The sequence below is a fragment of the Cynocephalus volans genome, chromosome 7, assembly GCF_027409185.1.
Source record: "Cynocephalus volans isolate mCynVol1 chromosome 7, mCynVol1.pri, whole genome shotgun sequence".
In the NCBI taxonomy this organism is placed as follows: Eukaryota; Metazoa; Chordata; class Mammalia; order Dermoptera; family Cynocephalidae; genus Cynocephalus; species Cynocephalus volans.
In genome coordinates, this window is record NC_084466.1 from 62,851,463 (window position 1) to 63,139,820 (window position 288,358).

At 38.9% G+C, this 288,358-nt stretch overlaps 3 protein-coding genes, 2 non-coding genes and 2 pseudogenes across 5 annotated transcripts; 1 reads left to right on the forward strand and 6 right to left on the reverse strand.

Annotated features, from left to right (window-relative positions):
* Positions 1-7,954: 7,954 nt before the first annotated feature.
* Positions 7,955-191,903, forward strand: GTF2F2 (general transcription factor IIF subunit 2). Its single transcript, XM_063102913.1, has 8 exons — positions 7,955-8,199; positions 25,872-25,945; positions 39,015-39,033; positions 40,202-40,346; positions 101,111-101,192; positions 149,936-150,035; positions 161,792-161,935; positions 187,708-191,903. The coding sequence occupies exons 1-8, from the start codon at positions 8,134-8,136 to the stop codon at positions 187,825-187,827; spliced, it is 750 nt and encodes a 249-aa protein (XP_062958983.1). The 5' UTR covers positions 7,955-8,133; the 3' UTR covers positions 187,828-191,903.
* Positions 41,298-41,552, reverse strand: LOC134381924 (NADH dehydrogenase [ubiquinone] 1 alpha subcomplex subunit 3-like; annotated as a pseudogene).
* On the reverse strand, positions 87,740-88,519 carry KCTD4 (potassium channel tetramerization domain containing 4). Its single transcript, XM_063101500.1, has one exon. It carries the CDS (start codon positions 88,517-88,519, stop codon positions 87,740-87,742), a length of 780 nt encoding a protein of 259 aa, XP_062957570.1.
* A 23,986-nt stretch (positions 191,904-215,889) lies between the features above and the next one.
* On the reverse strand, positions 215,890-229,500 carry LOC134381645 (terminal nucleotidyltransferase 5B-like; annotated as a pseudogene).
* Positions 229,501-234,271: 4,771 nt separating this feature from the next.
* Positions 234,272-234,403, reverse strand: LOC134382865 (small nucleolar RNA SNORA31). The gene has a single exon (XR_010024127.1). It is a non-coding gene; the product is annotated as a small nucleolar RNA SNORA31 (small nucleolar RNA).
* Positions 234,404-235,135: 732 nt separating this feature from the next.
* On the reverse strand, positions 235,136-239,260 carry TPT1 (tumor protein, translationally-controlled 1). Its single transcript, XM_063102533.1, has 6 exons — positions 239,080-239,260; positions 238,745-238,818; positions 238,013-238,203; positions 237,533-237,638; positions 236,498-236,614; positions 235,136-235,350 (listed from the first exon to the last, which is right to left on the reverse strand). Exons 1-6 carry the CDS (start codon positions 239,105-239,107, stop codon positions 235,348-235,350), a joined length of 519 nt encoding a protein of 172 aa, XP_062958603.1. The 5' UTR covers positions 239,108-239,260; the 3' UTR covers positions 235,136-235,347.
* On the reverse strand, positions 235,416-235,543 carry LOC134382864 (small nucleolar RNA SNORA31). Its single transcript, XR_010024126.1, has one exon. It is a non-coding gene; the product is annotated as a small nucleolar RNA SNORA31 (small nucleolar RNA).
* Positions 239,261-288,358: the final 49,098 nt, after the last annotated feature.

Below are 288,358 nucleotides of genomic sequence, written 5' to 3' on the forward strand. Positions count from 1 at the left end.
TAACTGCTGTTTCCACTCAGGAGTCATTCCATTTTGATCAGTTTTGTCCTTCAAAGTACAGCTTGAGTTTACTGGTCCTGAGACATTACAGAGATGTTGCAAAGCTAGGGCTTACAGACCCCTCAAGTCTGTTGCACAGACTGGGTCACAAACCCTCCACACAGAGGTCTGTGAGCTAGGTAATAGAAAAAAAAAAAGGCCCTGGGAGCTGGGGGTATAGAAAAATGCGTGGGTTTTATTCAGATCTAGGAGCAACTGTCTTAGGGGCTTCTCTGAGAGTTCTGAGAAGCACTGTGGATCACAGCTGTTAGTCTTTTATACTTAAGTCCGCAACCCTGGACACCTGGGTGCCCATATGCAATTATATTAAGCAGTAACAAGGAACACCTGAGGATATTTACAGCAAATGTTCTGCAAGATTCTGAACATCTGAGGGGCCTTGCCCATTTTCCTATGTTTTCCCAACAGATGTGTTCACACAGGGGCAACTAATTACAGAGCAAAGACTTGCAACCCAGTCCAGTTTATTCCCATGTGGTGGCCACCCAGTGAGGTGTCAATGTCCATGGAGTTGAATGTGTATACAGACAGAGCACTTACCTAGCACTGATTCTCCTGCTTTACCAATTCCAAAAGAAAGACAGTACCTTTCTTTCTGGATGCTAGATAGGCAAATGTTGTAGAAATCCATTACATCTAGGTGTAAAAACAGGCAATCAACCAATTGTGAACTCTTGGGCTTCAATTTTAATGAGCCCTAGAGGATCTTCTTGATGGGTGATCAAATGATGTGGGAAAAATAGAAAAGACTATGACTTTGGGCTGGAGAGATAAAGAGGATGTGAGCCTGGGAATCAGAGTACTGCAGGTGGATTAAAAGCTGGTCTCCCCGGGGTACTCTTCCAATGCCCAGGAGGCACTTGTTGAATTCAAGTATCCAATAGTCAACTACCTGCCTTCACATGATGAAAACCTCACACTGCCTTCACTCAGGTCTGTGCCAGGATCAAGTTTTTATGTTATATCTCACTGGAATGATGATGAGAACATTTCTCCAAAGAAGTAATAACAGAACTAGAATATAACAATTTAGCAATCCCTAATGAGTTAATGGGTCTAGGCAATACTCATCAATGGCTGCCAACATCACAGAAAGAAAACTAAATGTTGTATACCTCAGGCTGGAAGTGCACAAGACCATATGCAAAGTAAATAGGCTTCCCCTCGACCAAAATCAAACCTGAGTCTGATCATGCCTCCAGATCTAATTACTATTTTTAGAAAATACAAGGGAAGAAGAAACATATAATTACCCCAGGGATGCAATAAAAAAAATCCAGAATGTAGAAAACTGTATAGGACAAGTAAATAGTTTCTTCAACAACGGAGAGAAAGGAAGAGATTGAGAGAGAGAAAGAAGAGAAACAGGCAGAAAGCTGTCCTTGTTATAACCTAGTTGTGGAAATCATATGATATCATTTTCACCATATTCTATTTGTTTGAAGTGACTCACAAGGAAAGGGAAAGGAAGGGACATAAAAACCCATCACAATGTATGAATCTTATTTGGATCCCTATCTCAATCTAAACAGACTATAAAAAAAATTATTTTTAAGCTCTGGCAAAGTGATGCACAATCCCCTTTTCCTTTCCCTTCTCCTGCTGGCTGGTAAATGCAGGCATTGTGGCCCACCATGCAGACAAAGACAACACACCAGGGATGGTGAGATAATAAGATGGAAGGACCCTAGAGCCCCAACAACTTCATGCAGCCAATTCACCACATTAGCTTCATCATTTACACAAGGGAGAAGTAAAGATCACATTGACAAAGCTATGGCAAGAGCTCTACTTACAGAAAGGGGCCTGAACATTCTTTGACTCCACTCATTGATACTTATCTAATATTTTCACTGAACCCTGGATGTGCAAACTCTACTGCCCCTAATGTTCGTATGTGTGAGTAGAAAGTCTGATCCATCAAAATGGAAGCCCCTGGTTTTTGCTCTTAGTGGAACATGGACATAACTTCTCATTGATATTCAGCACACGCAGCTTCTCTGGCTTTGAAGTCTGAACATTAGTGAGGATCCATCTGTTTAATATGGTATTTTAGGACTTACTGTTATTTGTGATTTTTATCTGGGCACTTTGATTAAGTATTTCAGGGCTGTTTCTTAACTATAATTTTACTTAATATATAAAGTATGATATAAATGTTTTGGTGAATTATATATGAAAACAAATTGGATTTCATTACAGCAATGACAAATTAAATTTTCTCATGCTTTATTTAACACTATATTCCCACAGTAATCCCTAATGGGCAATTAAACTGACTTTCTGAGAATTAAGGCTTCTCAAAGGCCACAGTAGCCATATGTTATATTAGACACAAGGCACTTAACAGAAGCAATTCAACTGAATCATGTCATCCACCAGGCAAAATACATGCAGAGCCTTGTCTGATCTCCCAGAAGGAGCAATGCTGTGTGTGTTGTTTCATTTTCTTGAACTGAGTTATCACTTAATAGATGGCCCTATTTTACTACACAGAAAGAAATCACAAAGCCTATTCATCCACTTCTGTTCATCGACGCTGCCACTTTCCTAATCTGAACCACTAACCACTTGGATTAGTGCAATAGTGTCTCAACTGTCTATTGGTTTCCATCCGGCCCTCTTCAGTCTTTTTTCACAGCAACTACAGGGATCTTTTAAAAATGTAAATGTGATTATTTTATACTCAAGCTTAAAACTGTCCTTGGAGATCACATTTGCTTTGAAAAAGGCTGCCAAGACCTCGCATTGTCTGGCTTCTTTTCCTCTTCAGCCAGTGTCACTGTCACAGCTTTCCCACTGGCTCACTGTGTCCCACCCAGTGGCATCCTCTCTGTTCTACAAACACCAACACACAAGGGCTTTCTCACCTTGGGGTTTGCATATGCTACTCCCTTTACCCAGAAAACTTATAATGAAATAAATTATATGAAACACAAAGGTAATAAAAACTCAAAACTCATCACTTCCTAATTATTTTACTGTATTTTACTATTATCCATGCTCTTAAATACCTAATGTATCTATATGGTGAAAATACTATACAATGGCTTACAGTATGTAAAGTAAGGCAAATCATAACTAAAGCCAAAATGTTTCATTATTTTAGTTATACTAAGTTTCAATTTATATTGTCAGAGTTAGGGCTCAGACCCTCCAAACTCATTGTACAGATTGGGTCCCCAGACCCCTCACACGCAGGTCCATGCTAGGTAATTGGGAAAGATTCCAGGAGCTGTTGGCAGATAACATGAGCTCAGTCCTCAGCTTCCTCAGCAGCAGCAGCTTACAGGTCTAGTAGCTTACAGGTCCGGCAGTGGCAGTGTCCTTGCAGAGGATCCTGGGAGCACTAGCAGCAACAGCCTCCAGCAGCAGTAGTGACCTCCCTGTCCCACCCCGCCCCCCACGGGGGGACATCCCGGGGATGAGAAGATCTGTGGATCAGAGCCACTCATCCTTATACTTAAGTCCATAACCCAGGACACCTGGGTGCACATGCGCAATTACACTGGACAATAACCAAGGAACACCTGAGCGCATATGCCTGTTTACATCAAATGCTTGGCAAAATTCTGAACATCTGAGGGGCCCTGACCATTTTTCCTATATTTTCCCAACACAGTACTATGCAATGTATGTACTATACAAGGTACAATGAATCTCTTCCAACCCTGCATTCAGTGATGTCTTCTTGGTAGCTTCAAATCAGCTATGGTGAATACTTACACCACGGAAACTGGCAAACACTACAAATCAGGACTTTCTTTTGGTGGTGGCGGTGGGGGGATCGTTAGAAAACCAGTTGTTAAACATTTACCAGCACACCACTGCCTATAATAAAACTTTTGTGCTTCCTTTCAGTTATTTGACCCTATGTAATTTATGCAGTTACCAAATAGTTTCCACATCATAGTGTTAAATTCTTTTGATATGTTTTCTCATTTAATCATATAATAACTCTATGAAGTGAGATAATAATTCCACTTTACAAGCAGGGAAACAGGTGCAAAGAGGTTAACATAATTAGGCTGGTATGCAACAGAGCTTGACTTGAAAATATGTTTGATATCAAAGCTCATGCTCTCTACACTAAACAATATGGAAACTCTTTTAGGGAGTATTTATTTTTGTTTTTACATAACTGGAGAAACAAGGAATCCCTCAGGAAGGTGGGTATTCTGCAAAAGAGAGAACTGTTAAAGAGTTGAAGACAAAGGTAGGGAGAATTCAGAGAAGAGTTTTAATGGTGTAATATTGAAGCAAAATTATCTACCTATGACCACTAATATTGGGGTAATTAATTATCAAATTGTCATATTCATTTGTAATTTTCAAATGACTATATATATATATATATATATATATATATATATATATATATATATATATATATATAAGTAGCCAATAAATAATGTCTGACTAATTAAAAAGGACTTTGTGGCGGTGTTTTTTGCCTATGTGAACTCCTCTGGAGGTAATATATCCTCTTGCTAGAATGTTTCTGAGTGTGAACAAAGAAAATCTCTGACCTGGAGAGACACCAGACCTGGGTGTGAGAGCCAAGGACAAAATCTGAGAGTAGACTCAGTTACTTGTTAATGTCATCCTAATTCCCTCAACTCACTTATAACATCTCCTCTAATGGCTTTACTGCTTATACTCTAATGGCTACTTGATGGAACTGTGGTGTTCTGAATTAACAAGGCATAGGGGAATTCTAGCTGTAAGACAAAGGACAAAGTGAAAAATTTCTGCTGAACTTTTTCTCTTGCTTCAGACCTTGGAAGCTGGTCCAGTACTAATGAACTCTATTGATGTGGGATTAAAATAATGATACATAGATTTTGTTGTGCCTAAGAAATTCCCAGGTAGCTTGCTAAGATGTCAATTTCCAGACCCATCTTCAGAAAATCCGATTTTGTTCACCTGGATTGGGGCTTAGGTGTCTACATCTTTAAGCACATCTCTCAGAGAATTCTAAAGCAGCTTGTCCAGGGACCAGACACTAAGAACACTCATTTAGAAGGAAGCATGTTTGATGGTGATTGTGGTGGTTAGAATTCCTTCCTGCACCTAGTCTAGAAGACCCACAAAGGAGATTGTCGTTCTGCTTATTAAGCAGGCAGGGCTGCCTTGAGGTCTGAAGAAGAATCTAAGCCTTAGATAAAGATGGGGTCATGCATTGGTCTAAGCACTACTAGATTTCTTGGAAAAACTGCTGCCAGGAATGAGTTCTTAGGCCCTCCCTCCTAGGATTGCATTTGTGCCTTAAAAGATTTGATAAGAACTTGACTAGTCAATAATCTGGGAGAGTAAAGAATTTCCAAGTTACCTTTTTTGGGCACTGATCTCTGCATCCAATGCTCTTCTGGGCCCATGGTCTTGGTTCTCAGAAGCTTATACTTTAATAATATATGGCGCTATATTGAGGAGTAGTAATACCTACTCTAGCAAATTGTTATAGGGATATATGTAAAACACCTAGCCAAGTGTCTGGCATATAATAGGTCCTTAGGAAGGTGAGGGATCTGGCTGCAATATTTGTCACCCTGTGGGTCTCCAGAGTAAATCTATGAATCTGGTTCACAGACACCATGTTCTCCTTTTCTCTTACAGCTCTGTAAACATTCCTCCTCAAGCTAGAAGCAGGATTAAAAAGGATGGATAAGGGAAGATTCTTTGTTCAACACTGCATGAGGAAGAGGTGATCAATAAATTGCTCGGTTTTTTTTTTTTCTTTTCCTAACAGACATTTTAAAATCTTCACTTTTTTCTTTCTTTTCTAGACTTTTCTTCAGCCATTTGTTTCCAATCTCTGTAAACACACACACACACACACACACACACACACACACACACATTTTAAAGCCTCTCATGACCCATAGATCAAGGCTAAGTTTCTAATCATTCCTAAAGTCCATTCGTAGGATGCTCCAGGATGTCTTACTTTCCTTCTCTCAAAATTTAATTTATTCCTTCTTCTTGGTCAAAGCTTAAAGCAGCTCCCTTCATCTCCTTGCCCTTTTTATGTTTTAGACCCTTTCCCAAGCTGTCACACAAGGATGCAACCTTCATTTTCAACACAAGTCTGGTCTCTCCTATTTTTCCTATTAGTTTTGCCAGCTGATCTCAGAGACCTGACAACTTTTCTTGGCCCTATGCCACACAGACATAGAATTTCTTCGATTTCGTGCATGGCTCTGATGTGTGATTGAATAAATTACTCGCCATTCTTACTATTTGTGTTTCTTCAGTGAATGTTCATTCAACCAAAGCCTACTGAAATTTGACAATGTGTCAAACACAATGCTAGACATTGTGAATATAAAATGAATAAAGCACTATTTCTTATGTGTCAATTATATCTCAGTAAAGCTGGGGGGGGGGACCATTTCTGCTGAGGAGGAGCTCATAGCCTAGAAAGTAAAGGCAGACATGTAAAGATGTATATTATATATAGTGCAGTATGCTAAATACCGCACTGCGATTGTTATAAAAAATTGTAACTCTAACCTATATAGCCTTAGCCTGTTATGAAATTGTAACAGAAAAGTAACAGAGAAATATGACTTTAGCTTAATTTGCACAAATTATTCCTGTAAGCACTTACTAAAAACGGGGAAAGCATATCTAAAGGTATTTTAAGTGAAGCAGCTTTAAAGAGGTCAGGCAGAAGTCAAGGCAGAACCAGGCACACATTCCAGGAGACAGCCGGTCTGGCTGGACCAGGGAAGATAAACATGTAACATCTTTTATCGGGGTGCTAGCAGTGCGGGCCTGTTGAGCCTAACTATAAATCTTAAGGCGCCACGGCTAATTAACAACTCAGCCTGTTATGAAAATCTGTCAAAAATAAACTGTATAAAAAGCCTTGGTATTGTAAGTTCGGGGCCGCTTATGAAAAGCGACCCAGCATGCTGAAATAAACAGCTCTTGCTTGATTGCAGCGGACTCTTGTCTCATGGTCTTTGTGAAGCGAGCTACTCTGGCGTGTGTGGGATTTGTGCCTAGTGCACGGGTCTTACACGATGTGAAGAAAAACGAACTTCCTCTGAGGGAGTTGATAAAAGGTCTCATAGGAAGTGACATTCGAGACGTAAGTAGGAGTTTGCCAACACGAAGGTTGGGTGAGAGTGAGGGTGAGGTAAAAACAGGGCATATGAAGAAGGGAATCGAGTGTGCAGAGGCTCTGAAATGATTGAGGAAGATCCCGAAGTGTTCAGGGAAGTATTATGGATTTGGCGTGGTTGGATGTGTGGTGGAGTGAGTGGCAGGAAGTGCAAATGGATCAAATTGAGAGAGCCTAGTCGAAGCAGAGAAGTTGAATTTTATTCTAGAGGCAGGAAGAGAAACTGAGCTGAGGAGTTAAACAATCAGGTTTGCTCTTACATATTCGTATTGTCACTGACCTAATCATTTGGCTTTCTTATTCCCGAGTCTGAAAGGGATGTGCTCTGCTTGCTTAATCAGAAGAGCTCAAGACAGCCTCTGAGTTGAGACTTCCCTTTCTTCTCAGGTCTAGAAACAGCATGTTTTCAATGTACCCAGGGCTATTCAATCCGATCCCACTGCCCACTTGTGCTAAAGACGTCTGGCCAGGAACGCCAAGTTATTACACCGACCCTGTCCTCCAAATGCTGTCTCTCCCTTGGCTAGGGTTGGACACATACTGACAGCTTTGTCTTTTTAAACCCTATTTTCCTGTTGTGACACTCTTTCTTCAGTTATGCTGACCTAGTCTTTATATTCATTGCTAACTATTTGGCTCATCCCATTCTAAGTTTTAAAATCGCTGAGCTACACTAGCCACGCCCACTCAAGAAGCTGCTGAAACAGGAAGTTTGTCCACAACAGCGCGCCGTACTGACGGTGGCGGTGCGCAGGCGCAGTTCCCGGCTCCCAGCGGCGTGTTCCTTTTTCCCCGAGTTCCCAATATCCTGGCGGGTGAGCGACGCCGGTTCCTGACAGTTTGCCTTCCACCGCGGCTGGCCCTTTGTTCCGGACGCTCGCTCCGCAGATCCCAGCTCCTAGGGCCGCTGCTCCGGCCCGCACGCCTCCACCGGCGACAGACCCATGGCTGAGCGCGGGGACCTCGACCTGACCGGCGCCAAACAGAACACGGGAGTGTGGCTGGTCAAGGTAATGCTCGCGAGGCTCCCACTTACGCCCCTCCTAAAAGTAGTTTAAGTAACTTGAGACCGTCCCGCTCCCTTGTGCCTTTTAAAGTTTTTTAAGGCCAACTCGTTAGAACGTCACATATTTTGAGAAGTGAGAGTTATTGTTATTCCCGTTTGCAGATGAGGAAATTAATTTATGGACGCAAAGTGTTTTTCAGCCAATTACTAGACCGAATCTGCCTGGCATAGATTTCCTTTCACTACTACCTGGCTTTCCTGAGGCCGTGTCTTGGTATTCCCTCGTTTGAGCGGTGCATTTTATCCCAGACTGAAGAATACCATGCATCATTTGGTGAAACTGATTTTAGTCATTAGTCTGTATAAGGTAGTTGACTATCTGCTCTCTGTAAAATTTTCTCTGCCAGAAAGTGGAACTGGTCCGTGCGTAACCTCAAAGTGATCTTTTAGATTGATGGACCTTAGTGGAGCTCTCAGAAGAGCTGAGAGATCTCTGAACTCACGGAAGGAGAGACCTCAGACTGGAGTGTTCTTTTAGAGTTCGATGGGTCTCCTGAAACTGACCCTCAATAAACGTTTTATGTAAAGACAGCAATGTTGGTTAGCCCTTAGTGGGCAACTCTTTGTGCTTTATTTTTTTATATGGGGGAAGTGTTGTCTCTTGGAGGAGTTTCATGAGACTTAGGCATATTCAAAATGAAATCGTGGGATCCCCGTACCGGCCAGCCAGCAAAAACAAAAACAAAAAAACGATTGTGAAAGTTTTTGAACCGCACATAAAATATAGGAACTTTTGGTTTGTTCATGCATTATTTAGCTTTTATCATATGGCTGAGTTCTTATCAATTATATCTAAAAGGTCCTTCCTGTCTAGCTATCAAACATAGCTTCCTTATCATTTGCTAGCATGTCAAACCTATGTTATATTCTTCAAAGCACTTGTCACAGCGTAAAGTGATTGTCTGTGCGTGTGTTTGGCTTGAGTTACCTCCTCTTCCCCAACACACATACACAATCACATTCTAAGAGAACAGGATCTTTGCCTATCACACCCAGAGTAGTATTTGGTACATGGTAATCTGTTACTGGGCCCAAGTCCAGCTGCCTGCCCCAAACAAGAAAACCTGACTTGGCTTGCCAAAATCTGTTACCCTAGGGAATTCAGCTCCTGGTTTAAGTTTGTCAAAATCTTGTTGCTTGGGCCGGCCCGTGGCTCACTCGGGCGAGTGTGGTGCTGATAACACCAAGGCCATGGGTTCGGATCCCATATAGGGATGGCCGGTTGCTCACTGGCTGAGCGTGGTGCTCACAACACCAAGTCAAGGGTTAAGATCCCCTTACCGGTCATCTTTAAAAAAAAAAAAAAAAAAAAATCTTGTTGCTGAACCCAAGTCCGACTGCCTGCGCTGAAGAAAAGTAAATAACTCAAAAGTCAAATGTTGGTGAAAATGGAAGTCAGCCTTAATTCAGGAATATCAATGACCTGAGGAGAGATATTAGGCTAACTGTATCTCTCCAGTAAACCTGAAGGAGAATGGCTAGCCTAAAGCCATCTCCAAGACTCAGATTTACTGAGGGGTTTTTAGAGAGGGGGTTGAGGGAATGTTATGAGGGAAATGAAAAGCAGGAGGGAGGGGGATGTGAGTTGTGGATATGTGCAAGGAGCCAGGTGCACGTCTGGTTTCTGTTCCCATGCTTGGTGTTATCTTAGGGTCCTGCTAGAGGAGTGGAATCAGCATAGCTTTACTGATGTCTCCTTGGTTTTTCAGGGTATGGATAGAAATGTATCTCATTGCAAGTCTGCAGCTCTAGGCTGACTGGAAAACAACTTTACATTCATGTAAATAGTTATTTTGCCCAGTAACCAAGGTTCAAAATATTAAATAAACCTGGGAAAAGAGGGAACTCATAGAAGTACATGTTAAGAAAAAAAAGGTGTGTCTTTTAACATTTCCTGCAGCCCAGGTGGTTTTAGGTCCCAACGTGGCTTCAGTCCTACTCACTCCAACATAATTACTCAACAGATATGTGGCAAATGAACGCATGATTTCTCATTTTTCAACCCAAGCCTTAGTCTGTGGCACTCATTTGACTTATCTCAAAGCTCTGTCAGTATTACTTATAAAGGATGGAGTAAATGGGCATTTCTCTCTCCAACTGCATGTTAAATGGAGGAGAGTCAGTAAGGAGGAGATCTCCCTTGCAGATTGAAGGAAAGAGCTTGAAAAAATGGTGGGACTTGAGATGATGCATTTGTGTTTGGAGCTCAGTAATGCACAATAAATGTTTGCCTTATGGGATTTGGATGGGTGGACATAGTGGAACTGAAATGCGAGACTGAAAACGTATGTTAACGTGGTGTGTCCTGGAAAACAAAGAGGAGACCCTAGAGTAGAGGGTCTAAGTAAATAAAGGTTGGGATATACTCATATACTCAGATTGTCATTTCGTGAAATGGATATGTCCTAACTTTTGTCTATAGGAACAGGAAGTGAGGAACCTTTTGGACAGTTTTGAGTAAGGCAGGGATGCAAAAGATTCTTTGGGGGCAGGCGGGGGGAAGCTCGGCAGTGTGCAGTACAAATTAGAGGGAAGGATAACCAAAGTAAGAATTAGAAAATTGTCATAGAATCATAGGTATGTGATAATGAAGTCTGAGGAGGTAGGGAAGCTTTTCCAGTAAAAGTTGTGAGGATTTGGTGACAATTTTTACTGAAAAGAACTCAACTCATAGAAAAAGAACTCAAGCCAATGATTTGTTCTTGTTTTAAAAAGGTGGTTGTAATGTTTTGATTATTTTTTGTTTGAAACCTTATTGCTTCCTCATATCAACTTGGCATGCAGTAGTTCTTTTTCTAATCTTATGTATGTATCAAAGAAATGAACAGACTTGCAGATACATCTTTCCAGGGTGTGAAGGAGAGGTGCTAAATATTTCCTCTTTCTTGCCAGTTCTTATCCTCTGACAGCCTTATCTTTGCGGGAGGATGAGAATTGCTAGCAAATACATACTTCTCTTCTAACATTCATTCATGTTCCCCTTTAATTGACAGCTTTTATTTCTGCTCTACTTAAAGTTGTCCCAATAGGCAATGGGGTTTGAATTACCCACCTGTCAGATAGTTTGAACTTGTTTCATTTGCACTGGAATTAGCATTCAGTGTGATTTCCATGCCCATATCTTGAGCATGCTTGGATTTTCATCTCTGAATTATAGGAATAAATGATATGAAGCTGTGCATCAAATTGTAGTGGTATATTTCATTTTCAGAATTCTTTGTGTGATATTAAAATATAACATGTTACTTAGAAAGTATATTTTATTCTCTTCTAATCAGAAGTTGTGAATGGAACTCCATATTGATTTCAAGTGTATTCTTGTTATATTGTTTCCATTTATAAATAATACCTTGAGTTCTGATCTTTGTTGTAAAATATGTGGGTTTCTTTTTTTTTAGGATGCTACGGTTTTTTCATGTTGGGTGGTGAATAGACAGACACAGAGGTGTTTTTCTCCAAGTATTTCAGTATTTAATTTTTTTTAATTGAATAATTGATTATACATATTTTTGGTGTTCAGTGTTGACATATGTTGATCAAATCAATATTACTAGTATGTATATTGTTACAAATTGTACTTATTCTTTATGCCCCTTGTCCATTCTTTCCTTATCCCCTTCTCTCTTCCCCCTCCCACCACCGATAACCCTAGATTTCTTCTCTCCCTCTGGAAGGGTTACTCTGCTGATTTGTTTCCTAGATGATCTGTCCAGTGCTGAGAGGTGTGTTCAGGTCCCCCAATATTATCATAGAGAAGCTGCTTCTTCTGTCACTCTGGAATGGGCTTTGTGGAGAAAGACATCCTCTTCTTTTCTTTGGTCTCTGCTGGTGACTCTCCTTGTGTCATTGCACCCCAGTGGCTGGTGGACCATCTTCATGGTGGTTGTGACATCTAGACACTTTCACGGCTGCTGTGGTTACTGTGGTGGCTATGGTGGGCCACCCACATGGAGGTGATGTTTTTGGCATGCTCCTTGGTGCTGGTGGTGTGCCTGAATGTGAGGGGAGTCCATGGCCCAGAGCTCTATGCCTCAGGACTCTGGGTGGCCCTGAGGCACTGGCTGTTTGCCTGGTTGTGGGTGGGGGGGCCGGTCCCTGGCTTAATTTTTAAAAGAAAATTATTTATCTTTTTTTTACATTCTGAGATGTTGTTGTGGAGCAGTTGTGGGGGAGAGGGAGAGGGGAAAGGAGAAGGATATAGGATGGGAAGAGTAGGAAGGAGGGAGGGTAGGGTGTGGTCAAGGCTGTTGGCACCCTTCTCATTCCAGCTGGAGAGCACAGGGGACTTCTGGTGGTGGCCTGGTGGTCATTGCTGGGCTGGATGCAGAAGTTGGGGGGTGGCTGAGGCCCTCAGCCCTCCCCCCACCCCACCTTGGGAACCTGGGGGGCTTCTGGTCCTTCTAGGTTTTATAGGTGTTCTTTGGTGGTGTTAGGCCTTTACTGGTTAATATCAGAACTTTGTCTCTGATCTGTAGGTGTTTTGTGTTTTCTTTCAGTTCTGTGTAGGATTATTCTCTATTCCCACCACTTAGACTCTGCACTGAAACTAATTTGTTGTACTTTGGTTACTTCTAAAATGGAGGAGCTTCCTGTTGGAACCAGCACTTGAACTCTGTGGTTGAGCTAAATTGCTGCTTTGCTGCTGATTCTTGGGGGAAGACTTTTTGTGCAGCTCAGATTTTAATTGTTGATCTTGTAAGCTCTTCCAGGTCTTGTGAGGTCTGGTACACCTGGATTGTGTGGAAACTCTGGTCTGGGACTGCATCTTTTCAGCAAACTGCATCCCCCGCAGTTCTATATTCCTCACCAGTCTCCACTGAATGGTCCTGTGCTGACTGGGGGACAGATCAGCTGTCCATATTGTGCTCCAGTGTTCTCCCCGTGGGCCCATCTCCCCCACCCCCTGCACTCCAAACACTTCCCAAGGGGTAGGCTGTGTGCCAGTCCCTTGTGATGACTCACTGGCCTTGAGTGGCTTCTTTTTTCTGTTGGCTGTGGCCTCTCACTTGTATGTGGGTCCACAGGAACCCTGTTAGTAGTCTTGCTGGCCTGGGGGTCACCAAGGCCCTCTTCTCCTCTGCAGTCTCCAATAACTTCATACAAAGGGCACAGCAGTGGCTTTTGCCAGCTTTTGCTCTGTGTGCTCACCAGGGCCAGCCTTGAAATGGTTGGGGCTCCAAATGGTTGCAGCAGTCCTTTCTTTCTGTCATCGTGGCTTCACCTGCCTCATGAACTTTGTTGGTCTCTCCTCTTCCCTGAGCTATTGTGGCCCCAGCTTGGCAGTCGTTGCTTTTTAACAGTTGTAAATGGTTAATTGTGGGACAGAGTGATGCTGGGGACTGTTTATTCCACCATCTTGATTGGAAGTCTGGGTTTCTTCCTAGAGTATCTCAAAGTTTATGGATCATCTTTATATATTTAAGTAGTTACATCACTAGACAGGTATAGAACAGGATAAATATAGTAAGAGCTATATGTATGAATATAAGATCTCTGAGAATTTAGAGCAGGAAAATAATGTTAATCTGGCCAGAATGGGGCCATGGAGATTTCATGGAGAAGATGACATTTAAGAAGAGCCTATGGAGTTGATTAGTTAGAAGAAACTTCCCAGCCGGGCTGAGGAGAAATAGAGTATGTTTAGGAAAAAGCAAATACAGTAGTAGGTGGTTTACCAGAATATCCAGGACCTCTACTGTTCTGGACTAATGAAATGCCATTTCTGGAGTTTAAAAATATCTTAAATCTGTAAGAGAATGATGATCCTAACAAGTTTTGATAGATAGTAAACATGTTGGATTTAATACTTTTACAATAGCTGTCACCTGCCAAAACATAGAATTAGCTACAGTTTTTACCTTTTCAGGGAGCTGGTTCCTTGTAGCTTGCACTACCCTGTTTGTATTGCTTAGTTTATGCAGCTGTTAAGTTGCCAGGCGGGCGCACCACTACTTTACACACTATACAAAATCATGATTAAAAAATTGGATGATGTTTAAAAATGTTTTAGCACAGTTCTTTTGTTTGGCTTCTAATATTTAGACGTCTGGAAGAACTATCTTCTTGAGTTATGGTTGACTGGAGGGTAAGGTACATGATGAGGAAGAAGAGGAGATAAAGCTGGCAAGGTTATTAGGGGTGGGATTTTTGTAAGTCATGAATTTCATACTGGGATCTTGATGGAGTTTGGATGTGTTGTCCCCTCCAAAACTCATGTGGAAATTTGATCCCCAATGTGGCAGTGTTGGAAACTGAGTCATGGGGGCGGATCCCTTATGAATGGATTAATGCTCTCCCTGGGGGAGGGGAGAGTAATGAGTGAGTTCTCACTCTATTAGTTCCTGTGGGAGCTTATTGTTTATAGGATCCTGGCACCTCTTGCTTCTCTCTCTTGCTTCCTCTTGCCATGTGATCTGCTCGTACTGACCGGCAGCCTGTCACTTTCTGCCCTGAGTAGAAGCAGCCTGAGGCCCGTGCCAGATGCAGCTGTCCCAGAATCATAAGCCAAATAAACCTCTTTCCTTTATAAATTACTCAGTCTCAGGTAATTCTGTTACAGCAACACAAAACTGACTAAAACAGACCTGAATGATAAGAAATGCTATCTTCTGCGGTGGGAATGGAGAGGTGGGGGTATTGACAAGACCTGCACTAGGTATAACCAAAAGCTTTTCAGCCCACAGAAAGATGTATTTCTAACCATTCAAACTTCTTCTTGTAAACATTTTGACTAACGTTTGTTGGAGGAGAGGATCAGGACAAGAGGGATGGACGTGAATGTGAGTGATGTCCTTCATTCAACAGCTCAAGTGCCACAAGGCTCAGCTTTTATTTCTACATAGACAAACAAGCATTTGAGCATTGGTGACCAAAGAGAAAGCTATATACCAGGTAGAGATGAAACTGGAATGGGTGATACTCCAAAGCCCCGTGGATAGTAGGAGAAAAGGAACTTACATTTTTTATGTGCAAAGTATTTTATGAAGCAAACCTGTGAAGTAGGTACTAATTATCTACATTTTTCAGATGATAAAATTGAGGCTAGTGAGGTTAATTATCTTGCCCAAGCATGGAAGTGATTCAAATGTAGGTCTGTATAGCTATGAAGCTTATGCCCGCAATAGGAAATGTCTTTTCTTTTCCCCCATGGGTCTCTTTAATGGGTTATTTCCCTGTAGATTCAGAGGTGAGGTGGAGACTTCGTTTCTGTGTCTTTGGTCTTCTCAACTCCGTATCTTGAACTTTAAGAAAACATGGGAGTAAACAGTGGCTGTCATAGATTGGGTTCTGTGGGGAGCTGATTCTTAGATGGGGATTAGCATGCAGGGGTTTATTAGGGAGTGCTCTTGGGATCAGCACCTGTGGAAGGGAAAGGATTTAAGCAGGACTGGACAGAGGGTGTGATGCAGCTTCAAGGAAAGCCAAAGATTACTCCACAGGGAGCCCTCCAGAGTTGTCCTGAGTTGCAGTGAGGTATACCCTGTGTCCACCAATCACTGGATGTGGTTTCCCTCAAGAAGAGGGTATAGTCTTTGGCAAGGGGTCTCTCTTCAGTGGAACAATTCCAAAGAGGGCTGCCTGCCAGCCACGCTCCCAGCACCTGGAGGAATAAGGCCTTCAATCGTAAAGGGATGTATTAGTCTGTTTTGTGTTGCTGCAACAGAATACCTGAGACTGGGTAATTTATAAAGAACAGAGGTTTATTTGGCTTACGATTCTGGGACAGCTGTGTGTGGTAGGCCTCAGGCTGCTTCTACTCATGGTGGGAAAACGGCAGGTAGCCGGTGGGAACAAGCAGATCATATGGTGAGAGGAAGCAAGAGAGAGAGAGGGGAGGTGCCAAGGCCTTTTAAACAACCAGCTGTGGTGGGAACTAATAGAGTGAGATCTCATGCAGGGAGAGCATTAATCCATTCATAAGGGATCTGTCCCCATGACTCAAACAGCTCCTAACACTGCCACATTGGGGATCAGATTTCCACATGAGTTTTGGCGAGTACAGCACATCCAAACTCTCTCAAGGAGGAATGTGTGTTACATTGCAGTGTACACTACAGTGCCCTTAATTTTCTTGTACTCTGAGAGAAGCAGGGCTTTGGAGAGTAGTAGTTGGGGAACTAGGTATTTGATGAAGTGAAGTTGGCAAAGAAGCTTAGAATAACTTCTGTACATGTCACCTTAATGCTTTGGTTTCAAAGGCAGGATTGACCTTATTACTTTGCCCAGCCTGAGTGAATGGGTGGGCAGATTGATTCATCCAACAATCTTTCAGTGATTGGCAGTCACTGTGGTAGGCTCTGAGTATGTTATAGTGAGCAAAACAGATATGGTCCATGCTTTATTAACTAGGGTTTATAGCCTATGTGGGAGACAGACATCAATCAAATATTAGTCCTAATGAAAACATTACAAACAGAGGACGCTGAAGCAAGGAATATTGTTCTGTGAGTGTGAATAACAAACTTGACCTAGTCTAGGGAGTCAAGGGAGGTTTCCTTGAGGAAATAATGCTTAAGTGAGAAAATAATGCTTAATTGAGTCATTTCCTGTCACTTCTCTGATCTTGGGAAATCTGAGAAAACATCCCCTGTTGTACCTATTGCCTTTTTTTCTGTCTCATTTTCGAGAGTGTGGAGACAGTGGAAACAACACAGATACCTTACAAGTGATACATGACAAGAGTGTTTTGGAGCCTTGGAACCATATATACCATTGTTTTTTCTTCTACTTCTCTCTCTCTCTTTTCAGATTTAATGGTCTGGGACTTCTGGGAAGCCCATTTCCAGAAGCTCTTGGTGTAGAGATTTATATATAATTAATATGCTGTCCTTATTGTATTCTGTTTTTCATTGCAAGGGTATATAGTATTTTACAACTTTCTGAATTAAATAAGCTGGTGGACTTCTCTGGGAACCTACAGTTTTATTATAACAATGTTGACAATGCAGTATGAGCTCAACTTGTTTTTTATCAGTTAACTTCTGGAACACAGTCTCTTTTAAGTTGGCAATTGCTTGTGTTAGGTACAATTTATTGTACTGAATTTAATTCTTAAATTGATTTTAGTGTATGACATACAGTTACTTCACTTAGAACTATTTTTTTGTTGTTTGAAGGCCTAAATTGTAGTCTCCAGCAGTTTGATCACAGAAAATTCTGACCTATTGAAGAAGTATGGTCTCATCAAGGAGTTCCAAGGCTCCAAAACATTCTCGTGTTCTCTTTATCTTAACAGTATTTCTTTTTTAAAAAAATTTATTTTTTATTAACGTATTCATTGTTATAAAGCATACTTATTCTTTTTGCCCCTTATCCAATCTCTCCCCTACCCCCTCCCATCCTTCTCCTCCCTCTGATAACCGTAGATTTGTTCTCTCCATCTGATAGATTAACTGTTCCTCTGTTGGTTTGTTGCCTAGATGATCTGTCTAGTACTGAGGCTGGTGTGATTAAGTCCTCGCCTATTATCGTAAATCAGGTGCTTTTTCTATTACTCTGGAGTGTGTTTTGTGGAGAGAGAGGACCTCTTCTTATTTATTTATTTTTGGTCTCTGCTGGTGCCTCTCCTGTGTCAATGCAGTTGAGAGTCTGGTGTACCCTTTGCATGGTGGCTGTGACTGCTGCTATAGAGACTAGCCACTATCATGGCAGCCATAGCAATTGAGATGGCTATGGTGGGCTACCTGCGTGGAAATGGTGTTTTTGGTGTGTTCTTTACCTGTTTGTGGCTGGGTTCGGCTTCCCCCCACTCTGTGCCCCAGGACCCTGATGGGGCTCCTGGGTGGTGGCAGAAGCTTTCCTAGTTGCAGCTGGGTTTGGCTTCTCCTGGCTTCATGCCTCAGGACCCTGGTGGTGCCCTGGGGTGGTGGCAGCAGCTTGCCTACTTACAGCTGGGTTTGGCTTCCCCTGGCTCCATGCCTCATTCTAAGATGCTGTTGCAGAGCAGTGGGGGGAAGAAGGAGAGGGGAGGAGGGAGGGATATAGGGTGGGAAAAGGGAGAAGAAGGGGAGGCATGATCGAGGCCTGTGGCCCCACTCATTCTGGCAGGGGAGACCAGGGGGCTTCCAGTGGCAGTTGGGTTATTTCTGGGCTTGAGGCACATGTTGGGGGTGTGACCAAAACCCTCGGCCCCCCACCGCCCAGGCTTGGGACCCTGGAGCACTTCCTGCAGAGACTTGGTGATCATTGCTGGGCTGGTTGCAGATGTCAGAGGAGCGTGGCCGAGGCCATTGGCCCCCCACCACCCTGGCTTGGTAGCACAGGGCACTTCCTGTGGCAGCTGAGTGGTCATCGCTGGGCTGGTTGTGGATGTTGGGAGGAGGTGTGGCTGAGGCCCTCAGCCCTCCACCGCCTTGGCCTGAGAGCCTGGGGTGCACCCTGCGGCAGCTTGATGGTCGTCACTGGGCTGGTAGTGGATGTTGGGTGGGGCGTGCTTGGCCATTCCCCCTCCCAGGCTTGGGAGCCCAGGGGGATTCTGGTTTTTCTAGGTTTTATAGGTGTTCTTTGGTGGTGTTAGACCTTTACTGGTTAATATCAGAACTTTGTCTCAGATCAGTGGGTATTTTGTTTTTTCTTTCAGTTCTTTGTTGGATTATTCACTGTTCCCACCACTTAAACTATGCTCTGGAACTAATTTGTTGTCCTTTGCTTACTTCTAAAATGGGGGAATTTCCTGTGGTTAAGCTAAATTGCTGCTTTTCTGTTGATTCTCAGGGGAAGGCTTTTTATGCAGCTCAGGTTTTAGTAGTTGACCTTGTATGTACTTCCAGATCTTGTGAGGTCTGGTGCACCTGGGTTGTGTGGAAACTCTGACCTGGGATTGAGTCTTTTCAGCAAACTGCACCTCCTGCAGTTCTGTATTCCTGACTGGTCTCCACTGAGTGGTCCTGTGCTGATTGGAGGGCAGATCAGCTATCCGTGCTGTGCCTCAATGTTCCCCTGGTGGGCACATCTCCCCAACCCCTGCACTCTAAACACTTCCCATGGGATGGGCCACATGCCAGTCCCTTGCAATGACTCACTGGCCTCTGAGTGGCTCCTTTTTTTCAGTTGTCTGTGGTTCCTTGCTCCTCTGTGGGTCCACGGGAACCCTGTTAGTGGTCTTGCTGGCCTGGAGGCCACCAAGGCCCTCTTCTCCTCTGCCATCGCCTAGCAACTTCATACAAAGGGCACAGCAGCAGCTTTTGCCAGCTCTTGCTCCATGTGCTCACCAGCTCCAGACTTTAAGTGGCTGGGGCTCGAAATTGTCACAGTGGTCCTTTCTTTCATCGTGGCTTCATCTGCCTTCATGAACTGTGCAGGTCTCTCCTTTTCCCTTGAGCTCTAGCAGCCCCAGCTTGGCTGTTGTTGCTTTTTAATAGTTATAAATTGGTTGATTTGGGGGAGAAAGTGATGCTGGGGACCATCTCTTCTGCCATCTTTACTGGAAGCCTATATAGTCAGTATTTCAAGGAATCAGCAGTGAGGGAAGGTAGCTGGTTGGAAAATACCCCACTCCACTATTGACATTTCCCTTTCTTCCACCTTATTTTAAGGTAGACCTCTGAAATAAGGCTTCTCTCCGAGAATGAAATGTGGTGTATTAAAATTAAATTCTGTATTCTGGGTATATTTCAATATTACCATTATTGCAATTACATTAATAGTAGCTAGTAACAGTGTTTCTTCAATAATATCCAGTCATTAAAATAATAACTATGCTCCTGCTATGGGATATGGCAGTAAACAAAAGACACAAAGCAGTATCTGCCTATGCAGATTACATTGTGGGAGGGAGAACAGATAATAAACCAATACGTATATAGTAAGTGGTAACTGCTCTGAAGAAAAATAAAGCAAGGTAAAGTGTCTAGAAAGTAACTGGGGATGCTATTTTAAATAAGGTGGGGGAGGGCCTCATTGATAGGGTGGTCCTTGAGCAGAGATCTAAATGAATTTATGGCACATGCCCTGCAGATATCTGTGGGAAGAGTGTTCCAGACAGAATTAACAGCAAATCAAAGGTCCTCAGAGGGGACCATGCTGGGACCGTTCACAGGACTGCTTGTTTTGAGCCAGGTGAGTGAGAGGGAGAGTAGTAGGAAATGAGATTATGGGATAGTAGGGGCTGGATCATCTAAGACATTATAGGATTTTTATTTTGAGTGAGATGGAAAGCTAGTAGCCATAGAGAGGCAGCATGACATGGTGACTAACCATGGACTGTGGAGCCAGACTGCCTAGGTTAGAATCCTGGCTTTTGAGACTCTGGGAAAATAGTGACTTTTGGTGCCTCAGTTTCCTCATCTTCAAAACAGGATGATGATAGGATTGTTATAAGGATTAAATGAAGTAATATTTGTAAAGTGCTTGGGAAAGTACCTGATACACTTAGTAAGCACTATGTAGATGTATGTTAAATAAATGAAAAGGTTTTGAGCAGAACAGTATGTAAATTTCCGTTGCTTATAAGAGAAATACCTGAAACTGGGTAATTTATAAAGAAACACTATTTGTCACTTATAGTTTCCAAGGCTGGGAAGTCCAAAATCCAGGGAACACATCTGGTGACAGCCTTCTTCTGTGATGACTTCAGTGACGCAGGGTATGACGTTGTGAGATGGCGGATGTCAGAGCAGAGAGAGACTCTCACATGCTCTCCTTTTAAAGCCCTAAGAACCATGCCCATGACCACCATTAAACCATCAGTTTATTAATCCATTTACTAGGATTAATGGGTAATTAGTCCATTTCTAGGGCATAGTCCTCACAATCTAATCAATTCTTCAAGGCCCCTCCTTTCAATTACCATAATAGGATTTCCCACCCTCTTAACACTGGCACAGTGTGCGTTAAATCTCTAATATGTGGACTTCGGGGGACATAATTCAATCCACAGCACAGTGTCATCTGACTTATGGTGTAAGATGATCACCCTAACTGCTGTATTGAGAATAAACCGTACGTAGGCAAGAGTGGAAGCAAGGAAATCAGTTAGAAGGCTGTTAAGGTAATTATGTAAGAGATGATGATGGCTTAGACTAGGATAGTAACTCTGGAATTGGTGAGAAGGGGCTGGATTCTGCATATAATTTAAAAATGTTGCTCACAGGATATGTCAGTTGGTTGGATGTGGAGTGTTAGAAAAAAAGACATTCAGAATGACTCCAAGGTTTCAGCCTGAGTGCCTGGAAGAATGGAGTTCCCTTTTACAGAGATATGGAAAATTGCAGGAGGAGCAGGTGTATGAGGGAGAAATAAGAGTTTAGTGTGGAGATTTTAAGTTTGATATGCCTACTGAATATTCAGATAGAGAGTTTGAGTAGGCAGTAGCATGTAAAAGTTGAGACTTTGGGGGAGACCCTGGGCTTGTTATAAATTTGGGAGTTGTCATTAAACAGATGGTATTTAAAGCCCTGAGACTGGATGAGATTATGTAAGATTGAGTGTACGAGTATATAGGGAAGAGGAGAGGTCTGAGGACTGAATCAGGGTCCTATGAAGTTAAGAGGTCAGTTGGGAAGATAAGAATCTAGATGCAGAGACAAAAAGGAGGTCCAGAGAAATAGAAGGAAAATCAAGAGGATGTGGTGACTGAGAAACCAAATGAAGAAAGTGTTCAAAGGAGGAGGAAATACTTAGTTCTCAAACGTTGTTGATAGGTGTGTAAGATGAGGACTAAACATTGTCTTGTCAATATGGAGATCTCTGGAAACCCTGTGATCAGTTTCAGTGGAGTGGTAAGGAGGAAAGCCTGTCTAGAGTAAGTTCAAACAAAGTGGCAGAGACGTTAAGTGTAGGCAGCCAACGTAGCTCTCTCAAGGAGTTTTGTTGTGAAGAGAGGCAGAGAAATGGGGCAGTGAGTGGAAAGGATTGTAGAGTCTGCCCTTACTAGGTGTGTGATCTTGAGCAAATTAATTATCCTCCCCATGCCTCAGTTTCCTCACTTGTAAAATGGAGAAAATAATAGGATTGTGTGAGGATTAAATGGTTAATATATTTAAAGCATTTAGAAGAGTGCTTGTTGCTTAATGTATTAGTTATCTATTGCTCTATAACCTATTACCACACTCTTAGCTTAAAGCAACAAATGTTTATTATTTTACAGTTTCTCTGGGCCAGTAGTCCTTGCATGGCTTACTTGGCTCCTCTGCTTTAGAGTCTCTCACTGGCTGCAGTCAGGGTGTCAGCCAGGGCTGCATTCTCATCTGAAGTTTTGACTGGGGAAGGATTGTTTCCAAACTTATGTGGTTGTTGGCAGAATTCAATTTCTCCAAGATTGTTGGACTGAGAGAGTCTTAACTTCCTAGCTGGCTCTTGACTGGAACCTGCCCTTAGTTTTTTTGCCACATGGGCCTCTCCAACGTGGCAGCTTGCTTCATCAAAGTGTGCAAAATGAGAATGCAATGAGAGAAACAAGACAAGTCACAATCGTATACAGCTAATCATAGAAGTAACATCCCATCACCTTTGTTATGAGTCACAGGTCCTGCTCACACTCAAGGAGAGGGGATTACACAAGCAGGTGGATGGGTATGATATCAGCAGGTGGGGATCATTGGGAACCATCTTAAAGTCTTCCTGCCACATTTAGTGAGCACTTTGTGAGTGTTGTTATTATTGTCATTATTATTATTCTGATGGGAATGATTTGGTAGAGAAGTGGGTAGAGGAGAGAAAGGGTAGAACTGAAGGAAAAATGTCCTTGATTAGACAACAGGAAAAGAAATTTAGTGCACAAGTGGAGTGATTGGCCATGTTTGTCCATTGTTTTAAGAGGGGAAAGCAGTATGAAAAGGTCGAACTGTGGCCATTGGTAGATTTAGAAGTTCTCTTTTGTTTGCCTTTTCTCAGTGGAAGAGGAAGTCAGGTCATCAGCACAGAGGGTGGAGGAAGGAAAAGATGCTGTAGGTTTGAGAAATAAGGAGAACATTTGAATCATCTGGAGTGGGGGAGATAATTGACAGGAGATGTAGATGTGATTGACAGGCATCACTAAGGGCTTACTTGATGTTCATAGCCATGTATTTAAAGTGAGACCAGTAAGCATGATTGTTTTTCTTCAGCTGCTTAGGTGCAAGTGTGACAGAAACTGAAGAATAACACAATAAAGTAAAATGATAAATAGATCAGTAATAAGGAGAAGGTTTTAATGAGGATTAAGTTTCCACCAGGCCAGTATGATGGAGGGAGACAGAAGAAAGGAATGATTATAATGGACCATGAAATCTAGGTTCATTAAAGAGAGAAGTGAGGACAGAAGCAGATGGGGCAGTGAGAAGATGTTGATTAGTCAGTGAATTGAAGGGAAAGAAGAATTGTTGGAGTTGAAGTACTGAAGAGAGAGCTGGGAAGTTAGGAGATAGAGGTCATAGCACTTGCTTGAAATACAGATCATGGAAAGGGATACTGTTGGTGATGAGAAAGTCTTAAGGGTATCTAAATATAGGGCTCATTGATCCAGTAACTTGGAATACAGTGAAGAAAAGTATTAGATCCTGTATTTAGTTCTGACAGGTAATGTTGTGGACATTTGCTTCTTTGACTAACCAGTATCCACTTATCCTGACATTGTAAAGCACCTTGATTTAATTGTGGAAACCATTGCTCCCTCTTTTTAGTCTGTGTGATTCTAATGGTGTTGACTGCTGTTCCCCAAAGATGTCATTGACTTTGGCTGGCCAGTGAAAGTATCTCATATCTAGTTACAGTGGTAGGTCCGAGGAAGGTCACATGCCCTAATCGAGCCATGAGAGACAAATTTTTGCTAGAGAGTTTTGAGATACTTTTGCTCTTCTGGGGCTCCTTCAGCTATCTTGCTACATAGTGGGGATGTCTGTCAAATAATTGAGGCAACATGGGAGAGAGAATAGGTAAATGGTGAAAGAGTCCTGGTGACATCATTTGAGCCCTTAATCAAGCCACCTTAAAGCTCTGGAATTTTTAGTTAGTTGGGTCAATAAGTCCTCTTTTATATTTAAGAGGGTTTTCTGTCACCCATAATTGAAAGAGACCTACTGGGTAGATGCAGTTACCATAAGGAGTTTGCCAAATCCTCTAAGCTTGTTTGAATGAATGGAGTACAGTGTAGTTGAAAGTTTGTTAAGTTGTGAATCGTTAAAACACTCTTTCCCATAGATCTTTTAGATACTATTCTTCAGTGTGTTTGCAGTCCTGAGAAGGCAGTATGGTGTAGCAAAGTGAACATCAGACCAATCTGGAGTCAAGTCTTGTGTCTGATACTAGTTGTGTTATTTCAATCCTCTGAGCCTCAGTTTTCTATCTGTAGAATGAAGAGAATGATAGTAATTTTGCAAGGTGATTGGAAGGATTAAATGGGATAATGGATGTAAAATGTCTAGCATGGTACCTCATACGCTTGGCTGCCTTCCCCCTTCCTCTTTTCCCAACCTCTAGCATATTGTCTGACACATAATAGTTGCTTAATAAGTTTTAGTGTGAAGAATGCATACATAATTGAACAAACAACATCAGGTTCTTCTTTTAACCCTTCTATTCCTGAATTTTTACTGTATCTGGTACTGCAGTAACAGATACTAACAAATAGTCAAGTGGGTTTTTTTGGCAAATGAAGTCTTGCTAGGAAGAATTTCTTTTTTTTTCTTTTCCAGCTTTGGCAGCTGTCTCTGACTCAGTTATGCATTCACGTTCATGTTATCATTCCAAGATTATGGTGAGAAATAATTATGACACCTAATACTCATTGAGTACTTATTTTAAGACATTATGCTTCATACTTTGCACGTAGTATCTCATTTACTCCTCATAATAGGATAACCTTAAAAGTATGTACTGATTCCAGAGTCCAATTTCTTAGATGAAATGAGAAAGAATACATAGTAGGAATTTAGCACACCTTATTCCCTTTCCCTTTTTGAGAGTTGAAACCCCTCTGATTGCATGCGTTCAGTTAAAGACAAAATATAGTATATTGGTTAAGAACATAAATTCTGTAGCCAGACTGTGCCTGGGTTTGATTCCTCTCTCCATCATTTGCTAATTATATAACCTTGCGTAAGTTATATAATCTCTGGGTACCCCAGATTCATCATCTGTAAGATGGGGGCAATTAATAGTACCTACTTAATAGGTACTGATGAGAGGATAAAATGCATTTGTCTATGTAAAGTGCTTATTGACACTGTCAGGAAAGTAGTAGTATGTAAATGTTAGCTCTTACATTTAATATTCCTTTTATTTCAGCAGATCCTACATTATAGTAGTTAAAGTTACAGTATTATACATAATAAAACTTGACTTTTGAAATCATCTTAAACCCAGTGGTGTCTCTAAAAAAAATCACTCTAGTCAGAGTATCATCCTCCTCTGAGAAGCTTTTTCTGGTAGTCTTCCTCTTCTCTGATGTATTATTGGACTTATTCGTTAGCAATTTATTATCATTAATTTATTTGACACTGCGTTAGTTTTGTGTCACCAACTAGATTGACTTTAAGCCCTTTGAGAACTAAATCATTTCTTATGTGTCTTAGTATCCCTTATAGTACAAGACATACAGTGAAAACTTGGTGATTATATAGAAGCAGAAAATAAAATAGAAACAGTATATGTTTAAAAAGATCTAAAATACAGTCTTATTAATGTTTTACTTTGTTTTAGGTTCCTAAATATTTGTCACAGCAGTGGGCTAAAGCCCCCGGAAGAGGTGAAGTTGGGAAACTGCGGATTGCCAAGTAAGTTATTTACATATTGTTGACATTTGAAATAGCTGTTTATTGAAAATTTTACAGGGGCTTTGAAATATTCTTGATCACATAGAGAATTTACTTGGGAAATGAGGAATAATGTGCGTGTCAAGGCTTGTCAAGAAATGGTTAGGTGCCCTGTAAGGAGACATGCTTACGTACTTACATGCTTATGCTCACACTCATACCCCTAGTGACAGGTGGTGTACATATAACTTCAAATTCATTGGTAAAACTTTATGGTAGTGAAGCAGCAGAGAATGTAGTTCTCCCATCCGTCCATCCTCTCTACATCCTGCAAGGAAGTGTTCATGGGTGGGGCATAACTGGATGCACCAAGGAAAGTTCTTCAGTAGAAGGACTTTGACACTGTGCCACTGTATCTATTTATAGAGGCTTTGGAACGGGGCAGGGAACATCTAGTAAACAATGTAACAGTGTAGTTTCCTGGTTGAGGAAATGGTCTTGTTAGAAAGGGAAGCCTCCAGAGCTCAGCTGGTGTCATCTGGAGGCCTTGTGTTCTATTCTTTTTGTCCATGTATTCTTAATCCAACTCCAGTCAGATTCCCATGCCTACTCTTGTCTGTTACCAATATTCTCTTCTTTATCAATTAGTTTTTGCTTCATAACAAACCACTCCAAAACTTGGTGGCTTAGAACAAAAACCATTATATTTGCTTATATTTCTATGGAACATTTCTGGTTGGGGCTGACCTGGCTGGCCTTCCTGGCTAGGATGACCTCACTTGTGTCTGTGATTGGTTGGCTAGATATCAGCTGAGGCACCAGCCATTTGTTTCGTTCCAGCATGCTCATTCACATGATGGTGGAAGAGTTCGTAGTAGCAAAATAGAAGGGAAGCCCCAGTGAGTCTGTGCTTGAGTCATGTTTGCTAAGGTCCTGTTGTCCAGAGCAACTCATATGGCCAAGCCCAGATTCAAAGTAGGACAATAGACTCTACCTGTTGATGGGAGTTGCTGCAAATAATTTGTGTTCCTTTTTTACAATCTGCTACATCCACATTCTTAAATCTAAGAGCCAACTAGCAGCCCTCTTAATTTACCTTCAATAGAATTTGACAGAGTTGATCATCTATTTCCTGAAATGCATTTCTCACTTCATATCTGTGACACCACTCTCTTTTCCTCTTCCCTCATTGGCCGTTTCTTCTCAGTCTCTATTGCTAACTTCTCATCTTCTCAGTCTCTAAGTGTTATATGACCCCAGGGCTTAGTCCTTAGTTCTTTTCTTTTCTCTCTCTTTACTTCCTATGTAGTCTCATCTGGTCTCGTGGCTTTAAATACCAGTTGGTATTTAAATATATAGCTCAAGCCTGGGCTCTCTCTGAACTCCAGACTCATAATTCTGAGCTCCTCCTTGATGTTTCCTCTTGAATATCTCAGAAGTAGCTCAGACTTTATAATTGGTATTCTTCTGTTTTTTCTTTCTGGAATGCTCTTCCTCTAGATATTCATGTGTCCTGTTCCCACATTTCTTTTCAGTCTCTGTACAAATATCAGCTCATCAAGGCCTTTTCTGACCACCCTATATAAAATAGCACCTTGTACTCTCTACCCCTGCTTACCCTCTTTTCTAATCACCATTCTTTCATGTAGCTGATAAGTATTTACTCATCTTCTACTGTACCTGTCTGACATACCATATTTTTATTTGTTTGTGTATTGTCCATCTTGAATATAAACTCTGTAAGATCAGGATTTTTGTCTTGATGACTGTTATAGTCATATCTCCAGTGTCTAGAACAGTGCTTAGCATAGTGAACACTGTAAATTTTTGTTGAATCAGTAAATGAAAACTGCTGCTACAAATTTAGTTAACAATAGATATTTTATTCTTTTATTTTCTTAAACTATAATTCCAAAAGTGAGATTGTTAGTAAATAACTGTGAGCATTTTTAAAGCTTAAATTGTTCCTCTTTGCTCTCCCAAAGTATAGAGCTTAGGCCTCTTTTTGTCTAAAATACCCATAGTCTCGGTTGAAAACCTTATACTTTCCAGGGGATCATTTTAGAGTTTCGTCATTAAAGCCAGTCAGCTCTGGAGTTTGGATTTGGTGGATGCTCTCTGGGTTTTGTTCTTTGGAAGAACAGTGCTATATGCTAGGATAATGTCATATTTTTAAAGTAAGAAACTGATACCTTCATGTGTTTATGCCCTAAGTATTTAGTTCTTATGTTACTTGCATTTATTTTAGACATACCTTTTAGTTAGTCATTTTGTTTTAACAAGATATTGATTGGAAATAGACATGCTTTTATATCCAAAGTTCTAAAGTCAGGTAGGAACAAGTAATATCTCCTTTTCTCAAGGAATGGTTACGTATTTAATAGAAGAACCAGACTTGAATTCTGGCCTTTTAATGGTAAGAAAACTCCAGCAGTTTCTAGTTCCTGCTAGAACTAGATCTAGATCACTTACTTACTTACTTACGAGGCATTTTTGAGGCATTAAACTATTATTATATAATTGTTGTTTTTAGGTGGGAATTTATATACTTCATATTTTTTTTTTAGATTTTTTTTGGCAGCTTGCCAGTATGGGGATTCAAACCCTTAACCTTGGTGTTAATAGCACCATGATCTCCCAAGTGAGCTAACTGGCCATAGATCACTTACTCTCAGTTAGATTTTATACAGGTCACTGGATCTTTCTGAGTTTAGATTTTCAAAATAAAGTTTCCTGTTTTGCTGGTCTTTTATATGAATCCAGTGAGATAATATGGGAATAGTTATTTAATTGTATATTTAACATTATAAAAGGATCATATTCTTGGCAAGTTGTAGATAAATCACATTTTTGTGATTTGTAATACTTTTATTGAAAGAAAAAGAGTGTGTACTTTTAGTGAAGTTTCTGATTATTTTTTTCAATGTGGACTTCTTTATAATGCAGAGAATCACCTACTTTTCTTTTATGGACTTCAGAATTTTTTATGTTAGGTTTTACTGAAAAGGGAGCCACCACCAAGATAAAACTCAGAATGTATGTCACTGAAGAAAGGCAAGCTAAAGGAGAAAGGGCTTAGATGATGAAAACCGCGGTGTTGTAGAGTGATTTCACTAGAGCTCAAGACCTGGCTTCTAGTCCTAAATGGCTGTTGATAGTTGTTTGGTTTGGAGCTTTACCCTTCTAAGCCTTAGCTTTCCTGTATGTAAGATGTGGATAATAATGCATTCCCATCCCATAATATGTTTATAAGACAAATGAAGTAGTTTAGGGTTTGTTAAAATGCCAAAAAACTCATAGAACTGATAAACAAATTCAGTAAAGTTGCAAGACATAAAATTAACTTACCAAAATCAGTAGCATTTCTATACACCAACAGTGAACTTGTAGGAAAAAAAAAAAAATCAAGAAAGCTATGCCATTTACAATAGCAACAAAAAAATAAAATACCTAGGAATAAATCTAACCAAGGAGGTCAAAGATCTCTACAAGGAAAACTATAAAACACTAATTAAAGAAATAAAAGACACAAAAAAATGGAAAGACATCCCATGCTCATGGATTGGAGGAATCAATGGTAACAAACGAGTCCTGTGGGATTCCCCTTCACCCAGTGAATCCCTGACCCTTGTGGGTGCAAGTGCTCGCTGCTGTTGGATCAGCAATCACACCTGCCAGACGGAACTTAAAGGAGAGGCTTTTTATTTTGGAAGACCTGGCCTGGCAGACAGCGGGTAATGTCCCACCTGCCTCCCTGATCAGCTGAGGGCTGGGGTTTATATAGGTAGATGTATCAGATGAGACAGGATGTAGGATGTCTTCAAATGTGATGCACAGCTGCTTTGTGCTTTGAGAGATGTATTGGGCGAGACAGGATGTCTGCTTTTGATACAGTCTTAGTTAATTGTTAGGGTGAACTATAAAGGGAAAACAAAGTTAGTTCTATAGTATGTATATGAATGTGGGGAATTTTCTATGTTTATATCAATATCATCAAAATGACCCCACTACTCAAAGCCACCTACAGATTTATTGCAATCCTCATCAAACTACCAATGACATACTTCGCAGAAATAGGAAAAACAACTCAAAAATTTATATGGAGCAAGAGACCGCAAATAGCCAAAGCAATTCTCAGCAAAAAGAATAAAGCAGGGGTTGGGGGATATCACATTTCCTGACTTCAAAATATGCTACAAAGCAATAGTAATCAAAACATCATGGTACTGGCACAAAAACAGACACATAGACCAATGGAACAAAATTTAGAAATGAATCCACATACCTACTGCCAATTGCTTTTCAACAAGGGACCTTTAGTTTTCTTTTTTTGTTGTGTCATTGCCTGGTTTTGGTTTCAGGGTAATGCTGGCCTCATAGGATGGTTTAGAAGAATTCTGTCCACTTCAGTTTTTTGAAATATTTTAAGAAGTGTTGATATTTGTTCTTCTTTAAACGTTTGGTAGAATTCAGCAATAAGCTGCAATTTTTCATCAGTCCTTGCTTGGTAGAAAATACGGAGCTCTTTTCTTCCCTTAGTTTAAAGCACATGGTTTACATAGTTGCATCTAATACACATGGGGGGGCTGTACCTCTAGGTTTGCCTTCAACAGTCCCAGTTTATGTGTTTCCCTGTGCAATTATTAGTAGTGTCCCCTGTTTCACTCTCCAGTGTGTCCCAGTTTTGATGATAAACCTTATGGTTAGCCTAAGTATTAGCAGATGTGCGTGTACGCACATGTATTCTTCCATGCATTACAGGCTGATTTTTTTTTTTTTTTGTCTTTTTCGTGACCGGTACTCAGCCAGTGAGCGCACCGGCCAGTCCAATATAGGATCCGAACCCGCGGCGGGAGCGTCGCTGCGCTCCCAGCGCCGCACTCTCCCGAGTGCACCACGGGGTCAGCCCATTACAGGCTGATTTTATGAGCTGGCATTGTTAACTCATCATGAGGTCCAACCAAAGACCTGTAGAAATATTGTGGGTGTGTTTTATTTTATAAGTAATTACATGCTTTTTAAAAATTACTTTTGCACAAAATAAAAAGAAAAAGCCATCTGTTTTCCCTGTTCATACTCCTTATAGGTGACCATGGGTAATAGTTTGGTATGTAACTCTCTAGGTAACTCTACATACAGATTATTTTGGATGCTTAATATGGACAAAATTTTAAAACCTCTTTATTCCACTGTCCATACCTAAGTATTTCTGAAACTTCTTTAGGCTAGTGTTGCTAACTTCAGAACATAGTACAGAACCCTGATATTCTCTTTGTCATTCTCTCTTAAATTTAATTCTAAGGCTTGGTTTGTTTTGCTCCATTTTTCTTTATCTCTTCCCTAGGGTACATAGCCAATATTTCTATTCCTTGTTTTTCTCATTCTAGTCTCTGAATTCTCTTGAAAATAAAATCCTCAGTAGAAGTGACTTGAATTCCCTGTATTCTAATCAGTTTTCTCAATCATAGTTGAAGAAAAAGTAAATCCACCAGAATTTCTTAAAAGGGAATATAGTGGTTGAGGAGGGGTTTCTATACCAATATAAGGGATAAATACGGAGCAGTTTGTATGTGTGTGTGTTTTATATGTAGACAAAAAAGATCTAGCAGATTTTCTATTTAACCTGATACATAATCAGTCTTGTAGAACATCTAGATCCTTTTAATGATAAGAACAGATTTATAGTAATTAGTATCCTGAGATTGCTGTGGAAATGCTTGAAAACAGCTTGTTTCCTAGTAGGTCTCCCGGCTGTATTCTCCAAGCTGTCTTATTTACTAATTTACTCGGTTTTCATTGCTGTTACTGAATTAGTAAATTCACTATTAAACAAGTGTAGGATGGGTGAGGGAAGGCTTAGCAGTGCATGTGACTAGGTTATCAGGATTTTTAATTGATTTTGAGCTTAATGTAAGTCATCAAATTTATGTGGCTATAAACAGAAGGTTCCTTTAATAGACATTTGTTGTTTAGAATGAAATGGAATGATAATCCCACTCTTTTCTTTGCCAGTTAGCTCACAGTGCAAACATGTTCAGTTTTTAGTGATGCACTTAAAGAGAGACATGGACAACTAAGTTCATTTAGTGGAGTGAGACTAGGATAATGAGAAAACTTAAAAAAAAAAACTACGAGGAACGTTTGAAGGTAAAATACTAAGGCTTTTAAGAGAAGATTTAGGATAGACTATGTAAACTGTCTTCAAATATTTTTAAGATTATAAGATGTATGAGGGCACTTCAAAAAATTCATGGAAAGATTTGTATTATCTTTTACTTCTTTTTTTCCACGAATTTTTTGAAGTATCCTTGTGTATCAACTATTGATTGTTAGAGGCATATTAACCAGTTTATGGGTTACCTGTGGTTAAAAAAAAGTATATTTGGGTAAAAAATGAAAACAACTAACGTTTTAGAAAGGCATCGTGGCAAACCGATTATGAGTATGGACCTGGGAGTCAGGCCTGAGGTGTAGTCCTGATGTTGTCACTTACTAGCTGTGTGACTTTGGGTAAGTTGCTTGCCCTCTGTTTCATCATCTGTTTAAAGGAGATGGGTTTAATACCTGATAGGTTCAATACATATAAAATTCTTAGTCGATAAGTAAGTATTCTCCTACTGTCATACCACCCATACTACATGGTCCAGACAGTAGACACTGCATCATGTGTAATGTGGTGTGAGTATGGACCTCCTCTCACTACCAGATCTCCCAGCGCTGAACAGCAGCTTGCCATGTGGCATAGGCCAGAAGTTAGGAAGATCCACATGGTTTGGTTATTCATTCCAGCAGAGATGGGGATGTAGGGTGGAGAGATTGGGAGAGGCAGAGGCAGAGGCAGAGGCAGAGGAGAGATTGGGAGAGGCAGGAAAAAACATGCAGTTGGGGATGCAGCTCTTCCCAAATTTGATTCTGTCTTAATACCTGAAAAAAGGAGAGTTCAATTATGAATAAGATGAGAGCATCAGCCTATTGTAATAGTTGGTAACATTTGGGCCATTTTTGTTAAGCAGTTTATACAGGTTCCTAAGCCATTGTAGTTGGATTATTTTTATACCTTTGGACATCTGATGTGCCCTATATTTTAATTAGCTTATAGTTTTGCTTTAGCTTGTTTAATTTAAAAGCCGACCTTCTTTCTAAATAACCATTCTGCCTCAGAATACTTCAGTTTTCCAAATGTTTGGTACATGTTGTATTTTACTGACAATCATGCAACCTGTACTAATATGGCTTTGCCCAGGGACTTTTAATTTCTAGCTCTATTTCTAAACACATTTAACACTCCAGGTCATGTAGAGGCCTGCTAATAATAAAGTGTATGCAGACGGAAAATCAATGAGATATAATTTTTCTGTTATAAAATTGACTAAGTTTAGAACAGTGTCATACTATTGATAGGAGTTTAAATTGGTACAAACTTTTTGAAAGGCAGTCCAGCAACAGGTATATGTGTATACATACATATGGCATATATAGCACACACACATATACATGTACATATTGCCACTCAAAACGAAGTAGAATAATAATCCCACTGTTTTCTCTGCCAGCTCACAGTTCAAGCATTGTGTTGGTTCTGCCATTATATAGACAGACAAATAAGCTCATCCAGAGTGGGATTAGGATAAAAAGAAGGCTATAAAAATTAATAATAAAATATTCATGCCTTTGACCCAGCAGTTCCATTTGTTTCTAGGAACTTATTCCATAGAAGTAACAAGTTAGTGAAGTAAAGGTTGATATACAAGGTTATTAATTTCAGCACTGTTTGTTATAGAGAAAAATTAGTGACATCCTCAGATTCCTTAGTAAGGGATCAGTTAAGTAAACTGGGCACATTTTAAAAATTATTTAATGCTTAAAACAATCTCAGACTACAGAAAAGTTGGAAGAACGGTATAAAGAACTTTTTTCCTGAACCATTTGAGAGAAAGTTGCTGACATCATGCCCTGTCACTCTTGAGTATTCTAATGTGCGTTTCTTACAAAGACGTTCTCCTGCATAACCACAATACACCTCTCTGAATCAGTAAATTGCTACTATCTAATCCTTAGACTTCATTCAAGTTTTTCTAGTTGTATCAATAATGTTTTATAGCAAAAGGATCCAGTCCAGGATCTTACATTACATTTCATTGTCATGTCTTTTTAGTTTTCTTCAGTACAGAACATTCTGAAGTCTTTCCTTGACTTTATAATATATAAATGTCAATACTGTTGACATTTACAAGGCAATTATTTTATAAAATTTGGGTTTGTCTGATCTTCCTTCATGATTAGATTTGGGTTATGCATCTTTGGCAGGAATATAACAAAGGTGAAGGTGGATTCTTAATGTATTCTAGCAAGGTTTGTGTGTTTTTAGTTTGTCCCATTGGGCTGGTGGTTAACTTGATTACTTGATTAAGGGTTGTCTTCTAAACTTCTTCAAGTTAATTTGCTCTTTTCTCCTTTGTAATTGTTAAGTATTCTATGGGGTGGTATTTTGAGACTATATAAGTATTCTTCATCAAAATTTCAATTAGTTAATTTGTTTTAGTATGAACTCATGGACTCTGGTTTTAATCAGTGGGTCACAATTTGTTACCTTATCATTTATTCTGATGTTCAAGTTGTCCAAAATTTAGCCAGTAGGAGATCCTTCTAGCTGGCTTCTATGTCCTTTTAAAAAAAATTCGTAATTTTTTAACGTATTTTAATAAAAAATATGTAAAATTTATCATCTTAACCATTTTTTAAGCATACAGTTCAGTAGTATAAGTCCTTTTGACATATCCTCATCATTCTTTGAGCCCTTCTTACTTTTTGACGTACAGAGATGTTTTAGACTCCTCTTGTGCATTTCTGCGTGAGTCCTGAAGTCAGCCATTTCTCCAAGGAACACTGGTTCCCTTTAGAGGATCCATCCTGAATGGTATTTAGAACTAAGGTCCAGATACCCCATAAGATCTGGATGTAGCTCCCAGGCCTTCTCAGTTAGCAGAACTAGGGAATATACACACACACAACCCTTTACGTCTGTATTTTCTGTATCTACATATGTTGAAAATCATGAATTTACACCAATATCCAGTTCCAATCCAACACCACAGAATATATTTGTTTGTATTCGTATTTGTATCTCTTTTCTGAAAGTGAGAAACCTATTATCCTTAATATATTTGCTTATTTGTTCAGGCCTCTGTTTTTATTTGTTCAGTGCCTCTTCATCCCACCCTGTATGTAAAAGTGACCTCCTCACCCTACTCTAGGTCCCTTCATTGGGATGCCTCCTTTGCTGTCATCCACAGGGATACCCTTCCCACCCTGTTCAGGCTTCCGTTCCCTGCTGTGAGACTTCCCCTCTCTTCCATAGGGATCCCTCCTTATGCCACTAGGAGTCCAGCAGCCTGCTTCAGGTTGTCCTCCTATGTGGATGCCCTCACCACTAGGCTCTGACACACTTCTTGCTGAGCCGCTCCTTTATGGTGATGCTCTCCTTCCATAACTGGGCTCTAGTTCCTTGCCCCCGGCTGCCCTCTGCACCCCACGAACATCCTCTTCATACTACTCGGACTGTGACCATCCTACCCAGCCCACTCTTCAGATAGCTACCTTGCTTGGCCTCACCTAATGGTTTTTGAGGTGACTTGTTCAGAAAGGGAGAAGTGTGAATAGGAATTAAAAACAAAATGAAAACAACAGAAAACCCTTGAGTACAATTGTAGACTTGAAATGATTTGGTTCATTTTCTTAACTGGGAAAACGTGGTGCTTTATTGATTATCAGTGATAATGAAAAGTCAGGCCCTATTGGTGTCAAATCTAGGAAGTATTTAAACAGTGTAAGGAAAAGGAAGGACAAATGATTGATTAAAAAAGGCAAAAAGAATAAAACTGGGATCTAAAGAAGTAGCTGTGGGGTGTTGAGAAATGGACTCAGAGTAGTGAAGGAGAAAATGAACAGCATTATGAGAAATTCTGTGAAAGGATGGGCCAGAGGTTTACTTCATTAATTTCCAAAGATATTATTGTGTTATACAGTAGTTGATTTTTATTATTTTGAACATAGGTCATCATGCAATGGGTTTATTGTAGTTGTAATGTAGAACAGCAAAAGGTCATGTGTATTTCATACATTCACACACTAAAACAAGGGAACATGTCATCTTCTAAAAATAAGTTTTAAGTCTTCAAGGATTAACTCTTTTTTTCTAGAAGATTAACTCATTCAGAGCTCATCAATTTCTTATTCCAGCTAAGATGCTGTTTTACACACACACACACACACACGCACACACGCACACACGCACACGCGAAAATGAAGTTATCCTACCCTCCTGTGTTTCCTAATTGCTTCTGGGTGATTGTCTAGTTACACAGACTGAAAATGTCAACATGATCTGTAATTCATCCCTTTTCCTTTGCTGTCCACTTCTAGTCATTTCCTCTTCTATCAGTTCTAACAGTTCAGTGACCCTCCCATGCACCTCCTCCTTGCATTCTACCACTACCTGGTTCAAGCCTTTATTACTTTTTATGTAGATTTTTGCATTAGCCTCAGTTCAATTCAGTAAGTATTATGGGAGTGTCTTCTGCATCTTTGCTTTTGCTTTGTCTACCACACCTAAGCTAGCTAAATTAAATGCCTCTGGGAGCTAAATTTGGGAGTGATAGGGAAGGGACTGTGCTGAATTCATTGCCTGCCCCAGTGCATGTCAAGGGGATTGTTGTCATGCTGAATTGGGGGCCAATTGTCAAATCTTCCAGTCTTGTTAGAGAAGCTAGAAATTCATATATATATATATATATATATATATATATATATATATATATATATTTTTTTTTTTTTGTGACCGGTAAGGGGATTGCAACCCTTGGCTTGGTGATGCCCGCACCACGCTCAGCCAGTGAGCGCACCGGCCATCCCCATACAGGATCTGAACCCGCGGCGGGAGCGCCGCTGCGCTCCCAGCTCCGCACTCTCCCGAGTGTGCCACGGGGTCGGCCCAAAATTCATATTTTTAATGTGAAATCTTAAAATTGTTTCACTTTTATCTAGGGACTTCCTCAATAAAAAAGAGATTGACACTGTATTTTAATATATAAAAGTTTGAGAAGTCCTGCTAAAGAAGTTTGTTAAAGAATTTTAGTCTGGCCTCAGAGACTCTTTATTACTCTACTCCAGATTGCCATTCACTGTCATTATGACAAGATATAAACTACCTCGTTCTTAATTGTTCATGGATTGGACCTATTTTCATTAAACTGGGCAACCTCCTTGAGGACAAGGACCTATACTCATCTTATACCATGCAGCTAGCATAATGTGTAGCAGGTGTATAGTAAACTCTTAATGACAGAATGAGTGATTGAACGACAGAATAAGTGATTGAACGACAGAATAAATGATTGAACGACTGAATGGAGGCAGATTGGAACTAAGCTGGGTGTTATGGAAAACAGTTTTCTAACTGGTCTTCAAATCTGATAGAGTTTGGATGTGTTGTCCCCACCAAAACTCATGTGGAAATCTGGTCCACAATGTGGCAGTGCTGGAAGCTGTTTGAATCATGGGGGCGGATCCTTCATGAATGCATTGATGCTCTCTCTGGGGGGTGGGGATCCTGAATGAGATCTTGCTCTGTTAGTTCCTGTGAGAGCTGATTGCTTAAAAGACCCTGGCACCTCCCCTCTCTCTCTTGCTTCCTCTTGCCATGTGATCTGCTTGTACCCGCCGGCTACCTGCCACCCAGCTTTCCACCATGAGTAGAAGCAGTCTGAGGCCCATGCCAGATGCAGCTGTCTCAGAATAGTAAGCCAAATAAACCTCTGTTCTTTATAAATTACCCAGTCTGAGGTAGTTCTGTTATAGCAACACAAAACAGACTAATACAATATCTTTAATCACCTTTTGTCCATACTATATATATTTTATGGTGCAAGTTTCCTGGAGCGAATCTTTGTACTTGTTATTCTTTTGTTCAGACAATACCTGTGTATCTCTGTTGCCTAAAGAATAAAGTCCATACATACTTTGTACTGTGATATTCAAGATCTTCTGTGGTTTAACCCTAATTCTCCTTTATAGTTCATCTCCTACTATTCCTTATTTTTCCTTTTCCTTTCAGCCAAATTTGATCAGTCATTTGTGACTTTGCTCAGCTATTCTCTGGTACTGTATTTCCTCATCTCAGCCTGTTGCAATCCTAGTACATTTCAAGGCTCAACTCAAGCTGCTGCTTTGTTGAGCTGCCCTTTTTTTTTTTTTTGCCCATAACTCTTAAAATGAAAGAAATGGTGTCCTCCTATCTGATCCTGGCATATTGTGGCTCTGTTAAACGAACATTGAAATTTATCTCATTTTATAGTTATGGATGTACCTTTTATGTCTTCTGCTTGGGGACAGGGACCCTACACTTAGTACTTTGCATATAGTAGGTATTTAATACATTTTTTTAAAAATTAGGCTGTTATAAAGAGTATACATTAATTCCATATTTATTGTATGGAAGGATATTTAATGGTACCAAGGTGTTAACAGTGGAATTATGGCTATTTTAAAACATTATTTTTTGGCTTGCCTGTATTAAAAATATTTATGTAATGGACATATATTGTTTTTATAATAGAGAAAATTTGCTTAGACTTTTAAAAAGTTTAGTAACTTTTGATTTTTAAGATTTTTGTTAGGTAAATGAAACCTCTTCACCTAGAAAAAATAAATAATAAGATTTGTTGAAGTACTATATAGATCTGGTTTTAAAAATGCATTCTCATGCTGCTGAATGGTAAAAATGTTTAGAAATAAGGATAAGAATTGTAATAAGGTAATTATTTGGACAATATATAATTAGGGCAGGTGATAATAGTGTTAAGTGTCACAGACTCATAATATCTGAAATAATCATGTGGGATTAATGGGACTTTTTTTCCCCTACAGGATTACAAATAGGATACTTAGGCAGGAGCCAAGGGTAAATACTAGTTAATCTCTGTAAATGTAGTATTTTATGTAAATATGAAGTAACATTATTTTGCTCTTAGTTCTCATTTGAAAACAACATGAAACCAAAATAATTTTAAATATTTTCTTTCCTCTCTTTTAGGAATCAAGGAAGGACAGAGGTGAGATTATTTATATGAAAGTTTTATTTAAAACATGAGATTATTTTCTCTTCATTAGTAATAATAAAGAGAGGAAAGAGAGGGTGTTGTTTGCATTCTGGGAACTCTGCATCAAATGAATGGCTGACAGTCAAGAACACATAAAGATATAAGTGCCACCCTTGCTTGAATGAAAGGACTCTTTTCTAGTTGTTCATTTTCAGCACTTTTCTTTGACCTAACCTAAATATCACCTTTCTCAGTATTATGGAACCTAGTATGTCTTCAGTAATATTTTAATAGTACTTACTTTTGCATTACTTCAGTGTGGCAAAGGCATTTGATTTGGATTTTTGAAGGTTTTGGATCTTGACCCAATGAGTCCAGTTCATAACTTACAGTACCTATCACATAGTAGTGAGATATTTAATAAATACTTTGTGATCTTCCTGTGTGCTTGGAATATCAGTAATTTTATGTTTATAAATCCCTTTAATATAAAAATTGATGTTCTTTTAGGGAGATCTGGTATGCAGTAAAAATCATTTTGAAAGAATATGTACTATGTCTTTTTATTCTAAACCTTATTATTGAGTTATCCTTGAAAATATTTAGTGTATTTGTTTAAATATTCAAAAGAAAAACAGTATGGTGTACTCACAGTCATTAAGAACTAAAAAGGAAATATGTTCTCTGTTTATGGAGTGTTTAAGCTTTTCAGAGTAAATAGCTCACTTTTCCCCACTTTCAAGTATAATCACTTTCTTAATATTCCTAAAATATTCACTCATTCAGCAAATACTGTTTTCCTTCTAAACACCAGGCACTTTGCTAGGTCTTAAGGATATAAAGTAACAAGACATGATCACCTGACTTCAGAGACCTTAGGAAAAAAATAATTTTATTCTTGTTTTGGAAAGAGTTCTTCAGCCCACAGACCAGAGAAAACAATTGAAAGCTTTTGTTCCTTATATTGGTAGATTAGCTCCATTACTTTGACATGGGAATAGATACTCTTTTTGTGACTAAGTATTAAGGATTTTTTGATAAAGTTTAAAAAATGTTTAATAAAATGACTGGAAAAGACTCATTTTAAAATAAGTATTTGATTTATAATCAAAATTTTTGTACAGTAGTACTTTGAGTACAAAAGTTTATTGTAATAAACTCTGGTGAATGTGTCTATTAGGTGTCATTTACTTTGAATGAGGATCTTGCAAATATTCATGATATTGGTGGAAAACCAGCTTCAGTCAGCACTCCTAGAGAACATCCATTTGTCTTGCAAAGTGTTGGAGGACAGACATTAACAGTATTTACTGAAAGTTCATCAGGTAAGTGGGACTAGAATTATTTAATGTGATTCCTGTGCATGTCTTATAGATTTTCTGTCTCAACATATACTCGTGCTTGCTTTTTCAAGGTCATTATGAAGGCTGTTCTATCTATTGTTCTGTGTATCTCTGTTACTCATGTCATGCTATTTCTCTGCCTGGTGTGTTTTCTTGTATTAATGAAATTTTGGCTATTACTTGAGAAGAGTTTAATTTCCATTTGGGGTGTGAAGATATAGAACAAAGTGTATGGAAGAATGTGGTGAATCAAGCTGCCTTGTAAGATGCTGAAGAAACAATATTCTGAGTTTTGCCAAGATAAAGCCATCCTTACTTGTTTTGGTAAATTGATATTCAGCAAGTATATGTTGTACTTAAAAAAATACCACTTAATATTAGGGAATGTTTTAGTCTGAACTTTTGCTCTCTCATATGCTTTGTATACTAAGAGGGTTTTTTTATTGCATAAAAATTAACATTTAGTTGATACCAGCTTCCAAGAAGTTATGTGTATAGTTTTTAAACTGTGTGTGTTTGCAATGAGATATTTTAACAGTTAAATCAGGAGCAAGTGTTTCAGTTTGTGAATTAAATACAGAGGGAGCTTTTTTGCGGCATATGTTCAATATGCATATATGCATGTTTATTTCCATTGCTTCTTAATTTTTATCCTTTACTCGATTTAGACTATTACTATTAAAGCAGCGGAACACTTCAGTTTAATGGAGCTAATTAATTTCGTCATATCAAATTCAAAAAGTTTGTTGGTTATGTAAAAGAAAAAAATCCATGATTTTGTTGTATCATATCAAACGTTTCAAAGAAAGCTGTAAGAAATTATGTTGTTATTATTTTAAAAAGGAATATTCTCATATAAATTTTAAAAAATTTTTTCGCATGTTTAATTGGAGGCTACAGGGGAGTTGGACCCCTCTCTGTCAGTGGAGATGCTCACAGTTTCTTCAGCCACTCCAGGCTGGGGCCCTGAGGGTCGTGGGGGTGGCCGGGCACGTTGGGCATGTTCCCATTATCTCAGAGAGGCACTGGGTAGTTGTAGGGCATGGCCTGGTTGATCATGATGGTGTACTTGGTATAGGGACTGAGTGGGGGCAAAATTGCAGTGAGGTCCCCAGTGGTGAAAGACATGAACAGCACTGGCTCCTTGGCCAGTGCACTCTTGAGGAAGGTGTCTGGTCTAGTGGCCATCTTGGTCTTGATACATTTTTTGTGATATCGTGGATTACCAATAGCTGCATACACTGATCTAAAAAATGAGTCTTTTTTATTTTCTTGGATGTAGAATCTAACAAAATGGTAAATTGTAACTTTTTGGTTAAGATAAATTTATTTCACTGCATTATTTTGATGCTATAATAATTCGTAGTATAAAATTATAGAAGGTAGAAAATGTTAAAGTAATACCTTCAACACATGCATTTTACGCTGGAGAAGATTCAACCATTCAACAAATATTTATTGTATGTTACATTGTTTAGGGAGTAGTATAGGCATATCCAAGAAATCTAAAATTTGTTTTTTGATTGATGAGATTTAATAAGACCCATTAAACCTGTGATATTTTCTCTACTTTTGTCATTGTCCCTGGAGTGGAAGATGACAGCACCAAGATGGTAAAGAGGAGGGGGAGAGCCTTGCTAAAAGGCTGAGGTAGGGAAACTGGAACTTCCTTTGTAGAATAAAGTGCCCTATTTCAGATTTTTTACATCTTATTAAGTGATTAATTTTCCCAAAGCATGATATATTGATGGTACTTATATAAAAGACAGTGATTTAGAAAGCTAACATTTGTTATCCTCAGAATTAATCTTCCGTTTTTCATCTTTTAAATCCTTCATTGTTGAGTTCCTTTTGAACATTTTGTGTTCACATTTCTGGTTATGGGGCATTACAAAGTAAGTATGGTTCTATAAGGATTGTTTTGGCAGGGGTATGGAAGAGGATCAAGATTGTCACTCATTCTGAAGTTAGGACAGTAAATTTTTGCTTTGTGGAACTGTGATAATACAAATGTAGGTCTAAGTTGCTATTAGATGGTACACTATAGTGGAATTTTTTGCTTCTTAACCTCATTAGTTATTTCTTTTTCATGTCATTGTTCCTTGACTCCCTTTGGACCCTTCTGTGCTTTAATTTCCTCATTTGTGAAATGAAGATAATAATTATTTACATTTATATCTAAATATGACTATTTAAAACACTTAGAACATGCTTTGTGCATAGTGAATACTCAATACATATTAGCGATTTTATTATAATGTTATTAGTATTATATCTTATTTTTAAGCACTTTAGGTTTTAGGTTTATTTTAAGGCCATGTTGATTGTATTTAGCTCAGTCTGGGTGTATATCACTTGATAAAATCCAGCCAGTGGGGACTTTTATATTCAGTGTTTCTAAGTTTCCTGGGTGACTGAGAAAAAAATCTGTAGAGCTGTTAACAGTTTAACTCCTTCTCTGAAGAGTCTTATGTATTTGCTATTTCTGGTCATTAAACTAACAGTTCTACAGTGGTTCCTTGGATCTCTAGGAAGGCATAAATAGACAGCAGGGGCTCTGTGGCTGCCGTGACATATTTAAAATGCTAGATATATGTTGTATATACATGTGTGCTTTTCTATAGGACAGCACCATAGCTTTCATTGGGGTCTCAGGGATCTGGGACCCAGAAAGCTTCAGACCCATTACTCTAGGGTTACCTTTGTTGGTTGTGAACCTGCTTAATTATAAGTGACTAAGCCATTTACAGTGAGTAAGCTGTTTATTTTATGTGGTAGTATAAATAAGGTAGGCATTATTTCGAATATTTTTACATTTTCCCTGAAGCATAGAATTGTACCTGCTTATTACTAAAAATTGCTTTTCTGGACTCTTGATTTCTTTTTAATAGTGCACAGGTCTATAAAATGTAGAATTTTATAAGAAAAAATAAAACCTCATTTGGGTTCATGTTAAGAGTTTTAGTTTTAATAACTTTGTACCTTCCGTGAATGTAATTTTGCTGGTTTTTGAGATACCTTCTTTGAGTCCATTTTTCTAATGATTGAATTCTACATATTTAGGTGTCTTTTGAGGGGATGGAATTAGAGGGTAGTGTTGATATGTTTTACAATGCTTTCCCCCTAATTAAACTAATCTGCATATCATTGACATTTTATGAATCCATTTAATTTATTTCTAGTTGAACATACCTGTCTTAGAGAGTATGTTTTAGTTTTCTGGACTATTTTGGGTTAGCATTTCGTCTACCTCTTCATATCTCTGTGAATTCTAAATGATCTATTTCTCTATTAAGTATTTTCATGAGGATTTCTATTATCTATTACTCTTATCCTGTGTTTCACCTTTCCCCCCCCCTTGGGTTTAGTATTTTTATTTACTATTTATTGTTAACTATATAGAGAATTGGTATTTCTTCTGTCTTTGGAATCCTTATTTTTATTCAAACTTAGATTTCCTTCTTTATAACTGCCAATTCTAGGCAAAAGTGTTGATTCATCTGTTCAACATGTAGTTTTGGTGCTAGGCCCTGTGCTAGAAAGAATAAGACTAGATTCCTGTCCAGTGGGGCAACCAGTATGTGAAAAAATAATTGCTACATTAAGTGCTCTAATGGAGTTATGAACAAAGCAGAAAAGAGTGTGGACTTTGCCTGAAGAAACTGGGGAAGGCTTCAAAAGTGGAGATAATATTTGAGCTGGACTTGAAGTACATGAGAAAGTGCGCATGAATAAGAGGAAAGAAAGAGAAGATAAAATTCATTTTTCTAGCCTTCAAGTATCCTAGTCTCTTTCACTTTGCTTTCTCCTGCCCATCATACTCTGTCATATCTATCTAAAACCCATTAACTAGTCCTGGTTAGATCAAAGCAAAAAAGCTCAGTTATGGACTGCATAGTCTGGTTTAGAGATGAAAAATGTTTGAACTGTGCAATGGGAGTGGAAAAGAGGAATCATGTTCTAGAGATAATAGACCTAATTTTTTATAGCTTTTGATGATGAATTGGCTGTGAGAGAATTGGAAGTGAGAAGTCTAGAGTGGTTTACAGGCTTTTTTTGGCTTGAGCATCTAGATGGCAAGACCATTACTGAGTCAGGAAATATTGGAAGAAATGGTCAGGGTAAGAGCTGATATAGAAACAGTGACTTTTTTTTTTCCCCATAGTGACGTTTTTGCTTTCAGTTTTCATTATCTTTGACCCCTTTGCACACAGTTCATTAATTCAACAATTTGATATTTGTGCCTACTTTTTGCAGGCTTGGGATACTTTAGTGAGTAAAATCTCAGTCCTTGTGGGTGCTTACATTTTAGTAATAGGAGACAGCAAAATAATAAACATAAGTTAATTAAGTTGCAGGATAGAAGGTGATAAGTTTGTGGGGGAAAAAGTGGGAAGTGGGATCAGGAGTATTAGGTTGAAGGTGGAGCTTGCAATTTTAAATAGTGTTGTCAGGGTGGGACCTCAATAAGAAGGTGGGATTTGAACACTGTTGAAGGAAGCAAAGAGTTGTTGTCCATGTGGAGTTAGATAACTAGGAGTTCTCAAGGCAGGGAGGGAATAGTAATGACAAATGTCCCGAGGTGGGAGCAAGCCTAGCATGTTCAAGGAGGAGGAAGGAGGTCAGTGTGGGTGGAGTAGATGAGCAAGGGGGAAGAGTAGTTGGCTATTAGGCTGGAGAAGAAGGGGGTTGGCGGTGGCAGATCATGAAGGGATTTGTAAACAAACCCGTTCTCAAGATTTGGATTTTATTATTAGTGAAATGGGGAGCCACTGGAGGGTTTTCAGCAGAATAGTGATATGATCTGATTTACATTTTAAAGACTCACTGACTGGTATGTTGAGAAGAGACAGTGGGGGAGCAAGGGTGGAAGTAGGAGGTTATTACAGTGATCCAGGGGAGAGATGATAGAAGCTTGGACCAGAGTGGTAGCAATGACAAAGGTCTGTTCTCTCACCTGATATCCATCCTCATGTCTTTAGTTGTCTTAACAGATCATCCACTTGGATTTTTTTTATTACCTGAAACCCAGAAGAAAGAAAATCAAATTCATGTCTCAATTCCTTTCTTCTCCGAATATCAATGACTTTTCATATGTCAGTGATACGTCATTCTTCTGTTCTCTTGGCCATAATAGTTCTTAGCCTCCTCTTACTCTCACATTTAGCTGGCTGCCTAATTTGGTCATTTCTATAGTAAAAATTACCCATACACATTTCTGGATACACTTAATCCAAAGCATACACTTAAGGATACACTTAACTCCACCTGTCATCCTCTGCTAGTCCCATCTGCTGGAATCTCTTCCCTTTTACAGTAGCTTCCTGCACAGTGGACTCTGCTTTTTCCCTTCTTTTTCCTCTGTCGGGGATTTGTCTGTCTTTTATTGTCATAATCATCCTTCCCTTTACTGATCTAGCCTTTTTGATTCTTCCTTTATCTAGACACATACGGCAGTAAGGTTTGTATTACTCATTTTGTCCCTTCATTAAACCATGTGGGCAAGGGACTATGTCTCATGCTTATTTGCATATAGTGCCTACTATAAGATTGAGCACTTGTGTGATGTAGGATTCAACACAGAATGAGTGGATGGACCTGTTAAAGCAAACGTGTTTAAATTTATTTCCTTCTAAGAATTACTAGTACTCTAAAGGTACTTTTTAGAGTGGTTCTGAAGTGAGATAGCTTGTTACTCTCATGGATGGCTATTCTCCCTTCAAAGTTAACAGTGTTTTTCTTAACACTTGAGGTTCACAATTGCGTATAAAATTACTTTGTTCTCCACTCTATTTCTTGCTCATTATATTTTTATTTTGACAGATTTTTTTTTTTTTTTTAGACTTTGCTAATCAGATTAGTTCTGTACTGTATTTGGAGACACTTGGTTAGCCATTCTGCATATTATCATAAGACATATTCCCCCAGATAAAATAACAACTGAGATAATTAGTAATGACCTGTCTTATTTACTTTCAAGCTTGAATTTGATAACATATATCAACACACATATGTCTTAGAATGTATTAGTTTATATTTGAAGAAAAATGTTTAGCTATAGGAAAGCTCTTTTAAAGTTGCCAGATTACCAGTTGTTTTCAAAACAGAACTGATACTGTGGAATTTATAATCTGCCTCGTATGGTACTGTCCTCCAAATGTAGTAAATGAAGAATACATACGGGTAGTGTTTTTGTTTTTAAGTTGAATTTTTGAGTGCTTATGGGAAACAGTAATTTGGTGCATTTCCCTCAGTTTTTGTTGGGTTTGACATATTAGGTATATGATTTTGCGAGGTTCAAATTAAGCTTTCTGCATATGTCTGTGTGCTTGTTAGTATTCGAAGTACAACTGCTTCTTCATTAAATTTTTTTCTTGTCACTGGTTTTATTTTATTTATTTATTTATTTTAAAAAGATGACCGGTAAGGGGATCTCAACCCTTGGCTTGGTGTTGTCAGCACCACACTCAGCCAGTGAGCAAACTGGCCATCCCTATATAGGATCCGAACCTGTGGCCTTGGTGTTATCAGCACTGCACTCTACCGAGTGAGCCATGGGCCGGCCTTTGTCACTGGTTTTAAACGTGAATTACACCCTGTTCCCTAAGTTATCACCAGATGCATGTTACTCATTGCTGTGCAGTGGGACTCTGAGATTTTATTTAGTCTTATGTATCATAATGGCAATTATTTTGTATCAGTTTAACGCAGTGCTTCTCAAACTTTTCAGTCCCAGGGCCTCTTTATACATTACATGTTAATGTAAGTAACATATTTTTAATTTTTTAAAAAAAATCTATTTTCCAAAAAAATTAGTGAGAAGAGTAGCATTTTGCCAATCACATTAATGACTGGCTTAAAAGACAAACTGGATTTTCCTCTCCACTTAAACATCAGTCTCTAGTGATGTTGTTTTGGTTGAAGTATCTGAAGAAAATCTACCTCTTACAAATACATAGTTGGAAAAGGGAGGAGTAATTAATAATATTTGCAGATAATTGTGATATTTTTCTTTTGCTACCACACCAAAACCCTACAAGTGGTAGTATCTTAAAGGTTAGTTGCCATTTAGAATCTGAAACCCTATAAGCAAACTTTTTATACTTTGTTACATTAAAATTCACTGGTCTGTTCTGCACTTGGAATGAATATTTATCCATGCATCATTTTGAAACATCATGCATCCATTATCTGGAGACTTGAGCTATTCAGTTCTTTCAAATGTTGACACATTTCATTATATAATATCAAAAATTTATATTCATTAACACTACCACTGATTTTATCAGAAGTCTTTTAAGTATTGGGGAGCTGTCAAGGTTGTGGTGGTAGTTACAAGTTTTTCAAACTTTTAATTATCACTGGAAAGGTTGAATTTTATTAATGGCAACAAATACTATCAGTCGTTTTCTTTGAAAGGATGGGCTTTTTTTCATTCATTTTTGAGAAAATATCTTTCAGACACCTGAGTTGGAATAGCCATAGTTTGTCAGTTGTTCTTTCAAGTAACAGTGATCTTCCATGAAAAAAAGTAGTTGGGAGCTAGCTGAGCTTCCAGCTCAAACGATTGCACAAATGCCTTTCTTTGAGACAATCATCTTGTGCTGGTATCCAGCAGAAGTACATTATGTGTACTCCCCATTTGGTGTCACTTACGTTAAAGGAGGTGTACTCACGGGTTGAAATTTAATAAAACAATTTTTACTCTTCATCAACGACATTCTGAAGTGAAACAGACTTTTGTTTTTTCTTTTTTTTAAATTGAGATTATGAGGTGGTGAGGAATACAGTGGTACACAGTTTGGTGTCACTGCCTTGATTTGTGGTGAAACCAGCAGTTTTACTCACCATTGCCTTTGCACTTCCACCATTGCCTTTGCACCATCAGTGCAAATAGCAACACAGTGGAAAAGGCAATTAAATATTTTAGTGAAAATAGTTTTGGCATTATGGATACCCAAATGATCTTGAGGACCCCCGGGTATCCGTAGACCATACTCCGAGGAATGCTGACTTGTACGTTGTAATGAGAAAAGATTGCAAGTTCCATTTAAGATACCTCCTGTGGCCTGATAGCGACACCTCCTCCCTTTGGTGCTTCTTAGGGCAGCAGCATTCATAGCAGTGAGTACATAGCATGAATTCATAGCATGCCTGTTTCAGAGTTTGTTGTTGGTAGTAAGAATACAGTACATATTTTTAAAACTGGATTTGAACCATCATTAAACTATTTCCAGGGCTGGCCCGTGGCTCACTTGGAAGAGTGTGGTGCTGATAACACCAAGGCCACAGGTTCGGATCACTATATAGGGATGGCTAGTTAGCTCACTTGGGAGAGCATGGTGCTGACACCACCAAGTCAAGGGTTAAGATCCCCTTACTGGTCATCTTTTGAAAACAAAACAAACAAAAACCTTGTTTCCTTTATTTATTATACTTCTGTTGGTGTATAACCTGCCTTCACGTATACTATCTTATCTCATTCTCACAAACCTTGAGGGAGCAACTTGTTTTTCTTTTTGACCTTGGTGTTATCAACTGAGCTAACCTGGGAGAAACTTTTAAAATCTCCATTATGCAGATGGGAGAACAAAAGCTCTAAGAGATTGTGTGACCAGCCCCTCCTTTCACTCATATTTAGAAATCTATTGTTAAAACAATCTCTTTTCTAAGTAAGTAACAGAAATGTTGCTAGGTCTGCCTGGGTGGATGCCTGCTGTTTCCTGACTGCACTTAACAGGGCTGCCATCTCCACGTCCCACCCACGTTAGCAACCACTCCCTGTGAATTACGTGCCAGTGCCCCCCACAAGTGAAGAAGCTGTTTTTTGCTTACTCCATTGAGTAACAGCCATGCCACTGAACATTTGGAATCACACCAGTTCCTGATAATCTTATACTCATGACGAAGAACAAACAGAAACAAAAATTTATGACTTTATGTTTTGTATTTTTCTGAACTGCCACAAAGTTTTGTGGCCGACTGCAAAGGTTCAGTTTTGCATTTTACTGCCAACTGCTTGTACCATGTCTACTCTGAAAAATTAAACCTAATAGCAGAAAATTCCATTCAGTTATTCAGTGGCTGGAAAGAGTAAAAGGAAATGTTTGTACTCTTCATATTCAGGTATGCATGTGTAAGTATGCGGGTGATTTATAGTGTAGCTTTAATAATCTGAGGATGAGTGTGAAGGGGATTAAAATTAAAAAACTGTAGTGTAAGATAAAGTTTGGAATCACAAATTAAATTCATTAAAACTTATGAATTACCCTTCAGTTTCTCTGTAATGAAATATTTCAAGCTTACAGAAAAGTGTAGAGAATAGTATAATTTGTGCTCAACAGCTGTTTTGCATAAATGTTGACATTTGCCATATTTTTTTTAAATCTGTAAAACATTTTAGATACAGTTGACATTTCATTTTTCTTTTTCCTGGTCCCACCTCCACTTCCGTCTCCAGCGGTAACTATGTCCTGGAGTTGACGTGTATTATTGTGACTCATTTTGACTAGTCTGAAATTGCCTACAACAAAATCTTCACAATGTAACTGGAGAAAACCAACGAAGTTCTTTGGAGATGGGTTAGGCAATGTCCTCCAAATATCTAGCAATTAAGGAAGTTCAGTGCTTAGACTGAACAGATTTTTCAGTATAGGGTATACCTTGGCAAGCTTTTTTTTGTTTGTTTTTTCTGTATTTTTAATATGCGAATTTTAAAAAATTTCCTGGAATTTTAACATAGAGGATCAAAAGTAATTCTCAATGAGAAACTTAAAAATTCAGTCCCATGTTTTCTAGTGAAAAACCAAATGATCAGTAGAGTAAAAGGACTAAAGAAAATGTTTAAATTCTGTTTCAGCCCTGCCACCCATGTAGTTTTTCTTAATTTTTAATTTTATTAATATTATTATTTTTTACATTCTATGGTGTTATTGTTGAGCAGTTGGGAGGGAGAGGGAGAGGGGAAAAGGGAAGGAAATGTGATAGAAGGAGGAGGGGCGGGATTGAGACCTTTGGCACCTCTCTCATTTCCACAGGGGAGTTGGTCAGGAGGCGGGGGGGGGGGGGGGGGGGTCTTCCAGTGGTGGCTTGGTCATTGCTGGGCTGGTTGCATGTGCTGGGGGAGGGGTGTGGCTGAGGACCTCCATGGGAATCCTATTAGTGGTCTTGCTGGCCTGGGGGCCACCGAGGCCCTCTTCTCCCCTGCTGCCTCCAAGCAACCCCATCCAAAGTGCACGCCTGCGGCTTTTGCCAGCTCCTTCTCTGTGCTCTCAGCCTGGAAGCGGCCAGGATTTGAAGTGGTTGGACCAGTTTCTTCTTTCTCTCATCCCTGATTCTCCTGCCTTCATGTACTCTGTAGGTCTCCTCCTCTTCCCCTGAGCTCTAGCAGCCCCAGCTTGGCTGTCGTTGCTTTTTTATAGTTGTAAATTCATTGATTTGTGTGAGAGAGTGACACTAGGAACCATCTGTTCCGCCATCTTGACTGGAAGTCCTGTGTATTTTTTTAAATCCTCTCCCATCTATTTTTTTTTTTGTTTTTTTTGTGACCAGCTGCACCGCGCTCAGCCAGTGAGCGAACCAGCCATCCCTATATAGGATCCGAACCCGCGGCGGGAGCACTACCGCGCTCCCAGCGCCGCACTCTCCCGAGTGCGCCATGGGGGTGGCCCTCTCCCATCTATTTTTTATTTTGGTAACGTCTCTTCTTCTGTATCTGTATTGTAATAATCACACTGACAATGGTTTGAATATTTAGAGTATTCTTCCTCAGAAGACCCCATCTATAATTTATGCAAGAAATATTTGCACATTTTCTTTTTGTTCAGTTTTAATCATAGCTGTGATTTTATTAATGTAACCAGTTCTGTTTCCAACAGACCAGACTTTGCTTGCCCTCTCACTCTAAACAAATGACTCAAAAGTCCAGAAGTTGGTATAGGATTGGAAATTTTATTCAGATAACTGGCCTCTGGGGGAAGACCAGGCTAAAATTGACCCAACTTCTGATGTCTGTTTTGGGGTTTATAAAGGGGAAGAGGCAGGAAGATGAGGTAAGGGTCATTGTTCTGAAGAAAAAGGGGGACTGTGGGAGCAGCAGACGGTCTGAGTCAGATGTCACGGTCTCATAATGGATTGGGAACTTCAGCGTCACAGAGTCTGTGGTCAGTTTTAAGTCCTTGATGAGACCTTGGGGTCGGAGTCCTTGTCTCCTAGGGAGAGCTCAAGGATAATAACCTTAGTCAAATATAAAAATACCTGACTTAGATTTCTAATTAACATGGATGTAGTTTTTCTTTAAGAGGGGGAGTTTACAATCAGCTAGGTTGTCTTGCCTCTCTCTTATATCTCCTCTTGTTTGCAGCTGATTAGAGAGGTAAGAGAAACAAGAAACTTAGTTTCAGTCCTTAATTGTAGGTGTACAGTCTCTGAAGTAAATCAGCATAAGGGGGTGATTTCATCTCCCGGCAGTCTCTCAATTCTTCTGCTAACCTCAGGGAATTGATTATCAGTTCCCAAGTTATGGGCTGACTGAAACATTCTGCTTGGTCTTAGTTACCCCAAAGATGGTTGTTTTTCTGGCTGATGTCCCTTTTAGTTCCGGTACTCATGAATTCCACTTAAATTTTATGGCCTAAAATAATTAAAGTTTGAATTGTGATTGCTGTTAAATAAATAATTTTAATTTGAACCTCTGTATCTGTATATCCTTGTTATGGTTTTTATGGATGTTATGCTAGGCTAATGTCGGCCTCCTGCACCCGTCACCAATTATAAAGCTAGGGCTGGGTCTGGAACTCACAGACCCTTCAAGCCCATTCACAGACTGGGTCACGAACCATTCACAAGCCAGGCTGGGTCACCAGACCCCTTACACGCAGGTCTGTGAGCTAGGTAACCAGCAAACAGGTCCTTGGAAGCCATAGGTTGGAAAGCATGGCTGTATGCGCTGTGGCCACCCGAGGCAGTCCACTCCAGCCAAGGTGCAAGCGCCTGCACTAACTCCACCCACACACAACCTGTCCACAAAGAATGCTGCACCACCCCCAGTCTGCCCCGAGGTGAGGGGGCTTGATTAAATTATTCTGTTTTCCCAACAATGGAGAATGTCAGAAAGCATCATAGAGTTTTTACTTTTACAATATGTTGTATTTACCTGTTCCTAAAATTCTGTGGTCAAACCTGTTCATTTCCTGCTTGATAAAACAGTTGGGAAGAACTTAGGAAGTTTTATCATACCTGGAGAGAATGACAGGCTATACAAACATGTTTCTTTTTTTCTCTTTTGATAAAGTTGTTTCTTTGTTTTGATTCATGTATACTTAAGATCTTAGGAGGAACTGTAAGGATTTGTGTACCGTGCACAAATCCCACTCGTCGGGATGGCTTACTTCACAAAGACCACGAGACAGAGACCGCTGCAATCAAGCAAGAGGAGTTTATTCCAGCATGCTGGGGTCACTCAGTCTCCTGGACAGGAGCGACCCTGAGCCCTTAACACAGGAGCTTTTTATATAGTTTTTTAGACAGACTTTTGCAACAGGATGAGTTGTATACTGCTTACTGGTTATCTGAGGTGACCTTTAGATTTATTGGTGGGCTTTAGCGGGCTGGCACACCAATAAGGAATAGTGTATTTCCCAATCGTTTATCTTCCTTGTGGCCAGGTGGCCTCTAGATAAGGAACTGGTCAGTTCCTGGAACCAGGTGGTGGTTATTCCCTTCCTGGAATTTAGTGTGCCTGGGCCCGTCTTGACTATATCTGGCCTCTGCATAACCTCTTAGAAGCTGCCTTACTTAAAATGGCATTAGTTATGTTTTCTCGTTTTTAGCAAGCATTAGTACAGAAGCAAATTGTGCATGTTAAAGTTATATTTTTCTCTACAGAACTTGGCTTCTTTACAAACCAAACGCAGCATAGTAAAACCAATTAAAGAATATAAATTACTTACTTAAGGTATTAAAATGAAGTCATTGAAACAATTTTAATTTAAAAATATTTTAACTTTAAAATATCTTTCTTTGGCTTTTTCAAATACATTGTTGCTGTTATTTTTTTTTTAAACCTCATTTAAGGTTATTGTTGCAGACAGGCATGGTCTCTTCTCTAGTTCTTTATGAGCATAAGAGAATTCTTCCATCATAGGGCCGGCCTGTGACTCACTTGGGAAAGTGTGGTGCTGATAACACCAAGGCCATGGGTTGGGATCCCTGTATAAGGATGGCTGGTTAGCTCACTTGGGAGAGTGAGGTGCTGACAGCACCAAGTCAAGGGGTAATATCCCCTTACCGGTCATCTTTTAAAAAAAAGAGAGAGAATTTAAAATGGAGAAAATGCCATGTAGGTGATTTTTCTTTCTCTAACTTATGTTATAGAAACAGAAGACAGGTTATTTGGTTGGCTTTGTATTTTTATTACTTACAAATGTAGTCTTTTGCTGGAGTGATTAGCACTAGAATAGTAATTTCCTTGGGGAGAAAGACTTGAAAATTGGTTTATTACTTTAAAAAGCAATATATACTCTATTTAAAGAAAAAAAACACACATAGAGTATGGAAGGCTTTCAGGTAAATAAGTAGCAGCCCCTTCTCCCTCTTCAGATAAATAAGTAGTTCCACTTTTGGGGCACTCAGCACTGGCAAAAAGACTATGTGATGAAAAGTTGTATTACAATGGAACAGACTAGGAAAGTTTACCAGAATGAGTTCAAGCCTGCACTTGAACTATATTCTGTCGGGTCTTAAAAACTAACGCCACCTTAAGTGACATTACAAGCAGCGCCATTATGGGCCAAAAGGGCATATTAATGTGGCAGCCTAAGATGGCGCCGGGAGGAAGTAGAGTGGGAGTATCCGCGGGAACCTTGCCTTAGCCCTTATTGGCCAAATACGCGCTTCTGCGTTCATGAACACTGCGTGATTGCAATAGCTAGGCATTGAGACAGGATGCATGCTCTTGTAACCTTTAAGCTGATTGGAGGATATAAAAACCTCCCTTCCCCATTTGCCTTTAAAAGCAAGTGCTTGTGTGATAATGAACGGAACTGCTCGACAGAACCCCCACCGCATCTGAGTGTTCTTTAACAGGCTGGTTGGGGCCGGCAGCTGTGCTCACCTCTCTTCACGGCTCTCTTCCTCCATCTCCTCTCAACGGGGATGGGGGAAAGAGGAATCTGGGCAATCTGCCCGCCCACCAGAAGGGACACTAAGGGAGAGACTGATAGCAAGGCAAGGGCTGTTCGGGTCAGCCGGTGGCAGACTCGACAATATTCTTGATTTCATTGGCTGTGATACAAAATGCCTTATACTATTTTATATTCTTATAACTATTTAGTTTGGAAAAATTGAGGGATTTTTTTTTATTAATGCATATAAATATACAAGGTTTATATCTTTGTTAAGCATCTTTATTATTAAGCAGTAGCTTTATTATTAAGCAAATGGAAATAGATAACCTGTTGAGCACTTATTTTGTTCACTGTGTTGGGCACTATATACATGAGTTGTTTCATTTATTTTACACAAGACTATGAGGTAGGCACCACTGTTATTTTATTGATGAGAGAAATGAGGCTACGTAGGGTATAACTTGACCAGCATCATGAAATTTATAAGCCTGTGGTCTTAATCGTCGTACTAGTGGGTTTCAAAGTGTGGATGAAAAGTAAGTTTCATGGGTAATGGGCAGCATTAAAGAAAGAAGGAGAGAAATAGAATGAAAAATATTTAACGTTTTATTTTGGAGCATTTCAAACATACACTGAAGTAGAATAATATAATAAATGCCTGTGTACCCCCACCCAGCTTTAGGAATTTATGGTAGGTTTTTTTAATGTGCTGTCACTGATTAAGAGCAAATTACTTTTGTGTGTATGTGTGTGTGTATACATATATGCACACACACACACACACTTTATTTATATATATTTGCATCCCTCCTCTATTTGCTCTGGTAAATTTTATCTCTTAAAGTTCTGTGAGGCTGTATAGCACTTTAACTTTATCAACTTTATCAAAATGATATATAGTTTCTTATAAACTTCAATGCTTTCATAAATTCCCTGTTTGTTTTGCCTTTCTGAAACAAAAATGGTCTCTCTGATTGTTATCTGCAAGTTATGAGTATTATTTTTAACCTGCCACTTTATAGATGTATATTTATATATTATTAGTGCAGTGAGTGACTTCTGGCAACGTCTGGAAACATTTTTGATTGTCACACTGAGTACATGCTACAAAGTATCTAGTGATTGGGTATGCTGCTAAACCTTCTACAGTGTGCAGTACAACCCCACCCATAACAAAGAATCCAGCCCAAAACGTCAGTACTGCTGAGGTAGAGAAACCCTGGTTTAGTGTAAGTGAAGCTACTGTTTTTAGTGGACAGCTATTTGGTGTAACTAATGATGATATTAAAGTTATAAAGTGGATGCTTTGTAAAAATTTATTTTAATTGACCCTTTATGCATGTTTATGGGGTACAGTCTGATATTTTGATACATATGTTGTATAATGATCTGGTGGGGTAGTTAATGTAACTGTTACCTCATGCATTTATCATTTCTTTGTGGGGAAAATATTCAAAAGCCTCTTCTCGTGCTATTATGTAAATACGAAACTTAACTCTTGACCACAGTCACCTTACTGTGCAATAGACCACCAGAACTTATTCCTCCTATCTAATTGTAATTTTGTATCTGTTGGCCAACCTCTCCCCGCTTTGCCTTTCTTTTTCCTCTCTCTAGTTTCTGGTAACCACTGTTCTTACTCTATCTCTGTTATATCAATTTTTTTTTTTTTTAGATTCCATATGAGTGAGATCATGTGTTATTTGTCTTTCCAGTGTACTCCAAGTCTATCCATGTTGACACAATGACAGTATTTCATTCTTTTTTATGGCCAAATACTATTCCATTGTGTATATATACCACTTTTAAAAATAAAAGTCCATTCATATGTTGGACACTTAGGTTGATTCCATAACTTGGCTATTGTATATTGTGCTGTAATAAACACACGAGCATAAATATCTCTTCAACATACTGCCTTCATTTTCTTTGGGTATATACCTAATAGATCTGCAACATAACCAGTGCCACTTTAGACCAGCCCAAGTACAAAATGGCGCCACCCATCTCCTCCCCTCCCTTCCTCCCTTCCCTTTAGGAGAAGCCTCCTGACTTAAACAGAAACCCCTTTTGCTTCAGCAAGGATGCAGTTCTCCACCCCATCCACATTAGCATAATGACCCTCCTTGCTGGTATCAGCCAGCCCTTGGTGCACTATATAAGCTCTACCACCCCCACGCCTGGGGCTATTCCCCATTTGCAGGGCAGTCCCAGGCTGTCCTCCATTTTGAGCACAGCCTGGCAGATTTCTTTCTTTAATAAAGCTTGAACTGTACCTGGCATCTCGGCTTACTTTCTTTCAGTACCCAGTAGTGGGACTGCTGCATCATATAGTAGGTCTCTTTTTAATTTTTTGAGGAAATGTCATACTGTTTTCCATAATGGCTGTTCTAGTATACACTCCCACCAACAGTGTGCACATCCTTGTCATCACTTATTTTCTTTCATCTTTTTGATAATAGCCATTCTAACTGGAGTAAGATGGTATCTCTTAGTTGTTTTGATTTGCAACTGTCTGTTAAGATCCTTTGTCTATTTTTCAATTGGGTTATTTGGTTTTTTGCTGTTTTGTTGTTTAAGTTCCTTATATATTCTTGATATTAACCCCTTGTCAGATGTTGTGCTATTGTGAAAATACATATTTGGTCTTCATCCCCATCTCCTGACATACAACTCCTAAAATCCTTAGTATCTCTAAAATGATAAGAATCTTTTCATATGCTAATGTGACTGGCAGCTGCCCTTATGTAGGGTTTGGAAGGTGGCTGTTCACAAGAAAGACCTAGGCAGGACTTTCAGTCCCACCCCCCAACTTCAGGGGAGCAGAGAGGGACTGAAGATTAAGCTGATCGCTAGTAGCCAATGATTTAATCAATCATGTCTATGTAATGAAGCCTTTATAAAAGTCCAAGAGGCCTGGGTTTGGAGAGCCCCCTGATAACTGAACCCAAGGGGGTTCCTGGAGGGTGGTGCACCGAGGGAGGGAACGGAAGCTCCATCCCTTCCCGTATACCTTGCCCTATGAGTCTCTTCATTTGTATCCTTTTATAATAAACCGGTAAACTTTAAGTATGTGTTTCCCTCAGTTCTGCAAGTTGCTGAAGCAAACTAATTGAACCCAATGAAGGGGTTGTGGGAACCTTGATTTATAGCTCATTGGTCAGACGTTCCAAAGGCCTGGACTTAAGACTGGCATCTGAAATGGGGGTCAGTCTTTGGATCTGAGCCACACCTGTGGGATCTGATGTCAGAATTGAATTGGAGGGCACCCTGCTGTGTCCACTGAAGAACTGCTGGCTTCCTTGCCAGTGGGAAGAAATCCCTGCACATTTGGTCACACAGGTCAATCTTCTGTATTGACTGTTGCTTAGTAACAGTATAGGAAAAACTCAATTTTGTTTTGTTTTTCCACTCAGATGTATAGTTTGCAGATATTTTCTCCTATTCTGTGGGTTGTCTCTTCACTCTGTTAACAGTTGGGTGGTTTTTGAAGGAGCCAATGTAAGATCTGTGCACTGTGCACAAACCCCACACATCGGGATGGCTCACCTCACAAAGACCATGAGACAGAGACCGATGCAATCAAGCAAGAGGAGTTTATTCCAGCATGCTGGGGTCACTCAGCATTCAAGACAAAAGCGACCCCGAGCTCTTAACACGAGCACTTTTTATACAATTTGGTAGGCAGACTTTGGCAACAGGATGAGTTGTATACAGCTTATTGGTCACCTGAGGTGACTTTTAAATTCATTGGTGGCTTTCAGTGGGGTGGTATACAGACGAGGAACTGGGGAATTGCCCAACAGCCCACCCCTTGTGTGGTTAGGCCCTTCCCGGAACTGGGTGAACTTTGGGCAGTTTGGGAAGCCCTCTATCTGCCCTTAGCAGAAAGTCCCACCCGCAGGGGCTTGTAAAACCTTGCGCAAGCTAATTACAGAAGCAGAAAAGCTAGTCAGTTAATATTCAAGGGTGGGGGAAGGGGTTCAGGTTCACACCAACAGGAGTGACCAGTTCATCGTCCCATATTTTGTTCTTCTCCCCCTCCTTCCCCCATTTCCTCTTCCTTCTTCCTTTTTTCCTCTCTTTTGTTATATCAGAAGAAATTTGTGTGCTTTTGTGAGACTACTCTTGAGGTTTTGTCTTTTTACTGATTTTTTTTTTAAAAAAGCTGTTCTTGGGCCGAGCCCGTGGCGCACTCGGGAGAGTGCAGCGCTGGGAGCGCGGTGACGCTCCCTCCATGGGTTCGGATCCTATATGGGAATGGCCGGTGCACTCACTGGCTGAGTGCCGGTCACGAAAAAGACAAAAAAAAAAAAAAAAAGATAAAAAGCTGCTCTTAAAGACCTTTTATTTTTCACTAGTCATTGTTTGTCAGATTACTCCTTTAAAACAATTTGGGTGTTTACCAAGATCACAAAAGCACATTTTAATGATTCTATAGCAGTCCTGACTGAAGAAAATTCTTAGAGCAACACGTATGGTGTTTTAAACATGACTTTTTACTGTTCTTGAAAGATTTTAACATTTGGAAAGATATGACTTTCTTCTTTTACCTTGCCCACTTTAATTCAAGCTTAGTTTTTAAATTTCAAGCTTAAATATGCATATGAGAGTACAGAAAGTTGGGAAAAATTTAATTAAAAGATATTATGAATCCTTCCATAAACTTTTTGAAGACCCCCTTGTATATAGTAAAGAGAAAAATGCAATATAAAATTGAAATGTAGCTGATTTCTCACCTATGTATTAGTAGAGAAAAATCACTTATAGGATTTTTTCATGATAAATAAAAGCTTATCTGGAAAGGAAATAAACTTTATTCCTCCCTGCCCCCCCCTTCTTTTTTTCTTTTGGCAGCTGGCTGCTGGTAAGGGGATCTGAACCCCTCTGGCTTTTTAACCTTCCATTGTGGAAAAATTTTTAAGTATGTGTAATAGAGAAATAGTATAGGTGAACTTACATATAACTATCCTCCAACTTGATCATCCTCCAGTGATCAACATGTGGTCAGTCTTGTTTCAGCTATACCCCCAGCCACTGCCCTTTGTACCTCACAGGATTTTTAAAAAGGGAATCTTGGACAGCATATCATTTTATCTTTAAATTCTTCAGTATATTCTACATAAGGATTCCTTTTTAAAAAATATGTAACTTCAAGACCATTATGATACCTAAAAAAGTGCACAGTAATTCCAAAATAGCCTCACAGATCTAGTCAGTGGGAACTACTTAATGCTCAAATTCCAATGTTTTCTTATTTTTTCCCTTTTTAATACATTTTGTTTTCTGGTTTATGGTCCAACTCTCTTTGAAGTCACCATGGTTTTGCAGTTCTAAAGCTTACAGGATCCACTGGAGAAGATACAGTTCATCAAGTTGTCCCTATTACTGTGAATGCATGAAGCAGTCTTTCTACAGAACTGTTTGAGGAATTTGGCTGAAAAAGAAGTGACAGAAAAGAAAGTAATTTCTAGAGCAGTACCAAGGCACTGATGTCAGCTTGTGACAGTGTTGGGGGGAAAGTACGAAAGCTGTTCACTGAACATCAGATGGAGTATTTTCAGATTGCATCAATTTAAAGTTAAATAGTAGATACGTTTAGAAAGAAAAAGAAAATTTTGTCATTCCAATATGAGCAAACTCTCAAGATTAGAGGACTTTTAAAATAAAAGTTAACAGTAAAATGGAAGCAGGTGGTATAAGAATTTATATGATGGATGGAATAAAAAATATTATTTAATAGAGTGACAGTGGATAGGGACTATATGGGTATATCTCAATATAAACAGTAGGGATGTTTAGAATATCAAATTGTTACTTGGAAAATTAAAGACATTGATCAATAGAGAAACCGATTTCATCTAAGTTAAGTTTAAGTTTAAAATAAATCTCTTGAAAATTAGGTCAGTTTATATATCTTTAATGCAAAATGACTTACTAAATGTTTTAACTTTCTAAGATGAAACTTCATTCTTATATGTTCCTACCAGCTGTTAGAATAGACAGCTGTGGCCCGGCCAGAGTTGAAACACTGATAGTGAGTCAGCATGCTCTGAAAGCCTGTGTTTGAAAAAGAAGTTCAGCTGAAGTCTGCTTTTGTTTAAAAGAATTCTATGTATGTTTATCATTTCACAGATTCTTGTTTATACAGACTGTATCATTAGCTATTCCAGAAGAAAAAGAGGAAAACAGCCCTACAGACACATACTGTTTTCACTTTTTTTCCTTCCTTCTGAAAGAGCCTTTCTTGAGAATATTTTATGGTCAGAAGTTGTGGCCGTTTCTGCTCGTAGAGAAAAAAAGTACACCACCTAGGGATGTTTATAGCTCCGGTTTCTTTTATATAGCTATGCAGAACTTAATGACTATGATGATTTGGCAGATTTTTCTTATTGTGTAACTTGTTATGTGCCATAATTAGACAGTTTCTTGAGAGGAGCACCTATACTGTTTACCAAAGGAGAAAGTCTGGTTTGAAATGGTTCCCAACTCTTTTCTGCTGCTGCTAGGTGAAGGCTGATGTTTCTTACATTCACAGATTTGGGACAGACTCCCGTGGATTAGGGGCTATGGCACAGATGCTGCAGATGCTGTCAGTGCTTGCCCGTAGTCCCCAGCCCTTGCACGTTGCCAGCCTCTAAGTCTCAGCACCTCTGTCTCTGCCAGATTTTTCTGCTGCCAGTCACTACGCCTGCCTGGACAGCAGGCCAGAAATGCCAGGATGTTTACATTTGCTCTGGGAGCGGCCCTTACCTAATATCTGACAGGAGTTGGTGATAAACACCCAGTGCCCTTAACCATCAGGTGGGGTAAGTCTCAGGCACACGTCCTACGCTGTCCTAAGTTCTGCAGCAGGATTAAGCAATGGTTTTCCGTAGTGGTACCCAGCTGGTACTGGTTTTTAGACTAATCTCTTTACTGGCTTCTTTCTTCTTCCTGTCTCTCTTCCCCAATTCTCTATCAATGTTTCCTGAGAATCACCTCTTGAATAAATTACCTGAACTTTAAAACCTTGTCTCATAGTTGGCTTCTGGAGGAATCTAAACCAAACTAAAACCAATGTAAACTGTAACTCTTCCCTTCTTTCCTTTACTCAGAAAAGTGAAACTGATGCCTTTATAGGGATAACCTTGACACACACACACATACACACTCCCACCCTACTTTTTAAAAATTCATGGACCAAATTTGGTATTATAATCCTTATTGAATTATTTGATGCCACACTTAAACTGACCATACACACTTACACTTTTGTGAAAGCATATATGTGTTCTTTGGTCCTCAGCTTTTCTTTTCGGGTGTCTGTGCATGCAAATGGCTTTAAATCCTACTTTTAAATCCCTGATTCCTAGGGATGCTGCATGTAAAGCATACTTTAATAGGCCCGAATACTGAATTCATTAATAACTCATGAACTTGCATGTTATAGGCTGAATTGTGTCCCCCCCCAAATTCGTTGAAAGAAAGTGAGCTGAGATGCCAGGTACCGTTCAAGCTTTATTAAAGAAATAAAATCTGCTGGGTTGTGCTCAAAGTAGCAGGCAGCTCAGGGCTGCCCAGGAAAGGGGACAGCACCAGGTGTGGGGGTGGTAGAGCTTATATTGGTATGTTGGCACCAAGAGCTGGAAGGTCGTTATGCTAATGTGGATTGGGGTGGAGAACTGCGTCCTTCCGGAAGCAAAAGGGGTTTCTCTTTAAGTCAGGAGGCTTCTCATAAAGGGAAGGGGGGAGGGCATGGGAGGGGAGGAGGTGGGCTGTGCCATTTTGTGCATTGGGCTTATCTAAACAGGCGCTGGTTATGTTGCAGATCTATTATTCATATGTTGAAGTCCTAACCTCAAGTACCTCAGAATGTGACTGTGTTTGGAGATAGTGCTTTTGAAGAAACGATTAAGGTAAAATGAGGCTAGTCAGTTTGGCTGGTGTCCTTATAAGGAAATTTGGACGTTTAGGGAGGGACCAGTGAAGAGACAGCAGGAGGGTGGCCATCTGCAAACCAATTAGATAAGCCTCAGAAGAAACCAAACCTGCTGGTGCCTTGATCTTGGACTTCTAGCCTATAAAACTGTGAGAAAATAAATTTCTGTTGTTTAAGCCATCCAGTCTGTGGAATTTTGTAGTAATAGCTCTAGCAAACTCATACGATATGACTTGAAACCTGTGATTTAATTTTTTTGAGCCAACTAAGAGTTCTCGTTGATGAATTTTTAGAAAAATGTGTTTTCTTCTTGTGCTTTGCTTTTTTGCTAATAAAATTTTTATTGAAACATAAAAGTACACAAATCATAAATTTATAGATTTGACGAATTTTCACAAAGTGAACACATTCTTGTGACCACCACTTAGATAATAAAAGAATATTGTCAGCTGTGCTTTTATTTTTGAATTCATTGATCCAGTGTTGAATTTTCTAATCTATTACATTTCCTCAGTAACTTTGTTTCCTTCCTAATATAGATTACTGTTTGTTTTTTAACTTTCAAGCATAAGTTTTACATGTACACAGTCAATTTTGTTTAGAAATGTTGCAATATTAGAAATATTAAAATTTTAAGAACTGACACGAGAAAACAAACCAGAGTTATAGTTCCAGCATTGATTTATTTCTTTTTCTTTTCTTTTTTTAAATGAGACTGGTTATCTTTGTGAGACACGTAGTCTGGTAAACTTAGTATTATGTAGGTACCAATTAATTTTTTTTCTACACTTAACATGTTTTAATATTTTTTTCTGACAAAAATTAGAAACAAGTAAAGGCTTTTGTGGAAAATGAATGTCAGTTGAATCAGTGATGCAGGTAATTTATTTGAATTACTTTTCATGAGTTTTATAGTCCTGAAATGAAATTGTTTCCAGCAAATGACATTTTTTCCAGCTAATGAGGTACTCTGTACACAGAATATTTTTCCATTGCAACTGTCTTTCTGAGTGAATTATATTCTAGTGGAAAGTTTCTGTGACTTTGAAGTAGTTATTTCAGAAAGCTGGGTAATATAGAGAATCTGTATATATGAAAGACTGGGGCTGATGGTAGAGACAGGATCAGAGGTGGTATCTGAGAGACCATTTGAAATCCATATTCATGGAGGAATTGCCAAGTCCAAATGAAGATAGGGATAGGGCCGGAAAGGACCTGGTTAGTGCAGTGGACTGAGGGGAGATTGTAATGAGAGCTCAGTGAGGGCAGTAGCAGCATGGTCAGTCATACTGGGTAGGTAGCAGAGAGTAGAAGAAAATAGTAGTGATCAGTCAGAATGGTAGAAGGCAGCAATTTGAGGAGAGAAAGCAATGTTGTTTGCAGTGACATAACCATGAAAAAGCTAGTGTCTAACACTACGTCTTGGTTTCCTATTCAAAATCCTCCTTAACCTCAATCTTAGGATATTTGGGTTTATTAAAGCATGCTTTATGTGCATTGTCCCTAAGAATCATGCTAGGGTCTAGAATCATTTGCATGGACAGACACCCTAAGAGAGAAGGCTGAGGATCAAAGAACATGTGTGATCTCACAAAAATACTAGTGTAAGTATGTATTGGCAGTAGTGAAGTGTGGGCATTAAGTAACTTGATAAGGATTATAATACCAAACTTGGTCCATGATGTTTCACAAAGGCATGCGTGTGTGTCAAGTTTATCCCGATAAAGACATCAATTTTACTTTTCTGATTAAGGAAGAGAGAGGTAGAGTTACAGTTTACTATCTCTGTCTTGGTTTGGATTTATCCAGAAACCAATGCTTCGAGTTATGATATTATGACATTTGGGAACCTGAGAATGACTCTGCAGAGCAAAGTTATGAGTGTCCTATAGTTTACACATCATTGGATGGTAGTACATTGATGGCTGCTTCAGCCAACAGGATCATATTGGCCAAATTTATAGAATTAGAAGAGGTGCGATTTGAATAGTAATTTTCTCACATTGTTATTGGAGGAGAAGATTTGCCTTTGGAATAGGAGTAGTTGGGGTATGTATGTGTGTGTTGGTTGTGGAATATTGGTTGGAAGAGAACCCCATTTACTAATAAGGGTAATTCTAACATTAAGACAGTGGCTTTGCTGCACAGATAAGAGGAGAGCAAATTGGGAGAATAAAAAGTAGCAGACTGAAGGTGGAGTTTGCAGTATTAGACCAAAAATATTCTAGGACAAAACATGCAAAAATACTTGTACATAATTAGAGTAAAACAGGCCAGCAAACTCCGGCTCCTGGGCCTGCTGCCTGGTTTTGTAATTTCATAGGACATAGCCACACCCATTCTTTTATGTATGGCTACTACTGCTGTACAGTGGCCACGTTGAATAGTTGCTGCAGAGACTGTATGGTCAGTAACATCTAAAATTCTTACTACTGGTCCTTTAAGAAAAAATTTGCCAGGGCCTGTAATAAAAGATACCAGGTCATATTTCCTAAGCTGGTATTCCACGGAATTTCCTGAGGTTCTTTAAAATGGAAAGACTCTTTGAAGAGTGATACCAGATAAGTGTGGAAATGTTGATTTAAACAAAGTCAAACAGATTTTTTAAAATATTGCAGGTCTTTATAGAACCTTTAATATGTGATGTCTCCTGTGAATATCCAAAAAGGAGGGTGTAGAATTTATCAGTTTCTAAACTTACTTGATCATACAACATTTTGGGGTGGGCATGCAGGTAGCAGGGGTGGGGTAGGGTCGTGGAGACTTGTTTAGATTGATATCTCCTGGATGTAGTGTTCTGTAATCTGGAAAACATGGCTCTTCTGACCCTTTTCTTGGAGTTAAATGTTAAAGCTGGAAGAGGAAGTGCTTTCTATCAAGTTCAGTGGTAAGAAACTGAATTTGGCCTGTAGGCTTATTTTATTTATTTTTATTTTTATTTTTTTGTAGGCCCATTTTATTTGGTCTTGGTTTTAATGAATTTTGATGCTTTTAAGCAGGGCATTTGTTCATTTTCCAGAAGCCAGAGTAGGAAACATTGTTCCTTATTTCCCACTCAATTGCTTCACTAACTTATCTGCCCCATCCCAGAAAACATTGGACTTTGAGACCCCTTGATTTTAGTCCAGGCTTTTTTTGAGGTAGCAAAATTATTTTGAATGATTTTGAGAAATAGGACTAGAGACCCATTTTCTTTCTTTCTTTTTTTTTTTTGTCTTTTTTGTGACTGGCCGTGCTGCGCTCAGCCAGTAAGCGCACTGGCCATCCCTATATAGGATCCGAACCCGTGGCAGGAGCGCTACTGCGCTCCCAGTGCCGCATTCTCCCGAGTGTGCCATGGGGTCGGCCCAAGACCCATTTTCTTACTTCATGTCCATGTCCTTCTTGCCATGGAAAGAAATAGGAAAGAAGTGACGATATTAGTAAAAGCCAAGTTATACCTCTTTGGACACTGAACAGAATGATAATGTGTTTATAGGTGTTGCTTTAGAATCCAGACAAAACTTCAAAAGAAACAGGTTTGAGTAATTTGAGGGTCCTGTTGCCAAGCATTCAAATATTCATTTTACACCTCTGCAACAAATAAAAAGGACCTCGATTGGAACACTATTAGTTTTCTTTAGGTGAAGTTTGGAGAAATTAAACACACACACACACACACACACACACACACACACACACACACACACACACCCACCCCCCCCATGGAGTGGGAATCTTTATATTCCTGAAGGTTACTGGACTGATCTTGGTCTTAGGGATGGAATCATATGTTTATTTCATTATGGAATTGAATTCAATGGTAGAGACTAATGTGGTGTTTATATCTCCCAATTGTAAATTAGAATCATAAGTATTGATTCACTGTCTGAAAGGTAAGTATAGCCTTAAAAACTTATCATTTATACAGCACTTTACAAAATATTTTTTCAGTGCTATCACCTGATCCTCAAGAAATTCTGGGAGGAAGTGTAATGACATGAGTTGGTTTGAGCAGATTTAATTTGACCACCTACTATGCGATTGCTATTGTACCGAGCCCTGACAACCAAATGTTTTTGAAAAGACATGGTTTCTATCCTCAAAGAGTTTCAGTCTAGAAAGTGGGTAGGAGGGGAAGGGGTTCCATAGAAGCAGAAGAGAGGAAGCAGCCAAATTATCCTGGATGAGTGAGAGAAGCTTCATTGAGAACCTCACATTTGATTTAAAACCTGAAGTATAAGTTATGAGTTTATAATGAGCCAAGTGAAGCATCTTGCAAACAGAAATAGCATGTACAAAGGTTTGAGAGAGCATGATGGATTTGGAACATTTTCAGAGTGTAAAGGATGAGGCATGGAGTGTTGAGACATGGGACTAGAGATGCATGTACAGGGGAATGAATCCAGCTATGATAATGACTGTTTTCCCTACTTTGATGAAGGAAAATGGTAGCTCATAAAGGGTGTGTGAATCTTGGTGAAAATGTGTTGGGAATGTTGATGTTGACAGCATCATCATAGTCCAAGAAGTAGGGGCTGTGGGACAGAGTATCTCAAACACTCAAAAGTGCTACTGGGATAGAGGATTGGAGAAAGGAGAGGAAAAGAGAAGTAAAATTTAATGCCTGGCATTTGTGGACATAGTTATTTAATTCCAGAGGCTCTCATCCTTTTTTTGGCTACTATGTTCTCATAAGAGACGAACTCAGTATCATTTTGAAGTTAATTGTCACACAGCCTTAAATATTTTCTATGTATTTCTAATTCATCTTTTTATTGCTCATACGGAAGAATGAGGAATGTTTTTGACATTTGTGGACACAGAATTTTTCAAAGACAACTATTGGCTTTGCTCATTCTAGTGGGCAAGTGCCTCATTCACTAATAGTGGCTGTTTTCCAGTATTATCTCCCATTACTTGTATTCAGATAATATATAGTACCTCTGACACCTTAGCACTTGGGTAATTGTCATTCTCAAATTTAATTTGCTTTAAATACTTTTGTGAACGATTTCACATTTTATGATTATTGTTCCATGTAGTTACTCTTCAGTGAAAAGAATTAGCTCTGAGTGTTGATAATTCTGTTTTAGGTCCTTTCAGTTGTGTTAATTATTAGCTCTCACTTGCAGCCAGTATTTAATTGGTTTGATTGACTATTTTGTCTAATCGACTATGCTGAATAGTCAATTACCTGGGTATAGTGATATTTTATAAATAGTAAGAAACACATTTCATCTACGTTTTTTGGGAGGCTGCCCAGTATAAGGACCTGAACCCGTGCACCTTCGTGTTACAAGGCTACACTCTAACCAGCTGAGCTAACCAGCCAGCCTTTCATCTGCTTTAGATCTAATCATCAGATAATACATAGTTGATACAAGTTGGTAAGAATTTCCATTTTAAAGTGCTCTGCCTTATTTTGGAGGATACTATAGTGCATTGAAAACTGTTTAGGAAACCAGATTTATTTGAAAATCATTTGTTACATCATTTCTGTAGAACCACAGATAACTTTGTAAAACTGATTTTATAATATTTTTAATAATTCTTCACCTGGAAGTTTGGTGCTTATGATTATACTTTTTCTTTTTTTTTAATGGAAAATTTCAAACATAGTAGAGAGAATAATATAGGAACCTCCATGTATATGTTACTTAGCTTCAAAAATTAATAACAAATGACCATTTGTGTTACATTTGTACCTCTCTGTCTCATTTGCTTTATCCAGTGTTGGATTATTTTAAAGTAAATTCCAAGTATATCACTTCATCTCAATATACTTTATTATGGTTCTCAGATCCTTCTTCCTCTTTAAGGGATTGCTATTTTTCCTTCCGTTTTTAAAGGTAATAGTGTAAAACAAGTAGCTTCAAGAGGAAAACTGTCTGTTATCTGCTTAAACATGGTATTGAATTCACAATTTTTCATAATTCCCTATTTTTCTGTAAGTAAGCCTTATATTATTTAGTGGTCTTATAAATGAAAAGGAATATTTATATCATCTTTTTATACATGATAGCTTTATTGAGATATATTTCACATACCATACAATTTACACATTTAAAGTGTATGATTCACTGGTTTTAGTGTATTTACAGTGTTGTACACTTATCACCACAACCAGTTTTAGAACATTTTCATCACCTCAAAAAGAAACTCCATACCTATTTGCAGTCATTCATTATTCTCATCCCAACTTCCTATGCCATAGGCAACCACTAGTCTTTCTGGCTCTATAGATTTATCTGTTCTGGGCAGTTCATATAAATAGAATCATATGATATTTGGTCTTTTTTGGCTGGCATTTTTTCACTTAACTGTGATGTTTCCAGGGTCCATTCATGTTGTAGCATCTATAAATCTTCATTCCTTTTTATTGCTAAATAACATTTCATTGTATGGATATATATTGTTTGTTTATCCATTTATCAGTTGGTGGACATTTGGATTGTTTCCATTTTTTGGCTATTATGAATAATGCTGCTATGAATATTTGTGTACAAGTTTTTGTGTGAACTTATGTTTTTATTTCTCTTTCGTATATATCTAGGAGTGGGATGCTGGATCATGTGGCAACTCTGTTTAACCTTTTGAGGGATTGCCAGACTGTTTTCCATAGCAACTACACCATTTTTCACTCCCACCAGCAGTGTGTAAGGGTTTCAATTTCTCTACATCCTCACCAGCACTTGTTATTGTCTGTCTTTTTGATTATAGCCATCCTAGTGGGTGTGAGGGGGCATTTTATGGTGGTTTTGGTTTGCATTTTTCTGATGGCTAATGATGTTGAACATCTTTTCATGTGCTTATTGGCTGTTTACTGTATATCTCTTTTGGACAAACACCTATTGTAGATCCTTTGCCCATTGTTAAACCGGGTTGTTTGTCTTTTTGTTATCGAGTTGTAGAAGTTCTACACACACACACACACACACGCACACACACACGCACACATACACATACACACACACATCCCTTATCAATATATCAGTTGCAAATATTCCTTCCATTGTGTAGGTTGTATTTTTCATCTTCTTGATGGTATTTTTTGAAACACAAAGCTTTTAATTTTTATAGAATCCAGTGTATCTGTTTTTTTCCTTTTTGGTTGTGCTTTTGATGTTATAATTAAAAAGGCTTTGCCTAAGTCAAGGTTATATAGATTTACACCTATGTTTTCTTCCTAGAGTTTTTTATAGTCTTAGCTCTTACATTTAGGTTATGATCCATTTTGAGTTAATTTTGTTTATGGTATGAAGTAGGATTTCTTCATTGTTTTCTGTGGGGTATACATAAAGCAAATGTATTTCACAGGGCCTGGTTTTCCAAAGCCTTGCAGTTTCCAGTTTGGCCTAGCTTCTTAAAAGTACATATAAAATGTTGGTCTTGCAGGGGACAGGAAACTTTCCCCAGGCTAGTCTCTGTTGTAAGATAAAGAATTGTAGCACAGCAAGGTTGGTGGCTCAAAGGACAGACAGGTTACTGATTGATATGTAAAGATACTGGGAAATTGTAGGAAGGAGAGAGAATGTTTGCTAAGATCAAGCTTTTGTTGGTGGATTGACTTAACTTCTTGCAAATTGCATTATGGAATTTCACCTTGCTTGTTTTACTGAATGTTACCAGCTTCTATTGTTAAACTTGTTAAACTATACTTAGCAAAAACCCTAGCTATGTTCTCTTCCTGTAACTTCCTGGTCTGGAGAATAAATGCAGGAAGAGAACCCCAATTCATGGTTAATTTCCCAAATGGAAGGAATGCCTCTCCCTTGAGGGTTCTGGGAGATTAACCCCTTTTCAGGTCTTCTCACTGCTCAGAAGAGATGGGCTTTGAGTAATCTTTGGTGGCTCCATCACCCAGGGGAAAAGGGGTGACAAATCCATGGGAGGCAAAGCAACAGTTTTCCACATGGCTATCCAGTTTTCCCAGCACTATTAGGGTACTTCAAGGAGTTCACAGAAATATTTATATTATCTTTTAATTCTGTTCTTCCACAAATGTTTTGAAGTACCCTTGTGTTTGCTGGAAAGACTGTTCTTTCCCCATTAAATTTTCTTGGCATCTTTGTTGAAAATTAGTTGATCAGAAGTTATTTATGGATTAAATTCTGTTTCATCTTGCTATATATCTATCCTATGCCAGTACCACACAGTCTTGATGACTGTATTTTTGTAGTAAGTTTTGAAATTAGGAAATGTGAGGCTTCCACATTTCTTCTTCTTTTTTTTTTTTTTCCCATGATGTTAGTTATTCTGAGTCCCTTGAATTTCCATGTGAATTTTAGTATCAGCTTGTCAATTTCTGTAAAAAGATCATCTGGGATTTTGGTAGGGATCGTATTGAATCTATAGACCAATTTGGAAAGTATTGCCATCTTAAAAAATCTTTTGATCCATTAACACTCATGTCTTTCTATTTATTTAGGTTTAATTTTTTTCTAGCAGTGTTTTATGGTTTTAAGAATATATGTTTTAGGGCCAACCGTGTGGCACACTCAGGAGTGTGCGGCACTGGGAGCGCAGCGGTGCTCCCACCGCGGGTTCGGATCCTACATAGGGATGGTCGGTGCGCTCACTGGCTGAGCGCGGTGCAGGCGACACCAAGCCAAGGGTTCCGATCCCCTTACCAGTCACAAAAAGGACAAAAAAAAAAAAAAAAAAAAAAAGAATATAAGTTTTACAGTACATTGCTTTTTAAAATAAGAAATAACTTGTTATTTTTATAAAAAGAGGAGGTGCCTATTATAAAACAGTATAACAGTATGGGAACATCCAAATCACCCAGAATTCTACCATCAAGAAATAAACAATTATCATTTGGTAAACCTCATCCGAACTATGCATCATAGAGATACAGCAAGAAAGGTGTGGAGAGAGAGAGGGAGAGAGAGTTGTCTCTTCTAATTTTTTTTTTTTTTGGCATCTGGCTGTATGGGGATCTAATCTCTTGACCTTGGTGTTGTCAGCACCACACTGTAACCAGCTGAGCTAACCAGCCAGCCCTGTCTTCTATTATTTTAATTACTTTTTTAAATTTTAAGGTAATTGTAGATTCACATGCAGTTGTAAAAAATAACACAGAGAGATCTTGTGTACCCTTTACCCAATTACATTCAATGGTAACATATTGCAAAACTGTAGTACAATCCATTGTATTATACAATCCATGGACATTGATACTGACATGGGTACAGTTCACTGATCTTATTCAGTTTTCCCCAGCTTTACATGTGTGTGTGTGTGTGTGTGTGCGCGCACGTGTGTGCGTGTTTCCGTGTGTGCGTGTGTGTGTGTGTTTACATCCAGTTTCATTATGTATGATTTCATGTACCCACCACCATATTCAGGATACAGAACTGTTCCATCCGTTGTTTACCCTTTGTGACATGATACCCTCCTCCCACCCTCCACTCCCCCCACTTTCCTCAACACAGTCTTTAACCCCTGAAAACCACTAGTCTGTTTTCCCTTTTTATAACTGTCATTTTAAAAATATGTCATATGAATGTTATATAAGTAAATATGATGTAAATGCTTTTTTCTTTTTCTTTTTTTTTGACTGATAAGGAGATCACAACCCTCGGCATGGTGTGGTCCACACCACGCTCAACCAGTGAGCGCACTGGCCATCTACTATATAGGATCCGAACCTGTGGCCTCGGGGTCCGGCCCGTAAATGCTTTTTTCAATCGGCATAAACTCCCTGGAGATTCATCCAAGGTTCTGTGTGAATCAAAGGTTCATCCGTTTCTATTGCTGAGTATTCTGTGATATGGATGTACCACAGTTTATCTAATCACTCATTAAAGGACATCTGGGTTGTTTCTAGTTTTTGGCTATTAACAAATAAAGCCACTGTGAAACATTTATTATAGTTTTTTGTGTGAACATAAGTTTTCATTCTTTGGGATAAATGTCTAAGAGTACATTTGCTGGGTCATATGGTGATTCCAAGTTAAATTTTATAAGTAACTGCCAAACTCTTTTCCAGAGTGGCTATTTTTAAAAGTAAAAGTATAGATAATTACAAAAATTTTTTTTTGAAAATGTGACCACTAACACATACAGAAAAGATGCACTAACTTAAACAGCTAAAATAAAATATGTCCAGCTGCTCAGAAGCTGCCTGTATCCCTCCTCGGTCACAACTCATTCCTTCCTCAACAGATAACCATTATCATTGATGTTTATGATAATTACTTTATTTTTCTTTCATAGTTTTAGCATTTAAGCCTTCATTCTCTGCAATATATTTTACCTGTTTTTTTAATGTAATAGTATCATGCAGTATGAAGATTTTTTGCTATGGGTTTCTCATGGAGCATTGTTTTCTAAAATTGATCAGTGTTGGGTATACCAGTAGTTTATTCAGTTTCTTTGCTGTATTCCAAAGTATGTATTTAATACAGTTTATTCATTTTTACTGTTAGCAAATATTTGTGTTGTTTACAATTTTGGGCTTATTATTAACAGTGCTACTATCACATTTGTGTACATGTTCCCTGTTACGTAAAATTTTAAAGGTATATCCCCAAGCCAAACTGTTTTCCAAGGGAGTTGTATCAGTTTATCCTCCTGTCAGTAGTTTATGTGAGTTTTTTTGGTTTTAACTCCTCTCCAATGATACTGTCATATTTTTCTAAAATGTTAATGATTATAGTGAATATGTGGTGATTTCTCATTATGGTTTGATTTGACATTTCTCTGATTTCTAATGAAGTTGAGTCCTTTTTATGTGTATATTGTCCATTTGGATTTCCTATTTTGTGAGATGCTTATTTAGATCTCTTAGACATTTTTTACTGGGTTGTCTTTTTCTTTTTGAGTTGTAACTTTTTATATAGTCTGAGTGTAGCCCTTAGCTACATGGGTTGAAAATATCTTTTATTCTGTGGCTTGCCTTTCCACTCTCAAAGGTGTGGGGTTTTTTTTGACCAGTAAAGGGATTGCAACCCTCAGCAGTGTGGTCTGCACCACGCTCAGCCAAGCCAGTAAGCACACTGGCCATCCCTATATAGGATCCGAACCTGCGGCCTCGGCGCTACCAGCGCCGCACCCTCCCGAGTGAGCCATGGGGCCGGCCCTCAAAGGTGTTTTTTGATGCACAGAAGTTATCGTTAATGTATCTCAGTTCGTCAGGCTTTTCTTTTATGGCTATGCTTTTTGTGTCTCATTTAAGAAATCTTTCATCCTCCAAGATCATAAAGATTTTTCTCTATCATTTTCCAGAAGACTTTTGGGTTGTCTTTCACATTTAGATCTACAGTTTACCTGGAATTGTTTATCTGTATGGTGTTGAGATAGGGGTCAAATTTTATTTTTCTTTCATATGGATATGCCATATTTTTTTTAAAAGACCCATCTTTTTCTTAGAACTATCATGTCAACTCTGTCATCAGTCAAGTATCTACTGAAGCACAGGTCTGTTTTTAGGCTAATTCTCTGTTCCAGTGGTTTATTCATCTATCCTTATTTTGGTATCAGGGTTATATTGGCCTCATAAAATGAGTTGGGGAAATGACCTTTTTTGTATTATTCAGAAGAATGTTGGTAAGGCTGGCTTTATTTTTTCCTTAAATATTTAGCAGAATTCATTGGTTAGTCTTAACTGGACATGGAATTTTCTTTGTGGGCTAGTTTTTAATTATGGAGTGGGGGGCAGTTCTCTATGCCACTTCTACACATCTGGCAGCTTTTGTCCCAGATGTATCTTTTTAAGGATGGTTGTTATATTGCAAAAACCCTTTGAAGATAGAAACAGGGTCTTTCTACAGGACAAAGGTTGGTCAGGTTTGCTAAAGATTGGGGGTTTACTAACTTTGGGATTCCTCAGCTGTGACAAACCTACTATGTTTACAGCATCCACCTGGGCTGCTCTGTATCACTCCCATGGGGGCTTTGGAGAGGCAAGAGGAACTGATAAACATGAAGCTCATGCTGCCTGCTTTGCCAAGCATGATAAGATCCTTTTTCCCTGACCCAAGAATCTTGTGTCTTCTGCCAGCATCTGTGAAACTATGGCAGGCTAACTTGTTAGCTTGCAAGTAGGCTGAAATTTCAGATACTTCACAGTTCTTGACATGGAGTAAATTTATTTGTAAGACTATTTGGATTTTCTACATGTTCTTATGTCATTTTTGGTGCGTTTTGATTTTCAGAAATTTCTTCATTTTATCTAAATTGTTGAATTTATTGGCATAAATTTCCACTTAATTTTTAAAATATATCTATAGGATCTAGATATATAAACTTCATTTCCATTCCTCATATTGATAATTTGTATTTTCGCTGGCTATAGAATTCTATATGAGCAGGTATTTTCATTCAGCTCATTAAATGTAGTCCATAGTCTTCAGTGGTTTTTGTCATGGAGAATTCTGCTGGTAGTTTCATTGCTGCTGCTTTGAAGGAAATGTTTTGTTTTTATTTCCTGTGGCTACTTAAAAATTTTTTTCCCTTTATCTTTGATTTTCTACAGTCTTAATATTATATGTCTACATTTGAGTTTCTCTATTTAAGCTGCCTGGGATACATTGAGCTGCTTGTGTCTGGTGAGTGCTATCTTCAATCAGAAAATTTTCAGACACCATCTCTTTAAATGTTGCCTCTGTTCTATTCTTTTTCTCCCTTTTTTCTGAGATTCTGATTAAACAAATGTTCTAAACATATGTTCAGCTGTTTCATTGTATCTTCTGAATCTGTCCTGATTTTTCTACCTTTTTCCTTTCCATGTTATATTTTGGAAAATTTATTTTTCCTGTGTTCCAGCCTAGTAGTTTCTTTACTTGTGTCTAGTCTATTAAATTTGTCCAGTGAGGTTTAAATTATACTTATTATTTTTCATTTTTGGATATCCTATTTGGTTTTTTTTGAATCCATGATAATTTTCCATGTAGATATTTAAAAATTATTTTATTTATTTGTTTTATCACAGTCTAGTTGTTTTATATTCTGTACCTGAGAAATCTAATCTGTGAATTCCTTTAGGGTCTCTTTATTGTTGATGCTCTTTCTGGTACTTAGGGAATCTAGTTTCTTGGCTATGTGTGGGCATTATATTTGTAAAATTATTTATAGCAATAATATGTGACTTTCAATGAAAGTTTTTTCTAGAGGATTTTCACTTGCTTCCACCAGGCACTTGGGATCACTACCAGTTCTGATCCACTTTTTCAGTAATTTTTTGCTGTGTAACAAACCACCCTAAAACTGAGGCTTAAAACAACAATGATGTGGTATTTCCATGAGTTCAGCTGGGTGGATTAAGTTGGGGGTCCTTCTGCTCCACGTGATGTTGACTGGAGTTACTCATGAATCTGCATTTATCTGGGAGGTTGGCTAGGGTACAGTGTTCAAGACTCCCTCATTTATTGTCTGATACTTGGTGCCTTGTTTGCTGGGGCCCCTTGGTTGTTCTCTGCATGGCCTCTTTCCAGTACTCTCGTCATTCCGTAGTCTAGCCCAAGCTTCTTTATGTGGTGCTGATAAGAGGGCAAAAAAGAAAAGCTGCTTGTTCTCTTATGGACTAGGCTTGGAACTAGTGCAGCATCACTTCAATAGCAGTCAGTTGATCACAGCAGATCACAGGGCCAGCCCAGATTCAAGGAAAGGCGAAATACATTAGACACTGCCCTTTGATGAGATTAGCGGTGTGCAAGGGTGGGAGGAACTGTTGGCAGTCACCTTCAGAGAGTCTACCTCAATCACATTAAACCATGCTCAAGGCTTGAAACTTCTTTGAAAGGATAGCCCAGATGATTGAAACTAGGTGATCATTAGAGTGACCATGTAACTTAACATCGAAGCTGGGACATTTTTGAGTGTAAAAAGCACTGTTTTTAAGTATTCCAGGACCCTCGGGTATAACTAGATTGTCCCCGGCAAATGAGACCTGTGTACCACCCTAGTTACAGTTTGTAAGGAGCTTTTCCCACTTCCTGTTTATCATCACTCTGAGGATATAGTCCTTTGGGATTTTAATTTTTCTGTGGTTAGGAACTCCCGTTAAACTTTCTACCTTGTGTAAGCTCTGGACTTTCATTTCTATCCCCCTTGCCTTGGGAGGCTGTCTAAATAGGGTATCACTTTCCTGGATTGGCCCATGACCTTAGGGAGTCTCGTTTTCCCTGTATTTGGTCTTATGATTTCTTATTATCTATGGTCTTTTTGATGCTTTTAAGACTTTATTAAGCTTTTATAGTTGTTTTCAGTGTGAGATTTGATGTTAATAACTTAACCTACCTTTATAAAGAATAGGGACAAGTATGGTTAATTTGCTTGAGATAACAGGAAAAAGAACTGAAGGAATTGCTGAATGTCAAGTAAATGTGTCTTTTCCACAAGAAATAAAAGTTCCCAAGAGTTCTTTCTAAAGTTGGGAGGTAGGAGTATGGATTTTGGGGGGGGAATTAAAGGATTGGCGTCATTATATTATCTATTATCTTCTTTTTTAAACTTCATGTTTCACTTTTTGACAATCTGTTGAAAAAAGTTTCTGTTATGAAAAATTAGGAAATTATTTTCTTCAAAATAATTTCTGTTTTTATCAATTGTATTATTACTTTGTCAAGGCTTTAAAGATTAACATTCTACAACTAATTTCCCTGCTGTTTAAGCTTAGTATTAATTGTAAATAAATTTATACTTTCTTCTAGTCGTTAGATCATGCTATCTTAATTTTGAAGTATTTATTTTCATTCTTCATTGTCTATATTTCAAAATTAGGTACTGTTTTTTAAAAAAGCGTTCCTGGGTGAATTTTACAAAATATGCATGGGGTTTTTTTTATTTTCAGGTTCATCATAGAATTTTAGTCTATACTTTATTCAGATACATAGTTATAATTTTCTCATTATTTTTTCTCTATATATGTGTATATTCCTTTTATTTCTCAAAGCAGAGTTCTAGCTGGTTAATAAATGTTTATTTTTCAAGCTGGCTGTATGCCCTAAAATGCTTTTTTTTGAAGAATTGGTTTACTTATTGAACTATCCTTTCTTTTTCTCTTCTCTATACTTCCTGTCTTTATTTGCTTTGATGTTGAAATCTAATTTTTAATAAGTACATATTTTTTGTCTTAATTATAAGCTCTGATTTGATTTGGTCCATATTGCTTATATCATGTAAAAAAAATGATTGCTCATTTTGTTTTTCTCAAGGTTTGTGTGTTTGCAGTGAAATGGATTGTAATGTTAATTATTTCTACAGGTTTATTATACTTGATGTCTGTTATCTAAATTACCTTAATTAGTTGCTTTAATACATTTTTATTCAATACTAATTTATTCAATTAATTTTTACATGAATGTCTTAATGTTTTCTTTAGAAGAGTATAGTGATTTGAAGAAGGCATGAATTTTTCTTTAAAAGAAGTACATTTTTGTATTGTTAAATTGCCAATCTCCTAAGTGGTCTTTGTCATATGCAGTCATCAAAAAACAAACAAATGTGATATTCACGTCATGTCATGGCATCAGTTCTCTCCATACACCTCCCTCCCTTCTCTCTGGCTGCCTCAAAAAAGGAAAGGGTTGTATGTTTCGTGTAATGGCAGCTTGAAATTTATTTTCTTATTCACAGTAGTTTTAAGAAAGTCATTGCTATTACTTTAAAATAATCACAGTAAAAGAGATTGGTCAAGAGAGATCCTTTGGAGAATCCTTGACACGTTTTAAACGTGTCACTTACTTATACATGAACATTTCTTTCCAATGTTCTTAAAAACAGTTTTTAGGTGAGCTTATTAAGCACCTTACCTCTGAATCATATTAAAGCTATTTGGTGAATACTATTTTTCATAATGGAGAAGAAAAACCAGCTTTCTACCTTTTAGAGCTGGAAGGAGAATTTAGGTTGAGAGAATATGTGTTGTGGTAGTTGACGGTGGGTTCTCAGACCTGACTGCTGAATTAAAACACTCTTCAGTTTCTCACTGTGCATTCTGAAATCTTAGACTCACTTCTTTGCTAAGCTTCAGTTTTTCCATTTGTAAATTGGACATAGCATTAACAAAAGTGTTTAGCAAAGTACCTAAGATGAGTAATGCTCAGTAAACTTTAGTGACCTTTTCTTTTTTAAAAAAATTCTTTTATTTATGTATTTACTTTGTAATCCTTTATTATTCTTTAATTATTTTTCTACATGTATAATGAGTCTGTTGTAGTGTGGGCTAGAATTTTGAACAGAGATGAGCAATTAAAATAAGAGTCTTGGGCCGGCCTGTGACTCATTTGGGAGAGTGTGGTGCTGATAACACCAAGGCCACGGGTTCGGATCCCTATATAAGAATGTCCGGTTAGCTCACTTGGGAGAGCATGGTGCTGACAACACCAAATCAAGGGTTAAGATCCCCTTACCAGTCATCTTTAAAAAAAAAAAGTAAGAGTCTTAACTGAAGCCAGAGGTGATGTAATTTCACTACTAGCTTAATTTTAACTTAAAATCACCAGTTCTCTTGCAGTCAGCTTAAACCCATTTTTAAAGTCATCATGGTGGAAATCAATAAATTTGAATTCCATAAAAACAACAAAAAAAGTGAGAGTCTTAGACTGCAAAGAAGATATTAAATAAGTGTCCAGTGTAAACATGTTTTTAAAATATGATTCTAAGGAAATGAATTGCTTTGGCCTGTATCACATTATAATAAAATTTAAAAGAAACCTACCATTAATATGCAGCAGAAGATATTAATGACTTAGTTGGGTGTGTGTTCAATCCAGCAAGATTGACGAAGCACTGCCATTAGTGTAATACTTCTCTATTTGATTTTATAAAAGATTGGTAGGAACTAGGTCAGGCATCTGCCTTGAGTGCTTCTGAATAAACATATTTCTATCAGTCTTTGTCCTGTTTTGGTTATTTAATACAATATAGATGACTATAAACCAAAAGATGCCTGGTTTGGAGGGCTACATTCAAGACTATTTTGGTCTTAGTTGGCATCTTTCATTTATTAGTTTGCCAGTTTTCAAAATACTTTTTGTTTACAGTGGACTCTTTGTACGTGTGTATTCTTGTGTTTGAATCTTATAATGACTTATATTTGCCTGCCAGGTGGCTGTGTAAAATAAGATTTTAAACAATAGTAACTTTACATTTTATCTTATAAAGCTGTGTAATACAAAAAATTATTATGTATTTAGAAGTAGCTACAAATAAATCTATTAATCTGTGGATGATGAGTGGGTGTTGCGTTTAAGGGATCATTGTATTTTTGCTATATAAGTTAGGAAAACTTATCTAGCATTATCCTTTGGATCACTTTTTGTCTGTTTTGTTTGTTTGTTTGTTTGTTTGCTTTTTTAAACAGTATGTGAGCTTTGGCATCAGTATCCCAGTATTTCAGCTTATGCATACATAAGCTAGCTGTAGCTTTTCTTGACGCTTCTGTTGACATGTTATTAGGAGGAAATGCCTAATTGTTTGAATCATTTACCACAAAGCTTGTTAATTTGGTACACTAGAGATAATAATGCTAGCTACTTAAGGAACAAATGGCTGCCTTGCTGGTTAAAGCCTTAAGTCCCTCCTTCTGTCTGGAGGTAGCTCCTCATGTAACCCATTCTTCATTCATACCGTACTATTTCTAAGAAATTGGCCACGTTTCTCTTTATCTAACTTCTGCCAATTCAGTTGTTTAGACTACATTACTCTTTCCCAGCATTCTTCATTCCTTCTCAAATGACTTTAAAACAGAGCATTCAGGATGCTTTGTGATCTTAAGTATTTTTTTTAGAAATCAGTTTGGTAGTTATTCCTAGTTGGTAGCTGTTCTTCTGGATTTAAACCAATAATGATTCTGTACATGAGTGAGGAAAATCTGCCTGACTCACAGGGCTTCTTTCCTGGTTATACTTCTTATCCCCGACCTGTCAGTCAACTCTTTTTTTCTTCTGTGGTTGTGGCCCCACCAATCTCAGAAATGGATTCTCTGCCCTGGATTTTTCTTGCAGCATACTCACTAGGTAGGTTGGATTCCTTTTTGGTTAACTGTGGCTCCTTCCATTAATTTTAAGCTATGTCCTGCCCTAATCTTAATGAGTGAAGGTGCTGACCTTCCTTCAACATTTATCTTGCCTATTTGCAAAAAGGCTTATGGCCTCTGTTGAATCTCTCAATAAGTTGCTGGGTCTACTCTGAAGGCAGTATCACATAGTGGTTAAGAGCTTAGCACTTTGAAGGTTTGCTAGCTGTGTGACTGCAGGCAGATTGCTTACCTCTGTGGGTCTCTGTTTTTTCTTCTGTAAAATAAGGGTTCTAATGTTACCCTTCTCTCTCTGTTAGGATTACCTGCACTAACAAATATCTCAAAATACCAGTTACTTCAACGCATTTTTCTCCCTTGTAACGGAAGTTCTGAGGTAAGAAGTCCAGGTCTGCTGTGGCAGTTCATGGTCATCAGCAACCCTCTGCCATCTTTTGCTTGTGGCTTACATCCTCAAGGTGATCCAGAATGACTGCTGTAGTTATAACCATCATATCTACATCTCAGGCTCTCAGGCAGCAAAACGGAGGCAAGGGGCAGGGGTGAGGTGGGGAATGGGCTCAACCAGCTTTGTAATTCTTTACAGGAGTCTATCAAAAGTCATGCTCTGCTTATACTCCATAGGTCAGAATTTGATGATGTGGCCACACCTAGTAGCCACAGAACACTGGGAAGTACATGTTTAATTTGGGTACAGTTGCCACCCATAATCAGGTTTGATTTTTAAAAAAGAAGGTGAGAATGAGTATTGGGGAAGTAACTAGCAGTTTCTACCCCATGACCTCATGAGATTGCTGTGTGTCGTACACTTTAAGGGAAATAGTATATGTAAACACTTAGTACTGGGCCTGATACAAATTAACACCTCAGCAAATACCATACATTATTTACTGTTAAAGGGTTAGATTTCTAGCATTTCCCCCTTTTTCTTATTCTTTCAATTCATTTACATACTTTCCAAGAGGTATGATCTTTTATAATATTATGTATAATACCTGAAATTTACGGAAACAACCATAGATGATTTTTTTCCTGGAAAGAGTTAGGTAGGTTATCTTATTGGAAACCATTAGTTTCTGTAGAAGAGTTCTTAGCTTCTTACTTCATTAGTAATTCTTGACATTGGTAGAGTTAATATGTGTCTTTTCATTCTGAATTTGGAATCCTCAAATACTTTTCTTTTCCACTACGTTGAACCAAAACACTCCCCACTGTTTGATACATATTTGTTTTGAAAAAGATGAGGTGAATTAAAAATAGTTCTACTTAAAATTTTTTTATTACATCCTTTAGTTAAACGGAAAGTCTTTTAAGATGATAAAGAATGAAGATTGGGAATGAGTTTACTTAATGCATAGCCTTTGGCTTCACTAAACACCTCAGTGTTAATTGCCAAATTTATATATATCTTATACAACCACAACTTTGTTATTTTCTATATATCTGTCACCTAGTGAATTTTACAATATACACAACAATGCTTTGTTCTGTAATAGCAAGAGATATAGTTGAACCTCCTTTTTCTTGCCTCTTATTAAGTATAATCTGTGTTATAGTCAGGTAATTCAAATCTTTATTAAGAAATGAGGGAGGGAAATATAACTGGGAACCAAAATGACACTTAATATATAGCCTGCTTCCAGTTTTCAAAGTGGCTGAATTTTACATTCTGAATCTCAATGCATTGTTTTTGGCTGCATTGTAACTATTCGACATACACATATATATATGCCTGTGGTTGTGTTTTTGGTTTTGCTGTTTTATAAATCAATCACCTATGACTTTTAGCTATTGTGCAACATGGTGACTATAGTTAATAACAATGTATTGTGCACATTTAAGAATTGTCACCACAAAAAATATGTATGGTGATACATATGTTAGTTATGTCAACTAGCCATTCCACAATATATACATATTTCAAAACATCATGTTGTACACCATAAATATATACAATTTTTGTCAATTAAAAAATAATTTTTTAAAAAAGAAAGAAAATATACTCTAAAAAATCACCTGTGACTTTTAAGTTGTTTTGTTTGGTGTTTCTCTATAGTATTAGGTATATAAAGTCTTTCCTTTTTCTTTCTATAGGGATTTCTTTCAAATATCTATACATGGATAGAAAAAAAATCCAAAAATCAAAATAGTGTTTTGAGGATATAAGATCATGGTGTCTGCATTCATACTTGTTTTTAAAAAATAATTCTTTAGGTTTAAAGAATTAATTTTATAATTAATTCATTTTAGGGTAATTTTATACCTAAACTTTTTAGGTATAAAATGATACCTAAAGTAAATGCTAAATGATCTAGTTCTTTTTAAAACCATATTAAGTGGTAAGAAGATTCAAGCAACCATTGAGACTAAAATTAGTATCACTCAGCATTTCTTAAGAACCTTAAAAAATAGTTAATAAACATTTGTTATAACGTGGAAAACTCAATGAGGTGTGATTAAGAATAAATCAGTAGACTTGCTTAGTTTTGCACTTTAATAATGTAGAAAAATATGTGCTAAATATCCTAGAGGACAGTAATCAAAATTACTTTTGAAAAGTTGGGGGCCTATTTTCAAAAATTAACTGCATCTTTAAAAATATTATTATAACTTGCTTTTAAATATAATTGAATACTCTGGAATCCTTGGTTTGGAAAACAGGCTTTTAAGATATGTAATAAAGGGGTATGTTGCAATTGTCTCATTCTTTAATATCAAGTTATTATTTTTTCCAAAATAACTAATGGTTGAAATAAAACTAGGGTGTTTGTATTTTATATACGAAATTCTTATTGTACTTTTTTGGCATTATTAGAAAAATTTAATTAAATATAGGTAACTTATAATAGCTTATAAGATATATCACTGATTTTTGTTTGATAGAAAGTCTTGAAGCATTGTGTATTTTTGTCAAGAGAAGAAGTCGGAATATAATCATCTCTATATATTTGCTCTTTAGGCAAATTTTAGATTTCATCTTACATGTTTTTCTTTGCACAGTACGTGTTCACCACTCCTTTGGTGTTTGTTGACAGAAGCAGATTAATCTTAATTTTAGTTTAAGCAAAATATGGTTAGGAAAATGTCTGCTACAGAAGAAGCCATTATATATTTCAAAGCTAAATACAAATAATTTCTAAGTTTCATGCTGTTTTGGACAGTCCTTATTACATCTCTGCTTTATTAGGGATAATTACGATTCAGTTGGTATAATTTTAACCTTGATTAACATCATTGCAGTTTAAGGTATTTAACCATAATTTATTAGATGAGCATATCTTTAAGATTGTATTGTCACACATTACTCCTGACTGATTTAAATTGCTGATAAAACGGCTGCTATTATTATTTTGTTGTTTCAGATTTTTACATAAAGCTAGAAAATAAAAGTCCCAGGAAACCCATCATGTGTAATTTTAAACTAATAAAATGAATACTGTGTTTGCCTGTAGCAATTTTAAGTATATTCTTGTATCTTATAGTAGTTCATCACAGAATTTAAGCAGGAATTTGTTAAAGTTCTTTGTTCTGTTCATGCATAAGTAGAAAGCCTAATTAATATAAATGTGCATTTTTGTGCCTGTAAGATAATAATCAGTGTCTTTATTAATAAAAAGTCTGTGAAAGGTGAGGCTTATTACATCCTATTCAGAATTTAATTTAAACCTTAGAAAAGCCCTATGAAATAATCATTATTATCCCCCTTTTACTGTGAGGATGTTCAAATTTTAAAAAAATTGAGGATCTTGCTTATGACCATGTAAGTAAACTAGTAGAAGTTAGTGGAATTTGGACCCAAGTTTGACTCCAGAACCCATCCTTATGTTTCACTGTGCTATAATTTTCTTCATAATATGTCAGTTCTGTGGATTGTACGAGTCACGAAAAGCTAATCTCCTTTTCAGAAAACCTAGGATGTAAAAATCTAGATTCACCAATAGACAAATTTGGGATGTTCTTTACTCTTGTGAGATGGGTGATTCACCTCATGTTCTTTAAATAACATGACATGACATTAAAAATATTATTTGCTTTTCCAAAATTCAGTTTTTCACTCAACATTTTAGGAATACTTGCACTGTGAGATTGTATCAACTGAGGTGAACCTGTATTTTGATATTCTGTATTTGACACATACTTTGTGAATGTCTGTTTTCTGCCAGGTTCTAGGTGTTAGAGATGTAAGTGGCCTGCAAAACCAGACATGCTTCCTGCTGGCTCTGAAACTGGTGAACCTGGGTTTCAAATCTTGGTTCTACCTCTTACTAACTGTGATCTTGGGCAGGTTAGTTAACCCTATAAGTCTCTGTTTCTTCATCTGTAAGAAGGAAAGAATGATAGTACCTTTCTTAGGGTTGCTTGAGGATTAATTGAGATAATGGATATTTGTAGCATGATAATGTATATTTCTGGCATGTGGTAAAAATACTTAGTCAATGTTACCTTTTATCATCACCTTAAAAGTAACATTTGACTTGTAACTAACTAAAAAAAAGCAAACTGAACAAGCTTATTCAGTATCATCACCTTCAGCCTGGGATAGTAGTCATCTTCCTTGTACTATTTGCAAAGTTTAACAAATATCTCCTTTCATTTATTCTGCATTCTGCCAAATACATTTTATCAGCACCGCACTCTCCCGAGTGAGCCACAGGCCGGCCCGCTGCCAAATACATTTTAAAATATAGTAAAAGGCATAAGTTGTGTTTTTATTTTTCATATTTAAGGATAGTATTAGAATCACTGTGTGGGAAAATTCCAAGTACAAGAGAGTGTATGTTTGGCTCATGGCAACTATGGCAACTTACTTTTTATTACCTTTCTTTTGAAAAAGAAAGCTAAAGAGTCACTTTGTGATTTGTTCTCTGGAACAATATTTACTTATGAGAAAAGATTCGAGAAAGAAATTCTGCAGTGACTGCAAACAATAATATTATGAAAGTTTACTCTGACTCATAATTGACATTTTGTATGATTTCTTGAGTTTCTTGAATAGATAGTATTTTTTTTAGAAAATACTAAAATTAAAAACTAGACATTTTCTATACATGTACAGCACAATATTTAGGCACTAGAGTATGTAAATTCAAGTGCAAGTAGTTTTGAATTTTAAAAAGGTACATTTATAAAAAGTTACAAGGGCAATCAATCTAGCCAGATTTCCTTCAAGATTATTAAAGTGTTTTAGAATATTGTGACTTATCAAAAGGTTAAGGAGGAATTAAATGCATTCAGGTAGGATTTTTTAGAGATGTTACATAAAAATGAATCTGATTTCTTCAGTGGTTTCTCAATAATAACTTTGTTATAACTGTTAAATTTTCCTTTTGTGAATTGATGCAAAAATATTACTTGAAATACTTCTAAGAAAATTTGTGCAGCTATATCTTCTATAATAAGATATGTCAGGTCTAATTTTATTATCTGTAGTGAAATCTTGTTAGAGAAAGTCTTGCTTTGACCTTAAATCACTACCACTTTTTTCATTACCAAAGTCCAAATGCCAAGGAAAAGTCATAAACTAGAGAGGTATATAAACAGTTCGATTATAGTGACTGTTAAAATTAATTTTACTATTTTTCTTATTTCTGTAGTTCCTTTAAGTCCTGTTTAAGCCATTTTAAAGTATGTAAGAGATAATTTGATGTTTTAGTAGAAACACCTTTTTTTAGTATAAATGAAAGAAGATTGTGTAGTTATGTGGAGGGTTTTTGTTTTTTTCTTAATATGAATTTTTTAAAGGACTTTTTTGTATAGTAGATTTTGAAAGTATTTTTTAAGTATCTACAGCCAACTTTTACATTATCTTAGATGTTGTAACTGGAAGTCAGTTATAGTTTTGGGAATGAATAGTAGCTTTACTCATTTATTCTAAGTTTTAGTGTATAATCAAACTTTTGATATATATGCTAATTTAACTGTAACCTCAGTCAGGATTTTCAGAAATATTTTGTTGAAGTTTATTAAGATTAGTTGCCAGATTTAATGGTTCTATTTAATTTATTTATTTCTTGGCTCTGGCTGGTATGGGCATCCGAATCCTTGACCTTGATGTCGTCAGCAACCTGCTTTCCCAAGTGAGCTAACTAGCCAGCCTAGTTTTATTTTAAAGAACCAAATTTAAGATACCATTTTTTTCTTGGAAGCCAAAGAATAAGATGCATAGAAATGAGTTAGCTGTTCTCTGGGGAGAAAATGCAGTCACCTTTAAGTTAAGTTTGTAGATTATTTCATTGAACAGCCATATGTAAAACTTAATTTTTAAAAATAATTTCTTGTTTCTCATGAAGTAAAATTAAGGCAACTCAGTGAGTCTGAGATTTTGCATCAAAATAGGTATTGAAAAGAATCAATAAAGTTCGTTTATACGAATGTTTAGTGATGTTTATTTAATATTTTGAACTTGAAAAATGAGCAGATGTTTAGAGTGACTCTAAACATAAACTCCTTTATTATTCTTATACCACATACTCCATTGAGACTAAGTTATCCATACTCCGTTTGAGCTCAGCCTGCAAAGAAATGAATTTGCTGATTTTTGTCACTTGCAAGACCAGTCAGGGTTCATGTAGCCTGCCAGTTGACTATATTAGTACATACTATTGTGTGAAATCATCAAGTGGTAATAATTGTTTTTAAATTGACATATGTAACTTTTTATTATAATTGTTAATACAAGCAAAAAAGCTAGCATTGCTCTTATTTTTTTATTGTCATCAAGCAGTTTTCTAGGAATTTTCAGCAAAATATCAATTCAGTTATAATTCTAGTATGAAGTACAAGAACTGAATAAGCTTTTGGTGCCTGCTATTAGAAATCAAATCAATAGCTTTTATACCTTTTTACAATCTCATTTTGTTTCACTATAGCTCTGCTTTAGGTACACATCTATTTTGCTCTCAGTGGTTAATTTTACCAGTTCAGTTTCTTTGTAGATTTTTGCCATAAGTTGAAAGGATTTTAAACCTCATAGCCTCTAAAATATTTTATTACCATTTATTTAAATGAACGATAGATAATGTACATGCTTGTTTTCTGTGCAAATACCTAAGACATTCTGATTGAAAGACAGCTTAAGGAAAAATAAACAAATAGCAAAAGCATTCAGTCTTTATTTACAGTATATAGAAGATTACTGTTTTCATTTTAGGTGGAGTAATAGTCTGATCAGCAGGAACACCCCAGAGAAGGACATCTTTAAGCGATAGAATTTACATACCGTTAGCTCACAGCAATTGATTAGCAGCAGGGCTCTGAAGTACAGAGCTAACTGGGAACATTATTTGGGATGCCTTTGATGCTGTGGTTTTCCAAAGCTTGCTGGCTGCATGCTTGTTGCCTTTGTTCGTGACACAGGTAGTTACTTGATAAAATGAAGTGCATCGCTGTGAACAATTGACCCTTTGGAACAATCCAGGCTGGTCAGCAGTCTGAAACCACATTTTAAAGCCATCATTATAGCCTCAAACTTAAGAGTTTCCAGGGTACAGACAAAGGTGTTGTCTTCCTTTAGTACAAGTCGAGTGCCATTTTCAGACTTTATGAAGTATTTAAATTGAATGATATTTGATGACACAGAAAACTCCTCTGGAAATCCATCCAGCCTGCTTTTGGACACCAGGACAATGCGAGATTTTATTTTTGTTATGAAATCAGGAGCATTACAGAAGATTCTCAGTCCTTGTGAGCGATCGTGGTTATCTGTTATTTCCAAGAAAGTAGTCTCCCTGGGTGTTAGCTGTTCTTTTTCCCACCTGGATTTCACTTCTTCTGCCAGTCCCTTCAGCTGAAAGAATTCTGCTTCTTGTGCAAGAAGCTGATTCTCTCGAAACCCTTCGGGCAGTAGAAGTTCTCCATTTCGTAGGAAGTTTAGGACATGTCTGAAGAGGAGCCCATCCCTGTCTATGAAATAATGTCCATCAGCATCAAACGGACAGAGGATTTTTCCATTTACTATACCTTCAAGGAAAGTGTCTGGGTACTTGGTCAGTGTTTGTTTTTGAGTAATGTATAAATATCCACCAACGTTGAGGGTCATCAGTGTGGATTTGCAGTTCTTTCCTTGGTCAGTATCTTCCAGGCTGTTGTGTTTCCCTTCATACTCCTTTTCTTTTTCTCTTCTGTTTATTTTACGCTCCATTTTTGCAGATGCTGTTTCAGCTTGTTCTTCTGGGCTTAGAGATTTTTAAAAAAGAAACACTTGCACACAAACACGCCTTTATTCAGCCTCAGCCTGGTGATAGAATGGAAATGCTGGCAGCATCGCCTGCGCTGTCAGCTCAGTTTTGCAGTAGGTGGCGTATTGGCTATGTATGCAGGAGCTCTCTGGAGTAAGACGGGAAAGAGAATTTGCATTTAACTGTATCAGGGAAGGGATGTGTTGTGAAAAGTGTTTTCATGGATATTCTTTGAAGTAATAAGAGTTACTCAGAGTAAATTGAATTTCTTCTTACCAGCTAAACATTTACAAATGTTTAATTATCAAGCCAGTTATGAATTTTTATACATTTCTAAATGTCTTTTAAGTTATTTCTTCATTAGGCAGGCTTAATATTGAATAATACTGTCATCGTTTGGAAAATAATGTATATTGAATTTGTATCATTTTTAAAGTAAATCATAAATAGGAAACCTAAGGTGGAAGGAACTAGGTGTATAGAATTTTCTCTTCTATAAAAAGTCACACAATTTCACAGTAGTGTAGTCAGTTTTGAGACCCAAATAAGAATATTTAAACCTGTTATTTGTTGGTACTGAACTTGAATTTAATTGGATTTGCATGTGATTCTGATTTTGGGATCTTTGTTAAGTGAGAAGAAATTTTAGCATCCTTTAACAAAAGGTTATTTTTTTGTATCCTCGAGGTAAAAAATCAAATAGATAGGCTTTGTAGTAAGTATTTACATTTTCTTGTTAAGATTTTCTATGGAAATTTCATAAGCTTTTTTCACACTTAACCTGTTTCAGTGCTGAACAAAGACTTGGACTATTATAGAAAATACTGTAATTACGTGGATGCGTGTACGTCTGTTGGGAAGATAAGAAAAGGATGGAGATTCAAAATACTTATTATACAATAGTGTCATGGATAAGTTAGTTTTTGTCTCTCATTTGTTTGTTTCACAAAGGGTAAGAGGAACTACCAAAAGCCTAACATTTAAGAAAAAAAAACTTGAGAGCTAGAACAGTGTGAGTATGATATCCACCTCTGTAACTTGCCTTTGAAAGCATTTTAGGGTTCTGAACTTTCACCTCTAGAATTTATAGGCCCAGGGGTAAGAAATCTGAACGTTGTCCCCAGTATACTATTTTTTCATTTGTCTGTTGTCTAAATTATTCTGAGGAACTACATTGTTCTTAGAGTTAGACCTTAGATTTTATATTGATTTATATTTCTATTGTATTAAAGGTATTTTTAGATTATTCAACAGCATGTTGATAGACGTATTAGAATAGATTCTTCTAAAAATGCCTACCTTTTATTTTCTCTAAACAGTGTTAGATTTTCTTCAGACATAAAAAAAAAGATATCCTTAATTATAGTAGATTTTTAATTTAACATTTATGTATCATTGAGATTATAAAAAAAAATCATTGCCATTGAACTGGAAAACTAAGGCATAACATTTTTAGAACTGAGTTTTTGTTTAAAGACCATGAAATTCAACTTCCTCATTTTTCTTGGGGATTTTTAGTTTTTTTATCTAGGACTTTATTCCTTGTTAATGTCAGAGCCAACTCCTAGATTAAAGCTTCCTCTAAGTCCTGCAGCATTTAAGAAGTTTACTTTTGTATTCTGACAATTTCATGTGTGTGTTGATTTTGTTTTTTTAGTATCAGGTCGTTTCAATGGAAATGACTTCTTAAGAAATACTGAATAGATTTTTGTGGGGGGAGCAGGGTACAACTTTGGAAATGTATTCATGGAATTCCTACGTTACCATTACAAATGGTCACTGAACTTAATTAGCATCATATAATAGCAAAATCAACAAAGGCACAACAATTTCATTTATAGATACAGTCCTCTTTTTATGAACTTTATGGGATACCAGAATCCATAAAACATAACTGTAATATAGTGATGAAGACTGCTAGAATTTTCTTGTATGATTAAATAAAGTGATGTAGTTGGATACTGTGTAGTGTTGGGTCTGCTTCCTTACACCCTGGTTGGCCAGTCTGTACGTGCTTTTGTTGCAGAGTCTTGACTCTATTGCTGCTAAGGGTGGGCTTCCATATGGATGGTGAGAGGGTAGGAGGTGAGGCAGGACTGCTGGAAGTGGGACCACTGACCCTGTCAGTCATCACTCCTGAGCTGCTTTACACTTGCTGACTCACTCATGTCTGGTTTCTGCTGCTGGGATTTCAAAACCACTGATAAGTACTCCTTATTCCTGCAGGCTTGCCCTGACAGACTCTGAACCACACATCTTGCGCCTCTTACCCTTGATTGCTTTTTCTCACTCTAGACTTCACTCTGGTGTTCTTGGCTTCTGCGACCCTGATATGTATGATTTGTTCTCCACTTATGGCCTCAGAACAGTAGTGTAACTGAAACCTTGTCTTAGTGCCTAACTGGAAGCTGATATGAATCCATAGGATGTTTCATTTATGTCCTCTTTGCCCCAACTTGAAGTCTTAAAAAAGAAAAATGGCACCCAGTTAGCCCCTCCTTATCCCCGTTACTTCACATTACCTCCATTAAAGCAATTCACAGAATTGCAGGGGTTTGTTGATCATTGCTGCCTCTTGTGGTACATATGCCTCTTAGGAGAAAGCCAGGTTGTCTTCTTTGTAGTCTATTCTAAGTTTACATTTACTTGTTAGAGGTTGGGGGGATGCTTGTCCTAGGTAGTGTCAATCAGGTCCACACAGCCCTAAAACTATAAAAAATGGTGCATCAGTACCTATACCAAGGGACGTTTTCCTGGTTTATGTGACTATATTTCTCTGCCTTATTGCGGATATAAACTGGAATTATTCAGTTCAGTGGTTTCAGCAGAAGGGCTTAAATCACACATCAAATATAAGCTCACCTAGATCCACCTGACCACTGGATTTGAGGATTTCATTTACTTTTGCAGGCAGAAAGATAGAACATTTCGAAAGATAGGGGCCCTGTTTTCTATTTAGTACTTTGGTCCTTTATTAGAATTAGATCACCTCTATCTTAGACATTGTAATCATGCATATAAAAGACCCTTTTAGCCAACTAAGAACTTAAACAGATCCTTGGTATGAATCTATCTGATAGTTAATTGGGCTCAGTACGTAACCAAATTCTGGCAAAACCTTATACTATGAGGTAATGCTAATCTCCTACCATCTGCATTAGGCAGGACTTATTCTGGGCCAATAGGAGGAACTCCCATCTTTTCTGCCAACTCCTGATGGGAAATGAGGTTCTTGTCATCACCACAATTGGCACAGGACATCATCTTAATATATACTTGCTCCATTTATGTGCCAGAGCTATTGCCATGCCGTGGAAGGAAGTGGAACCTTACCAGGAAGGTATATCTCCTTGTTGGAAGATACAAGATTTGATAATTTCTGCAGACTCAACAAGTCACTTTGTGAAATTCAAACACTCCTTTTCAAGGAAAAGGAATGGTCTGAGGAGCTGCCTTTGATAAGAACATGGTGCTTCTGTGTTCACATTCTCCACCTCTACCAAATCTTTTTTGGTGTTTTCACTGGCATGCTTCTATGCCTGTCTTTTAAAAGAATTAGTACCTACTACCTTAGAAAGAAAGTAAAATCAACTACAGCTAGAGAAGAAGCTATCAATTTTTACTTAAACATGGCACCAAATCTCTGCCTGGACTTTCCCACATTTTTTTTTTTTTTAAGTTTATTGATCTGTGCTTTGACCTTCCTATGCCTTTTATGAGTTGAGTTTCTCTTTTTTAACATGGGGCTTGCTTCTTCATAGCCTCCTGTTAATAGCATAGAATGTGAGAAATACTCATTTTGAGGTTCAGCTATGAATATGTTAGCCTCTTTTTGTGTGTTAAAAAATAAAAATAAACTACACTGTGTAATGAATTGACATATTTTAAGAATCAAGGATTTTTCCATGTTAATCTAATTCTACAAGTATTTGAATGTCAAAAACTTTAGTTTCATTTTGAAATATAAAATTCATCTGCATTAAATGTCTGGGACTGATATTGTACTAACACTGATATTGTACTAACACTAATATCGTGTCAGCTACCTTATGTAACTGATTGACCACAGCATCTCACAAACTATGTAGAGTGCTTGAACCTTCCTAGGACTTACTGGACATAACCTCTGGCTAGGTCATGTGAATGTGTCGTTCCAGTCCAATGAATACACTTGTAAGTGTTTTGCAACATTCACCTGAGTCTTCAGAGAAGTCCAGGAAACTTGGCTACATTGGCTAATTTTTTAGCCTCATTTGAGGAGTGTAGAAAAGAATAAAGCACTGTGTGTCAAAAGGAGCACAAATAAAAATGACAGACTAGCTGAGAAGTTCAGGTAAAATTCCATTCCACGTTTCTTTGCTTTTCACTACAGAGGCAATCTTGGCAATAATTCACAAATCATATTAATTTATATTTTAAGTGTGCTTTCGGAGATGAGTGTTTCAAAGAAACCTATGTCTTATTATTTTGTAAGTCATACTTTAAGTTTTTTAAAATGAAGTGTTTTTTTGAAGTGTGACCTATGCATTTTTATTCACTGGAAAATTTTATTGTAACCAGATGAGCAAAAAAGCACTTCTGTGAGCCATCAAATGAACATTGAAATTATAATATTGTACAGAACTCATTTTTATAGTGCTATTTGGCAAAATGGAATTTTACTGTCCTTTTGGGAAGAAGATATTTTAAGCTAATAAACATTATCTGTAATCAAAAAATGAGGGACATGACTTTGAAAACTCTTGTAAAGGTATTGTTATAAAATCAGTGATCAAAGGGAGTCTCTGCTGCCAGATGCTGTTCCCTACCACTGTTTCTTCCGTTTTCCCCTTCACTTTACATCCTCTGTGTCTTCAGTGATGATGAGATAGTGTGGAGGAGAGAGAAGGGGGCCTGAACAAGAGGACAGGATATAATAGCTCATGGGAGGAAATGCAGTTTCCTAGTCAAAGAGTAAATTATAAATTAGGGATGGAGAATTCTATCATTTTGCACATTTTTTCACATCTCTGAAATCAGGATTGTTGGGAAAATATAGGAAAATGGTCAGGGCCCCTCAGATGTTCAGAATCTTGCTGAGCATTTAATGTAAATAGGCACGTGTGCTCAGGTGTTCCTTGGTTATTGTCTAGTGTAATTGCGCATGTGCACCCAGGTGTCCTGGGTTATGGACTTAAGTATAAAGGATGAGTGGCTCTGATCTATGGCATTCCTCACCCCTGGGATGCCCTAGGGCGGGCCATGGGGAGGCTACTACTGCTGCTGGAGGCTGCTACTAGTGCCCCTGAGACCCTCTGCAAGACCACCGCCGGACCTGTAAGCTACTGAACCTGTAATCTGCTGCCGCTGAGGAAGCTGAGGACTGAGCTCCTGTTGTCTGCCAACAGCTCCTGGAATCTTTACCAATTACCTAGCATGGACCTGTGTGTGAGGGGTCTGGGAATCCATTCTGTACAATGGGTTTGAAGGGTCTGAGCCCTAGCTCTGACAATATAAATGGAAACTTAATATAACTAAAATAATAACTAAAATAATGAAACATTTTGGCTTTAGTTATGATTTGCGTTACTTTACAAGGGTACAGCTTAAAATCATTTACTTGACAAAGTTTAATGGCAGTATTTTGTCTTTCTTAGTGGTATATAAAAATAATGGTTAATATTACAATTGATGGCATCTTAAAGTCAGTGAAATATTTGAGCAGCTCTGTGAGCTCTTCCCCCATATCATAAGAAAATAACAGACAGGGAGAGGAGAAAGGAGGGAGGTAAAAGTGCGAGGGGGGAAGAACAGAGAGAGAGGGGAAAGAGAGAGACAAAGAAATGTGGCAGCTTCATATTAAAATTATCTAGGGAAGTTATAAAAATTCTACTGCCTATTACCCATAGAATGCAGTTAAAGCAGAATCTCTGGGAGTGGGCCCAGTAGTTTGTTAAAAGCTCCCCAGGTGATTTGATGCTCAACCAGAGTTGAAGAATCACTATAGTAAGGAAATTGAGCTCAGGAAAGGGGTCTTATCTCAAAGGATTTAATAATGAGGACGTAATTTCTACCTAGGAGTTGTGAGAGTCACTTAATATCAAAGTATCTTGAAAATTGTAAAGAACTATAACTAGTGTATGGTATTACTACTATTACTAATTAAACATGGTAAAGAGAACAAGAGTTATTGAGGATGAAATTAATGCAACTTGAATCATACTGAATTGATTTTAAAATGTGTGCCATTAGATTGTCTTTCGTGAATGTTGGGTCTCTCAACTATAGTGTTTGGCACATTTGACTAAAATATAGCACTACAATTTAAGTCTGTACTTCAGGAGACTTAATCTTTTCAGAGGGATTTGTTTTCTATCTATTTAATCACTTTTGCTATTGTTTTAATTTTCTCTAATTTCAAGTGCAACAGTCAAAGCTAGACCCTTTAATGGAGGTCTAACTAAAACTATTACATTACAGTGCTATGATTTTCCTGCTCCTTTTATCATAAAACAGCATTACTTCATTAAAAAAATGCTCGTTCACTAGGTTATTTCTTCGATGTAAGGTCTGTTATAGTTTCTGTAGACTGATAAGACAGCCCAAACGTCTTTGCACATGTAAAGACTCCATTTTGTACCTTAGCTAACTACTTTTCTTTCTACTCCTGGGCAACCAGTCTTGTCACAAATAGTGTTTGGTCAGCATTACAACATCTGCTGTACAGGAATGTACCTTCAATCCCTCTTTCTTCCAGTCCGTGGGGGAGAAGTTGAAGAGCAGTATTAGGTATAAAGAAGTTAAGATGTCTTCTAGATCCTAAACCTCATCCTCAAATCATGGTTTTAGTATTTGATTTAAAATTGGGAATTCCCAACACATCAGGCATATTTGTAATTTGAATATCATAAGGAAACATATAAACATAATTTTTAAGGATATTTATGTGACTGCTCATTTATTACCTTTAAGGCAAATAATCAAATATTAACTCTCTGTCTTAGTTTACTGAAATCTGAGCATAATGTTTTATTCCTAAAATTTCTGAAGATTAGATAGAGATCAGAACATTAATTCACAAATTTGAATAAAGTTCAACTTTTAATAATACAGGAATAAAAAGTCTGCCTAACTGGTTTCTTATGATGCCAAGTGGCTTGTATTAATAGGCCTCACCTGAGAACCACAGGCAAACTGCTAGGAAAATATTTTAAATGAAAAGAAAAGAAATTACTGGGAATATTTTAAAAGGTTTACCTTTTAAGTGTACCTGCTTCTGTGGAAATAATATTTCTTCCGTCCTTTTCCAGAGAGTGTAGACACAGGTGTGACGTAATGAAGAGTCAGGAGAGTAACTTCAGAAGTCTTGAGGATCAGTGTGAGTGAGATCTTGGTCTGGTTTAACTCGAGTTGAGCGTGTTCTCCAAAGGCCTGCCCATTCAGCTGCATCCAGAGTGGCCTTGTGGAAGTGAACTCCCGTGACTGACTTCCTGACGAACCTGATCTCATCACTCACGTGCCAGTGTTAATAAGCACCCTTCCTGCATGCTCATTACTTTAACTTCTTCAAACTAGGGATGCCCTTAACTTGTAAGAAGTGCCAGTTGAGGCATTTCTTTTCCATTTTTCAATGTAGAATACATCTCAAATTCAGATACAGAGTAGGAAGGTCCAGCTTAAGGCAGAAGTTTGATTATTTTCAAGTCTTGGGCGGATCCTTAACATTTTGTTGTTGTTGTTCCAAGAAACAGTTCCTAATTTCTACTCAAAGAAAACTTAATTATACCTAGGTCTTTTAGAAAGTATTAGCAAACTAAATAAACACTAATGAAATAATAAAATATTTCTAATTGTGAGTGTTTGGCCAGTGTTTTTATTTAGTGAAAGAGAACTAGAAGAGATCTCAGAGATTTTAGTAACTTCATTATATAGATTCCAAGATCCAGAGATGTGAAGTAACTTCTCCAAAATAACACTGCTATTTAGTGACAGAATCATAACTAGAAGTGTTCAAGTCTTTTTATAGGATGTGCTTTCCTTGCTTGACTTTCAAGTTTTTGTCTCAAGTTTTTTCTGAAAATAGGTGGCAGGATATACATAAATACTATCACCAAAGGTGTGTATTTATACTTATTAGGATTCTTTTGGTTGCAAGTAGCAGAAACCAATTAGCAAACCAATCTAGCCAAAAAAAGGGAGGTTGGAGAGAATTTAGAAAGGATCCGGGAATATTTCCCAGAACCCAAACAAGAGTTGAACAAATAGCCAAGCCTAGGGAAAAGTAAGAACTGAGCCATCCCAAGGCTTTTGGCAGGATGAGTTCGTATAGTTTCTCTTAAGAGTGCTGACATGACCGTATCCTTCCAGTGATTTGTGGTGTGAGTCCCTTAGCTGAAAATTCCAAGTACCAGAGAGAGCGATCATAGGCATACACCAAAAGCCACTGCTAAGGCTATTCCCACCACTTTCAGTGCCATTCCTTCTCACCCACCTCCCCAGTCTAAAGCCTGTCAGTTATTTCAAGGTCCAGCACAAACACTGTTTTTTCTATCAAAGCTCTTGATCCCCAGAGAGACATAATGTGTGTGTGTTTCATCCCAATACTCCGTGTCTCTGTTTTTTAAGCCTTATAACCCTTAACACTTTCTACTCTGTACAATACAATCCTGTAGCCCATATGGAAGCATCAGTAGTTGACCAGTTAAATTAAAATGTAGGAAGTCATTTAAAAAAATTGATATGCATTTCTATCTGCCTTAAACATTGTATCCTAAAACTTATAAATGCCAAGGTTAAGGGTTTGGATCCCTGTGGCCATGAACCCCCCCCCCCCCAAAACCCACCTTGTTAGGACAAGGTCTTTGCTTTGAATATAGGATGCTAATGACCATTGCTTGCTTTCTTGTTTAGATAATTTGTTTAGATTTTCAATTTTGGTTTCTTCAAAATGGAGCAAGAACTTAGACACTGTGAAACAATATGAATGCAGAATCCTTCTAGACTTTTATGCTTCTTTCCAGTCTCCAGTTGTCTCACCTACACTGAATTTGACGTTTTTTTAGCAACTTACCTTTATATCGGCTCTTACCAAAGCATTCAGCCTAGTATTAATAGAAACATGTCCCTCCTACCCTGCATACTCATATTTCCATAAACCCATTAAATTATAGTTAAATTGCATAATTTCTAAAACTAGCATAAACAAGTTCTAGCACAGTTTGAGCAGAAGTGTGTGGGAGTACTTGAGATTAACCTACTACCCTGTGGGCATCTGTCACTATATTTAACAGTGAGGAATTGAGGACCTTTGTTAATCTGGAAGTAAGTTAAGTGGAGGTGTAATAAGAGTGCTTTAGTTGTATTAAAATGATTTATGTACCAGTCTTATCATCCCACTAGACCAACAGATCTCAAAATATAGTCTAGGAACTGCTGAGTAGAGGGGTCCCAGAGACTCTTTCAAGGGATCTGTGAGATCAAAATCATTTTATTTTATTGCTTTTTTTTCCCTACTCTTTCTCTAAAAATTTCTTAGTTTTAGTTTCTAATATGGTAGATATCAGTAGTTAAAACTCACATAAATGAAAGCTCTTCAGAGGTCATCTGTGCTTTTTTTCTTTTAAAAACAAATTAAATTTTTAAAAAATTGACAATGTATAAATTGTATATTTTGTGTAGAATGTGATGTTTTGATATACATATACATTGTAGAATGGCTAGATCAAGTAATTTACGTCATACTTTTTAAGAATACATGTCATGGAATGTTTGAGAATGGCTGCACTCTGTGCTCCTTGAAGCCAGGAGCCATGTGTCAATGTGTTATTTATCTTTGTTATTCCTGATGTGCACCTGCATTATCTTGTACATAATAGGCACTCAGTAAATATTTGATAGATATATGAGAATAAAAAGGATGACTTTTCAGGTGTTTACCGTCTTTCAAACTGCACCAACAAAGTAGTTTTAAATAAAGGTTCCTGTATTAAAATATAGGATCTATAATTAACAGCAGTAGTGTGCAAGAGGGTGCTTTTAAAATAAAATTTAATATTTAATACCTTTCTCCCAAAATCTTAAGCATGTTTCAAAGAAGAAAAAAAAATGGTTTAGTGGAAAAAATATGAAAACGTGCTCCTGTGAGGCTTTTAAAAATATGTGAAGCCTTTAAAAAGGGAACAGGTAAATCATGCTTTTCACATTTATTTTAGAGGAGAAGGGGAGTAGGGAAGTGAACAGAGATGTGAGGTTAGAAGTAGCCAGCTGGTGGTGGAAAAATTCATTGCTGATGATTATGACTTTTCCTTCCACTTGAGTAGCATTTGAAAGCTATTTTAGGTTTGAAAAGAAGATATGATGGACAGAAAATTATGGTTTCACAAAGTAAATTTTATTGCTTTGTGCGAGTGACCTTGACTGAATAGTGAAGAAAATGGTGGCAAGTTGAAATGGGCAGGTGCTTTGGACCTGCTTTCTACCATTTCAGGTGTCATATGGAGAAAGTTGACAGCAGAAATTAACTAAAACTAGGGACTGGCTGGTTAGCTCAGTTGGTTAGAACATGGTGCTGATAATACCAAGGTCTAGGGTTCAATCCCTGTACTGGTCAGCTGCCCCTCCACCCCCCAAAAGAAAAATCTTTAAAATTAAATTCAGCCTGTCCACCTGGAGTAGTTATTGCTAAACAAGTGGGGAGCATTTACATGGGTGTTAAAAGGTAGCTCTTTTAGTATTCAATACAGTAATAACATGAAATGTGACTAAACTGTTTCCAGGGGTAGTATTCTAGGTTTATTTTTTTAGAAGGATTAATTTATGTTCTAGTATTGGACTATTCATGCATTTAAAACAGTTTTTACGTTGAAATTTCCCAGATCTTGCTACTGTTCTGACAACTGAAGAATTTTTCTTGATAAAACTTTCAGCTTCAGTGGAGAGGCAAACTTGAATGTAAGATTTATTTTTGCTTTAGGAAAATTTAAATTTTAATCATTAATTCACCAATGAGGAAATCATTTTTAGATTTTAAACTTTAATATAAATTGATTGACTTTTTAAATTAGTTCTTTTCTAGCATATTTTGGTATAAGCATGCTTCTTATCCTTGCTCATTCCAGCCATTTGATAGCCTCTACTTGAGATTTTTTGCATGTTGTATTGAGTGACGCTGTAAATATTGAATACACACTGTGTATTTTTAATTAGTACTTTTAGGAGCTATGAAGTTGTCTAGATTTTTGGAGAGAAAATGAAGAAAGGTTACTATAGGAAAGATTTTCTAGTATAAATCACGTCGGCGTGGTTCTGTTTGCACTGTACATGTTAGTCAATTCATCTCTCTGCCCAGTGAACCATATGCTTCTTTAAGACAGTACTGTATCTTAGTCATTTTTGATTCCACGATGCCTAGTTGGTGCCCTTTGCATAACAGGCATTTAGTTAATGTTAGTGGAATGAATGAAGTAATTCATCCTGAAGAGATGAATCATATATGCATTGCTGATGAGCCAGGAGATTTCCTGAGTTTCCTCTCAAAACCCAGGTGAATTCTCAAGGAAGTATGACTGAACCATAACTGTTCCTAACCACAGTCATACATTTCCAGGGGGTAGTAAAGGTGGTAACATTATGAGACATCCATATACAAGTTATATCAAGTGACCACACCACAATGCTTAGTGCCCAGTACATACAATATTGGGCACACAACAGGTGCTAGCTTTTGTTTACTTTTTCTCTTTCTCTTAGGTTTTATGTCAGGGTCACTCTAAGAATTACTAATGGTAGAGGAAATTGCATTTGTTTTAGGACAAATATTCATAGTAGTCAAAGATTCAGTTTCAACACTGTTATTCTTACAATTCTGCTGGAAAACAGAAGTCAGAGCAACTGGCAGGTTGAACTTGTAAATGGTATAATCTAGACAGTGACCCGCCCAGTTTCACAGTATGTTCTGGGCTGGCTATTCTAGTCACAGTGTATTCTAGAATTTTATTTTATTTACGTATACACACACACAACATATACATATATATCTTTGATTTAAACACAGACTAGCTGGTGGACTAATGGGTACAAAACTATGCTGTCTACCCCAAGTGAATCATTGTACAATATATGCATGTATTGAAACAACATACTGTATCCCACAAATATGTTCAAGTAAATGTTAAAATATTTTGAACAAAAAAACACAGATAACCATGTTTTTAGAAGATACTTCTCTGACAAAAACAGTAGTTTCCATATTCTTCAAATTTTATTTTATTATGCCCTTTTAAGCCACGTTATTTAGAAATAACTAAGTGTATAGAAGTTGTTATTGGCAAGGGGATACAGCAGCCCAGTAAACAAACCTGACAGGAGCCTAGTTTGTTACTAACCAAAATAAGGTTTCTCTCTACTCTGACCAGTGATATTGCTATTAACTTAATATTATTCTTTTTGTTTCCTTGATTTTTGGTATTAATTATATTTGATTGTCATATTACTATGGTTATTGTGTCAAAATGCAGTCTTGAAAATGATAAATGTAATCTCTGAATACATTTGTTATTTTTTTCTTTCTATTCAAGATAAGCTCTCATTGGAAGGAATAGTGGTACAAAGAGCTGAATGTCGACCTGCTGCCAGTGAAAACTACATGAGATTAAAGAGGTTGGTGTTTTATAACATTAAAATGATAGCTGATATTTCCTTTTGGGGATTGAGACATATGGTACTAGATTGCCTACTGACTACATAAAAACCATGGATATTATTGAAAGTGTTTGCTTCAAAAGCTGTTTGGTTTTAAAACCACATAAGAGTTTCTTTGGCTCTAGGGAATTTTGAGAACCTGGGCTGTTTATTTGAGGTATTTTAACCTACTATGTTAGTATATCCTGGAATCAAAGTTTTTAAAACTACTTTTTTAATTGTCCTTGTAAATCTTGATTCTCCAAAGACATGTAATACAATCTTTGTACTATTTTATTTTCAAAGGCTGTAATTTCCCCATAATGAATATGTATCCAAAATACTATACTGTGGTTACTGGGGGTGGGAGGTGGGGTGGGCTCAGTGGGAAATTCGTTAATGGACACAAAGAATGATTGCATTTTGTAATAATGAATATACTAATCATCCAGATTTGATCATCACATGTTATATACAGCTACTGATATTCAACTCTGTATCCCACAAATATGTATAATCAATTATGTTTCAATAAAAAAAACCCCTATACTATATAAATCAAGTATAGTTGTTAACATATCATCCTTTTTTCTTGATCTACAGAGAACTTTTTATAAATTTATGTACTTGGTTAGAGATTTTGCTTCAGGATCTCTCCCTCCCAACTTTCATGTGTGGTTAACATTTTGTAATTAGTATTTAAAGGCGGTGATTGCAAATTCTTGATACCCCAAATTCTATAACTTTCAAAGAGTCAGCAATTTTTTAAACCCTGAAAAAATGTATTATACCTGTTTCATAGTTTAATGTATTTCAGTTTCATGTGATTCAGAATTATAAGTTTGTTTGTTTATTCATTCAGCACTTACTGTCTGCTGGGTGTTTTTTTAAGAGCTAGGGAAATAGGAGTGAACAAAACAGACAAAAATCTCTGCCCTCATGGAGCTTCCATTTAGCAGTCCGAAGCACGTGGAACCAGTAGTTGAGAACACACTGCTCAAGTGGTAGCAGCAGCTTCTTGGATATCAGCATTTTCACCTATGAAAGAGGCTGTTTGAGCTGGATCATCTCTAAATTTCATATCATCTTTTTTTTCTTTTTTTTTTTTTTGTCTTTTTCGTGACCGGCACTCAGCCAGTGAGTGCACCGGCCATTCCTATATAGGATCCGAACCCACGGCGGGAGTGTTGCTGCACTCCCAGTGCCGCACACTCCCGAGTGCGCCACGGGGTCGGCCCCTCATATCATCTTTTAAATTTTTCTGCATTTCTCAATTAGTTTGGACTCTCCTGGGAATGACACAAAGGGACTGGTTTTCTTGTCCAACAATTCCTTTAATTTAAATGCCTCCTCAAGGCAGGTAAAAGGATGACAATCAAAATGAAAAGTTTTTATAACAGAAAACAGCTTTGGAAAATAGAGGATGTTTCTTTCTCTGTTTTTAGCCTGTAAGTCATTCTGAAGATTTATTTTCTTCAAATGACTACTGAAAGTGAAAATTGCAAAATCTGATCACTGAGTTGCTTACCACGATCTTATTCTATGGTCCTTATTTTCTTTAAAGGGTTTCTAGAGATTTCTGATGAGATCAGGCAAGTCACCAGCAGTGTTTATAAAATGACTGCTTATTCCTTTTTTTTTTTTTTTTTGTAAAACTTTTTTTCTTTCAAATTCACAAAAATAACAAAACACTTGAAGAAGGTACATATTAAGTGAGAAGAAAGGAATGAAAATGGCTTATTTCTTACCAAAAAAAAAAAAAAGCTTTTCGAGTATGCTAAAATATCAGCCATTAGATATTTTTGTCGTTACTTAGTGACTTAGGGAAGGAAAGATGATTTAGGAGGTAACAGTCATGTGAGTTTCATGTAGTAGATGATAGATGACATAAGTCTTGAAGACTGAAATATTTTTTAACCAAAAGAAAAAAGGCAGAGTAAAAACATTAAAATGCAGATACATGCAGACGCAAAGACATGGGGAATACTTCAGGGACCTGCGTGTATTTTAATAAGCCTGGAGTGCAGGATTTGTTTGAAAGGATGGCAGAAGCTCCCGCCCAGACTTTTTTCTTGAACTCTAGACTTACATATACAAAGTCCTGGTTGATTGTCCAGGAGTCATTTCAAATATTTAAAAAGCTGAACTCCAGATCTTTAATCCAAAACCCGCTCTACCAGCAGTCTTTCTCATCTCAGTTAACACCACCTTTCTCCTCCCATTTTCTCATTCCGGAAACTTAGTTATACCTTGACTCCTCTCACACTCCACATCCAACATATCAGAAAAATCTTGTTGACTGTACTTTCAGAATATTACACATCTATAGTCTTACCATTCGTCACCACCTGTGTGAGCTGTCATTATTTCTCACCTGGATTACTGCAATAGCCTCCTACCGGAGTTCTTGCTTCCACCCTTGCCCTACTGTGGTCTCTTCTCAGCACAGTAACCAGAGCAGTTCTTTTAAAATCAAAGTCAGATCATGCTGTTCCTCTGCTCAGGTGGCACTAGCATGCTTTCTTTACTACTCAGTAAAATCCAAGTCCGTATAGTGGTCTAAAGGGGCCACCAACATGATCACCCTACTACTCCCTACTCCTTCTCGCCATCCTCATTTCCCTCTTCTCTCCCTCTTACTCACTCTGCTCCAACCACACCAGTCTCCTAATAATCTGTGAGCACTCCAGGCACACTTCCACCTTGGGACCTTTCCACACCAGATGTTCTTTTCTGCCTGGAATAGCTATTCTCCAGATAACTGTATGGCCCACCTCCTCACCTCTTTCAAGTCTCTTCTCAATACTACCTTTACATTAAGGCCTCCCTTGGCCACCCTACCTCCTTCTATACTTGTATTATCTTCATAGCATATATCACTTCCTACTAAACTATATAGTTTACTTATATATCTTTTGTTTGTTTGGTTTTTTGGTGGCTGGTCAGTATGGGGATCCAAACCCTTGACCTTTTTGTAATATCATTGCACTCTAACCAACTGAGCTAACTGGCCAGCCTTGTTTACTTATATTTATTGCCCACTTCACCCTACTGCAGTTTAAACTCCCATGAGAATAGGGTTTGTTTTCTTGGCTTTATTTTATTTATTTATTTATTTTTTGAGCATGTCTCCTTTGTTCACACACATGTGTCTAGAATACTTCATGACATAGTAGGTAGTCGATAGCTATTTGGTGAATGAATGAATGGCACAAGATAAGTTTGGAATGTTACAGAGTCTTATATGCTATGATAAGAAATTCAAACTTTGTGTGCTATAGCTATTAGGCAGGTAATGAAGAATTTTAAGCTGGGTGGAATGTGAAGGGATTTGTATTTTAGATAGGTCATCTGGCCATAGAATAAAGACTAGAAGCAAGGAGATAAGCTAGAGGCTAATATAATAACCCAGGCACAAAATATCTGAATGACTAAAGGTGGTTTAAGCCAGAAGGGAGGCAAGACATTAGGTTTTGAGGATATTTTGAGGTAGAGTCAGTAGGACTGGATGAACTCACTTCAAACTTATGTGGTTGTGGGATGGGAGATTTCTCTAGTTGGTAATGGCTCTTGTGGCCTGGGTGCACATCCTGCTGTGAATATCCCAGATTGACTTCATACCATTCTGTGCATTGAGATGAGAGGAGAGGGATAGGGAAGTTTCTGTAGTTCCTGTGTATATTTTAATTTAAATCCTGGTTGGCAATTTACATGAAAGACTTGAAACAGAAGGTACTTTAAATTGCAGGAACAGTACCATTTCATTGGGTAAATTATCAAAATAGCAAAGTAATCCAAGTCACAAGTTGTGTCTCATGTATTTCGTTTATAATTACACAACATTTTTGAATGTATACTGTGATCACTAAGGTGAGGCTTAAATTTTGAAAAATCACAAAATACTATTCTTACTCCAGACAGATGATAGTCTTTGAACCTGAAGAAACACACACACAGACACACACACACACACACACACACACACTCACACGATCACCTAAAGAATCTATGTACTGACAATATAATGGAGACAGGAATAAGAAATGTGGTGGTGCTATTGAATGTAAAATGGAAAGGCAAATTTCCACATTTAGGTGACATTAAGTAGAGTGTTTGAGAATAGAATTGGCAAGTCAGTACTTGAGATCTCCTATACCCAGATATTTCACACATATGCTCAGAAATTTTCAGGGGCTCCTTCTGACTGTGTACTCCTTAATGACATATAAGTTTTTTTGATAATCTGGTTCTTGTGTCACTTTCTGGCTTCATTTTCAGCTCTTCACCTTTATATAGACATCATATAGTTCTTTCACAATACAAGTTGTTATCCCAGGAATGCTAGGCACTTTCCCTTCTTAGGCCTTTGTTACTTACACGCTGCATCCTCTACCTAGAATGTCTATCTACTTTCTACAAAGATCCCTCTGAGCCTTTAAAGCTAAGCCAGGTGTTAGTGAAACCTCCTCATAGTTTCCATTCCTCCCCCCAGTTTGGATCTATCATTTCTCTTTTCTACATTGCCACATACTTATTTATTCTTACTTAATGCTATATATAAATGTCTGTGTTTTCTACTGTTTAGGGAGTACATACTTGCATCTTCTACAAGATTATGAACTTCATGAGAGCAGGGACTATGAGTTTTATTTTTCTTTCTTCTTTCCTTCCCACTCTCCCCCCCTCCTTTCCTTCCTTCCTTTTTGCATTCTTGGTACTTAGTATAGTGCATTACAAGTAATAAATATCCAAAAGTATTTTTGGGGTTGAAATGGATTTAAGTAGAAAGGAATAGCAAAGTTAGGTACAGAAACATGGGAATGATCATAATGCAGCTTCTTTAATTTTTTTTACTCAGAACTACACTTGAAACCTGGCCTTGATTTTTTAGTTTCATACATATATATTTGTGTATGGGGGTATGTGTGTGTGTGTGCTTGTGCGCACACACACACCCCCCTTACTTTGAGAAGGAGAAAGTGATTATGAAACAAATAAAGAAATGTTTCATCAACAATAAAAAAGTTTTTCAAAATATGAAGTAAAAAATGAAGTCTTTCATTTACAGAGAATTAGAAGAGAAAGCACTTTTTTCAAAGAAAACTTTCTTGACTTAAAATCAGTGAGTTTTTTACATTTAACTAGCAAGTTATTATATTTTAGAAAATAGTAGCTGAGCTGTACTCTTAGTAACATGAATGGCTACATTACAAAGTGTATTTAATATTTATAAATAATGTTCTTTAAGAATGATTCATCTTATTTTAGTGGGATTTAATTTTAGTAATAAATTCTTATTATAGCTGTCTGCCATTAAATTTTGGCTGATAAATTAACCAGATGTTAAGAGAATTATAACTTCCATATTTTAAAAAGGGACTTATTTAATTTTTAGTTGAATCATAATGGTTGTACATATTTATGGGGTACAGAGTTATATTTCAATATGTGTATACAATGTGTGATGATCAATTCAGGATAATTAGCATATTCATTGTAAAACTTATTTCTTTGTGATGAGAACGTTTGATGTCCTCTTTCGTAACCTCCATATTAATCAAATGTAGGATAGTAAGACTCATTCATTTAAATAGAGAAAATTAAATACATACTAGTATTATAGTAATCCAAGAAATATGTAAATCCTTCAATCAGGGAAATTCAGGTCAAGAAAGACATGATTATGCTGTAATTTTCTTTTGTCAGATTCCATCACATAAAAAAATCATGCAGGAATTCAGTTAGCCACCAAGAAAATCTTTAAAAAAAAAACCCAAAACAAACAAACAAAATGAATAACTTTGTTTGCTAGTCTTTAAATTGTAGCAACCTAACCTTTCATGTGGAGAAGAAAAAAGCATTTCACTGCTTCCATTATTTTCTCTTTATCTGACATTATTTGGATTGATCTGAATATTTTATGAGGAGAAAATTTATTTTGAATTGGTAAATATAAATATATTTAATATCAGGTCATGTCTGATGTACTAATTAAAATTGATTTAATTTGGGTTTTATTATGTATAACTTAGTTCAACCTCTTGAATTTTTTCTTAATCTTTGAATGATAAATTATATGATCATCTTATTTATAATTTATGTTGTACTTCTTTGTTAAATGTAAAGGGACATAAATATGAGACAGTTATCCTAACATGTTTTCTTGTAGGAAAGTCATAGTGATAAGAAAATAAATGGCTTTTTAACTTCTGCATGTTTATTTTATATCACCAACTCATCTAAAAATACTTGTCTCAAAAATTTTTATTTTTAATTATTTCAGTGTTTATGGGTTTTCTACAAAAACCTAAGAAAGTTTCCCTGTGGAAACCTGTGGAGGGGTGAAGGAGAGAAAAATTTGAGGCTCTTTTTCATGCTAAAACACCAGATGTTAGAAAGCAAGTTGTGATTCACATTCTTTCCTGGGGAGAGGTTATCTTGCTGTATCTATCTGCCTAGATTCCTAGTGTAGCATATATAGTAAAAGATATCTTAGAATATCTTGCTCTAATGGAAGAGGAAAAATGACCCCCTCATTCAGTAAATCTTTACTTAATTTGTGGGTGATGTGATTCACCTGTGGGTGAACCAGATTCATGCCCAAAGAAGTTTCTGCAAATAAAATTTTTGCTTAATGTAATAACAATACTGAAGCATTTTCTTCTCACCCATTTAAACTAGTATTTGAATATATTTGATACTTGTAATCTTGACTTGTGTGTGTGTGTGTGTGTGTGTGTGTATATATATATATATTTTTTTTTTTTAAAAAGATGACCGGTAAGGGGATCTTAACCCCTGACTTGTTGTTGTCAACACCACGCTCCCCAAGTGAGACAATCGGCCATCCCTATATAGGGATCCGAACCCGTGGCCTTGGTGTTATCAGCACCACACTCTCTCAAGTGAGCCATGGGTCGGCCCTATTTATATATAAATTTTATAAGGAGTAATTTTATAAGTGATTTTTCTTACATATTAGGATGATTGTCTCTTTGTATTTAAAAAAAGAGTGCAAAGTGAACTATAAATAGGATGATCATATAATTTATCATTCAAAGCAGGATACTTTTGAGGACACTGCTCTGAGGCAACACTATAAATTATAACTGTCCCAGATAAACTGGGATGTACAGTCGACTACCCCTCATATAGCCTAGTACACTAAAATGCTAACCTTTAAAACAAAAACTAAAAGAGTCAAATAATGAAAGTGCTGGCAGTTAGGAAATTCATACTAGAAATTCTAGATTAGAGGAAACCGCTCTGGGTGAATGTAAATTGTGTGGTTCCCAGTAGGTACACAAAGTTGGAATGTGATGGTACTGTGTTAATTTTTTCATGTGAATTTTTATGTAAAGTTTATTGAACAGCAAAATGAATAATAAACTGAAAATAGTTTTACAGAAAAACATTTTTCTGTCAACCACAAAAAAAGTCGAGGTTATAGCAGTAACTCAATTCTATAACATAATTTTATGACCAGGGAAATATAGTATGGGATTTTAGCTTTCTGGTAATCTTATTTGAAACAGAGTTTTTGGTAAATATTGAGGTTAATAGTTAATATGTTCAAATCAGTTAATAGCTTTCATTTGTGAGTATCAGAAAACCAAATGTAAACTAGCTTAAAAATAAAAGGAAAAAAAAGTTCATTGATTCACATAATTGAATTCAGTGTTACTGTGGTCTTTAGCCATACCTTCATCTAGAAATTCAGTGCTCACCTGTTTCTAATTTTCTTGGGTCTGTCTTTCTCCAGCTTGACTGTTGTTAGGCTGGCATTTTTCCTAGTGGCAACATAGCTGCTATGGCTCCTGCCTCTTGATTCATATGGCATCACAGGAGTTACATGACTCTATCTTCAACCAACCATGAAACAGAACTCTCTACTTCCTTCAGTGGGCCAACATAGGTTCTGAGTCTATCCCTGAACCAATAAGTGTATCAGTTTAGATGGAATTGCATGGACTGGTTAGGGCTTGCCTGTGGAAGTGTATAGGTGGTAGGGTCAGTCCCATCCAAAGCAGGTGGCTGCTACTTAGGAAAGGGTGGAGTAGAAGCTAGAGAGGTAATCATCAGATCCACAGCAGAACTCTTTCTACCAGAAAGCATCTTAGGGATAGGAAGCATTCATCAGGGTCAGTCCCATCCTTGATTACTTCCTCCAAGGAAGGACCATTTTCTCTCTCTAAAGAGAGTTAAGACTTTTATTAAAAAGCAACTCTGGAACTACAAAGATACCTTCATAATGAGGAGAGGTTGGACTCTGGAGTCAAACTGCCTGGGTTCAAAGACTGGCTTCTCCATTTACTGTCTATATGATTTTGGGAAAAGGTTAGTTTTGCCCAAAAAAGTTAAAAAAAAAAAAAAAAAAGTTAGAACGAAGGTCTGCACTTATTCTTACATCCTTTCCTCTCGAACTGCAACTTTTAAATTACCCGCTTACAAGTGAAGGATTATGTGAAAGAAGCTGGATGTCTTCATTAAAATGTAACAATTTATAATATAAAATTTACTATAAACAGATAGGTGTAATGAAAGTGCAAAACTAACAATGGGATAAAACTACTGCAGAAAGCTAGACAAGGTGTTTTATCCAACGCCCCCCCGCCCCAATTTTTTCCCCCCAAAATTAATTAAAAGACTAAAACAGGTCCTCATGGAGAATGCTGTTTGGTGCAAGAAAGACACCTTAGAGAGACTCGAGGGTAGAGATCACCCTCTTTCCTCTAAAGAGCCAAAGCAGTTGTCTCTCCCACAGCCCTTGAGCTGTAAACTACCACTGAAGATTTACTACTGTGATGAAATAAGGATTTCCTAATGATTGTAAAAGCTGTCGAGAATGTATATAAAAAATTAAAGTACTGGCATAATTAAACAACAGACAAAGGTTTTATTTATACAATTTCCTTCTTTCAAGCCCTCTGATATTTTTACTTTAAGGTAGGAGTAGGAGAGGAGTCTTTTCTGTACCTGAGTGCTGTCTCACCCAGAATATCTCTCATCATCTTTGTAATTACCCACCTCTTCTGACTGCTCTGTTGTGTTCCTCAGCTGGTGACTCTCCTGAGGTACCTAAATGTGTGATTTTTAAAATATGGGGCTGTAAGTCTTTTTTAATCAAATATTTTTTTTTAAGGCCAGAGAACAGCAAGTTCCTTGGGGTTCTGGCCTCTTCTTATTCTGCTGCCATTCCAGCTCAAGTGTGCACTATATCAAATCCAGTCATTTTCACTGTTCCTAAATGCATCTTGTGCTTTCATGTCCTGCTGTTTGCAGTGCTCTTTGTTTGCTTTTCTGCTTACCACACTCCTATATATATCTTTTAAGATTCAGTTCAAATATCAAATTTCCCCAGCCATTTCTCTCCACATAATATAAGCACCATCTCCACCAAGCACCTGCTGTCCTTTTTCTAATAAACCACTAATCATATTTTGCTTTTTGTTTTACTTTTATTACTTTTGTTTTTGTCTACTAGATTGTAATGACCTTGAGGTTTATGTTCAATAAACACTAGTACAGTAACTGAGCAAAAATCATCATTTTAAAGTTAGGGATTTATATTTGTACCTTAATTGATGAATCACTAGAACTGATAGTTTTGGGGAAAAAATGCATTTAGCAGTGTTTGAGATTCAAATTATAAGTCCTGAGAAGCGGTGTTCGCATGTGGTGGTATTTCTACAAAGCCTCACAGCTTTGCGGGATAAAAATACCTCAGTACACAATTTCTTTGTTCAGTCACAGTTGAAAATCAATAGGGCTAACTTTACGCAAAACTGTGAAGTATGGAGAGTTTGTCTTTGTTATCTGGGCATCTCCTTTTTTCACTTTTTGCCCTTAACAGTGTCTATCTTTAGGCATCTACTTTTTATCTGTTCTGATCCTTTCTAGCTGTCAATTCTGAATACATTTTAAGAATGAATGGGCATAAGTCAAACTAGGTATTAGACTTTAAACTGCTCATTACTAAGTGTGAAATAAAAGCTATTAGATTACCTGTTCAAGGTATTTGAGTAGGCAGATTTAAAAAAATTTTTTAAAAATTTTTTTTATTTTTTATGGGGAAGGAAGAGAAGTCATTGAAGTTCTATTTATAGGTTGACCCCAAACACAAAATTGAGTACTTGTGGTTTGCTAGGGGATTTGTCACCGGGACAACCATTTCTGCTTCCTGGGACAAATGGGCAGTTCTGGCCTAGCTGCATTTGTTGGAGATCTGTCCTGAGGATTTAAAACTGGCTGCTGAAGGTGACTCACAGAAGTGGCCAAATTCTCTTAGGCGGGACAAGGATCATCATTGACTAGTCCATATGGTGCCTTTGTATAAATTAGAAAAGAGTGCTCCTTCTTCAAAGTGTTTTTATTTTTATCTGTCAGAAAATTGTATTAATTTACAGATTTGGTTAAACAAGACATTACTGCCATCTGCCAGAAAATTTTCACAGTGATTAATATGAATCTGTGCTGTCTCTGAAGTGAATGTGTCCCTTCAACATAGCACCATTGTGCAATACAAGATGGGAAAACCTAGCAAGGAGTTCACTTTCTGGTTTGCTGAAGGTTTACATGACCTATTTTCTTACCCATTTACAGTACTTAAATTTTAATCTGCTTGCCTGGTCCTTGCAGGCACTGGAATTTTCAACCCTTGGTCTGTGAGTCCCTGAAGCATTTCAAGACTAAGGAAAGATACCACATGTTCCTCTGTTAGAGACTAGAGTCCCACTTAATACATTAAATCAGTAAGCTGCTAAATGGTCTGAGATTGTTAAATGCTGCTAACCAATTCTTTCATTTACTGTTAGGAGGAACTAATTTAGACTTTGGGATGATTAGGATTTAAATATTCTTAGTAGTTCGTAACTCAGAGTACAAGAAGACCTGACTTGTAAGTAGCTTATATACTATCTGACTTGCTTGAGACTCTAATGCAATTGCCATGCAATGTATTATAAAGAAAATTTGAATTTTTAAGTTAGTCTTTGAGTTTATAAGTAGAGAAAAAGATGTTGGTTTAAATTAAAAAGACTGCTTAGAGGAAATGATTTTCAGGCAGGATGGGTAACCCTCTCACTACTAAATAGCTTCATATTATGTGAATTAGATATTCTTTTTAGTTACTTTCCTTTTTAAAAAATCTTATTTCCATTTTCACAAATGAGAAAATTGAGTCGTAGAAAAGTTGTGATTTGCCCAAGATCACAATTTGTAAATGGAAAGCTAGAATTTGAATTCAGATCCGATCGATTCCAAGGGCAGTAGATGACAGGCTGTCTCTTCTGGCCTTAAAAGTTTCAAAAGGTTGCCTGGCTTTATTAGTAGGAAAAGGGAAGGGAGCTTGTACTCTTTCTCCCTCTCTTGTATCGGATGACCCTTGCTCTAAAGCCCCACGTGGTTCTGATGCATTACAAAATAAATATAACATTTATAGTATTTATATAAAGTGTATGACTGTTTTATTGTTTCAGTTTGGAATTTTTATCCAATTTCTGATCCTACAATTTAAATATGAACTTCCATAGCATAACTTGAATTGAATTTCAAAGCTCCATATATATCTGGAAAAGAGAGGTAGAACGTTAAATGTCTTTGACATTTATTATTCTACTTTTGTGAAGTTTATGTGAATCTGTAATGCTCTGGGTGGTATTGATGAACTAGTAGTTGTACCATTTTGAAGATGTGCTCTTCTATAAAGTATGTTATATATTACAATTGTCATTTTTTTTTATGATTTGAGGCCTCAGAGTGTCCAAAACCCTTTTCTTATAATGTTATATATTTGATGAAAATCCAAAGGAATGAACTAATAATAATAATGTTCAGACAAACTTTTCAAACTGAAAAATAGTAGACCTGTCAGAAAAACGGGCAAGGATGATGTGGGCTTAGTAAGATTATACAAAATAAAATATGCCAGTGAATGGTATTCCCACTAGAATGCAGCTCCATGAGGGCAAAACTTTTTGTTTGCTTCACTCACTGGTATGTCCCTAATGACTAGAAGGGTGCCTGGCACCTTGTAGGTACACAATAAACACTTGAGTAAAAGAAGGAATGAAAGGTATGAGACTTGGGGTTATGCCTTTGTGCCTTGCAGGCTGCCCAGGATTTGATTACAATGAGTCATTCCTTTTTAAGCTATTGCATGCCAGTTTGATTTGTCTACTTTTATTACTTCCCCATATTTCAAAGCTTCAAAGTGTCATCTATTACTCATTTGTTCAACAAATATTTACTGGGTATCTAATATATAGAAAGCAACCAGAGCTTTTTTTTGGAAAATGAATCATACTAATTTAATGTAATTAATAATTTAAGATATTTTATGCTGTACGAGAGGTTGTCATAGGCAATAAATACTAGATTTCAAAAAAAGACTGATATGAAGTCAGAGAAGAAAATTGTTGACCTTGGATAGATAAAGAGAGGAGGAAGGGATTCCAAGCAGGAATGGTACAGCATAATCAGGGATAAAGCGGTAGAAGTGTTTTAGGAAACTTGGATCATCCTGGTAAAGCAGAGATGGATAGATAAAGGAATATATAAAGTTGGCTGGCAGGTTAGGCTAATTGTAGAATATTTTATTGCCCTACTGAACAATCACTGATTGAGTATATTTTACTTTGAAGGAGGTTCATAGGTATCCTTCAAGGTTTTGTCCTTAATAACTCTCCTCCTTTGGTTACTGACCTTAGTCGTCTTTGTAGGCTTCTACTTATCTGCTGAACTCTTTCCCCCTTTGCTGTCTTGCTAAGTGATCCCCTTTGCTTGCCTAAAATTGAATTCTTAGTTTTTACCCACCCTTCTACCCCTATTGCAACGTTCACTCCACCTGTTTCCACTCAGTTACTCTGGTAAAAAACCTGAGAGTTATCCATGATTCCTCTTTTTTTGACAAGACACATCTAGTTTATCATCAGGTCCTGTCACTGTACCGACACAATTTACCTTGAATTCAACTACGACACTAGTCTAAGCTGCCATCTTCACCCCTGAATATAGATTTGGGATTGACTACATAATTTGCAGGACCTAGTGCAAAGTGGAAATATGGGTCCCCTTGTGTATAAATTGTGAAGAATTGCAAAATGACCAGTGCCTTAATCAAGCACAGGGCCCTTCTAAGAGGCGGGCCTGTGTGGCTGCACAGGGTAACTGTCCAAGAAGCTGTCCCGGCCTCTGACTGCAGTAGCCTCCTAACAAGTGGCTCCCTGTTTTCCCCTATAGTCCATTCTTCACAGATCAGTCAGAATCATTAGGATCATATCACTTCTCTACTTATTGCAGTGAAAATAAAATTTAAAAACCGTACATGACCTGGCCTCCAAAACTCTGTGATCTGATCCTGAAGCTTCATCAGCCTCTTGATCTCCCACACTCCTCTCTCATTCACTAGGTAGCTGCCATCATTTTGTCCATCAGATAGAACAGAAGGCCCATCTCAGGGCTTTTCTTTCTCCCTAAGCACGTCTTTTACCAGGTCTTCAAGTGGCAGCCTCCTTTCCACCATGCAATTCTCAGTTTATATGGGACCTCAGCAGACAGCCCTTTCCTGACCACTCCTAGGTGAATAATATAGCCTTCTCCTTGCCATCACTGCATAATTACTTGCTATGCCACTACCCAGGTTTACTGTATTCTTAATACTTATCACTGTGTAGAACTATAGTTATTAATTAATTATGACTTATTGACTATACCCCAATCACCTAATATACTGCCTGGCACACGATAGTGCCCAATAAATATTTGTTGCATGAATGGATGTTTATCATAATCTTTTTAGCCTCTTTCATTTTGGAAATTTATCTGAAGTTAACAGGGCTTTTATCCTTTGTTAGATTCAAACAGTTTTTTTTCTTAGTTATTATAAAATCAAACTAATTGTCATTTAATTTGTTCCAAAGTTAATTTTAGAATCTCAGTGAAAGAAATTTTTTTTTCTTTAAAATGGCATGTCTTTGGTATGGTACATATATGTACCACAGCTTGGACAAAGAATTAAAGATGTTATTACCTGTTGAAACTAAGGTTAATACTAGAGGGTGAGCTGAGTTTTCTCCTCAGAACCCATATTGTATACGATAACACCAAAGATTTCACAGCCCAAGCTTTGTAAATTTATATAAACCCATTCAGTAAACCTTAGGCACCTATTATGTACCAGACACTCAGAAATGAAAAGATGAGTAAGACATTTTTCCAGTCCTTGAGTTGCTTACTGTAGATAATTTGTTCTTTGATATGCAACATTCTGTGTAGTTTCAAAAAGATAAATACTAAATCTGCTTCATGAACTATGGCTAGATCTTTTAGCTTCTAAGACTTTATTTCATAGTCCAAAATGATACAGTTGTATAAGAGAAACACACACACACATGCATGAACTTTATGAAAAGGCTAACATGAACAAGAAATATTTAGAATTAATTTGCAAGTCTGTTGTTTACCAGTACTGTCTGGTGCACATGCCAGTTTTGGAGGGAGTGGATGTAGTGACAGCCAAATGCTATTGTTCACAGAGTTTTCAATTCCTATTACATAATTACATTGAATGCCATATGGCATTTTATTGTAGCTCATCAAATTACTAGCAGTTTATATTTCTATTTGTGTTATCATTAGTGCATTTCAGTAGCACTGTTTTCTGTAATACAAAACTTTAGATATTCCCTTTTTATAAAAAAAAATTATTCCTCAAGATGAAAGTAATTCATAGAGTACAGACCATGACTTTTTCAGAAATAGTCTCCATGAAGGTTCTAAATAATGAATAAATGACTGTGTATGTGCTATACAGTCCTTTGAATATATGAAATAAGAATAATTGTTGCTGACCATGTTAAAGCAATAACTGAAAATTTTTTTCAAGGATGTTTGCTTTGAAAATCATTTCTGTTGGTTTGGTGTATTAATATGTTTTTCTTTCCTGGAACTCTAGAGGAATATGTTGTTTCTAACTGTAGTTTTTTCCAAATAGCTATTATTAAACTCTTTTTAAATGTTTGCAACTTCAAAAAATTTTTAATTAACTTCAGTGAATGAAAATCTTTCTAAACTATGTTACATATTATATCTATATCCATACTTTATAGAGTTTATTGAGAACATAATGTAGACTTATTTTTAACTTAGTTTTTCATCTGAACACCTATTTTTGAATTATGTGGTAGATGCCTTCGAGTACTGTCAAGAAGAGTGGGTTTATTTACCTCTTTTTTTTTTTTTTTTTTTGTCTTTTTTTTTTGTGACCGGCACTCAGCCAGTGAGTGCACCGGCCATTCCCATATAGGATCCTAACCCGTGGCGGGAGCGTCACTGCACTCCCAGCGCCGCACTCTCCCAAGTGCGCCACGGGCTTGGCCCTTTATTTACCTCTTCATGAGATGGTCCCAGAGTATTATGCTTTGCAATTCTTTTGCTTGTTTTATATAGTTTTTCAGTTCCCTCTTATCAGCTATCGTTTTGTCACGTTGATTGTATTGTTGTCTGTTGCAGCCCCACTCTTCTGATTTAGTGTTTTTAATTTCCTGTGAGCTGGGAATCTGGTTTTAAAATTCCATTTGAATGAATAGTGTGTATAGAAGAAGCCTGAATAGACTCTGAGTAAAGGTCTCATGGGCTCGCCTATAAGTCAAGTGCCCACAGCTGTCATGTATGGCCTTGTGACATCTGTTTTGGTTCCTGAGATGCCTTTTTTCCCTTCCTTTTTGGTTCTGGTTAGGGCAGATGTCATTGTATTTAATAAAAAACAAAATAGTAAATATGTAAACTATCTCATTTTACAACCCTTCCTCTTTAAGTTACTTGGACTTTACTGTTAATTTGATACACTTGTATCATCTATAGGAAACTCAGATATATGATAAAGTATTGCTAATTAAATTCCTTAACTTCTTTCCAAGTGCTTTGATGTGGAACTGAATCATGCAAATAAATGTACTCAATTAAGCTGTTGATTACCAAAACTTGTTTCTCTCCTCTTTATTCAAATCTCTATTGTGGATGCAGCATGTGGTTTCAAAATCAGTTGAGTATTGACCACATATCAGGATATTCTGCAGTCAATCCCAATGTACATTCATTAAACCTCCAATGTATCTGATGGGATACCTTCTTTCTCAGGCATGGTACTATAGGTACTGTGCTACTACAGTGAATAAGAAAGAGAGGATTTCTGTGTTTATGGGGCTTACATTGTACCCAGTTCTCAGACTTTTGTGTGTGTGTATACACATCAGCTGGGGCCTTCATTAAAAATGTAGATTCCAGGGCAGGCCTGGCCTCCAGAGTTTTCGACTCAGTAGGCCTGAGATAGAACTAGAAATATTCATTAACAGGCAGCCTGATGATTCTGAGGTAGGGGGTCCTTAGAGCACATTTTGAGAAATACTAGTCTGGCAGATAAAAGAATTCTTAACAAAAAGGTGCAGCTTTCAAATAATATATGGACAAGAACAATATAATGCAATTTTTAACAATACAATAACTATTATTTACCTGATTGCTATTTTATCTGTAATTTAAACTATGTCACTAGTCTATTTTTTTATCACTGGCTTATATTTTTACTTATTACCTTCATATGGAGATAAAATGACTTGATTAACTTTTAAGGATAATTTTTTATTTCTTAAATGCCCCACCACAATGAATCTTTCCATAAGAATAACATTGGAGATAAAATGACTTAATTAACTTTTAAGGATAATTTTTTATTTCTTAAATGCCCCACAACAATGAATCTTTCCATAAGAATAACATTGGCCTATGACAAGCCATCTCCACAAAACAATAGACAGCTAGAGCAAAGGCAAAGTATTTCCACCCAAGGACTTATTTAAAAATGAAATGTCATAGAATGTATCTTGAAATATGTATGCACAATAACCAGAAATTGTGTCAGTCGTGGTCGCTTCCAAGGAAAAAATCTAGGGTGGCTAGAGGAGACTTATTTTGAATCATGTATCCTTTTATACCTTACAGGTTCTGTGCCATATGACTGTATTACCTAACCAAAAATAAATTCAAGAATGTATATCACTGTAACCATAGCTCTAAAGTTATATATTATTACTTCTTCACTGTAGCCATCTCTCAAGCCTTCCTTTCTTTTTCATGTTTTTCTCTGTTAGCATAACCTAGAGGGTGAAGCTTTCCCTCTTGTAAGCAATTTATTTGAATAATCCTTCCCTTCAGTGGTTTGTGATACCACTTTATTATAAGTTTCATTCTTACACATCATAGGGGCTTTTTCTTTTTCTTTTCTTTTTTTTAAAAAATTTTATTTTGTCGATGTACAATGTGCTTGATTATTGTGGCCCATTACCGAAATCTCCCTCCCTGCTCCCTATCCCCCCTACCACCCAACAGTGTCCTTTCTGTATGCTTGTCGTGTCAGCTTTAAGGAATAGTAATTGTTATGTCTTCTTCTCAACCCTGTTTGTGTGTGTGTGTGTGTGTGTGTGTGTGTGTGTGTGTGTGAATTTATTTAGTTATTTTTATCTCCCACCAATAAGTGAGAACATGTGGTATTTCTCTTTTGTGCCTGACTTGTTTCACTTAATATAATTCTCTCAAGGTCCATCCATGTCGTTGCAAATGGCAGTATTTCATTCCTTTTTATAGCTGAGTAGTATTCCATCGTGTAGATATACCACATTTTCCGTATCCACTCATCCGATGATGGACATTTGGGCTGGTTCCAACTCTTGGCTATTGTAAAGAGTGCTGCGATGAACATTGGGGAACAGGTATACTTTCGACTTGATGATTTCCATTCCTCTGGGTATATTCCCAGCAGTGGGATAGTTGGGTCATATGGTAGATCTATCTGCAATTGTTTGAGGAACCTCTATACCATTTTCCATAGAGGCTGCACCATTTTGCAGTCCCACCAACAATGTATGAGAGTTCCTTTTTCTCCGCAACCTCGCCAGCATTTATCGTTCAGAGTCTTTTGGATATTAGCCATCATAACTGGAGTGAGATGGTATCTCAGTGTAGTTGAGATTTGCGTTTCCCGGATGCTGAGTGATGTTGAGCATTTCTTCATATGTCTGTTGGCCATTCATATATCTTCCTTTGAGAAATGCCTATTTAGCTATTTTGCCCATTTTTTAATTGGGTTGCTTGTTTTTTTCTTGTAAAGTTGTTTGAGTTCCTTGTATATTCTGGATATTAATTCTTTGTCAGATGTATATTTTGCAAATATTTTCTCCCACTCTGTTGGTTGTCTTTTAACTCTGTTAATTGTTCTTTTGCAGTGCAGAAGCTTTTTAGTTTGATATAATCCCATTTGTTTATTTTTCCTTTGTTTGCCTGTGCTTTTGGGGTCGTATTCATGAAGTCTGTGTCCAGTCCTATTTCCTGAAGTGTTTCTCCTATGTTTTTGTTAAGAAGTTTTATTGTTTCAGGGTGTATATTTCATTCTTTTATCCATTTTGAGTTGACTTTAGTGTATGGTGAAAGGTATGGGTCTAGTTTCATTCTCCTGCATATTGATATCCAGTTCTCCCAGCACCATATGCTGAAGAGGCAGTCTCTTCCCCAGTGTATAGGCTTGGTGCCTCTGTCAAAGATCAGATGGCTGTAGGTGTGTGGGTTGATTTCTGGGTTCTCTATTCTATTCCATTGATCAGTGTGTCTGTTTTTATGCCAGTACCATACTGTTTTGGTTATTATAGTTTTGTAGTATAGTTTAAAGTCAGGTAGTGTTATGCCTCCAGCTTTATTTTTTTTGCTCAGCGTTGCTTTAGCTATGCATGGTCTTTTGTTATTCCATATAAATGTCTGGATAGTTCTTTCCATTTCTGAGAAAAATGTCATTGGAATTTTGATGGGGATTGCATTGAATTTGTATATCACTTTGGGTAGTATGGACATTTTCACTATGTTGATTCTTCCAATCCAAGAGCATGGGATATCTTTCCATCTTCTTGTATCCTTCTCTCTAATTTCTCTCAGCAGTGGTTTTAGTTCTCATTATAGAGATTTTTCACATCCTTGGTTAACTCAATTCCTAAGTATTTTATTTTTTTGGTGGCTATTGTAAATGGGCAAGCTTTCTTGATTTCCCTTTCTGCATGTTCACTATTGGAGAATAGAAATGCTACTGATTTTTGTGTGTTGATTTTGTATCCTGCTACTGTGCTGAAATCATTTATCAACTCCAAGAGTTTTTTTGTAGAGGCTTTAGGCTGTTCAATATATAAGGTTATGTCATCTGCAAACCGGGACAGTTTGACTTCATCTTTTCCAATCTGAATGCCCATTATTTCCTTCTCTTCTCTGATTGCTCTGGCTAGTACTTCCAACACTATGTTGAATAGGAGTGATGAGAGTGGGCATCCTTGTCTAGTTCCTGTTCTTAAAGGAAAAGATTTCAGCTTTTCCCCATTCAGGATAATATTGGCAGTGAGTTTATCATATATGGCTTTAATTATGTTGAGATACTTTCCATCTATACCTAACTTATAGAGGGTCTTTGTCATGAATGAGTGTTGAATTTTACCAAATGCTTTTTCAGCATCTATAGAGATGACCATATGGTCCTTGTGTTTGACTTTATTAATATGGTGTATCACATTTATTGATTTGTGTATGTTGAACCAATCTTGCATCCCTGGGATGAATCCCACTTGATCGTTGTGAATAATTTTACATATGTGTTGTATTCTGTTTGGTAGTATTTTAGTGAGGATTTTGCATCTATATTCATCAAGGATATTGGCCTGTAATTTTCTTTTTTAGTTATATCTTTACCTGGTTTTGGTATCATGATAATGTTTGCTTCATAGAATGAGTTTAGGAGATTTGCATCTGTTTCAATGTTTCGGAATAGTTTGTAAAGAATCAGTGTCAATTCCTCTTTGAATGTTTGGTAAAGCTGCTGTGAATCCATCTGGTCCTGGGCTTTTCTTTGTTGGGAGCCTTCTGATAACAGCTTCAATCTCCTTTATTGTTATTGGACATGTTCAGATTTTCTACGTCTTCATGGCTCAGTTTTGGGAGCTTGTGTGTGTCCAGAAATTTATCCATTTCTTCCAGATTTTCAAATTCGTTGGCATATAGTTGTTTATAGTAGTCTCGAATGATTCCTTATATTTCAGATGAATCAGTTGTAATAACACCTTTTTCATTTCTAATTTTTGTTATTTGAATCTTCTCTCTTCTTTTTTTTTGTTAGACATGCTAATGGTTTGTCAGTTTTATTTATCTTTTCAAAAAACCAACTTTTTGATTCATTGATCTTTTGTATTGTTTTTTGGGTTTCAATTTCATTCAGTTCTGCTCTGATCTTAATGATTTCTTTTCGTCTGCCAACTTTAGGTTTGGATCGTTCTTGTTTTTCTAGTTCTTTAAGGTGAAATGTTAGGTTGTTCACTTGCCATCTTTCCATTCTTCTGAGGTGAGCATTTAATGCAATAAATTTCCCCCTTAGTACTGCTTTTGCAGTATCCCACAGGATTTGGTATGATGTATTTTCATTAGTTTCAATAAATTTTTTGATTTCCTGCTTGATTTCTTCTTGTACCCATATGTCATTAAGTAGAATGCTGTTTAATTTCCATGTGGTTGTATATTTTCCAGAATTTCGTTTGTTATTGATTTCTAATTTTAATCCATTGTGGTCTGAGAACATACATGGGGTAATTCCAATTTTTTTGAATTTGTTGAGACTTGATTTGTGACCTAATATGTGATCTATACTGGAGAATGATCCATGTGCTGATGAGAAGAATGAATATTCTGAGGTTGTGGATGGAATGTTCTTTAGATATCTGCCAAGTCCATTTGGTCTAGAGTATTGTTTAGATCTTGTGTTTCTCTGCTGATTCTTTGCCTAGATGATCTGTCCAATATTGACAGTGGGGTGTTCAGGTCCCCATAGGGGCTCTTTCTAAGCAATCTTTTCTACTCTGTCATTCTAGTGTTATATCAGAAACATACTATTTATTCATTGTGGTTTAATATACTTTAGTGCCTATAATATGATATATTTTAATGCCTAGAATATTATAGTCCTCATTACTGTTTTCTTTTTAATTTTTTTCCTTAATTCTTCTTACCCATCTGGTCTTCCATGTTAATTTTAGGACAATTTTTTTCAAGTTCAAAAAACTCCAGTAAGGTAGTAGCTAGAGCATCGAGCAAGAGAAAGAAATAAAGGGAAGGCAGATTGGAGAAGATGAAGTCAAACTTTCCCTATTTGCAGATGAATTGATACTATATAGAGAAAAACCTAAAGACTCTATTAGAAAAACTACCAGAGCTGGTTAATAACTTCAGTAACATTGCAGGATACAAAATAAATGCCCAGAAATCAGTAGCATTTATATACTCAAATAATGAATTAACAGAAAAAGAAATAAAGTAAGCCCATTTATAATTGTCACCAAAATAATACAACACCTAGGGATCAATTTAACCAAGGAGGTTAAAGACCTCTACAATGAGAATTACAAACCACTTTTGAAAGAAATTAAAGAAGACACAAAAAGATGGAAAGATATTCCATGCTCTTGGATTGGAAGAATTAACAATGTGAAAATGTCTATACTACCCAAAGCGATCTGCATATTCAATGGAGTCCCCATCAAAATACCAATGACATTCTTCACAGAAATGGAAAAAACAATCTTACCTTTCGTATGGAAAAACAAAAGACCCCAAATAGCCAAAGCAATCCTGAGCAAAAAAAAACAAAGCTGGAGGCATAATTCTGCGTTACTTTAAATTATACTATAAAGCCGTTGTAACCAAAACAGTATGGTACTGGTATAAAATAGACATTCAGACCAGTGGAGTAGAATAGAGAACCCAGAAATCACTCCTCAGTCTTATAGCCATCTGATATTAGACAAAGGCAACAAAAATCTACATTGGGGAAAAGATTGCCTCTTCAACAAGTGGTGCTGGGGGCCGACCCGTGTCTCACTTGAGAGAGTGCGGTGCTGATAACACCAAGGCTATCAGTTTGAATCCTATATAGGGATGGCCAGTTCGTTCACTGGCTGAGCTTGGTACTGACAACACCAAGCCAAGGGTTAAGATCCCCATACCAGTGATCTTTTTTAAAAAACAAACAAAACAAGTGGTGCTGGGAAAACTGGACATCCATATGCAGAAGAGTAAAACTAGATATGCATCTCTCACCATACATGAAAATCAACTCAAAATGGATTAAAGACCTAGGTATAAGATCCGAAACTGTAAAATTACTAAGGGAAAACATAGGTGAAACACTTCAGCAGTTAGGTCAGGGAACAGGCTTTATAAACATGAGCCCCAAAGCACAAGCAGCAAAAGAAAAAATAAACAAATGGGACTATATCAAACTAAAACGTTTTCTGCACAGCAAAAGAAACAATAAACAGAGTGAAAAGATAGGAACCTACAGAGTGGGAGAAAATTTTTGCCAACTATGCATCCAACAAGGGACTTATATTCAGAATATACATAGAACTCAAGCAATTATATGGTAAAAAAGTAAATGACCCAATCAAAAAATGGGCAAAGGATCTGAATAGACATTTTTCAAAGGAAGGCATACAAATGGCCAACAGATACATGAAAAAATGTTCAGCATCACTAGTCATCAGGGAAGTGCAAATTAAAATCACATTGAGATACCACCTCACTCCGGTTAGACTGGATATGATCAAAAGGATGGTGAATAACAAATGCTGGCAAGGGTGTGGAGAGAAGGGAACACTACTGCACTGCTGGTGGGAATGTAAATTAGTACAACCACTTTGGAAGACAATTTGGAGGTTTCTCAAACAACTACAGATAGATCTTCCATATGACCCAGCAGTCCCTCTGCTGGGTATATATCCAGAGGAATGGAAATCATCATGTCGAAGAGATACCTGCACTCCCATGTTTCTTGCAGCTCTGTTTACAATAGCCAAGATACGGAGCCAACCTAAATGTCCATTAATAGATGACTGGATAAGGAAACTGTGGTATATATACACTATGGAATACTACTCTGCCATAAAAAAGAATGAAATACTCCCATTTGCAACAACATAGATGAACCTGTAGAAACTTTTGTTGAGTGAAACAAGCAAAGCACAGAGAGATAAATACCTCATGTACTCACTCATTTGTGGGAGCTAAGAGAGGAAGGAAGGCAGGAAAGAAAGACCACAGTAGTGCCGTGATCCAACAGAGGGAGGGAACATTCCTAGGGCTACAAACTGGAGTTAAGGGGAGAAGGGGAAGGGAAGGGAGGTGGGGGGGTAATTGGAAGGGGACAAAGGGTACAAAAGCAATTTCTGGTAATGGGTACGTTCCCAGTATGAATCTGGCCCCCACATCATGGGCAGGAGGGGAGATAATCAGCTTTGTATCTCATAAATATTCGGGGAAAAAAAAAAAAAAAACATGACACATTGTATCCATGTATCAAAACACTGTACCTGATAAATATGTATAATTATGTCAATTAAAATTTTAAAAATAAAGTGAAAGTAGGCTTTCAGAAAAACAAAAAACTCCAGTAAAATTTTTTTGCTTTAAACCTATATAATTATTTGGGAAGGATTAGCTTAGAATATTTAATTTTTCCACTCAGAAATACAATTTTCTCTGTTTATTCAAGATTCTTTTTTATCTTTCAGTAACAATGTATAGTTTGACATTTAAAAAGTACTTCATTAGTCTGTGAAATGTAGAAGAGTGTATAGTCAGGTTTTATATAAATATTTCCAAAGTTATTCAACCAAAAATGTAAAATAAAATTTCTGGGATAAGTGATCAGAGATAGACAGTAACTTTTAAAAATATATTCAGTTTGAGTTTATTGATTCCTCCACAGGGAAAACAGAATTCAGCACTGAGTAACTTAGATTGTGAGGCTAGGCAATTTTTCTGAAACAAATAACAGATGATTTCATAGGTATATACATACATGAAAACTTATCAAACTGTACACTTTAAATATCTGCAGTTTATTGTATGTCAGTTATACCTCAATAAATGTTTTAAGTAATAAACAATCTGTTTAAAAATACCAAATATCATAAAACTTTTACTGAATTGGGTTTCCTCTCTGATAGTCTTGCCTTCATTAAAGATTTCTGTTATAGTTTTTGCTAATGGACTTTAAAAGGAGTGTAGATCAGTAGTTAATGTAGCCCCTGACAGATAATAGACACTCTGTATTAAATAGAGTTTAATTGAGTAACATATTGGATCGTTTTTCCTTCTTGAACACGATGCTTCTGCTCACCTTTTAGGCAGCTGTGGCAGTACCAGGTCGTGCAGAGAGCTGCCATAGAAGGCTGAGTCAAGTACATGGGAAATGGGGCAGCTGCCTAGGGAGTGAGGAAAAGCTTTTCTGGGGAGGTGATGGCCAGGGAGGAGATTGCCATGCAAAGAAGAGGGGGGACAGAGGGCTGGGAAAAGTGACAAAGTCCAGGAATCACTAGTGAGGAAGTCTCAGAAGTTTCAAAAGCTCCTTTGTTTGGTGTCTAGTCTGTCTTGTCACTATTAGGTTGTAGCTTTTCCCTGTTGGTTTCTCTAGCTTTACCTGACACTGGGCCAGGCTTATGTTAGGCCCACAGAAGCCTCTTGAAATGAGTGTCATATGTCTACTTACTGCGCTCACTCACAGTTCCTCTCTTCAGCCCACTGGTTCTCAGTAGCTCCTCTTCATTCCTTGTTTATTGCTCTCCCTGACACCAGTATCTGCTTATTCTGGTCATTCTCCTTATTGCTGCCTGATTTCATCTCCATTTTAAAATGAACTGTTTCCTATAGCTCCCCTGTTTTAACAAGTGGCTCCTAGCAGTTTATTTTGGCATGCAAGAGCTTCTTCAGCCTGACTTACAATCTTATTTCTACCTATTCCTCCTCTCTTCTCCCCTCTCTCCCTTTCTTTCTTTTGCTTTCTCCTCTCTTGCTCTGTCTTTTTCTTTCTTTCTCTCTCTCTCTTTCTCTCCTTGAACTTAAGAGGATTGCTCACCATTCCTGGCATTTGCCACCATCTTCTCTGCCCCCCACCCCCCCATCTTCTTTGCATAGCAAACTCATAGCGAGGCCATCACCTCCCCAGATAAGCCTTTCCTTACCCCTCCAGGCAGTTACCCCATCTTCCCTGTGTACTTTATTTATTTCTCTATTGCAGCTCTTCCTATGCAGTATTATTTATCTCTTTGTGACTTGCCTCTCATAGTCTGTTGAGAGATGTTTAGAAATAGAGGCTTTTGTTGGAGGTAGAAGATGGCTGGTGAGAAGATAGTGTAAATATATATTTAATAGAAATTAGAGAAGTTGTTCATAGTCTGGTGTGAAGAAAAAAGGTGGGTAAGAAAGACATTGGAATGATGAAGGTGAGATGTTAGAGAGCTGTTGACAGAAAGAAAACCTGGTCAGAAGAATAAATATAGTGATATAAGGAATTTTTTCTTTTTTGGGTCATCTCTTATATTTTAGTTTCAAGATACTCAGAACACTAATATTGAGTTCTACAAAGAAAGACTGATAAAGAAGATACTTGTCACACACATCCCTCACCCCCTGCATACCTTTCAATTTAACAAGGAACGTAAAATAAGTATGTAACAAATCAGAGTCCAAAAGTTTAATAATGGCAACCTGTATGTGGTTAGGGTGCTTGAGTATATGGTAGGAGAGGTGATTCCAATACTAATTTGTATGTCTTGAGCAGTGCTAATGAGAAAGCTATTCAGGTAGCAAGTACTGGAAAGGCAGAGAGATGCGTGGTTGGGAGGAGAGTCTTTCATTGGGTAGTGTGCACAAGTCTGGGGCAAATAGGACAGGGTTAGAAGGACCTAATAGGAGAAATTTGAGAAAATAAATTCAGGTTTAGTAAGTGTGTCTTTTCTACTCCCAACATTTACACTTATATAAGCAAGAACAAAAACAAGCATAACATTACCTAGTACTTACTAGAAGTCAGAAATTTTTGTCTATTGCCAGACTTTTTAAATAGTAAGGGTAGTTTTGTGAAACGTCTAACTAGAGCTAGTTCTGCTAATGTACTTGTCCATCTTAAAATGCTGTAATTGTTCATAATGATATGCTACACATAGCCAGCTATGTGTCATGTATTTATACTTTACTTTGACCTGAGATTTTATTTTGTGGCATTGTCATCAAAAGGTCATACTATAACTAACCTACTAAAATATAAGCACATCTTTTATTAGTTCCTATAAGGTGTCAGCTAAAAGTTCTTTCTGACAGTATAAATTTATTAGAAAAAGACAAAGGCGTTTGGGTTTTTTTAGTTTGCAGCTTTTGCTTTTTATGAGATTAGAGTGGAAGTATGTGGAATGTTAGATAATTTAACTTCTGCAGAATAAATCCAATTCTAGCATTAATCTTTTGTCACTATATCACAGAAGTTCATATTCAGTTTTTATTTTATTCTTGAATTTAAATTCTTTGAAGTTGAAACATATGCAGAAATCCTTTCTCACCCCTCTGTTCATCCTCTTGATGAAGAGAGAGCAAGAGACCATATGCCTGAAACCCCATCTACAGAGCAGCAAATCAGTAGGGAGTCCTTTCCCACTTTGCAGGCCTAAATGACAGTGTCAATGGCTTCTAGTCTTTAATATCAGTATCAGTACCACAGCAACTGCTCCTTAGTGGACTCTCTCCCTTGACCAGTCCTCTATTTTTTTTTTTTTTTTTTTTCTGGCTTGATTTGGCTCTAGTAAGCACAAAAGTCTCTCAATTTTTCAGACAGCATATTAAAATTTACCTCTTCTTCTAAGAAATTCTCTCCGAATCTGAGCCAACACTGGTGGCCACATACTGCCAGATTTTTCCCATTTATTATTCCAGCATTTATAGTTTCATGGAGTCACTAATGAAGTAGCCATTTGCTATATTTGCTTAGTCACCATAGCAACAGTGTCTTGGTTAGTGTACGCCTGGGTAGCTTCCTACAGTTTGACATGATATGCAGCTAATAATTTTGATTTCTATTCAGAGCAACTGGAATTTTGCAGAATGGTATTTTTAATTTGCTGAATAGAAGTCATTTGATTCCATGTTGTATTCTGTTGGCAACCGACACAGTCATAGGATCATAGAAATTTTAATTTGGAAAAATGATTCATACTTGCAGTATATATCAGAGTAACTGGCTAGAGAATCATTGATCCCATCACCATAAGCAGTTTATCTAATAGATAGTCTAAACATTTTAAGGAGACAAGGAACTTGACCAGAGGGTTAGAAATTGTGGCTGCTTAATAATTTTGGATGCTTATCTTTAAACAATTTCAAGTAATTTGGTCTATAAGCCTTCACTTTTTAATACAGTGAATGTGAAAATTGGAAAGTACTTCTCATCACAGTAATTTTTCCAGTGTTTTATTGTCTAATTTCTGTTAGGTCAGCCTCCTTGAACTGTATTACCTCATTCATTCCTCCTACCCACCCACTTTAAGTTCCTTTAGTCACTACTTAAACTAAGTTACATAAATCTATTTTCACTTTTTAAATGTATTTCCTTCAGATTTCACATAGCATAAACATGTACTTTACACATTCTCTAATGGACTTCATTTTGAGAAGATAGTGTACCCTGTTCATGGTGATAACGTTCTAATCTTAAACTATGTAAAAATTATCACTGTACCATCTGCTATAAAGTACATAAAGGTTTACTTTAAACCACCAAGTTCATTTCATATCTAAATTGCTTTTATCAGACATACTCCACACTTTAAGCCCTACTTTGCACATTAATTAAATCCACAGAAGTCTACTTTAGTCATCTGTATTTTCATTTTGATCTGTAATAAAATACAGCAAGCTCAAGTCTTTATCAGTTTCTTTCTTGGCTCTAAATAATGAGCCAGAGAAACATGGGCATGTTTTAGACTGTGTTCATTCAAATACATATTTATATATATTTGTTTCATTTGTCTCTGCCTAACTCAGTTGTTGAATGGCTTGTGCTAGGACCAGGGTTGTAGGTTTGGTTGCCATTTGGGCATGTTACTTTGGACTGTTCTATGGACACAAACTTTGCCCTTGCCTCAGCTAGCAACACTGTGAATGAACTTCTAGTCAGTAATGGAGGGAACAGGGGGAAGGAACTTGATATAAAACCATTACCACACTGGAAAAAAAAAATACAGGAGTTTATGCTTTCCTACTGGTGAATCACCCTCCTCATCTTCCTATATAAAGATGTTTACCAAGGCAAAATTTGCAAAGATGTACATAAGTGACCCAGATCACAGCTTAGAAAAATAAAATGGATTTAGTCCATTACTTCTTGAACATAGCTATACTTAGCCCATATTATAATTTTTACCATCCATGCATGTTAATGATGCAGAAAACAATTTTATACATTTGTTTTGGGGCTATAATAACAGTCATTCTCTGACTAACCAAAGCTACGAAGCTTAATAGCCTAATATCCCTAACATTTTGTAGGAATTATAGGCTATAAAATAAGTGACTAAAATATGAAACTATTTATAAATAGAGCTAGCAATGCAGATAAAATAACACAGTCAAAATTTGTAAATCATCAATACCATTTTCAGTCACATCTGGTTTAGAAACCCTTTTCCTATATGCTAAATTTAATTACCTTTGTACTAAGAGTATCTATTTAAAAACCTAGCTTTGAATTGAACCAGGTAATATTTCATATATTTAGGAAAAAATTGGCTGAAGCATTTCTATAAAGCCTTCTTCCTTTTACTAATAAGAAAAATTATTTATTAAAATTATAAAATGATCTGTTCAGTTCTTATCTATTCATAAGATCTATGTAAGAGAAAAATTTGCTGATCAACCAGGTAACTTCATGTCATTGTTGCATAATTCTCTGTCAGATGATACCAGACCACAAGCTTGTATATCAATGGATAGGCAGTTTGGGGAGCTTACAAAAAGGTGATCACAGATGAATGTTTATTAAGATGGCTGGGTACATCAACTGACAAAACTGCGAAAATAGAAAATCTTAGAATAATTATTCTCAGTGCTTTATCAGTATGGTGGACTTAAAAGCATTAGTGTATCTGTTGAGAATCTGAATTAATATTATATTATTGGTAATTTCCAGCATTTTCTTTTTTCATTTTTAAAGAAGTTTATCCACAAAGGTAGAACTAAACTCTCAAAACCAAATTCCAACTTTAATTGAATGAGTACATTTTAATCCTTAATGAAAAAAAGCTTTTGCATTCTGTTTATCTTACAAGTAATGCATTAGAGTTCATCATTTTGGCATAGTTGAAGGCTTAGCTTGAGTTTTCTTCTTAGCTTCTTAGGACAAATTTGTTGGTGGGGGTGGGGGGTACAAGGCACCTATTTTTACTTCTAAAGTTTCACTAGAAGTTTCAAATGCTAATGAAATTAACAAATTAAATGGAAATTGTATGAAGTAAATTTTGAGATGAAGTCCATACTTTAATTTCTATATTAGTCTTATAGCCTTTGCTGTAATACTTTACTATTTACCACAAAAAATACAAAACTGTACAAAAATAGAAAAATAGGACTGAAAGGAACTCTTACTGTGGTAGACTTGTCCCTGAAGCCACTATCTAGATTTTATTTAAATCTTTTTAGGGAAATTATTCAATTCTCAGATGTGTATGATGTGATTCGAGAATATTCAAGGGTTTCTGGTTATAGGCACTTGCTGCAGTGTTAGAGTTGGGGAATCAGTCATCAAGGAAGCTAAAGGCAAGAGTGAATTACTTACCTTGATGGGAGAGTTTAAGTAGTAGGAGCTTCTAGAATTAGGACGTAGGCAAAACTCAGTTTGTATTTCTGAAAGGAATATGGGAGAAGAAATGGATGGTGAAATCTGTTGCACATAGTGAAATGATGGTGTCAAGAAGATTGCTTAACGCTGTCTGAATGGATTCCCCCAAAGTGTTGGGTAAAATATTTAAGGGTTATAAAAATCTAAGCTAACCTTTTGGGATTATGGAAAGAAAGGGGCCTACATGTTACTGTTTAATGTTTCCTGAAAACATTAGCCTATTTGGCTGTTGAAGTAAAATAATACATATGAAATAATCCAGAGCTGAACAGGAAAATCTAGAGAAAATTAACTAAAAAGGTCAAGGAGGTGAAAAATGGGGGCACTAGCCAAAGTAAAATAGATATTCACGGTAAAGGGCAGGTTAGGAATAAAAGTTACTTTATTCATTTGCATCCACTATGTGGTTTGTCTGAAGGTGACCCTTTCTCCTGTGAAGAAAATTATATAAGATTCTTGAATCGTATTTTAGTATAAGGAAGATGAGGAAAAATAATTTTTGAGACTAGGTTAAAAATGGTTATCATGAGTAATCTGTATAATTTAAGGAGATATTCCACTCAAATGCATTTTTCTACTTTTTTGGGACTCAGACACACATTCTAGTCACTACTGGTTGAAAGTCATGTATGAGGGATTGATTAGAGTACCCTAAAGGATTAAATCCAAAAATGTTTTGCTTACGTCTGAACTTAAGTGAACTTTTAAAATCAGATGTGTAAATAGTTACCCTAAACGATAAGCTACCATATTTTTACATCTTTTTGTTGTCATGGTTAAATTATAATGAATTCTAATTAGCACTTCCATGAGCATTACATATTTTACCTGCAGCTGAATGGCATTTAGAAAGAAATTTTCTTGTGTTAGAAAACATCAAAGGAGATAAAGTGCTTTTCAATCTGATATAGCCAAATATCCCCCATCAGAATAAATAAAGGATGAACACAGATTCCATAAGTCTTGATTCCAAAATTGAATGTGTGAACCAAGTAATTATTAAAAGTTGGGCTTATTTACATAACTCCTGTGTATTTCTGTTCAGTACAGGTACTTGAGTGATAACAAGAAGTATAATAATAGCTTAAATATATTGAGTACATACTATGGGACAGGCCACTAAGTTTATTTAGTGATAAATATCATTATTTATAAAGATAATCTCACTTATTTCAGTTATTATAATCCTCATTTTTTCCATGAAGTCACCAAGGTGTTAGAGAAGTTGACTAACTCGACTAAGGTCACATGAAGTGGTAGAACTGGAAGTTAAAACCAGAGTCTAACAACAAAAAAAAAAAACCATAGTCTGGTTTCAGACTCTGCCATAGCATGGTTTTGTACATTCTTTTACTCTAAGCATTATTTAAGGACATTAATACCATAAATTTGCTTTAGTCTCTGATTTTTAAAAAATTATCAACATGAATCTGAATACAAAAGTTTTTTTTTTGTTCTTTTAAATCTTGAGTTATAAATATTACTGTTCCTTTTGATAGGAAAACTTTCACACACATACTGCCCCCCCACTCCTGGGAACCACACTAAATTTTTTAGGCATTTTACTTTTGTTGGAGTTTGGAACAGGGAAATAAAATGAAAAGTTCTTAAAGAATGAAACCCAAGTGTTTTGTCATTCATCCACCACTGGAGTTTAAGGTAATTTCTTTTCTAGCATAGAAAGAACAGCTACTTGATTATGTATTGAGGAGTAATAAATGGTCCCTAATCAGCTTAACTTTTTTTTCCCCTGATGTATTTTTGCTGTATGCCTGTACTAAAATAATAGCTAAAGTTTTAGATTAATAGTAATTGCATAACTAAAGGGTTTCTTCCATCAAATGCTGTCCCTTCCTTCCACATCCCCTCCCTCTTTGCCTACCCCTTTTATTCCCCTTCCCCATCACACATACACACTTATATTGGAACCCAAACTTCCCAAGATGAAAAACAATTTGAAGACTGGCTGGTTATCTCAGTTGGTTAGAGCACAGCCTTTTAACACCAAGGTCATGGTTTTTGGTCCCTGTACCAGCCAGCTGCCAAAAGAAAAGCAATTTGCTTTCATGAGATGGCATGAGAAATCATGCCTGACTTGAACTAAAGAAAAAAAATATTGCAATAGATAAATTGAAAGTAACCAACATTTATAATTATTTGAACAAAATCTCCAGGCAGTGCAAACCTTCCATATCTTGTTGCTCCCAGATTCGCAAGAACTAGTTAGATATGCCACCGTCCTCCCCTATCTTTTCCCAGTTTGGGCACCTGTTGTGCTTGCATGCAGACAGAGCACTGGTGACTTAGAAGTAATGCTACTTACTGCTTAGTAAAAGTATCCACTGAACATACCTTCAAGTTGAGGATAATAGATTACATAAGGAAAAAATAGAAGAGGAAACTATGTAACGTAGTAAAAATATACTGACCATGAAGTAAGATATTTGTATTTTGCACTATTTAGTGGAGATTTTGTGTTGTCTAAACACCAAACAGAGGTAAATAGATACTCTGGAATGCTGGTGGTATAATCTTCCTGGAGAAGTGAAAATTAGATAAGGGATTAATGGCTATAGAGTGTTTCAGTGAAAAGCAGAAGTTAGGCAGTAATTAAAACAACAACAACAACAACAAAAAGACACTTACAAAAAGTCTCCATTACACTAACTGTCATTTATTTTACCTTATTTAACATATACCAGAAACTTGTGGGTGGCTGTTGTTTCTAACAAAAATCTAGGGAGAAAACAAAGTCAAATGTGAGTCATCATTCCCTTGCTGGGTGTGGGCCCCTTCTGAACACTTTCCTAGCTAATATAATAGATGTATTATGGACATCATATATTTTCTTGGAAAGCTGTACATATTTTAAAATGGGATAGTATATATTTACGAAACTTGAAAAGACATCTGAATTCCTTTATTATATTTAAGATGATGATATAGGTGGCAAACACTGCACAAGGAATCTTGAATTTTCTTTCCCCACTCTTCCTCTGACAAGCTGTGCGGTCATGGGCAAGTCATGATTATGCTGAGACTTAATTTAGTGACTTGAATGATATTCTTGTATAGAAAAATTCAATTCAGTATTAAGTCTTTCATTAAGAGGGAGCTGTTAGGTTGAATCATACGAAGTTAATGGTTTTAAAAGCCAAAAATGATAAAATTTTGGTATGATATTGAGGAAGGTATTTTTTGATACTTAGCCTGAGCACCAGTTGGAGTGCACTCCCCTAGGAATAATCAGGTAGAGTCCATCAGCCAACTCATGGACTCTCCTCAGGATGGGAGCGTGGGAATGGAGGTGGAGGGAATTGCTGTTCCTTCATAAAACTGTAGTTGTGATGCCTGTGGTTAATTCCCACTTGTGTTATGATTTTGCCACTTCGAGTAATAATTCTTTGCTACTGCTTTTCATAAAACAAAAATCCCCTGGGATATAGATATATAGATCAGAGAGCTGCTAGCTAGTAGCCTAGTATAACTTAGTGTGTATGTCTTTTTGATTTTGAAGGGGGTTTTTGGTTGGTTGATTTTGGGTTGAGAGAGTTACACATTTTAAAAATTGAATTCATTGGCAGTGTTTGATAAGTGATTTTGCATAAAAATCTGATTCACTGCATTCTCTTGAATAATTAGATCTGGTCATACTGCACCTACATTCCTACAGAGTAACAATCAGCTGGAGCTGAGGACTTGGTGTCCACCTTGGGTGGCGCATATGCCCTATTTCCAGTTCACCACAGTCCCTACCTCTCACCCTTACTTTCTGCTTTATTTGACAGGCCCCTGGAGTCATCTGAGTTTGTGATTCACTTGTACTGTCCAATAGACCTTCTGCAGTGACAGAAGTGTTCTAGGATCTTTGTTGTCCAGTATGATAGCCACTAGACACAGGTGGCTATTAAGCACTTGAAATGAGGCTAGTGTGCCTGAGGAACTGAACTTTTAATTTTATTTATTTTAGGCACATATGACTAATGGCTACCCTATTGGATAGTGCAAGTAGATAATGGAGTATTTTCTTTTATTGGTATTTCCTACAAAGTGGAAAGTAAACCGTAATACATTTTACATCTCTTCTCTTAAATGCCAACTCTAAACTGTTGGCACATATTACTGTGAGTCTTATGATTTGACAACCAAATTACTCTTTGATTAAATGCAGCCTAAAACTTTTCTTTTTTCTGTTTTTTTCTCTCATTTATTCAACACATTGATATCACATTCCTGTTGTGGGCCCTACTCATATGAGCAAGGTCCCTGTTTTTATGAAGCTTACAAATAATTAATAAATTGCCCAAGTAATTTAATATTTATTATTTGTAATTCTTCTAGTTGCCTTGCCAGGTAAGGATATAATTTGATTACTTGTCAGTTGCAAACTCTAAAATTTCTTCATTGCCACTCAGGTCCACATTCTAATAGATTAACCTGTACTTATTATTGCAATCCCTTTGAGAAGCTCTCTTTGTCCTACTCCCGAAATGTTGAAACTTCCTATATACACACTGTCTTAATGCGAGGCTTCTTCAGAACCTTCTTATATTAGTAAATCAACTCAGCCTTCACCCTGGTTATTACCTCACCTGGCCTTTCTCCCAGCCTTCCGTTCACCTGTTCCCATGAACCTTCATCTTTCAGAACTTTCTTGTTAACTGACTTTGGGCCGACTGTGTGTGCTCTCTTGCTCACAGGCAGTCCTAGCTTTCTACTCTAGTTCCAGCTGTTCCTGCTTCTCCTTGCCGTGGAACTTTTCTCTTTCTCTCACCCTGCAAATGTCAGCCTCCTTCTTCCCCTTGGGAGGCACTGTTTACCTCCTTTCACTGCTTCATTCTTTTCCTTTCAAAAGTGAAATCTTAATCTTAAGAAAATACATTCTTTTGTAAAACTTGTCATTTTAAGAATAACAAATTGCAGTCAAATATAGCTATGGCACAAAAGACAGATGAATGCTAAAATGATGTTTACATTATGAAATGACTCCTACATTGACAGTTGCTGATGGAAACATTTGCTGTTCAGTGTTTTTTGGAGTTAATTCTGTTGTTAATCAGATTAACAAGGCAGTATTGCATAGGAGTTTTTACGTAGACATGAAAATAGTCTACATGTATAGAATCAGGCATTATTATGGTATTTGTTAATATGGGATTCTGCCTTTTGTGATTTAATTGTCCAGTAAAGGTGTCATTTATTAATTTGCTCAACAAATATTTAGTAAGTTGCTATTATATAAGAAACACTGTACTTGCAAATGAGGTAAGTGGAGGATTTATTGATTAAAATTTGTAGACTTCTCCCAAATCTGCCAACAGCTTAGAGCAACAGGGTTTGGCATTTTTCCATTTTGTAAGTCTTACCAATATTCATCCTTTAAAATATTTGGAAGATGTATATGCTACTATTCTTTGTTTTTAAAACATGAATTTTGGGGCCGGCCCATGGCTCACTTGGGAGAGTGTGGTGCTGATAACACCAAGGCCATGGGTTTGGATCCCTATATAGGGATGGCCAGTTAGCTCACTTGGGAGAGCGTGGTGCTGACAACACCAAGTCAAGGGTTAAGATCCCCTTACTGATCATCTTTTTAAAATAAATAAATAAATAAATAATAAAACATGAATTTTATATTTTCAAAATATACTAAGTAATTTAAAAATTAAATTCCCAGTATAGTACATAACTCTTGGGGGTCGGGGGTAGCTGGCTAGTACATAAGTCTTAATAATGATAAAGATCTTTAAGTAATTTTGATGAGTGTTTATGAACCTTGGTTATGATACCATAGGAGAGGATATGGGGAGACCTGATTTGAGGGGTCTCAACCCACCCTGTCCTCTAGTGGGTTCTTGACCCTGCCACAGGAAAGAATTCAGGAGCAGAGCCACAGTAGAAAGTGAAAGCAGGTTTACTATAGCAAAGTAGGGAACACAGAATTCACAGGGAAAGTACAGCCAAGCTCCAGAGACTGAGCAGGGCCGACACCAAGTTTAATACAAAAGTAAGAAATATGCAGCTTGAGTTTAGTATAAATGTAGGCTAGCTCAAGTGAGTTAGCAGCTGCCCATTAGAGGTACGGTTTTTTTAATTTATTTTTTTATTGGTTATGAATATTCAAGAGATACAAAGAAGTAAGTTTTAACACAAAAGTAAAGCATACACACCTCGCCAGTGAAGTGCAGGTTGGCCCCAGAAGAAGCGGGCAACAACCCCACCTTCTGCCAGGATTCAACTTTTATAATTTCCCTATCTAGTGCATATTCATGTTAGCTAATAAATATTCAACTAAGGGTGTGGTTCCCAGTTACATAACTTAGTCTTGCACATTCTCAGTTGGTCTCTTTTAGATTATGCTCACTGGTCAAATTCTACCACATGCAAATATATTCAAGAATATTTGATGCTTTCTAGAGCCTCCAGTGGAAGGTGATTCAAGGGATAAACTCTTTTTTATTGAGCATCTCAGCTACTGAGATTACATAAGTCTGCCCCCTGCAGTCTCGATTGCCATGGACTGGTGCCAAGAATGGGTGCTACAAGCCACCTTAGCTTAGGACTCAGAGGCAGGGCTTGAGATCTAGGGGCGTGGTTTGAATCTCAAGGGAGTGGCCTGAAACCAGACTCCAGGGAGACAGAGCACCTCCTGTCTCAGATATAGCCTAATGACTAGTTACATTGATTTAACAGGAAACTTTTTTTCAGTGTTGTAAAGGAGAATGTCCTCTCTCTGTGAGTGTGTGTGTGTATGTATGTATGTATATGTATGTGTGTAGAAGTGGATTAGTTGCAGGGAGGGTGGTGACTGTCAAGGAGAAATTACTTATTTTGAACTAAGTTCCATGTTATATGGCCTTTTATGAGACCATATAGAGTGATGATTAACTGCTTGAAATTGGAGTTTTAAAAAGTGTGTGTGTTGGGGCTGAATTCCAGTTCTATTTTTGCTTACTATGAGGAAAAAATGAGATTGAGATAATATAGGTAAAGCTCTTAACATAGTTTTTGATGTTCTAATTCAGGCAAATGATTTAGGGACTACTGTCAAACATCACAAACTTGAATTTTTAAGAATATAACTCTAAGTTACCTAAAATTCAAAATTATGATTTTTAAAAGAAATTGAGTTTTATTTCATTAGAAAGCATACTAGTTTAAGCTTGACTAAATTTGTTACTTAATACTTAAGAGTCTTATGCTATAACAAATAGATAAGTATAATTTATGACGAGCACAGCAATTATTTATAAATGTTTGTTTCCATGCACTTTCTATACAACTGTGGGAAATACCAAAAAAAATAGTTAGTCCTAGCCTTCTAAGAATGTAGATATATGTTCTAGTTAGCACCAAATATTTTTTTTAAATGGCTAATTAAGTAAAACAAAGCCTGGCTGCATGTAAGTGATCACGGAACATTATTTTCTGTTAACTGTTTCTTGAAAATAACACTGTATTTTCTTTCTTACTTTCTTTTTTTAGAGTTTCAATTAACTAATTGATTTTTAAAATTCTAAGATGTTATGGAGGGATGGGGAGGAAGATGGGTGTGGCCCAGGGCTGGCTCCATTGCTGGCCTGGTTGCCAGTGGTCGGGGCAGGGCTGAGGCCTGCGGGGTGCGGCTCCCCGCCCACCAAAGGCTCAGGAGCCCAGGAACTTCTGGCGGTGAACACTGTATTTTCAAAGTTTCTGAAAATTTAAGACCCATTTTAAAAATGGTCAGGACAGTGAGGCTTTTAGCTTTTCCAGCCTAGTGCTCTGTATGTAGTTTGCTGTTCTGCTTTACAAACCAAATATTCCTGAATTATATTATTTTGTACAAACCCAGGTAAGTCTTATCTTGACTGAAGGCATGTCAAGGTCAGTAATGTTTAATTTCGTACATTGTTCAGTAATGAAATGGAGTTGCAAATTGTCCTGACACTTCATGAAATAATGTTAAATGAATTATTTAGTGTTAAGAACCCTGCTAAATTATTTTAAACTATTCAAGGTTAATTAAAGAATTTTAAGATTCAGTTCTTTAAAACTGTTATATTTTTAGTCCATAGATTAACCTTTTGAGTTTTGAATCATAAGATGCCCTCTTTTAATTAAGTCAAAATCATTGGAGTTGGCTATTTAAATGTATAATAGGAAGGTTAAATGTTTATATGAGCTGTTTATTTTTTAAAATTGTCAGTGTTTTCCTTTATTTAAAAGATTAAATACTTTACGGATAAAAATGGCATGACACTGTGGATGAAGAAACTGGCTTTTAGAATTGTTGAATTAGAATTGAAAGGAAAGTTTGCCACATGAACCTGAATTAGGATGTGGTGGCTACAAATAAATTCAAGTGAAAGAGTGTGACAAGAATAAGCTACCATTTATTTTTAAAAAGCACTTAACTAAACAAACTGAAACTCTGAGGAATTTTCAGATTGTGAAGTAATGGGCACAATCATTTAATATGGAAGGAAGGAGCTAGGGCATGCCTCCCTCTTTGAATGTCTCATAAAATCAAATTGTGGAGTGAGATGATTGAAACTGGGAAGATAATTTAGTGGCAGTGTAACACATTGATTACCATTACAGAGGCCAAACCCCAGAGAACTGATTGCATTAGGGGATGGAGCTAAGACTAGAACACAAAGAGACGTGTTCAGAAACAGGCTGCCATTTAGTTGGGGTTTTTTTGTTTGTTTTTTTTTCCCAAGGAGTTACACGTGCTTAGTCTCCTGACACTTTGTGAACATTCCTATATCTGTCTTCAATCACTTTCCTCTCTCTAAAGTTTTATCTCTTAGTAGCTTTGAGACATCTTAGCTTGGAGAAGTCATTTCCACCTAATCTTTTTGCTTTAAGTCATAAGCATGAGCAGTCTCACTCCAGCTTACCCTCAAATGAACACCTTAGAGTTAATCTTTACTTCATATCAGCGTGCAGTCAATTGTCATAATACATATACACACACACCTAATCCATCTTCAGTACTGCAGTTAATTAGCTATAGTATTTGTTTAATGTTTGTCTTCCACTAGAGCAAGTCTTTACTGTTGTATCCCCAACCTCTAACCCAGTGCCTGGCAGTAAACACTTGCTGGATGATTGCCAGCAAGAGGTTTTTTCTACAATCTAGTCATGGCACAGCTGTAGCCTGAGACAGATATAGAATGGTGGGTAAAGCTGGGATAAGCAGGGACTAGATCCCAAAGGGGCTTAAAGTCATGTGAAGGAGCTTGTGCTGCATCTTAAGAATAGTAAGAAGCCACCAAACGATTCTAAGTTCAAGTCCACCCTTGAGTGGATATTTTCCATTTAGACTCTAGCTAGTGATTTCTTGGTCTTAATAAGAAAATTTAATCCATCTTCATAGAAAGTATATGTGACACATGAAAAGCAAAGTAATTGTACATATTATTTATGGTCATATATCCAGTAAGTTTCTAAAGACATTTCCAGCATACTTCTCTTACACTTTATAAAATAAACAATCATTTTATATATTTAAAGGATAAGTAAAAGAGCCAGACCATGGCTCACTTGGGAGAGCGTGGTGCTGACAACATCAAGTCAAGGGTTAAGATCCCCTTACCAGTCATCTTTAAAAAAAAAAGGATAAGTAAATAATATTTGTAAATAATTGGAAGAATTAAAATATTTACATTTCTATACAGAAATTAATATACTGAATTTGGCAATCATGGTAAATGTAAAACCTACAGTATTTATAGATTTCAAATAAAAAAAAGCAATAGGTAAATATTTAATATGTTCTCAGTAATTTGGTATTATATACCTGAAAATAAACAGAAGCAAATAGAGAATAATTTTTATCTAAGGAATTAAATAATAAGAATTATTATTTGCCTTTTATACTTCATGTTATGCTTTTGAAGAAATTTTAGATGAAAATTGTTTTTAGTTCCTACTCTATTGAACCTAAGAATTTAAAATTCCGTTAAAATAGAATAAAATGTAATGTCAAACATGTATTATTTTAAAATGACCAACGTTTTTATGGCTTTCAAATTGACCTTCAAAAAAAGATGGTATTTCTTTTTCCTTTAAGGAAGGATACTTCCTTTTCTGGTATTAAATGTAACGGATGCTTATTGAAGAGAATTTAGAAAACACAGAAATCTTAAAATGTGTTACTTCTGATCTCTTCCTTCCTATGTTTCACGTTAGTTCCACCTTTAAAAAAAAAAAGCCATCTTTTTTGTTTTTTATTAAGTAGGCAATTTTCTTTCATAGCTCTCAGTTTCTTTGCTGTGACCATTATATATATCAGTAGTTCATTTCATAATCCTTCTTACTGAAATAAATCCTTGAGTAGTTCTCTCAGTGAGGATCTGTGAGTGATAAACTTAAGTTTTTTGTCCAAAAATAGTTCTATTTCACCCTTACACTCCAGTTATAATTTGGCTAGGTATGGTAAGCAGTTTTCTTAAATATGTTACATTATTGTATTCTGATGTCCTGCTAATTCTAAAAGTACAAGGATACCTTTTGCCTTTTTAAAAATAGTTGCCTTAGAAAGCTGCTCTTCCCCCACCCCTTAAAACAGTTTTTTAGATTTACTGTGCTGATATAGCAAATGAATTAATCTAATTATTAAGTAAGTAAATGATTGAGTGTGACTTATGCCATATTTAGTACAAAATGTTCTTGAGATTGCTACTAATCAAGGGTTATGTTTTGGTATGCTATACATGGTGTCATATATATATATATATACACACACGTATATTTAAGGTGGGTCAATATGTGTTTATTTTATGGCTCTCTTTCCAAAAGCAGTATTTTGAGTTAGATGGAGTATATTTTAATTTAGATGGAGTTTTGCAGTAGTTCTAGACCAGTGCTGTCCAATAGAAGTTTCTGTGATGATGGAAATGTTCTTTATCTGTGCTGTCCAATAAGGTAGCCACTAGTCACTAGATACTGAGTGCTGATATATTCTCTTTTTATTTACATTTATCTCATCAGGTGAATAGAAGTTTTGAATTAAGAATGTGATTAGTTTTAGACCATGCAATTTAGATAATTCTTTTTTGTTTTTGGTGGCTTGCTGTTACAGGGATCTGAACACTTGACCTTGACCTTGGTGTTATAACACTATGCTCTCACCAACTGAGCTAACCAGCCAGCCTATGTGCAGATTTTTTCAGAAGTTTAAAGTTCATTAACTTCTTGTTTTTAGTAAAGATTTGCCTATACCATATAGGATTTGAAAGAAATTATAGAATTATAGTGAGATAATTTGAGTGTTCAGCTTATGGTGCTGGTTTCTACATGACAGTCATATATATTTATCATTAAAAATTTTTTTTCATTGTACATGTTTATGGGGTACAGGTTGTTGTTTCAATACATGCACATATTGTGTGATGGTCTAATCAGAATAGTGAGTATATCACCTAAACATTTATCATTCTTTGTGATTATAACATTCACAATCCTCTTTTCTGGCTATCTTGAACTTTACAGTACAATATTATTAGCTGTTGTCATCCTAGAGCACAACAATTTATTCTTCCTTTCTAACTGTAACTTTGTAACTTTGTGCTGGTCTACCAACCTTTCCCCGGCCCCACCCTTCGCTCCCCGCTTCCTTTCTCTGCTTCTGATAATTGCTATTCTACTCTCTCTCTATTTTTTTCATAATTGGCCTATGATAATTGTATAGATTTATGGAGTACAGTATGCCATTTGGGTACATTCATACAGTGTGTATCAGGGTACTTAGTGTTTCCATTACCTCAAACATTTGTCATTTCTTTGTGTTAGGAACATTCAGCGTCATCTTGACTAGCTAGTCAGAGGTATACAGTACTTCGTTGTTAACTGTAGTCTCCCTATATTACTATAGAACACTAGATCCCAGTCTTTCTATTTCTCTAATATTTTATTGACCACCGTCTCCCCATCTCTCCCTTAGCAGTTTCCTGGACCAGTCTCTAGTAACCAGTATTCTACTCTCTACTTTTATGAGGTCAACTTTTAGTTTCCACGTGTGAGTGAAGACATGCAGTATTTCTCTCTCTGTGCCTGGCTTATTTCACTTAATGTAATTTTCTCCAAACTCATCCATGTTACTGCAAATGGCAGAAATTCGTTCTTTTTTATGGCTGAGTACTAGTATATTTTGTATATATTCCACATTTTCTTTATCCAGTCATCCATGGAAGAACATTTAGGTTGATTCCAACTCTTGACTATTGTGAATAGAGCCAAGATAAATATGGAAGTGCAGGTATCCCTTTGACATGTTGATTTCCATTCCTTTGCATATATACCCAGTAGTAGGACTGCTGGATCATATGGTAGTTCTATCTGTAGTTGTTTGAGAAATCTCCATACTGTTTTGCAGAATGGCTGTGCTAATATACATTCCCACCAACAAGGCATAAGAGATCCCCTTTTTCCACATTCTAGCCAGCATTTGTTATTTTCTTTCTTTTTGATAATAGCCATTCTAACTGGGTTAGATGGTATCTTATTGTGGTTTTTGGTTTAATTGTCATTTCTATGACGATTAGTGATGTTGAGCATTTTTTCATATACCTGTGGACCATTTGTATGTCTTCTTTTGAAAAATGTCTATTCAGTTCCTTTGCCCATTTTTGAATTGGATTTTTTTTACACTATTGAGTTGTTGTTTTAGTTCTTTGTGTATTCTGGATATTAATTCCTTGTCAGATGCATAATTTGCAAGTATTTTTTCCCATTATGCAGATTGTCTTCTCTCTGGTGATTATTTCTTTTGCTGTGCAGAAGCTTTTTAGTTGACTATAATCCTATTTGTTAATTTTTGCTTTTTTCCCGTGTGCTTTTGAAGTATTATTTGTAAAATCTAAGTCTTTAATCCATTTTGAGTTGATTTTGGTATTTGGTGAGAGGGGTCTAGTTTCATTCTTCTGCATATGGATCTCCAATTTTCCCAGCACCATTTACTGAAGGGACTGTCCTTTTCCCAGTGTGTGTTCTTGACTCCTTTGTCAAAAATCAGTTGGCTGTAGGTACATGGACTTATTTCTGAATTCTCTATCCTGTTCCATTGGTCTATGTGTCTGTTTTTGGGCAAGTACCATCATGCTGTTTTGATTACTATCACTTTGTAGTTTTTTGTTTTGGGGATTTTTTTGGTTTTTGGTGGGTTTTTTTGGCAACTGGCTAGTTTGGGGAACTGAACCCTTGATCTTGTTGTTACAAGGCTGCACTCTAACCAAATGAGCTAACCAGCCAGTGTAGTATATTTTGAAGTCAGGAAGTGTGATACCCCTCACTTTATTCTTTCTGCTCAGGATTGCTTTTGTTAATCGGGGTCTCCCTGATGTCCCATATAAATTTTTGAATTGTCTGTTTCTGTGAGGTGTCATTGGTTTGATGGGGATTGCACTGAATTTGTAGATCTCTTTGGGTAGTATGGTCATTTTGACAACTTTGATTCTTCCAATCCCTGAGCATGAAATGTCTTTCCATTTTTGTGTGTCTTTAATTTCTTTAATCAGTGTTTTATAGTTTTCATTGTAGAGAACTTTCACCTCCTTGGTTAAATTTATTCCTAGTCATTTTGTTATTGTTGCTATAGTAAATGGGATTTCTTTTCTGCAAATTCATAATTGGTTTATAGAAGTACTTCTGATTTTCATATGTTCATTTTGTATCCTGCAACTTTACTGGATTTGTTAATCAGGTCTAGGAGGGTTTTGGTAGAGTTTTTAGGTTTTTGTCTATATAAAATCATGTCATCTGCAAACAGGGACAACTTGACTTCCTCCTTTCCAATTTGGATACCCTTTATTTCTTTCTCTTACCTAATTGCTCTGGCTAGGACTACCAGTATTATGTTGAATAGAAGTGGTAGAGTGGGCATCCTTGTCTTGTTGCAGTTTTTAGGGGGAAATCTTTCAGCTTTTCCCCATTCAGTATGATGTGAGCTGTGAGTTTGTCATATATATATGTATCCTTTATTATATTAAGATACTTTCCTTCTATACCTAATTTGTTGAGAGTCTTTATCATGAAGGGATGTTGAATTTTATCAAATGCTTTTTCTGTGTCTATCAAGATGATAGTATTTTTGTTTGTTTGTTCTGTTGATGTGATGTATTAAGTTTATTGGTTTGTGTATGTTGAACCATCTTTGCATCCCTGAAATAAATCATGATGTGTAATCTTTTTGATCTGCTGTTGGATTTGGTTTGCTTGTATTTTATTGAGGATTTTTGCATCTATGTTCATTGTGGATATTGGCCTGTAGTTTTCTTTTTGTATTGTGCCCTTGCCTGCTTTTTGGTATCAGGTTAATGCTGGCTTCCTGGTATGAATTTGGAAGAATTCCATCCACTTAAATTTTTTTCTTTTTTGGGGGGCAGTTGGCCATTAGGGGATGTGAACCCTTGACCTTGGTGTTATCAACACCTCACTCTAACCCACTAAGCTAACCAGCCAGCCTTTTCAATTTTTCGAAGTAGTTTAAGAAGTATTGGTATTAGTTCTTCTTAAAATGTTTGGTGGAATTCAGCAATAAAGCCATCTGGTCCTGCGTTTTTCTTTGTTGAGACATTTTATTACTGATTTAATCTCATTACTTGTTATTGGTCTATTTAGGTTTTCTGTTTCTTCTGGCTCAGTCTTCATAGGTCATATGTCCAGGAATTTATCCATTTCCTCTAGGTTTTCATATTTATTGGCTTATAATTGTTCATAATAGTCTCTGGTCCTTTGTATTTTGGTGCTGCCTGTTGTAATGTTTCCATTTGCATTTCTGATTTCATTTATTTGTGTCTTTTTTTCTTTTTTTCTTTTTTTTTCTTGGGTAATCTAGCTAATATTTTTTTGATTTTATCTTTTCAAAGAACCAACTTTTTGTTTGATTAATTTTTTGTATTTTTTAGTCTCAATTTCGTTTATTTCTGCTCTGATTTTATCATTTCTTTTCTTCTACTTATTTTGGGTTTAGTTTGTTCTAGTTTTTCTAGTTCCTTGAGGTTCATTGTTAGGCCATTTATTTGAAATCTTTCTGTGTTTTTGATGTAGGTGTTTATTGCTATAAACTTTCCTCTTTATACTGCCTTGGCTGTATCCCATAGGTTATGGTATGCTGTGTTTCTGTCTTCATTAGTTTCAAGAAATTTTTTCCTCCTTAATGTCTTCTTTGACCTGTTGGTCATTCAAGAGCATGTTGTTTAATTTCCATGTGTTTGTGTAGTTTCAAAGATTATTCTTGTTATTGATTCCTAGTTTTATTCCATTATGGTCAGAAAAAATACTTGATATTGATTTTGATTTTTTTGAACTCATTGAGACTACTTATGTGGCCTAACATATGGTCAATCCTGGAGAATATCCCATGTGCTGATGAAAAGAATGTGTATTCTGCAGCTATTAGAGGAAATGCTATTAGGCCCATCTGGTCTATGGTGCTATTTAAGTCTGGTGTTTCCTTGTTGGTTTTTGGTCTCAATAATCTGTTCAATGCTGAGAGTGGGGTGTTAAAGTCCCCAGCTAATGTTGTGTTGTTGTCTGTTTCTTCCTTTAGATCTGATAATAGTTGCTTTATATATCTGGGTGTTTCAGTATTGGGTACATATATAATTGTTATATCCTCTTGTTGTATTGATCCCTTTATCATTATATAATGCCCTTTTTTGTCCCTTAGTACAGATTTTGATTTAATGTCTGTTAAATTTGCATGGAATATCTTTTTCCATATCTTCACTTTCAGCCTATGTGTGTCTTTGTAGGTAAGGTGTGTTTCTTGTAGACAACATATGGATGGGTTCTGTTTCTTAATCCATTCAGCCAGTCTTAGTCTTTTGAGCATTTAATCAGTTTACATTAAAAAATTGAGCGTTTAATCAGTTTACATTAAAGGTTATTAGTGATATGTGAGGTCTTACTCCTGTCTTTTTGTTGGTTGTTTTCTGATTGTTTTGTGTAACTTTTGTTACTTTCTTCCTCTCTCTCTTATTTTTTATCCTTGCAGTTTTGTGATTTTATGTATTCCTTTGTCTTTTCAATTTGTGTATCTACTCTACTAGTAAGTTTTATATTCTCAGGTGTTTTTGTGATGGTTTTTATCATCCTTTCTCTTCTAGATGTAGAAGTCTCTTAAACATTTCTTGTAAGGCTGGTGTGGCGGTGATGAATTCCCTTAATTTTTGCTTGTCTGAGAAAGACTTTATTTTTCCTTCATTTCTGAAGGATAGCTTTGCTGGGTATAATATTCTTGGTTGGCAGTTTTTTTCTTTAAGCACTTTGAATGTATCATCCCGTTCTCTCCTGCCCTGAGTGTTTCTGCTGAGAAGTCTACTGTTAGTGTAATGGGAATTCACTTATAAGTGACTTGATGTTTTTCTCTTGCTGTTTTTAGAATTCTCTCTTTGTCTTTAACTTGGGATAGTTTGACTACAGTGTGTCTTGGAGATGACCTATTTGTGTTGGCTCTATTTGCAGACTTATGAACTTCCTGTATTTGGATGTTTGTTTCTTTCCCAAGACTAGGGAAGTTTTTAGATATTATTTCATTAAACAGGTTTTCAATATCTTTTTTGTTTTCTTCTCCTTCTGGAATGCCCATATTCTGAATATTTGTTCTCTTAATAGTATCCCATACATCTTATAAGCTTTTTTCATTCTTTTTCCTTTTTTTGTCTTCCTGTGTTATTTCCAAACTGCTGTCTTTGAGATCAGAAATTCTTCTGCTTGATCCAGTCTGTGGTTGAGACTCTCAGTGGTTTTTAAAAAAAATTTCATTCAATGAATTTTTCCATTGCAAGATTTCTGTTAGGTTTTTAAAAATATCTCTTTGTCAGATTTCTCATTCAAATCATGAATTGTTTTTCTGATTTTGCTGAACTGTTTGTATTCTCTTGTATCTTAGTGATTTTCCTTAAGATCATTAATTTGAATTCCTTTTCCAGCATATTGTCAGTTTCCAATCCTTTGGGATCAGTTACTGGAGCATTATTTGGGGTTTTTTGGGTCATGTTACCTTACTTTTTTATATTTCTCATTTCCCTGCATTGATATCTGTGCATCTGGTGGAACAGTCACCTATGAGTTTTGTGGAGTGGCTTGCATAGGGAAAGACTTTTGTCTGCAAGATGTGTCCTAAGGTGTTGATTGGGTAGAGTGCAATGGCTTTGTTCAGGATGAATGCAGTAGTGTAGACTCTCTGTAATTTTTTTTAGCTGTAATACTCTTTAGCTATGTCTGTGAGTGACTCAGTGACCTATGCTTGGGAGGTTTGTGGCAGTGGTGGCACAGTTTTGCCAGGGAAGGGATTGCTGAGTTACTTCATAGGCCAGAGGTGTGCACATGCACCCTGTGGGTAAGTCATCTGGGGAGCTGGTTCACTGGAGATGTGGCTCCTGGATTGATTCTGAGGCTGGGGGTGTGGGCATATGGCATGTCAGGGTCTCTGGGACTGGTTTGTCAGTGGCAGGGTCACCATGCTACTTCTGTGACCAGGAGTGGGCCTGCCAGGGGTATGTCAGCCAAGCCGTTTCTCACTCAAATATGTGTGCATATGATGGCTCAAAGACTCAGGGGTGGATCTTCTATGGGCATGACAGCTAGCTGTTTCTCTGAGCCAGGGGCATGGGTGCACTTTGGCTCAGGTAGCTGAGTGTGGGCCTTTCTGCTGTGCCACTTCTTGGGGCCTAATGAGAGGTTGTACTTCCCTCAGCAGTTGAGTAGCTGGAGTGCCAAGGCTGGAGCTGCTGAGCCACTTCTCAGGAAGTGCGTGAGGCTACTAGGCTGGGCTGCAGCAAGGGGGCCTGTCCACCTTTTTGGGCAATGGGCAGGGCTACTAGGCTGGCCTGCAGTGAGGGGGCCAGTCCAACTGCTCTGAGACTGTTGGTAAGGCCACTAGGCAGGATTGTTTGGAACGGAACTGCCTGGCCGCTTCTCCAGGAGGGCACAGATGCACTTTATTTCCACTGGCCCAAGGGTGTACTCGTTAGGGTAGAGACCCATGAGCTGATTTTCTCAATTGAGGGTTCAGGCACACACAACTCAGTCAGCTAGCAGGGCTAGGGGGTATGGGGAGGAATGGGGGCAGTCTGCCTGAGGAAGGTCTGTCTGTCTGATCTCTGGCTAGGGAAGTGAGGGTGCGTCAGTTCGGCAGGACTAGGGTTGGCTTCCCAGCCTGCGGAACTAGAGTAATAGTCACTGTGAGCTCAGCTTCAAGCTTCCAGAATCAAGGTATGTGACCTCTCCTGTGAGTGCACTGGGAAGGCAGAGCCTTAAAGCTGGGGAAGCATCATGGCTACTGGCTGTAGGGCAAGGTGTGTTCCTGACATCAGCTCTAGTTTCAAGATGGTGTGATCCTGCATCAGCTTGGGTCACCAGGGGGCTATATGGAGTGCACAGTTTGAGCTACTGTCCTAGAGTAGTACAGTGTGTATTTTCTAGGCTGCTCCCCGTACTTGGCACCAGGCTTATTCTGCCAAAGGATCTGCCAGCCTCTGTGGTGAGGTTGGGGATTGATTTGGTTCCTCTGCCTGCATTTTCTCCATGAGGGAAAATTCCTCCTGCACCAATCCCATTGTTGGGGACGTGGCAGTTGAGGCTGCATGCCCCTCTCTCCTCTCTGTGCCACTGTCCTGGGCTTTCATGGTCCACCAGGATCTCACCAGTCTCCTGCTGCTTTCCTACACTTTCCCACAGATAGTCCCATCAATATTTAGCTGTCTTTTGGTTGTTCTGGTCCTTTTCTGTGGGAGGAATGCACCCTGGGCACCTCTAGTCCACTGTCTTGCCCTGCCTGTAGTGTGTTTTGAAAGTATTATACTAAGGCTAGTGTATACTCTGAAGTTACCTTTTTATATATTAATTGTTATTTATTAATAAGCAGCATAGAAATAACATCAGGTTTCAGTCTACTAAATAAGTAAATGTCTTAATAATTCCTAATGTTTTTCAGGTTGCAAATAGAAGAATCATCCAAACCTGTAAGGCTTTCACAACAACTGGAGAAAGTTGTAACAACCAATTACAAACCTGTTTCTAATCATCAATACAATGTAAGTCTTCTACTCATCTCTCTTTTATTCTTTTCTGTGTAATAGATTCTTAGGTTTTGAAAGGACCTCATGCACCTTGCAGTCAGGTGCTTAAATAATAGTATCTAATCCAGACTTAATAAGGAATATCACAATTTGTCAAGCATAGAAAAGATGTCTGCTCTATCTTGTAAGTTATGTGATGAGAAGAAGGCAGTCACTGTTTAAACTACTCTTGATAAGGTTTTGAAAGAAATAAAACCAATTCTCAATGTTTCTAATGTTTTAAATTACAATGTACTAAATAAATGTAGTTTTACTATTTTTTTTCATTTTTCTATTCCTTTGTTGCTGACTATAGAGTTTTTAATGTGTTAACAAAAATTTTTAAAAGTCATGGAACAATATTAATTTTCCCCATTGATTATTAAGATCACTTCACCTGGTTTCAGCTTTCATAGGCATTTTTATAGTCTCATACTACCATGCAAAGTGAGAACTGCCCTTATATGTTTTTTATGAGACTAATGTGCTGCTGGAACCATTAAGAAGGCAGTTCTGTATGTTCTTTAAACCTTTTTTATTGACGTATATCTTACATATACTATATGTATTATACGAGAGGTCTTCAGAAAGTTCATGGATTCGTTTGATCTTTTAATTCCATTTCTCTACAAACTTTGAAGTACCCTTTTACAATATATGTATACATCTATTGTATACATATTATGTGTACTTTGTGCCAGGCACTGTTCTAAGTGCTTCATCAATATTGACATTTAATCTTCATACCTACCCAATGAAATAACTGTTAATGTTATCCTTGTTTTTTTATATATGAGGTAACTCAGACACAGAGAAGTTAGCTTACCTGAGGTCACACAGCCAGTAACTGACCAGTCCATGTGTTGAACCCAGGCCATCTATTTCAGGAGCCATACTTTTAACCACTGTGTATGTTGCTGCAGGTCACTGGCAGTGCTAAAAGGGCTAAAGGTTTTGGGTTTTTTGTTTGTTTGTTTGTTTGTTGTTTAATATATATATATATATATTTTTTTTTTTGGTGGCTAGCTGGTATGGAGAGCCAAACCCTTGACCTTGGTGTTATAACACTGTGCTCTAACTAACTGAGGTAAACAGCCGGTTTTGGGTTTTGAAATACCTGTAATGTAAAGAGAAATGTGATGATTTCCTGAAAATAAAATGAAGCCTAAATTAAGTCAAGGACCAATTAACAGTTGAAATCTTGTGTCCTACTTTGTTGCTTAAGATTCTTCTAGATACTGAATGTAGGAAGAAGTAATCTCTCTTTTGGATGGGACTTAAATATCAAGTTTTATTAAGTGACACAGAATAGCATCTGCCAAATCACTACTATGATGAGTTTTCTATGATTATTTTATATGAGAGGTAACAAATGCAAATGCCTCCAGGGCAAAGCAAGCGTCTTAAATAAGCAGAATGCTGAAATTTAAGAAGGTAAATGTTAGAGACTGTATGACCTAGAGTGCACATGCCCCTATTAAACATGTTCACATTTTAAAAATTGCTACGCTATGTGGATTAAACAAAGCAGGTCAAAATTCAGCTGCATCCAACCACGCTTCTATTTTATAGCCTCTTGTATTAGTCCGTTTGTGTTGCTTGTACACTTTTTGAAGTAAAATAGTGTAGGTCTCAGTTGTCTTTGCCTTTCTTCTTCATTGGTATGCTTCTCCTGTAGCTCCCGACTGCTTTTTTCTCCTTGTACAAACCAGGCTTCTGTATACAGTTTCTACCATGGTATATTTTTTTTATCACAGTGAAGACAAGAAAGACCATACATACTTTCATAGGCTGGAAAGAGATATAGCCTTTCTGGAGGGAAGTTTGATAATTTATGTCAAAAGCACTATAAAAGGATATATCCTTTGACCTAGCAATCTTGTGTCTAGGAATTTATCATAGTAAGACAAGTGCCCAAAGATGTATGTACCATAATGTATATTTCTCTTTATTGTATAAAATAGGAAAATATTGGAAACAAATGTGTAAAATTGAGGATTGGTTAAATATTTTTAGTCAAGCGATTTTATCCCAATTTTTTTCTTTATGAGATCTTTTTGAATTGTTGGAATTTTCAAAATGATCATGTGTTGTCTGAATTGTTACAGTGAGCAGTAAAATTCCTCTGTTGGGATGGGAAGGGAAAGAAAGCTAGGGAAGAGTGTTAGTAGCTAGCCATGAGGTACCCAACTACAGTTGCTTAGATTTGTTTCCTCTCAATAACAGATATTTTTTAAATGCCTGCTTTGTGCCTGAGATACATACCCCAGGTGAACCAAATAAATAAAATCTCTGTCTTGAAGTATCTACCACTTCTTTCAGTTCTCTGCTTGTGCCTTTTCAGATCTTCAGCTGAGATTAATTTATATTTTCTTTCCAGTCCTGAGTCCACAATTCTGTACTATAGTCCTATTTCCTTTAATTCCACTACAAGAGTCACTCTTACTATACTACTGTAGACCATCTTTTCTGAGGCAAAAGGCAAATTGATTAGGTTGACCAAAGCTGGCACTTTGATAGTATCAAAGCTCTGACCTCTGCCTGGGTGATATTCTTACTGACATTGACATTCTACCTAGCAGATACAGAAGGTAGTTTCCAAATGTCATGTTTTTGGATTCTTTATACGTGGTTTTCTTTTTACTACTAAAATAAAGTACAAATATGTTTCTGAAATCGTTAGTTGAAATGGCTATAACATCTACTTTAAAGACTTTTAATATTTAGTAACATTTCAATTCAAGGTTTAAACCTTTGTTTAGGTTGTCATAGTATAACTGTCATTATAGCAATGAGTCATATGGTAGTCTTTGATTAAAAACTTATTTATATTAAAAACAAAGATTGACTATAATCTACAGGTTGATCATCCCTAATCCAAAAATCTGAATTCTAAAATGCTCCAAAATTCAGAACATTTTGAGCACCAACATGACACTGTAAGTAGAAAATTCCATACCTAATATCATGTGATGGGTCATGTGTTCCATGCACAAAATTATTTAAAATATTGTATTAAATTACCTTTAGGCTTTGTGTATAAGGTATATGTGAAACGTAAATGAATTTTGGGTTTAGACTTGAAGTCCTATCCCTAAGATAGCTCATCATGTATATGCAAATATTCCAAAATCTGAAAAAATATGTAATCTGAAACACTTCTGGTGCCAAACATTTCCAATAAGGGATACTCAGCCTATACCACATTGCATTTGAATGTTTAGTGATTATTTTCTGTGGGAGTGTATCAGAATGGATGGGCTCATCTACATAGCTTTAAAAAGCATTCTCAGTATAGAAGGGGACTGTATTAGTCTGTTTCTGTTGCTTATAACAAAATACCTGGAAGTGGGCAGTTTATAAGAAAATAAAAATTTATTGCTTATAGTTTCAGAGGCTGGGAAGTCCAGAGTCCAGGGAATACATCTGGTGGTGAGGGTCTTCTTTGGCAGTAGCTTTACAGCAATGCAGGGGTCTCAATGGCAGAAAATGGCAGAGCAGAGAGAGAGAGAGATAGCTCCTCTGGCAAAACTAATCTCCTTTTAAAGCCCTCAGAACCACACCCATGACCACCATTAAACCATCAACTTAATATCTCTTCAAGGCCCTGCCTTTCAATTATTATAATAAGATTTCCCACCCTCAACAGTTACAATGGGTATAAGCTTCAGTGAGCTTGAGAGGACACTCAATCCACTGCAGGGACAATGGTTTTTAAAAGATTGAGAAGCATCAGCATAGGTCAGCGGGAATGATTTAGAGGTCACATAGTCAAGATTTTAAATAAGAAATTTTAAACTCAATATCATGTTGAAATGTCTTCAAAGTTTTGCCAGAGGGAGCTGTATAAACATGAAGCCCAGCCAACTACATTGTATATAGAGAAGTTAAAAAAAAAAAAAAATGAAGTTCTTTGTGATTTTTGGAATAAAAATAAGGAAAAATTTTTGTATAAAAAGTGGAAGGGGGGTGGCAAATTGCATATGTGTTTGTAAAACTGCATCCCTACATTTGATCAGAAAGAAGCAACCTTATATTTTATTCCCAGAAACTTTTTCATCTTCCTATGGCACATAGATAGATAAATAAATAAATATAAATATATATATATAAATATATATATATATAAAATATCTAAATATTTGAACTCCCACCTTTGTACTTGGAGCTATTCTAAGCATTATATTCAAAATTATCTCCTTAGTTCAAAATTATATGGGATATAATACCTCCAGTACTTGCTGTTCAGAAAACATTGAGCCAAAAAGAACTGTATAATTAGCATTATCTCTTAGAACACCCCTTCCTTGAAAGCTCTGCTCTGAAAACTCCCCTCTTACTAGGATATGGCCTGTTGGGTTTCTCCCTAAGTGGCCTTTCCTCTGCCTTAAATCTTCATTAAGTTTCTGAAACTCAAACCAGCTCATGTAGGCCAATATCTTCCAAAGTAAGTTTTCTTAAACACTTTGTTAGAGTCTCCTTGAGGGGAAGAAAGAGTTTTGTAAAAAGGATTCTGTTGTAGATTCTGATTATTTCGCCCGTCAAAATTGACAGTGCATTTTAACATATTAAAGATTGGGAACCTTCAGAAATTTGTTTAATCCAATTTGTTTAATTTGTTTTTTGCAAACATTTGAACATCAAATTCTCCTTCCCCAATTCTTTGAAGTAGTGAGGGACCATTTAGTGAGGGGGAAAATATTGTAACTTATATTTGTCTTGTTTTTAACCTAATAAAGGAAAGGAATTGACCTTTAGAAATATTTACTAAGTGGATTGACCCTGGCACCCTTATGCAAACCCTGTGCTAGTCATTCATTTTTCAGCAGAAGAATGGAAATTGTACAGCACGGAGGAGTTGACTGGTGCCCTCATGTTTTTATTTGCTTTCAGCTTTTTAAGTTTGGTGCTTGTATTAGTCCGTTTGTGTTGCTTATGACAAAATACCTGAAACTGGGTGATTTACAAAGAAAACAAAATTTACTGCTTACAGTTTCTAAGCCTGGGAAGTCCAAAGTCCATCTGGTGGTGGCAACAGTGACCCAGGGGTCTCACATTGCAAGATGGTGGAAGCAGAGAGAGCAGAGAGAGAGAGACAGACTCTCCTCTTCTTTTAAAGCCCTCAGAATCACGCCCCTGGCCACCATTTTTAATGAATTCACTACTGCATGGTCCTACAATCCAATTACTTCTTCAAGGCTCCACCTTTTAATTACCATAATAGGATTTCCCACCCTCTTAACAGTCACAGTGGAGGCCAAGTTTCTAATACAAGTTTCTAAGACTTGGGGGACACAATTCAAGCTTCAGTGAGTTTTGGGGGTGCATAAGTCAATCCACTACAGTGCTAAATTCAGGGATTTACAGATTATAGTATCTGTTACTAACTAAACCAGTCTCAAAATGAACAAATGGCTTTAAAAGAGTCCTGCAAAGGAAGTGTAGACTGTAAATAATACTAATAAAGCAAACAGGTGAACAAGAAAGTGAAAAAATTGACACATCTCGTGCTTCTAAAACAACCTCTTTATCAGTTACTCTATGAGGTAGAAACAATGATGTAGTCTGATCTGACAAGAACTTGGCCCTTCTAAAAGGAAATTATCAACATCATTGTAAATATATCCTGTCATCCTGTCTTTAATGATGACTCAGTATCTATCATGGAAACAAAAAGAACTCTTTATATTTCGAGCAGAAAGGGATTTAATGTAGGGAATTGATTACAAATGATTTATGAACATAAAGTGGAGGGGCTGGAGTTGGAAAAGGGAGAAGGAGGTGGGTTACCAGAGATCAGGAAGCTAGTACTGCAGGAGGTGCTCCTGCAAGTACATAAAAAAGTAGTTTCCCTTTCTCCTACTTTCATTTTCCCATTGGCAGAACCCTAGCTGGAAACCAGCTAGCAAGGGAATCTTGGAAATGTAGCCTGCAGGCCTTCTGCCTGCACCATCACCAAGGCCTGGAGCTGAAGGCTTGTTGCAGATAACTGGCACAGTGACCCTTGACCTTTGTGGGATCTTAAGTTATATTGGCTGTTGTTAGTATCAAGCTGTCACACGGTGCAATACATTTAAAATTAAGCATCCAGAACATGAAGACAGGTCACTATATTTTGAGAGCAAAACAAAGAAGTGTTTTGAAATTTTGACAAATTAAATTAAAACTTACTCTTAAAATATTGGATATTTTTATTTAATTTCTTTAAAAATTTTGTGTGCTTTATATCTATTTATTAATACAGTAGTACATTTTTACAGTTTACAAAGATACACACATATACAGAGATTGATTTAATTGATCAAATGTAGGGATCAGCTATGTTAAGTTTTTTAAGCTCCCTGAATAATTTTAGTATGCAGCTATTGATCCAAAGAGACAGGAACTTTTTGTAGTTCTGTCTGCCATCTACTGTTGGGGGGTGGGGTGGGTGTTCAATAATGGTACCTGGGCAGGAGACTAGAAAGCGTCTTTTTGCCAAACATAGGATTTTTTAAAAAAAAAAATTAATATCCTTTGTTATTATCTCTGTCCCCCAGATTAAAAAAAAAAAAAAAAGATTTTTTTTTTCTTTTCCTTTTTTCCTGGCAAGAGCTCTTGGTCAGAAAGTGATAGAAAACTAGAAAAGCTTAACTGGAAAACTGATTGTTTGAAGAAAATCTTGAGGTAAACCCTCAGGAACCAAAAGAAAATTTGTTTTTATGCATATTCTGTTTACTTCAGTGTGGCAGCTGTGTTAGTCTCCAGAACTAAGGTTTTTGGGTTTGGGGTTGTTTTTTGTTTGCTTGTTTATGCATAAACTTTGAATTTTTAAAAACTAAATTGATGCCTGCAGGACTACAACATAAAGGCTTTTTAGCAATATTTGCCTATTATATAGTATAAGTGTACTACATGCTTTGTCCATTTGAATTTGCACACCAAGGACTGACCAATTCTAAAGAATTAATATCCTCCCAAGAGATAATGACACACCAGGCAGAAATAGAAGGACTGGTTGAGGAGATGGGGGGGGGGGGGGATTTTTTCTAAGGATTTAAAATGCAAAACTGTGATATTCAAGGCTGTCATGCTCACTTCAAAAGTTAAAATAAAAGCCTTCACAAAGACTGCCTTGACAAAGCAATCAAAGTATTTCTGCAAACAATAATCTAGAAATTTACAGATATCTGTATTATATTTTAATTGGTAGTGGGCGGCATTTATAATTTTAGTAAGTGATTAAGGTTTCAGTAATGATGGCTGAACATCTCTCTGCCATATCCACAATGGATTTTCAACGTTTTGTTGCTTTTAGCCTTGAATAATTCGTTTTTTATTGTGAAAGTAAAATTAATTGTGTATGATGGATTTTTTGGATTGTAAAAATTTGTAACTGGAGACTAGATTTAAAGGGCTTTCTGAATTGGCATTTATTTCTATGTTGTCAGTTATGCGGCCATCTATGGCCATTGAGGGCAGATAGAAGATCTGTAATTAAAATCCACATAATATAAAAGCTATTTCTAGTCCATTAACAATCTTATATTTTGTAGTGCTGCTATAACAAGTTAGATATCTGACTGCCTTGAGTATCATTTCCTTTCGATGCCTCAGCACCAGTGAGAAACAAAATGCCCAAAGAGAAAAGAGCTAAAAGAAGAAATAACATCTCAAGGCTACAGTCTTCTCCTAAATAGACTAGCCCTTATCATTTGTAGTTTATTTGTAGTACCAAGTTGTGAGTATAGTATTAAAAATACCATTTCTGTACTGTTTAGTTTAAATAAGAAAAGTTATCTCAGGGATTTTAGTTTTGTCCTAAGTATAATACTAGGTATTAATAACTTAATGACTATGGAAATCTTTAAGTCCCTTCTTATAATTGCACATACACTGGAACTACTTCTCTGATACCACAGAGCACAATTTGGATGATGAGCCTATCTTAGACATCATCAAAAGAGATTTAACAATGCTATACTACAAAAATTTGTTTTAAAACAGTCTTTTCTATAAAGTATCCTATGGTATAGGTCCTGAGTACATTAAAAAGATGTTCTGTTTTACTTTTTATTTGTAAGTAAATGTAGGATTAAATTTCTAGTACTTAAATTTCTCTAATGAGGAATAATATTTCCATTTTTGTCATTGCTATTATTATTTTATATGTCTGAGTTTTCTGATTACACTTTCAAGAGTCTTTGTTCACTGGGTAAGAGTAGAAGTTGACCTCACTTACCCCAGGAACTGAGCCATTGATGGACACAGTTAACACAAAAAGATAAGTATACAATTCTAGTGTTTTCCCCTAATTTTAAAGGACAAAAGCGCCAGTATTAAATGCAGTATATTCGAGATTGAAGCATATAAACCAAGATTTTGCTTTTCTTAATCTGGATAGAATTTGGTCATTTTCTTTCTTCTCTTTAACATCATTAATCATAATTTAATCTGACCCTTAGTTTTATCCCTAGTATTGATTTTAAAGTTCCTTTCTAATTTATTCTAAATTCTTACCTTTGATTCAGGCCATCTTGGGTCTGACATGTGGCCCTAGGGTTGGGACAACCTGATAACAAACACTTAAAAAGTTTTTCTCTCCACTGCCAACTAGAATGTGTGCCCTCCTTAAAGTGGGCCATTTTGCTTTTACCAGCAGGTTTGTTTATTTGAAAACATTTTTCTTATTAATCTTCCTAGCTTCTCCAATTATTTTACACAAGGAAGAGCCTGCTAAGGGTGGAAACTGAATATACCATCACTTCTCTCTCCTATTTCCTGAATTTAACTTTTTCTGTCTTCTTTCAGCATAAATTAAAACTGGGAAGGGAGGTCACAAAGAATAATATCATGTAGCTATGAATCCATATGGAGAGTGCAAAAGCATAGAGCTGGTCTTTTGCTAGGTACCCACTTTCATTGTCTTTCTTGAAGACTGATGGCCTGTGGCTATGTATGAAATCCCACATCCCATTTAAATCTGTAGGAAGAGAATAGGCTTTCCCCACCTCTCATTGGTCTGATTCTATCTTTCTCTGTTTTCTAGATCCCAAGTTAAGTTTCTCTTATCCCACACTTGACCAGAGTATAGATTATAATATCTTCATCCCCTACTCTAGACTTTTTCCTACATTTTCAGCAGGACCCCTTTCTAGAATGTCCAGTGCAATCCAAAACATAAACCCATTCACAGGCAGTACAGCAGTAGAATGAGATTTATGAATACAAATTAAACAGAGAACAAGGAAAACATAATATATTTTAGTCATTGTTCAGCAAAGAAAGGCTTGAAATATTTATCCCTTAAGGCATTCCCTGATATCATTCTAATCCAAAGACCCTGATGCTTGCATTTGTGGGTTTTGGCCTGGTCTGTCATGATTTCTTTCTCCACAGTATCATCATTCTCTTAGCTCTATACCTCTTTTGATGCTAGAGAAAGAAAATTATTTTTTGAATGGACCTCAGGTCCTTCCCCTTTTGGTCTTAGCTCTCTCAACAGCTTCCTTCCTTGCTGAATTGGGGCTGACTCTACACTTCTGCCTTTGTCATTAGATGTATTTTTTTCATCTGTTTTTCTATCCTCCCTTCATTAGGAGAACTTGGATTTCCTTTTTGATCATAAGTTTCTCTGGTCTCCCCTCTCCAGCTACTTCTAGCTCTTCTAGTCACTCTGCTCTTTTTTAAATCCTTTGTTGCTGCCCAGAGTTGTTCTCTTTTATGCTCTTCTCATCCAAGAAATCCTGACAGTGGCTAGATTTGGTTCCACCCCAACAATGCAATCTGTTATGCATTTGCATTTTTTGAGCATCATGATCTTGTCCTAGGTAGCTCTGTGGTCTACTATTACTATATTTAAAATGTTCAGGGCCCTCTATGTATTTTAATACATGAGTTCTAAGAAAGGGATACCTTTGGAAAGAGAAGACTGTCTTATTCGCCACATATCTTAGTGCAGTGCGTCGCACTTAGACCACGCTTAATCTGCTGAAGAGTTAAATGGATTTGGAACTTTACTCCCAAAGTGTGCATATCAAAAAATTAGGGTGATTAAATTAGTTCTTTCACCCTTGTCTATATCCTAATTTTATTTCATTGAAAGACAGATACTCTGTTTTCAGTTACCTTTTTTTTCTTTTTAAAAGAAATTTTACAAAAGGAAAAAACCTTTTTATCTAGGGCTGATTCTAAATAGATCGCAGCGAGAGAGCTGCTCTGCTACTGGGAAAGCCCCACCCAGAAGCAGATCATGTACAAACGGTTTAGTACTAGGTTCCCCACGAGTGCATGTGTTGCATGACAGGTAAGGGGGCAGCCCCCTTTCTGGCTGTTCCCCATTTCCCAGGATGAGGCCTCTCCCCACCAGACTCTGGTCCTGGGACAGCAGGAGATCAGCTATTTGAGACCAACTGAGGCTCCTCTGTGCTGTGGCATTGTCAGTTACTTTTTGCCACTAATTTCAAAGTCCGTGATTATGTATAAGATATATTTTTAGTTTTAACTTCAGTAGATCAATAGAAACTAAATTTTATGTTTTTTATAACAAATCTCTATTGTTAAAATATAGAGGAAGCCTATCTACACGAGGCTAGGATTTATGCAATTTTAGTTGTAAGTTTTGAAATGGCGTTTTATTATTTTTGAAGCTAATCCTCAGATTATAGTTATTCCAGAGTATTCCAGCGAGATTGTTCACTGGCAGCTTCCATCTAGATTACTGATGCTTTATTTACTAGATTGGCTGTTATAGTGTATATATATATTCTCTAACAAGTTCCTGAGTTTATAAAAATGAAGTGTTTCTTTAAAAAAAAACTGAAATAAGTGAATAGAAGTTGCATATTTTGATAAAAAGGTAATTTTTTACAAATGATTAGTCCAGAATGGTAACAGTAGGAGAGAACTTACACATTCTCTTAGGGCCACTGCTTTTCACAGATGTGCATGGAGACACTCAAAACTATAGGATAAACATACCACATGGTCCTAGAGTGTCATTTTTATATGGATAAAAGGTATTTTTTTTTTCTATTTTTGTGTTAAAAGTGTATTAAACAGGTGAATTTAGAAGCCACATGAAGTTTTAAGATAAAATGGGGATTTCAGAAAAATGGTTTGCTTGTGCACGAGCACAGAGTATATATTTACCCCTCTCTGTTGTTAAACTTACTTCATTTTTTAGAAGAATCAAGTTCAAGGAGGTCGCGCAAGGTAAGGATGAAAAAAGGTTTCCTGTCACTGACCATGTCCTTTCCTTTTTACCAATGCTTCCCAAACTTTTCACTCCCTAGGGAACCTGTTCTGTGATCTGACTTCTCCCAAGAATTCCACATTTGAAAGATAGTACCTTCCAAACGGTGTCTGTTAAACTACTGTACTATGTTTTGGTTAGTTGAAAACAAAGCATTGCAAGTTAGAGATTCTGATCAACTTGAGATAACTAGTTAACTACGTTGAATTGATATAACTTTGGCAAAGAAAGCCTTTTTGTAGGGAAATGGACACATTACGTAAAACTTTAGGAAGTAATGAAAATGGTTTACAGATCAGCATTTTTACTATCTTAGAGTCTTAGAGGTATGACAAGCCCTGGGAGCAACAAGGACCCTAGGTTCTGAACCATTGTTGAGAGGCCTGCTGCCTCAGAACTTAAAATTTAATAGTAATTGAGTGACTAAAAAGAGAACGCCTGTGTTTCAAAGTGAGCATGTTGAATTGATGCCTTTATTTCTTTTGCTTTTTGCATATAGATTGAATATGAAAGGAAAAAGAAAGAAGATGGAAAGCGAGCTCGAGCTGATAAACAACACGTTTTAGACATGCTGTTTTCAGCCTTTGAGAAACATCAGTATTATAACCTTAAGGACTTGGTGGACATCACAAAACAACCTGTGGTATGTATATGTTCATTGATCCTATAAATATGTCCTGCTTTATTAGTATGTCATTAGATTTTAAATATATTTAATATCAACAATTCCATGTGAGGAAAAGGAATTATCCTTCTTTTGATTTATGGTTGACATTACGCCTGAAGTCTTTGTTTATATCATTTCTAGTCTTTCTTTTGTTCCCGTCTCCCTCTGAAAAAGCTTAATTCCTTCCCTTTTTTTGAAAATGTGCCTTGTAGAAGAATCACATTCTTTAACAAGTCATATTGGTCTGTCATGGTGAGAGGGTGTATCTCTTCTCTGTCTTGTGGGCTATTCTCTGTGGATTTTTTAAAAAAATCAGAATCTGCCTAGCACTAGGTCCCTTTAAACTTGAGCTGAACTGCCCTTTGAAATTATGCTTGTTGAGATTGTGGTTGGGTTGGCCTCTTCTCCATTTTTAAGGAAAAATTTAATGAGTTGGTATTTTAGAAAGTTTATCTTTGTTCTATAAATAATCATTTTTAAAATCTTTTTTCCAGACTTTCGTGCCTATTTACTAATAATTTGTATCACTAATCCATTTAAAGTGCTAATGACAATAAGGGATCCAAGTGCTTTCTCCAGTCTTTGAGTTACATTTTTTTCCATTCAACTTTATTATACCTCATGTAGTCAAAGTATCAATGGAATTATGAGAGTATTTACTTATAGGTTTAAAAAAATTAAATGGAAACATTTTAACCTAGTTTCCTTTACTATTTTGTTCACTCTGCCAGTATACTCAAGAATATGTTTATTCTAGCTGCTTCATTTATTTGATTCAGAGTATGTACGTTTAAAAAACATTTTAACATAACCAGATAACCTATTTATTAAAGGACTTGGTATATTTTTTCTGATTTATACAAAGCTTTAGGAAACTATTTATGAAACGTAAGTGTTGATTGTACAGTTTCTCACTTCTACAGAGATTTCTTTACTTGTTGTACGTCAGCCTTTCACTTTTTATTAAGAAATTAATTTAAATTCCAAAAGATCTAAGTGCTTTTTTTTATAAAGAAGAAAGTGCTCATGTTGCAGTATTATCAACTCATCTTAATGACTTTACTCCCTTTGGCATCAAAGGCTTAGAAACGGCATTCCAAGCTAGATAAAAAATTTGAAATAGAATAATTCATTAGCTAAGCCATGTTTCTTCTGGTTTTAATGAAGTTTATCTTTGTACTTATATATATATATAAATATATCAATATGAAAAGGCCATTCTAGAAAGTCTGAAAGTAGACAAGACATTCTCATGAAATAAAACACACACAAAATTAGATACTGGGAAAAATAAGTACTTATAGAGAGGCATTCAGGTGATACTAGGGAAAGCAGTTTCTTTGCCTTAACATGGGATATAAAGTTTATTCATTTTGCATTATAGAAAAGTATGTCTCATTTTTGATTCTTCAGATAGTTTTTATTTGGTGCTACTCAGTGAATCTCTTATAATAGAGCTTCTTTGTTTTCTTTTCTTTTTTGGGGGAGGGGGTGGCTTGTCAGTGTGGAGATCCAAACCCTTGACCTTGGTGTTATAACACCAAGCTCTAAGCAACTGAGCTAACCGGCTAGCTCTAATAGAGCTTCTTAATTCATGATCATTGTTGGACTTTAGGGGATCCATTAATTTCCTGACTATGTACAAAACTGTGTGGATTTTTCTGAGGAGCAGATCCATAGTTTGTATCAGATTCTCATAGAGGGATCCTGATCTAGAAACTAAATTGTTTTATAGCAGCTTTATTATTTAGAGACTAAATTGCCTCAGCAAGCATAAGATTCTTGAAGGTAGGGTTTTATGTTCTCTCTATCCATAAATATTCAGATACCCCATGGCATAAAACATAGTAGAAATTCAGTAAGTATTTAATGAATTGATTTGAAAAAAATAAAAATCTTTAGTCTCCAAGGACCACTTATTTTTTTCAGATGGATTTCAACAGTCCTCATGTCATTTATGGTGGGAGTTGGGGGCAAAGAGTCAATGTCAAGAAGTGTGGAATGCCTTTGCCATGTTGGAGGTCGGCCGAGCTAGAGTTACCCCCACTTAGAAGAGAGGGCAGAAAGTGGCCAGCATGGATTCCAGTCCTGCTGTTTACCTCAGTGGGATCTGGGAGAGTTACTTTCATTCCTAAAATTAAGGAAGTTGAATTAGATAATCATTGTGCTCTAAATCTGTGATTCCAGTTCTAAACCTGTGATTTTCTCCGTCTTCTATTTCATCTCCTTCTCTCCTCCTCCTTCTTACATTTGAACTGGTTGGAAAAGCTTATTGATCTAGAAAGAAAATTGCCAAAGCCTGGCTCCCCTCCATGTAGGTAACTATTCTATTTAAAACGTTCCCAAGACATAAGTGAGTTTGTTTTAATGGTCAGTAGTACACTATTTCATTTTAGTCTGAGCAATACCCAAGAGAATTGAAGGAATCCATTCTAGCATGAAGATCAATGATCCAGGAGAGGGGGTTTCCTGATATAATGGAAATAACTCTGGATTTGAAGTAACTGGGATCTCGGTTCAAGTTCCAGTACTGCCATTTTATTTATTTATTTATTTGTTTGTTTGTTGGATTTTAACCCTTGACTTGGTGTTGTCAGCACCATGCTCTCCCAAGTGGGCCACAGGCTGGCCCTCCAGTACTGCCATTTAGCCAAATAGTCCTGGACAAGGTACTTAAATACCTTTAATACATTATTTATATATTTAATGTTTAATTTACTTAACTTATGGCATACTTAATATAAAATTACCATTATGTTCAGATTATAATATAAAATTAGATATAAAATTATATATGTAAATATATTTAAAACAATACCTAGTTTATGGGATCTTTGTGATAATTAAATAATGTTTGTGAAAGATGCTTTGTTGACTATTATTAGTATTATTATTAAACAAATTTTTGAGTCCTGAGTAAAAGAGAAAAGTAATCTTATTCGTGTCAATCAGTTCTTTAGTATATACATTTAATGGCATTCTCAGGAATAGCCTTTCATTTTTTGATGGCTTCCAGTGCCACTTGTGATGAGTTTATAACCATGAAGTTGTCACTTTAACACATCTTCTTTGTTATTAGCAGTACTAATACCATCTGCTTTCTGACCTTTATAATGTCATTTTTAACATATTCTGAGTGAATCTGTGAAGTATTTTCTTGTTTTCCCAGTTTTTTCTCTTCTATATTAGTTCTTCCTCAACACCTTCATTTCCACAAGCAAAATTATTGATTAGAGAAACTGTCCTTTGGGCCCTTCTTTTTCTCCTAATTGCTAGTACGTGCCTTACCTAAGCAACCAGAAAGAGTGAAACTTACCCATCAAGGGTAAATAAGCTAATTTGAAAAGACCAAGCTTTGATAACTCATATAAAGTCAGGAATATGGTATCTTTTTAAAGAGGTGTTTTTATATGGTTTAACTTCTGGCTTTGTCTTCTCTAAATTGAAAGATCAGAAGAAGCCTATTATTTCTCCTCGGCACTCTTTGATTTTTAACCTTGAATGTGTTATGTCTGGTCTTTCTTCATACTTTATTGTAACTGTAAAATAGAAGCATATGTATAGCATTTCCTTTGAAAATACAAACCATTAAAAACTTTATCTAATTGCTCCCTTTGAGCACTCTGACCCCAACACACTGTTCTCTAACATAGCACTCATTTGTCAGTGTTCCTTTAACCATACATTTCTATTTAAAGTGTCATCAAAAATCAACTCTGATTATAACTGAATCTCTTAATTTCCTTATGCTCTATCCACCCAATTTCAAGTCAGAATTCAATAAGTTTATCTTTTCTTGTTTGTTGTCTATATTTTTAGGCAGGTTCTTGCTGTATGGTAGCCAAAATGGTCCCCTAAAGCACCTCACAACTAGCAACCCCGAAGAAAGAGAATATAGGTCCTGATATTCCAATCAAAGCCCCAGGGAAGATTTTAATTGGCCTGGTAGGTGTTGTATATCCATTCTTGAACCAAGGGGGTAGAGTAGGAGTACTCTGCGGCCAACCAAGGCCCACTGCCTCTCCCAACTTCCTGCCACACTACCTGGTATCTGGCACAGTTAGCACCTAATCAGTGTTAATCATTTCTATTACCATCTCAAATTTAATGTGTTCAAAACAGAACTCTTGATTTCTACACTGTACCAAAGGGTCCCCCAGACTTCCCCTTTCAGTAAGTGACACCACCATTCCCCAAGTTGCTGAAGTCAGACACCTGTATTTCTTTTTCTTCTTCATGATATACATTACTAATTATATATAGATCTCTGACTCAGGATCAGAAAGGTAAAAGGTATGTTAGAAGTTATCTAGTTCACTTTTCTAATTTACGGGCCCAGAGAGGGGAGTTGGCTAGTGGCTTGAACACAGTTGTGTTGGCTTCAGTCTAGGAATATCTCTTACCATATTGCCTCTTCTACATTCAGACATGTGTGTAAATCTGTGGACAAGGAAGGAAAATACTTTTCTTACAATAGTAATGGCATTTTAATAGAGAGGAAAAAAACTAATTTCTCTCTCAGACAGGCTGCTTTCTAATTTCTATATTATTAAGAATTATCATCATTAATCTAAGCCAGGTGAGTGGAGAATGGAATTTAAGCTTTATTTTAGCTCATTCACTTCCAAATCCAAAAGTAAAAAAGATATTTTTAACGTTTTTTAATATTTTAAAGCTCATTCCCAAATGTACTACTTGATTAGTGCTGTTTTTACTATAATGCTTTGTGCTGACATATGCTTTCCCTTTTACACTTAATTTCTTTTTACCTCTTTTTTTTTTTTTATCTGTATCATTTTCTTTTTGTTCACATATTCCTTTTTAGTTCTCTCTCTTTTTTTGGTCAGCTGGCTGGTATGGGGATCCAAACTCATGACCTTGGTGTTACCAGCACCACGTTCTCCCAAGTGTCATTTTTTTCCTCTTAAGTGGAAAATTTTTTTTTTTAGAATGATACTACTAAAACTAAAAAGACAGTCAATTTGCTAACAGAGCATATTAATTGACAACCCTTTTTGAGACTTCTGTTTTAAAATATAATTATTTGCTAACTTATGAAGTGGAAACTTATGTAAAAGTTTCAGAATATAAAATGTCATACTGAAATAACTTATTAACTATGTTGAATATGTGGGGGTGAAATTTAAACACATTTATAAAATTTTAATACTTTCAGAAGATTCCAGTAACTGATAAACTCTTTTACCAGGTTTGTTATAGAACAGTACATTTTTCCTTTTAACTTTTTATATGGTTTATTTCACTTCCCCCCACACCCCCCTTTTAAATTTTCTACCTCATTTCTGAATGAGGTAAACTTTGGGACAAATTTAGTAAGATAACCAATTGAGTCAAGATTTTACATAAGATATATACATGAGAGCAATATCTGAGATAGGTACTCAGTAAATAAAATTAGGCATTTATTTATGTACAAAATTTACATAGAATATTCAGTTAAGCAGTAGGCCACAAAATGTATATTTAACATGAAAAATGCCTTTACCAATCTCCTTCCCCATCCTTCCAGTCCCATTTGATTTTGAAGAGAGATAAAGTAAAACTTTAAGTTTATTAAGTGCCTTCTGGTGGTTTCTTTATTTAGTTCCTGAACAAGCTAGAAAGACTTGTTTTTAGGTTTGCCATACCTAGGAAATAATTTCCCTCAGGGAAGAAATCAGTTTCTTTGCATTGGTCTCTGTTCAAGAAAACATTACTCTGTGGATTTAAACAAGTGTTCGAAGCCTCCCATTTCTATATCAGCAGGCGAACTCAGATACCAGAGGTAAAGCCTGCTGGCAGAGAACTTTGTAGTGCCAGCACTGACCTTCTTCAGTTCTGTCTTGCAGCATTATAGAGCCATTTCATTTTTCTAGAATATCCCAAAACACATATATTAGTCCATTTTCTATCACTTCTTTGGAATACCTGAAACTGGGTAATTTATAAAGAAATGAAATTTATTTCTTGCAGTTTTGGAAGCTGAGAAGTCCATAGTCCAGGAGGCACATTTGGTGAGGGCCTTCTTCTTGGTAGGAACTCTCTATAGGGTCCCGAGACAAAGCAGGGTATTACAAAGTGAGAATGGCAAGCACTCTTTGATGTGCTCTCCTTTTAATGCCACCATCCATGCCCACGATAACACATTAAAACATCAACCAATTACTCCCTGAATGGATTAATTAATTCAAGAGGGCACAGTCCTCACGATTCAATCATTTCTCAAAGGCCGCACCTTTCAACACTGCCATAGTCTGATCTCCTACCCACTTAAGACTGTTAAAATGGGGATTGAGCTTCTTTGAGTTGGGGGGGGCATTCAATCCACAGCAACAAATATTTCAACTATAGATTAATATGCAGAGCCAGCTGCTGTTTACTGGCTATGTTACTTTACCTAAATAATTTGATATTAAAAATAGCATCATCTTAATTTGTTTTTATGAGCTTGTTTTATGGCCCCTTCCCCGCCATTTAAAACCTTTATTTTCAATACAAATTGTGTTTTTAAAGTGCACAGTTCAGTGGATTTTAGTATATTCACAGAGTTGTGCAACAATCACCACCGTCAATTTTAGAACATTTTCATCACCCCAGAAAGAAACCCCATACCCATTAGCATTCACTCCCCTTTTGTACTCACCCACCTCCACCCTCTGCCCCTACTGCCCTAGGCAACCACTAATCTACTTTCTCTATAGATTTTCCTATTCTGGATATTTTACATAAGTGGAAGCATATAATATGTGATCTTACAACTGGCTTTTTTCACTTAGGCATAATGTTTTTATACTTCATCTGTGTTGTGGCATGTATCAGTACTTCATTCCTTTTTACTGCTAAATGTATACATACCATTGTGTAGATATACTGTTTTATTTACCCATTCATCCATTGGTGGACATTTGCGCTATTATGAATAAGGCTGCTCTGAACATTCATAGACAAGTTTTCATGTGAACATAATATGTTTCCATTTCTCTTGGGCATGGAATTGCTAGATCACATGGTAACTCTTTTTAACCTTCTGGAGAAATTCTGCAAGATTGTCATCATTTTTTAATTCTTACACAACGAAAACTTGTAATGCCAGCACTGTCCTTATAGTGCTGTCATTGCCCTCAAATATTTTAAGGGTGAATAATGCTTTTTAATTGAGAATGCTAGCTAATTTACTCAAAAATTTCTCTTGGTAAAATATATACCTATAGTATCCTTACTTGTCATTTAATATCCAATAATATTTTCAAGTAGACTAATAATGACTAAACTAACTGATATTTTCTTGTTTTTGTGCATTTAAACTACATACGTACATACATTTTGTACATTTAAAACTATACCTCACACCAAATGCACTAACAGATAGTTGCCATGGTTCTGAAGGCAAGAATTCATATTTATTTATATATCAACAGGAATTTTGTTGTTTTCATCTTTATTAAGTTTTATATATTTCCGATTGTAGGTAACAGTTTCAAAATTAACTATATCTATATCAGTTCTATATATGCCAAAGTTCTATATATGCCAAATTGGAAGCCATTATATCCCAGCCTTAGAACACCTTATAGTATTCCAAGGTTATGTTCAGCATACAAATAAACTAATACAGTTTAGAATCATGTCTTTAATAAAGTTAAAATTAAAAGGTTTTACCCATGGGAAGTAAACGTTATCTGAAATATTCAAACGTGAAGCATTTGCCAGTGCTAGACAGATGTTTCTAAAGTGGGATAATTTACCAGCACATGAATATTAATGCAATAATAAATTGCTTTTTCAAGATTTGGTTTAAGTGACAGAGTAGGGCAGGGGGTACATACAGTTTGTACCTTCACCATTTCATTACTTACCGGTCTGCTTCTTAGAGTTTTCAAAGGGATGAATGCAGTCATGGGACCCTGAGAGGAAGACAGGGGTGGAGTTTAGTGGGAAAGAGGAAGTGAAACCAGAAGGTAAGGAGAAAAATGCAGACATGGTCTGTGTTCCAGAGAAGTCCCCAACATCACCTTGCTTTTCCTATTCACAGTTTTCTGTATCTAAAGGAGTGAAAACATCTGTCACCTTTGTTCACAGTTTATTCCTAATGTGTAGTTTATTTTTTAATGGAAGAATTTTGTGCATTGGAGCCACTAACATTTTTATCATTAAGTTCTCTGTTCTGCTGATGTCTGTCTCTTAAAGGAGTCACAGTTGTTCACACAAAAATCATGTGAAGATGAAGTGATACTTTGAAATTATCATAGAGCCAGTAATGCCCTTCTTACCATAGGATTGCTTTATAAAAAGCATGTAGTGCATTTCTTCTTGGTTACTGCACTCATCGGTGCCATCTTTGGTATACTTTGCATATTGTATGTACCTTTGGTCTAACCTTTTTGGAAAGATTTTGTGACTAGAAGCCTTGTAGAGTCATGTTATTAGCTTACTTAAAGCATTAGTTGGTGATCAGCTCCCTATCAAAGGTATATGTTTTTAATCAACTTCTAGGAATTTAGATATAGTTGATGTATTATTATGCTTGGAATGCTTACCACCAAAATGCCTGATAAAATGAAATGCAAATAAATCTATTTGGTTGGCAGAGCAGTAGGGTAAAAGATGATACGAGAAATGGCGAGGGGTTGGGGGAGGGAAGGAAGGAGAAAAAGAGACTAAAATAGTAGGCTACTGTGCCTTGTGATTCTATATAGGTTTGTCTCAGTCGTGGGGGGAAATTGGGAAGTTTATCTGTGGGTTTCTGGCTTTTTGGCCACCACAATTTTATTTTGACCCACAAATTCAACCCACATCCTAATCACTTGACCTCTTTGGTCAAGTGTGTGCTTTGCCATCTCCTTCCAAGGAAGCTGTGATGTTGTGTCCCCTTTTTCTCGGCATTCAGACTTGCTGTAAATTCTCTCCCACACATCCCTTTGATGAAGAATTGCTGGACCTGAACCAGTTTATTCAGATCTTGTGCTGCAGCGCAGCGCACAGTGTGTAATGAGAAATATCCCCAATTCTGTGTGATATAAAGGTAATCTACTAAGTTCTAGAATCCTTTGTTTTAAACTACAGTTTGTTAGACAGATATTAAATTGGAAAGTTGCTGAATGTTTACAAGTTTCTCTTGATCTCCACACAGAATTGCTGTTCATTTCATGTGATCAAGTATCCATCCTCATAGAACCTAACATCTTGGCCCAGGCTGGGTTAGATGCTCCTTCTCAGTGCTCCCATAATCTGTACACATTTCTTTATTACTGTGCTTCTACATTATTTTATAATTGCCTGCTTATATGCTTCTGTCTCTTCCCCCCCAACCCCCACTACAAAACATTAAACCGTGAACTCTACTAATACCATTCTGCCTGGCACATTGTAGGTGCTAGAATAAGTGTTTGGGTGAATGTTTGAATAAAAAGGGGGAAAAATGAGATTGCAAATTAATTTTCAATCCTGGTAGAACCTTTAAAATCTTCCCCTCTGTTGGCTGTCTCCAACAATATTTTAACACTATAATAAAGATTTTAGTTAAAATGTCATTCAAATTCAGGTAGTACACTTTAGTCAGTAAACTTTTGTTTTGCAAACCGGGTCAAGCCTGAGTTCTAAAAATGGAAGGATCTAGAGTTTGCATAGTCTATTCCAGTTGACCTTCTTAGTAATTTCCCCTCACCATTCCCCGCCCCAAACTTCTCAGCTGCCTTGTGGCTCTTAAGCACACCCTGTGCTGTCCATATATGTACACCAAGTCTCTGCGGTGTGCAGGTAGGGTCTATAATGGAAGCATGTGGTTTAAGAGGAGAGTGAGGCATATAAATAAAGGATTATAATATAGTGTTATAAGGGCTATCATTGAAGTGTGTGCAGTGTGAAATGTAAATCTAAAGGGTAAGGCTATTAGGGAAAGTTTCTCTGAGAAAGTGACATTTGAGCCTATTCTTAAAGGATGAAGGGTTCAGATTTGAGGGAAGGGGATAAGCATTACAGGGAAAGGAAACTATATACGGAAAAAACCCAGAAGCATGCAGACACAGAAATGGCAAATATGTGTGAGGGGGGGTATCAGGAGATGAGGACAAAGGGAAAAGGCAGACTTGTTTGGAATTAACCTGTAGGCCAAGGGGAAGTTATTAAAACATTATAGACAGAGGAATGACGTGATCTCACTGTTCTCTATCCATCTCTTCTTCCCGTTAGGGCTTTTCTGACCTTATTTTAACCTATTATCACTACTACTTTCTCTGCCTTCTCCCTTGCCAAGCTAATTCATTTGATTAGAGTAAAATGGTCTTAGGTTATAGTTTAGAACATTCTGAAAATCCAGGAAGTTTGCCCCCCGCCCTCAAGATATAATCTTTACTGTGTCTAGACATTGTGACCATAATCCCATTTTATTACTTGACAAATCAACAGACTACCATTATCTCATTTATTCTTATAAAGAAAAAAAGAGTGACATGTTTGTGTACAAAAAATACTCTGCATATCTTACTAGATCACCAAAATGAGGGTGTACTGCATGTGAAAGCAACTGATTTTGTACACTTAAGACTTTCTTAATATTTTGTATTTAACCCTTTTTAGGCTTTTCATTTTCTATGCCTACATTATAAATGGGCACACTAGACTTGAAGTTAAGAGAGCTTCTTTTCACTCTGAACAATAAATGCTGGCGAGGTTGTGGAGGAAAAGGAACTCTCATACATTGTTGGTGGGACTGCAAAATGGTGCAGCCTCTATGTAAAATGGTATGGAGGTTCCTCAAACAATTGCAGATAGATCTACCATATGACCCAACTATCCCACTGCTGGGAATATACCCAGAGGAATGGAAATCATCAAGTCGAAGGTATACCGCTCCCCAAATGTTCATCGCAGCACTCTTTACAATAGCCAAGAGTTGGAACAAGCCCAAATGTCCATCATCGGATGAGTGGATACAGAAAATGTGGTATATCTACACGATGGAATACTACTCAGCTATAAAAAAGAATGAAATACTGCCATTTGCAACGACATGGATGGACCTTGAGAGAATTATATTAAGTGAAACAAGTCAGGCACAGAAAGTGAAATATCACATGTTCTCACTTATTTGTGGGAGCTAAAAATAAATAAACACACACACACACACACACACACACACACACACACACACACACACACACACACACACACACACACACACACACACACAAAAAAAAAAAAAAAACCGGGGCGGGAGGGAAGAAGACATAACACTTGCAATTCCTTGAGGTTGATACGACAAGCGAGCAGAAAGGACATTGTTGGGAGGGAGGGGGAAGAGGGAGGAGGGAGAGAGGTTTCTGTAATGGGCCACAATAATCAACCACATTGTATATCGACAAAATAAAATAAAATATTTAAAAAATAAAAAAGAGCTTCTTTTCTATTAGGCTACCCAAATGCTCCTGGTGATTGCTTTTTTCACTTTTGACCCACAGCATTGCATCCACAATTGTATGGTTGTTTGTACAACAGGGTCTTAGTCTCACAACAAACTATTTTTTGGTTTTACAGAGGTGTCATTCTTGGCATCTAAACTGAGGATTATTTTTGCCTAACCCATCATTTTCTTTTTTCTTTTTCTTTTTTTTTTTGTCTTTTTGTGACCGGTAAGGGGATCGCAACCCTTGGCTTGGTGTCGCCCGAACCGGGCTCAGCCAGTGAGTGCACCGGCCATTCCTATATAGGATCCGAACCCGCGGCAGGAGCACCGCTGTGCTCCCAAGTGCTGCACTCTCCCGAGTGCACCATGGGGCCGGCCCCATCATTTTCCATTTATGGATCTCGTTCAGTTAGAAAGTAGTTTATGAACAGTGTCTCATTTTTTTAAAATGCGGTTTGAAGTAGTGGATGGGAGATGTGCATATTACCTGGAAGTTTTAAGCCTTTATGCTTACTCATTTACAGGGTTTCTCTAGTGAAGCCAACTGTAGAAGGTGTGGAAGGTGGGCAGGTCCCCTGGAGGAACCCAGGGCTCATTTGGTTCATTGCTGCCACCTGCTGGGGCCTGGCTGCTGAAATGGGAAGGCTGCCCAAGGAAGAGAGCTGAGCCATCCAGGGCCATAGAGGGACCCCTTGTGTAGGTCCGGTGCTGATGAGCTATTATGTATCTAGATGACAGCCTATCCCTAACTGAAAGGGCTTTGTGAACTGTACAGAATTATACCAGTCAGTATAAGGTGGCATTAGATTATGTTAATAACAGGTAATCTCCATCATTGGTGAGGCTCAGAGAACTAAGCAACACACGAGGGACTCAAAGACAATAGAGTACCAGAGCTGGAAGAATCCTTAAGGCGGATATGGTAAAACTTTAGTGTAGTTAAATGAGTCACCTATGGACTTACTAAAATGCAGATTCCTGGGCCTAATCCCAGAGATTTTGATTCACTAGGCCCAAGATAGGGCTTTTAAAATAAGCTTCCCATGAGGTTCTGATGCAGGTAATCTAGCACTGCACTTGAGAAGGGCCCTGCCTTAAATATTATCTAGACAGAGCTTCTCAACCATTTTTCTAATTAGTACCTCATTTCAATTAATAAAAAAAAATTACAGCTTCCATCAATGGGATGAGACATCATAATATTGTAACTGGTTCTTTGAAGCATACACACAAAAATTATTGTTGGATTGGTTTGTTGTGCAGAAAAAAAAGTCATTTTTTAATAATTAACTTTTCTTTCTTCTCCAAGAAGGAAGTGCTGTAATTTATCCTGGTCGGCTCATAGTGGGATGCTTTTTGGACTTGGGCATTGGCAAGCAAAGATGGGGTTTAGTATTATACTTAATAGTAAATATTATATGAGGGTACTACAAAAAGTTCATATAAAGATTCATATTCTCTTTTAATTCTATTTTTCCATGAACTTTTTTGAAGTATCCTCATATATAGCTATCTGTATTAGTCCGTTTCTGTTGCTTATAACACAGTGCCTGAAACTGGGTAATTTATGAAGAAATGAAATTTTTTCCTAACAGTTTGGAAGCTGTGAAGTCCAAAGTCTCGGGAACATATCTGGCGAGGGCCTTCTTTCTGATGGTGGCTATCCACAGAGATGCAGAGTGTCACATGGTGAGAATGGGCTGAGCAAGAGAGAGCTAACCTCCTCACTTGCTCTCCCTCTAAAGCCATCAGAACCACACCCCTTAGCACCCATTAAACTACCAACCCATTACTCCATGAATAGACCAATCCATTCACTAGGGCATGGTCCTTAGATCCAGTCACCTTTCAGAGGCCCCACCTTTCAAATATCATAATTGGATTTCCTGCCCTCTTAACAGTACTCTTACAGTGGAGATTAAACTTCCAATACATAAACTTTTTTTGGGGGGGGGGCACATTTAACCCATAGCACCATCATTTCCATGAATATAGTAATCGCTTGATAAATGACTATCGAATTTGCAGGGACCTGAAATACCATAATATGGACTCCTCTGGAGGAGTCAAGCACAAGAAAGCTACAGTTCCCATGGTTTTTAGCATGTCTCATCTCTTCTTATTCCTCCCGTCTTGGCAAGTTTGACCCAGGTACAAATAATATTAAACACAAATAATAGCTTTCCTTATTACACAGGAAATATAAGTGGCCTGACAGCAAGTTTGAGAACCCATCTTAGAACTGAGAATCCTGACTCTTAATGTAAAAGGCTTAAATTCCCCAATCAAAAGACACAGACTGGCTGACTGGATCAAAAAGGAGGACCCAACTATATGCTGCCTACAAGAGACCCACCTCACCCATAAAGATTCACACAGACTAAGAGTGAAAGGATGGAAAAAGATTTACCATGCAAACAGAAAAGAAAAACGAGCTGGAGTAGCTATTCTTATATCTGACAAAATAGACTTTAAACTAAAAACCATAAAAAGAGACAATGAGGGACACTACTTAATGATAAAAGGACTGATCCATCAAGAAGACATAACAATCATAAATATGTACGCACCCAATGTTGGAGCAGCCACATTTATAAAACAAATGCTATTAGACCTAACGAAGGAAATAGATACCAATACCATAATAGCAGGGGACCTGAACACCCCACTGTCAATATTAGACAGATCATCTAGGCAAAGAATCAGTAGAGAAACACAAGATCTAAACAAGACTCTAGACCAATTGGAATTGGCAGATATCTACAGAACATTCCACCCAACAACCTCAGAATATTCATTCTTCTCAGCAGCACATGGATCATTCTCCAGGATAGATCACATATTAGGTCACAAATCAAGTCTCAATAAATTCAAAAAAATTGGAATTATCCCATGTATCTTCTCAGACCACAATGGATTAAAACTAGAAATTAATAACAAACGAAACTCTGGAAACTATACAAGCACATGGAAATTAAACAGCATTCTACTTAATGACATATGGGTCCAAGAAGAAATCAAGCAGGAAATCAAAAAATTTATTGAAACTAATGAAAACGATACATCATACCAAAACCTGTGGGATACTGCAAAAGCAGTATTGAGGGGGAAATTTATTGCATTAAACGCTCACTTCAGAAGAATGGAAAGATGGCAAGTGAACAACCTAACACTTCACCTTAAAGAACTAGAAAAACAAGAACAATCCAAACCTAAAGTTAGCAGACGGAAAGAAATCATTAAGATCAGAGCAGAACTGAATGAAATTGAAAACCAAAAAACAATTCAAAAGATCAATGAATCCAAAAGTTGATTTTTAGAAAAGATAAATAAAATTGACAAACCATTAGCATGGCTAACAAAAAAAAGAAGAGAGAAGACTCAAATAACCAAAATTAGAAATGAAAAAGGCGATATTACAACTGATTCATCTGAAATACAAGGAATCATTCGAGACTACTATAAACAACTATACGCCAACAAATTTGAAAATCTGGAGGAAATGGATAAATTTCTGGACACACACAAGCTCCCAAAACTGAGCCAAGAAGACATAGAAAATTTGAACAGACCAATAACAATAAAGGAGATTGAAGCTGTTATCAGAAGGCTCCCAACAAAGAAAAGCCCAGGACCAGATGGATTCACAGCAGAATTTTACCAAACATTCAAAGAGGAATTGACACCGATTCTTTACAGACTATTCCAAAAGATTGAAACAGACGCAAATCTCCCAAACTCATTCTATGAAGCAAACATCATCCTGATACCAAAACCAGGTAAAGATATAACCAAAAAAGAAAACTACAGGCCGATATCCTTGATGAATATAGATGCAAAAATCCTCACTAAAATACTAGCAAACAGAATACAGCAACACATAGGTAAAATTATTCATCACGATCAAGTGGGATTCATCCCAGGGATGCAAGGTTAGTTCAACATACGCAAATCAATAAATGTGATACACCATATTAATAAAGTCAAACACAAGGACCATATGATCATCTCTATAGATGCTGAAAAAGCATTTGATAAAGTTCAGCACTCATTCATGACAAAGACCCTCTATAAGTTAGGTATACAGGGAAAATATCTCAACATAATTAAAGCCATGTATGCCAAACCCACTGCCAATATCATTCTGAATGGGGAAAAGCTGAAAGCTTTTCCTTTAAGAACAGGAACTAGACAAGGATGCCCACTCTCACCACTCCTATTCAACATAGTGTTGGAAGTACTAGCCAGAGCAATCAGAGAAGAGAAGGAAATAAAGGGCATCCAGATTGGAAAAGATGAAGTCAAACTGTCCCTGTTTGCAGATGACATGATCCTATTTATCGAACAGCCTAAAACCTCTACAGAAAAACTGTTGGAATTGATAAATGATTTCAGCACAGTAGCAGGATACAAAATCAACACACAAAAATCAGTAGCATTTCTTTTCTCCAATAATGAACATGCAGAACGAGAAATCAAGAAAGCCTGCCCATTTACAATAGCCACCAAAAAAATAAAATACTTAGGAATTGAGTTAACTAAGGAGGTGAAAAATCTCTATAATGAGAACTACAAACCACTGCTGAGAGAAATTCTAGAGGATACAAGAAGATGGAAAGATATCCCATGCTCTTGGATTAGAAGAATCAACATAATGAAAATGTCCATACTACCCAAAGTGATATACAAATTTAATGCAATCCCCATCAAAATTCCAAAGACATTTTTCTCAGAAATGGAAAAAACTATCCAGACATTTATATGGAACAATAAAAGACCACGCATAGCCAAAGCAATGCTGAGCAAAAAAAATAAAGCTGGAGGCATAACACTACCTGACTTTAAGCTGTACTACAAAGCTATAATAACCAAAACAGTATGGTACTGGCATAAAAACAGACACACTGACCAATGGAATAGAATAGAGAATCCAGAAATCAACCCACACACTTACTGCCATCTGATCTTTGACAAAGGCATCAAGCCTATTCACTGGAGAAGGGACTGCCTCTTCAGCAAATGGTGCTGGGATAACTGGATATCAATATGCAGGAGAATGAAACTAGATCCATACCTCTCACCGTATACTAAAATCAACTCAAAATGGATTAAGGATTTAAATATACACCCTGAAACAATAAAACTTCTTAAAGAAAACATAGGAGAAACACTTCAGGAAATAGGACTGGGCACAGACTTCATGAATACGACCCCAAAAGCACGGGCAACCAAAGGAAAAATAAACAAATGGGATTATATCAAACTAAAAAGCTTCTGCACAGCAAAAGAAACAATTAACAGAGTTAAAAGACAACCAACAGAGTGGGAGAAAATATTTGCAAAATATACATCTGACAAAGGATTAATATCCAGAATATATAAGGAACTCAAACAACTTTACAAGAAGAAAACAAGCAACCCAATTAAAAAATGGGCAAAAGAGCTAAGTAGGCATTTCTCTAAGGAAGATATACAAATGGCCAACAGACATATGAAAAAATGCTCAACATCACTCAGCATCCGGGAAATGCAAATCAAAACCACATTGAGATACCATCTAACCCTAGTTAGGATGGCTAAAATCCAAAAGACTCTGAACGATAAATGCTGGCGAGGTTGCGGAGAAAAAGGAACTCTCATACATTGTTGGTGGGACTGCAAAATGGTGCAGCCTCTATGGAAAATGGTATGGAGGTTCCTCAAACAATTGCAGATAGATCTACCATACGACCCAGCTATACCACTGGGAATATACCCAGAGGAATGGAAATCATCAAGTCGAAGGTATACCTGTTCCCCAATGTTCATCGCAGCACTCTTTACAATAGCCAAGAGTTGGAACCAGCCCAAATGTCCATCATCAGATGAGTGGATACGGAAAATGTGGTACATCTACACAATGGAATACTACTCAGCTATAAAAACGAATGAAATACTGCCATTTGCAACAACATGGATGGACCTTGAGAGAATTATATTAAGTGAAACGAGTCAGGCACAGAAAGAGAAATACCACATGTTCTCACTTATTGGTGGGAGCTAAAAATTAATATATAAATTCACACACACACACACACACACACACAAAAACCGGGGGGGGGGGGGAAGAAGATATAACAACCACAATTACTTGAAGTTGATACGACAAGCAAACAGAAAGGACATTGTTGGGGGGGAGTGGGGGAGGGAGAAGGGAGGGAGGTTTTGGTGATGGGGAGCAATAATCAGCCACAGTGTATATCGACAAAATAAAACTTAAACAAACAAACAAACAAACAAACAAAAAACCAAAAAAAAACCCCTCAGTTTTGCCTGAAAGATTGGAGGACGCCAGAAATTGTGAGATTTAGATAAATTAAAAAAACAAACAAACAAAAAAAAAACTGAGAATCCTGGATACCCGTCATATGCTTGCTTCATTGAATATTGTCTTCCCAAAGATATTTGTCATTTTTGATAAATGCTGGTTCTATTCTAACTGTGAACTGTGTCCTTGAGGCCACTGAAGGGCCATTAGGGGCAGATTACATTTGGCATACTGTGTCATGTTAATAACATTAAACACCAGTGATTTTCTAATGTATTTTCTTCTGTTTTTCCTTTCCATCTTTTAATGCTGCTGCCATTCTTTTTTTTTTTTTTCTTCCCCCTTTCTTAGTAATGGATCTTATTTTTATAGCAGTTTTAGGTTTAAGGAGAAATTGAGCAGAAAGTACATATAGTTTCCATTCCCCTGCGCCCCCTGCATGCAGACTTTCTCCTGTCATTACCCTGTTGCAGTATTGTGGCACATTTGTTACAATTATGAACAGTATTGATATGTCATTATTAATTCAGTTTTACATTAGGGTTCCTCCCTCTTTGTGTCGTATAGTCCTATGGGGTTTGCCAAATATTTAATGTCATGTATTCATCATTACAGTATCATACAGATTAGATTCACTGCCCTAAAAATCCTCCGTGCTCCACCTATTCGTCCATCCCACCTCCTCTTAAACCCTGGCAACCACTGATTTTTGTTTCCATTTCTTGTGGTGGGAACATTCAAAATCCTCTCTTCTAGCTAATTGAAAGTATGCAGTAAATTGTTAATTATAGTTACTCTACAGTGCTAGAGAATACTAGATATTATTTCTCCTACCTAGCTGTACTTTTGTATCTGTTAACCAGCCTCTCACTATTCCCCTGCCTACTACACTTTCCAGCCTCTGGTAACCATCTATTCTGCTCTCTACTTCTATGTGATCAATTTTCTTAGCTTCTCTGACTTCAAAATATACTACATATGGGTGAGAACATGTGGTATTTCTCTTTCTGTTCCTGGCTTACTGTCGTGGGTTAGAAACCTTGATTCTCCTTTGATCTTAGAATAGGATTTTTAGGTAATGCATGAATGAGCCAAAAGGCTCTTGAGTAGGGGACAACAGTCCACAGATAAGTTCGGCAAAAGCCATCTAATCAATTCTAATCACTGTTTAGGGGTGGGATTGTGTACTTTGACTGTTTTAGGTCTCTGGTTTGATTCCGGCTTGAATGATTATTGACTATTTAACCTACTGATTGTTCTTTAGATATGTTTAAAATACTGCTTGAATGCTGTTTGAGAATGCTAAAGAAATCGCTGTAGGAAGTACGTAGAAAAGAAAATATTTACTAAGGACAAGCTGTTTGTTGGTGGATCAAATTAACTTCTTGCAAATTACATTATGGAATATCACCTTACTTGTTTTAAATGTTACCAGCCTATATTGTTAAACTATAACCCCACCTATGTTCTCTTCCTGTAAATTCCTGGTCTGGAGAATAAATGTGGGAAGAGAACCCCAATTTGTGCTTAATTTCCCAAATGGAAGGAATGCCTTTTTCTTGAGGGTTCTGGGAGATTAACCCCTTTTCGGGGCTTCTCACTGCTCAGAAGAGATGGGCTTTGAGTAATCTTTTGCGGCTCCGTCACCTAGGGGAAGAGGGGTGACAAATCCGTGGGAGGGAAAGCAACAGCTTACTTAATATAATGTCCACCAAGCTCATGGATGTTCCTGCAAATGACAGGATTTTGTTCTTTTTTATGGGTGAATAGTATTTCATTGTGTAAATATACCATATTTTCTTTATCCATTCATCTGTTGATGGACACTTGGGTTGATTCCATATCTTGGCTATTTTGAGTAGTGCTGCAATAAACATGGGAGTTCAAATATCTCTGTTATACTGATTTCCTTTTCTTTGGAAATGTTTAGTAGTGGGATTGCTGGATCATATGGTAGTTCTGTTTTTAGTTTTTTGAGAAACCTCCATACTGTTTTCCATAGTAGCTGTACTAATTTACATTTCCACATCAATGTGTAAGAATTTCCCTTTCTCCACATCCTCATGAACATTTGTTACTTTGTCTTTCTGATAATTGCCATTCTAACTGGGCTGAGATGGTAGCTTGTTATGATTTTGATTTGTGTTTCCCTGATGATTGGTGATGTTGAGCATTTATTCATATACCTGTTGGCCATTTGTATGTCTTTTGAGAAATGTCTATTTAACTAATTTGCCCATTTTTTGATGGGATTATTTAGCTGCTTTTTGCTCTTGATTTGTTTGAATTCCTCGTATATTCTGGATATTAATCCCTTATCGGATGCATAATTTGCAAGTATTTTCTCCCGTTCTTCAGGTTGTCTCTTCACTCTGTTGATTTCCTTTGCTGTGCGAAAGCTTTTTAATTTAATATAATCCCATTTGTCTATTTTTGTTGCCTGTGCTTTTGAGGTCCTCTTCATAAAGTCTTTGCCCAGTTTTGAGTGTCCTGAAGTGTTTCCTCTGTGTTTTTCTTCTTCTGATTTCATGGGCTTCAGGACTTAGGTTGAAGTCTTTAATCCGCTTTGAGTTGATTTTCATATAGGGTGAATGATAAGGATCTAGTTGCATTCTTCTGTATATGGATGTTCAATTTTCCCAGCACCATTTATGGAAGAGACTGTCCTTTTCCAAATGAATATTCATGTCTCCTTTGTCAAAAAATCATTTGGCTGTAAACACATAGCTTTATTTCTGGGTTTTCTATTCTCTTCCATTGGTCTGTGTGTCTGTTTTTATGCCAGTACCATGCTATAGTTACATAGCTTTGTAGTTTATTTTGGAGTCAAGTGGTGGGATGCCTTTCACTGTGTTCTTTTTCCTCAGGATTGCTTTGGCTATTCAGGGGGTTTTCTTGGATCTGTACAAATTTTAGAATTTTTTTTTTCCTATTTCTGTAAAGAATGTTATTGGTATTTTGATAGGGATTGCATTGAATCTGTAGATCGCTTGTGGTAGTGTGGTCATTTTCACAATATTAATTCTTTTGATCCATGAACATGGTGTTATCTTTCTATTTCCTTGTGACTTCTTCAATTTCTTTTATCAGTGTTTTATAGTTTTCCTTGTAGAGATCTTTCACCTCTTTGGTGAGATTAATTCCTAGATATATATTTTTTTATAGTTATTGTAAATGAGATTGCTTTCTTGATTTGTTTTTTATCTTGTTCATTATTGGTGTATAGAAATGCTATTTTCTGATCCGGTACTGGCCAGACACGAAAAAAAGAAATGCTACTGATTTTTGTATGTTGATTTTGTATTCTGCAACTTTACTGAATTTATCAGTTCTAAGAGTTTTTCGGTGGAGCTCTTAAGTTTTCTGTGTATAAAATCATGTCATCTGGGGATGGCCTGTGGCTCACTTGGGAGAGTGTGGTGCTGACAACACCCAAGTCAAGGGTTAGGATCCCCTTACCGGTCATCTTTTTAAAAAAAAATGTCACCTGCAAAAAGGGACAATTTGACTTCCTTACTTCCGATTTGGATGTGCTTTATTTCTTTCTCTTGCCCAATTGCCCTGGCTAGGACTTTTAGTACTGTGTTGAATAAGAGTGTAGGCTGGCCACTTAGCTCAGTTGGTTAGAGCTCATGTTTTGTTTTGTTTTTTAAAAAGATGACCAGTAAAGGGATTTTAACCCTTGACTTGGTGTTGTCAGCACCACGCTCTACCAAGTGAGCTAACCAGCCATCTCTTTATAGGGATCCGAACCTGTGGTCTTGGTGTTATCAGCAGCACACTCTCCTAGGTGAGCCATGGGCCGGCCCCAGAGCTCAGTGTTATAATACCAGGGTCAACAGTTTGGATCCCTATACAAGACAGCCATCCAAGGAAACGAATAAAAAAAAAAAAAGAATGGAGAGAGTGGGCATCCTTGTTTCAGTTAATATAGGAAAAGTTTTCAGCTCTTCCCTATTCAGTATGGTATTAGCTGTGGATTTGTCATATATTACCTTTATTGTGTTGAGGTACTTTTCTTCTTTACCTAATTTGGTAAGGGTTTTTATTTATTTTAAAAAAAATTTTTTTGTTAAGAGTTTTTATCATGAAGTGATGTTTAATTTTTATTAAATGCTTTTTAGTGTCAACTGAGATGACCATGTATGGCTTTTGTCCGTTATTCTTTTGATGTGTGATGTATCATGTTTATTGCCTATGTACTTGTATGTTGAACCAACCTTGCATCCCTGGAATAAATCCAACTTGGTTATGGTGAATGATCTTTTCAATATGCTGCTAGATTTGGTCTGTTAGTATTTTGTTGAAGATGTTTGCATCTGTGTTCATGAGGCGTATTGGCCTATAGTTTGTTTGTTGTATCCTTGTCTGATTTTGGTATCAGGGTAATGTTGCCTCATAGAATGAGTTTGGAAGAATTCCCTCATCTTCAGCTTTTTGGAAGAGTTTGAGAAGAATTGATATTAATTTTCTTTAAATGTTTGCTAGAATTCAGCAGTGAAGCCAAAGGTCTGGGCCTTTCTTTAATATGAGACTTTTTATTACTAATTCAATCTTGTTACATGTAACTGTTCTCTTCATGTTTTCTATTTCTTCTTGGTTCGAGTCTGGATTGTATGTATCCAGGAGTTTATTCATTTCCTCTAGGTTTTCCAGTTTGTTGATGTTTGGTTCGTGATAATCTCTAATATTCTCAATTTCTTTTATTTCTACTCTAATCTTTATTATTGTTTTACTTCTACTAATTTTGGGCATAGTTTGTTATTGCTTTTCTAGTTTTTTGAGATATATTGTTAGGTTGTTTAACTTGAAATCTTTTTACTTTTTTAATGTGGGTGTTTATTGCTATAAACTCCCGTCTTAGTACTGCTTCAGCTGTGTCCCACAGATTTTGGCATATTGTGTTTGTATTTTCATTTGTATCAAAAATTTTTTTAATTTCCTTTTTTTATTTTTTCGGCATCTGGCCAGTATGGGGACCCAAACCTTTGACCTGGTGTTATCAGCACTATGCTGTCCCAAGTGAGCTAACTGACCAGCCCTAATTTCCTTCTTAATTTCCTCTTTGACCCATTGGTCATTGAGTAGCACATTGTTTAGCCTCCATGTATTTGTACTGTTTCAAAAGTTCTTGCTATTGATTTCTATTTTCATTCTGTTGTGGTCAAAAAAGATACTTGACATGATTTTAGTTCTTTCAAATTTGTTGAGATTGTTTTGTGGCCTAACATATGGTCAGTCCTGGAAACTGTTTTCATGTGCTAACGAGAAGAATGTGTGTTCTGCAACTGTTGGGTGAAATGTTCTATAAATGTCTGTAAGGTCCATTTGGTCTGTAATGCAATTTAAATCCTATGTTTCTTTGCCAGTTTTCTGTCTAGATGATTTGTCCAGTGCTGCAAGTGGGGTGTTGAAGTCCTCAACTATTAAAACATTGGATTTTATTTCTCCCTTTAGATCTGATTATATTTGCTTTATAAATCTGGGTGTTCTGATATTAGGTGTATATATTTACAATTATTATGAACTCTTGCTGAGTTGGCCACTTTAACACTGTATAATGACCTTCTTTGTCTCTTTTTACAGTTTTTGACTTAAAGTCTGTTTTATCTGATATAAGCATAGCTACTCCTACTCACATTTCTTTTTTGTTTGCATGGAATATCATTTTCTATCCCTTCACTTTAGTTTATGTGTGTCTTACAGGTGAAGTGGGTTTCTTGAAGGCAGCATATACTTGGGTTTTGTTTTTGTTTTTTCATTCAGCCAGTTTATATCTTTTAATTGGGGAATTCTATTACATTTACTTGTAATTTATTTATTATTATTATTATTTTTGGCAGCTGGCCGGTATGGGGATCCAAATCCTTGACCTTGGTATTATAACTCCAAGCTCTAACCAGCTGAGCTAACCAGCCAGCCCAAACTTAGTCCATTTAGATTCAAGGTTATTGTTGATAAGTAAGGACTTATTTCTGTCATTTTGTTGATTGTTTTCTCGTTGTTTTGTATATCTTTTGTTCCTTTCTTCCTCTCTTATTTTTTATCATTGCAGTTTGGTGGTTTTTTGAGGAGATAAGGTTTGATTCTTTTCTCTTTCCTGCTTGTATACCTTTTATGTGTTTTCTTGGTGATAATTAGTATCTTTTTGCTTCCACATATAGGGTTCTCTTGAGCATTTCTTGTAAGGTCAGTCTAGTGGTAATGAATTCCCTGTTTTTGCTTGTCTGTGGAAAACTTTATTTGTCTGTCATTCTTGAAGGATAGCTTTGCTTGGTATAGTATTCTTGGCTGGCAACTTTTTTCTTTCAGAACTTTGAGTATATCATTCCAGTCTCTCCTGGTCTATAAGGTTTCAGCTGAGAAATCTGCTGTTAGTCTAATGAGGATCCTCTTATATGTGCCCTGACACTTTTCTCTTGCTGTTTTTAGAATTCTCTCTTTGACTTTTGACATTTTGGCTATAATGTGCCTTGGGGAGAAACTTTTTGGGTTGAATCTATTCGGGGACCTTTAAGTGGCAGAACTGTATGTCTGTATCTCACCCAATATTGGGAAGGTGTCAGCAATTATTTCATTAAATAGGTTTCTTTTTTCTTTTTTTTTTTAAAGATGACCAGTAAGGGGATCTTAACCCTTGACTTGGTGTTGTCAGCACCACGCTCACCCAGTGAGCCAACTGGGTGGGATCCAAACACAGGGCGTTGGTGTTATGAACACCACACTCTCCTGAGTGAGCCATGGGCCAGCCCTTAAATAGGTTTCAATGCTTTTCCCTTCTCTTCTCCTTGGGAATGCCCATAATTCAAATATTTGTTCACTTAATGGTGTCCCATAATTCCCATAGGTTTTCTTCTCAATTTTTTTATTTTTTATTTTTATTTTTTGGTCTGAGTGGGTAATTTCAAATGACCTATCTCAAGTTCAGAGAGTCTTTCTTTTGCTTGCTCTAGTCAGCTGTTGAAGCTCTGTATTGTGTTTTTCTTTCATTCATTGAATTCTTCAGCTGCAGGATTTACATTTGGTTCTCCCCCCACCCCCCCCCTTTTTTTTTTTGCTCTGGTACAGGGATTGAACCCCAGACCTTGGTGTTATCAGCACCATACTCTAACCAACTGAGCTAACTGGCCAGCTTCCATTTCTTTCTTTCTTTTTTCTTTTTTTTAATGATATCTCTTTGTTGAATTTCTTGTTCATGTCATGAATTATTTTCCTTATTTTGTCAAATTGTCTATCTGTATTCTCTTGTATCTAGTTGGGTTTTCTTAAGATTATTATTTTAACTTCCTTTTCCAGCAGTTTGTAGATATCTTTTTCTTTGCAGTCCATCACTGGCATATTATTGTTTTCCTTTGGTGGTGTCATATTTCCTTGCTTTTTCATGTTTCCTAGGCGTGAGGCACCATATAGTGGTGACTCTAGCCCCTGGGACAGTGAGACTGTCTCAGTCTCTGTGAGGCCAAATGCAGTGGCAGCAGGCGTCTAAGGTATTGATGAAGGCTGCTGAGGTCCTCTTGCTTACTTTTTCCCCCACAGAGAGAAGTTTCTCCTGGTTCCCAGCTGATCCTATTTGGGGGATGGGGAGATGGAGGCCAGATGTTTCTTTCTGTTTCTGTACCTGTCCTGAGTTTCTTGCTCACTAGCATTTCTGTTATTTCTTTGATGTTCTCTGGTGCTCTCCTTTAGTTATTTTCATTCAAAGGTAGTTGTTTATTCATGTTTTGTCTGTCTTTGTGGGAAAGACAAGTGGTCGTTTCTTCTACGTGGCCATCTTTATCTTGCCTCTCTCTAGTGTATTTTCATCTAGTATTTTCTAGTGTATTTGTATTTCTTTTATGTGAATCATCATATATTTAATGCATTTATCATATATTGCATGTGTAGATTCAATAGGTAGTTTATTGAAACTCTATATAGAAATCTTATTGAGCTTTCAGGGTCATAATTTTTATTACTCATAAATATGCTTTGGTATATTGTTTTAAATTTTGTTTCCTGCCTTCATAATCTCATGTGGTGGGTTTTGGTGTTTTTTTGTAGGGATACCTGAAGGAAATCTTGAAAGAAATTGGTATTCAGAATGTAAAAGGGATCCACAAAAACACATGGGAGCTGAAGCCAGAGTACAGACATTATCAAGGAGAAGAAAAGAGTGATTAAGAAGACTCCCAGCCAGCATGCTAATGGGACAACTGAAGGGTGATGCTAAGTAAAGGCCAATGATTCTGGAATGCTTGACCACCTTATGTTAATAGGGGTAAATGACTGATACTTTCACTACTCTTGGTAAATATTTTAAACCTATAATTCTTGTAAAGTTTCTTAAGTGTTTTTTGAGGGGAAAGAACAAATTTATTTATAGATTTAACTTGTATTAAAACAAGATTATTCGTGATGGGTATAGGGTTAGGAAGTTAAGAGAGGTTTTTGTTTTAAGTATTAATTTTTAAAGTGTAAAATTAGGGTATGTTTTCTAAATTAGGACTGTCCTTCCTGTATCTCTGAGGAGCCAAGGTAATGCAGATCCAAAGTGAATAATATAGCAAGAAAAACAACAGTCAATTACAGACACTCTTTAAAGGAATAAAAAGCCAAAAAGTTTCGTATTCTGAAATTATCAAGAACAAAGCTTTCTTTTTTTAACAGGTGATCATGTTTCACGTTCAAACACACATTAATAAAAGGAGAGCAATTTAAGTTTATAGTAAGATGGCAGTTTTCATTATTAGTTTATTTTACCTTAGTGATATTGGTATGAGAAGTGGACAAAATCATGGCTATTAATTAATGTTTCTTTTATTTGCTTTTAAAATAATTAAAAATTGAACACCTTTCCAAAATTTCAAGATATGTTTCCCCAACCAAATTTTTTTTTTCAACCTTTTTCTTGATGGTGGGGGTGCAGTGGTGGCATCTGGCCGGTATGGAGATCTGAACCCTTGGCCTTGGTGTTACAACACCATGCTCTAACCAACTGAGCTAACCAGCCAGCCCTCCCCAGCCAGATTATAAGCTTCTGAAAGACTGGCTTTGCCCTCAGAATTTTACTGCCCACTTAGCAGGCATGTATTGACCATCATCTGGCAAATTATGTTGACAAATTAAATGAGGATTATAGGGGTGCAGCTGAGACAGAAAAGGTTAATGTCAATTTGGGGGGCATGAAATGTTTCTTTTTTTCTTAAATTAATTTTTAAATAAAAGCAGTACATGTACATGATTAAAGTTTTTTCTAGCACAGAAGTTATATATTAGGCAATCCAAAATTATACCCACAAACAAGAGCAAAAAAATAAAAACTTGAGCAACTAAGCACAGTAAAAAAAGTTGTGTTTATACTTATACATTTGTCAGCTGCTTCTGGATGCTTGCAACCAAGAAATAGCAAATGCCAAAAATTTAAGAAAATGGTATGTAATTAAAACAAAGCAAGGAAATATCTATTCATTGGGAGAAATAGTTTTCTACATTATTTGCTTTTTGCAGAAGAACACCAGAATTCTGAAGTTGAGTGCCTCTGCACTAAGAAAATTTTTATCTTTCCCACTATAAAATAAAATCTTGAATAAGGAGCATGGTCTCCTTTCCCACCCCAGTTTTCTTATCCTACCTTGTTTTGGTGCTGGAACCAAATATGGTATCCCATTACCTAACAGTTCCTGATGACTACTTTTGTTTTTGTGGTGACAATGCCTGCTAGATTGAACTTGGTGGCTGTACCAGTGGAGTTTCCAGGGCAGAGCTGTGTCTGAATTGAAGCTATGCTTTGGTATTTTTGTAAACCTAGTTTCTTCACTTTTTTTTAGTTACCTTTTACCTCATCACACCTGATTGCCTCTGCTTGGGTCTCTTAAACACTTATCTCTTCAGTAGGATAAGTTAATCTAGGTAGTAGACTGGTGCCATTCCTGATTAATTTTCTGACATTTCTTTCTTGCTTTCTTTGTTTTGTTTTATTTTGGCAGCTAGTTGGTAGGGGGATCTGAACACTTGACCTTGGTGTTGTCAGCACCATGCCCTACTGAGTGAGCTAACCAGCCAGCTGTCTACTTCCTTATTTAATATTAAAATATGCTGTTGGTCATGGAGGAGACTCTCCCTTCCACCTGGGTTCCCTTATTCTTTTATTTCAGGACTCTTGCTCTGATAAACATGCTTTTCACAACTGAAGATCAAGAAGTAGGAACCCTAGGCCCTTATCAGAACTGTGAGTTTGAGACAGGAGAAGGCTGATAAGGGAGATGCACTTCTCCAGTGAGATGTCACATCATAAGAGGACAGGAAAGCCATATTTAATAGATGAGATAGTTAAACTCAACTAGAACACACACTGAGGGGATGTTTTGACTGGCAAAACATAATAAGATTATGGTTGCTGGGTATTGGAACGATTTAAAATTACATGTTGCCACAGTAACTCCTAAAGTGATATGTCTTAAAAAAAGAGAACAGATTTTGCTGTGTATCATGAGCAGCTTATGGATTTCAGCAGAGTTGCTGGTGTTCCTAACAGTCTGCGAACAAATTTCTTTGGAGGATTATTTTCATCATTGTTGGTACATATCAGTGAAATAATACCAAACACTTATCAGGCCTTATGTACCTGGTAGTATGTTAAATACTGTAAAAGATTATCTCATTTAATCCTCAGAAACAGTGCTAAGAGGTAGGTAATGTCCATTTTACAGAACCATTTTCTGCCCAATATACCATAATGAGTCCCTCTTTGGGGGAATCCTACTCATGGGGCAAAATCAGAGTATACTTTCCCAGAATCCTCTCTTCCCCATCCGCTCCTCCCAATCCCACCTCCAGACCAAGAAAATGGAGCTGATCACAGGCAAAGTTGTGAAGGACAGGAAGTTGTCTTTGGCATCCCTACTTGAATCCAGACACCCAACCCCCTCCTACTCATAGGATGAAGTCTAAACTTCCACCTTTAAAGTCAAGATCCTTTTGCTGAAGTTTTAATCCCTGTTACACTTCAAGTATCCCAGTAAGAGGTACAACTTTAGAGTAGTCTCTATGATTTAGACCTCCATGTGAATTAAGACTCCCAGTGGAATGTGATGGGGAAGGGTACTGAACTGAAAGGGGAGCTGCCTTATGCTCAGATATTACCTGCTGCAGACCCACCTTTCTTCTCACTACATTGGCTGTTTTAGCATTTGTGTAAGAGTGCAGGTGATGATAAGCTGGCTTTCTTTTTGAATCTGTTTTCTTTCTGATATGAGTCCACAACAGGTTCCTGAGCCTAATACCATTTTCATAGTGTGTAGGAGGAGTGACAGTCACATTTTTTTTTTTAAAGATGACTGGTAAGGGGATCTCAACCATTGACTTGGTGTTGTCAGCACTGTGCTCTCCCAAGTGAGCTCCCAACCTCACTTTTCCTAACATACTTTCATCCTTTTTTCTTCCTACCTCCTCTCCTTTAAGCAGGTACCACCATTCATAATACAATAGTATGATGAAATGTCTGACAGATAGGTAAACCTTTAATAATTTCTTATAAGAAAATCAATGGCTTTAATCTGATTGAATTAGAAACCATGTTAATTAAAAAGGACTTTTCAAAAATATGCTTTATAGCTTGTTCAGGAATGTCAACCAAAAGGAGTATGGATTCTGTTAAGTCTTTTAGTCTTAAACTTTAGGGCTCTGAAGAATGATTTTCTTTAACTATACCATATTTTAAAATGTCGATGTTTGTATTTAAACAATCTTGAGGATATGAGTATTTTATTGTGTTGTGGAAGTATAAGTTCACCAAAAGAGTATGTTGCTGGACTAAAAACTGTGATGTGTTGTGGTCATGAAACAGTGCCTGTTTATTTATTTGGCAGATATTTACTCAGCATAAATGTATCCCAGGCACTGGGGATACAAAAGCACCAGGCACAAAAAGTGTTCACAGTCTAGTGGGAAATGGAGAATTTGAATGGATAACAATACTGTGTGGGTACAGAGGTGTGAAGAAAGTCTTGTTATTCATCAGAATACTCTAGTTAATTCATTGTTGCTACATGGATTTCCAGTGTTTAAAGCATTTGAATGCAGTAATATATACTTAATTTTTAAAACTTCATTGGAAATAATGTAACCATTGGTAATTCCTAAGACACAAAAGGACTTATACAATACCTCAGACTGATTATAATGAACACACAGTTGATGTCTGTCATACAGTGATCTCATTAATAGAATGCTGAATTAAAGAGTTTACTGGTCCGGTCCTCTTGACAATAGAGCCTTACTTCCGATAACTATTCCAGTGTCTCTCCTTGAATAAAAGCCGAAAAATAAGTCTCAGGAGTTAGTGTCTTTGCCATTCATTCATTCAGTGAAAAACCATTGATGCCCACTGTGTGCCAGGCACAAGGGGTAAACACGATCGGTGTTTGTGATAATGTGCCTTGCATACCACCAGTTCTCTGCCTATGTTCCTAAATAAGCAGGAAGAATAATAGCTCGTGTTTATTGGACCCTTACTCTGTGCCAGGTATTGTGCTAAGCATTTGACTCGTACATATAACTCATTTAATCCTCACAACAACCTTATAACATGGGATCTCTTACTATCCTTGTTTTATAGATATGAATCCTAAGGCACTGAGAGGTTAAAGAATCTGCCCAGGGTCATACAGTAGTCAGGGGCATGGCCAGATTCACATCCCAGAATTGTACTCTGGGACTAGGCTCTCGGTCACTGCTATGTGTTAGATAACAGGCACTCCACTGCCGACTGCCCACAGCTGTAAGTCACCTGCCCAGACTCTCACCGATTTGACTTCTCCTCATTTAACTGATGGTTGGCAAAGCCTCAGAGTCCTCAGAGTTACCTTTCCTGAATCAAAAATAGTTGCTTCTGGATTCTGCCTCACTTGTTTTGCTTTAGAGATTTGGTTTCCAGTTCTTAGTTTGTGGAGTTTCTTGTGGAATGATATTCTTTTTTTGCTGTAAATTCAGATGAGGACCTATTTCTTAGGAATGACTGCAAATGGCCGCTGTATTTGATTTACTTACATCATAGACCACCTAGTGAGTCTTCAGTGCCAGGCTCATGAGAAAATTGCTGGCTTGGCTGGTCACAGTTGGGGATCTCTTCCATGGCCCAGTGAGCACAAAGGAAGTCCATCAGACTGAGACCCCCAGGTAATGGGGATACAGAGATGAACAAATAAGACAGGTCTGTGCTTTCAGAGACTCACGGTATTGAAGAAGACTTGGGAATAGATAAGTGGCAACATAATGTATTAAGTGCAGCAATAGAATTACACGGCAGAATGTTTTAAGAGCTACCTAGATTCAAAGTCTGTAACTTAGAGTAAGTTGCTTACTTTCTGTGCCTCAGTTTCTTCATTAGGAAAATAGGAATGTTAAGAGTACCTCAGAATTGTGATGAAATTAAGTCAATATGTGTAAAGCACATGGAACACTGTATGACACATAGAAAGTACTTTGTCAGTGTTAACTGTTAACCTATATAAAATATATAAAATATACAGGTAGCACAAAGAATGAAATGACTAGTTACATCTTTGGGGAATCAGGGAAGCTTCTTAGAGGAGTTGGTATCTGATCTGGGTTTTGAAGGAGTCTAGGAGTTCAGTAAGAGTCAGCGAGTAGGAAATACAGAAAGAACAAGTGAAGGGCGTCAGAAGAGCCTTATTTCACAACATGGTTGGAGAGAGAATCCACACACACTTTTGAGTGCAATTGCAGATACAATGGGGTAGTAAAGGATTGTGGCTAGACAAGTTGAGTCCAGTTTCAGGCTGATGGAAGAACTTGAGGTCAGGTAATTTCACCCTGTGCCCAAGTGGAACAGATGAGGAGCTAGGCAAGTCTAACCTCCTGCAGCTGTGCATACATATTCCAACTGATGCAGACAGTTGCTCCCTTATTACAGCTTGCGCTTTCACTTTGATTCATCCCTGAACACATTTCTTTCATGTAGTCCAATTAGAGTAGCAGTCAAAACCAACCTTAGAGAATTATATGTGAGAGGCTTGAGGTCGCTTACCCCTCCACCACTGCAAGCTCTAATTAATAAAGATAAATAGGGAGCAGTAGCTAAGTGGGGGTCAAATGATTCACTTTAATAATGGACGCCTGGTAACTCCTAGCTCAACTGGAGAACTAAGAACTGGGGAGAGTTCCTTATCCTTTTCCTCAGTTAGAGATGACTGGTTACCAGTGGGCTATTGGCCTGACTTACACTTGCAGGTGACAAATCTAGAGCAGCTGGGCTTCCCACAGGCAGCACAGCTTAGTGTGATCACTCCATGAGGAGTGAACATAGGGGTTCAAGAAGACAGTAAACACAGAATGGGAAAGGGATAAACAGAGCCATGTCAAAGCTATTTGATACACTCTTAAGAAATCTTTGTTAATGTAAATAGAAAAGATGGGGCTTTAAAAAAAAAAAGTTGGGCTTTGGAAAAGGCACAAATACAAATGAATTCTCACTCAAGTCTTTAAGCCAGCCTGCTGCCCAGCTTCCCCTGTAGACCACCAGTGAGCCTCACCCCCACCCCCTGGCACACAGCTGAGACACTGGTGATCATTGACTCAGCCATATGTTCAAAAAACACTTGTCAAACATGGACCTCCAAAGAGACACTAACAATGCTGCATACTGACCAGAATGGCCAAAACCTAACAGTATCAGGTGCTGATGAGCATGCAGAGCAACCGGAATGCTCATGTGTTGCTTATGGGAATGGACAATTATACATTATAAGGCTAGGGCTCAGATCCTTCAAACCCGTTGTACAGACTGGGTCACCAGACCCCTCCTTTGCCAGGCTGGGTCACAGGCTCCTCACATATGCAGGTCACGAGCTAGGTAATTGGGAAAGATCCTGGGAGCAGTTGGTGAGGTTGACATCTCCATTCAGACGTGAGCTTGGCCTGGTGGCATCCTGGGGCCCTGGCAGCAACAGCCTCCAGCAGCAGTAGCATCCTCCTCATGGCCCCCCCCCCCCCGCCCCGGGCATCCTGGGGGCGGGGGGCCCTGTGGATCAGAGATGTTTGTCCTTTATACTCAAGTCCAATAACCCAGGAACACCTGGGTGCACGTGCACAGTTATATTTACGTCAAAATGCTTGGCAAGATTCCAAATAGCTGAGGGAGTCTGACCATTTACTTTCATTTTCCTTACATACAGATTCTTTGGAAAACAGTTCAGAAGTTTCATATAAAGGTAAACACACCACCATACAACTCAGTAGTCCCACTTCTAGGAGTTTACCCAAGAGAAATGAAGATATATGTGCACATAAAAACCTGTACGCAAATGTTTATAGCAGCTTTAATCCTAATCTCCAAAAACTGAAAGCCACCCAAATGTCCACCAACTTATCACTAGATAAACTGTGGTATAGTCATAGTGGAATACTACTCAGCAATGAGAATGAACTTTCTAGTGATACCTATAACAACTTAGGTATATCTCCAGTGTGTGCCAAGTGAAAGAAGCCAGATTCATAGGGCTATTTAACAGCATTCTTCCATTTCTATGACATTCTGGAAAAGGCAAAACTGTGGGATAAAAACACAGGTCAGTATTTGCCTGGGTGCAGGGAAAGGTTTACAGCATAGAAAGTATATCTCAAACCTGGCTTTAAAAAATTAAACAGGATGAAAACTGGAAACAAATGTCTATTGATAGGGAAAGGTTAAATAAACTGACTTGTCTATATTATGGAATGTCTGCAACAGTTAAAAAGAATAAGGTAGATCAATTTATGCTGACGTGGAAAGACTTCCATATGCCCAAGTATAAAAAAGTTTCAAAACATTGCTAAGAGTAAAGTCCCATTTATGTTAATAAAAACAGAACAAAATATCTATTTCTACATGAGCACATGAAGGTACTTTAAAAAGTTCGTGGAAAAATAGAATTAAGGAGCAGTGCGAAGAACAAGAGGTGAGAACGAACCCTGGACTAACCACAGTGCACACACCACTGCTTCTGCATCTAGCACCTACGTCCTGCTGTTGTCACCACTATGCCCAAGAGAGAGGCTGCAGGGGATGCTAAAGGAGGTAAAGTCAAGGTGAAGGACGAACCACAGAGAAGATCCACAAGACTGTCTGCTAAACCTCCTCCAAAGCCAGAGCCAAAGCCTAATAAGGCCCCTGACAGTCAGGGTCGGCTTCTGAAGAGTTGTTAAACAATATGCTGAATGTGAAATGTCAGCTCTCTAAATTTTCCCTGTTCAGAGCATCAAATGAAGACTTCACTGGTTTTATAGAGGCTTTCTGATTTTCATAGTCCGTTGAAGAAGGGAATTTGAAAGTTGTTGTATACTGTTAACAATTGTCTGCTCATGTCCTGCCTGCAATACCATGGTTGTTTATGAAAATTATCCTTAATAAAGCTGGATACAGTTTGAAAAAAAGAAAAGTAGAAATGAAAGATAATACGAATCTTAACTTGAACTTTTTGAAGAACCCTTGTAATATGTGTATAAACACACAGGAAAATGTCAGAAAATATGAAACTCAACAGTGCTACCTGTGGGAGGAGACTAGAATAGGCCAGACAGGGGGAATTTCTCTTTCTGTGTATGTATTTACAATGAGAATATATTAATGGTGTGTGTATTTTCATATATATATGAAAATCAAGCCTGAAAGTAGAGCATGCCTTTTATGTAGTAAACTAACTTAGGACCACTCCAAGAAATACATAATGCTTCGTTTTTACCCCAATCAATCACTGGACGTTAGAGTTAGAACATCCCTGAAATCCTGCCATCAGGGAAGAACCATTCCCTAGAGGACTAAATGTGGAAGAGGAAGGATTTGTCAGACTTTTACTGAATTTCACACACCTGTATCTTGAGCTTTGCACAACCCGGGAGTCTGCAGATGGCTCTTGTCAGGGAAAGGGGAGAGGGAAGCAGACTGGGGTCCATTTATAGTGTTGGAGGCCTGCTCTGTTGCCTTGATGAATTCTCCTAGGATTAAGAGGTAAACTTCATTTCCTAAAGGGATGAAGGTGCCTGGTCTATATGATGATGGAGGCCTTGAATTAAATCCATTGGGAGACGATCCACAAAGCACCAGCAATGGAGTGAGGCCTTTATATGCTGTGTTGCTAGGGCTAGGGCTCACAGACCCTACAAACCTATTGTACAGACTGGGTCACCAAACCCTCACATGCCAGGCTGGGTCACCAGATCCCTCACATGCCAGGCTGGGTCACCATATCCCTCACATGCCAGGCTGGGTCATAGACCTCTCACATGCAGGTCCATGCTAGGTAATTGGGAAAGATCCCGGGAGCCATTGGCAGATGACATGAGCTCAGTCCTCAGCAGTACCAGCAGCAGCTTACAGCAGCAGCGGTGGCCTCTCAGGGCATCCCTGGGGCACTGGCAGGAACAGCCTCCAGCAGCAGTAGTGGCTTTCCCATGCATGGGAAAGGAGGCCCTGTGGGTCAGAGCCACTTGTCCTTTATACTTAAGTCCATAGCCCAGGACACTGGGGTGCCCAGGCGCATCTACATCAGACAATAGCCAAGGAACACCTGGGTGCACGTGCATATTTACATCAAACGCTCGCAAGATTCTGAACATCTGAGGGGCCCTGAGCATTTTCCTTCACTTTCCCTACATATGCCTGTGGTAAATTTGGGAAACAAGTGTCACTGAGGAAGGAGAAACCCATCACTACTTTGATGATTTGCCAAATGTTTAAGGAAGCAGTTTTCAGTAAATATTTCCCACTGTAGTAGGGGAGAAAAGCCAAGGTAAGTTCTTGACATATCACAGTGGAACTCTGAAAAAGCAGAGGCTAGAACTCAAGTCAGCATCACCTGAGCTTTTGCTAAATTGCCAGTCCCTCAACCTCCCCTTTCTTGTTTCTCGTGCTTTTCAATAAGGAGCCTTCTTGCTGGAACCAAGGATCTGAGAGGAGAGTGGGTACACATTTCCCTTCCCAGCCTTGCTCTGGTGTCATGGGCTTCACCGCAGCAAAGGATCACCCCTATCACAGGGTCTTAAACAATGAAAGAAGCCCCACAGACCACTGCAAGTGGCTTTTCCTGTTAAGTTCAGCTTTTACAGGTAGAGTCCTTATTACTCACCAAGCTTTCTGTCTTCTTTGAAAATAAAACTCTTAATCACCTTCAGACAGCATTGGCAAGTGAAACCTTAACAACATCAGTCAGCTTTGAGATCACATTCTGTTAACCACCCACACAAAGATTCATCCAAAAGCCCCACAAACCATAGCCTGCAAGCTTAAGAAATTGCAATGAAACACCGTGACATGTTGATTTCTCAAGTTGCATTTACTGATGTTGCAAATGTATACCAAGTAATCAGCTGAGAAAGGACAGAAAATAAAAACAGGATTATTTTAAGTAACAGTTAATAACACTTTACTTGGCTCAGTTAGTTGATTTCCTCATGAAAAAAAGTGTGTCAATCAAGGCTAGGGCATCATAAGCCCTAGAAAAGAAGCCAGGAAGTTAGATCTTGGATTTGACATTCATCATATCTAATACTTATTTTTGCTGGGTGTTTTTAGGCAATTGCTATCACCAGTAACTGGGGATGGAGAAACTTGTTCTGGTTTAGGGGAAGCGGGTGGGGAGGGGCTGGTAAGCAAAAAAGGATATCTTTGTACTGATGGGAGGTTGACTGAGATGATCCTTAACATCCCTCTCAATTTTAAGATTTTTCTTTTTTTTTTTTATTTTTTATTTTTTTTCCCCCTATATAAAGATGACTGGTAAGGAGATCTTAACCCTTGGCTTGGTATTGTCAGCACCACACTCTCCCAAGTGAGAGAACTGGCCATCCCTATATAGGGATTCAAACCCGTGGCCTTGGTGTTACCAGCACCACACTCTCCCAAGTGAGCCACAGGCCGGCCCTCCAATTTTAAGATTTTCTGATTCTGAACTGTGTGCCTGGCTGAGCCAGCCTGTCAGCTTCACCCAGCACAAGACTGGACAAGGGTGTGCTGTATTCTTGCCCAGAGGCAATGCGCGTGGCAGTGGCCCAGCTACAATACACACGCCGAATTTTACACATTGACATCCTGCTGTGGACAGGAGGCAGGCACTAGACAGGCGTGTGTGTTCTGGGAAAAGACCTTCCTTGCGTGGCTTCACTGCGTCACCCACCCCCTTCTGTGGGCCCACCTGTTTCTCTTGCATGCACCCAAAAAAGCTTGTCTCCATCACTCAGTCTTTACTTGGCTTCGTCCTACTCAAAGCCCTTTCAGTTGTAAGAAAGAGAAATCCATTCAAGGTGGCCCAAAGGTAGGAGGCATGCTTCTCTTGGGGACTGGCATGTCCTCTCTCAGGCCACATTGTCTTGGCTGTTGGCCTGCCGCTGCAGATCTGCTCCATCGTGCTCTCTGCAGATTGGCCTCCTTGGCTGTACACGGTTCGTGTTCCCTTGTAACTCAGCACACTCTGTGCTTTGTCTTGATAATGGTGCCAACTCTGACCTCAATTTTACATGACTTTTCAGCTTAGCTCCTCACAGCTGACTGACTGATTCTGGGTCCCATCTCCAGATTTTCCAGAAAAATCTGATTTCTGCCTGTCTTAGGTTAGGTGTTCACTGCTGATCTGATCAGTGGGGGCAGAGGCGATAAGTAGGTGGGCACATGTGTGGCCACAGAGGTCCCTTCCAGCAGGGGCTATAGTTGTGGGGGCTGAGGGGTTCCCAAGAAGAAGGGTTCCTAGCTGAGCAGCACTCCAGAAGGACACCACAGGATCCTTTGACTGAGCCATCTACTTAGGTGGGAATATGAGTCCTGAGGTCATAGTTACATTATATTCCGCTCTAGTAAGATTCTGTGCCTTGGTCTGAGTTCCACAACTAAAGAGTTAGTGAGAGCACTGAGAAAAAGGTTCACCAGTGAATTTCAAGATAATGGTGAAAATTTTGAGGAAAAGGCCCTTCCAGTTCTAAAATTCCTGATTTCCTATGTAAAGATAAAAGAGCAGGGAACACGCAACCTATAGAAGAAAAGAGAAGCATTTGCTTATACACAAATTCAGCTCTGTAAAGGACTTATCAATTGGATGCATAATAAGAGGAAAGAAACTAAACTGCAGTGAGAGCAGTAATCCACCGTTTTACACATAAGTATAGCAACAATTTTAAAATACTTGATCCCCAGCTCTGACAAGGTTGAGGTGATACTTGTACTCACATATTGTAAGTGTGCACTGATAAAGCACTTTTAGCATCTCAAAGTATTAGGTCAGCAAGAGAAACAGAATAAGACTCCAAGCCAAACGTTTATCCAGCAAGGGAGTTTACTCCAGCGAACCTGGAGGGGAAACAGAAAGATCAGTGTTCCGCCCTCTTACAGTCTAGCAGAGACTTTATAGGGTTTGTCAGGGAGGAGTTTGGACAACTATTCTGTGCACCCAGCATTCTGTAATGGCTTTGCAGGGTTTTGTTTGTTTGTTTGTTTGCTTTGTACACGATGTTTTTGTCGGAATGCACCAGCCTGAGAGAAAGGGAGGAGGTAGGGGGACAGGGTGAGTTATAGCCAACATGGCTGTGCCTATGTTAAGTTGATTGTGAGGCCTAATACAAAGAATTTAACAGCTGTTTCTATCCCCATTCTACAGATATAGAAACAAAGGCACAGGAAAAGCATTCACACCACACCACCTGTGAGTGGTGGAGCTGCGGCCCATGTACACTCACTCCCAGCACCACAGCCTCTCCTTCAGCCCCGGTATTCTCCAACACACCTGGTCACAGAGTCATGGGATTCGGATGGGGGTGGGGTAGTTAAAATGCAGACTGCTGGGCACTACCTGAGAACAATTGAGACATATATCCATCCCTTAAGAGGGAGCCTCAGCTCTCTCTTTTTATAAGTCTCCAGTTATTTCTGATGATCTGAAATCAATTGCACTCATCAAAACATTTCTAGCCAGACACTAATAACAAAGGCTGTTTGGTGGTTGTGTTTCCCTGGCCATAAACAGCTTGTAGGAAACTTTTGACTTTCCTGAAAAAGCACAGTGACATCCCACCTGTTCCACCTCACACCACACACCATAGCCTGAGACCTCGAGAATGAATCCATACTCACTGTGAACCTGGACACCTTAGCAGGCCTCCCTGCTCTTATCTTTCAACCAAAGATGAAAATACCTATTCCCAATGGTGGCTAGTAGGGGTAAGTGAGAAAAGTGTGAAGTGCCTTCACTTAGTGCCTGCCACATAGTAGATGTTCAATAAATGTTCATTGTTAAACTTGTTTTTCAGAGCTGTTGTCACTGAATGATAAAGGTAACCTGTATTTCAACCTTTCATTTTTAGCCACTTTGCAGGAAATGGCCAAAAACTATTAACAGGTGAAAAGCCAACTACCAAGGAAATCTGATATTGATTTATGGCAGTTGTCTTTATCACAGACCAAATAGTAACTCCAGTTTGGGATTAAACAAAGGTTAATACTGAGTGGCCCTAAGGCCCTCACTAACTGGTTTAGAGCACTGTGGGTTCAAGTGCCACAAGGCCAGGTCTCCTCTCCCCCCTAACCCAAGGCCGTCAAAGCCAGCAAGCCAGACCTGGATCACCCACCTCCTGATTATCAGTTTTCCTGATTATATCCCTCCTTGGGATGAATGTCCTAATAAGAAAAATGGAAAGGAAGAGTATTCATTGCCCCAGTGTCTACCGTTCAAAATACCAGTCCAGTCCACTTGGGATTTTAGGTCCCGTGGTTCCCTCACAATGTCTACTCCAGTCTCCTTGCCCTTCAAGGTCTGACTTCTGCATCTGAGGAGATAATAAGGGCATCAGAAGTAGATGGAGCAAATGCCTCTTCATGGTCACTCCTTGGAAGTCAGCACGTCCAGTCACACCATTAGGTTCTGTATGCTTTGGGATGCATAGCAGCAAAAAATGTAAGGGTGTGTGATGTCACAGTTTCCTTACCAGATGCATACCTTAGCATTCATGACGATCTCTGAACTGGTGAGACCCTCACCTTGTAGGATTACAAGGAGTCTGGGCACATTTTTGCTTTGGTGCAACAGTTGGTGTCCTAGTCCATCTGTGCTGCTGAAACAAAATACCATAGATTGGTGGCTTATAAACTAGTTTATTTCTCACAGTTCTGGAGGCTGGAAGTCAGATCAGGGTACCAGCATGGCTGGTTCCAGTGAGGTTCGTCTTCTACATTACAGACTGCCAACTTCTCTGTGTCCTTGCATGGCAAAAAGAGGGCAAGAGAGCTATCTTGGGATTCTTTTGTAAGGGTTCCACCCTCATAACCAAATCACCTCCCAAAGCCCCACCTCCTAATACCATCACCAAGTGAGGATTTCAACATGTATTTAGGGGAGAAGGGGATAAACATTCACTCTGATTTCTTATACCTTGAATGTGCTTGATGTGAGAAGTTGTTCTGGATCTCTCTTTAAAAAAAAAAAAAAAAAAAAGATGGGCCGAACCCGTGGCTCACTCAGGAGAGTGCGGCACTAGGAGCGCAGCGGCGCTGGGAGCGCCGAGACCGCCGGTTCAGATCCTACATAGGGCTGAGCGCAGTGTGGGCGACACCAAGCCAAGGGTTACGATCCCCTTACCGGTCACAAAAAAAAAAGATGAATAAACCTTATTTTGAAAACAACTGTTCACTGCCTTTCATCCTCAGCTGAAATGAGTGCACAACTCTGTTATTTTTCAAAGTAGAGGCTACACCTACACAGGATCTACTTTTGGGCTTGGAGAGGGTGGTTAATGCCACAGCTCATGAAGACTGACTTGCCAAATTAATTTAAATTGGGTTGAGTAGCAATTCTAGCATGTAGGCTGAAATCACTTGGACTGACCTTGAGATTGGGTGGTGAAAACTAGTATTATATAGTTTAGCGCAAGCAACAGGGTCAGCCCGGGGGCTGTCTTTCTAAGCTGCTTTTTCAGGGATCTGACAAAGGAAATTTAGAAACTGTATCAGTCAGACCTGGAGGATCTTTATCTAGTTTTCCTGGCACCTGACACTGTCTCCTACCTTGGGTAAAGAAATAGCTCCTTCTAGAGTTGGGAGGGAGGGAGGGAAAGATAGATGTGCTGGGCTGAGAATTAGTGATTACCATCATGCTTTGGACTGTTTCTGAAAAGGAAAGGTTGAGGTCTCACAAAACTACTGTTTAGTTCGAGCCCCAATGTCCAGAATTTGAAAGAAATTAGAAAGAACTAAAGAAATCAAACTGAAAGTAATTTAATGATTATTGTAAACATAACTCCTAATTACACTACTACAGTTTATTGTGGATAAGCAATGTGAACCACACCTATTCTCAGAAAAAAATGACATCACTTAAAAGAAAACTTCCTGTAGAAATGAAGGGAGTTATAGTGAAAAGGGCATAGGTTCTGGGGCAGGAACATTGACTCAGATATCAGCTGTTTGGAGACAGCGTCTATCTGAGTTTTCGTTTCTTTTTCCTTATAAAGGATACAACTAAAATGCCTACCTTTCATTGATATTGTAAGGATAAAACACCATAAGTTGTAAAGTAATGTGCAGATGTTAATTGTTATTTTTATTAATGTGGGTCCTTTGAGTTGCTAATGACAGAAACTCAAGCTGGCTTAAGCAAAAAATAGAATAAATCTGCCCCATGGACCCTAATATAAGGGAAAAATAATGTAGAGATTTAGTTTATAGTCCCACTTCTTGAATAGTCATTCCACTGTGTTATAACTTAGCTTATCCATAAGGAACTAAGCTCATGCTTTCCAGAACAGTACATCCTGAGGCTGGTGCACGTACAGAGCTTGGAGAACCTGCAGGCCTGGTGATCCCTGTGTTGTATTTCGCCAATCTCAGCATCCTCCAGGCTTTCAGAGCCCTGCCCTCCTCACTGGTGCCACACTGCTAGCAAATGTGCTTTACAAGAAGGGGACTCGAGAATTCTTCTTATTGATATTTTACTTTATTTTACTTTTTTGGTGGCTGGTGGTATGGGAATCTGAACCCTTGGCCTTAATGTTAATTCTTGCTGATATTTTAAATTTTCTTCTTTAAGAAATGGTACTAGATGGGCTGGCTGGTTAGCTTAGTTAGTTAGAGTGCAGCCTTATAACCCCGAGGTCATGGGTTTGAATCCCCGTACCATCCAGCCACCAAAAAAAGAAAAAAGAAAGAAATGGCACTAGAGTAACAGTTTCTGGGGAGATGTGAAAATTAGGAAGTACTGGCTCTTCTAAAACTTTGCAGGCCCTCAGGAAGAATTTGTGTGATTGGAACTACTCTTGAGGCTCGGAGGGCCTGGCCTGGCAGGTCAGCTGGGGTGTGGGGTGGGGAGGTAGAGGGGTGACACCATGCTGCCACATAGGAAGGACATGGGTGTGTGCTGCTCCCCACAAAACTGTGAGCTCCTCCTAGCAAGCTAGGATTTGGAATTAGTATTTGTTTCCTTTATCTAGCATGATCCTTGGCAGACAAGAGGCATTTAATAAATACTTACTAAATAAATTCATTGGTAAATAAAAAAGTTGAGAAATGAGATAGAAATGGGCAAGAAGGATAGAACAAAGATGTTCTAAAAAAAGGAATGACCAGAGTTACTAACACATGTGTGGGATGAAGAGGAAATATCTAAAATGAAATTTCTTTATTTCTGGTAAATTGATATAGGGAAGCATTGACCCTATCTATGTGGACATAATGAGTTTAAATTGCAGTCAGGGCACTAAAGTTGAAGGTGTCGGACTAGAGACTGGAGGTCTGGAGTTGGCAGTCAGAGATGGAGGTGACAAAGTTCTTGGAACTGGGGGAGAGGAGCCGAGGAGTGAGATTGGAGAAGTAAGACTGAGGAGTGAAATTGGCAGTAAAAAGAAACCATCAAATAGATGGTTGTTGCTGCTGCCGCTGATGTTTATTTAGGATGCAGGAACCCTGAACATGGTGGAAACGGAGTGGAAGCACTCCTGCACTCCCCTTTCTGAAATGGTCCACTGGGATCATCACCCTGCTTGCCACCAAAGCTCTGCACAGGAGTGACGGGCACTGTCCTACCACTCAGCCCCAGAGCACTCCAGATGGGTTCTGGGAAAAGCAAACCTTTTTCTCCCTTAACTCAGCTTCAGGAACTGGGGCCTGCTGTGTCTCCTGGGTGAGGGAGTATTAGGGGTCTTGAGCACGTTAAAATTTTAAAATCCAATGTAGTTCTTGTACCTGTGCCCAGCAGCTCTTGTAGAAGGTTAATTCTTTACCCCATTGGGGGAAATAGGCTCTTCAGAGAGTGGATGAGTCCTTCCCAGCTGCAAGTCCATCAGTCTCTGAACTAAAGGAATTGGGCCAACAGCTGATAGGCAGGAGATGGGGCTGGTGCTGAGCTGTGCAGACTGTGCCAAGGCAGAGTGGCCAAGCGGGACATGGGTGAGCAGCAACTGGCTATGATCCTGCATCACGCCAGCTCAGGACCCGGATAAAACATCTTCCTCTGCCTTCTGCTCCCTTCCCGGTCCCTGTGCCTGTATCTAGCTCCTCAGAGCTTTCTCCTTCAGTGTCTGTCCCTAACCTCTACTTCTCCTCTCTTCCAGTATCCCTCCCACCATCAACTCTCTCTCAGTATCATGTGCTCAGCTACATGGAGAAACTTCCCATCTAGGACCTCCCCTCATTGGAACTTACTGGGATATAATTTGTTTAATTTTTAAATTAATTCCTCACCCCCGACAATCAAGAATGCATGTCCATTATAAAAAACTGGGAAAGTGGGGGATGGCCAATTAGGTCAGTTGGTAGAGCATGATGCTGACACCACCAAGGTCAAGGGTTGGATCCCCATACCGGCCAGTCACCAAAAACAAAAAAGGAACTGAGAAAGTATAGAAAGTGTAAGAGAGGCAGAAAAAAGATCATCCATGGAATAGAGAGTAGCTAAGTCTTCTCATTTAGTCTCTGAGTTTGATTCTGGGTTCTGCATCTTACTCTAACTGCATGACCCAAAGACAGTCCCTACCCTCCCAAAGCCCGAGGTTCCTGTCAGCATAGTACTGATATTTGCATCTGTCTTATATATAGTATTGTCTGAAGATAAAATGAGATAAAACTTGTAGCACGAAGTAGGGCTCAACAAGTGATAGGCATTGGTGTCACCTAAATGGTAGATGCTCAATACATGGAAGCTGTTTCTTTTTTTTGATGGGGGAATGGCTGACTAGTAGGGGGATCCAAACCTTTGACCCTAGTATTGTCAGCACCGTGCTCTAACCAGCCAAGCTAACCGGCCAGCCAGCAGAAGCTGTTTCTGTTATCATCCGCTGCTGTCTCAGCAGCCACCAGGAAGGCGGACACAGTAACACAGCGACCAGCTGGCTGCCTGCTTGTTGTAGATGCCTTCAGCCTGAGCTGCGGGTGCTGGTTATGATACCACTGGATTTGTTTGAACACTATCTCAGTGGAAGAGAACAAGTAGGATTGAGTCCCACAGCACTGGTGGCCTCCCTGAAGACATATTGGTCCTGAGGATTCTTTTTCCTCTGCTCATCCTCACTTACCTTTTTATATCACTGCCACTCTCTCTGCCAAGTTCTTTTTGGTCCACCAGCCCTCCAGGCCTTTTTTTTCCCTTCCCTGTGCTTTTAATCTTGCCTCATTGCTTGCCTGGCTCCCTTCTTCACTCCCTACAGCAGCTGATGACAACAGTGAGAGGCCAAAAGGACTAGGTAGAGGCCTCATACGTTTTATTTTACTAACTAATTTTTATATTGTAAGAGTACACTTTGCAGTGTGTGTGTGTGTGTGTGTACTCATGTTTAATATATACTCATAGTATATATACTCTTCTGCAAGTTGCCTTTTTTACTTAATATATGGTAGATATCTTTCTGTATCACTTCACACAGTTCAGCCTCATCCTTTTTAACAGCCATGATAGGATTTACCATAATTGATTTAAACTTTCCCCTACTAATATACATTTAGGGTGTTTTCAGGCTTGGGTTTTGTTTTTTTCTGCTTCGCTTTGTAAACAATGCTGCAATTAACATCTTTGCCCATAGATCCTGGTACTCTCCTGTGACTCTACCCATTTTAGGAGGCATTGTCCTTCAGGAAGGGGCCAGCATTTTTATGGGCATCAGGCAGTTACAGTAATGGTGTGTCCAGACCTGAGTTCTATCCTGACTCTACTCTACTTAAGTAGATAGAGTAGAAATAGTTTGCAAATCTGCTGTGAAAATTCATGAAGAATCAGATTTCCATAAAGCTCCTCTAACCCATTTACTCCACCTTTTCCTCCAATATCCATGTGGTAAACTTTCTCTACCTTTAATGATGATTATATTTTTACTTTTTAAATAGATTTTTTGGCCTGGCCATTTGCTTGGTTGGTTAGAGCACAGTGTTATTTCACCAAGGTCAAGGGTTTGGATTCCCGTACCAGCCAGCAGCCCCCAAATAAGTAAATAAATAAATAAATAGAAAGTTTTCTTCTCTCTCAGAGTTTTAATGTGCTCTAAGTCTCCCTATTCTTGGTTGCCTGTTTATATTTTTTTCTTTCCTTTGGAATCTTACTGTAGAACTAACTCCTGCATGAAGGAATTAGCTTCTCCTTATTTCAACCCACTCAAATATGAACCCTTTACTCCTTAAAAAAAAGTATATCTGGATATACATATAAATATTTACATCATAGTACCATTTGTGTGACTCGAAGATCAACTAACACAGAGGAAAGGCATAGTCTCTACACCATCACTACCCCCACCCCCAAACTCTTTTTATCTAGACCCTGTCTTCTACAGCCTTTTGTTTTCCTGGAGTTTAAAATTGCCTTTTTTCTTTCCCTCTATATCTTTACCATACCCTCAAGTTTTATCACGTTCTCAATAATGCTAATAATTCCATAGAGTTCCTCTCTCCCACCTGGAAGCCTCAGGCAGTCTTTCTCCAAACTGGATTACGCATCTGCTCTTCTGAGAGTTCTTGTTACTCTCTTGTTACTCTTTTTGTTTGTGTGTTTGGTTTCTCCCTCATTTTTGAGGATTACATCCTCAAGTAACTTCTTAAGAAAGGATATATGGGAAGTAAATACTATGTCTGAAATGTCTGAAAATGTCTTTATTCTCCCTCAGACTTCATTGATAATTTGTCTTGGCATTAAGCCAGTTTGTTGTAGCATCCAGTATTGCATCTCTCTCCTTGTAAGTGAGCTGGTGAGAGGCAATATGTGTAATGTTTAAGGGTGCAGGCTCTAGAACTGGATTGCCTGCCTCTGTTACTATTTGTGGCTCTGTAACCTCAGTTTCCTTGTCTGTGAAATAGGAATGCTAATAGTAATACCTACTCGTAGGGCTACTGTAAGGACTAACTGATTTAATAGAGAAATAGTGCTTAGAAGAATTCCTGGTACATAGTATAGTTCCTGGGACTAATATTAATATTTTTTTCTTTTGGGAGTTTTTTATTTTTCTGATCTTTACTGTTATCACTAAATGTGAATATCTGATGTGTCCTAGTAAGGGTCTTTCTACATTTACTGAGTTTGACGCTCAGTATCACATTTGTTTTGAAGACGTGCCTTCATCTCAGAGAAAATATTTGTTGTTATTTCTCGATAACGTCCTCTCCTCCATTTTCTCTCTTCTGTCTTTTTTGAGCTACTATTAGGCAGAGGTTTGTTCCTAGATTAATTGTTTAAATGTCTAATCTTTTCTCTCAATTTCCCCCTTTGCCTTTCTATAAATTTATTCTGAAAGACTTCCTTACCTTTATCTTCCAATCCTTCAATTAAGAAGGTTTTTTTTAATTAAAAATTTTCATTTCCAAGAGCTCTTGTTCTTTGATTTTTCTTTTTTCCTGGCATCATGTTCTTTTTTATAGATGCTCTACCTTTGTGGGTTTCACTGAAGTTACTAATTAGAGGTTATTGTACTTTTCTGTCCCCTGAATTATGTCCATTTCTGTTTGTTCATCTTGGCTTTTCTCTTCCATGCTGAAGGCTTTATTGATGATTCTTGCCTATTGTTTCACATTTTTTAAGCGAAGAAATTGGATGTTTGATTAGGAGCTCTGCGTGTGGAGGCAGGACTTGTCACCAACAGACTTCTCATTAGGATGAGCAGTTGGGACTCTGGCCACAGTTCTGGGGATCCTGAAATACCAGCATGTGGAGGACCTAAATTGGGACATCACACATTCTCACTTCCCTAATTTTCCCCAGAGTTTATTAAAAAAAAAATTTTTTTTGGTGGGGGGGACCAGTAAGGGGATCGCAACCCTCAGCACAGTGTCGTCCACACCACGCTCAGCCAGTGAGCGCACCAGCCATCCCTATATAGGGTCCGAACATGTGGCCTCTGTGCTACCAGTGCCGCACTCTCCCGAGTGAGCCACGGGGCCGGCCCGAGTTTATTCAATTTTTTAAAGAGAAAAATACTATGTAATGTCATGCTATGTTTTATATTATTTGGACTGAAGATAGACACCTGACTGTAAATCACTTTTGCACATCATTGTTGTGCCATATCCTCCCCCCCCATAATAGCTGTCATATATTAACCACCTAATTAGGACCAGGAATTACAGTAAATACGTATATCATCTCAATTATATCAATAGATACATAGATAGATCACCTCACAACTACCCAGGAAGGTAAGTATTACCATCTCTATGTTCCACAAGGGTAAGTTGAGCCTTAGAGAAGTCAAATAAAACATCGAGGGCCACACGGCCAATGAGAAGTGAAGGGAGAAGTTAAAAGCACTGTGATAAACTGTGCTGGATGACCCTGTGTATGGATACAGAGGCAATGGTTTGATGGAACTTGGCTCACTGCTCCCCCGCTCCAGGAGGATTTTTGTTACTGGTCTTATACAGAAGTAGTAGGGTCTCAGAGTACGAGGGTTGCTTTGCTTTTAGCCACCATTCAGCCTTGTTCTTCATCTCAAAAGAAACAACCAGATTCCCTGGATGTTTGTTAAGCTTGACTTTCTTGACATAAAGAGAAGCTTTTGTCTTGGCATTATTACTCTTTTAGGTCCTTGTCCAGTGAAGGTCATTGCAAAGGGCATTGCATTCAGGTATATTTCTGAAGCCAAGGGCCACTCTCTCAGAATTGTTGCAACGTCCATATTGTGTTGGATAAGTGACATAGCTATTAGATCCTGGGACACTGCCCCTGCTGTTACCAGAAATGGAGTCTGTCTGCTGATTGTCAGAGCCCTTATCTTAACTTTTTAATGTCATCCAAGGTCACTCAGTAGGTTGGAACTCTGAGTTCTCAGCCATTCTTCAATTCTGTGGTTGCTTAAAACCTATCTGCCTAGAGCCCTTATTTGTGAAATGAGAATATAAGGAATCATTCCAGCTACTTTTCAGGGTTGGCTAGTGTCAGGTCATACAAGAAAAGGCTTGGGATTGTTAATTATAAAGCAAAATGGTCCAGTAACTCACTGAATGTCTTTTATTGATTTTTATTGCTTAATATAACTTGCCATTTGCTAGAAAGTCTGCATGCAGAAAGAAATGAGGAATTTATTTCCAACCAGAAGGTGGACAACTCCTCCCCACCCCACAACACATACCTCTTCAGAAGTTTTTTTCTGATCCACAGAGGAGGGAGGACCTTGTACTCATAGGAAAATAAACTTTTGATATACATTTTAAAAGTGGTTCACATATACATTCTTTACTTTTTTTTTTTTTTTTTTTTTGGTGGCTGGCCAATACAGATCTGACCCCATGATCTTGGTGTTATAAGACTACACTCTAACCAACTGAGCTAACCAGCTAGCCCCTACATTCTTAAAACAAGAAGAATAACATTAAACAAGGAAAATTGTATATTTGAAAGGGGGTTTAAATATGCATTTTGAAAACAAGGTGAGTGGTAGCCAGCCTCCAAAAGGGTCTTCTATGACCCCCAGATCCTGGTATTCACACCCTTGGGTAGTCAGTCCCCTCCCGCACTTAATAGGGCTGACCATGTAACCATCGGGATGCTAAGGAAATGATGGTTTGTGACTTCCAAAGCAGGTCATAAAACAATGTGGCTTCCACCTTGCTTTCTGTTTGATCTCTCACTCTGGGGGAAGCTAGCTGCCATACTGAGGTGACACTCAGGCTGCCCTGTGATGAAGTCCAGGGGGTAAGGAATTGAGGCCTCCTGCCCATAGCCAAGTGAGTGAGCCCCTCAGAAGAGGATCCTCCATCCCAGTCAGACTTTCAGATGATTGTAGACCCTGCGAATATTTTCGTAGCAACCTCATGAGAGGGAGCCCAAGCTAAAGCCACCTAGCTAAGTAGCTCCTGAATTCTCGGCCTACTGAAACTTTGAGATAAATAAATATATATTGTTGTTTTAAAACACTAAATTTGGGGGCCGACCCCGTGGCTCACTCGGGAGAGTGTGGCACTGGGAGTGCGGTGGCGCTGGGAGCACTGAGGCCGCAGGTTCGGATCCTATATGGGGATGGCCGGTGCGCTCACTGGCTGAGCGCGGTGCGGGCGACACCAAGCCAAGGGTTACGATCCCCTTACCAGTCACACACACACACACACACTAAATTTGGGGGTTATTTGTATTGTAGCAACAGATAATTATTACAGTGAGCCACTGTAAACAAAGTGAAAGAGATTCAGATATATATTGGAAAATAAAAGGGAGTCCCAGAATTTATTCAGCATTTTTTATTTTTAGAACATACGACAAGGTTCTTCTGGCTAGGGCTGATTTCACTCATTGTTCTCTTGTGTGGATGTACACATCCTCCCTGCCCCCCGATCAGTTTATTAGGCTGTGATTATACGATTCAGGGATTGTCATTGTACACCCTCACTGTAAGAATGCTGAGGGAGGCAGACAGGCTGCCAGGGAAAGGAGAAAGGCCTTCCTGCTAAGCAGCAGCGAACTGCAACTGAAAACACGATCAAGACTTTCAAATTCAACAGTGAGCAAGCATCAGCCCAGACATCTATACCAGTGGCCCAGAGGTTATCAGTCCTGCATCTGCACGCTGCTTTCCAGCAACAGGATCTCAGGTGTTGAGACCTTTCTGGGCTGAATCAGTCTTTTAACAGGAACTTACCCTGGAGCACTGTAGGAAGCAAACTGGGGCGCCCTCTGGTGACCCAAGCATTACTAGGGCCCTTTCGTTTATTTTATTTTTATTTGCAGTCCCTTGGGGTTCAAGATTTATTTTAAATAGGTTAGCCATATGTGCGTTAGTTTAATGAAGTCCCTTTTCTGTACAAACACGGTAGATGCAACAGCTGAGAGTATGATTTCCAAAAAGAAAAACTTTACCTACTTTTAAAAAACCAGCTGCAAATGTTTTTCATTTCTTACCACATTTACCTGTACCCTAAAAGGGTACAACTAATGGGTTATGGTTAGTCTTTGTTCACATTTTATAAAGTCATTACAATCCCATCACTCAGTCTAATTCTCCTGGAAAGTCTGAGTAGTGGTCGCTTGAGAGGACCACTTCTGCTTGAGAGGAGAATACCAACAATTGACTCCACTCTTCTGTCTTCATGTTTGTTGGTTTCAGAAGCCCCAGAGGCATGATTTCAGGTAGTAAATATCCATTTGTTTGCCCTCCCCACCTAACGGTCCCATCATTTCATCATCTTCTCTGCCTTTTGACTTTTTGGGGGGGTAGGAAAGGGCAGTAATAGAGCACAGTAGTCACAAGGTTGATCGCAGATGTCTATATGAAGAGCTTTATATAAAGACAGCTCCACGGTGATTGTACGTGTGCTTTGCACGCTGAGTACTGAACTATCTGCTGAAAGAGTAAATTCATAATAACCCATGCTAACCACTCTGGCCATCTTAGAATACCCACACAATAAGTTAATAACAGAATCAGACTGAGCTTAATGTACCAAGGGCTCCATTTCCATTCCCAAGGAAATGTTTGGTATCTTTCCACAAAGACAAATTTGGAAGCAAGACTACCTCTCCCTCCACTTACCCATGAAGCGTTTCAATAATGAGATGCAGCAGCATCCATTTACTTTGTACCACCTGCCTTTTATTGTAAGTTTTCACCTTAATGGTTTTTATTAACACTTGGACTTCCGTTGCTAAGCAACGAGCTAAGTCTGGGCTCTTTACCAGAGTATCAAGTGTCTGCGTAGTTCTCCTGGTTGGGAAGGAAATTTGATGGTATCAAAATATGTTCTTTATTGTTGGTTTTTTCCTGACCCTTTTTTTCTTTTCTTCCCCCGAACCGCTCCCAATATGGACACATTGACGCTGTAGTACATCTCAGAGCCACAGCAGCGCAGCAGGCGCCCCCTCTAGGCGACATCTCCCATCTGTGAAAGCCGGGGGAGAGACAAGAGCTGGGCCATTAAACTGTTCGTGCTGCAAACCACAAGTCGTCTTTTAGGAGTTCATTTTTTCCCCCGAGCTAGAGAGAGCAGCTATTTAGCTTATAAAGTAGCTGTGACTGCAGTGGCCCACACTGTCATCAGCAAATGCCGCTTCTTGTCACAGTCCCCGCAAAATAGGGTGGAGGAGGAGGAGATGGATAATGCTGATGAGTTGCTTGCTTGCTTTTTAGTTTGGACGCGTTCGAGTACATCTGTTAGGAAAAGGCAGTGAAGGAGAGACTAGAACGATGGAGATGTCTCCGGAGTAGCATTTGCCTTGTGCTTGGAAGCCGCGGCGCGCAGCGAGCCGTGGTCCCCGGGACCCCGCCGCGGGCGCCCCGAGCCGCGCCCCGGTGTCCTTGCTGTGCAGGTGGCCGGCCCCAGCTCCACCCTGCCGGTTCAGGGAGAGGGAGGCTTGGCGCCTAGCGTCCTTATCTCCGGGGCGTGCTCGGTCTCTTTGGGTTCCTGCTGCCAGAGCCCGGCCTCTCTGCGCTCCACAGCCAGGCGGAGGCGGCGCGGAGGCGGGCTCCGGAGGCCGTGGGGCATCCATAGGAATCTGTCCTCCTTTCCTGGCTCTGTGAGTGTGGCTCTCAACAGTGATCTTAGAATTTTCTCCAAGCGGGGGCGGAGGGGATCCAAACCACAAGTCACTCCCCAAAATCTGTGCGTGTGTTCCCTGTATGTTTCCCAGAAGGTTTGACCCCGCACCAAAAAGCAGACATGTGAACACCTTTAAAGCATCACCATAATCATGGCTATCTTTCCAGACAAATGCCGTGAGATGCGTGTCTCCTAGCGGCAAGCAGCAACCGGGAGGCAAATGGTCCCCGGTTAGAAAGGGGGTGGGGTGGGGCTTAAGAGCATCTGCTCTGAAGTCTGGATGTGTGGGTTTTAGGCCTTTTCCCAGCATTTCCTCTTTTCAGTTTTGCCCACTGTCAACATTCTTGCTAGACGTTAAGCCCATATTCTTTTCAGATCTGATTTTTTGTTTTGTACTGTATTCAGCAAATATTGATGAAGTGTCCACAATAAAATGCCTACCAGAGTGTGTTCTAGGCGCAAAACCTAAAACAAAGCCCTTGTCCCTGCTTTCATGGAACTCCCATTCTAATAGGTGCAGGGAGGGGAATGCACAGTGACAGCAAGTTAATATATAACAGATCAGGAGGCAATAAAACGTCCAGCAGGTAAGGGATGGAGAGTGATGGGTGTTACTCTTTTAGCTGGTGGGTTAGGAATGGACTCTCTGATAAGAGAAGGGAGACCTCAAGAACTGAGTGTAAGCCACATACAAATCCAGGTGCAGAGCAAGCTTAGTGTAAGGACCACTGGGGAGGCCTGGAGCTGAGGGCAAGGGAATGTGCAGGAGATATGCTAAAGAAAAAATTATGACACTTGTTAAAACAGTGAGGCAGACATTCATCAGGGGGACCGTCGCCATAGGCAGAGGGTCTGCTGCAATGGAGATTTGCGCTAGGAAAGAGAGATTGAGCTCAACTCCAAATACAACAAAGAAAAGTGGGAATTTATAGCCAATGAACAGGGTGGGGGTTAGTGGTTGGAAAATCACTAAGGAAACAGTGGTAAGGGAGGGTTCTTGCTAAACCCACCTAACAGGATTCTTGCTGAAGGCAGGCCAGGGTGATCGTACATCACGTAGGGGACGGTGGGTGATGAAACCCATTCAGGTATCAAGGGTGAGCCAATATCAAAGATGGGGTTGTGGCTAAACTGACTTAGCAGGTTCATGCTAAAACTCGGGTACACAGGCCTGGCAAGGATGGACACTGAAGATTGAGCCCTGGCTGGGAGGAGGATTTTAGAGGAGCCTGACTTAAGTTTGGTCAAGGAGAGAGTCTTTTTCAGATGAAATCAGTGAGGAGGGGGTGCCAGTTCACAGTGGGCCTGGTTAGGACACCATAAGGACTCGGCATTCTATTACCAGTGAGATGGGAGGCTGTTGGAAGATGTGAATAGAAGAGTGACATGATGTGTGCAGTTTTTATTTTTTCAGTGTAGACGATCTTTATTGGCAGGTGTTAAGAGTTCAAAATAGCAACAAATCCAGACAGATGAGAAAGGAGATGGAGGCGTGGCTCCCCTCCCCCATGTGAAAGCCCTGAAACAAAGCTAGTGGGGTGGGAGCACTTGACTTGACTCTAGCTAATTTAGACCCAGCACCCTTCAAAGAACAAGCTCCCAGGAGGGAGGACATGCTGAAAGGGGCATGGGCCATGTCCCACCCTGGGCTGTTTGGCTCCTGTCCACCGCACACATCAAGCTCTCAAGAGGAAGGCTTCAAGCTTGGGGTATGAATTTCAGGAGACTGGGCTAAACCCATCCCTCCCCAAACACAGGTGTCTGCCTTTTGCCTCAGTTTCCCTCTCCCAGTGATTAGCTGGAGTGGAACACCAGGCCTATTACTGGCCCAGCCTGACTCAAACTGAGTAGTCCCCAAACATACAACAGTGTATTGTATGTTTTAGCCAGTGTGTGGGCTGCAGGCCCACAGAGACTGCTGGGATCACTGTGGGCTGGCCCTAGTCAAAAAGACTCTTTCTAGGCAGTGGACGTCAACCCAAATTCACTTTGTCTTTTGAAGGTAATCAACTCCTGAGAAAAATGGTCTCTGCACCCCACAGTCATGCCTGTCCAAAAGTGTGTGCAATAACCAAAGGCCCCCCTGCCAAGAGCCCCAGCTTGGCCTTAAGCCCACAAGGGCCTCACTCAGGGAAGTCTGTTCTGTTCAATCATGGGTGCAACTCTGCAGCAGGGCTGGGCCACCTGGCACCAGCTGCCTGTCTCTGGTCATGTCCTCCACATACTCCCAGAGGCCCTACCCCACAGGGTGAGGCCATGTTCTTTCTGGGTCTGAGTCAGTTACAAGGCGGCCAGGTGGGATAGGAGGAGTGGGCTGAGCCAGCAAAAGCTGCACAGGGGTCATGTAGTAATTGACAGTAGCATCCCAGTGGCTGGCATAACCCTGTCTGGGCCTGGAGAGTACCAGGCCAGGGCAGCAATGGCAGTACCTGTGTGGCAATGAGGTCCCGCTGGTACTCACAGTTCATGAGGCACACAGTGCTCTCTTTGACTACCCACTGCAGCAGGTGCAGCATCACCAGGCAGGCATAACAGCAGGCCACATCAGTCCCACCAAAGTGGGCCTCCTGGTAACGCTGCTGCTCTGATGAAGAAGCGGGAGCACAGGTAGCATTGCAGAGGTGCACGCCAATGCCAGAAGCCCAGGAGGTGGCAGTACTTGAGGAGGCCACCACTGTGGATGTGGCGATGACGCGGTGCTGCAGGTGCTCCAGGGCCTCGGCAAAGTCCCCGTACAAGTTCTCGCCTATTACCCTTGGGTAGATGGCCTACGACATGGGTGTGGATGACACTGGCCAAAGAGCAACAGGGACTCCAGGATGATCTGGAAGGAGTCTAGGCTGAACTCCAACTGGCACCTCACCAAGTTCACAAACTTGAGCTCCCCGTTCTTGCCACTCTTGTTGGACAGTGTGATGAGGCTCCAGTGGTCCGAGTCTGTGCGCACTTTCACCAGCTTCTGCACCTGCACCTTGTTGGGTGCCAGTGGCTGATCTTGGCCCAGCTCACCCCAGCCGGCAGGGAGTCCAGCAGGCAGGCCGGCACCTCTGCCTTGGTCAGCTGGGAGGATGCCTCACCGTGCAGGTCCACCTGGAACACCAGGTCCGGGTCCTTCAAACCTAGGCCACTCTCAGGTGCAGCACGTGGCTGGAGGCCCTCAGCCACACCTGTGCACCCATAGTCCCTGTTCCTACAGGCTGCTGCGGCCACCTGCATGACCTGCCCCATGCACGCTCAGTGCAGGGAATTGGCTCACTCAGGAGCGCGTCCAGCCACGTCACCTGTGACCAGGCCAGCTCAGCCCGCTCAGGGACCATCCTGGGAAGGCCAACGAGGCCTGTGGGATGGGGTCACGGCTGCCGCCTGCAGGGATGGCAGTGGCCACTGCCAAAGCTGCAGCCGTCCCCACCTGCGCAGCATTCGCCAGGCCCTGGAGGCAACAGCAGAATTGTGGGGTTGAGGGGGAAGGGGGGGGATTTGGGGATTGTGGGGCTGGTTAAGGAGAAGAGGTCAGGGAGAGCGGCTGGGCCAGAACCAGGGCCAAAGTGGGCGGGGGCGGGGGGAGGGAAACCCAAAGCCCACTCCAGTGCGACGAGTGACCAACCCTAGAGCCCGCAACGGCGTTTAAAGGCTCATGCCGCCTGCTGAGCGGAGGGTGGGAGCAGCTGGGCAGTTCTCAGACCGTCCAGGTGAAGGACCACGTGGCTCGGGCCCCATGAAGGCGGTGAGAAGTGGTTGTCTCCTGGCGTATTTTGAAGACAGATCCAGGTCTTACTGGGTCTAATGCTGATATAATTTGGGAGGACCTATTTAAAGAAATGATAACAAAATTTTGAATCCCAAATTAGGTGTGATAGTGAATATCTAAAGGAGCTCTTAACCTGGCATCCGGGGACACCCCTTCCTAGCTCCTATGGGCAAAATTCAGATAGGAGTGCACTTGAGTAGAAAAAAAATACACCTTTATTTTCATTAACCTCTAACTGAAATTTAGCATTTTCTTCAGTTATGAATGTAAGCAACACATCACAGTAGCAACAGCAATACCTGTGATTTTGTCACTAATAAAGTCACATATGACAATACAGTTGTCCAAATATCTCAGAATATAGCTTACACTCATCATTACTTTTACATTTCAGTAGTTATTAGGTCTGCTGTGGATCTTCTTATTTAATCAACTAAAAAGCAAATATATAAGTATATAATAAATTTGTTTCTTTAACATTATAACTGTATTTCAATGTAATTGGTATCTTTTGTGATCATGTGTACTCTATTTTATACATTTAAAAACATTGTTCTGAGAAGAGGGTTCATAGGCTTCACCAGACTGCCACAGAGGTCCATAGCAAAAAAGGATTAAATATCCATGATTTAGAATGAGAAAATAAATCACACACAAAAAATCAAATTTTAAAAAGCCGACAGATACCCAGAAAAATAACATAATATTTTTATTAACTGTTGCCACATCTCATTTTTTAAAAATTGCACACTGTTTGGCCACCTCTTCATTCTAGAGATATTTACAGATATATATGGACCACTCGAGAGGGAATTCCAGCTTCTCTCAGATAATCAAAAGATCTGGCAATGCTGGGTCCTCATTGCACTATTCATACAAAGCGACTTTGTAACATAATTTTCTATGGATTTTCACTTATCGGAGGAGTGGACGACTTTTCCATAGACTGGCTTCTGTCTCCATAGATTTTATACCCTGCTTCTCCTCCACCACCTATTCTCTACTTTCCAATTGGGCACTGGAAGTTTATATAATGATGTGACCTCTGATCTTTGATCTTTAAGTAACGAGTCACAATTCTGGGTGAATTGTCACAGTGGATAGTAGGAGAATCTCTGGAAGTCATTCCTATGCCAGCATGCCTGGTAGTAACTTAATCATACATGCAAATGACTGCGAACCACGTAAATAGATTCCACTAAACACAAACTAAATGTACCCCAATTCAACTTCCCTTTAGTTGGGTTCCAAAATTGCTTGTGGCCACTTCAGTGCCATCCCATCCAAGAGGAAGAATGATGAAGTAGAAATCAAAGTAAAAAGACACAGCAGTCTTAACTGATCACAGATATAACATCTCACTTTTGCAAATTTTACAAAAACATTGGGCCTTGAAAGGGGCCCATGCAAGATTCCGTTTGTCCAGGCATGTGCTCTCCACTTTGTCAGAGTCTCTCCCCAGCCTGTTGCCCTCAGCTGCATGACCTGCCAGCACCTGTTGAGTTTGCAGCCCTGCAGACCAGCAAGCCTGAGTGTGGCTGGCTTTACTCTGGCTAAAGGACAAAGCTTAACAGTGCCTCTAAGTGAAGGTTTTCTGACCCTTACTGAGAATCGAGTAGGTAGAATAGATTAACTCAAGTGATTAAATTGCCCAAAATGTCTGTCTTCATTTAAGTTGGAGAAAAGCCCAGAATACTCCATTAAAATTTAACACAAGGTGCTGAGTGTATAGAAAGAGCATATAGGGATCTGAACCCGTGGACTTGGTGTTATCAGCACCACACTCTCCCAAGTGAGCCGCGAGCTGGCCCGAGGACTAATACGTTAGTGATTTTAAAAGTTAACAATGCTGGGAGTGCTAACATTTTTTTTTTTTTTTTTTTAAAGATGACCGGTAAGGGGATCTTAACCCTTAACTTGGTGTTGTCAGCACCACGCTCAGCCAGTGAGCGAACCGGCCATCCGTATATGGGATCCGAACCCGGGGACTTGGTGTTATCAGCACCGCACTCTCCCGAGTGAGCCACCGGCCGGCCCAGTGCTAACATTTTTTAAAAAGCCTCTTGGAGCCCAGAGGACTTGGCCCACAGCAGTCTTTATTTTTTAAATTATGGAAAATTGCAATAAATAATTAGCCCCTATGTATCCATCCTCCAGCTTCAATGATTATTACCTCAGAGCCAATCTGGTTTCATCAGTATCACTATTCACTCCTCCCTTTCTTTATTGTTTTGAATCAAACCTCAGAGTTCTCTAAAAGATTAAGACTCAAAAAAATAGCCATAATACCATGTGGTATTAATTTCTAATGTCATAAACTTATTTATTATTTACAGTTTGCTTCAATCAGGATCTAAATAAGGTTCATACATTACAACTGGTTAATATGTTTTTTGGTTTTTGTTGTTGTTATTTTGGATTTGTTTTTGTGGCTGGCCAGTACGGGGATCCCGAACCCTTGATCTTGTTGTTATCAGCACCATGCTTGGTTGATCTGTTTTTTCAGGTCTCTTAATTTGTAATTTCCCTCTGTCTTTCTTTTTCTGTCCAATTTATTTGTTAAAAACAAAATCAAACCAAACCACGTTGTTTGTTCTTTGAACTCCCCAGAGTCAGGACTCTGGCCATGGTATTACTGTAATGTAGTTTACCATGTCCTTTGCCTCTGTAGTTGCTGTAATTTGGTGTTTGGATGTCGATCAGATTCTAGTCTGATCTTTTTGACAAGGCCATTTCATAGGTGGTGGTGTGTTCCTCCGTCAGGAAGTACGTAATGAATACCTAGTTGGCTCTCTTTTTGTGATATTACCAGTCATTGATACGCAATACCTAGATATGAATGGATATTTAATGATGGAATTTCTGGTATGCAGGCAGGTCAATGTGGGGAGGGCTATTTTGGGGCACAAAGAAGGAGGGTCTCTTGCTCTTTAAATAACACCTCACAACACGTAAAATAGACAGGTTCTTAGTTTCTTCTCATATACAGTTGGCCCAAGGGAGCTACTGTATCCATCTTTAGCTTTCTTCTCTGCAGATCATTTACCCATTCCCTTTTCCCAACCACCCTGTATAATGTCCCTTTCCAAGCTTTACTAATTACCTTTCTTTATTCAACAAACATTTGCTGAGTACCTACCCTCGGCAAAGAACTCAACTAGGTAGGCTCTGTGGGGCCACTAAACTGAAGTGGATGTGGCTCCTGCAATCAAGGGTACTTAGGATCTAGTAGAGGAGATAAGAACTCTAATCTAAAATAAAAACTAATTATCACCAAAAGAATGGGGTAGCTAAACTCTGTGGGCTTTCCGAGGGGGAAAGTCACTTCTGAGGGGAGGAAAGGAGCTTTTGTGGAGATGGTACTTGAACTGAGCTAATAAAGATGGGGTAATCTGGAAAGGGATGTCCTAGGCCAGAGGAACAGTATGAAGAAGGGCACAAAGGCAGGAGATCTTAGGGCTTGTCTGGGAAAAAGTAAACAGTTCAGTTTGGCTCAAAGATGAGTAAGAATAAAAGTGGAAAATGGTATTAGAAAAGCTAGTGCTGTAGACCGGATGCCCCCTTCCTGATGCTTAATCCCCACTGTAACTGCTGAGGGCGGGAGATCCTATTATGGTAATTGAAAGGTGGGGCCTGGAACAGGTGATTAGATTGTAGGACCGTGCAGTAGTGAATGGATTAATAATGGTGGTTGTGGGTGTGGTTGTGAGGACTTTAAAAGAAGAGTACGTGAGAAGTTTGCTCTCTCTGCTCCACCATTTTCTGCCACGCAAAACCCTGGGTCACTGTCACCACCACCAAGGCCTTCACCAAATATGTTCCTTGGACTCTGGACTTCTCAGCCTCTGAAACTGTAAGCAATAAATACGTTTTCTTATAAATTACCCAGTTCCAGGTATTTTGTTACAAGCAAAGAAACGGACTCATACGGTGGGTTTGGAGTTAAACCTTACAGCCCAGCCATTCTACTCCTAGGTATTTACCCAAAAGAAATGAAATATATGTCCATTCAAAGGCTTATACACAAATACTTATAGCAATGTTATTCACAAAAACCAAAAACTAGAAACATCATCAGGATTCAGCTGGAATACTGCATTGCAATACAAAGGAAAAAATTACTGATATATCGAACAACATGAATGAATCTCAAAATCATTAAAATGAATGAAAGGAAATTGGAAAACTAATCTATAGTGAGACAGGCTCTGGTTGCCTAGAACTGGGGCAGATGGACCAAAGAGGCACAAGAAATCTTTTGATGAGTATCTACTATCTTGTAAAAAAAAAAAAAAAAAAAAAAAAAAAGGAAAGAAAAAAAATCTTGTTGGGGTGCTGAAAATGCTTTATATCTTGATTGCAGTTCAAATTATACCTTAATAAAGTTGATTTTTTAAAAAGCAGATTTGAGACACATTGTGGAGGTTTTTGTAAGTTAGATTGAAGTTTTGTAATTTTTTGAAAAGGGGGCGTGAAATGATTGGATTGCAAGGTTCAGAATTCAGAGCCAGGTGAAGTTCAGGCCAGTACTGACTAAAGCATAGTTACTCAACATGTGTCCACAGTTTGGGACAGAGATTAAGAGTAAACATTTAGAAACTTTTTTTTTTTTTTTTTAAAGATAACCGGTAAGGGGATCTTAACCCTTGGCTTGGTGTCGTCCACACCATGCTCTCCCAGTGAGCTAACCGGCCATCTCTATATAAGATCTGAACCCGTGGCCTTGGTGTTATCAGCACCACACTCTCCCGAGTGAGCCACGGGCCGGCCCTAACATTTAGAAACTTTAAAGGCAACTTGACAGAATATATTTATTGAATCAAAAAAAGTTTAATAATCTAAAAATGAAAAAGTTTGAAACTACTTTGTGTTTTTATTTCCAACTCACATTTCTAGTAATTCATGTTTATTGTATTTTACAAAAGTTAGTAGTCCATATAAAACACACACACACAAAACAAACAAAAAGAAAAAACAAAACAATAAAACTAAAAATAAATAAATAAACCAAAAAAAAAAAAAAAAGGAAACTTTGCAGTCCAGAACAGATTGGAAATTTAAAGAAAACCAGCCCTTTACCACACATAGTTTGGAAAACACTGGACTAGAGTCAGAATGATGCAAGGTGAGATTTTTCTCTAACAGTTTAGGTCAGATTATTGGAAAAAAGAGAGAGCATGCTAATTAAAGTCGACTGTTCAAGAGTTCAGAAACTTGTATTTTGCCCAACGGGTGGAAATGTGGAAGGAATGTCAGCAGCCCAGGAAGTGGATTTAAAGTGGCAATTTAATGACAGCACTACTGGTTTCAGACTCTTGCAGTGCTCCCAGACCTTGTAGTATATTCAGATTAAAGTCGACATTGCTATTAAATAAATGAAGAACAAAACAATGGGGGGGGGGGGAATTGAAGCTTTTTTTCTTCTTATGCCTAACCTCCTGCTATAACCTGGAAGGATAGCTACTTTCAGATTTTTTAAGAAGTCTAAACATTTCTTTAAATGTTTTAAAGAAATCTAAGAAAGAAAAAGAAACTCTAATGTTACAGGATATTGCAGGAAAATGTCACTGTGTAATAAGTCGCATATAGGGTAGGTGACAGGATTTGAGCTTTGTGCCCAGCAATGTACCATGCCATTATATATAACAACACACCCTCCTTCTGTGCCTTGCTGGCTTGCACAACAATACACAGCCTACGGTGACAATGCAGAACACTGAGAAACAGGAATGCAGACATATTCTCAGGGCAAAAAGACAATCAGTAAGAAGACAGTCTTTTCACACAAGAAGCAGATTGTCTTCTCCAGAACTGGTAACTTATGAACTGTAATCTTCCAGTTTGCTTATCCAGGCTCACTTTATGGAGGCAGCCAAGAAAGCTCTTTTACGATTCTGACCCATGTTAAATTAAACAAATTATGTAAAAGATCAATCTATAAAGCATGGTGCAAATATGAGGAAGGTATTCCAATTTTCATAAACCCCAGAAGCTTCCATGTGTACTTTATTTACTACACTCCCCAGTGTAACCTGCAGACCCTCAGCACACAGCCACACACTAACCAGGTGGTCTCTTCCTATTCAATTCATGAAACAGAAGCAGAGATTGCATGCTGAGAGAAGCATGACTGTGCTAGTCATGTGTTAGCCTCCTGATGCCTTGTATATAAACTGGCCTCCTTGGTGGCACTGATACCTGTGTGATGCCCAGATTGTAAAGGAGAAAAAAGAAAAACTTCAAGAAAATTTCCAAGAAAGGAAAAACATGTTTCCAACTTGAAATGACTGACCAAATGTCTGTCATAGGAAAATTTAAAAGGCACATACCAAAGCACAATGTTATGAAGCTTCAGGACATCAGAAACAAAGAGAAGATTCTAAAAGCTTCCAAAGAGGGGAAAAAAAATCCAGTCACAGGCAAAGAATTGACTATTGGAGTAACATTGAACTTCTCAGCAGCAATTCTTGAAGCTGGATGACAAGCTGGAGCATTAGTATTCCTAATCTAGAATTCCATGTTTAGACAAATAATCAAGTGAAAGGGGAAAATAAGGATATTTTATACAGAGTCTTTAAAAGAAATATAACTTCTCAATAAGCTATTAGAGAGCTGCTTCCCCAATATGGAAAGAGGGAATATGGGATTGACTTAGGTCCTCTGAGGGTGAGAGGGAGAAGTCTTCACAGTTTTCGCTGAGAACATTTAAGGCTGTTTTTCCTCTCCCTCCTGAGAGGAGCTAAGATGATCCAGGCTTAGAATGCTTCAGAAATACAGATTTAGGACAGAAAAATGAAGAGTTTCCTAACTACCACCACAGCTATCAGGCGCTGACATGACTTACTTGTGAACAAGGTCTTATGGAATGATTCATGAGGCAAAGATGGATACCATTCTGGAATGCTCTTCATGAATCCCTGTGTAGAGGCCAGGGGCTGCTTAAAAGCATGAGATGGTATATAGATAGGGCTTTCTAACCTTGTGACTTGATGATGTCTCTAGAGGCCTCATGACATGGATGCCTGTATTGTTTTCCTTCTCCACATGCTGGGGCCCTCATTCTGTTTTCTCACCGTCACTCCGACTTGTTACATTCTCAGATCCTGCCTCCCTCCCATTGAGATTCTGGTTCTAGCTGAAGCCAAATATCAGTCCAACCTCACCTCTCTCATTTTACCAATTCCAGGCAGCTTGAAAATGTTTCAGAGTTGGAGCATGTGGTAAATTGGTTGCAGTGGTGGCCCTAACAGCAGCCTCTCTGTGTCCCTGCCACTTGCAATGTGACTTTGTAGCTCCTCCCACTGAGGCGTGAAATCTACTTCCCACCCTTCACCACCAGCCTTGTGACTTGTTTTGACTGTGAGAATGTGACAGAAGTGTCAATGTGACAGTTACAAGTCTAGGCTTCAAGATACCTTGAGCACTTCTACTCTCTCTAAGCACTGCCTCCACTGGCAGAACAGTCCTGGGCTGGCTGCTAGAAGATGACACCAAGGAGAGGAGAGACGAGTCATTCCATTCTGAGGACTACAGAAGCCAGTTGACCTGCCAATTGAAAGCAGAGGCATGAGAAAGTCTGTGTAAAATAATACAAGACAAGAACTGCCCAACTAAACTCAGCCTAAACTGCTGACCCACAAAATCTTTAAACAAGTGGTTGTTATGTTAAGCCACTAAATTTTGGCATGGTTTCTTATACAGCTTTATTTGGTAATGTGTAATTGTTCAGAAGAAGACAAAGGAATGATTCTGATAATTAGAACTACAATGACTCCCACATTTTTATCAAGAGCCAAGACTTCTCCCTTGTAACCCAGATCCACATATCCAGCCACCTACCCAACATCTCCATGACCCAAACCAAGCTTTTGGTTATACCCCAAAATTTATTCTTCCTATAACTATAGCCTTTGCTATCTCAATAAAATGAATAACAACTGCATCTTTCCAGTTGCTCAAGCCAAAACCTTGGACTCATCTTTAACTTGTCTTTCACTCACATTCCATGTCCAGTTTATTAGCAAATCCTGTAGGCCCTACCTTCAAACTATATCCAGAATTTGCTCACTTTTCACTACCTATTTGGCTACCACCCTGATTCAAGCCTCCCCCAGCTCTTGACTGCTTTATTTCAACAGCCTTCTAACTGATTTCTCTTCTTCCAAACTTGCCCATCTAGTTTTTCTCAACACACTAGCTGGAGTGATCTTTCTAGAACCTAAGTCAGATCATGCCTCTTCTCTGTTCAAATCTTCCAGTGATTTCCCATCTCTTCCAGAGTAAAAAGCCAGTCTTTACAATTGTGGTTCCTCAACCCCCAGCAGGCACGGGAATCCCCAGAGGGTCTTTTAAAATGCTAGACAGTCTGGCCGGTTAGCTCAATTGGTTAGAGCGCAGGTTTATAACACCAAGATCAAGGGTTTGGTTCCCTGTACCGGCCAGCCACCAAAAAGATAAGATGTAAAATAAAATGCTGCACAGTCTAATTGAACAGGTGTGGTATGGGGCTCAGTATTTTTTAAAATGGAGTTTATTTAATAAATAGATAATGTATTCACCTGATTTAAAAATTATAAAAGGTACAGACTGAAAAGTCTTTCTGGAGTGTTTCTAGCTTCCTTCCAGAGATTTTCTCTTTCTGTGTGTCCTTCTAGAGACATTCTATGGATACACTAGCAAATAAGCTCCTTTTTAAAAAAAACAGTACTTTGCACACTACTTTTTCACGTTATATTTCAAATATACTTTGGTGATTATTTTGTTGCAGTACACGGAGAGTTCTTCATTCTTATGGCTGCATATGTCAATGCACAGAATATTTCAATCTACACAATACCATTATTTACTCATATTTGATAAATATTTATCTCCAATCTTTTGCTATCACAAACAATACTTCAAAGGATAACTTTGCTTTACACAGCAACTCATTTGCAGTGATGATTATCTGTGAAACAAATTCCCAGAAATGAATTAGGTGGGTCAATGATTCTGTGTATTCGTGACCATTTTGCCTTCTGCAGGGGCTGTGCCCACTGATGTTCTCTCCCCTCCCACCTCATGTCTGCCAGTGATTGTTCCCTGCAGCCTCCACAACAGAGTGGTAGCAAAATGTTTTATTTATTTATTTATTTTTTAAAGATGACCAGTAAGGAGATCTTAAGCCTTGACTTGGTGTTATCAGCACCACGCTCTCCCAAGTGAGCCACAAGCTGGCCCCCAAATATTTTATCTTTGCCAATTTGATAGGTGAGAAATGGTATCAGTGCAATTTTAATTTGTATTTCTTGTATTATGAGTGAGGCTCTGTGGTATCTTTTCATATGTTTGATGACCGTTTATAGTTCCTTTTCTGTGAACTCTCTAGTTATATCCCTTGCCCATTTTTCCATAGGTTGCTGATCTTTTTCTTATTGATTTGTAGTGTTGAGAGACAATTCTCCACGAATCCTCTCATGTTCCTGCAGGGTCCAGGCCTCCAGAGCAAAGGATATACTCATAATTGAATAACTAACAGCACTGGAAGCTAGTGTATCCCTCAGAAGAGATTTAGAGATATACCTCCTCAGAAAGGTCTCGGGGTAATAAACCTACCCCCTGTCCCCCAGAGATTATTTACATTCCAGGATGATAGGTAATGTCCCTATTGGGAAGGGAGAGTGGGCAGACATGCCAGCAGTCTTACGAAAGCTCAGAGTTTGTCTAAGGCCATGCCAGCCTGAACACGCCCTATCTTGTCTGAAAGCTCAGTCTCCTAATTTCAGGCTTCCTCTCCTGTGGAACACCCCACTGCATGTGCAGTAGCATCTGGCCCTCATATCACCCTTGGGGTATTGGATGTGGGGAACCAATGGAAGACACTACTCTGGCTGCTGTTTTTGCTGTAATAAGCCATCTGTATCTTTGACCTGGAGGTCTTGTGTCTTCCATCAGAATATGAGGGTATACAAGAAGTTCATGGAAACATTCATATTATCCTTTTTTTGGCAGCTGGCTGGTACAGGCATCTAATCCCTTGACTTTGTTGTTATCAGCACCATGCTCTAACCAACTGAGCTAACTGGCCACCCTGTATTTTTTAATTCTATTTTTCCACGAACTTTTTGAAGTTCCCTCATATGTATATGAAAACTGTGGTAGGCTAATGTTAGCTTGCAAATAGGGCAAAATCTCAGATCCTTTAGTTTCTGACTTAGCATGTAAGAAACTCCTCTGTAATGTGGATTGCAAAGAATTCCATCTGTATTTTTAAAAATCATACCAGGTAATTCTGAAATATGGCCAAGGATAAGACATCCTTCAAGATTCCAAAATGCCACATCTCCCACCATGGAACTGCACATTGAACATAAATTTGGAATCTAGAGGAGGATAAAAGAATCTACCATGCATTAGCAAGTGCAAAGTGCATTACAATTAATTTTACATACTAAGGAAAGCTAAGCATTTATAGACATTAAGTGCTTTGAAAAAATAATCATTTCACAGTTAAGGTAAAAAAAAAAAAAAAGCATTTCACACCTTAATCTCTACCTCTATTAATGACTACCAGGACTAACAGTTTGTGTGGAAAGCTGTTCTTCAGACCAAAACATTCTTGTCTATGTGATTATCCACTTTATTGAGATTTAAGTGGCTGCATTTGAAAAGAGGAGCAACACAAGGAGAAAAATGTCCCAAAGCATTTCAGGGACTGGTAAAAGCTCATTATTTGCTCCATCAGAAATCCTTACTGCATGCTGTGCTATATCCAGGCAAAGAAAGACTAACAAAACCGCCTCCTTATTTTCCGGAATAAAAGTGATGCAAACAAGGGATGATTTTAGTGGAGAAGAGGGCTCACCTCACTTGTGTGTGAGGGTGGGGAGGATGGTTGGAGGAATCTGTAAACTCTTCCAAGATAAGATGAAGTGGAGCAGCTTTGACGGACTGGAAGAAATGAACAAGAGCTTTTCATGAGAGGAAACTGGTGCAAAGGTTTAGGGTCATGGTGTCTGTATTTCACCTGGCAGCCAAGGGCAGATAGGAAGGAGACAGGTGAAGTTGAATGGGAGGCAGTGGCCCAGTTATGAAGGGCTTTCTACAGAACTTCACCATAAGTTTATATTGAGAGAAATAGTTTCTTCCTTAAAAAAAGCTTTCCATTTGCATCTTCCCAAGTTCTATACCTAGATACAAAGTAGATTTTAAAGGCACAGTGCCCTGCTGGCAATTCGGACACATCCTCTTGATAAATAACCCCTCTTGAAATGGGCTGTGTGCTCAGGAAACTTAACTATGACTTAGAAAAGCAAAAATTTGGCTGGGATGGTGATGTCTATTAAAGTGGGCTTAATCCCTAAAACCAAACCTATTCCTTTTTAGAGTCTAGTTATTCTCATATTCCTCCCTTGGAGAAGAGCCAAATGTAAAAGTTCACATGTGCAAAGCTTTTTTCTGCACTTTTAGTAGCTATGAGTGAATTAGATTATACATTGGACAACTTCCTGTTATCCACACAAGAGAACTTTATTGTCTATCAAGTTGCCTCCACTTCTCTCGACCATCTTACCTTGCTTCACCTGCCACTAACTACCACCCTCTGACAGAATATACATACCTCTCCCATGAAGCAGGTCACAAGACACTCATTCGAGTGGTACCCTCCAGATAGATGAGGGAGAGGAATATCTTTATCTCTGAAGACACAAGGACACAGAGAAGAATCTGAACAAACAGGCCTTGCTAAGTTTCTCGTTTATTATTACTAGATCCGACCCCGTTTGTCCAATCATAGCTCTGCACGACTCTACTCTTCATCAAAACTAAGCGTAAAAATACACAAGTTTACCTGCTTCTTTGGATCTCCATTTCCTTATGAATGCTCCCATGTCATGTAAAACTTACATTTAAAAAAAATTGTGTGCTTTTCTTTTGTTAATTTTTTTTAAGTAGGGTTCTCAGCCATGTATGTAGGATGGGTGAGGAAAGATTTCTTTCCTCCCCTACATTAGAATCTCTGCAGCTCTCACACCCACACACTCCTCCTCCTCCCTTGTCTATGGAGCAGAGCGGAACAGGTTGCACATTACTTAACTAACTTTCAGAAGCTTAGTCACTTTTGCTTTTAATAGATGCCAGCAGTTGGTGTTACCGTCATGCTGATATTATGGCAGTCACCAAGGGTACTGACACCCAGCCCATGTTCCAACTGGCAAAAGCCATCACTGTGGACTCACCTCCAGCTAACACAATGGTGGAGGCTTAGAAGGCTGGAGTGCTAGGAATATGATGGAGAAAAAAGTTATAATGCATCACACCAAGATTTGAGTTTACTTGACTTCCAGTTTTATACTTGCCATCTATTGATGCACATTATTCCACCTCAGTGAGGTAGTCAAAAGAGGTATTAGTTTTTTCTTTGTAATTCCGTATGCAGTAATTTTCCTCTTTAATTTCAGTTCCCCGCCCCCCGGGTTGAATATTAGTTTGGGTATCTGATTTACATGACAGGTTAGTAGTTCTTAAGGAAAACTCCCAAATTAATGTACTCAAGGAAGAGGGGGCCAGCCTGTGGCTCACTTGGGAGACCATGGTGCTGACAACACCAAGGCCACAGGTTAAGATCCCCTTACCGGTCACCTTTAAAAAAAAAGGAAAAGGAAATTACACGTATAGCTCTATTCTGAATAGATGTCAAGAAAATACCAACTTCCCCTGAGATTTGTCAAATTTCTACGAGCTGCTTAGGTTATGGTAGAATGTACACTGGGTAAAATAATTTGATAACCCTGTGCTCTAGGTGAGGCCATGTGCAAGCTGCATTTGATAGTAAACTAGAACTTATCTGCTGTGTTTACACGTGAGGAAAACTACCAAGTACACAACTAGCTTTCTAGTATCTAAATGAATGTTAGAAACTCAGGACTGAATGATATCTAGTAGCTCTACAGTACTATTACTAAAAACATTGTACTTTATAACCTTTCTTTTGGCTGCTGGCCAGGTACAGGAATCCAAACCCTCGACATTGCTGTTACAACACCATGCTCTAACCAACTGGAAGGGCAGCTTTTCCCTGACCAGGAACCAAATCCCCACCTCGGTGCTGAGAGTGCCAAATCCTAATCACTAGACCACCAGAGAAGGCTTTTAACTCTTGCCTAACAACTGCAGTCTGTGTGTCCTTTCCTGGTCAGAGGGGCCCTCCAGTGAATCACCTGATGTCTGTTTTCATTTCTCCATCTGTAAATTGTGATTCACACACACAAAAGCACCGCATGGTGTTCTCCCCTGCATGGGCTCCCTGCTCTACCGCTAAGCTCAGAAAAGAGCGCAGTGCACCTAAGAACAAATAAGTCAAGCGTGTCCCAGGAGGGACAAAGTCAGTAAGTGAGGGAAAGATTGATTGAACAATTATTTGGAAAAAATCTGCCCCGTGGCTCAATATTTGATGTTTCTCTCATTGAATTGTATTGACTCCAGCTCAAACCACATCTACTCCAGAGGTTTTCATGGCCCAACATATGGAGGAATCCTTTTTTAATGCTTCTAGCAGCTCTATTTATAAAAGCCCCAAACTGCAGTAACCCAAATGCCTGTTATCAGTCTACCATCATAAATTAGTATTGCCTGTTTTCAACTTCAAATCAATGGAATCATGTAGTATGTTCTCTCCTGTGTCTGGCCTCTTTTGGTCAATATTGTCTAGAAGTTATCCCTTTTGCTGTATCAAAACTCATTTTTTTTTTTTTATTGCTTTGTGGCATTGCATTGTGTAAAATATCCTATAATTTGTCCATTTTACTTATAGAGGGATCCCAAATTTGCCAATTTCCAGGCTCAATTATATGAAACCATGTACAATAGCAGAAATCCACAATCTACAGGTTCTCAAAAAACAAATTGGAATGTTCTGATAGTTAAGAACTTGCTCCCAGCAGTGAAGTTGCTGACATGTACAGGGGTCTGATGTGTCAATGCTGCTGACCAAAGGATGGACTCAGGGAAATTGGCAGGATATAAACTGTCAGCATTATGATGAACTTATCTGCAAACTCCAAGTCTAAAGAATCTAGTTTACTGAGACTGTTATCGTATCAGCTTTTACTCACTAGCACCTTTTTCTTTACTTGTGTATGTTAAACACTTTAATGAAGGACTTTTCCTTTGCTGTTATTCGGCAAACCCTGGACCTTGTGTAGTCAGCACCACACTCTAACCATCTAAACTAACTGAACAGCCCAAGGACTTTTCCTTTGGAGTAGTAAAATATTAAATGTTCCCCCAACAACCCTCAATTCTTACGGGCAAAGCCTCTAGAAACACATACCAATTGGAGCTCTTTTGGGGAGTTAAGTTTGTGGGCTCTTAGCTGAACCTTTACCATAGGATTAAGGATTGTGTAGTAGTGATCTACTGATTGTAAACTACCAGTCACTAAGCTGTGTTATCCATTAATTCAAATCCTCCTGGGTTTAGTTCCATTTTACTCTGGTTCCCAGCCAGGGTCCCTCCACTCCGTTTGCGTGCACAGATGTATAACCTCAAAGGGTGCTTTCTTACTGTTTTTTCAAGTTGGCTGTGGCTTATTGTGCCTTTTCTCGCAACCTTATCACAATCGTCATCATTACCAGTTTAGTGTTTTTATTGGCCAATGCTGCAGTTTGGAATGATAGAATTTACATCAACACAAATCTAGTGATGTAACTAGATTTATGAAAAACTCCTAATGATTCAAATGAGTCCTTCACACTCCTGTTACTTAAGCTGATACACATGCAATAACTAAGAAAAAAAAATCTACTAGTATTATGACATCTCATGGGTGACACCTACAGACATACTATTCTTTTGAGCCCACTGTAATTGAGCTTTCTTCCCTACTACCGAAAACCAACACTTGTCAAATCCACTCTTAGTCCTAGCCATAGCTGACTAACTTGTAACAGATAACCTTATTGTTTCTTCCTTTTCACTTGACTTTAGGGGCAGTTCCTTCTGAATCATTTTTGCAGGCTCCTCATCATGCCAACCAACCTCTTTGTTGGAGGGCTGAGTCTATTCTAAGTGAGCTCATCCAGTACTATGGCTTTAAATGTCATCTGAGATCTTCCCACTATGTTGGGTTCTCCAGCTTAGACTTCACCACTCTCCTTGAGACTCAAAACCCAACCACTTACACAATTCATTTGAATAAAGAATGAGTATCTTAGGACTGGCCAGATAGCTCAGGTGGTTAGAGCATTGCCTCATAACATCAAGGTCATGGGTTTGTATCTGCATATCAGCTAGCTGCCAAAAAAAAATCTTAAATTTATCCTGTCCAAAACCAAACATTTGATTTCCCATCTCATTGTTAACTTCTTTCTTCTGGATGCTCAGGCTAAAATACTTGGCACCACCCTTAAATCCATCCTCTCACATCTCACCCAACCCCTCAGCACATCCTGTGTCTCTTACCTTCATTTCCAGCCACCTCCTCTACCACTATCCTGACACTAGGCCACCATCACCTCCTGCCTACAAATATTGCATTATACACTTAACTGCTCTATTCTTTTACTCTGCTATACAGCAGCCAAAGTGATCCCAGAACATGTCAAGCACATTCCAGACTCTGCACTTGCTATTCTCTTGGCCTGGAATGGCCTGCCCCCAGATTATCCACATGGCCTACTTCCAGGCCTTCAAGCTTGTATTCAAATGTCACATTACAAAGGCCTTCCTAGACAACACTATGAGTTCTTTGTTCTCCACACCCCTAACAAAGCCCGGGTCCCACAGGCCAGTAGAAACATGCCTATATCAAAGTTAGCATCAATGAGACAAAACATGTGCCTTCTGATGTGTGCAATTACTCACCTGTTACTCTTGCCCAAAGTGTCATAACCTGACTCTAGGAATAACCAGGAAAAATAGACCCCAAATAATGGGAAGTATATCACTTGGTCAAAGTGTGGTGCTGATAACACCAAAGTCAAGGGTCAAGGGTTCATTGTTCCATACCAGCCACCATCCTCGCCGCCCCCCCGCCCCAAGGTAGTAGTATACAAGACAACTACCGGGACTCCGATGAAAGTCTTATCACGAAATAAATGGTTGGGTTTGCTCACTTCTGGATCAAAGACTAGGTATAATAAAATGCAGTGTATGAATCTTGACTGGAGCTGGATGTTGGGGAATACAGCTATACGTAACAGTAGGGATCACTGGAGAAAGACTTTTCTGGCACATTTTTAAGTTTTCAAAACAAGTTGGGACAGGGGAACCAGGTTCATCTCCCCCACAAAACCTTCACATTGCTATCTGCTCTTTCAGACTTTTCCAGTTTGCTCACCAACTGGTTTCAGGTTAGTTGTTACCTCAAGACTCTCTCCCCAGTATCAGGTTATCCTGGTTTTCACAGCACGAACCACAGCTTGAAAATTCCTTCCCTGATAGAATGTTTCAGACTGGCAATTTTTCCTCCATTTTAATGTCAGAAATCAGAATGCTTGAAGTTGCTATCAGGCTGACTGGGGTTTCCAATATTTGGGTTTGCTCTCACCAGTCACCAGGGGGGCACTATTAGTATCTGGCTCAGGTTTTGGACCACGCTATACACTCTGAAGCCACTAGGGCAAATTCCAGACTGCTGAATCACTGGATTCACATGTTCAAATGCACCAAACAAAATCACTGGCTTGCTTTTAATTAACCTTTAAGCTTTCAAAGGCATCATCAACCAGGTAAAGATGACAGGGAATATTTTCCAACATTTTTTTTGTAGCTAGCCAGCACGGAGATCCAAACCCTTGACCTTAATGTTACCACCACCACACTCTGAGCTAACCAGGCAGCCCCCGTTTCTTAAGTAAATTCAAATTTTAGGCTTTTCTTTGGAGTTAACAGGATCTTCACTGTTTTCCCAAGTTGCAAAAACTCTTTCCCCCTGTATTCCTCTATTCAATCTTGACTGCCACAATGAGACAGACAGAAAGCGCAAGGACTTTTTTCTTGCATCTGTAGTGGAAACCTTAGCAGCAGACAGCAACTGCTCCAGGTCTGTCAAATAGATGCATTTTCCTTTTCTCATTCTGATACCCAGTCTTCAGGTACAGTCTGAACAAGTTACTTTTTCCTCTGCCCACCAGCTACCCCACATTCCATCTACTTTCATATTGCAGAGGCTGGCAAACTTCACATATAGGATCAGTTATTTTAGGACTTGCAGGCTCTACCTTGTCACACAACTCTGCACTTCGATGGGAGAGCAGCCATTGCTCATTTATGGCTAAACAAGCAAGGCAGTATTCCAATAAAACTGGACACAAATGCAAATTTTATATCCCACAAGACTTTTGATTTTTAAAATGCAACCACTACCTAAAGTACAAAACAGGTGTCAGAACAGGCCGGTTTGCAAACCCCTGTTCTAGTTTCCAGGGAGTTTGACATTCATTCCAGAAGGCATTCAAGGACAACCAATCTACTTGATTTATGTTAAATAAGCTCAGACAATACTTTGCTTCCAACTGAATTAGTCTTTTTTTATTCTTTTGGTAATCTCTTCCAGAGTTAACTATTTCCATTGTAGGTGATGAAATGTATAAGGCTCCACTTCAAATGTTGGCACTGCCATGAGCACGGTCTTTCCCTTTACTGCAACTGAGAATTAAAACTTTTGATTCTTGTTTGTTATATTCCAGTCCCAGAAGTAGCTTTCACTGTAGAAGTTATCTGAAGACAGTCTTATGCTTTTTAGCAGTGGATTTAGTTTAAATATGTATTAAACTAAGGAGCATTCTCTCAAGTGAGTTTAAATGCACTTTATTTTTAGACAACCTACATGACATGTTTTTTTTCTTAAAAACAATGCCTCCACTCCAAATAAATCATGGTCAAAATAAATGAAGAGCTCAAGATGGCATCAGTCCCATTTGTCTTAAGTCCTGGTGTTGTGTGGATGACAAGCAGCAGCCAGTTATGACGACAGGTGATAGATCCAAAGTAATTGCCAAATGTGTTACTGTAAAAACAAGAAGATTATATTTACATTTTACCCAATCAGAGTACTCAACATTTCTAGGCTACAGATGTATTCCCCAATTCAATCTGGGCCGCCACAAAGACAGACAGAAAGCGCAGGGATTTTTCTTTCGCATCCTAGTGCAAACCAAAAGAACAACAGCAAATTGTTCAAGGTCTATCAGTGGATGCAGAACACCCTTACCAAATCCAAAGCAGCACATTTTCCAGGGAAGTCTCATTCTGAGGCCAGTCCTACTCACACTGTGTTACAGAACTCACACTGTGTGTTATGACAACAAAAGTCTCAGATACTGTCTAAATAATCCCCTTTGACAAGTCCTCAGCAATTTTTGTCCACTGCTGTCTCTAATTCTGTTCAGAACAGCTTTAAGTTTATCTTGTTCCTATTTTATATAGAAGCTTCTGAAAGCTAGGATGATGAATATCTATGTTTTTGTACAGCTTCCTTGCATAGCAGACATTGAGTTAATTTTATTAAAGTAGTTTGTTTTAGCAGCAGTCAGCTCTAATTGAATTTACTAAAATCAAGTAATGTCCTAAAGCTTTCAATGATCAGCTGCCAATTACCAGTAAACCAAAGTGAAAAAGACTTTGATACTCATACACATGTGGCAAAATATGAAGAAAGTCAGGCCTTTGTATGGGGAAGATCAATGTAAGGTGTTGTCTCTGATTTCTAGATCAGTATTTAATCTGTACTTTATAATGCCATCTATACTCAAAAGTTTTCTGTAGATAATCACAACTCTAAACCTTTTTATTTTTATTTTATTTTATTTTTTGACTGGTAAGGGGATCGCAATTCTCGGCTTGGTGTTGTCCACACCACGCTCAGCAAGTGAGCACACTGCCATCCCTGTATAGGATCTGAACCCGCGGCCTCGGCACTGTCAGCACCACACTCTACCGAGTGAGCCACGAGGCCAGCCCTCCTTTTTATACCTTAAGATTGTGAAGCACAATCCTCTTTAGATCCCCAAACAGAAACACAAAACTAGATCCATGTTTTTAGAAAAAGACTGCTGTAGAATCTATTCTATCCTACTGACATGAAACAATGAGAATCACACCTAAAATATCTTGATTTTTACATTATTAATCTCAACCCACTTCCTTATACTTACACATTTTTCCATTTCTAAACCATCCTTAAAGAAAATCATATATGGGGTCACACCATCCTCACGGTAGTCCAGCAGAGCAACCATGCCATCTGGATTCATGTTTTCACCAATAAAGAACTTGGGAAGCAAACAAGAGATACCCAGAATTAGACCATTATATATAAATATGTCATATAAAAACAAACTACAACACAACAAAGCAACATTCAGAACACCACAAAAATCAAAAATCTCAGATGCCTAAGAGAAAAATACTCACTAACCACAAACATCTGTTCACCAGATTAAAGCACCAATAATGACCAAAGTAAGAGTACAATCCAGGAACACTTTGGGCTTTCTGAAAGTCTTATTTCTCTCTCAACCCCACATATACAATTCCAAACCTTACAAGACTGCTTACACAGTCAAGAACAAGGAACGTAGTCTGACATGATAAGACTATATCTTAAGAAGTATCTTATGGCCAGGGGACATGTGAAAGGTGGAAAATTAAAGAGCAAGCTGTGATTTTTTCGGGGAGGGGAGAGCCTGGCTGGTACAAGGATTGACGCCTGGACCTTGGTGTTATCAGCACCACACTCTAACCAACCCAGCTTGCCAGATCATGATGTGTTTTTTAATCAAGTCTTAGAGGTAAGAAGTCACTGAAGTTTTCCAAAAACAGGACTAACAAGGTCAGATCTATCAGAAAGAGCACCAGAGCACCAGTAGCAATGAGACACATTAGAATTGTAAACAGAAAACTGGAACAATGCTTAAGAGTTTAAGAAGCAATCCAAGAAAGAAAAGAACTGAGAAATGTCATCTGGGAAGCAAGTGGACATTAAGACTTTTTGAATGAGAAGACAGGATCTAGAAAAATGTGAGAGTGGGGATGGCTACTTTCTACACCTGGACTACCAGTTGAGCATATGAAGCTAAGTATTTAAATGGCTCAAAGCCACAATTACAGGAAGATTAATGAAGTAACTAATTTTCTGCTCTTGCAGTTAAAATTGTACAATCCTTGATCCAAATACTTAAGTTACTTACTTGGTAGTTTTTGAAATTAGCAAGGATGTGCTTGATTTGTTCTGCAGCCCCTGTCATAAAAGGTTTTACTCTTTCTGGCCTCTGTTCTTCAAGTTTCCCTTTGATTCTAAAACAACATTTTATAATAGATTAAAGTATTAAGTTTTGAGCAAAATCGGTTTTTTAAGTAAAAAAATCCCCAAACTACAACTGAAAAAGGCACAATTAAGAAATTACTAGTTCACAAAAGGGATCTTTCAAGAATATTTATAATTCCAAATTTCATGTTAACTATTTCCAAAGTACTATTCTATTCTAAAAACTTAAAACTAGACTACCTGCTCCACAAGTATGCTCACAATAGTTTACAGAAACTTGTCTGTGAGTTTATCAATAAAAAGGTAAGGCTTTTCACAAGTATGTCCACTATTAACCTCAAAAGTTAGCCAATCCCTAAATCGTTTATGATTCTAGACAACAACTGTTGCCAATATCACTTACGATTTCATGTAATCTTTGATGTACTTCTTGTAGGCTTCTTTCGTGAAGCTAGTTTCCTGCAAGTGATGGTTCATGACAATATCAACACCAGTGATTACTGTGCTTTCAGTACCTTCGCCCTCGGGCCCTTCAGCGGAGGCATTTCCACCAATGAGCGAGTCATCAATGTTACCCTCTGTCCTACTGACCATCTACATAAAGAAAAAGCAGTTTCGTTGTAAAGACAAAAACACAACCAGAACACCTTCTACACCAGCAGTTCATGCATCTACCATCTTTCCACCAAACATTCTTGGTTCTTGTTGAATACCACAAAAGCATCGTTTTGGGAAAAAACACGACCGTCGATTTCCTGAAACGGCTTGACTCAACAAGAGCTAACTGTTGACCTCAATGAAAATGGGGTCATTAACAATCAATTAGAAGTTGTTTCCAGTTATGGGCTGTCGCGTTGCCACATGCTGATTAGGGATAGGGAAAACGTTGACGGGCCTGGGGTTCCCAAGCCGGAAACAACATGGCCCGGACTGCCCGCAGGGAGGATGGGCGCCTAGGCGGCGGACCTATTTCCAGGCTCAGCTCCGCCTCCACTTTTCTAGAAAAACCCGAGCCCGGAAAGAGCGTCTCCTCCGCCAGGAGGCGGCGGGGAGGATTGCACAACCTCGGGCGGGGGAGCGGCGGAAACCCGAGCCTGCCCGGCCTTGCCTCCCCCGAGCGGCGGCCGACACTCACCTTCCCCTCCACTTCCAGGCACAGCCCGTCCGCGATCTCCCGGATCTTGTAAATGTCGGAGAACATCTCATCATCTGCTTGAGAACACAAACCTTCCCGTCATGAGGCGCCGGGAACCCAGAGCCGGGCCGCCCTTTCCCGCGCGGGCCGCCCTCACACGGCGCCCGCTCCTCCCTGGGCGCCTGCGACCCGAGCGCGTGCCCCAGGCACCGACCCCTCCTTGCTCCCGGAAAGGCTGCCGGCGGCCCTAGGCCCACGACGGAGGCGTCCGCTCTCCCAGCCCCCACCCCGTCCCCAGTGCGCGGCGGTAGGCGGATAGTGCAGTCAGGACTCACGGCTGATGAGGTCCCGGTAGATGATCATGATGGCGGCCGGTGGGAGACAACGGCGGCGCTAGCTTGGCAGGAGCCCGGAGCTCGGAGCGAGCGCGCTGGAGCCGGAGCAGCGCTCGGGGGGAGGGGGGAGCGGGCGGAAAAGGCCGACTCAGCCGCTCCCCAACCTCATATAGAGGGCACGTCCCTTACGTCATCACCCGCTGCGCCGCCGGAAGCGCCGGAAGCGGTGACGTGGCACGCAGGGCAGAGCTGGGCCTGCGAGCATCCGGGCACTTTGCGCTGGGGCACAGTGCTGCGTTCGGCGGGTGCGTGAGGGAATTGGGGTTGGGGGTGAGGGACCGGGCAGGGGAGGGCGCGGCTCGCGGGGTGCTCTCCGCCGTAGGCGTGGGAGAGTGGGGGAAGCAGTCCTGTCCGTCCTTTCCCTCCCTGCCCCGCGGGGCCGCCTGTTGGGGGCGGTGCTGGGCCTGGGTGGGGCTTAGGCGAAATCTCGTCAAGCTTCCGCCCCGCGCCTAGTCCCCCTCAAGCTCCCACCCCTTCCTGGCAGCAGAAATGTCAGCTGATGTAGGGTAACTTTGCACTTGCGGAGGTCGGGCCCTTGAGGCCTGTGGGAGACTACGGGGCTGTCTACGAAGACCGGGTCAGGGGACTGGGCACTTTTTTAGTTTTTGGTTTTTTTTTTTAAGATGACCGATAAGGGGATCTTAACCCTTGACTTGGTGTTGTCAGCACCACGCTCTCCCAAGTGAGCTAACCAGCCATCCCTATATGGGATCCGAACCCGCGGCCTTGGTGTTATCAGCACCGCACTCTCCCAAGTGAGCCACGGGCCAGCCCTTCCTTTAGCTTTTGTAATCTCCGTGTGCCTCGGAGAACTTGACATTTGCCCCAGGGCTGCCTTAGTTGGAGTTTTCGGACGACTTTGTGGGGGCAGAGCTGAGTCCGGTAGTCGTTCTGCCCGTCCCCTGGGTAATAACCGTGGGGGGCGCAGGCTCCATAGGAATGGAGTGGGTTAGGAGGGAAGGTGTGACGGGAGTTCCACAGCTTTCCCATCTCTTTCAGTTTGGTCCGGTGTTTGGAAGCTTGTGGTGGTTCTGTGGTGGACAGCTAAATAGCTGTTCCCTTTTCTGTTTTGCACTTGGTCTTGAATTATGTCCTTTGTTTGAAAAAAGGGGTATGTTGTCACTTTAAGATGAAGTTGAGGGCCGACCCGTGTGGCTCACTCGGGAGAGTGCGGCGCTGAGGGCGCAGTAGCGCTTCCGCCGCGAGTTCGGATCCTATATAGGGATGGCCGGTTTGCTCACTGGCTGAGCGCGGTCACAAAAAAGGACAAAAAAAAAAAAAAGATGAAGTTGAAATTTTGTCCCTGTTGCTAGAGGTTTAAACATCAACAACAAAATAGCTTCCCACCTACCCGTGTTATTTAAAGAACGTTAGACCCAATTACTAGGTACTAAAAAAAGAGGGAAGGTGTTATAACACCGAGGTCAAAGGTTCAGGTACCTGTACTAGCCAGCCGCCAAAAAGGGGGAAAGGGGGAACGTCCCTTTTTAGTTATATGTTTGGTTTAAGGCAACGATGTGTACCAGTGTGAAATCTGAGCACTTTTCCATTCCACAAATATTTTGTGCTCTACTGTGTCCCTAGTCAGTACTTTGCATGGAGGTACCAGTTGTAAGCAATTTAGATCCAGTCCTACCCGCATAGGAATATTTATTCTTGTAAATCAAAGCATCAGGTAATTATAATACATTACCAAATTTTCATAAATCCATTAACAAAGCATTCAGCAGAGTAAGAGAGCAACCCTTGTGAAAGGGCAGGGCACAGGACAGTGATTGGAATGATGGAGAAGTCACAATGGAAGAGCCAAGAAATGGGACCGTTACTGGTGTCCAGGTCCTGCTGTCGTCTGCTCAGAAATAAAAGACTGTCAGTCCCAAGTGTTGGTGTGAGGCAGAAAGTTTATTATGAGACGTCTGAGGAGACAGACTAGAACTGCTTCCTACTTTAGGGAGTGGGGAGGTGGGTTTAAGGAGAAGCTGGGGGAATGGAAGGTGGGAAATGAAAAGCAGGAGGGAGGGGGACTGCGAGGAGCCAGGTGTGTTCTCACCAAGACTCTGGTTTCTCTTCCTGTCCTTGCTATCTCATGGTCCTGCTCGAGGGGTGGAATCAGCATAGCTTTACTGATGTCTTCATCAGACTTCCTTCCTGCAAGTCTGCAGCTTCAAGCTGACTGAAAACAACTTTACGTTCATGTAAAGTCATTTTTCCTCATAACCAAGGTTCAAAACATCAAATAACCATAGGAGAAAAGGGAACTCAGAGAAATGCATGCTAAGAAAACAAAACTGTCCTTTCAAAATCTTTTGGAGCCCATGTGGTTTTATGTCCCAACATGGCTTCAGTCCTCAGTCTAACAGGACCCTCTCTGGAAAATGGGTCTGGTGCTGCACTGGACACTCCAGAAGATACTGGGTAAGTGGGAGGAAGCTAAAAATGAGGCAAAGGGCATCTGAAAACACATGGGCATCTTCTGATAGTTGGTCAGTGAAGGATCTCTCAACCCTCTTGATTATTTCTGGGATGTGTGAGATAATTATCACAGATTATTATTGTGTGAACAGATTATTATCCCAGTCATACCACAAGTTAATTATTTTCCTCAGCTTTAATTCTTTCAAGTTATTCAGAAATATTCCCATTCACCCAACTTCCTCCCGAGGAGAGTTCTCTTTGGCTGGGTCTGTTTCCAAGTTTGAGGAAGGTGGAATGGAGAGAATGGGCTGAGAGTGATCAAACTCAAGCAGAATCACCTGCTTCCCTGACCTAGAATATTGCTTTGTATCCAGTGAATAACTTTGATGAGCCTTTCTAAGAACAGAAGAGAAATGCATGGCCCTACCTCGTGATGAATGAGGAAGGCCTTGTGGGCTCAGGATACAGACTTGGATGGTTCACCCTCCAGGAGAAAAAGACTCAGGAATGCCATGGTACCTGCTTTCTAGTCTCTATAAGTCTTACATGGAAAAGGGGTTAAACTAATTCTATAGAGTTCCAGGACTCAGACCTATAGGTAGAAGCTACAGAAATGCCTTCCAGAATACTACAATCAGATATGACTCCTAACCCAAAGTTTGGAAGCATCCTGCTTCATTAAAATGAAAACCCAGGAATTCTGCTTCTAGGAATTAACCCAGATATTCTCCAACACGAAAACAGAATTCTGAACAAAAATGTTTGCTATGACCAGCCCAGTGACAACCACTGAGCGACTGCAGGAAGTGCCCCGGGCTCTCCCAAGCCAGGGCAGTGGGGGGCCTGGGGCCTTGGCCACGCCCCCTGATACCCGCATCCAGCCCAGCGACAACCACCAAGCTGCCACAGGAAGCACCCTGGGCTCTCAGCTGGGGTGCTGGGGGGGGGGGCAAAGGCCTTTGCTACTCCCCCCCGACACCCACAGCCAGCCCAGTGAAGAAGACCACCAAGCCACTGCAGGAAGTGCCCCAGGCTCGTGAGCTGGAGCAGTTGGGAAGGTGAGGGCTTCAGCCATACCCCTCTGATGTCTGCACCCAGCCCAGCAATGACCAAGCCACCACTGGAAGCCCTCTGGTCTCCCATGCAGGAATGAGGGGGATGTCACAGGCCTCAACCCTGCCCCTCCTCCTTCCTCCTCCTCTCACCCTGTTTCCTTCACGTTTCCCCTCCCCCACAGCTGCTCTGCAACAATATCATAGAATATAAAAAAACCTTAAAAAAAAAATATATATATATATATTACCATTCACCCATACAGTACCCTCAAACAGTAGTCTCTCCTGTTCAGTTTTATGTCCAGTTAGAAACATTTTTTTCAAGTTCTGTAAAAACACAGCCGTGGTGAAAAGGAGTACTGAAGTTAGAGTCAAAGCACCCTAGGTTGAAATCTTGGCTTCATCTATTTCTGGTCCTGTGACCTTGGGAAAGGCCTCTCTGAGCCTAGGTATAAGATGGAGTCTTTGTAGGGCTGGCTGGTTAGCTTAGTTGGTTAGAATGCTGCTTCATGACACCAACATCATGGGTTTGGCTCCCTGTGCCAGCCAGCTACCAGAAAAAAAAAAGTTTTTGTGAGTTAAATGAGATAAGAAAATGCCTGGTGATCAATAAATATTGGTTGAATTTGGACCCATAACTCTCCCCAGATTTTATTACTTTTCAAAATATTCCTGAAACTATTAACTCTAATTATGTTATTTGGAAGTGTTTGGGAGATTTAGTTGATATATGTTGTATTAAAGATGTTCTGTTTAATCACAACACCAATGTAATAGTGGAGCACTACAAGAATTCAATTTGTTCATACTGGCCAGCAGCCGGCCCCCCCCCCCCAAAAAAAAGTCCTGAGATTTCTATCTCAGGTTCATATTTGACAGTTCATGACCTTTCAGGGACTAGACAGCCTAAGAAATAATGTTAGTAAAATCTGATTTGAATAGTGGGGTACTATGTAAACTCCATACTGTGATCTGGAAAACCTGTGCTGTACCTTGAAAATACCTCAGAACACCAGAAATACAACTGGCTGGGGGAAATTATTCACTAATTGCAAGTCACTGACAAAATGGCAAGGATTTGGCCTTTATCTAGGCTGAGGAGCTTTTCTTTTTGCATAATTAAAAAATTTTGATAACATTTTATTCTTTACAATGACTTAAGCAGTGATTTCTAACAAAATCTAAGATTGTCCCAACTTTTACAATTGAGGATCACTTGATATCTTTTGCAACTGAACAGATCTCAAAAAGAATGTCTTCTAGCCTCTTCACTCAAGTCCTCACAGAATAAAAGCATCTTTGGAGGGTTCACCATGTTACAGCTAGGGATTGACTACAACAGCTTAAACATATAAGGGTTTATTCTCTCATGTAAAAGAAATTCAGGGGGATGTAGTTCATACTAGTATGGGCAGCTCATGGGCATCAGGGACCCAGACTTCCTTTCTTCTCCACCATCCATATGGTGTAGAGCTGATGCTGAAACTCCAGCCATCACTTTCCTCTTGCAGGCAGTGAGAAGAGGGGAAAGACAAAAGGGGTACATTCTAGTTGTTTGGCTCCCTTTTAAGGAGCTCTTCTGGAAGTCTCACTGAACAATTACAAGGAGGCATGTTGTTGCAAGGAAGGGAGCAACCTAGTCTTCTAGCTCATTGTCACTGGCTCATTGCCACCCTAAATAAGATCATGATTTTGTTATAAAGGAAGAACATAGGCAGCTGGTAGTCCCTGCTGTTAACTACAGCTTGGAAAGTGATCACTTTGCTCAGTGGGAGTCAGGTTCAGGGAAACTGATTTATACTTACCGAACTCATAAGAAATTGATTTGGAAACAGAATACAATTAATTTATGATGAGAAATTCTTAGCTGATTAGCTGTAGTGTAGAAAATAGTCAAAATGTGGTTTGGTTAATAAGTAATCAGGCAGAGGGGGTTGGGATGCAGTATGTGATTGTGACAAAAGGTGGTTAGAAATGAACCAGCCAAACTGGACTATTCCTGGTGTGTGGTTTGAATTCCTTCATTTTGAGATGTTAATGAATTCTTACCACTCTTTTTCTAGACTTTTCATACACTGTTAACAGATCATTACATTAGTCCTCCCCTTATCTGTGGGGGATACGTTCCAGGACTCCCAGTGGATGCCTGAAACTGCAGCTAGTACTGAACCCTGCATAGGCTATGTTTTTTCCTATACACACATACCTATGATACAGGTTAATTTGTAACCTAGGCATGATAAGAGACTAACAACAATAACTAATGATAAAATAGGAAAATTATAACAATATGCCAGCATCACTAACTACTCTTATGCATTAAGGCCATTATGAAGTAAAATAAGTGTTACTTGAACACAAGCACAGTGACACTGTTGTTGATCTGAAGGCGGAGAGGGCTACTAAGTGACTAACAGGTGGGTAGCATAGACAGCATGGAAACACTGAACAAAGGGGGATGGTTCACGTCCAGGGTGCAATGGAGAGGGACAGCATGAAATTTCAATGTGCTACTCAGAACAGGGCACACTTTAAAAAGTATGAATTGTTTATTTCTGTAATTTTCCATTCAATACAAAGGTACTTCTGATGCCTAAGGGAGGTTCTGGGGAGGCCAGATAGTTGGCCTCAACCCACCTTGTCCTCTTACCAGGTTCTTGACTCCATCACAGGAAAGACTTCAAGAGCAGAGTCACAGTACAAAGTGAGAGCAGGTTTAAGGTAATGCATAGGAGATACAGATTTCACAGAGAGTGTGCGGCATAGCACCAGAGACTGACAAGGTCCCACACTAAGTTTAACACAAAAGGAAGAAATACACATTTAAAATTTAGTACAGAGTTCAGGCTGACTCAGGTGAGCAGTTGCTTGCTGAATGTAAGTTTGATACAAAAGAGAGCATACATACCTCAGCCAGGAAAGTGTGGGTTGGCCTCAGGAAAGTGAGCAGCAACCCTGTCTCCTACCAGGATTCCAATTTATAGTTTTGCTATCTATACATATTCATACTATCTACTGAATATTCAACAAGGGGGGGGGTTCCCAGTTATGTAACATAGTTTTGCACATGCTCAGTTGGTTTCCTTTTAGGGTATGTTCATTGGTCAAATTCTACCACATGCACTGAACGTATTCACAAATATTCTGTGTTCTTTAGCACTTCTAGTGGAAGGTTATTCAAAGGATAAACTCTACTGAGCATGCTCAGTTACTAGAATTATATATATACCCTTTCTACTGAGCATGCCCAGCCAGTGGATTTGCATAAGTTAGCTCCCTGAGGTCTCAATTTCCTGGTGTTGGTGCTGAAAATAGGTCCAACAAGCAACAGTAACTCTTCTCTAGGGGAGGGCCTAGAGGAGGGGTCTAGGAGACCTTGGAGTGGCTTGAAACTCAGAGGTGTGTCCTAAAACCTGAATCCATGGAAACTGAGCACTTCCTGTCTCACTTCAAAAAGTTCATTGAAAAATAAAATGAAAAGGTAATACAAAAAAAAAAGAATATGAATATTTCCACAAACTTTGTGAAGACCCCTTGTATTTTCATACTGCCGTTGACCTCATATAACTGAAACAGTGGAAAACAAAACCTTGGGGGGGCCTACTGTACTTTAGTCAAGCTACAAGGCAAGATTCCTTTCTGTAGAGCAGAGCTGTTTAAAAGAACTTTCTGCAATGATGGAAATGTCCTATATTTGCTCTAACACAGTAGCCACTAGCCACATGTGGCTATTGGCCACTTGAACTGTGACTAGTGTGACTAGGGAACTGAATGTTTAATTTTAATTAACTTAAATTTCAATACTCACCCATGCCTAGTAGCTCTATTGAACTGCACAGCTCTATAATGTAAATAAACTCTATGAGATCGGGGACTTCCTTTTGTTAACTGCTGTAGTTCAGCTACTAGAACAGGGCCTGACTCAATTATTTGTTTTGAATGAATTAATTAAATGAACTTTTCTTCATTTATCTTAATTAGATTAAATCTAATCCCATCTCAATTAATTAATTGGATTTAGCATATATCCAAGACCACAGTATTACAGGGCTTTTTTTTTTTTAAAAAGATGACTGGTCAGGGGATCTTAACCCTTGACTTGGTGTTGTCAGCACCACGCTCTCCCAAGTGAGCTAACTGGCCATCCCTATATAGGGATCCAAACCCATGGCCTTGGTGTTATCAGCACCACACTCTCCCAAGTGAGCCATGGGCTGGTCCCTACAGTGCTTCTTTTTTAGCATATGTCCAAGGTCCACAGTATTACAGTGTTTTTTTTTCACCTTTTTTAAATTTTATTTTTTAATTGGTGTGTAATAATTGTACATATTTATGGGGTTCAGAGTAATATTTCAATACATGTATACACTGTGATGATCAAGTCAGATTAATTAGTATATCCACAGTTCTTTTTAAATTGATGGTTGAGAAACAGTTTAGTGGATAGTGAACAACTTTATTACAAATGAAATAAAATCCCCATACTGGCCAGCCACCAAAAAAAAGGAACAGAAAAGAAAATAGAGTGAATCACGTATAAAGGTGAATCACAGTAAAGGTGAGTATTATTTCATGAAACTTTTATTTATGAATATATCCATGTACTAGATTCCAAATATGTTTCTTCCTACGGACCTAGGTAAAAAAAAAACTGAAATCTGTTCACTTAAGCACATTTTCTCTTCAACTATATTGTTTGGCAGCTTCAACTGTTCAATTTCAGCAAATAATTTTTTAAAAATACCCCCCAGATTTGGTGAATATGTTACCAAACCCAAGTCTGGCTGCCTGCCCCCAAACAAAAAATTCAGAAGTCAAATGGTGGTGGAATAGGAAGTCAGCTTTTATTCAGGAATACTGGTGACTTGAGGAGACATGTTAGGCTAACCATTCTCTCTGGTAAACCTGAAAGTGAATGGCCAGACTAAAGCCATCTCAAAGACTCAGGTATACTGAGGGGTTTTTAAAGATGGGGTTGGGGGAAGTGAAAAGTAGGAGAGAGGGCGACGTGAGCTGTGGTGGCTCTGTATAAGGAGTCAGGTGCAAGGTCTTGCCCAGGCTCTGTCTGGTTTCTGTTCCCATCCTTGATGTTACCTTAGAGTCTTCTTTCAGGGTGGAATCAGCATAGCTTTATTGATGTCTTCCTTGGTTTCTCAGGGTCTGGATAGTATATGACTCATGACACGTTTACAGCTCCAGGCTGACTGAAAACAACTTTACATTTATGTAGATAACGTCAGCTTGCCCCATAACCTAGGTTCAGAATATCAAATACCCATGGGAAAAAAGGGAACTCAGAGAAATGCATGCTGGAGGAAAAAACTGTGTCTTTAAAGTCTTCTAGAGCCTATGCAGTTTTAGGTCCCAACATGGCTTCAGTTCTGCTCACTCCAACAAATACAGTACTTGTTTTTTACTCTCTAGCCCTTTTGAACAAGGTTCATATTTTTGCCTATGTTCAAACACGGTTGTAGAGAGGTCTTGTTTCTGTCTTGAACCATCGTGGTCATAGAATGGCCTTGTCTGATGTTGAGGCCCAGCTGAGAGTCCAGGTTCTCTTTCTCACAAGTGAAACCAAGCAAAATAAGGAACGTAATTTCCATTAGTGTCTTTGACAAATGTAAAATGATCATTAGAATTTAAAATGATTTAAAATAAATTAAAATAAAAGAAATAAAGAAAGAATAAAAAAAAACAAAAAAGAATCTAAGATGATTTGAGATATTTGAATGTTTCAACTACGAGAAATAAAACTTTTTTTCTGATTATTAAAACAGTACACATTATAGAGCATTTATAGATCATAGAAGAAACCACAGAAAACCAGTGTTGACATTTTAACATTCTCTCTCAATCTGTTGGTAGATTTTTTTTTTTTTTTTAAGGGGGGATTATACTGATGTTAAAGCAACCTCTCTATCAGATGTCTTTTAAGCATCCATCATGATTTTGTTTCAAGCTTGCTCTAAGATAAAAGGTCTGTGAGCAAACCAATTAGATGATCTTCCCTTGATTGAGGCTATTTTGGGGAAACGAGTAGTTAGGATAATCCTTTTTAGAGTAGATTTAGAAAAATGTCTAGTCAACAATTATTAGGCTAATCAGTCAGCTGGGTGAGTAACCCTAGCTTCCCAGTTCTTAATCTCTCTTAGGGGTATCAGAAAACCATTCAAGTATTTTTTTGTTTGTTTGTGAGTTTCTGTTGTTGTTTTTTGACAGCTGTCCAGTATGGGGATCCAAACCCTTGACCTTGGTATTATAACACCATGCTCTAACCAACTGAACTAACTGGCCAGCCCTATATTTTTGTTTATTGTCAATATGTTTCCATATCATTAACTATTCTTCTAAAATGCTATTTAAAATTATTATAAACATCCCACTAGATGAAAATAATGTATCTCTGGGTTATACATTAAAAATAATAAGAAGAAAAGAAAAAAAAAAAAGGAAATACAGAGACATCCAAAGGGGAAAAAAAAACCCCAAAAACTCAGGTACCCACCAAACACAATGAATAGTTGCTAACATTTTTCATATTTGCTTCAATTATTTTTTAATAAATAAAATATTACAGGTAATGTTGAAATCTATCCCTCTTTTTCCTCACCCATATTCATACTACAGCCAATAGGAAAGGAATCAGCAGGGACTCCTTCCCTTTGAGGTCAGGACTAATAAATTGCACGTCACTTCTTATATCTTATTGTGAGCCTGATCACAGAGACTTTAGCTCCAAGGATGACTAGGCAATATACTCTTTATTCTGGATGTCTATGTGCCCAGCTAAAATCACAGCTGTGTTACTCTATGAGGGATAGGAAAATTAATAGGGAATTGGAAGGGCAAATGGACTTGATCCCACCCATATTAGCACATCTATGTTTTGTGGCATGTGGGAGGAGAAAGACAACAGAATCGAGTCAGAAGAAAATGTGATGGCCACTTAGTAGAGGTTGACCTTGCCTCAGTTTCTCCATCTTGCCTCACAGAATTATTATTGGATATATAAGTAATGTGTAAACTGTGTAAATGAATAAGTGAACAAACAAATATTAGTTATTTATATCCTTATTTTTCTCCCTTCTAGATTACTAACTAGCTGGCAGGATTCCTCCTCTTTTCTAGATGACCTTTCCTTTTCTTGTTCACCTTTCCCCTCCTCCCACCTCTTCCCATGACAGTCATGAAATGTAGCTCATGTAGAAACTCAATACAGTTTTACAGTATCAAAGAAAATTTAGAATTCTGTAATAAAGAGCGTGGAGATAAAGTTTATTATGAGGACAAAGCAAGGTATAGAGCAGTATAGTGTCAGTATCCCTTTTAGAAAAAAATATGTTTGCATATGTATGAAAATGTTTCAGAAGTTTCATAAGTAGTTATTAGTAATGATTACTAGCAGGACTGTGATTGGCGTTAATGTGGAAAAATGAGTTAGAAATATTTTTATTTTTAATTTTATGATTAGTGGTACTTGAATCCTAACATGTGAATGTGTTACTTTTATAATTAAAAAAATATATTATAGTGCAATGCTTTCCAGACTTTGAGATTTTGTGCACCAATAATATTCGCTATGAAATCTGGGTCCTGATATGAGTTTGCCAATTTTTATGTTGCCAACAAAGCCGAGTAAATATACAACCACAACTATGGTCTACCATTGCCATTTTATGAATGAAAGAGCATAATTTTGAACTATAGGCAATGAGTAATCCTCTAAATAGAATACGTTTAATTCTGTGAAAAATTCATTACATTGTCATTATTTTTCTATTTGTGTGTGTGTGTGTGTGTGTGTGTGTGTGTGTGTGTGTGTGTGTGTGCATGTGTGTGTGACCGGTAAGGGGATCGCAACGCTCGGCTTGGTGCCGTCCACACCACGCTCAGCCAGTGAGTGAACCGGCCATCCTTATATGGGATCCGAACCCATGGCCTTGGTGTTATCAGCACCACACTCTCCCAAGTGAGCCACGGGCCAGCCTCCTCATTTTTGCTTTGGATCTTTTACAACAGCGTTTTCAGTGGTGAGATGTTTGGGGTTTGAGTTTCTTCCTGCATTTGTATACCTGGCACAGATAGGACAAGTGATTTGCTGACAGATACATGGCTAGTGGATAACAGAGAATAGTCCAGCTTTATGGACTTTTGGCTTCCAATTGGGTCCTTTCAGTTGAATAAATGAATGAATAAATGCTTGAATATAGGTAGATGTTTTGAATTCTGACACCAGTCTTAAGCTTCTTAGAACAAATTAACTCGACCCTTGTGTTTGGAATATGGGCAGCAATAAATAAAAAAGTGAAGATAAATTGCAGTATGTTTTGGAGGCAGTATTTTAATTGGACTAATCCAGCTTTGAAATTGATCATATAAGTGAGACAAACAGAAATAAACAAGGGTAGACCTCTTAAGTGGTTGGTGTGGCAATAGTTATTTTAGAGGGCTGTCTTAGCAGGGGCCACTGTTAAGTAAATTATGGGAAAGGAAGTTTTGTTTTTTTAAAGATATAATGGGGAACACTAGAACACAGTACTTTATAATTGCTTTTAGGTCAAAGTTTTAATTCTATTTGAAATATCAAATATGTAAAAATTTGTGTGGGACCCAAGAACTAAATTTATAGGGCATAAATTAACATGAGTATATCATTTTTTCTGGCCCATTTTTGTCTTACCCTGTATTGTATATCCTTTAGTATAGGTGTAAAGGTTGATACTATCCTCAAAAACTGTCCTAGTATGATGAGAATTAGATTTGAAACAAATGGTTCTACGTTAAGAAAATGTACTTCTAAAATAAAAAAGAAAACATACTTCCAAGTGCTCTTGCTCTTCACAAATCTGTGAAGTATAAAATCATTTCATATTCAAAATTCATCATCATCATCTTATATGGTGCTTGACAATTTACAAAGGGCTTTTGTGTACATTCCCATCTTTGACCCTAACAGTCATGTGAGGGAGACAGACAGACTGGTAAATTGTTTTCTTCATTTTGTACATGAGATAATGAAGCACAGAGAAGGTAAGTGATTGCACAAGGTCACACAGTTAGGAGATGAAGGAGCCTGGCTCTAGGACTCATTATTGACTCCAAGATCAATGAATACATTTTCTAGATCACATGATACCTTCAGAGGAACATAAACATGTAAAGACAGCTGTAGTCTAGTGGTTCCCATCCACACAGGCACTAGTTTCAAAGTTAGAAGAGCTGAGTTCAAATTCTGATTCTACAACTTGTAGCTGCATAACTTTAGGCAAATCACTCAACCTCTCTGAGCCTGAGCTTGTTTACAGATTAACTCTCCCAAGGTCAAGGGTTTGGATCCCAGTACCAGCCAGAAGCCAACAAAAAGAAAGCAGAATAACTCTCAAGTGATAGAGTTGTAAGTATTAAATAAGCAAATGCTTATGTGAAAGTGATATGCAGATATTCAATTATGTATTTTCCTTTCTCTAGTTATCACTTGTTGTTCAGATGATTTTTAGTTTTTTGACTAATTCAAACTATTAAATTTAGTGTCGAGAAGGGTGTGAGTTATAATTATCAACTTTATGACCCTAAAGTGTAATGTGCTTGAGTCACACAGTAGCTGCTCAGGAAATTCTTTTTGAATGAAGCAATATTTCAGCTAAGCACTTCCCACATTAAACATTACCAGTGCACTACTCCAGCATCTTTTTTGTTTTACTGGCAGCTGGATGGTACAGGGGATACAAACCCTTGACCTTGGTGTTATCAGCACCATTCTCTCCAGCATCATTATTTATTTATTTATTTATTTTTGACCAGTAAGGGGATCACAACCCTTGGCACGGTGTGGTCCGCACCACGCTCAGCCAGTGAGCACACGGGCCATCCCTATATAGGATCTGAACCTGCGGCCTTGGCACTACCAGCTCCGCACTCTCCTGAGTGAGCCACAGGGCCGGCCCTCCAGCATCATTTTAAGGACAATAGTATGGACAATATATATTTCAAAAAAGATAATGTATGAGAATGCACTTTGCAAAAGTGTGACGTTATGCACAAGTTAAAGAATAATTAGTAGTAGTGGCAACTGGCTAATCTCAGTCAGTTTCTGGCTGAATTTGCCTTTATTTGGGAAACTCTGGCCATTTATTGAACACGTTATCAATAGGGCTAGTGCCCTGTAAGGCAGTGGTTCTCACTCCTGGCTGTGCATTAGAATTACCTGGGAAACTTAAAAAAAATCGTGATACCTAAGCCACAATCCAGATCAATAAAATTAGGATTTCTGAGGGTGAGACCCAGGCATCAGGATTTTTTAAAGCTTTCCAGTTAATGCCAATGTGCAGCCAAGTCTGAGAATCTCTGTTTTAAAGGATTTTAATAACAAGGAGGATTTTTCAAAATAGTAGCCAAGAGAGGCAATTTGATACCTTATAAAAGTGAAAGTGCCTAATAAAGGAAGCCAGAAAGAGGAAAGAGCCAAGTCGGTATCTGGCATGCTATGTGTAGGCTCATAGAAGTGTCATCATCTGGACTCCCTGTTAGAAGGAAATTGCTCAACAGTCAAGTTTTGAAGGGTGAAAAATTACTGAAAGCACCTTACTTAACTCTTTTCTTTCCCTCTGAAAATGAAGCTACCAACTGTCTATAGAAATAAAAGGTATAGGGACTGGCCGGTTAGCTCAGTTGGTTAGAGTGGTGGTAACACCAAGGTCCAGGGTTCGATCCCTGTACCAGCCAGCTGCCAAAAAATAAACAGAAACAAAGGCACAGACTTGGTTCGAATTGTCACCTTCTCCATAGGCCATTCACGACCACCACGTTTAAAATTGCAATCCCTGTTCTCTTTTTGGAAATTTCTGTTCTTCTTTTCTCTTTAATTTTTCTTCATAGCACTTATCATTTATCAACATACTATTTTTTTTCCACTTATTTTATTGTCTGTCTCCCTTCAAGACAATTAAAAAAAAAATTTTTTTTTCTTGATCAGATACCCATGGCCTTGGTGTTATCAGCACCGCACTCTCTCGAGTGAGCCACAAGCTGGTCCTAAAAAAAATTTTTTTTTTCTTTCCCTTCAAGACAATTTAAGTGCCATAGAGGTCCAGCTTGTCTATTTTGCTCACAGATGTATTCCCTGGGCCTGGAACAGTGCCTTGTAGACAGCCAGTAAATAATTGTTAAATGAATTAACTGTAGACCAAGACAAATAATAGTAACTAATATTGCTTTAGTACCATATCCCAGCACAGCAACCCCCTGAGGTAGTCACGTTGGTGTAAGCAGATTTTCTGAATTCCTTTATGACATGCAACTTAGGTTTTTTTGACTGACACAGATGGAAGAACAGTAGCTAGTGGCCAGAAGATGTTCTCTGGGTAAGTTAACATAGAAAGGAGTTCTTTCCCTGGAGCAGGAAAGGTGCTCTAAGACATTAAGTCAAAAAAAGCAAGTTGTAGAATAGTACAATATGTACAACCTCCCTTCATTTAACACACAGACACACACAATGAAAACCAATATATTGCTGTACATATATGTATATATTTGCAAGAGCGTACACAATTCTAGAAGCATATGCATCAAACTGATAATGGTGGTTAACTCTGGCAGGCAGCTGGGCTGGGGAAGAGTGAGTGGTCAAGGGGAATTATAGTGCTAATTGTAATGCTTGGCTATTTACCCCAAAAACATTTTCACATTTAACTTCTAATACATTCTTTTTCTCATTGATACCAAACATGATAATACAGATAAATTATGGGGAAGTATCATATATATATATACAGACTATTTATAAGGAGATGCACTAAAGAAATAAGCCCTCAAGAGGGGTCTTCAAAGAAATTTGTGGAAGATTCATATTATCTTTTAATTCCATTTTTCCATGAACTTTCCGAAGTACCCTTGTATAACTGAGAAGAGCTGAGGGAGGTCCACATCTAAATTGCAAGGCTGGGAGGGTTTTATGATCACTTATAGCACAGTGTGTATGTGGTTATGCATGCATGTGCTGGTCAACTAGCTTGATTCTGATCTGAAAAACTGACCCATGAGTTATTTTGCTAAAAATGGGAGCAAGTACTTATTAGGGAGTAGTGAAGAAGGGATGGGTGAATGCTGGCCAGCACGCTGCCGGAGGAAGATAGCTTATCTTCTACCTTCCACTTTTTCAAGTAAAGAACACACTGGGGTGGGAATGAGAGATAACATAATTTGGACAGTATATTAATTTTTCATTAAGCTGTGACTTGCTTGAAAACTTATTGGTAGCAGCTTTTAGAGTTCTATGTAACACTACCTCCTTCAAAAATTAATGAAGGGGCCAGCCCGTGGCTCACTTGGGATAGTGTGGTGCTGATAACACCAAGGCCAAGGGTTCGGATCCCTATCTAGGGATGGCTGGTTAGTTCACTTGGGGGAGCATGCTGCTGACAACACCAAGTCAAGGGTTAAGATCTCCTTACCGGTCATCTTTAAAAAAAAAAAAAATTAATGAGGCAATTGGTGCAAACCAAAGATGCAAATAAGACTAGACGAAGCCATGGGTAATGATGGTATAAAACCTGGTTTCACTAAATCTTACAGTCTTTCAAGGTAGGCTCCATATCTGGTTTGGAGCTTTTAGCAACCAAAGTAAAGGAAGGGATAGAATTTGTTATATATAAGCTTTCCCATCATTTTTGTGTAAAAATAAATGATTATAGGAAAAACTTCTTTTTATTGTCTGATAATTAGACGTGTAAGGTATATCTCCCATGGGCCTTCACCAAGTGATTAGTCTAACAAAACCCCTACAGTAAATTTAGTAATTGGTTTTCTATGTTTTATTTCTTGTAATTTCCTGCCTTCCTTTAGACCTAATCTTCAAATTCAATTCATTAAAAATAATTCTACTTGCAGACAGCACCAAGGGGTCCTGCCTCACAGGTTTCCAAGGTCTGGATTGACCCATCGTAGATATTTTATGATCTGTGCTGTGGATTGAATGTCCCCCCAAAGTTAACCCCCACTGGGAAAGTGTTAAAAGGGTGGGAAATCCTATTATTGTAATTGAAAAGTGGGGCCTTGAAGAGGTGATTGGATTGTGAGGACTGTATCCTCCTGAATGGATTGATTCATTCAATGGACTAATGGGTGTAGTTCTGATGGCTTTAAAAGGAGAGCAACTGAGAAGCTGAGCTCTCTCGCTCAGCCATGTTCACCATGTCATACCCTGCATCACTGTAGAACCACCACCACTGAGGCCCTCACCAGGTATGTTCCCTGCACTTTGGACTTCTCTGTTGCTTTGCCTCCCATGGATTTGTCACCCCTTTTCCCCTGGGTGATGGAACCACAATGATTACTCAAAGCCCATCTCTTCTGAGCAGTGAGAAGCCCCGAAAAGGGGTTAATCTCCCAGAACCCTCAAGAGAGAGGCATTCCTTCCATTTGGGAAATTAACCATGAATTGGGGGTCTCTTCCCACATTTATTCTCCAGACCAGGAAGTTATAGGAAGAGAACGTAGGTGGGGTGTTTGCTAAGTATAGTTTAACAAGTTTAACAATAGAAGCTGGTAACATTCAGTAAGACAAGCAAGGTGACATTCCATGATGCAATTTGCAACAAAAGCTTGATTTTAGCAAACATTCTCTTCTTACAGCAATTTCCCAGTATCTTTACATATCAATCAGTAACCTGTCTGTCTTTGAGCCAGCAACCTTGCTGTGTTACAATTCTTTATCTTAAAACAGAGACTATAGCCTGGGGAAAATTTCCTGTCCTTTGCAGGGTCAATATTTGAAAGTGCAAGGCTTTGGAAAACCAGACCCTGTGAAGTACATTTGCTTTATGCATACTCCACATCTCTCCCCATTTTATTTATTTAAAAGAAAAAGAAAAAGCTATAGATCAGGTTTTCACAGTTAAGACAAAAGCATTTAAAGAAAAGTTGGTATCATTTAGCATGGCAAGTCCTTTTAATTTACTTCAGGTGAGGACTGATGATGTCATCATCTGAGTGGCTGCATGGCATCATTCCAGTTGCTGTGAATTGGGTGTAATTACCAATTGTTGAAACTCTGGAATGGGATTCTGCTCCATATAATAGTTGATTCTGAGTCCAGAGAGTTTGTTAATGTTCACCTGTCCAGGACATTACTGTTTTTAAAGCATCCAATCTTTTGTAAAATTTTTGATCAATTACAAGTCTTTTGTTTAGGAACAGGATGTCTCATCCAAGTTATAAACACCCCCTTTAAGGCCAGGAAAATTTACAGAGCTACTTTTGTAGACAAGATGTTATTTCCCCCTTTATGATCAAGGCATTCCTCATAAAAGCATTGATGATCAATATCTTGATTGAAAAGGTCTTACTTTTCTTTGTATAAATCCCACGGCACTGGGAAGGCTGTTTCTCAGGTGGTGATCTGTCCCATGTTGGGGGGAAAGATGAACAGCAGGATGAAGCAGCAGTTAGGCCAAACAAAGGCAACATGAAACAGAGGTCAGAACTTAGAAGTGAGACATGCTATCTTATCTCCAAAGTTTTAAATTATATCCTATTATAAAGAAAGGGAGTTAATTTTCATTGAAGTTATAAAAATAGCCACATTGCCATAATAGTCATGAAGATACTTTAAGTTATTAAATTTTGGAGGGATCAAATAGGAAGAAAACAAATACTTTTATCTCTGTTTTAAATGACATTTTACCAAACTGTTGTTAGCTATAGATAGCTTAAGAGAGAGAGAGAGAGTTTTTTTAAAATTTGGAAAACAAAACATTAAGAGAACCAGCAGTGTTTAAAAATAAGGAAATTGTAAAAACCCAGAATTCTTTTTAATTAGTTCTCTAATTAACTTTTGTTGTTTTGACCTTTGTGAACAATTTCACAAACCCATCAGTTTCTTCATTAGAATTTTGGAACTTTAGTTTAAAGCTATGAACTCAAAGTTTGTCAGGAAACTTTACCTATCAGAGTTTTTTCATGAAATATTTGAAGATATAACATTTTAAAATTATAATTGAGTCAAGATTATGGCTGGTAGCATTTATGTCAAGACCCAGATTTTCAAGAACCTTAACAAGATTTTGGAACACATATCTATAACACCTTCAGTACTGACAATGTGTTCCCGTATAGTCTAATTTATTAAATAAGCCAATTAGTTTTGATACATTTTTTATGTATCTTTTGAGAATCTCCAGGGCCCTTGGAACTCCTCAAAGTTAGTTTAAACCAAAAGGTTGAGCTTTCAGAATTTAGTTTTGGAAAGCTTTGTCAAATAACAAAAGTCTTAAAACACTTAGTTGAATAAAATCACAAATTATTACAAAAATAAAACCAAAGTGACAAAGGGTTTCAAAGGCAGAGAGCACAAGAAATTGTCATGAAATAAGTTTTCTTAAACCAGTTATCTAAGGGACAAAGAAAACCTTTTACAATTTTGTTTAAGAGCAGTCAAGTGAAAAGACCTCTAGGGGCCGACCCCGTGGCTCACTCGGGAGAGTGCAGTGCTGGGAGCACAGCGGCGCTCCCGCTGCGGGTTCGGATCCTATATAGGGATGGCCGGTGCGCTCACTGGCTGAGCGGGCAACACCAAGCCAAGGGTTCCGATCCCCTTACCAGTCACACAAAAACCAAATACCAAAAAAAGAAAAAGAACAAGAAAAGACCTCTAGTAATCCTGTTTGATTAGTAAACCCAAGCAATGATATGTGCTGATAAGAACATTTTTATAAATTCAGGTTAGTAAATAGGCATCCATTTATCAGAGCAAATTATACAAAGCCCAATTTGAGTTTTAGCTGTTTTTACCAAATACATGTTTATGGCTTCCCAGTCAAAAACTTGGTGTATTAATTAGATCTATACCCTTACCAGTTAATGTTAACTAGGGCCTATGTGATATTGGGCATAGGTCACCTTTCACTAGCCATTTTGGGTCTGAGGTTTCCACATGGCATTTGGAGCCATGTGGAGCTTAAGACAGAGAGCAGTATTTAAAAAGATAATGTCTAAAAGATATTGGCCAGGAGGCAGAGCTGAGAAAACAAGGAGACATATTGACCTAGAGACAAATTTAGGTAAAAGGTTTAAATCAAATTTTGAAAAAATATTTATCAAAACTTTAGAAAATTTAGGTCATGTGAACTTGAAAAGTATACTTATTTATTTAATGTGTGCATTAATTATAAGCAAATTTGGTACCTTGCAGACAACACAATTACACATACAGACATGAACATATAGACATAACATACAGCTTACACACGCATATATGTAGACATAAACAACAAGAACAAACAAGGATCTTATAGGTTTTATTCAAGATGTAAAAAAAGCTCACTAGTAAAAAGGACAATCAGGTTTAGATTGTGTTTTTTTAAAAGACATCAGTGAGGCCTCACCCTGTTTTAAAGAAAGCAAGAGAACAAATTTACATTGTAAAGCAAAGTATGCAAGCCTTTTCGAGAGGAGGCAGAAAAAGTTTTCTTTTCTTTCTTTTTTTTTTTAAATGGCATAGAACTTTACCAGAGGTAAAGTTGTCCTGGCAGCGGTGGGGAGAAGGATGCTTTTGTTCTTGGGACCAAATCTGCGCCAGGTGGCCATGAACCTGCTAACTAAATGTGAGCTTGGGGTGACATAAGTGGAGAACAAACTCTTGGGACTGGGCATTAGTGGTTTGAGGTCAGATCTGCGATGCTTATCTTTTTTTTTTTTTTCTTTTTGAGACTCCTGTTTGCATTCGCAGTTGCTTAGAAACCTTGGCTTGGCTATAGAAGGAAATCCTGTTCAGAGAACAGGTGTTCTCTGTTCCTTGGTGTGCTGGGGGGAAGTGGAGCAGTTATAACATGGTCTTCAGGCGCCTCAGTCTGGCATCCACAAAGTCTTATACAAAGTCAGCTAATCCTGGCCTCATAGGCCCAGAGTCTGAAGGAAATTAGCCAGACTAAGAAAAACGAGGCTTTGAAGATATAGACACTTTAATTAACATTTTAAGCATGCTATATGCCTGCCACAGTGGTTCTCAAAGTGTGATCTTCATGACCTTTTCAGGGGTCTACTACATCAAAACCAGATTCATAATAAATACAACGATGTTATTTGTCCTTTTCACGCTTATTTTCTCACAATGTTCTGTGGAGTTTTCCAGAGGTTACGTGATGTATGATACTGACGTAGACTTACCTAATGCAGAAGCAGGTATAAAACTCAACTATTGAAGACATTTGAAAAAATGTATAGCAAGGCCACTCTTCTCACTAACTTTTTTTCTTTTGGAAAATATAACTATTAAAATGTTATGTTAACATGTAATGGGCTTATTATTGTTAATAAATAAATATTTAAATATTTTCTACATTTGAGTATCTAATATGATAAGTACCAATAGATATCACCCACATAAACAAAAAGCTCTTGAGGGCCTCAATAATTTTAAAGGTATAAAAAATTAAATGCAATGTGGATCCTGGATTGGATCCTGGAACAGAAAAAGCGCATTAGTGGGAAAGACCAGTGAAATCCAGATTAGTTAATGGTATTATATCAATGTTAATTTCTTAGTTTTGATAATGTACTGTGGTTATATAAGATGTTAACATTAGGGGAAGCTTAGTGAAGGGTATATGGGAATTCTTTGTACTATTTTTCTAACTCATCTGTATATCTAAAATTATTTCAAACTAAGAAATTTTTTTAAAGTGTGAAAGGATCCCAAGACCAATAAGTTTGGGAATTACTGATGCACCTTATGCCAAGTCCTGTGTTATGACTTGGAAATATAAAAATGGATAAGATAGGTTAAGGAAGATGCACTAGTTGAGTGGACTACTAGTTGACTCTTGCTAGCAACTAGTTTTTATTTTATGGACCCAATCTTACAACTGATCATGTTTCCCTCTCACTTTGACTACTAGGAAGCTCATTTTGAAGATTTTCTTCATATGTATTTTACTTGATGTACTTCCATGTATACCTCTGTGCTGTGGGTTGATTGAAGGAAACAAATGTGTTGTGGTTTTCCCCTGTAAGCAAGGCTTAGCTTTGTTATCAGTTGCTATCAGCTGGAATCTGAGCCTTACCTTACTAGTAGTTATGTGGCCCGTGGTAAGTGCTTCCTCTCCTGGGACATTCTGCACAGGGCAGCTCCACACAGGTTGAGCAAACACCTTTTGAGGAAGGCAGTGTGGTTTAGTGGAAAGAAAATGGGTTTGGAACCAGCCAGGTGCCTTTTCATATCCTGGTTCGGCCACTTACTAGCTGCATGACCTACTAAGCCTGCTGAGCCTCAGCTTCCTCACCTGTAAAATAGGGTGTGGATTTCAGGGCAGATGTAAGGAGTGAAGCATATAAAAGCAACAGCAGAGTTTGTTTGGGATGATGAAAAAGTTCTGAAAATGGATGGTAATGATAGTTGCATAATGTGATGAATATACTTAATGCCAGTAAATTGTACACTTAAAATTATTAACATGGTAAATTTTGTTATATATATTTTACCACAACAACAAAAAAATTTTTTAAAGCAGTTACCGTAGTGCCTGACCCACTCCATCCACTCATCAAATACTAGTTACCTCCTTGTCCTTGTGAGTGAATTTGCACCTTTGGATCATCCATTGTTTTGTTTTATTTAATAATATACTCAGAAAAGAGCATATCAATTGAAAGAAGACTCTGAAAAACTCATTTGTAAAGCAACAAGGCCTGAGGTGCCTCGAGTCCTGTATACTTTCATATCTTTTGCCCTTTAAGATGCTAATACTATCCACTTCTTCAAAGAATGGTTTTCCAGAACATTGTATCTAGACTTTTGTGGTAGAATAATACTTCATAGTTATTGAAAAACAGCAGACAATTTTTCACAGCTAAGAGACATCATCTTATTACAAGGTATTTATTTGACAGAGAGGAATTTTGAGAGATTTGGTATTTCCAAGGAGCTGGACAAATGATCATACCAATATTCTAGGAAACAAGAATTTACCACTTCCTTTCCAAGCAGCCCTCTTAGGCTTTAGGAATCAAGGATGGTAGTAGCTGCAGCAAATCCTATGAGGTGAATATTTCTCCAGAGGAATCATGACTCTCAGAGTCAATAGGATCAGAAAGTTAAAAGAAAATTTCATGTAAGTGTTAGTTTCCATTCCCATCAGGTAAATGAAAAATAGGGTGATGTAGTAGTCCATTTCTGTTGCTTATAACAAAATACCTGAAACTGGGTAATTTATAAAGAAAAGAGGTTTATTTCTTTCAGTTTGGAGGCTGGGAAGTCCAAGGTCCAGGGAACACATCTGATGAGGGCCTTGTTCTTGGTGGTGACTCTCTAAGGCAATGCAGGGTGTCACATGGTGAGAATGACCTGAGCAAGAGAGAGCTGACCTCCTCACTTGCTCTCCTTGTAAAGCCGTCAGAACCACACCCATTAATCCGTAAATGGATTACTCCATTCACCAGGGCACAGTCCTCACAATCTAATCACCTGTTAAAGGCCCCACCTTTCAATGACCATAATGGGATTTCCCACCCTTTAAACATTGTTACAATGGAGATTGAGTTTCCAACACATGAACTTTTGGGGGACATATTTAACCCATGGCAGGTGACTTGGGCTTTGTAGGGATATTGGAGCCTATCAAAGATCATTGTTATGATAGGCATGAGGTAGATACAATTTTATTTACATTGCTGTCTCTCTGCCCTCTTCTTCATCTCCTCTATTTCTTCTCAGAGTGTGCCATTAGTGAGATTTTCCTTAACTCCCATCTTGGATCCATTCATTGGAATCAGACTCAGCAGTCAGCAGCCATGGCTATTCTTGGGTCTGATGTGGTGGACCCAGACCAACCCATTGGTGGCACAGTCACCACAGTCGTGTCCCTCATCCATTCAAGAATAAGCAAGCTGATGAGTTAGGTCTAATTTCATTTCGCGGATAACTAATGAGTGGAAAGGACTACAATTCCAGTTCTACATGTAGGTATTCATTCTTTAATTCTAACAACTCAAATAAGTATTTATGGAAATGGATATTTCCATAAAGTAGAATCTTAGGAGTAGAAGAGAGGTTTAATTTTTTTTTTTTTTTTTTTTGGCAACTGGCCTGTATGGGGATCTAAACACTTGACCTTGGTGTTATAACACTCAGTTCTAACCAAATGAGCTAACCAGCCAGCCCTAATTTTCTAAAAGCTTTTTTATTAAAGTAAAATATATATACCGAACAGTGTACATATTGTTAGTATACAGCCCAATAACTTTTCACAAACTAAACACACTTATGCAACCAGCACCCAGATCTATAAACCCCAGAAGCTCCCTTTTTGCTCCTTGAAGAGTCTTTGAGAGGTTATTTTACATATTTGTCTGATTTTAAGTAGGCCCATGCCTAAATCTACCTACACAGATGGGCAGATACTCTCCATTTTAATGAACCTACTTCTATAAATATAAATTCAATTAATTTTAGGCAAGTGCATAAATGTTATCGATCATACGTGCTTGTTGTGGCAGCAGAAAATATCTTTTCTTCCTCAGCTCTCCCCTCCCCCCTTCTCCCTCCTCCATATATACTAATCTCATTGCCCTGCACACACCCTTGTAATCACTTTCCAGGACAAGGAACAGAATGGTTTTGAGCCACCCCAGAAGCTGCCTCTTGTGACCCATCCCCATCAAGCATTTATCCTGCCTCTCTCTATGAACTGTACCCTTAGATAACCAAATAATAGATGCAGGAAAGACTCTTAAAATAAAGCGTTCCAATTTGTAAATTAAAAAAGAAGAAATGGTAGAATTAGAATTTCAACATTTTGCAGCCCTCAGTTAATTAATTCTATTCTATCTGAACCTCTCCTTTTCTTCAAAGTAATCACTATTCTGAATTGATAGTGATCGTTTCCTTACATTAAAAAAAAATAGCTTTATCAGCAACATGGCATCCTAGATGTCATAGCTTGGTCTTATCTATTTACAAAAATTGATGGGTCTTCTAAGTTACTTTTAATCTACGGGTTCCCCTCCATTCTTTTTTTCCTCCAGTGGATCTGTTAGGGAATTCAGGTCATTTGACCTGTCAAGCTTCTCACAGTCTGGTTTGTGTGGCTTATCTTCCTCTGCCCTCTGCGTTTCCTCCTACATGCAGAGGCTCATGAGACTCAGGGTCAGTCCCTCCAGCAGAACCAAAAGTTGGGTTGAATTCTGTCATCAGGAGGCCTGCAATGTCTGGCTCTTGCTCTTTGTCTTTTATTTGGTGGCTTGCCAGTACCGGGGAAAGGAATCCAAACCCACGACCTTGGTGTTATAAGGCTGCTCTCTAAGCAACTGAACTAACCAGCCAGCCTCTTTTTCTATCTTTCTATTTTTGATATCATCAAGTTATGTTGTACTGGATTTTACCTCAGTGCTTTGCTGTTGTTCACTATTACATGAAAGTTCATTTTCCTGAACCTTCAGAATGAGGCATGCTCTTGGGCAGCTTCTCAACATCACCATATTCCCTCCTCCGTTACTTTCATGTAGGACTCAAATGCATAGCAGCTGCTTCTTCTTTTTTTATATTTATTTATTTTTGCAAATATCTTTAATGTGTGGCTTAATAGGAAACAGCTTGATTCTCTCTCTTTTTTAAATTTTTTTATGTTGTCAATATACAATGTGGTTGATTATTGTGGCCATTACCGAAATCTCCCTCCCTCCTCCCTCTCCGCCCTCCCACCCAACAATGTCCTTTCTGTTCACTTGTCGTGTCAACTTCAAGGAACTGTAATTGTTATGTCTTCTTCCCCGCCCCCGCGGGTTTTTTTTTTTGTGTGTGTGTGTGTGTGTGTGAATTTATTTATTTATTTTTAGCTCCCACCAATAAGTGAGAACATGTGGTATTTCTCTTTCTGTGCCTGACTTGTTTCACTTAATATAATTCTCTCTGGGTCCATCCATGTCATTGCAAATGGCAGAATTTCATTCTTTTTTATAGCTGAGTAGTATTCCGTTGTGTAGATATACCACATTTTCCATATCCACTAATCCAATGATGGACATTTGGGCTGGTTCCAACTCTTGGCTATTGTAAAGAGTGCTGCAATGAACACTGGGAAACAGGTATGCCTTCGACTTGATGATTTCCATTCCTCTGGGTATATTCCCAGCAGTGGGATAGCTGGGTCATATGGTAGATCTATCTGCAATAGTTTGAGGAACCTCCATACCATTTTCCGTAGAGGCTGCACCATTTTGCAGTCCCACCAACAATGTATGAGAGTTCCTTTTTCTCCACAACCTCGCCAGCATTTACCGTTCAGAGTCTTTTGGATATTAGCCATCCTAACTGGGGTGAGATGGTTTCTCAGTGTGGTTTTGATTTGCATTTCCCGGATGCTGAGTGATGTTGAGCATTTTTTCATATGTCTGTTGGCCATTCATATATCTTCCTTTGAGAAATGCCTATTTAGCTCTTTTGCCCATTTTTTAATTGGGTTGCTTGTTTTTTTCTTGTAAAGTTGTTTGAGTTCCTTGTATATTCTGGATATTAATCCTTTGTCAGATGTATAGTTTGCAAATATTTTCTCCCACTCTGTTGGTTGTCTTTTAACTCTGTTAAATGTTTCTTTTGCTGTGCAGAAGCTTTTTAGTTTGATATAATCCCATTTCTTTATTTTTCCTTTGGTTGCCCGTGCTTTTGGGGTCATATACATGAAGTCTGTGTCCAGTCCTAATTCCTGAAGTGTTTCTCCTATGTATTTTTTAAGAAGTTTTATTGTTTTAGGGTGTATATTTAATTTTTTAATCCATTTTGAGTTGACTTTAGTGTATGGTGAAAGGTATGGGTCTAGTTTCATTCTCCTGCATATTGATATCCAGTTCTCCCAGCACCATTTGCGAAAGAGGCAGTCTCTTCCCCAGTGTATAGGCTTGGTGCCTTTGTCAAAGATCAGATGGCTGTAGGTGTGTGGGTTGATTTCTGGATTTTCTATTCTGTTCCATTGATCAGTATGTCTGTTTTTCTGCCAGTACCATATTGTTTTGGTTATTATAGCTTTGTAGTATAGTTTAAAGTCAGGTAGTGTTATGCCTCCCCCTTTATTTTTTTTGCTCAGTGTTGCTTTGGCTATGCGTGGTCTTTTGTTATTCCATATAAATGTCTGGATTGTTCTTTCCATTTCTGAGAAAAATGTCATTGGAATTTTGATGGGGATTACATTGAATTTGTATGTCACTTTGGGTAGTATGGACATTTTCACTATGTTGATTCTTCCAATCCAAGAGCATGGGATATCTTTCCATCTTCTTGTATCCTCTCTAATTTCTCTCGGCAATGGTTTGTAGTTCTCCTTACAGAGATTTTTCACATCCTTGGTTAACTCAATTCCTAAGTATTTTATTTTTTGGGTGACTATTGTAAATGGGCAAGCTTTCTTGATTTCCCTTTTTGCATGTTCACTATTGGAGAATAGAAATGCTACTGATTTTTGTGTGTTCATTTTGTATCCTGCTACTGTGCTGAAATCATTTATCAACTCCAAGAGTTTTTTTGTAGAGGCTTTAGGCTGTTCGATATATAGGATCATGTCATCTGCAAACAGGGACAGCTTGACTTCATCTTTTCCAATCTGGATACCCTTTATTTCCTTCTCTTCTCTGCTTGCTCAGGCTAGTTCTTCCAGCACTATGTTGAATAGGAGTGGTGAGAGTGGGCATCCTTGTCTAGTTCCTGTTCTTAAAGGAAAAGCTTTCAGCTTTTCCCCATTCAGGATGATATTGGCAGTGGGTTTATCATATATGGCTTTAATTATGTTGAGATACTTTCCATCTATACCTAACTTATAGAGGGTCTTTGTCATGAACGAATGTTGAATTTTATCAAATGCTTTTTCAGCATCTGTAGAGATGACCATATGGTCCTTGTGTTTGACTTTATTAATATGGTGTATCACATTTATTGATTTGCGTATGTTGAACCAACCTTGCATCCCTGGGATGAATCCCACTTGATCGTGGTGAATAATTTTACGTATGTATTGCTGTATTCTGTTTGCTAGTATTTTAGTGAGGATTTTTGCATCTATATTCATCAAGGATATCGGCCTGTACTTTTCTTTTTTGGTTGTATCTTTACCTGGTTTTGGTATCAGGATGATGTTTGCTTCATAGAATGAGTTTAGGAGATTTGTGTCTGTTTCAATCTTTTGGAATAGTTTGTAAAGAATCGGTGTCATTGTATATCGACAAAATAAAATTAAGAAAAAAAAAAGAATCGGTGTCAATTTCTCTTTGAATATTTAGTAATATTCTGCTGTGAATCCATCTGGTCCTGGGCTTTTCTTTGTTGGGAGCCTTCTGATAACAGCTTCAATCTCCTTTATTGTTATTGGTCTGTTCAGATTTTCTACGTCTTCTTGGCTCAGTTTTGGGAGCTTTGTGTGTCCAGAAATTTATCCATTTCCTCCAGATTTTCAAATTTGTTGGCGTATAGTTGTTTATAGTAGTCTCAAATGATTCCTTGTATTTCAGATGAATCAGTTGTAATATCACCTTTTTCATTTCTAATTTTTGTTATCTGAATCTTCTCTCCTTTTTTTTTTTGTTAGCCATGCTAATGGTTTGTCAATTTTATTTATCTTTTCAAAAAAACAACTTTTTGATTCATTGATCTTTTGTATTATTTTTTGGGTTTCAATTTCATTCAGTTCTGCTCTGATCTTAATGATTTCTTTCCATCTGCTAACTTTAGGTTTGGATTGTTCTTGTTTTTCTAGTTCTTTAAGGGGAAGTGTTAGGTTGTTTACTTGCCATCTTTCCATTCTTCTGAGGTGAGCATTTAATGTAATAAATTTCCCCCTTAGTACTGTTTTTGCAGTATCCCACAGGATTTGGTATGATGTATCATTATTTTCATTAGTTTCAATAAATTTTTTGATTTCCTGCTTGATTTCTTCTTGGACCCATATGTCATTAAGTAGAACGCTGTTTAATTTCCATGTGTTTGTATAGTTTCCAGAATTTCGTTTGTTATTGATTTCTAATTTTAATCCATTGTGGTCTGAGAAAAAACATGGGATAATTACAATTTTTTTTGAATTTGTTGAGACTTGATTTGTGACCTAATATGTGATCTATCCTGGAGAACGAGCCATGTGCTGATGAGAAGAATGAATATTCTGAGGTTGTTGGATGGAATGTTCTGTAGATATCTGCCAAGTCCAATTGGTCTAGAGTATTGTTTAGATCTTGTGTTTCTCTGCTGATTCTTTGCCTAGATGATCTGTCCAATATTGACAGTGGGGTGTTCAGGTCCCCTGCTATTATGGCATTCGTGTCTATTTCCTTCTTTATGTCTAATAGAGTTTGTTTTATAAATCTGGCTGCCCCAACATTGGGTGTGTTTTGCCCATTCGAGTATAACATGTCTTGGAGAAGACCTTTTGGGATTGAGTACGTTTGGAGATCTTTGAGCTTCCTGGATCTGAAGATCTGTGATTTTTCCTATACGTGGGAAGTTTTCTACCACTATTTTGTTGAATATGTTTTCAATGCAATCTCCTTTTTCCTCCCCTTCTGGAATACCCATGACTAGGATATTTGAGTGTTTAAGCTTGTATGATATCTCTCTCAGATTTTCTTCAATGCCTTTGATTCTTTTTTCTTTTTTCTTTCTTTTTTTTTTTTTTTTTTTGTCTGCCTGTGTTATTTCAAACAGCCCATCTTCAAGTTCAGAGGTTCTCCAACTTCTGCAAGCCTGCTGGTTAAACTCTCTGTTGTGTTTTTTATTTCGCTGAATAAATTCTTCAGTTCGGCAAGTTCTGCTACATTTTTTTTCAGGGCATTGATTTCCTTGTAGATTTCTTCTTTCAGGTCCTGTATACTTTTCCTCATTTCATCATGATGTCTAGCTGAGTTTTCTTGTATCTCATTCAGTTTCCTTAGAATTATCACTCGAAATTTCTCATCAGTTATTTCAAGGGCTTCTCATTCTATAGGATCTAGAGCTTGAGAGTTATTACCCTTTGGTGGTGTACTTTCTTGACTTTTCGTATTTCTGGTATCTTTTCTTTGATGTTTATTCATTGTGGCAGGGGGTTTTACAGTTCAAAGGCTTGACACTATTGTCTGACTAAGATGTTGCTGGGGTTGTCAATTTGGTATGGCTACCTCAGTGACTGCTCAGTTGGCGACTAGTGCCTTGTGAGTGTGGTTGCCTCAGGTCTTGGGCCTCTCTGGGGAGCCACCTCTCTGGTCAGCTTGGACTTGGCCGGGCTGCTGGGTCACGGGGTGGTACCACAGGGTGTGTGGTCTCTGCCGAGTTTCCACCTCCCCTGCTGGACATCTCCCTGTTCTGCACGCACTGGGCCGGGCTGCTGGGATTAGCGGAGACACCACAGAGCATGTGGTCTCTGCGGAGCTTCCCCCTCCCCTGCTGGATGTCTCCCTGCTCCATGCGCATGGGGCTGGGCTTGGGATGGAGCCGGGTGGCAGTGGTGAAGCCTACCTGCTGCTGGATCGTGTGGTGGTGGCCCCCCCACAGGGTGTGTGGTCTCTATGGGGCTTCTGCTTCCCCTCCTTGACGTCTCTATGCTCCATACGCACTGTGCCAGGCTGCTGGATCACACGGCTACAGTTTGGTCTCTCCGGAGCTTCTGCCTTCCCTGCTGGACATCTCCCCACTCCGCGTGTACTGGGCTGGGCTGCTGGATCGTGTGGTAGCAGTGTGGTCCCCGCGGAGTTCCTGCCTCCCCTGCCGGATGCGCACTAGGCCAGGCTGGGAATGGAGCCGGGTGCCTGCGGTGAAGCCTACCTGCTAGATCATGCAGTGGCAGCCCCACAGGGTGTGTGGTTCCTGCGGAGCCTCCGCCTCCCCTGCTGGATGTCTCCCCACTCTGTGTGCACTAGGCTGGGCTGGGAATGGAGCTGGGTGGCGGCAGTGAAGCCTATCTGCTGGATCATACAACGGCAGCCCTGCAGGGCATGTGGTCTCCATGGAGCTTCTGCCTCCCCTGCTGGACATCTCCTTGTTCCGTATGCACTTGAAGTTATGTTTTTACAGTTGTAAATTGGTTGATTTGTGGGAGAGAGTGATGCTAGGGACTGTCTATTCCACCATCTTGACCAGAAACCATAGCAGCTTCTGATCTGGGATTTCCTGGCTCTGCTTCCCTCACCCACTTTCATCTGAACCATCCATTTCTTCTGTTCCTCATTTCTAGAGTTACCCAGAGCTGGTCTGCTCCAGCATCTTCCATCTCACTGAAGACCCCTTGCATCACCTCACTGTGGGAGTGGGCAACTCTTCCAGTTGCAGCACTTTCCAGTGAATATCTGCTGGTTATTTTGGAGTTTTCCTTTTCTTGGATCTGTCAGACACCCCATTGTCACCCCCTGCCTTTGCCTGCTCAGATGCAGGAAACCATGCAGTCTGGAGGCTTGCAAAGCTTTGCCCTTATCTGCTTATATATGGGTCATCATGAACATATCATAGCTCCTGGCTTTGCTGGATCTGTAGGTTTCTGGTTTGTTATAGTTGCACTATTTTTGTTTGGGGATTCAGAGAGATTGAAAAATGACTCCACCTCTGCCCACTTCCATCTTCCCAGAATTCTCCTTATTGACTTTAATGAAGGGACACACACACACATGTGCGCACCCACACACAACCAGTTTGGACACTCATTAAGGTGTATATCAAACAAACACTTCTCCAGATCATTGGTTTTTGGAGTTCACTTGGTTCTATCCAAGGTATAGGTTTTAATTTCCCAGAGATTTAGTTTTCTCTACCAGTGATACCTGTGACATATCCTATAATCAAAATGCCTTGACTTAAAGCTCCAGGAGCCACACTGAAGCCATCAGGAGCAATCTGAACAGGACTTCTGCCATGGTGTGTTGTATGAATGTTTAGGTCCTTAAGGCTGGGTGAGCAGAGCTTAACCTGGTCACTTTAAAAACATGGCACATGGCCTGAATTAGTGGCCAAGGATATTCCTAAAATGATGTGGTTCTCACTGGGAATAAAGGTTAAATTAAGTTAGGTGGTACAGAAGAATCTAAAGCACGGTTCTGTTGGTTCAGTCAGGAAATGACTGACATTCAATTCATTGAGCCCAGTGTGACACCATTCTGGAATTGATTCTCTTCATGATTCTGGATATTTTGGACCCTATACCACTTTGAGAATCTCCCCCCGAAAAATGTATATATCCGCCACATTTTTTACATAATATTAAGTGTTTATGAACCATCTGATATCCATTTATGAATTCTAGGTTAAGAACTCCTGCACTAACACATTTGTCAAAAGCATGTGTCTTCATATGAATGGTGGGCCATTCACACAGAGAGCACTAAGGTGACCATGCCTTGGGTTGCCATAGGTCTACTCAAGTTTAAAGACAGGGCTCCAAGTCATATTGTTATCAAAGATTAGTTTGCTGCTATGGGAGGCCAAGCTGACAACCGTGGGTACATAAACTAGACTTCATGCCAAGCTCTGAGTTGGGGCAGGGGGAGTAGCATACCCTGTATATTACCACTGCTAAATAGCCACACATTTTTGACTAATGAACAGTTGGATGTATCCTACCTCTCTTCTTGCTCTCCCTGCCTGGTACTTTTCAGATTCAGTTCTTAAAATGAACCAAACTGCTCTTTATCCTCGTTGTTGTCTTGGCATTTCCACTAATGTTAAATCCCAAGAGGTGAAATGTGCACACGAATACTCGCTATAATCCAGGAAGATGCAACTAGGGAGGCCAAGTGGGCATCACTGAGTTGGGTGGCAGGTCTTATGTGCAAGTCAGATGCTGTGTTCTAGGATTTCACTGCTTTTCTTTGGTATAAGCCTCTCGACTTTTTAAAAATTATTATATTTTATTATTATTTTTTAAGCCTCTTGATTTATTAAAAAATGAATGCTTCCAGTTTGTCTGGAGGACATGCTAAAAGACTAGTTTCTGGAATAAATCTGCATGACTTTATCATCTTGTTTTGTTTTCTTATTTGATGCCTATTGATTTAAAAAGGCTGAAAGAGATAAATAATCCTACAATGACAACATATAGCATTAGACAATAGTCTGTAACATATTAACAATTCTTTTTGATAGCCAAATTTTCCCCTGCAAATTTACTTAAAAGTGTGGCTGGAACCCTAATGGCATAGCAACTGGCATAGCCAGCACTTCAGAAAATAATTGCTATTCCATGATAAATGATAACTACACATTAACATCGCATGATTCATACATTTTTCTTGAAGTATAATTACCTCAACAATCAAAAATTTGTATGTTTTGGCTTTTCCTCTTGAAATGGACTATTCTCCATTACTCTAGGTATTTATTTACTGGGTGTTGATATTCTAGAGGTGTTGAAACCATTAAATAGGTCTTTGGATTAGACTAGGGACTGGCAGACTGTGACCCATGGGCCAAATCTGGCCCACTGCCTTTTTCTATTCTATTTTTTTAAATTGTGGTAAAATAACATGAAATTTTCCATTTTAACCATTTTTAAGTGTACAGTTCAATGGCACTAATCACACTGACAATGCTGTGCAACCATCACCACTAGCCATTCCCAGAATGTTCTCATCACTCCAAACAGAAACTCTGTACCCATTAAATAACTTCCTATTCTCCCCTATGCACAGCTCCTGTAACCTCAATTCTACTTTCTGTCTCCATGAATTTTCCTATTATAGGCATTTCGTATATTATACAGTACTAGTCTTTTTGTGTCTGGCTTATTTCTCTTAGTATAATGTCTTCAAGGTTCATTCATGTTGTATCATGTATCAGAATTTCCTTCCTTTTAAAGGCTGAATAATATTCCATTATATGTATATGCCTTATTTTGTTTATCCATTCATCTGTCGATGGACATTTGGGTGTTCACCTTTTGGCTATTGTGAACAATGCAACTATGAACATTAGTGCACAAGTTAAGTTTTTTTTTTTTAAGAAAGTTTTATTAGAACACAGTCATGCTCATTCATTTATGTATTGTCTATGGCTGTTTTAGGACTACAATTGCAGAGCTGAGTAGTTGTGACTGAGACCATATGGCTCTCAAAGCTTAAACTATTTACTATGTGCATACCAGCCAGTCACCATTTAATTAATTAATTAATTAATATCTGGCTCTTTACAGGAAAACTCTACTAACCTCTGGATTAGATCATATTTTTCAAGTATTTTCTCCTGATTTACAGTAAGAAATGCCTTTTATATCATGACTCAGTATGTACATATAGCTAAAACAAGTTTCATTAAATAATATTTATTATTCTTATCATACTTGATGAACCCTATTTCATATTTTATTCTAGCCTTTTTTTTTTTTTTTTTTTTTAAAAGATGACCGGTAAGGGGATCTTAACCCTTGACTTGGTGTTGTGAGCACCACGCTCAGCCAGTGAGCGAACCAGCCATCCGTATATGGGATCCGAACCCGGGGCCTTGGTGTTCTCAGCACCGCACTCTCCCGAGTGAGCCACGGGCCAGCCCTATTCTAGCCTATTTTTTGACAATACAGTTACTATCCACTAATGAATCACAACCTACAGTCTGAAATGTCGGGCCTCAAAAACTAATGCCACCTTAAGTGACATTACAAGTGGTGCCATTATGGGCCCACAAGAGCGTATTAATGTGGCAGCCTAAGATGGCACCGGGAGGAAGTAGGGTGGGGGTGTCTGCAGGAACCTTGCCTTAGCCCTTATTGGCCAAATACATGCTTCTGCGCTCATGAACACTGCGTGATTGCAATAGCTAGGCATTGAGACAGGATGCATGCTCTCATAAACTTTAAGCTGATTGGAGGATGTAAAAACTTCCCTTCCCCATTTGCCTTTAAAAGCAAGTGCTTGTGTGATAATAAACGGAACTGCTCGACACAACCCCCGCCGCATCTGAGTGTCCTATAACCAGGCTGGTTGGGGCCGGCGGTGTGCTCACCTCTCTTCACGGCTCTCTTCCCCTGTCTCCTTCCAAAGGGGACAGGAGGGAAAGAGGAATCCGGGCCATTTGCTCACCCACCAAAAGGAATGAAGCTAGGGCTGTTCGGGTCGGCTGGCGGTGGACCCGACACTGAAAAATACAACATGCTATTGTATTTCCCCTAAGCCTCTTAGACTCTAAAAGTAGAGGTATAAGCAGGAAATTCGTAGATAAATTATTGTGGTAATAAGTAGCAAAAAGACACACAAGGAGAATGACACACAGAAACACTTGAGCACTGGGGCAGGCAAGTGAAATAAGGCCAGGGGAAGATAAAAAGCCCAAGTCCCTACATAGTGGCTGTACTTTTGCTTGTACCTTAAGAATCATGGGGCTCAAGAAAGTGAAGACCTTGAGGAATCTTGAAAATGAGTCCCCTTGAAAGGGGCCTTAGCCAGAAAATAGCCATCTTTGGGGTAATAGGACTAAGCAGAAAATTTCAGTTAGTTGTCACCTTGGGAACTGATAATCATCAATTCCTTGAGGTTATGTTGATTTACTTTAGATGCTGTGCACCTAAAATTAAGAATTGAAGCTAAGTTTTCTTGTTCTTCTTACATCCCTAATCAACTGCAAACAAAGGAAATCCAAGAGAAAGGCCTTCTTGCTTAAGCGAAAATGCATCCACATTAGTTAGAGGTATGAGTCCAGTATTTTTATGTTCCAGTGATGCTTGACTGAGGTAATTATCTTTGAGCTCTCCCTAGGAGATAAGGACTCCACCCCCCAAATCACATCAAGTGCTTGAAGCTGACCTATTCACCAGCTGCAGACTCCATGATGCCAAAGCACCCATCCATCATGGGACTCAGATCCTCTGCCGGTCCCATTACCAGCCTCCCTCTTTGCCTGCAGGACAAAACCCTTACTACACCTTCCTGCCTCTTCCCTTTTATAAACCCTGGAATAGGCATCAGCAGGTGAGATTATTTTAGCCTGGTCATCCCCCAGATGCTGAATAAAGGTTCCAATACTTGCACCAACTTTTGGACTTCAGGGTCATTTGTTTAATGTGAGAGGGCAAGCTGAGCCTGGTCTGCCGGTAACACCCTCATTTTGCAGGAGAAGGAACTGAAACTGAAAAGATTACAGCTGTTTGCCTGAGCTAAGTGACAATCCCTGCTTCAGATGCCTAAGGTGGAGAACAGTACAAAGGGTGGGGGAGGCCATTGGGGTGCCTGTGAAGGTTAGAAACCAGGAAGCGTCAGCATCCTATGGACATGGTAAGTGCCTAATAAATATTAATGTTATTATTACTACAGCATGTTCTGAGGTGCTGAGGTAATGAACAAAAACAGAATTTTACAGATGAGGAAACTGCAGCTTCAATTAGAAAAAGTGCCTTAGGTAGCATCATGTGGCTGGTAAGAGATAGAGCAGAGATCAGAACCCCAGTCTGTGCCTGCACTGCTCCGTTTTCTAACCACACCACATGCACCCCGGGGATGTGTTGCCATTGGATCTAAAAGCATCCAGTCCTCACCAGAACATTTCTCAAATAAAACCATGGCAGGGCAGAAAGAACAGCATGCACCTGCAATTTCAGCCATCTTTTCTACCTACTAGATGTGTGACCTGGGAAAAGCCAGTCGACCCCTTGTTGCTGCACTTTCTATCCCTGACCCTTGGAAGAATGGAGTGAGATTATGGGTACAAAAATAAATTACAGAAAGAGATAGGTAGCTAAGTCAAAAGTAGAAGGAACACCTCTTCCTTTGACATACTGTGTATATGAATCTGGAGCACAAGGGAGAAACGAGGGCTGGAGATAGGAATCTGGCATCATCAGCACTTTGACTCACACTGAAAACCTCGGGACCAATGAGAGAATCTAGGAAGGTGTGGCATAGAAGACTCCTCACACGGAAGCCTAGGGATTTTCAAGGCACCTGAAGGAAAAGCAGGCAGAAGAGTCTGCGTGGAGAGGCCAGAGAGGGAGGTGGGAAGCCAGAGGGTGTGTCTCCAGAGGAAGAAGAAAGTACCTCAAGAAAGAGGGCAGGGTCAGCTCTGTCAACCCCCACATTGCTCCCTCAGTGAATCTGACCTAAGGGCTCTACCTTCAAATGCATCAGGATAGCTCATTTGATTAGAGCGTAGGGGCTGGTAACACCAAGGTCAAGGTTCCAATCTCCATACTGGCCAGCTGCCAAAAAATTTTTAAAAAGAATCAGGAATGTGACACTTCCCACCAACTCCACTACTACCACCTGATCCAATATCAATAAATCACTGTGACTCCTAATTTGTCAAAAAGATTAAGGCTATTAATCAAAAAGTACTCAATTGCCTACCTGATGTCCCTGCTTGGACATTAAACAGGCATCTAAAAATTTAACTCTTGATCCCCTCCCACCTCCAAATTTCCCCAGCTCAGCAAGTGCATCATATTCATCCAGGTACATATGCCCCAAACCTAGAATCCTCCTCGAACAGACCCTCTCTTGCCTTCCATAGAGCCTTCAGCATGTCCGGTCACCTTCAACATGACTCCTAGTACCTAGATGTTAATTAACACTTCTACTTCTGTCCTCCATGATTTTTTTTTTTTTTTGGCCTCTGGGGGCTAGGTGGATTTGAACCTGGGACCTTAGTGTTATAAGGCTGTGCTCTAACTAACCGAGCTAATTGGCCAGCCCCTCCATGATTCTGAACTTAAATTTTTATATCTTTGTTCCCTCCTTCCTATCTATAAGAATTTTTCAAATTGATCTTCGTTTTCACTAATTCTTTTCTTATCGCTATCAATTTATTTCATTTATTCTGTTCTTTATTTCAGTATTATATTTTTCATCCTCATCTTTCCACCTGATTCTTCTAGTTTCTTGTTTTTGTGGCATGACCATGGTGGTGGGGATGGGAGGGGACAAGGAGATAAGGGAGGGTGAACAGCCCTTGGGTGGAGTGCCAGCTACCAAAAGCTCCTCAGCTCAGAAACAAGCTCAGGGATTTCCCTCAGTCTTCCCAGGTGGAGCACGGAGAGCTTGGGGATGGGGGTAGGGGACAGCCCTTGGCTTATCATCCTCGAAACTTGGAGTTTGAAGGGAGGGGTGGAGAAGCAAATACCTGGCTCTGATCAGTCCTACATGTTTCTTCACTCCTCACCCACCGAGGGCTTTTGCCCTGTGCTGATTCTCCTCTTGAATCTGTGGACCCCTGCATCCGACTCAACTCAGGTGAGGAGGCAAAATGTCAGTTATTTCAAGCAGCAGCAGGAGTAGATTACCCACCAATTTTCTCCTCCCCTGGCCATGTGCTCCACCCCGATACCCACTCATTCCAACAGCCTCCAGCCCCCCAAGCCAGGACTCTGTTACTGGGCACAGGCCTGGCTGCCTGCCCCCTTTCTAAAACAAACCACTCAAAAGTCAAATATTGGTGAAAATGGAGGTCAGCTTTTATGGAGGATTACTGGTGACCTGAGGAGAGGTGTTAGGCTAACCCATCTCTCCAGGAACCTCAAGGAGAATGGCCAGGCTAAAGCCATCTCAAAGACTCAGATTTACTGAGGGGTTTTTTAAGAGGGGCTGAGGGAATGGAATGTGGGAAATGGAAAGCAGGAGGGAGGGGCACATGAGCAGCGAGGGCTTCATGCAAAGAGACAGGTGCAAAGTCTCACCAAAACTCCATCTGGCTTCTGCTCCTGTCCTTGCTGTTATCTCATGGTCCTGCTGGAGGGGTGGAATCAGCATGGCTTTATTGATGTCTTCCTTGGTTTCCCAGAGTCTGCAAGTTTGAAGTTTCAGGCTTGCTGGAAGCAACTCTACATTCATGTAAATAATGCCATCTTGCCTCATAAGTGAAAGGACGAGTCGACACCAGTTGCCGATCCACCGGAGAGAGCTTGTTTATTAGGTGGCACACACACATATATATAGGGCTTCTAGGGAAGGCTGATTGGCTTAAAATACAATCCCTACTTAGAGGGCAACCAGCGCCATGATGGGGTGTGGCCGAGAAGGACTTATGTGATCAGGGTGTGATCCCTTGGGGCATTTGGGTTCTTACATTCCTCGGTGTGATCCCTTGGGGCATTTGGGTTCTTACATTCCTCCCTTTTTCTTGTTTTAGGAAAGGGGACGTTGAAGTCATCTAGCTACTTCCTGCTGAACTGGGGCATTGTTGGGGGGGGCAAAGGGAGGAAGGTACATAAATACCCATTATGAAACCCCAAAGGAGGGTGGAGAAACAAGTAATTTCAAAAGGGGAAAAGTCCATAAACGTTCCTTGAAGCCACAAGTCGAATATGCACTGGTTCCATTGTTCATAATTGGAGACTGGAGGGAGCAGCCAGGCGTTGGTGGCAAGGACGTGTAGGAATGTGTTCCCTCTGTAAGGTGGTGTCTCTTCAGCATCGGCTGAGGCGCTCACGAGATGAGGCAGGGGGTTCATCGGTACCTAGAAGCTGGTAGTTTCTAAGCAAAAGCTGGTTAAAGGCCTGATTAGAGATTTTTCCCACTTGGGTTTGAAGAAACCTAATGATGCAGGGCAAGAAAAGGCAGGTTATGAGGATAATGATTAGAGGTCCCAAAATGGGCCAAATCCAAGTTAGGACAGGGCTTAAGATAAAAGAAGAAAAGGGGTTAGAACTGGATGTGGTTCGTAGGCTGGAAGCTAAGTCGGTGAGTTTGATGATGTGTGTTTCTACTAGACCAGATTCATTGATGTAATAACAGCATTCTTCCCCAAGGAAGATGCAAGTACCTCCTTTTTCTGCGGTGAGGAGGTCTAGTGCTCTACGGTTTTGGAGGGTGACCTGAGCTAAAGAGGTAATTTGTCTCTGTAGAGAGGAAAGAGATTTGGCAGTGGAGGTCAGAGCCCCTTCAAGTTTAGCATTTATGTCTTTGACCACCCATAAACTGTGTCCTAAGGCTCCTCCCGACAGGCAGGCTCCAACCGCTGATGTTGTTAGGGAAATACCAACCGTGATCGGGAGGAAGGAGGCCCTTTTTTGCCTTGAGGGGGGATGAAGAAGATGGAACAGTTCTGAACTGGTGTACAGAGTGAGTTGAGGGACGATGGTGACTAGAAGGCATGGGGCAGTAAGATTAGGCAGGATGGAGGTAGAGAGGGTTCCATTGCACCAGAAGAAAGAGCCTGGTGGGGTGACGGTGTGGTTATAAATGGTGGAGGAAGGGAAACGTTTAAGGGGACGGCCGCCAGGAGCGGTCGCATGAGAGAAAACAATTTCCGGGAGAGAGAGAGAAAGATGAGTGTTGCAGAAATGATCTGTTGCCAGGTGTAAATGGGTGACCCTGGGGAGCTAACAGAGGGGCCTGAAAGCTCCCTGGGTGAAATGAAAAGAACAGGAGAAGGCCAAGGAGAAGGTTCATGTCTCCGGAATTGGGGGTAAGGCTGAGGTCCAGGATAGGCGGAGTCTGAAAGGGTTGGTAGGATGAGGGATACACTTAAAAGAATGGTGTGTTAAGTTCTTTTGCAGCTTGTTATTGGAGTTCTCGGTGGCCGAGGGCGGATCCTGAGTGTAAGGCTTCAGCCTGGAAATATGATGACAGGACATGGGCCTTCCCACTTAGGGGTTAGGGGGGTTTTGGGTTCCGGGGAAGTGTAGAATACTAATTGGCCTGGGCTGAGTGAAAGGTTATTTTTGGAAAGTGACGGCGAAGGTGGGAGAGCAAGGGTAAGGCCATGGTGGGTGGTATGGGTCCTTCAGTTGCTGTGATCCCTGGGGGTAGGAGGGGCCTACCATACATGACTTCAAAAGGGGAAAGATTGGAGGGCTTTTTTGGGAGAGCTCTGGTCTTGACTAGGGCGAGAGGTAGAAGACGGACCCAATCAAGGTGTAATTCCAGAGACAATTTAGTTAGTATGGTTCTCTCTACCTTTCCAGATGCCTGAGGTCGGTAAGGGCAATGTAGGTGCCAGGGGAGAGAGAGTGACTGGGAGAGTTTTTGTATTATCTGGGCCATTGTCAGATTGAATGGAAGTAGGCATCCCAAATCGTGGGATGATTTGGGAAAGGAGAGTCTGGGCTACAGTGGAGGCCTTTTTATTGGATGTTGGGAATGCCACCACCCATCCTGAAAAGGTATCAACAAACACCAAGAGGTATTTGAGGCGCCGGACAGAAGGCATGTGTGTAAAATCGACTTGCCAGTCGGCTGCGGGTGTGAGACCTCTGGCCTGGTGGGAGGGGTATGGCCCAGGTTTGAGAGGGGTGTTAAGATTGGTACGCTGGCAGATTGTGCAAGAGGAGGAGATTTTTTGTAAGAGTGCTTTGTCAGATGGGGTGACTGAGAAGAAGGCTTGTAAAAACTGGGATAAAGTTTGGGGGCTAGAGTGAAACAGGTCATGGAGCAAGTGAAAGAGAGAGGACTTATCATCATTAGGCGGTTGAGGCTGAGAGGGTGTCTGTGAACCTTGGGAGCCATATGGAAGAATGGGAAGTTGGTTTTGTGTCTGTGGGTGCCGTGCCGCAGTGCGTGCGGTGAGGTCAGCTTTACAATTCCCGCGAGTGATTGGGTAATCGTCCCTCTGGTGGGATCTGCAATGAATGACTCCTAATTTACAAGGTAAATGGGATGCCTCAATTAATGTGGAGATTAAAGCTGAGTTGGTGATTGTGTTACCCTTGGTGTTAAGCAGACCGCGTTCTTTCCATATGGCGGCATGAGAGAGAAGTATATGAAAGACATATTTGGAGTCAGTGTATAAGTTAAGAGTTTTTCCTTCAGCTAGAACGCAGGCTCGCGTGGCAGCGATAAGTTCAGCCTGCTGGTTGGTAGTACTTCTGGGTAAAGGTTGGGCTTCTATAACCGAATCAAGGCAGACTATGGCATACCCTGCGTAATGAGTGTTTCCTTCCCTGAATGAGGATCCATCCGTGAACCATGCGAGATCAGCGTGAGACACGGGCCCCTTAGTGATGGAAGAGCGGTAAGGTATGAAATTCTGAAGGCTTTCTACGCAGCTGTGCAAAGGCGTTTTGGGGGAATCTGGTATAGGCAGTAGAGTAGCTGGGTCTAGGGGTGGGCAGGTATTGAAGGATAGGGCAGGATTTTCCAGAAACGAGGATAGGAGGGTTAGGATTCTGGAAGGTGGGAGGGATTGGAGAGCCTTATAGGTAAGGAGGTCTTTGAGGTGATGTGGTGAGAGAATGGTGAGAGGTGCCCCAAATGTTAATTTGGATGCCTCCTTATGCAGCAACTGCCCCGCTGCCAGGGCTCTTAGACAGGGTGCCCAGCCTCGTACAGTGGGGTCCAACTCTTTTGATAGGTACAAGGGGGTGAATGGGAATGACAGCGGCATTAACAAGGTGGAGATCTTGGACGAGACAAAAGGCACCATTAGGTTTTTTACAGCGAGTATGGGAGTATTGAAAGGGGAGCGAGTGGGACGGAGATACCCCTTTTTTAATAGGTCTTGAATGATGGGACTTAACCCGAGGAGAGCTGCTGTGGTTAATGGATGCTGAGCCTGGCAAATATATTTGGAGGGGTCTTTTAGTTTTATGTGTACGGGGGAACACTGGGCCAGAGTGGGGCTGGCAGTGTCCCAAACTGTGGGGTTAACAGGGTGCGTCAGGATGGGTAAGGATTTTTTTGGAGGGATGGAATTAGTAGTATCTTGGGCTTGAACTAGCGCTAGGAGGAAGGAAACGGGGGAAGAGGAAGAGGACAGGGGCAAGGTAATGGAGACTTGAAGCCGTGATAGAATGTCCCGACCCAACAAGGGGATGGGGCATTGTGGCATGACTAGAAAGGAATGGGAGAAAACGGATTGAGTGCCTTGAAGGTAGCAGGTTAAAAGAGGGGTTTTTTGGGGGAAAGATTTGTTTACCTCCTACCCCGACTATAGGAGAGTTGCTGGAGGTGGTGGGGCCTTTAAATTCCCTTAAGACCGAAAAGGTGGCTCCAGTGTCCAGGAGGAAAGATATTGGGTGGCCGTCCACAACCATGGATACCCTGGGCTCCTGCTTTGTTATAGAGATGGTCGGGAAGGGCCCAAGGCTCCGTCAGTCCTCCTCAGCGAGGCCCACCATAGGTGGAGTCCACGGTTTGGGGGACTGTGGGGCAGTTGGTCCCTCAACCCTTCGGGCGAGGGGGCAATCAGATCCCCAATGTCCCTTCTTTTTGCATTTTGGACAAGGAGTGGGGTGGGGGGACTGAGGGTGGGGCAAGCCTTTGCCCAATGCCCTTCCTTTCCACATTTAAAGCAGGCTCCAGGTGGAGGCTTAGAGGTGGAGGCTGTGGGAGGGCGCCCAGAGGGTTTGATAAGCTGGGCCAACATCTGGAAGTTGGCGTGGTCGGCTTTTTGTTTTCGATGTTCCTTTTCCTCCTCTCGATTGTGAAAGACTTTGAAGGCCACTGACAGGATTTCAGTCTGAGGGGTTGCAGGACCCTGCTCTAATTTTTTAAGTTTAGTTTTAATGTCGGGGTAGGATTGGGCCAGGAAATAGGTCATAAGGACATGCTGGCCATCTTCTGAGTTGGGGTCTAAGTTAGTGTATTTTTTTTTTTTTTTTAAAAGATGACCGGTAAAGGGATCTTAACCCTTGACTTGGTGTTGTCAGCACCATGCTCACCCAATGAGTAAACCGGCCATCCCTATATGGGATCTGAACCCGGGGCCTTGGTGTTATCAGCACTGCACTCTCCCGAGTGAGCCACAGGCCGGCCCTAAGTTAGTGTATTGTTGAAAGGCCTGAGTTAATCTATTGAGGAACTCGGAGGGAGTTTCCTCCTTTTTTTGGACAATTTCTTGAATTTTTTGGAAATTGATGACTTTGCGAGCCGATTTTTTGAGGCCAATTATTAAGCAAGAGGCAAAACGGTCTCGAGCCTGGATTCCCCGAGCTGTGTTATAATCCCAATTAGGTTCCTGTTCTGGGACTGCTTGGGGGCCTGGTGGATGATTCGGATTGGTACGATGGGTGTCAGTGGCATGGGTTTGGGCTGTATCCCAGACCCTGCGGCGTTCCTCAGGGAGGAGAGTATTGGCTAGGAGCATGAAGATGTCATGATGTGTGAGGCTGTAGGCCTGCAGGATCCATTGGAATTCTTTAATGTAGGTGGTAGGGTCGGTAGAGAAAGAGCCTAGTCTTTTTTCTAATTCTGTAAGGTCAGCTAGGGAAAAGGGAACATGGACCCTAACTACTCCTTCAGCCCCAGCTACCTCATGTAGTGGGGCGATTGTTAAAGGGGCAGGGGGAGGACCTCGGGAACGGGTGAAAGGGGGGCTTAGTGGGTCAGGGGTAGGTGAGGGTAAAGACGGGGGAATGGATGGCGCTGGAGGTGCAGAAGGTGACGCGGATGACGGGGGAGGAGGAGTGGACGCCGGAGGCACTGGGGGAGGAGGAGATCGGTAGGGTGGGGGTTCATCAGCAGGGTTGAAGGTGCAAGGATCGAGGGGTGACTGTGAAGATGGTTTACAGGCTAAAAGGACTTGAGAGGGAGCACAGGAGGAGCAGAGGGTGGGGTTCTGAGCCAAGAGGTGAAAAGCCTCGATGTAGGGGATCTCCTTCCATTTTTTTAGGCACTGGCAGTAGTTAAAGAGGTCTCGTAGAATGTTAGGATCTAGTGTGCCCTCAGGGGGCCATGTGTTTTGATTATCTAAAGGATAATAAGGCCAATCTTGTGTACAGAATTTGGTGAGGCGTTTGGGCTCAATATCTGGCCTGAGGGAAAGGTTCGTGAGGTTTTTCAGAAGGCATTGAAGTGGAGAGTCACCTAGGGAGGAGGAGGAAGCACCCATTCTGGTCTCTTAATGGGAATTTAGACAGAAATCGGACAGAGATTTAGTGATAGGACAGATCCTTCGGCCGGTTGGGAAAGGCGGGATCCTAGAGGGCGTCCCCAGTAGGTCACGTAAGTCCCGGCAGGTTCAGGTACGAACCAGGAGGAGAGAAGGGAGGTGTGGGTCGTCACTCAGACCTCCACTTCTCTAGGGCAAAAGCCCGGTGCCTGAAGGAAACTAGCGCCAGGATTTTCTGGTCGGGTCCTGGACCCGGGAAGTGGAGAGAAGAGAGTGGTGGACAGGAGGGTGAAGGAGAGAACAGAATGGGGCTTTTAACCTCCAAAAATGAAAGTAAAAGTTTACGAGGGCTTTGGAACCTGTTATAGTTTGGGAATTTATGGTGGTCGTGAAGACCATGGTGGGGTGGGGTATGGGGATGATCATGGCTAGACTCCCTGTGGTAGCCTGAAAAAGGGCTGGTGCCCTTTAGGAAAGGGGGCTTACCTAATGATGAGCCGGTGGTGAGTGGAAGGAGCCAGCGCTGAAAAGAATGGACGAGGGTGGACCGTCAGTGGTGAGCGGTGGAAGGGAGGCCGGTCCTGGCGGGACGGAGTTCCCGAGGGGCAACTCGAAAAGTGCCGAAAAGTGTCGCAGCTCGAGAGAAGCTCCGTCCCAGGTTTCGGCACCAAATGAAAGGACGAGTCGACACCAGTTGACATCCACTGGAGAGAGCTCGTTTATTAGGCGGCACACACACGTATATATAGGGCTTCTAGGGAAGGCTGATTGGCTTAAAATACAATCCCTACTTAAAGGGCAACCAACGCCATGATGGGGTGTGGCCGAAAAGGACTTATGTGATCAGGGTGTGCTCCCTTGGGGCATTTGGGTTCTTACAATAAGCAAGGTTCAAAATATCAAATAACCGTGAAAAAGAGAGAACTCAGATATGCATGCCAAGAAAAAGACTGTGTCTTAAAATTTGCCTACAGCTCATATGGTTTAAGGTCCCAACATGCTTCAGTCCTGCTCACTCCAACTCCACCTCCTCTCCTGACTGTTCCCTCTCTAGATATCTGGGTGCTGGTGGGCAGGGAGCCAGGAGTCCTGAGCTAATTCAGTGTGGAGGGAAGAATGAAAAGCAGAATGTCCCATTTGAGGAGACAAATTTGCAGGCTTTTGTGATCCAAGTTATTTTTGTTTGTTTGCTAAATCGTTGATACTCAAAGTGTGGTTTGCTCACCAGTGATGTCAGCATTGCCTGGGAGCTTGTTAGAAATGCAGCAGCTTGTCCCCACCACAGACCTCCCAAATCAGACACTGGAGTGTAACAAGATCCCCAGGTGACCCACATGCTCATTAAAGTTTAAGAAGTTCAATTCTACAGCAAATTTACTTTTATAATCAGGAAAATGATAGTGGTTTTTCCTGTTTGTTTTATTTAATGGTAGGATTTCCCCAGTGACTCAACTACCTGTATTTCTGGGCTGTCAGGCTAGAAGCTGGAGACCATTCTGCATATAATGTACCTCCTGATGCGAGTGTCAGGCATTAGGGTGAGGATTCATCTTTCCCTTCTCCCTACCAGGAAGACAAGATCCTCTTAAACATTTATGGTAGCAATTCTCAAGCACCCGAGAGGGATGTGAAAAAAAAAATGTTCAATCAGCATATTAATTGATGATGACATTTTTATTATAATGGGGTTATGGAGACAAGATGATTGCTAAGATCATAATGCTTTCTGGGGGAGGATAATAAGCTAGAAAGAGGAGAAGTGGGTGAGATCAGAGGCAGTGGCAGGGAGAGGTTAAAAAAAAAAACCACAGGAAATGACAACAGGAATAGGACTGATACTGCGTGAGCCCCACCCAAGCTGACTCACCCTCCACTCATCCATGCATCTCTGTGAGGAGCTCAGGGGAAAGCGCCGAGACATCTTCTAGTTTGGTGTGTACCTACTCCCTTCCAGTGTAGAGTAATGGATAGGCTTAGACAAGCACATGGGCTGCCTTGATGTTCACTGAAACTCTGAGTCTGGGCCAATTCCTCCATGTGTAAGGAAACAGGAGTGCGGTGTCTCTTTTTCAGAGCAAAATATGAGCACAGTCTTGAGCTGCTTTTGTCTTGTGATTTCTTCCTTCCTTATCAGCCATCCTCAGGCATTGGCATGCTCGCTCTCTCTCTCTCCCTTCTTTTCCTAGATCCAACCTCCAAATGTTGAAGTTTCTTAGGGTTGGGTCCTTGGAAGTCTTCTCTGTTTACGTGCTCTCCCTAGAGAGTGTTACTGGGCACAGGTATGGCTGCCTGCCCCCTTTCAAAAACAAACCACTTAAAAGTCAGATATTGGTGTTCTGGACCTTGTTCTGTCCAGGTTCTTAATAAGACTTTGTCTCCCAGCTGGAAAGGGTGCAAAGGCTCATCAGGTGGAAGAGGGGACCTAGAGAGAGCAAACTCATGAAGAGTGCTTAGTACTTGACATAACTGTTATGCATACTGTTTGATATGATTACCTGTCCCTGGATCTGTTAATCCCAACCTGGCCTGGAAGGGTATCCTGTATACAATCTCAAAAGGACTCAATTTAAGTCCACTTCTAGGGGCAACCCAGACCCTAAGCAAGGCAATTGGCAACAACTTCTCCCAGGCTAGATGAGTCTCTTGACAAAGTTTTGCTATGGTTTTCTCAGAGTGTGGTTCATTTTCTCAGTCCTACCTGTTGACTGAAGTCTCCATGATGAATGTAGTTTCCATTTAACCTGTAAGGCCTTGCTTACCTTCTGTGTAACCTTTGAAACAAAGGCTGGTCTTTTGTCACTCTGAATTGTGCTCAGAAGGCCAAACCTAGGTATTACTTCTTTAATAAAATTCTGGCAAAATCTGAAGCCTTCTCTGTTCTTGTTGGGTAGGTTTCAAGCCCCTCTGAAAAGGTATCCACCATAACAAGCATATATTTAAAGTTTCCCGTTGTCTTAGGCATCTGAGTGAAATCTATTTGCCAGTCCTTGAAAGGATGGATCCCCTTATATTGCACTCCTTATTGAAGAGGATGTTTTCTCATTTTGGAGTTGTTTTTAGCACATAGCTGGTAGCCTTGAGTCACTCGCTGCCCAGCTCCGTGTAAATGGGGTCCCTTCAAATGTGGCTTCATTAAGTCCAATAGAGCATCTCTACCATAGTGGGTACTTTCATGAAGGTGTTTTACTGCAGGGTGGACCAAGGCTTCTGGTAGCAAAAACATATCACAGATGTTCAATTGCCACATTGAATTTTCCAGGTGAGCCTCATCATTTGCCCTGTCTATGACAAGTCACCTCTCATCAATTTTTAATAAAAAGTTCATTAAGATCTGAGCTTCTGCCCTCATGGGTCAATGAGTATTAAAAACACTGGTTAAGAGGTGAGCCATTTTCTGAGGATCATCTCTATATGGAGAATTTGAATGTTTCCAATTTAACAAGTCAGAGGTAGAGAAAGGCATATATGCCCAGTAAAATCCTGCAGGTTGGCCCTGAGCATTCAGTCCACCAACTGGGAATTGGCAGAATGGAAACTGTCCTCCTATAATCAGGTATGAACCTGAGCCAAAATGGGTGTCTTGCTGGGTCTTAGAAGGAGAGATCATCCCAGGGCTCTGATCATATTGGAGAGGGACTGATGTCCTAATTAACCCATTATAATCATCAGGAAGCTTGAGGGACACCATTTGAGGCTGAGGTGCCTCAGGCAGTGGCTCAGGAAGGGGTGCCACCACAGCCACCCCAGGTCCCACAGGATTCAAAGCCTCTAGCAGCTATTGATCTTCTGTTTCATTATACTGTATTTTCACTGTCTGGCGAAGAGGGGATAACAAGGTGACATATCAGATAGTTTAGAGGAGCCACCTCATTGCACCATTAATTTGGACCCCAATCCTCCTTTCAGAGAGTCCTGATTATGAAAAGCATAAAAGACTGAATGTAAGTTATTTCATCCCATTTGCCTTGTTGCAAAACAATTCCATTTATACCAAGGTGTGACAATTAAGAAGTGCATTTAGTGACCACCATTCTCCAGAGTCTAACACATACACAGGCCCTGCAGTATTTCTTTTCTTTTCTTTTCTTTTTTTTTTTTAAAGATGACTGGTAAGGGGATCTTAACCCTTTGCCTTGGTGTTGTCAGCACCACGCTCTCTGAAGTGAGCTAACTGGCCTTCCTGATATAGGGATCTGAACCCATGGCTTTGGTGTTATCAGCACCACACTCTCCCAAGTGAGCCACGGGCCAGTCCCCATGCAGTATTTCAGTAGAACACTATCCCCTTCTTAGTTGTGGGTGCATAACCAAAAGCGGACCAATCTCCCAGAATACAGCCCAAAGGGATAGAGAAGAAATTACCCATGATATTGGTTTCACTTTCAGACTCACACATAAGAAAAAGTTCAACAAACAGATGAAGCACTTCCAAACAAAGAGACAAAATGCTGGCTTTTACATCCTGCAGCTGTCTCCAAACACCAAGCTAGCTCATAAACAAATGACGTAGGAAACCAGCTTCCAGCATGCATACACACACCGAAACACTCAGACACCAAACAGAGCACTTCTCCAAACAAAATGGTTGGTCGAAGTTTCAACAAGTCATATTCCACACTATAGTATCCATTTCCTAACAAACAGCATGAATAGAGGACTTCCAGCATGCGTGCTGTTGCAAACTTACCCAAACTTAGAGCCCATCAGCTCCTTACTAACACTGCCTTTCTTCAGAAACCAAAAGGTGGGGAATCGGTGGTTGTTGGGAAAATGGAACAATTTGGTCAGGTTCCCCTCCCTTGGAGCCCGTTCAGGGTGGTTAGGTAAACATTGTGTGGGTGGAGTACCTGCGCCTGCAAGGCAGCACCACTTTGGCTGGTTTTTACTGCCTTGGGTGCCTGGCCTGCAGGGCCATGTTTTTTCCAGACCTGCAGCTTCTAAAGACCATGTGGCCGGTTACCTAGCTTATAGACCTGTGTAAAGGGGTCTGGTGACCCAGCCTGGTGTGGAGGGGTCTGGTGACCCAGTCTGGGAATGGGCTTGAGGGGTCTGGGAGCTCCAGACCCAGCCTTAGCTC

Coding starts and splice junctions, on each gene's coding strand:
- GTF2F2 (XM_063102913.1), top strand. CDS start 8,134: ATGGCTGAGCGCGGGGACCTCGACCTGACCGGCGCCAAACAGAACACG. Junction 8,200..25,871: donor CGGGAGTGTGGCTGGTCAAG/GTAATGCTCGCG, acceptor ACTTTGTTTTAG/GTTCCTAAATATTTGTCACA. Junction 150,036..161,791: donor TTTCTAATCATCAATACAAT/GTAAGTCTTCTA, acceptor TTTTGCATATAG/ATTGAATATGAAAGGAAAAA.
- KCTD4 (XM_063101500.1), bottom strand. CDS start 88,519: ATGGAGCGTAAAATAAACAGAAGAGAAAAAGAAAAGGAGTATGAAGGG.
- TPT1 (XM_063102533.1), bottom strand. CDS start 239,107: ATGATCATCTACCGGGACCTCATCAGCC. Junction 238,204..238,744: donor GCCTGGAAGTGGAGGGGAAG/GTGAGTGTCGGC, acceptor TTCTTTATGTAG/ATGGTCAGTAGGACAGAGGG. Junction 237,639..238,012: donor ATCAAAGATTACATGAAATC/GTAAGTGATATT, acceptor ATGTTGTTTTAG/AATCAAAGGGAAACTTGAAG.